Source organism: Sus scrofa, chromosome 7, assembly GCF_054392235.1.
Source record: "Sus scrofa isolate SSC_HxYL_T2T_F1_AM1 chromosome 7, Sscrofa_HxYL_maternal_Yorkshire_Landrace_v2.0, whole genome shotgun sequence".
Classification (NCBI taxonomy): Eukaryota; Metazoa; Chordata; class Mammalia; order Artiodactyla; family Suidae; genus Sus; species Sus scrofa.
In genome coordinates, this window is record NC_139389.1 from 60985503 (window position 1) to 61273860 (window position 288358).

The following is a 288358-nucleotide window of genomic DNA, read 5'->3' on the forward strand; positions in this document are numbered from 1 at the left end:
CACAGCAGGAACTCTCACTTTCTCCCATTCTATCAACCATCTTTTCATGTTCCTGATAGTGTCCTTTGAAGCGCAGAGTTCTAAGTTATGATGAAATCCAATTTACCTATTTTTTTCCTTTGGTTGCTTGTGTTTTGTCATAGCTAAGAAATCATTGCCTAATCCAAGACCACTATGATTTATGCCTATGTTTTCATCTAAAAATTTTGTAATTTTAGCTCTCATGTTTAGGTCCTTGGTCTATTTTGTGTTAATTTTTGTATGTGGTATGAGGTAAAGGTCCAAATTCATTCTTTTGCATGTAGATCTCTAATTATCCCAGGCTAATTTGTTGAAAGACTGTTATTTTCCCCACTGAAAGATCTTGGCACCCTTGCAGGAAAAAAGTTAATCATAAATGTATGTATTTCTAACTCATTTCTAGTCCATTAATTTATATGCCTATCCTTATGCCAGTATTACATAGTCTTGATTATTACAGCTTTATAGAAAATTTTAAAATCAGGAACTGTGAGTCTTCAAACATTGTTCTTTTTCAAGATTATTTTGGCTTTTCAGGGTCTTCAGTATTCCCATTGTGAATTTTTAGTATCAGCTTAATTACTGCAAAATAAAAAGGCATTTGGGCCTCTAAAAGGGATTGCATTTAATCCATAGATCAATGTGTAAACTTTATTACTTTCCTAAGTCTGCCATAGTAAAGAACCACAAACTAGGTGGCTTAAAACAATAGAAATTTACTGTCTCATAGTTCTGGAGGTTAGCAGTCTGAAATCAAGGTGTCTTCAAGGGCCCCGCTTCCTCTGAAACCTATTGGTGAATCTTTCCTTGTCTCCTAGCTTCCGGTGGTGATCCAGTAATCTTTGGTATTCATTGCCTTGTAGATGCATCACTCTAATGTCTTAACATGGCCTTTTTTTTTTTTTTTTTTTTTTTTTATCTTTTGGCCATGCCCACGGCAAGTAGAAGTTCCCAGGCCAGGGATGGAATCCACACCACAGTAGTGACCCAAGCTGTTGCAGTGACAATGCTGAATCCTCAACCCACTGCACCACAGGAGAACTCCTCATGGCATCTTTTTATAAGGACAACAATCTATTGATAGAGGACGCTACCCTATTTCAGTATGACCTCATCTTAACTAATTACATGTGCAAATGATTATATTCCAAATAAGTTCACATTGCAAGGTACTGGGATTAAGACTTCAACATATCATTTTGGGGAAGACTATTTCAACCCTAAAAAAGGGCCTCTTGTCTGCTTAACGATATAAAGTCTCTCAATGCATGAACATGGAATATTTTTGAACTTACTAATTTCATTCAGTGATGCTCCGTAGTTTTCAGTGCACAAGCCTTATACTTCTTTTTTCCTAAGATTTTTATTCTCTTTGATGCTCTTTTTTATTTGTCGGTTTAGCTCAAAGTTTTTCCATTTGTTCATCTTTCAAAGAATCAACTTCTGGTCCTGTGCTGATTTTTTTTTCTATATTTTTCCTATTTTTATTGCATCTACCCTACTATAATCTTTATTATTTCTTTCCTACTGTTTGTTTTGGTGTGTCTCTGTGGCGCCAAGGATGCAGGTTTGATCCCTGGCCCAGCACAGTGGGTTAAAAGATCCAGCATTGCCACAGCTCACAACTGCATAGGTCACATAGGTCACAACTGCAGCTCAAATCTGATCCCTGGCCTGGGAACTCCATATGTTATGGGGCAGCCAAAAAAAGGAAAAAATCAAGCAAGCAAACAAACAAAACTGAATGGTATAGTACTTTTCTGTCTTTTTAGTTTCAACCTATTTGTGTCTGAATCTAGTGCGTTTCTTGTAATTAGCATGTAGTTTCATTGCTTTATTTGGGGTTTTTTTGGGCCATGCTCATGGCATGCAGAGATTCCTTTTCTATAGATAGGTTCATTTCTGCCATATTTTAGATTCCACAAATAGGTGATATCTTATGGTATTTCTTTCTTTCTTACTTCATTTAGTATGAGAATCTCTAGTTCTATCTGTGTTGCTGCAAATGGCATTAGTTTGTCTTTTTTATGGCTAAGTAATATTCCATTGTGTATATGTACCTCATCTTCCGTTCATCTGTCGATGGACATTGAGGTTGTTTCCATGGCTTGGCTATTGTGAATAGCACTGCAGTGAACATAGGGGTGCATGTATCTTTTTCAGTGAAAGTTTTGTCTGGATATATGCCCAGGAGTGGGATTGCTGGATCATATGGTAGTTCTATATTTAGTTTTCTATGGGTGCTGCCATGCTGTTTTCCATAGTGGTTGTACCAATTTACATTCCCACCAGCAGTGAAGAAGGTACCATTTCTCCATTCCTTTTTTATCACTCTTTTTGAGATTCTACTTTTCACGCATTTGACCAATAACTTATGATGGATATGTGCCTCCACTAACTCAATGATGTACATTAAGATTGTATTCAGTCTTTTTTTCTTTTTTTTTATCTTTTGTCTTTTTAGGGCTGCACCCGCGGTATATGGAGGTTCCCAGGCTAGGGGTCTAATTGGAGCTGTAGGTGCCGGCCTACACCACAGCCACAGCAACATGGGACCCTAGCCATGTCTGCAAACTACACCACAGCTCATGGCAATGCTGGATCCTTAACCCACCAAGCAAGGCCAGGGATCAAACTCGTGCCCTCATGGATACTAGTCGAGTTTGTTAACCACTGAGCCACGATGGGAACTCCTGTATCCAGTCTTTGGCTCTTTTGAATAATGCTGGATGAATAGTCTAATTTAGGCAGTAGTTCTCTTGTGTGAGGATATTTTCCTTTTGTGTGAATTTTGTGTTTTCACTCTGAAAACTAGGCTTTAACATTTGTGTCCATAGAAATGAAAACCCTGAATGGACCTAGCGGAAACCACAAGGACAGGCTATTAATCTCATTGGCAGGAAGTCCAGGAGTTCTGAGAGTCCCATGCTGCTTGAAAACACTGCAAACCCAGGTCTCTTCCATCCTTCTGCACTGTCCCTATTGGCGGTAGCTTCATCCTTGGGCTGGTAGCTGTATGGCTGCAGCAGTCCCAGCTGTCATGTCCACACCCAGAGAGTGTGAGAGACAGAGAGAAGAGACTGTCTCTTCCTGTGGCTCTCCAGTCGGAGTGAGAACTTAATTCAGCATCATCCTTGCAAACTTCTCTTTGTGGTTTATTGGACAGGATAGGGTCACCTGTCCATTGCTGGAGCATTACTGGTAGATGCAGGGTAATCACCGGGTGGGAGAGGCAGCCACAGTGTCCGTGAAGCAGAGATGGTGCTTACCTATAGGCAATGAGGATCAACATTAAACCTGATCTTGGGAGTTCTCGTCGTGGCTCAGTGGTTAATGAATCCGACTGGGAACCATGAGGTTGTGGGTTCAATCCCTGGCCTTGCTCAGTGGGTTGAGGATCCGGCGTTGGTGTGAGCTATGGTGTAGGTCGAAGATGCGGCTCAGATCCCACGTTGCTGTGTCTCTGGCAGAGGCCGGCAGCTACAGCTCCAATTAGACCCCTAGCCTGGGAACCTCCATTTGCCATGGGTGCGGCCCTAAAAGGACAAAAGACAAAAAACAACAACAACAAACCTGACCTTGGAGCTTTGTTCTAAGGTCTTGATAGCACAGTACAGGTACAGAATTTAGTCGAAAGTAGAACTTTTCTCAAATTTCTACAAAGAAAAGACTTCTAGATACCTGCTTATTGTGTTACAATTTTGAATTGATCTTGTTCTGTTCTCACTTTGGCTACTAGAAAATTCCAAGTAGCAATTACTTGTAGCAATTATGGGACATTGTAGCATGTTTTATCTTCACATTAGTTTATTTTATCTTCATTTTTAATAATCTTGTGTGAAATTCTGGAAACTATACATTCTTGGAATGGAGCATAATAAAAATAGTGTTTTTAATTTTAATTTTAATTTTATTTTTTGTCTTTTTGTCTTTTGAGGGCTACACCCTCGGCATATGGAGGTTCCCAGGCTAGGGGTTGAATTGGAGCTGCAGCTGCTGGCCTAAGCCACAGCCACGGTAATGCCAGATCCGAGACTCATCTGTGACCTACACCACAGCTCAGGGCAACGCCAGATCCTTAACCCACTGAGCGAGGTCAGGGATGGAACCCGCATCCTCATGGGTACTGGTCAGGATCCTTTCTGCAGTGCCACCATGGGATCTCCTCTTTTTCCTTTTTAAAAGCTAAGGGACACTTGAGTCTTGGCTTTTCATAAATTGTTCGGGAGGTCAATCACTTTTTTCCTTCTGAAATCCTTTCCTTTCTGGGGAGTTCTCCCTCACCTGCAGGCAGTGGCCTTAAACCAGGTCTGTAGGCAAATCACTAGGTACTTTGTGACAATTTGAGCTGAAACTAATGCATTATGTGAGACTAATCTCTCTTGTCTGGAAGAACACTCATTTTTAATATCTGAAAATCCTCGATAAATTCTTAAACCATTATTACTCATTTTAGGAACACTGCACAGTCCACCCTCTGTGTGTAATTTGCATTCGACTCTCCTTTCTGACTTAGTGACCAGAACCATCCGGCTAAGCCACCCTGACCCTCCCCTTGCCGCCTCCTGCATTGTTCTCCATCTGCAGGGTTGTTTTTGGCCCCTAAGTTAATGCTATTGCTTCCTGACCGTTGAGCGTGTTTCCTCCTTTTCTAAATTAAATAGGACTTATTCCGTGAGATGAAAATGGGACCTTTTAGCTGGGGTTTGTGGCATTGGTGAAACAGAGGTGAGAGAAAATGGGAAGGGTGACTTGTGAAAACACCCCATGTCAGGGCCCTTCATTTTGCAAAGAGCATCTGTGAAGCCACTGTGCTCGGCCCGCAGAGGGCAGAGCAATGAAAGGCAGGTTCTGGGCGGCAGGCCTGTGGGTCCCAGGCGGCAGGGGTCTGGCCCAAGCTGCGAATGCTCCCCAGCAGCTGCCCCAGAGTGACAGGCGAGGGGCTGTGGGCTTTGTCTTGCGCACAGGCCTCGGGGAAGAATCAAGGGTGTTCCTCTTTTTTTTTCCTGTCTTTTTAAGGCCACTCTCACAGCCTGTGGAAGTTCCCAGGCTAGGGATTGAATTAGAGCTACAGCCACCAGCCTACAGTAAGGTGGGATCTGAGCCACATCTGTGACCTACACCACAGTTCACAGCAATGCCGGATCCTTAACTCACTGAGTGAGGCCAGGGATCGAACCCACGTCCTCATGGATACTAGTCAGGTTCATTACCACCGAGCCTCAATGGGAACTCCAACGTTCTCTTAGCTCTGATGCAGGGCCATGTCAGTGGAGTGAAAGGGCCTGTAACTACACAGTGATGGTTCTTAACTTTCTGAAATTTCCTCTTTTTATAGCAGGATGAGACAAATTGTTTAAAGTTTATTCAGCTTCTTCCTGAGCTTATTGTGAGCTGATGGATTTTAATAATTCCTTCCCCCATTGTTTCTGATCCCAGTCCTTAGGGAAAAGGTTTCCTTGTGACTCAGAAGCCAGTTCTTCCACATCCAGTTATTTCTTTGAAGAAAATGGGGGAGCGAAACTGCTTCCTGCTTTTCTTTGACCTTTCTCTCCCCTTTGTGGAAAGGTCCAGCTCGAACAAGGGGGCCGGGCAGAGCTGTGTCTCCTCCCAGGTTGGTATCTTTCGCCTCACAGTGTGGCTCCTTCTGTTCCGGGGACTCACTGGCAGTGCCCACTTGTCGCTGTCCTTTCCAGCTGGGAGGCCAGAGTCCTCAGAGCTTGCTCAGGCAGGAGGTGAAAAACGTGGGACACAGTCATCGCTGGGCTCTTCCAGCCAAGGGAGCCCCTGGGGGCCCCTGCCTTGTCTGGGGCTGCCTGTGGACCTCAGTGGCAGGGGTCATAGCTGGGCCACTCACCTGTCCCCTCCCCGCCTCACCCTCGACTACTTCAAGGCTTGTGTCATGTCCATGGAGCTAAACATGGCACAGGCTTCATCCCGGATCCCTGCTCACCTCCAGCTGGGCCCCCCCGCATGTCCAGGTCTGGACTGGCCGCCTCCCCTTGCGAGTCCGCCCCAGGCCCGCATTTCCTACTTATGGGACACACACCACCTTCTCAGTCCTTCAGATTTCAAACCTTAGGACCTTCTAACTGCAGAAGTAATCAGATATGTTAATGACGTTTGAGAAAACCCAGAAAAGCACAGGGCAGGCAGTGAACCCCCTGTAACCCCAACCTACAGAGGGAACGCCTGTGGACAGCCACGCCCCTGCGTTTCCTTTCAGTCTTTTTCTTCTAATCACAGGCTTCATCTCCCTTCCGTCCACAAAGGGCCTCCCCACATTACTGTTCTTTAGTGGGTTTTCACTTAGTAACACAGCCTCGAAGTTGTCCCAGTTCACTGAATGCTTTTTGTCTTTCTTTTTTTTTTTTTTTTTTTTCTTTCTTGGCTTTTTAGAGCTGCACCCGAGGCATATGGAAGTTCCCAGGCTAGGGTTTGAATCAGAGCTGCAACTGCTGGCCTACACCACAGCCACAGCAACACCGGATCCTTAATTCTCTGAGCGAGGCCAGGGATCGAACCCATGTCCTCATGGATACTCATTGGGTTCATTAACCACTGAGCCACAGCTCCCACTGAATGCTTTTCTAAATCATTATTTTTAGTGGCTGCAAAGAATTCCTGTTTGGACTCATCCCAAAGTTGTCTTCTTGACAGTCACCTGGAGCTGGGCACTTCGGTTGTTTCCAGTTTCTCAAACCGATATGCAGCTGTGATGAGCACCCCTGAGGCTTGTGTCGTCCCCAGCTTGACTGTCCCTTGCGTTAGTGCTCTGATCCAACTACACATCCCTCTTGGTCGCCTCCCGGGCCTGGGCCAGGGCAGGTGGTCTCTTAAACATGGGTGGGGGAGATTTTAAGTAAACTCTGGATTTTATGTCATGCCTTTTCCACCATGAGATGATAAAGATCTTTTCTTCATGGTTTTTTCCTAATTTTTAAATTTTCACATCTAAAACATTGGCATATTGCTTTAGATATGAAAATTAAAGAGAAAGAATCTATTTCTCAGAGAGACACCGAGTCATCCTAACACCATTTACTGAATAAATCCATCTTTCCTCCAGGGACGTGAAACAGCACCTTTAATATTCTACTAAACCCCGTGCTGATGTTTCCTGGCTCTATTCAGCTCCATTTACTCATCCAGACAGGGTGTCTCACTGTTTCAATTAGGGCGGTTTTATGTTTTCACGTCTGGGGTTAATCTTCTCTATTTACACTTCATTTTCAGATTTTTCCTGACTTTCTTTCATGCAATACATGAACATTAGAATGACTTAACTAGATTTAAAAGGGTTTTTTTTTTTTAATTGGGAATCATGCTAAATTCATAGAATAATTTAGGAAGAAATTGCAAAAATAACTCACCCTGAAAACAGTTTTGCCTTTATTGTTTATGCAGATCATTTGTATTCCTAGTCACCACAAGCAACCCGTCTGCTGTGTGCACATCTAGAAATTTGAAGCTTATTCAGCATTTAAACAAATGCTAGCACACATGTATATTGTTTTGTGTTATGTTTTTTCCCTACTTATTAATATATCTTGGCAATCTCTTCATTATCAGCACAGAAATTCTCATTCTTTTTTAGACCTAAAACAGCAGAGTGGAGTCCTCATTATGGCTCAGCAGTAACCATCCTGACTAGTATCCATGACGTTGCAGATTGGATCTCTGGCCCTGCTCAGTCAAGGATCCAGTGTTGCCATGAGCTGCAGCACCGGAGGCTGCAGGCCGGCAGCTGCAGCTCCCATTCGACCCCTAGCCTGGGAACTTCCATATGCCGTGGGTGTGGCCCTAAAAAAACAACATAGTATTCTATTTTAAGGACCTATCATCACTTATTTACTCTTCTTAAATGACATTTAAACTGTTTTCCAGAATTGATTTTGCATGTTTTGTGATCTTATATTTGTACTTATTTCTGTCATGTCTTTTTTCATTTATCTTTTAGTGGTTGCATTAATTACATTTTTTCCTCCCATAGCTTTCATTTTAGTGATTTTTTAATGATTTTATTTTTTCCATTGTAGTTGGTTTACAGTGTTCTGTCAGTTTTCTACTGTATAGCAAAGTGACCAAGTCACACATACACACATATGTATATATGCATTTTTTTTCTCACTTTATCCTCCATCATGTTCCATCACAAGTGACTATAGTTCCCTGTGCTATACAGCAGGATCTCATTGCTTATCCATTCCAAAGGCAACACTTTACATCTATTAACCCCAGATTCCCAGTCCATCCCACTTCCTCCTCCTCCCCCTTGGCAGCCACAAGTCTGTTCTCCAAGTCCATGAATTTTTTTTTCTGTGGAAAGGTTCATTTGTGCTATATGTTAGATTCCAGATAAAAGTGATACCATTTGGTATTTGTCTTTCTCTTTCTGTCTTATGTCACTTAGTATGAGAGTCTCTGGTTCTATCCATATTGCTGCAAATGGCATTATTTTGTTCTTTTTTATAGCTGAGTAGTATTCCATTGTGTATATACACCACACCTTCTTAATCCATTCAGCTGTTGATGGACATTTAGGTTGTTTCTATGTCTTGGCTATTGTGAATAGTGCTGCAATGTACATGCAGGTGCAGGTATCTTTTTCAAGGAAAGTTTTGTCTGGATATGTGCCCAAGAGTGGGATTGCTGGATCATATGGTAGTTGTATATGTAGTTTTCTGAGGAACCGCCATACTGGTTTCCATTGTGGTTGTACCAATTTACATTCCCACCCATAGTGCAGAAGGGTTCCCTTGTCTCCACACCCCCTCCAGCATTTGTTATTTATGGACTTGCTAATGATGGCCATTCTGACTGGTGTGAGGTGGTACTTCATCATAGTTTTGATTTATAACCTTTTAGTGATTTTAAATTCTCCTTTGACCACTTCCCTTTTAGGTAACAATGTTGCAGGTCTAACCTGTGATAAAAATCTCCTCTGTCCTGCACATTTAGCTTGTCCTATTTTGTAAACCAGGCTTCCCCTACTCCTGATTGTATGTCGCTGTTACTTTTTACCCACTCAACATACCTTAGTTTTGCCCAGATGTTTACCAATCCCTCTTTACTATTGCTTCCTCTACCCCACCTTTTACTTCTGGACTCATGTTAAAGACTTTCCGCAGTTTTTTCCACAGTGGTCTGTTCATAATTAAGATGGGTGCATGTCTGAAATTATCTTCATTTCACCTCACTCTTGAAAGAGAGTTTGGTTTGGTTTGTAATTCTAGGCGGACAGTTTCCTTCAGTATTTTGAAACATTATTCCTTTGTCTTGTGAGTTTGTTGTTGCCTTTTAAAACATTTAATTGGAGTATAGTTGACTTACAACATTGTATTACTTTCAGGTGTACAGCAGTGAATTAGTCATGGACGTTTCCATTGTGGCGCAGCAGAAATGAATCCGACTAGGAACCATGAGGTTGTGTGTTCGATGCCTGACCTTGCTCAGTGGGTTAAGGATCCGGCATTGCCGTGAGCTGTGGTGTAAGTCGCAGACGAGGCTCAGATCTTGCATTGCTGTGGTGTAGGCAGGCAGCTGTAGCTCTGATTCAACCCCTAGCCAGGGAACCTCCATATGCCGCGGGTACGGCCCTAAAAAGCAAAAAATAAATAAAAGTGAATTAGTCATACATATACTGATTCTTTTTTCCCGTGTAGGTTATTACAAACTACTGAGATTCTCCTGTGCTACACATTAGGTTCTCAGTAATGATCTATTTTATGCAGTAGTGTATGCTGTCTTCTGGCTGTTGCAAAGAAGTCTGATGGCTGACGCTACGGGTTCCTTTGTAAGGGATCTGTCTTTTCTCCCAGCTTTTCGGCTTTTCTCTTTGAACTCAGTGCTCTGCAGTTTCACTGTGTTGTGTACATTCATCCTCCTTGGAATTTGATGGACTCTGTAAATGTGAGGACTTGTCTCTGTCCAATCCTGAGGGATTTGACTTTCTCTGGGGAGCCCTTCTCCCTGTCTCCCTTCTGGAGCACCTAATGTAGACACATTTTGAGGCATTTCATTCTACCCTCCATATTTTAACTTTCATTTTCCCCTCTCTGTGCTACAGGCTAAGTCATTTCCTTATGTCTTCCAGTGTATTAATTCTTTAGTTATATTGGTCTTCTGTTAAACCTGAACAGTTTTCCATTTGTTTTTATGAGTGTGTGTGTTTGTGTGTGTGTAGTCTTTTTAGCGCTGTATGGCATATGGAGGTTCCCAGGCGAGGGGTCGAATCGGAGCTATAGCTGCCGGCCTACACCACAGTCACAGCAACACAGGATGCAAGCTGCGTCTGCCACCTACACCAGGGCTTATGGCAATGCCGGATCCTTAACACTGGAGTGAGGCCTGGGATCGAACCCGCAACCTTATGGATCCGAGTAGGGTTCATTAACCGCTGAGCCACGAAAGGAACTCCCTTGATGACTATATTCTTTAATACCTACAATGTCTGTTTTTTTTTTTTTCAAATGAAAAGAGTTTTTTGAAACTACCTTGCTTTACCTTATGGTTTCTTCTGTTTCTTTAATGGCTGCGCCCATGGCATATGGAGGTTCCCAGGCCAGGGACTGCATCCAAGCCACAGCTGTGACCTGTGCTACAGCTGTGGCAGTGCTAGACGCTTTAACCTACGGGGCAGGCCAGGAATCAAACTCATGCTTCTGCAATGACCCAAGCCATTGCAGTCGGATTCTTAATCCACTGCATCAGAGCGGGAACTTTACCGTATGGTTTCTGTTGCTTCTTTTCTCTCTTTAGACATGTTAATAAGCATGCTCAACTTAAAGGCTCTGTTTATTGTCTCTGCCTCATGATGGTTGAGTTCCTTGTGGGTTCACTTCCTTTTCCTTCCTGGCATCTAGAGGAGGGAAGACGGCTTTCTTCCTACTTCAGTCCACGATTATTGTCACACGTCTTCACCCAGGAGAAAGGGGCCTTTGTTTCTTTAGACAGAGACCGCTGAGGGGCTGGCCTGTCAGACGCCCAGAGTGCCCTGACATCTCTGAATGGGCATCAGGTCCCCAGCCCTTAGCCCCTCTGTCAGTCCCCCAGGGTGCATGATATCTCTGAACGGGTACCCAGTGGTGAGTTAAAGGTAGTTCTGAGCATTTTTCCACATAAGGCCCTTTGTGACCTTGAAAAAGGCATGTAACCATCTTTTCTGTAAAATAAAGTTAGAGGGAGAAAAAGATAAGGTTTTTTTTTTTTTTTTTTTGATTGTTTTGTTTTTGCTTTTTAGGGCCACACCTGTGGCACATAGAGGTTCCCAGGCCAGGGGCTGAATTGGAGCTGTAGCCCCTGGCCTACACCACAGCCACAGCAACTCGGGATCCAAGCTGCATCTCCTACACGACAGCTCACGGCAATGCTGGATCCTTAACCCACTGAGCGAGGCCAGGGCTCGAACCTGCAACGTCATGCATGCTGGTCAGATTCGTTTCTGCTGAGCCACAACGGGAACTCCAAGATAAGGTATTTTAAGTAGAATAAAACTTCAAAGAAAAGGTGATACGTGGTTTTTTTTTTTAAAAACAAATAGTTTAATTTCATTTTTATCTGGAAAAAAACATACAAGTTTAAAAGGAAATGACAAGCGTTTGACATGTCACCAGGTGTCATTTTTTTATGGTACTACACTTGTTCAAAATGTGAAGATACAGAACCTTTATAAATTCCTGGAATCAAAGATTCCTAACGCAGATGAAAAAACAAGACTGGTTATAAAATGTCAATTCACTAAATATTTCATTTTCGCTGTTTTTATCGGGAAATATCTTATAGAAACACTGTATAAAATAAGGCAGACCTGTGGAAATTCAGTTATAAAATTTCAGGAAAAAAGTGTGAAGTCCTAGTAATTTCTTTCCCTTTGAGGAGTCACCTGCACGGCCCATCAGACAGCATGAGCTGTCTCAGAGCCCCGATCCCCACAGAAGGGGCCCTTCTCACTCAGCTCTTCTGGACTCAGACCCACCCGCAAAACAGCTTTGCCTGATGAGCATCAATCAGAAAAGTTTAACACACACAAATATTTCTACAGTCCAGTAAAAATGTCATTTTATGTCTTTAAATTTGCATTATGAAAATAAGTCTGTACACCAAGTAATACATATTTAAGGACTATGAATCATGTGAATTTGGTCATGGCATTTCAAGTTGGCTTTGGCTTTAAAGTATTTTTAAATTCACAGAAAATATTGAACTTCTAATAAAATAAATAAAACATTTCAATATTTGATATTAATAATCAAACTTCAAAATTTGTCTTTCATTTGCTATTCAATTTGAGAAGTCACTTTCAGTAGTGTTCCAGAGTGACTGCACCTTCTATGCGGTGAAAAGATCCGATTGCCATTAGCTGTTCTTTAGTGCAGAACGTAACTGAGAGAATTCTCTGCAACAAGGCCTTCTCTGTCACTGGCAGGAAATCCATCAATATCCTTTGCAGGGGCAGTCCTGAGCTCATGTTTTAATGGCAGCAAATGCAAACCATGGTCCTCGTGTGACCTTCTCAAGAGCAGCAGGCCCAGGTACAGTGGACTAAGTCTCACTTTATGGCAGTGGCATCAGATGGTGTTTAAGGAAGGTTACTGACGTCCTCGTGTGCTTTTACAGGCTCTGCAGACCGGGGTTCTGTCCTGCCTAATATGGAAAAGACCAAGGAATCTGGCTGCACTCAGGGATTCAGATGACCAGAGGGGCATGGCGTTGGGGCCCCGGCTCTGTCGCGCACTATTCAGGAGGCGGGCGGAGGCTCCGCAGCTTCATTTCGTCCAGTCCTTTCCAGTATTTAAAGTTGTTGTCAAGATGCTGCATTAACTCAGGTAGGTCTACAAAGGCTGGAGAAAAAGATGGGAATGTGATAGCCCTTCACAGCCTCAGTTTAGACGTCTAGGCTAAAAGGAGAGCACTTTAAGGAAGTGGGGGGAGAGGAGTGGACAGTCGCATGATGCTCAACAGCCACGGCAGATACACAGCCTGAACGAACAGGTCAGGTCCTGTGCTCAGTGCCAGCAGCTGCTCCATGACCACCTGTTGAGCTGACAACGCTGGGAAATAAAGCAGAAGGGAACTAATCGCTTAATCACCATTTAATGAGCACCTCTGGGCCCCGGATGACAAGAGCCAGGCCCTGAGTGGCTCGCCTGTGTCCCTCACCTCCACAGAGCGCCCAGGCCTCTGGGGCCCTTGGTGACAGTTCTCTGCCTCTCCTCAGCCCTTCCTGCAAGTCTGAGCCCCCAGCATGCTCTACAGTCAGAATCTACACCACCGCTGCTCACCCTGCCGCCCCTGGCACCTAGGCAGGTGCATGCTACCAGTTCTTACCGTCCCAGGCATCGAACATGTCCGTGATGAAGTAGTCAATGAAGGAGATCTGCGACTTGGGGATGCTGCAGGTATTTCTGTCAAAAACTGGCATCACCACAGGCAAGTCCTGTTGCTTCTCTTCATCAGTCTGCAAAGCAGGAAATGCTGGAATTATGGATGCCACTATCTGGACCCACTCCCCAGGAGCAGCCCTCCTGGCAGCGAAGTGAGCCTGTGGGGAGAAGCCAGTCACAGCACTAGCCCACAGCACGGGAACTGCTCTGTGCCAGGGGCGCCTCAGGGCATCTCCACCCACCCAAGCCATGCTTTCAGCACCCGGAAGCCTCGTGGTGAAGCTCCTGGGCGAGGACTGCTCATAGTACCTGCAGTACATGAGCACGCTAGTTGGCCCAGCTCGGCTACTCCTGTCCCCTGGCCACCCTTCCCTGGCAGGTGTTTCAGGGCCTGACCCCGGGGCTGATGGTGAGTGAGAAACAGCCCCTGTCCCTTCCAGCTCTTGCCTGTGGAAGTGTTCCCACAAGGCAACCTAGGGCCAGGGCTCCCCTATCCCCTTAGCCAGCACTGGTGTTGACAACTAGCCAGGAGCTGCCTCCTCTGCTCCACTGTACTTCTGTTCTGCTGGCTTTGCCAGGGCCTGGCAGTCAGCAGCAGGGCTGCAGGGACTGGTTACAAGGTACAGCCACCCTGCCCTGTACGTAGGTGGATCTGAGGCCCAAGTCACTGGAAGAACTAGACCCCACAGCTAAAAGCAGGTGACTTTCCCTAGAAGTAACAAGGACTTAACTGCCGCTCTCAACATGGAATCTCCTTGTGGGGGCAGCAGGTGACCCCTGGGGGTTTTCCTAGGAGGGAGTGGACCTAGCACCATGCTGCTAGAGATGTACTTCTGCTAGGTGGATGCTGACAGTGCTGGGGACAGGTGCCAAGAAAGATGCCTGGGCTCTCCTGGGCTCAGGTGCACAGTGCTGGACTACGGGACAGGGCAGAAGCCAGCAGTAAGAGCCCCGCTGCTGGAGTTCCCGTCGTGGCGCAGTGGTTAACGAATCCGACTAGGAACCATGAGGTTGCGGGTTCGGTCCCTGCCCTTGCTCAGTGGGTTAACGATCCGGCGTTGCCGTGAGCTGTGGTGTAGGTTGCAGACGCGGCTCGGATCCCGAGTTGCTGTGGCTCTGGCGTAGGCCGGTGGCTACAGCTCCGATTCAACCCCTAGCCTGGGAACCTCCATATGCAGCGGGAGCGGCCCAAGAAGCAAGAGATAGCAACAATAACAACAACAACAACAAAAAAAGACAAAAAAAAAAAAAAAAAAAAAAGAGCCCCGCTGCTCCAGGCCAGGGCTTCCCGAGAGGCCAGGGCAGAGACTATCTACACCTGCTGCCGGGCCAGGAGCAGCCCCAGGAGGTGTGGAAGGAGGGTGCTCTGGGAAGAGAAGAAGTAGGGAACCTTGACAAGCCTTGGCCTCTGCTGTCAGGCCTAAGGCCGGCAGTGTGGAAGATTGCAGCATCGGCTCTAGGTGAGTCTCTGCCACCATGTGAATGGGAGGGGGTTGAGGGAGCAGGAATAGCCTCAGGTTCACAGCGCACTGGCCCAGAGAGCAGCGTCCCGGGAGGGGGGAGTGTCTTTCCTGACGCCCCCTCCCTGGTCACAGTGGATGCTGAACCAGCTCTCTTGGAACAGCCACAGCAGTGCTCAGCCACTCACACCCCAGCGGCTTTCTTTCTGTGCTGCACTCCAGGCCTGCCTTCCTATCCACCCTGAGGAAGCTGACTTGCTGAAGGGCTGTGAAAACGTTCATGCTCATATTTCTTCTCTGTGGCCCAGGGTGGCTGGTACATGGTGCTCCTAAGGCCCCTAGTCTCTTCATTGGCAATGTTGCCAGTGAGGTCATCTGTGCTCCCTTCTGGGTCACCAATGAGAACTCCATGCCCATAGAGAAGCTTACAGGAACCCTGGAAAACAGCCAAAGATCCTACAGCAACCAAGTGAACCCCCAGTCAAGGAAAAGCTGTACTCTACATGGTAGGAAGAGTCATGGTGTTTTGACTCACCCTTGTCCCACCTCTCCCTTGGTTTGGAGGAGGTGACAGCCCAGTTGAGAAGAGCTGCTCCATGTTTGAACTCTACATCAAACTGGAAGGAGTAGAGCTGGCCTTATTTGCAACATTCTACCTGTCTAGAGGCTGCCCGAAGGACTGGTCTGTGTTTCACCTAACAGAGCTCTCAGGAGGAAAAGCAATGGCTACTGCCTGGGAGAGCTGCCTGGAGATGACAGATGCAGAAAGCCTGGGGCAGGAGTTTGTATGTGGAGACATACAAATGCACCACTTAAGGCTCCAAGGAAAAGCCTCTTAGGGAAACCAAAACATGCAAAAACAGGTGGACTGCGGATCAAGATCTCGGAGGAGTAAGACATGGTGCTCACTTTCTCCCACAAACACATCCCAAAAAACCCCATCTACACATAGAATGATTCACAGAGAACTCCTACTGAATGCTGGCAGGAGATGTTAAACCTCCAAAAAGCACCAGAGATCCTCTACATAACTGGGTAGAACGAAAGAAAAAGAGTGAGAGAGAAAACAAGGAATCAGCATGGGACCAGAACTCCTGAGAGGGAGCTGAGAAAGAGGAGAGGAACCTACACCCTGGGAAGCCACTGAGGGGGAGCTCAGTCGAGACAGAGGACCCTCAAAGCTGCAGACGAAAGCATAGCAGCTGGACTAAGGAGGGCAAGGCAGAGAGAGCCAAAAAGACCATTGATACCAGCACCTGGAATGGAAAAGACAGGAAAGTGGGAGTTGCAATACTCAGACAAAATAGACTTTAAAACAAAAGCTATGAAGAAAGACAAAGAAGGACCCTATCTAGTGATAAAAGGGTCGATTCAGGAAGAGAATGATATTACACTTGTCAATATATATGCCCCTAATACAAGAGCACCCAAATACATACAACAAATGCTAACAGGAGAAACTGATGGGAGTACAATCATAGTAGGAGACTTTAATACCCCACTCACATTAATGGACAGATCCCCTCAACAGAAAATCAGTAAGGTCACAGAGATCCTAAATGACACAATAGAAAAGTTAGACTTCATCAACATTTTTAGGACATTACATCCAAAAAAAAAAAAAAAATCAGAATATACATTCTTTTCGAATGCACATGGAACATTCTCAAGGATTGACCACATACGGGGGCACAAAAATAATCTCAACAAATTAAAGAGTATAGAAATTATTTCAAGTATCTTTTCTGACTACAATAGCATGAAACTAGAAATTAACCACAGGAAAAGAAATGAGAAAAAAACTGACCTCATGGAGACTAAATCACAGGCTACTAAAAAATGAATGGGTCAATGAGGAAATTAAAGGGAAATTTAAAAATACCTTGAGATGAATGATCATGAAAACACAACTATTCAAAATCTATAGAATGCTGGAGTTCCCATCATGGCTCAGTGGTTAACGAATCTGACTAGGAACAATGAGGTTGCGGGCTCAATCCCTGGCCTTGCTCACTGGGTTAAGGATCTGGTGTTGCCATGAGCTGTGGTGTAGGTTGCAGATGCAGCTCGAATCTGGCGTTGCTGTGGCTCTGGCGTAGGCCAGGGGCTACAGCTCTGATTAGACCCCTAGCATGGGAACCTCCATATGCCATGTGTGAGGCCCTAGAATAGGCAAAAAGATTAAAAAAAAACAAACAAAAAACCAAAATCTCTAGAATGCCACAAAAGCAGTGCTTACAGGGAAGTTCATAGCAATACAGGCCTTCCTCAAATTGATAACTTAACCCACCACCTAAAAGATTTACAAAAAGAAGAACAAACAAAACCCAAATTCAGCAGAAGGAAGGAAATCATAAGTATCAGAGGAAATTAAAACAGAGATCCAAAAAAAGAATAGAAAAAAAATCAATAAAACCAAGAACTGGTTCTTTGAAAGGGTAAAAAAAACCTGACAAACCTCTGGCCAGATTCACTAAGAACAGGAAAGAAAAAATTCAAATAAACAACATAAAATGAAAAAGGAGAAATCTCAATGGATACTGCAGAAATAAAAAAAAAATACTATGACCAACTATACATCAACAAATTTGACAACCTAGAAGAAGTGGACAACTTTCTAGAGACATAGAGCCCACCAAAACTTAATCCAAAAGAAATAGATCAGTTGAACAGACTGATTACTAGACATGAAATTGAGTATGTAACAAAAACACTCCCTACAAACAAAAGTCCAGGATCAGATGGCCTCACATGCGAATTCTACCAAACATACAAAGAACTTATACCCATTCTTCTTAAACTTTTCCAAAACACTGAAGAAGAAGGAACACTCCCAGATATAATCTATGAAGCCACCATCACCCTAATACTAAAACCAAAGATACTACCAAAACAGAAAATTACAGGCCAATATCTTTGATGAATATAGACACAGAAATTCTCAACAAAATTTTAGCTAACCAAATGCAACAACATATATAAAAGATAATACACCATGACCAGGTGGGATTCATCCCAAGTTCACAGGATGGTCCAACATACACAAATCAAAGTCATACACCACATTAACAAAAGAAAAGTCAAAAACCACATGGTCATCTCCATAGATGACGAAAAAGAATTTGACAAAAATCTAACATGCATTCATGACAAAAACTCTTACCAAAGTGGATAGAGAGGGAACATATTTCAGCATAATAAAAGCCATTTATGAGAAACCCACAGCCAATATAATACTCAACAGAGAAAAGCTGAAAGCCTTACCACTAAAATCTGGAGCAAGACAAGGGTGCCCACTCTTATCACTTTTATTCAACATAGTATTGGAAGTCCTAGCCACAGCAATCAGAAACAAAAGAAATAAAAGGTTTCCAAATTGCAAGAGATGAGGTAAAATTATCACTCTATGTAGATGACATGATACTATATATAGAGAACTCTAAGGACTCCACACAGAAACTACTCAAACTGATCAACAAATTCAGCAAAGTAGCAGGATACAAAATTACCATTCAGAAAGCAGTTGCATTTCTGTATACTAACAATGAAATATTAGAGAAATAAAAATACAATACCTTTTAAAATTGCCCCCCCCAAATCAAATACCTAGGAATAAACCTGACCAAGGAGGTGAAAGACTTATATGCTGAGAACTATAAAACATTCATTAAGGAAATTAAAGAGGATTCAAAGTAATGGAAAGACAGTCTGTGCTCCTGGATTCGAAGAATTAATATTGTTAAAATGGCCATACTACACAAAGCAGCCTACAGATTTAATGTGATCCCTTTCAAATGACCCATGACACTTTTCACAGAACTAGAACAAACAATCTAAAAATATGTATGGAACCATAAAAGAACCAGAATGGCCAAAGCAATCCTGAAGAACAAAAATCAAGCAGGAGGCATAACTCTCCCAGACTTCAGACAATATTACAAAGCCACAGACATCAAGACAGTGTGGTACTGGAACAAAAACAGACATACAGACTAATGGAACAGAATGGAGAACCCAGAAATACACCCAGATACCTATGGTCAATTAATCTTCAACAAAGGAGGCAAGACTATAAAATGGGAAAAAGTCTCTTCAACAGTGGTGCTGGGAAAACCGGACAGCTACATGTAAATCAGTGAAATTAGAACAGACCCTCACATCATGCATAAAAATAAACTCAAAATGGCTTAAAGACTTAAACATAAGACAAGACACCATAAAACTCCTAGAAGAGAACACAGGCAAAACATTCTGAGATCAACCACACAAATGTATTCTTAGGTCAGTCTCCCACAGCAATAGAAATAAAAACAAAAACAAACCAAAGGGACCTAATCAAACCTACAAGCTTTTGCACAGCAAAGGAGATCATAAAACAAACAAACAAACAAACAAACAAACAAACAAACAAAAAAAACCCCAAAGAGACAACCTATGGAATGGGAGAAAATAGTTGCAAAAGATACAACTGACAAGGGCTTAATCTCCAAAATATACAAACAACTCATACAACTCAATAGAAAAAACAAACAAACAAACCAAAACAAAACAAAATTGAAAAGTGGACAGAAGACCTAAATAGACATTTCTCCAAAGAAGACATAAAAATGGCCAACAGGCACATGAAAAAATGCTCAACATCACTAATTATCAGAGAAATGCAAATCAAAACTGTAAGGAGGTACCACCTCGAACCAGTCACAATGTCTACAAATAATAAATGCTGGAGAGGGTGTGGAGACAAGAGAACCCTCCTGTACTGCTGATGGGAATGTAAATTGACACAATCACTATGGAAAATAGTATGGAGGTTCCTCAGAAAACTAAATAAAGAACCACCATACAATACAGTGATCCCACTCCTGGGCATATATCCAGACAAAACTTTCCTTGAAATAGATATATGCACCCCTATGTTCACTGCAGCACTATTTACAATAGCCAAGACATGGAAACACCTAAATGTCCAATGACAGATGAACAGATTAAGAAGAGGTGGTACATATACACAATGGAATACTACTCAGCCATAAAAAGAACAAAATAATGCCATTTGCAGCAACTGGGATAGAACTAGAGACTTTCATACTAAGTGAAATAAGTCAGAAAGAGACAAATACCATATGATATCACTTATATCTAGAATCTAACATATGGCACAAATGAACCTATCTAGAGAAAAGAAACTCATGGACATGGAGAACAGATTTGTGGTTGTAGAAGGTGGGAGAGGGAGTGGGATGGACTGGGAGTTTGGCATTAGCAGATGCAAACTATTGCATTTGGTGTGGATAAATAATGAGGTCCTGCTGTATAGCACAGGGAACTACATCTGATCACTTGTGACAGAACATGATAGAGGATAATGTGAAAAAAAGAGTATATAATTATATAACTGGGTCACTTTGCTGTATAGCAGAAATTGACAAAACATGTAAATCAACTATAATACTTTTTTTTTTTTTTTAAAGCAGATGTATATAGAGGGGAAATGTCCAAGGAAAGACTTACTCAGAAAAGACCTGAAGAAACCTTAAGCTTTAACATTGGGCTAAACCCAAGGCTCAGCACATGCAAGATATTTAGTTAAGTGCTTTCCCGGCACAGAGCCAAACTGCGATGAGTGGAGAGAGGTGGCTGTTTTTTCAAATTTACAGCTTTCAACAATTAAAAAAATTGACAAGACCAAAGAAACAGAAAAAGAGAACTCATTTGAAAGAAGAAAACAAATTGGCAGAAACCATCCCTGAAAAAGCACAGGCATTGACTTACCAGACAAAGACGTTTTTTGGCTATGCCCATAGCATGTGGAAGTTCCCAGGGCAGAGACTGAATTCGTGCCAGAAGAGTAGTAAGAGCCACTGCAGTGATAATGCCAGATCCTTAGCTCACTGAGCCACTGGGGAACTCCTAGAAAAACATGCTCAAAGAGCTAAAGGAAAACATTGACAAAATGCTAAAGGAAATCAGGAAAATGATAGATGAACAAAATGAGAATGTCAGTAAAGAGACAGGAACTATGTAGAGGAACTGAATAACAATTTTGGAGCTGAGGAGTTCCCACTGTGGTTCAGCGTGTTAGGAAACCGTCTAGTATCCATGAGGACGCAGGTTCGATTCCTAGCCTTGCTCAGTGGGTTATGGATCTGGCATTCTGCAAGCTTCAGCATATGTTGCAGATGTAGCTCAGATCTGGCATTGTTGTGGCTGTGGTATATGCTGGCAGCTGCAGATTTAATTCGACCCCTTGCCTGGGAACTTCCATAAGCCACAGGTGCAGCTGTAAAAAGGAAAAAAAAAAAAAAATGGAGCTGAAAAGTATAAAAAATGATGTGAAAAATTCCCTAAAGGTGTTCTACCACAGATTTGAGCAGGCAGAAGAATCAATAAATTTGAAGATGGGGCATTTGAAATGATTGAGTCTGTGGAGGAGGAAAAGGAATAAGGAAAACTGACAAGAGGGTAAGAGATTTACAGGACAACATCAGATAGACCAATATATGCATTATCAGAGTCTAGGAAAGGGGAGAGGAAAAAAGGAGCAGAGATTATTAGCTCCTTTAATAGCCCTAAACTTCAATAACTTGAAGAAAGACATGAATATACAAAAACAAGAAGATAAACAACTCCAAGTAGGATAAACCTTAAAAGAACCATATTGATACACATTACATCCCAACTGTCAAAAGCCAAGACAAAGTGCGAATCTTGAAAGCAGCAAGAGAAAAGTGACTCATCACAAACACACCTGAGAAGAGAGTCTCAATAAGACAATCAGCTGATTCCTCAGCAGAAAACTTGGAGGCCAGTAGGCACTGGAATGATTCCATAAAGTGCTAAAAGGAAAAAACCTGTCAACCAGAATTCTGTATCTGGCAAAACTGTCCTTCAGAAATGGAGTAGGAAATGAGACATTCCCAGATAAATAAAAGCTGAGACAGTCCATTACCACTAGAGGTGGCCACTAGAAATGATAAAGGGAGTCTTTCAAGTTGAAGTGAAAGGAAGTTATACTGTTACTTAAAGTCATATGGACTTTAAGATATAAAGATCTCCAGTAAAGGTAAAATTTAGCTATAACTTCAGGATGTTATATGTAATTTCTATGGTAACCATAAAGAAGGTATCTATAGAATATCTGCAAAGGAATTAAGAAGGTGAGCAAACATGTTGTTACAATAAAATCAAAGAAACACAAAGGCAGTAATGGAGGATATGAGGGACAAAAGAGCTGTAAGACATGCAGAAGATAAAACAGCATAAGTTAAGTCTTCCAAGAATAATTATTTTAAATGTAAATGGATTAAACTCCCCAATCAAAAGGCACAGCTGGCAGAATGGATAAAAACACATGATCTGACTACATTCTGTCTACAGAAGATTCACTCAGATCAGATACCAGGGCATAGACTGAAAATTTAAAAATGGAAAAACATATTCCATGCAAATAACCAAAAGAGAGCTGAGGTGGCTATGGTAGTATCAGATAAAATAGACTTTAAGTCAAAAATCATTTCAAGAGACAAAGGACATTATTAATAAACAGGTAAACTCACCAAGAAGGTATAAGAATTTTAAGCACATATGCACCAAACAATTAGAGTTCCAGAGTATAAATTGAAGGGAGAAACAGGCACTTACAATAATGGCTGGACACTTTAATAACACTTTCAATTACAGATACCAGATCAATAAGGAATAATATAGATGCAAGATCAATAAGGAATCAAGGAATCCCCATCGTGGCTCAGGGGAAACGAATCTGACTAGCATCCATGAGGACACAGGTTCCATCCCTGGCCTTGCTCAGTGTGTTAAGGATCTGGCGTTGCTGTGAGCTGCAGTGTAGGTCACAGATGCAGCTTGGATCCTGCATTGCTGTGGCTGTGGTGTAGACCATCAGCTGCAACTCCAATTTGACCCCTAGCCTGGGTACTTCCATATAGACATATGCAGAACAACAACAGAACAGATATTTTTTTCAAGTGCAAATGGAACATATTCCAGGATGGAATATATGTTAGGCCACAAAACAAGTCAATGAATCTTAAAATTTCAAAGTCATACAAAGTACTTTTACCAATAACAATTGAATGAAACTGGAAATCAATAACAGAAAGTAAACTGAAAAGTTCACAATTATGTGGAAATTAACATACTCTTTAAGTACTTTCAGATGAATAAAAATGAAAACATATGCAGAGTTATGGAATACAGTAAAATCAGTAGTAAGATGGATATTTATGACTGCAAATGCCTGTGTTAAAGAGCAGGAAAGCTCTCAAACCAAAAACTGAACTTTAGACCTTAAGGAACTAGAAAAAGAACAAACCCAAAGCTAGCAGAATGAAGAAACTAATCAACTACAGCAGAGATAAGTAAAATAGCAGAAAAACAAACAGAGAAAATCAACAAAACCAAAAGCTGGTTCTTTGAAAAGATCAACAAAATTGAAAAAAACTTTCGCTAGATTATGAAAAAAGAAAGAAGGATGGAACTAGAGATTCTTATACTAAGTGAAGTAAATCAGAAAGGGAAGACCAAAAAACATACGATATTACTTATATGTGGACTCTAAAATATGACACAGATGAACCTATCTATAAAACAGAAACAGATCCATGGATAGAAAGAACTTGTGGTTGCCAAGGGGGAGGGGATTGGGGTTATTTAGCAAAAGTAAACAAGCTATTATATATAAAATGGATAAACAACAAGGTCCTACTGTATAGCACAGGGAACTATATTCAATATCCTGATAAACCACAATGGAAAAGAATTTCAAAAAAGAATATATGTATATGTGTACGTGTGTACATATATCTGAGTTATTTTGCTATACAGCAGAAATTAATACAATATTGTAAATCAAGTATACTTCAATAAAAAAGAAAGGAAGGAAAGAAGGAGATTCAAATTACTACCATCAGAGAATTGGGGGACATTACTACTGATTTTATAGAAATAAAAGGATTATAGGGAGTCTATGAACAACTATATGCCAACAAACTGGATAACCGAGATGAAATGAACAAATTCCTAGAAACAACCTACTAAGATTGAATCATGAAGAGAGAATCTGAATATACCCATAACTAGTAAGAATATTCAGTCTGTAATAATAATTTTAAAAAAACCTCCCTCTAGAGTTCCTGCCATGGCACAGCAGAAACAAATCTGACTAGGAACCATGAGGTTGCAGGTTCGATCCCCGGCCTCACTAAGTGGGTTAAGGATCTGGCGTTGCCGTGAGCTGTGGTGTAGATTGCAGATGCGGCTCAGATCTGGTGTTGGTGTTGCTGTGGCTGTGGTGTAGGCCAGCAGCTGTACCTCCGATTAGACCCCTAGCCTGGGAACCTCCATATGCTGCAGGTGCGGCCCTAAAAGGACAAAAGACAAAACAAACAAACAAACAAACAAAAAACAAAAAACAAAACCCCAGAAACCAAAAAACAAACCAAAAAAACCCTCTCAACAAAGAAATGTTCAGGACTAGATGGCTTCATTTGCAAATTCTACCGAGCTCTTAAAAAGAGAATGAAGACCTATCCTTCTCAAACTCTTCTAAAACTCTGAGGAGGGGGGAACATAAGTCAATCAATAAGGCCAGCATTACCTTGGTACCAAAGCCTGACAGGCACTCCAAGGAAACTATAGACCAATATCCCCTATGAATGCTACTGTAAAAATCCTCAACAAAGTACTAGCAAACAGAACTCAGTTGCAAATTAAAGGATCAAACACCATGACCAAGTGGGATTTTAGTCCTGCAATGCAAGGATGACACAGCATCTGAAATAACTTGGTTATAAAACATCACATTAAAAAAACGAGAGCTAAATAGATTTACAAGGAGATCCTGCTGAGTAGCACTGAGAACTATGTCTAGATATTCATATTGCAACAGAACAAAGGGTGGGGGGAAAAATGTATACATGTAAGAATAACTTGATCCCTATGCTGTACAGCGGGGAAAATAAATAAATGAATGAATGAATGAATGAAAGCTAGAGGCTGGTGGCTCAGTGGGTTAAGGATCCACTGCTGTGACATGGGTTTGATTCCTAGTCTGGAAACTTCTGCACACCAGAGATGCAACCAAAAAAAGAATGGTAATTTTGTTTTGCCACGGTTTAAAAACAAAAATAAAACTGCTTCTCAAAGTAAGAGTAATTTTACACCTCATCACTGTGTGGTGAGCATTTTACACATTCATCACTGATGAATAAATTCCATTCACTTCACATCTTCACAAACTTTTTTTTTTTTGGCTGTGCCTGTGGAATGTGGAAGTTCCCGGGCCAATGATCACATCCATACCACAGAAGTAACAACGCTGGATCCTTAACCTGCCATGCCACCAGGGAACTCCTCTTCACAAACCTTTGATGTTGTCAGTCTTTTAAATTTTTAGCCATCCTAGTGGATGTGTAATGGTATTTCAGTGTGGTTTTAATTTGCATTTCCCTGATAACAAATGATGTTCAGCATTTTTGCATATGCTTAGTGGCCATTCACATATCATTTTTGGTAAAGTGTCTGTTAAAATATTTGGCCATTTCATAGAAACAGACCCAAGACACAGAATACAACCTTATGGTTACCAAAGGGAAAAGGGTTGGGGGGGATAAATTAGGAGTTTTGGATTAATATATACACAATACTGTTCATAAAATGCATAAGCAACAAGGACCTAGTATATAGCACAGGAAACTAAAGATTTTGTCATAACCTTTCAGGGGAAAGAATCTGAAAAAGAATAGATACACACACACACACACATATATATGTAAAACTGAATCTGTGCTGAAACTAATAACACTGTAAACCAACTATAATTTAAAAAAGAATTTTAGCCATTTTAAATTAGGTGGTTTGTCTTATTATTGAGCAACATTTCTTTACATACGCTGAATACAGTCCTTTGTCAAATATGATTTGTGAAAATTTTCTTCTAGTGTGGTTTCCCTTTTCCTTTTCTTAGCTGTATTTAAATGAGCAAAATTTCTGAATTTTGATTCTTACCAAATTTTCTTTTTACGGTGGTTGTTTTCTGTACCTAAGACACACTTGTCCGATTCTACCTAACTGAGGACATTCTCCTGTGTTTTCTCTAGAAGCTTTATGGTTTAGGTTTTGTAGTTAGGTCAGTGATCCACTGTGAACTGATACGTCTCCACGGTAAAGGGCAGGAGTTGTGGTTCATTTTTTGTTGAAAAGAGATATCCAAATATTCCAACACCACTTGCTAAAAAAATTTTCCTTTCCCCACTGATTGTATAAATGTGGCCTTATTCTGGGATTTCGAGTCTGTCCCATCAATGTATTTATCTTTATGTCAGTACCCTACTAGCTTGGTTACTGTAAGTCCTGAGGTCAAAGACTGTTAATCATCCAACTTTATCAAGTTTGTGTTATTTATTCAAGGTCTTTCACCTTTCCATGTAAATTTTAGAATCAATGTGTGAATTTCTACCAAAAAACAAAACAAAACAAACGAACAAAAAAAAACCTGCTGGGATTTTGAATGGGATTGCATAAGTCTGTACATCAATCTGGAAAGAATTTTATCTTAACAATATTGAGCCTCCCCATCTGTGGACCTGGTATAACTCCCCATTTACTGAAATGTTCTTTAATTTCTCAGCAATGTTTTTAGTTTCATTTTCTGATTGTTTGCAACTTGTATATAAAATAATACAACTGACATTGTATAATGAGCTTGTGTCCTATCCTTGCTAAATAATATCCACTTATCAATGCTAGTGATTGTTTTTTTATACTTGCGTTTTCAACATAAAAAAAAATCATGGAGTTCCCGTTGTGGCGCAGTGGTTAACGAACCTGACTAGGAACCATGAAGTTGCAGGTTCAATTCCTGGCCTTGCTCAGTGGGTTAACGATCGATCCAGCGTTGCCGTGAGCTGTGGTGTAGGTCACAGACGTGGCTCGGATCCTGCATTGCTGTGGCTGTAGTGCAGGCTGGCAGTTGCAGCTCCGATTAGACCCCTAGCCTGGGGAACCTCCATATGCCGCAGGTGTGGCTCTAAAAAAGCAAAAAACAAAAAAAAACAAAACAAAAAAAACCCAAAAAAAAGTTGTCAAATTTATTGTGACAATACATTTTCATTCCTGATACTGGCAATTTTGTTTTTCCCCTTGATTATTCCAGCTAGGTACTTAACCAATTTTGTTAATTTTGTCAAAGAATCAACTTTTGGCATTGTAATTTTTTCAACTGTTTTCTATTTCCTCATTTTTTGCTGTTTTATTTATTATTTATATCCGATTTACTTTGAGCTGGCTTTGTCATCTTTTTCTAGTTTCTTCCTTTTTTTTTTTTTTTGGTCTTTTTTAGGGCCGTTCCCAAGGCATATGGAGGTTCCCAAGCTAGGGTCTAATTGGAGCTGTAGCTGCCGGCTTATGCTAGAGCCACAGCAATGCGGGATCCAAGCCACGTCTGCAACCTACATCACAGCTCATGGCAATGCCAGATCCTTAACCCACTGACCAAGGCCAGGGATCGAACCTGAAACCTCATGGTTCTTAGTCGGATTGGTTAACCACTGAACCATGATGGGAACTCCTTTTTCTAGTTTCTTAAGATGAAATCTAAGTCATTAACTTTAGGGCTTTTTCTCTAATTATAAATGTCCCTCTAATTGCTGTTTTAGTTACATCTCACAGTTTTAATGTATTTCCAATATTTTAAATTTATTGAAGCTTTTTTGTGGCCCCGTCATATGATGTATATTGGTGAACATATCATGCACTTAATGTATATTCTGCAGACTTATGATGTAGTGTTTTATAAATGTTAACTAAGGTAAGATGATTAACAGTGTTGTCTGGATTATCTGCTTTTTTTTTTTCTTTTACTAAAATTTTAATCTGGCTGTTCTATCAATTGCTGAAAGACGGTATTAATATCCCTATGATTCTACTTGTCTCTTTGCTGCTGTCAATTTTGCTTCATTTATTTTGAAGTTCTGTTATTAGATGCACATATATTTATGTGTTTTATCTTCCTATACAATTTTTATCAGAACTGTCCACTTTATCTCTGGTAATATTGTTTATCTTGATGTCTAGATGTCTATTTTGTCTGAGATTCACATAGCCATTTCAGTTCTTTTTATATTTACAATTTGCATGATATATCTTTTAAAAAGGTTTTTCCCTTTTTAAGGGCCTCACCTGCGGCATATGGAAGTTCCCAGGCTATGGGTCCAATAGGAGCTATTGCTGCCAGCCTACACCACAGCCACAGCAACGTCAGATCCGAGCCTCATCTGCAACCTACACCACAGCTCATGACAATGCCGGATCTCTGACCCACTGAGCGAGGCCAGGGATTGAACCCACATCCTCATGGATCCTAGTCAGGTTCGTTAACCACTCAGCCACGATGGGAACTCCAATATATCTTTTTTTTCCATCCATTTACTTTGCACCTATCTGTTCTTATATAAACATTTACATATAATTAAAAAAAATTTTTTTTGCCTTTTTGTCTTTTTAAAGCCGTGCCTGCAGCATATGGAGGTTCCCAGGCTAGGGGCCGAATTGGAGCTGTAGCCGCCAATCTACACCACAGCTCACGGCAATGCCGGATCCTTAACCCACTGAACAAGGCCAGGGATCAAACCCACAACCTCATGGATGCTAGTCAAGCTCGTTAACTGCTGAGTCACTAAGGGAACTCCTGCTTTTTACATTTTAAGTATATCTTTTGTAGACTACATATAGTCAGCATTATTTTTTGAAAATCCACTCTGATGATCTCTTTTAATTGACATGTTTAGTCCACTAACGTTTAATGTAGGTATTGACATGATTAGAGTTAGAGCTACTATTTTCCTTTTTTTTTTTTTTGGTTGCACTGATGGCCAGGGATCGAATCTGTGTCACGCAGTAACCCAAGCCAGTAAAGAGGCTGAATCCCCAACCACTAGGCCACCAGGGAATGTCCCCATTTCACTTTTTTTTCCATTTACTCCTCTCCTTTTTGTTCTTCTATTTATCCTTTCTGCCACTTTTGTATAATTTAATAAATTTTAGAATTCTATTATATCTATTAGCTACACTGGTTGCTCTAGGGATTACTAAATATATCCTTCAACAAACACTTCACCTAAAATGTAGAAACCTTGGATTCACATAGTCCATTTTACTCTTCCCCGTCCTTTGTGTTATAGTTGTCATGTATCTTATAGCTACACACATTATATCCTCTACAATGCAATGTTATCACTTGTGCTTAAAACAGTCCTATACATTTAGAGAAATTACACAAAGGGAAAAAAATCTTTTTCTTTTTTAGGGCTGCACCTGTGGCATATGGAGGTTTCCAGGCTAGGGGTTGAATTGGAGCTGCAGCTGCCGGCCTTTGCCACAGGCAGAGCAACACCAGATCCAAGCCACATCTGAGACCTACACCATAGCTTCCCGCAATGCCATATTCCCAACCCACTGAGCGAAGCCAGGGATAGAACCCACATCCTCATGGATACTAGCTAGGTTCTTAACCCACCGAGCCACAGTGGGAATGCCTACCATTTTAAAAAGTGTTGTATCTTTTTTTTTTTTTTTTTTTTGGCAGGTGGTTGGGGGGATGCCTGTGGCCTACGGAAGTTCCCAGGCCAGGGCTCAAACCCACACCACAGCTATAACCATATCCACGGCAGTGACAAAACTGGTCCTTAACCCACTGGGCCACAAGGGAACTCCTAAAGTGTTTAAAATTTTTCTTTTTATTGAGATATAATTGACGTACAACATGATATTGTTGTTTCATGTGTACAATGTGATGATTTGCATACACTGCAAAATGATCACCACAATAAATCTAATTAACATCTGTCACCATACATAGTCAGAATTTTTTTTTTTGTAATTATGCTTTTAACATCTACTCTCTTGGCAGTCTTCAAATATGCAGTATGGTATTATTAACTACAGTCACATGTTATACATTACATCTCTATGACTTATTTTGTAACTGGAAGTTTGTTCCTTTTGACTCCCTCCCTGTACCAGTTTTGCACCCACACCCACTCATCTGGCAATCACCAATCTGTTCTCTGTTAAGACTCCATATGTAAGTAAGATCATACAGAAGCTGTCTTTTTCTGGCTTATTAGAGTCCATACATAAGTAAGATCATATAGAATTTGTCTTTCTTTGGCTTATTTTTGCTTAGTATAAAACACTTAAGGTCCACCCATGTTGTCATAAATGGCAAGAGTTCATTCCTTTTTAATGGCTAAATAATATTTCATTATTATTTATTATTACACCCACTTACCCACCCACATATTCTTAACCATTCACCTGTCAGTGGATATTTAGGTTGTTTCCATACATTGGCTATTGTAAATAATACTGCAGTGAACGTAAGAATGCATATATCTTTTGGGGTTAGTATTTTTGCTTTCTTTGGATAAATATCCAAAGTAGAATTGCTGAATCATATGGTATTTCTATTTTTCATTTTTTGAGGAACCTCCATGCTCTTCCATAGTGGCTGCACCAATTTACATTCCCACCAGCAGTGCACAAGGACTCTCTTTCTCCACATCTTTGACAACACTTGTTATTTCTTATCTTCTTGATAACAGCCATTCTAACAGATGACAGGTGATATCTCATTGTGGTCTTGATACTTACCATTTTGGGTACTTTTCATTTCTTCCCAAAGATCCAAGTTCGTATCTAGTATCATTTCCTTTCAGCCTTAAGAACTTCATTTCTTATACTTCAGGTTTACTGGGGACGAATTCTATTAGCTTTTCCTTATCTGACAATACGTTTATTTTGTCTTCATTACCAAGGGGTATTTTCAATGGATACAGAATTCTAGGGTGACGGTTTTCTCCTAACACCACGTTAAAGATGTTGTTCCAGTGTCTCCTGGCCTTCATAGTTTCTAACATGAGGCCATAAAAAATGAGAATCAAAGTTCTCTATAGAAGTAATGTGTCATTTTTCTCTGGGTGATTTCAAAATTTTCTCTTTATCTTTGGCTTATAGCTGCTTGACTATGACATGCCTGCACAAGGGTTAGGATTTGCTGGGTTTCTTAAATCTGTATGTATATATCTTTCACTAAATTTGGAAAAATTTTAGCCATTGTATTTTCTAACTTTTTTTTCTGCCTTACGGGAACGTTTTTCTATCCAGAGAATATGATGGGCTGACAAAAGTGTAATAACATCTTCAAAGTTCTATTAGGAGAAAACATCAAATATCCAGGGAAGATAATTCTGCAAGAAGGAAGGCAACGTAACACTTTCAGATAAGGAAAAACGAATGGAATTCATTACCAGTAAGGGTGTACACAAGCGAATTCAAGAGCGAATTCAAGAGCAGAATTTCATTTAGAACTCTACATCTTAGTTTTAAGCCAGTGACTTCCGTAGGGGCTTACTGTTTTTCTCTTTTACTTAAGGACAGAATCTCATTTAGAACTCTACTTCCTAGTTTTAAGCTGATGGCTTCCATAGGGGCTTACTGTTGTTTCTCTCTCTTTTACTTAAGAAACTTAAGAGGCTGCATCTTACCTGAGAAAAATATTCTTCTGAGATGCGTGCGGCCCACTCAATGCACTGCTCCAGGGGTCGGCAGGGATTGGAGACATCAGCACACTTAATCAGCATTCGTTTGATCAGAGTCCGGTTCTCTAGAGTCCTGAGCATAGTGTTTATGGCTTCTTGACCTTTATCAGTTTCCTAAAACATGAGTGGAATTCAAAGCAATCAAAATGGGTCCCCAGGTACCAAGCCCTGTTCTACTGGTGTGGTCCCACTGTCACCACAGTAAGGCATTATCCAGGACGTACAAGTGAATGACCCTTGTCTCACAAAACAGGGCTGAAGATACTCTGACCATTGAGCTTGGCTCCTCACTTTTCAAAGGGGGAAAACCACTGCCCAGTGAGATGCGATTCCAGCCAGGCCAGGAGTAGAGGGTGCACTGCAGGCTGCATTCCCTGCCTTCCTGGCTCATTCTCTCACTTGATCTCTCATAGTTACCTCTTCTTTCTGTTCTACTATGTCTATCACTCTCCCTTGGTAAGCACTCAAAGACTGTATTACATTCACTAAAAGACAGTGTAAACTGAAAAATAAAAGATTTCTCTGCCTTCCCAACAAAAAGACGTGCTGTGTTTCTCATAGTCTAATCCCTAAGTCAGCTCTGTGATCGGTGTGATCTTTGGAATGGGCCGTCAACGCAGACGTGTCAGATAGAGTGGTGCTTCCTAAACACTGCCCTTACGGTGTACAGAGGACTCAGTCATTCCCTTCTTATCTGTGCTCACAACCAGATTTTGCAGCAGACATGAAAAGCAGTATTATTTACTATTACATGTTACAGGGGAGGACATGGGACTCCGAATGGTAAAGACGCTTAGCCAAATCTACCTAGCTGAGCCAGAATAAGAACCTAAGTTCTACCTTTAGTCTTGGATTCTGTCCATTCAGTACTGTATGCTGCCTGATTCACAAGGAGCCCCTCTGGATATGGATTCTCAACCCACGGTGTGATGGACCCTCTGGTTACAGGCCTTCTGAAGTGAACGCAGGTTGGAAGACGGAGTACTGGGGCAAAGAACACAATCAAAGATGTGAGCGGGCCTCTCATTTTGATTGTGTGCCCATCGGGCAATTTTCCAGAGGAGTCAGTCATGTGATTTCAGTGAGTAGTCCCAGTAGTCCAAGAAGGCCTGATGGTCCCATCTCAGTGGGGACAGATCTACCATCAAGATGGGGAGGTTGTGGAAGTTCCTGTTATGGCTCAGTGGTAACAAGCCCAACTAGTATCCATGAAGATGAGGGTTCGGTCCCACTCAGTGGTTAAGAATTTGGCGGTGCTGCTGCAGATGAGGCTCAGATCTGGCATTGCTGTGGCTGTGGTACAGGCCAGTAGCTGTAGCTCCGATTCCACCCCTAGCCTGGGAACTTCCATATGCCATGGCTGCAGCCCAAAAAAGCAAAAAAAAAAAAAAAAAAAGAAAAGAAAAGAAAAGAAAAAGAAAAATATGGGTAGGTGACATACTGAGCCTAGGCTGCCCCATCTCTGGAGAGTGCCAGAGTATCCTCAGTGCTCCTTGTGTCCCACTGCTGGCCAGCTTTGTGCTGACCCTTCTCTCTCAGATGTGTGACCACAGTTCAGTACTGCCAGCTGGAAGCCACTTCTTTTCATGATACGTTTTCCCTGCTTTGTTTGAACCACTGGATATTGATTTCTAGTCTCAGAAGTAACCCCAAGTACTGACGACAGAGATGAGAAACATGACTGTCCAGGGGAGTGGAGGACTCAACTGAGTCTGGGAACTGCCCAGACTAGCTGGAGGAAACCAAGTCTATAAGGCATGTGGTTTCTTTCTGTGGGAATGGGGTCTGCCAGGAGAAATGTCCCAGGTGACAACCAGCCTGGATGGCAGGGAAGGAGCCAATAAGAAAGGCCGGAGTGGGTGCCCTTGCACTGGAAGTCCTTGGGAAGGGGGTGTAGTCAAAGGCAGACGGACACGCTGGAGAACAGGGAAGGGGGAAGGGAGCAGATTCTCAAGGTTTTAAATCAGGTTAAACTGGAACAAGCATGAAGGGCAGTAACAGGCTGGGAAGTAATAAGCTAAAGGACAGGGAAAAGCTATGGCTGAGCAAATGAGTGCAGAAGTAGAGTCAGAATTCAGGGAACTGTCATCCCAGCCTGATAGGATAGGTCATCCCTGCTTGTGGCAGACTCACAAGGTGGTGATAGGAGTTGGGAGGAGGAATGTTGAAAAGGCTGTGAGCTGATGCCAAGATGCAGTGTTGGGGGGGTAGGTGGGAGGGCAGACCTGTGGACCTCAAAGGAAGAGGGCCCCTGGAAGAAGATATGCTCTAGGTCTGATCTCACGATGGATCTAGTACAACAGGTACCATTTAAGTGCCTGCCTTGTGCCATGCTCCTCAGTCCTATGCCCTGAGACCATTATGCCCACTCTGCAGACAAGGAGATGGTGAAGGAGAACTACAAGTGGAACTCAGAGAGCCCTGCCTCCTCAGCGGTGGTCTCCTACCTGGTGAGAGATTTTATGTTCTCCTTGACAGGAAGCTGCTCTGGACTCCATGCCTCAAATCCAGAAGTGAGTGGCAACAATAACATCACCTTTGTGGCTGAAATACAGGAATCTTTCCAACCCCCACCCTCCTGTGACACAGACCAATGGGACAGTTGTTGCTACCACAGAATATGCATGGTGCAGAGTGGCGCTAAAAGACCTCAGGGGCCCCAGCTGACCCCAGGATGCTCAAGAAGAGGGGAAGGTGGAGTTCCCATCATGGCTCAGCGGTCAATGAACCCGACTAGCAACCATGAGGATGTGGGTTTGATCCCTGGCCTCACTCAGTGGGTTAAGGATCCGGCATTGCTGTGAGCTGTGGTGTAGGTCGCAGACGTGGCTTGGATCCTGTGTTGCTGTGGCTGTGGTGTAGGCTGGTGGCTACAGCTCTGACTGGACCCTTAGCCTGGGAACTTCCATATGCTGTGCATGTGGCCCTAAAAAAAAAAAAACCAAAACAAAAACAAAAAACAAACAAAAAAACCAAAAACCAAAACAAAAAAAAAAAAAGGAGGGGAAGGGAACAACTGTTGAGAAAGGACGTAGGAACGGTCCACCCATCTAAAGCAAGTTTATCTAAAACTTGACCCTCCCTTCAGAGTTTTCACGTCTATTTTTATGTCTTCTTTTTTCTTGCCAAGTTTATGTATTTTCTATAATGTTTTTACCAATGGAAATGAAATTCAATGAGCCCTTCCACAATCATGACTTCCTACGCCCATGTTTCCCACAGCACCAGGATAAGGGCTCAAACACAGGCTCCCTCTGCCGCCGGCTCTCTTACCCCATCTTCTTCTAATGCTGCCAAGGGCTTGTTGATGCTGTTGACAAACTTGTTGACATGCTCGAAGTGCTTTGTCATTTCGGTGGCTAAGACCATGTCGATAATACCCTGGCGCAGCGTCCGGTAATCATTCCTGTTTCAGACGACAAATGAGAGGCTGCTGCCGGTTACTGATCCAGACCAGGCAGGTGCTCCTGAAAGCTACCTGTTACCTGGGATATTGTCCACTGCAGCTAAAATTCGAATGCACTGGACGTCAGTGGCAGGGCATGCTTTAAAAGACTGTGGAAGTTTTAGGTTACTGCCTAGATTGTTGTTATAAAGGGAAACCCAAACAAATTAAAATCAGAAGCTTAGCAGTTCCTGTTGTGGCGCAGTGGTTAACGAATCCGACTAGGAACCATGAGGTTGAGGGTTCGATCCCTGGCCTTGCTCAGTGGGTTAACTATCCAGCGTTGCTGTGAGCTTCTGTGTAGGTTGCAGACGTGGCTCGGATCCCGCGTTGCTGTGGCTCTGGCGTAGGCTGGCAGCTACAGCTGCGATTAGACCCCTAGCCTGGGAACCTCCATATGCCAAGGGAGCAGCCCAAGAAATGGCAAAAAGACAAAAAAAAAAAAAAAAAATAAATAAATAAAAAAGAAGCTTATGGACAAGGCTTTATAGAAACACTGTTCATGCTGTTGTCATCCTACAGTGCAGGGCGTATAGTTCTTAGGATAAAATGAGGTGGAACGTAGACAGGGTGAGCAAAGCCAGTTCTCTGAATGAAGACAGAGATCTGGGGTTATGAAGAATGTACTCCCACACAGAGATACCTTGAGACCCAGCAACTTTAGTACCCAGACCTTCTGAAAGCTGAGAGGATCACAGAGTACTTGTTAACGCTTCTTTCAGGCCTTAATTCTATTTAATTACTTAAAAAACTTTATTTTTTGAGGATGCAAACCATAGAAATAAAAATTTAAAAGGCACACAGAATATAAACTGAAATCTCTATTCAGCCCCAGCTGAATAGAGATTTTCTCTGGAGACAACAAAGTTATCAGCGTCTTGTGTGTTTTTCCAGAGATAACTCTATGTTGTTGTCTATACAAGCAACTCTGATGGCAACTTTTAACTCCACCTATGAAATTCTAAAGCATAGCAAAAGAGAGGTTTTTTTTTTTTTCAATCCCTTAAAAGTTTTAAAACTTTTCTTAAAAATCCAAATGAGTAAATATTCCTAATGATAGAATACTTCTGCCATCTAACATTTAAGTCCCTTCTGTGACACAGAGGGCACAGTGATGACAAAAAGACAGAGCTTAAGAATCAAACTAGATCCTAGATACATAATGAAAAATGATGATGATTATTTTTTTGGCTGCGCACAGAAGTTCCTGGGCCAGGGATCAAACCTATGCCATAGCAGTAACAACACCATGTCCTTAACCTGATGAAGCACTGGGGAACTCTGAAAAATGGTTACTTTAAAGTGTGACAAGTGCTATGAAGGAACCTAGGACTGAATAATTAGTGTGAGGGTCAGGGAAGGCTTCCTCAAGAAAGCGACGTGTGAACAAAGACAATGATAGGTTTGCAGGGTAGGAGTTCCCATTGTAGTTCAGTAGGTTAAGAACCCAACATAGTGTCTGTGAGGGTGCGGGTTCAATGGCTTGCCTCGCTCAGTGGGGTAAGGATCTGGTGTTGCTGCAAGCTACAGTATAGGTCACAGATGTGGCTCAGATCTGCTGTTGCTATGCCTGTGACGCAGGCCAGCAGCTGCAGCTCTGATTCAACTCCTAGCCTGGGAACTTCCATGTGCTACAGGTGAGGGCCCCCCACCCCCACCCCCACCCCCTGAAAAAAGTTTGCTGGGAACAGTGGAGTCTTTCAGACAGAGATATAGATGACAGCTTCTCTGAATCTCTCAAGGCTCAAAGTGTCTTGAAATGTCAAGACACAAATGAACTGAACCTTGAAAACATTGTGCTAAAGTGAAAGAAGCCAGTCACAGAAGACTACACATTGGGGCTGCTTCCAGTTATATGAAATGCCCAGAACTGGTAAATCTATGGAGACAGAAAGTAGATCAGTAATTGCCTACCTAGAACTTCAGGAGTTGGGGGGGAGGGCCGATGGGGAGTGAGTGCTAACAGGCTTGAGGTTCTTTTAGGGGTGATGGAAATGTTCTAAAGTTGACTGTAGTGATGGCTGCACAACTCCGGATAGACTAAAATCCACAGCACACTTTAAATGGGTAAACTGTACTGTGTGTGAATTATACCTTAATAAATTGTTTAAAGAGAGAGAGAGACAAAGGAAACATACCTTCCTATGCTTTCTTACCTCTCCATGTTTTTAAAGATATTGCATTTATCATCTCCAGTGGTCAGCTGGAAGGCCAAGGCCGCATGGTGGCTCTCCAGCACTGCAGTGTCATTATACAAGATGGCCAGCTCGCTGCCAGCATTGCAGAGGAAGGAGTTGGTTCTCCCGGGATGGTCCACATCATGAATAGTGGCTGCAATGAGGGCAGCGACCTCATCAAGTGGATCTAAAGTTTGCTGAAAACAAGAGATCTTTTAAAAACTGGGGCATGGCATTGAAAGCAAGGAAGCCTTCTGTGTAGTTTTCTTTTTGCCCTATTAAGAATATTTTGGATTTCTGAGAAAGGATATTGTTGAGCAAATCCAGTTTTCCTGTCTCCACTCTGAAACAGTTCTATCTTTGCATATGTTTATTAGGAAACATTATCTGATTCTCAGTCTCACACAAGTTAAGGACTTACCAAGATACAGGTAGGAGTCACCCCCTCAGCCAGCCTGTCTCTAGACCCATCACAATAAAAGTCCTTAGTCTGACATACTGACTTAGACCAAAAGAAACTAGAATCACTAAATTTAAAGAAAGGAAAAAATTTTTTAAGATATGCATCACTCATTAACTGGGGATTGGTCTACAATTTTCTCCCCACTTCTGGTGCTTTGTCAGGTTGATGTCAGGGTTTTATGAGTCTGATAAAATGATCTGGAAGTTTTCCATCTTCTTCAAGACTTTGAAAAGTTTTATGTAACAAGGAAAAATTCCCTAAAGGGCTAAAGAACTCACCTGTCCATCTGGGGCAGGAGGCAAGTTTTAAAGAAACTGATAGTTTAAAAACAACTCTCATGATACTCACCTCTTTCAGTTTTCTACTTCTAGAACTAATTTGATTTAAAACTTTCTTTTCTTTCTGTAAGAAACCATCTATTTTAAGTATAGAAGTATAGAAACCATCTATTTTAAGTATATAGCATACATTTCTAGGAGTTCCCGTTGTGGCTTAGTGGTTAATGAATATGACTAGGAACCATGAGGTTGCGGGTTTGATCCCTGGCCTTGCTTGTGGGTTAAGGACCTGGTGTTGCCGTGAGCTGTGGTGTAGGTTGTGGCTCGGATCTGGTGTTGGTGTGGCTCTGGCATAGGCCGGTGGCTATAGCTCTGATTAGACCCCTAGCCTGGGAACTGTGGCAGTGGCCCTAGAAAAAGGCAAAAAGACAAAAAAAAAACCAAAAAAAACCCAAAAGTATACATTTCTGTCATTCTCCATTTCAAGTATATTTCTGTGTTTTCTGTATTTTTTTATTAGTTTGGCTAGAACATACTTTTCTGGGTTTTTTTCCTCTCAAAAAAAAAAAAAAAAAAAAAAAACCCTTTTGGATTATCATTTTGCTCTTTCCATCCTATAGGTCTTGATATATAGACTTCTCATGTTCCTGTTTTCTAAATAATCTGTTACTTTTGGTTTATGTCTTATTTCTCCCCAAATTTTTCAAAATATTTTCTCATTTGTAGTGAATGACATTTTTTTAAATTAACCTTTAGTTATTAAATTCTAGTTTTTGTTGTGGTTAGAAAATCTAGCCTATGAAATTTAAGTTTATCAAGACATTCATTGTGCCCTAGTGAAAAGATCATTTTTGGAAATATTCTATGGACACATGAAAAGAAGGTGTACAGCTAATAAATCAGTCTTATAAATTTATATGCTTGGGATTATCAGACACAACTTAGAATAGATTTACAAGGAGATCCTGCTGAGTAGCATTGAGAACTATGTCTAGATACTCATGTTGCAACAGAACAAAGGGTGGGGAAAAAATGTAATGTATACATTTAAGGATAACTTGATCCCCTTTCTGTACAGTGGGAAAATAAAAAAAAAAAAAAGAAAGAAATTCAATAGTTTTAACTTTAAATGGGTGAATTTGACAATGTTCATTATATCTCAACAAATGCAATTAAAAATTAAGTTAGCTGTCGGAATATATAGTTGTATGTTACCTATATTGTAATTCAAAAGCAATAAATTACAGCAAAAATTGGAGTTCCCATTGTGGCACAGCAGAAACAAATCCAACTAATACCCATGAGGTTGTGGGTTCGATCCCTGGCCTCATTCAGCGGGTTAAGGATCCGGCGTTGCAGTGAGCTGTGGTGTAGGCCGGCAGCTGCATCTCTGATTTGACCCCTAGCCTAAAAACTTCCATATGCCTCAGGTGTGGCCTTAAAAAGCAAAAAAAAACCCCCAAAAAACAGCAAAAATCAGGTTGTTTATATGCGGAACCATACTGACACAGACATCTCTCCTCTGCCATTTTTATTCACACTATAAAAATAGTCCTATTTCTAAATCCTTATTCTACCTACAGTCTTAGTCATGACCTTTCTTAAACAACAACAAAAAACAAAAAAGAAACAAACAAAAAACAGAGGGAGCAGAGACATGAGACCCAACTCTGAGAGGGTGTGACTTCAGGGTAAGGCATTAATAACATTTGCTCAGCACGTCCATGTGCTAGAATCATCCTTTCAGGTTGTTTTCTTCCCTACATTTGCCCCTGGTCACAGGTGAGGAGGCGGGACCAGGAGGCACTTGTCCTTGCTCTGCTGCCTGCCTGGGCTGGTCCTGGCCACCACGAGGCCTTCCCCAGATGCCAGGACATCAGGCAATGACACCTCACTGTCTTATTCCTCAGGAGGCCATTTTCTTAGACACAAAACCAGTGGTTTGATTCTTCTGCTCTTGAGTAATTCTGAAAGTGAACTGGCCATTCACTAGACCGCCCTGGACCCTCTGTGCCATTTTATGATGGACACCTAAGGAAGTAACACAAATACTTTGACAAATAGTGCAAGTCTAGTCACTACTTCAAAAAATTCCCTAATGAAATAGTTTACAACATGGAAAGCTTTCTTGGGAAGCTCGATTTAGGAGTGTGTAGTGAGTAACATTCCTTGAAGGAACCTTTCTTCTGTGAACTCTTCTTACTGTGGCCTCTTCCTATCCCCCATTCTCCAAAGGCCCCAAAGCTGGAGCTAAAGCTGCTAAATGTCTCTGGGCCAGTTCCAACTGGCCACCAGCAGGTGCCAGTGGCCACTGAACCTGATACTAGGAGCCTCTGAGTGAACGGTCCTCATCCTTCCTCCGCTGCACTCCCTGGACAGAGAGGGACAGGCATCAGGGATCCTGAAGGAGCTTGTTGTCCAAAGGAAGTGGAAGGTAAGCATTCTAATACAGCAAAATCAGGAGAGTGCCCAGGAGGGTGTGGGAGTATGGACGAGGGGCAGCCAAGTCAGGGTTGGAGGTAGAGGGTTTCTAGGGAAGGCTTCTTAGAGGAATGAAGACCGAGATAGATCCCTGAAGGACGGGGGAGATGTAAGGGAAGCCAGCACCAGCAAAGGGAACAGTATGGCAAGGATGGGAGCTTCAGAAACTAAAGTGGTATAGCACGGCCCAAACATGGCCTGCGGGATGAGAGCTGTATACACTGTCCATGGAGTTTAAAGTTTAAACCCTGAAGGAGGATGGGAGGCTGCTCCTGGGAACAATATGGTCAGAGTGAGTTCCCTAGGAGGCAAGTCAGGAATTCTCGTTTGGCACCATTTAGATGACAAATGAGGGGGCCCTCACTGGGACAGCAGCAGGGGCACTATGTGCAGGCAACAATTCTGAGGACATGGAGAGGTTGTAGCAGGCAAGGTCAGATATCTACCAGATGCTGGGAGCTTGAAAGGAATGAACTGAAGATGACGCCAGATTTCTGACTTGGGTATCTGCTTGGATGATGAAAATCTGGATCAGGTAGGCAACTGTGGGTGGGAGCAGTGTTGGGCAAAGATGATGAACTTGGCCTCAAACCCTGCTGACTCTGACAGGTAGATGGGGACCCTAAAGCGGGAACAACCGACAGTTAGCTGGCTAGACTTGCTGGAGATTCAGAGACTCCCAGAAAAGCAGTCCTATCCTGTTCTCGCTGGCTTTTTCCCTGGGGACCAAATTCCCTGCTATGGAATGACTGGGAACAAGTCATGAATTAACTTATCACCTCCCCACAGCCAAGGCATGGCCTCCTTCCTGACTCCTCGTGTGGCCACGCCCCCCCCAGGCCAGGCTGCACATGCGCAGGACATGCCCCTCCCGAGCAATCGCACCGCAGAGCAACCCCTCCACTGCTCCCACCTATTAAGTATGGCGCACCAACACCACTCACCTTTATCCTCTCTTTGCAGAGAAAATAGGCAGTGGCATGAAGCACATCGGCAGCATGTGTAGAATTGTGGTAGGGGTTAGAAGAATGATAATTGGCTTCGATAATTTGTAACCACGATCTCAGTGTTGTCTCGGAGCAGTTTAAAAATTCACAGACTCCAAAGCGAGCAAACGTTTTGAGACCAAGATAAATCAAAGGCCTATAGAGAAAAAACACCCACAACATTAAAACAAAGCAAGGAAACAGGCAAAGTGTTGGATCTGAACAGAATCAAAGAGAAAAACTAGAACCAGACTTCAGAGAGTGTGCAGGGCTGCAAAGTGGGGCCTGCATGAGTGGCACACTGTTGCCTTTCCTCCTGGTAGCCACCGCCAACCTTGGGTGGAGCCTAGCCCCAACTCTGGGAGCACTCATCTGGTGCTCCCCACTGGGGTGAGGTTTGCTCTCTTGTTCTTTTTCTTTCTTTCTTTTTTTTTTTTTTTTTGTTTTTTTAGGGCTGCACCTGCAGCATATGGAGGTGCCCATGCTAGGGGTTGAATTGGAGATGTAGCTGCTGGCCTACGCCACAGCCACAGCCATGCCAAATCCGAGCCGCATCTGCGACCTACACCATAGCTCATGGCAATGCTGGATCCTTAACCCACTGAGAGAGGCCATTGAACCCGTGTCCTCATGGATGCTAGTCAAGTTCGTTAACCACTGAGCCAAGATGGGAACTCCTCTTGCCCTTTCTGGCTCAGACCCTACTTGTTGGACTAGAGGATCCCCCAAAACAAAGTGTTGCCAGGCTAGACTTGTGCTACCTTGAACCCTATCCCCTCCTTTGGACTTGTAGGACCTATGTCATTGGCCAGATGTCCTGCCTAGGAGAAAATTACAGTTCCTGATGATGGCATATGAGCCAGATGTCGTCGCATGTCATGTAATGGTCTTGACAATCTGGAGGTGTGCATTACAGTGTGAAGAGGTTTCCCAGAGAAGCTTCCCAGAGGTTTCCCAACTGATCACCCATCCTTGAGAAGTCATCTTCATCCAGCATCTGGCCTTTGCCTGGAAGGTCAAGAAACTTGGCTCTGCTGAGGCAGTATCCAGAGACAGTCAGGCTCCCAGGATTTGAACTGACCTGCCTTGACCAGTTCATGTGAATACAGTCTCACTAGTATGTTAACCAGGTGCCCAAAGATTTGTTTTGGAAATACTCTTTTCCATTGTCCTTGTCCATGGTGGGTGCATGGATGCAGAATGTATCAGAAGGTTGACTCGCTGTGAGCATGAGCAAAGGGTATGGCCTGTCTTGGGGACAGTCACACAGACCAGGATGAGATCTGCTAAGATATCCCACAGCCGACAGAGCATGCCTCTCTTGCAGCTGCCTTCTGTCTGCTGGGGTCAGGGCCTCACCCTTTGGAAGGTCAGCTCTGGCTGGCATGGGCCCTGGACACCCTTTTCTGCATGCCAAGCCAATCACACCCCTCTGACTAACTGTTCTTTTCCAGCAAGGTATAACGCTGAAGGTAAAACCCCAATACCACACTAGTCTCTGTGACCCCACCCAGATCAGGAGGACTGGAGTTTTGAGTGTCCCCATGCCTGTCGCCAACATAGCAACCAAGATCTGGGAATAGCTCCTATCAAATGTGCATTTGTGTATTTCTAAGTTTTAGTTCCAGGCTCTGAGTGGGGCTCTTGCCTGCTATCTCAACATATCGCTACCTACAGGAGAAATTAACTACTATGTTTTATAGGAAGGAAGGAAGGAAGGGAGGGAGGGAGGGAGGGAAAGAAAGGAAGGAAGGAAGGAAGGAAGGAAGAAAGGAAGGAAGAAAGGAAGAAAGGAAGGAAGAAAGGAAGGAAGGAAGGAAGGAAGGAAGGAAGAAAAAAGAAACTTTGGCTATTTGGGGAGATTAAGTCACTTGCTCAGGTTCATGCTTGCTCTTTCCACAGAAGTCCCCCTGGCTTCCCACAGATCTCTGGTCAAGGCCTGGGCCCCGTTGCTCTTTCCTGAGCCTCCTCCCTGACCAGGGACTGGCTCTGTGCAGAAGCCACACTCTTTGGGTGGCTCTTTCCGTATCAGTCCTTGGAATCAAGCTCTCTGTCTGCTGAGCTCCACAGAGACTCACCTTTTATGAGTGGCAGCCTCAAGTTCAAAAATGTCAAAGTCCCAGTATTCCTCATTTTCCATGGCCCGAGCTATCCGTGGTGGGATGTCGTGAAGGGAGATGGGGGTGATTATACTGCTGGAAACTTGTTGAAGGCCTACAAAGTGATGTGATTTGGAGAACAAAATTAATAGGCTTTATAGCTTTAACTGTTCCTTAGGGAGAACAGTACGGCTTAAGGGGACAGTTGCTTTGTTTCTCAGGTTTTATGATATACTAACAAACTTGATGAAAAAAATTACCTGAAAATTTTCATCTGAAAAATTTATTTTCATCATTTAAGCTTAGTTGTAATTTTTTTTTTTCTTTTTAGGGCCGCTCCTGTGGGATATGGAAGTTCCCAAGCTAGGGGTCGAAATGGAGCTGCAGCTGCCATCCTACACAACAGCCACAGTAACACCAGATCCAAGCTACGTCTGTGACCTAATGCCACAGCTTAAGGCCAACGCTGGATCCTTAACCCACTGAGTGAGGCCAGGGATGGAATCCACGTCCTCATGGATACTAGTTAGGTTCTTAACCCACTGAGCTACAACGGGAGCTCCCAGCTTAGCTGTAGCATTAATAGCGATCCAAAAAGTTAAAAAGGGAAAACTTACTTTTTGTTGAAAGAACATATTCATTCCCAGATAGTCTTCGCAAACCATCCTGATAAAAATGAAGGAAACAAGGAAAAGGGAAGTCACAACTCTTTTTTACTTTTCGAAAACCCCAGAACAGCCAGTCCCAGAGGAGAGATGAGGGCAGGCCTTGCCATCTACGCATGCCAAGGCTCCGCTGTGATCACCACCGTGGTCAACCACACGCTCAGTCACTTACACAAGAGCACAGAGCCAGATGCTGGGAAGGACTGGCTAAACTCGGGGGCAGGGGGAGCATCAGGGAGGTGAGTGCAAGAGATGCCCCAAAGCCCACTGGCATTCAGGACCCACTTTCTTTCTTAGGGACCACACGCCTCTGCCCTTAATCTTCCTCACACTTGGCTCATGGACACCAGGCTTCCTCTGGAAAACTAGACCCTTCCTTGCTCTCTTAAGTGCCCACACACTGCCCAGCTGCCTCTCGGGCTGAGAGCTGCTCCCAGACCACTGCCCATGCCCCTGGGCAGGCCCCTCCTCAGGCCTGCGGCTGCTCTCTCCCCGCCTTGCCTCTTTTCTCCCCTCATCCCTGGGACGCTATCCCACCCCATCCCTCATCACCCCCGTCCCAGCTCCCCCAACCCTCAACACACGCACAGGCTGGAGAAGCCTCTGTCTCAAATAGGCAACACCATCTCTGGGAATTGCTCTACCCTTCAGATTACTGCTTGAAACCTTATTTTATGGAATCAAGTGACTTCAGAAAGCAGGAATTAGGAGGGGAAGTAAATTTTTTATTTCTGAATTTTTCTAAAAGTGACAGATAGCAAGGGAATGATCTGTTTTCCATGAAGTTGTTCTTCCCTGTGAGACCTCTATGCTAGATGGGCTGGAGGGGGATCCACGACCCCTCAAGAGCCCACTAGAAAGCCCCCCTCTAATGAAATGGTCCCAAGCCCTTCTTTCCCCTGAAGTCATCAAATCTGTGGACTTCCCCAAATCTGTAGGATGCTCTGGAGGAAAACCACATGCCCTATCTCCTGGTGCCTCTTTAAACATATATAGTAGTTCTGTTTTATAATATGGTATGGATCATTTTATATATATTTTTTTATTCTGCCCCAGTTTTCAAAATCTTAAAACAATTCAATTTTCTTTAAATAAATCACTTGCAGAACCCCTGAGCCAAAGTGAAGAATCAGCTCAGCAGACTGAGAAGGCTCCTCCTTCTCCTGGGTGGTAGGCAGCAGGTGAGTGACAGCTCAGCCAGAGGGCAGCTAAGCCCAGGCAGTGGAGGCTTTAGGCCTCGACTGAGCTCCACACACAAAGAGTGCTGTGTAGGCCAGCCCACAAACAAATCACCTCTGGGAAAACACACAAGAACGGCAGGATCTAGCCAGCAGCCTGGTGGAATATACTTACAGACATTAAGCCCCCAACAAGGTCATTGGCATGAGGATCATCATCCTTAGCACCAAACTGTGGTGAATATAATTCAGTGGTTCTCAGAATTTCTAGCACACGGTCTAAGGCTTCTGTCACAGGCATGGGACTGCTTTCCTGGGCAGCATTGATGATATTGATTACCTACAATATGTTAAGACAAGGCCTGAGTTTCATAACATTAAAGACAATGAAAAAGCAGTCCAGAGAGTCAGGCTGGCAGCAGTACTCAGTGCTAACTTCAGACTATTAAAATGTGCGTGTCAGGCAGCTCCATACAATCAGGAGTGCATTATTATTGCGGTGGGTCCCTGTTTCTTCTCGCTGAAAACAATCAACTGGGAGAACGAGAGACTGCTCTGCTCAGTGGAAACCAACCACAAACTGTTTCACCTTGGTGATGGGCGCCTCGATCGTCATGGAATGTATCCGGGCCATGGAGGAGTGTCGTCTCTGGCTGGAAACTGTGGAGAGATCACGTGATGCAGAAATCAGGGCTGTGCACCTGTCTCCCCTCCTTCCCCAGGCCCCAGAGTACTCAGCTGCATGATGAAGCACAACTACATGGTCCCTGAACTTCCTTTCTATCTTAACAAGCCTGGGATTCTGGCATGACCAACCTTGCTTCCTTCAGTTCTAGGCACTAGGATGCATGTGTCCCTGTAGACAACATCTGAGGTCACAGGCCAGAGAGAAAAGAGAGAAAACAATCTAGCGAGTCAGAGCCAAACAGCCTCTTTTTGTGTTTACAACAATAAGGCTTTATAATTACTCAGCTTGCCACTATCCAGGAGTGCAAATGTTCTGCAAGACAATGCCCCGCAGGCTCTTGGTTTCATATACGGTGTGAGCAATAAACACAACTCAATGAACTGAAATAATGAATCTCTGGTTCAATTTTTCAAGGCATCTGTTAGTGATTTCCACTGTCATACTTTATCTAGAGTGACTGGGTCAATACTGTAAGTGAGGAGGGCAGCAAATCTTGGGCTCTAAAATGTGCTAATTTTTTGTTGCTCCTATCAAGATCCAGTTCCTCTGGGGTGGGGAGAAGCCTGGGCAATACACAGGCAGGAGGAAATATTCACACAGTGTTCTGTGTATCTCCCTGAAAGCCCCACTGTCAGGCCAAATGCTGTTTACCAAAGACCTTAAAGGACCACAGACTGTTCAACAGCCTGATGTGTCAGCCTTATTTTTACCAAACTAAGGCCCAAGGAGAAACACTGTGCAAGATGAACCAACTCAGGAGCTCTCGAATGCTTTACATTTCGGAGCTCAGCAGAACTCCTAAATCTAATTTTGGTGACTAGCACATGGTTTCCAACTTTCTATTTTACCTAACAAGGCCATTAAACCAAAAAAAAAAACCAAAAAAAAAAAAAACCAAAAAAAACCCACTATTCTATCACCATGTCATAAAAGAACTTGTTCTCATTTAAAAATAGAATGAAAGTGACATATACTTATAAAAAACAATTCTGTGGATGTAATAAGGCAAGAAAAAGAAACAGATGGTATAGAGATTGTCGTGACTGTGTGTGTATAAAGTCTGAAAGAACCTACAAACACCTTGAGTAAGTTTATCAAGGTTATTGGGGACAAGGCCAATGCATAAAAGTCAATTTTTTTTCTATATACCAGCAACAGACAACTGGATGTTGAAATAAAAAACATTGTAACAATAGCATCAAAAAACATCAATATTTAAGGATATATGTAATGGAAAGATGTGCAAGAGTTATATGGCTGAAAACACAAAGTATTTCTGAGAAAAAATAAAGATAGTCTAAATAACGACAATGAACATAGAGATTTCAATTTTCCCCAAATAGATCAATCTACATACAGATTTAAGACACTCCCAGGAGGCCGTGGGTATGTATACTGACGAGCTGATTCTAAATGTTATATGGAAACACAAAAGACCTAAAATAGCCAAGAGAGTGCTGAAGGAGAACTTTATACTGCCAGATACCAAGGCTTACCAAATGGCTGTAGTAATCGATGGTGGTATTGATACAACCAAGGACAGACAGAACAATGAAACAGAACGGAGTCCAGAAAGAGACCATCTATTTATAGTCACATGGTTTACAAAAATGGATGTTACTTCCAAAGATGGTTTTTGAATATGGTTTTGGGCCAGTTGGGTTTCCCTGAAGGGGGGAAATTCATTCTTGAGTCCTATCCTCACTAGATATAAAATTAATTTGAAATGGATCACAGACCCAAAGTGAAAGATAAAGAAATAAAGTTTCTAGGAAAAAACATGGGAGAGGGAAACATGGAAGAATATTCTTCATGACTTTGGTACAGAGAATGATTTCTTAAAATAGAACAAAAAGCAGTACCTTAATAGAAAACACTGATAATTTAAGAACCTGTGTTTGTGTGACTGGGTCACTTTGCTGCACAGTAGAAAATTGACAGAACACTGTAAATTAGCTATAATGGAAAAAATTAAAATCATTTAAATAAATAAATAAAAAGAGTATCCCTTAACAGAGGTCCAAGAGTGGTGGTGTTGGGTTGTCTGTTGCATGTATAAGCAACAAGGGGGATGCATTGTCTGTGGAGAACTTATAAACAGTAATAAAGCTGTCTGGTAATTGGTTTGCTTTTTATTACCACCATAAACTAGCAATTTTAAACAATGTCAGTTAAAAAATATTGGTCCTTGGGGAAAAAAAGCACTTTTGCTGTGGGTACTATAGAGGTTGAATAATTTCAATATGCACACACACACACATATATATTTTTTTGAAGTATAGTTGATTTACAACATTGTGTTAGTTTCAGGTATACAGCAAACTGATTCAGTTATGTGTGCATATATATATATATTTTTTTTCAAATTCTTTTCTATTATAGGTTATTACAAGATACTGAATGGAGTTCCTGGTGTTATGCAGTAAATCCTTGTTGCTTGTCTACTTTATGCGTAGTGGTCTGTACCTGCTGATCCTACTCCTAGTTTATCACTATGCCCTCGCTTTCCCCTATGGTAGCCCCTGGTTTGATTTCTATGTCTGTAAGTCTATTTCCATTTTGTATATAGATTCATTTGTATTATGTTTTGGATTCCATATATAAGTGATAACAAACAGTAAAAAAAAAATAATAAGAGCAATGAAACCTTGGTTTAATGTTGTAATATCTTCTTAAGGAGTGACAGAATTTTGGAAATTGATAAGGCTCCATAATTTGGATGTAAATTGTCACTGAATTCAGCTTTTGTATTTTTTTATCTCTCTCTTTTTTTTTTTTTTTTTTGGTCTTTTTAGGGCCGTGCCAGTGGCATAAGGAGGTTTCCAGGCTAGGGGTCTAATTAGAGCTGCAGCTGCAGTCTACGCCACAGCCACAGCAATGCCAGATCCAAGCCGCATCTGCGACCTACACCACAGCTCATGGCAACGCCAGATCCTTAACCACTGAGCAAGGCCAGGGACTGAACCCACAACCTCATGGTTCCTAGTTGGATTCGTTTCCACTGAGCCACGACGGGAACTCCAGCTTTTGTATTTTTTATATGTGTTTCAAGAGAGATAGAGAAAGCATGAGAAAAATTCTGAAAATGAACAGTTATAGGTGAGAAGAAAATACATGAAAAGAGTTGGAAATAAAACAAATGAAGTTAAAAGAAAAAAAAAAGAACCTCTATTCACTGAAAGACTATTAAGAGAGTGAAAAGGCAATTTACAGACTAAGAACAATATACTTGGAATATTTATATCCATATCTAGAATATAAAGAGAATTTCTACAAACCAGCAAGAAAAAGATAAATAACCCAATGATAAAAAATGGGCAAAATATTTAAATAGCACTTAAAAGAGGATATCCAAATGGCCAATAAGCATATGAAAGGGTTGCTCGATCTCAGTAGTCATCAGGCGAATTAAGTTCAAATTATATCCAGTAGCATGGCTAAGGTTTAAAACTCTGGGGAACCAAGGCGGGGGGCGGGGGGGTGGGGGTGCGTGCAGAGCAACCGGAACTCTCCCAGACAGTGACGGAAAGGAACATGGTATATCCCACACGGAAGAACTGTCTGCAACTACCCAAAGGCCCCGCAATTCCACTCCTAGGTAAGAGAGGAACACACATTCCACAAAAAAAGACAGTATCAAAATATTCACCACAGCCTTACATTCCAAAATATTCTTAACAGCCAAAATACTAACAGCCGCAAGGCAGAAAGATGAACACAAAGGGCCATTAGTAAGAAAATGGATAGACAAATTGCGGCATATTCATAGAATGGAATGTTACCAAGCAATACAAAAGAATGAACTCCTGATATACCTAACAACGTGGATGAATCTCAAGAACATTAAAATGAGTGATGGAGGCCAAACACAAAGAGTGCGATTCCATTCCTCTGAAGCACAAAAAGAGGCCAAATTAACTTCTGTGCAAAATCAGTGGTTGCCTCTGTGGTGAAACGTGTGAATGCGAGTGCATGCATGCATTTTCTATATCTATTTTGGGTGGTTACATTCTATACAGTTCAATGTACAGAAGTGCCAAAACTTACTGAACTCAACACTTAATAGGAATTTTATTACATGTGAATTATAAGTCAATTAAAAAGAACACTGGTTAAAAACCAAACACACTAAAAGAAAAATGTTTTACTCTTAAAAATACAGAAATGGACAAAGTAATCCAAAGGATAAAAAGAAGTCAGCATGTGGGAGTGAAGACGGTTTTGGGCATCAGTGACCTTGACCCTGCTCTGCTCTACTCTGCCCAAGGGCCCTAACATGTGGTGATGGCAGTGACCCCTAACCTTGCCAGGTGCCACACGGAACCTCACATAATCCTCTGTGGACAGCACAATCATCTCCATTTTATGACGAGGAAATGCAAGCATGGAAGTCCAGTCCCAAGGATGGACAAAAAGTAGATGAGGCTGGGACCTGAATCAAGGTCATTCTGAGGCTCAAGTCCACACTCTTCTCTATAAGACCACTTTGCTCCCTGGCCTTGCAGCAGGGGTGGGATCTGTATTGTCCTTCCAATGCGAGGGATACGCAGCATGTCTTCTGGTCCTCGCAACAAACCCACGAGAGAAGTGAGGGCAGGCACTGGATCTCAGTTGTAAAACAGGCAAATTTTGGCTTTTTATCTAGTAACAATCAACTCCATATGCTTCCCAATTCATCTCTCAGTCAAAGAAAGTACACAGCTAGCAGGAATATTTGCCTTCACACTATCTACAAATAATTTTCATTGCACTTCAAAAACTCCTAGGAGTTCCTGTTGTGGCTCAGTGGTATGAACCCAACTAGTATCCATGAGGATGCGGGTTCAATCCCTGACCTCGGTCAGTGGGTTAAAGACCCAGCATTTCTGGAAGCTGTGGTGCAGGTGGAAGTTGTAGCTCCGATTCGACCCCTAGCTGGGGGGAACCTCCATATGCCTCGGGTGCGGCCCTAAAAAGCAACCCCCCCAAAACAAAAACAAAAAACTCCTAGATGTCTCAGGCCACATAGCTATATAATCTTTAAAAAATCATATTCCAACTAGAACTTAAAGAATATTTGCTTAATAAGAGTCTTTTACATCCCCAAATGCGGCTCACTTCCCCACCAAAAGGCAAGCTTCCATGGCAGACTGTAACCTACAATAGAATAAATCATTAAGAATTTCCAATGATTGGAAATCGTTGCTCATACAATTATAGCAGATAAACTGACACCTTAAGCTGTTACAGTTTAGAAAATCAACTACAGAATAGATGGTAAAAAGTATCCACTATTTTTTTTTATTCCCTGACTCCATCAAAAGGGTCAGGATGGAACCCACTGGCAAAGGAGTTGTGGGGGGGTGGCAGTGAGGGAGCCAGCCAGAGGGAGGCAGCGCCAGAAGCTGAGGCTGGGGAGGGAGCATTAGACATCTCCGCGTGTTCCACACTGAGAGAAGAGTGTTCTCTTCTCTGGTCTTTGTCACCTACCTTCGCTTGCTCGAGAGGCAACAGTTCTGACATCCAGGGAGCTTTTTCTCCTGTCTTTATGTTTGCCTGTCTGATTATCTGTGGAAACAATTAAATTATAAATTACCTCTCCCAAGAGACTGCAATAACACATTAGGAAAATTACCAATCTAAAAGTTTTAAGACGTAATTTAAGAATTAGAATACCATTTAGGATGCCACAAAAATCAACACAGTGCACAGACGTGAAGACTGTCAGCAACTCGGTTTTAAGGGAGGCTGACTTTCTCAAAATGTCCTACCTGGTACTGACATAAACAAGTGCTTTACAGTTGCCAGGTTACATAATTACTGAGTCCCATAATGCAAAAACTAGCAGAAATGAACTCACCTATCATGATTCTATATAATTCTGATCCCCATCCACCCTTGCCCCAAAGGAAAAAAAAATCTTGCATTTTTTTTCCTACAATACAAGCTCTAAATAAAATGTTCCAGAGAAGAAGGTGCCTCTCTTTTGGAGGGTAGTACAAGGAACATGAGTTTGGGGTCTATTCCTCTGCCCCTGCTTCCTGTGGACAGCACCATTGCTCTTTGAGGCTCCAAACAGGGGTTGTCTTCGACTCCTCTCAGTCCCTAACCTCAACCCCACGCCAATCAACGACAAGGCAAACTTAACCTTCCTTCCTATGCCCTCCTCTGTGCTCCTCCTGGATGTCACATGTGGGACCCAAGCCTCTCCATCCTGTCCCCATTTCACAGGCCAGGAAACTGGGAGTCACCACGCAGATGAGTGAGCACAAAGCAGGTGCTTGAGCTCAGGTCTCCCCTCCTGTAACTTCTCTGTCTTCTCCTGGCTTCCTCACCAGGAATCCTCTCATGAACAGGATCCAAGTGCAGGCCCTTGGTATGCCTCCCCACCACTGAGAAGCTGCTCCCTTGCTGTCTGCTACATTCCCTTCTATGTGGGCACTGGCATGACCTTGTCAAGGTCCCTGAGGACCTGGTTGTCACTACATCTGAAGGACACAATTCAATTCTTAGCTGACTGACTGACTTGTGGTCCTAGACACCACTGATCCCTCTTCCTGCAAACCCCTGGCTCACACAAGTCCACGCTGGCTTTCCTTGCATCTCTTACTATTATTCCTTCCTAGTTTCCATCATGATCCCCTCTTCCTCAGCACCCCTGCTCTTCTCAGATAACACAATCTCCCCGGGAGACCGCATTCCTTCCTACAGCCGCAACTAATTCCCGTGCTGCTGGCCTGACCCAGGCCTTCCTCCTGAGCCCCAGACTTACATCTTAACTGACCACTCGTCACCTCCACCTGGACACCCCTCAAGTACTTCGAACGAGTTCATTACCCAAATGAACTCATTATCTTCTCCCAATCCACTCTTTTTCCCAGGTCTCTGAACAGCATCTACCTTTTTGCTTAAGCTGGAGACAGGTCAGACCCGCTTCTCCCCCTCATCTGGTCAGATAAATCTGTAGATCCTACATCCTAAATACTCTCCAGTCTCTCCCTGCTCAGTCCCTGTCCTGGCTCAGACACTTGCCACTGTCACTGTAATGACGGCCTTTCTCATTTGTCCCTCAGGCCCCAACCTTGTACCCTTCAACCTATTCTCTACAGGCAGCCAAGGGGTCCTTCTACAACGAAAATCTGACCGGATTAACTCTCCTGACTAAGACATTTTAATGGGTCACTATTATTTTTAGGATTGGATTTAAATTCCCCAATGTGACACCCAGAGTCCCATGATTATCTGGACCTCTTCTCTCTGGCCATCATCAACTACAGCCAAGTCAACTACTGCTTAAGTGACATGCTATTTCACCTCCCAAACCTCTATGCCTTGGTACAAACCAGTTACCTCCGCTTAGGAACCCCCCCCCCCCCGCCACCTTCTTCACCTGGTTGACTCCCGAGCCTCTTTGAAGATGCAGCTAAGATGAGGTTCAGGGATCATCTCCTTTAGGAAACCTTTCCCTAATGTCTACCCCTCAACCCTCCAGTAACTGCCTTCTTTACTGTCCGTGTCCCTCACCAGCTGTGAAGGACATGAAGGCAGAAATAATCTTCCTTTCCCTTTCCTAGGGCACCAGCACTGCCAGCACATAACAGATGCTCAACAGACACACGTCTGCTTCTCCAAACATCTGCATATGCCTGAGCACAAGTCAAAGTATCACTAATATAACCACTCTAAAACCCTTCAGCACTTCAGAGATAAAGAGAAACTTGCTGGCAGTCAAGGACAGGAAGCGTCTGCTTGCAACAGCCTGCCTTTCATCTCTCACTTTCTTGACCACACGTGGGCTGGGTCAGCACAGCTCTCCCTGCTCTGTCTCAGGAACAGCCTGGACATCGGCTCCTTCTGCCTCTGACGTATGACACTGTGCCCTACCTAAATGCTCACCCTTTCCAATCACACCTCTCTCAACCACACACAGACACCAGCACGTCTCCTTCCTCTGAGCTTCATGGAGATGAGCGCTCACACAGCTGGCTGTTAAGACTTTGCTGTGAGCTTTCTGGTGTCCCTTTACTCTTTCCCTTTTTGCCACTCGACAAACACTTGGAGGGCACCTACCATGTGTCAGGCTCTAAGCCAGGCATTAGGGATGTGAAGATGAATAAGGTCAGGTCCACATCCTCAAAGAGGGTGGTATGGAGGGGAACAAAGGCGGGTGGCCTAAGAGTGACAGTAGTAATTTGGAAGTGCAGAAGGAGCAGAGCCTCCTCTGGGAGAGGGAGCAGGAAGGAGATGACTGATGTTTTGTAGATGGAACTCAAAGAGGAGGAAGGCACTTCTAGGGGGAAGCTGCTTTCGGAGATGGCGCAGAGTGCAGCTGGAGGGAAGCAAGACCAGCTGGTGTCCTGAGGACAGGCTGGGGCAGGAGTGGAAGGAGACGAAGCAGGCTTTAACTTCCACTCGGCACCCTTAATACTTTCCTCACCCTAAATACTTTCCTCACCCTAAATATTCAACGTTCTTACCCCTGACAGCCCCGTTGAGATCACTGCTCCCCTCTGATTCCCTACAGCACTTTGTCAATGGTTCTTAAAGCACTTTCATCTTCTGGGCTGAGGGGATTCGAGCAGAAATGTGGGCCTGACATCTCAACCTGAGCTCGGGCCCCTGAAGGAGCCCCACACAGGCCCTCCTGCCTCCCAAGAGCTCCACACACAGGGACTGACCTGAGGCATCTGGCCTGGCAGTGGAGACAATGCCAAATAGGCCTCCTCAGACCTGGGCTTGGGCTCAGCATCACCTGCAACTTCGTGTCTCCGCTCTTGGCTTCCTGTTCCGTGAAACGCAATCCTTCTGCACTGCCCATCTTGTTAGCAGAGGAAAGTCAGCAGTACTTCCTTGGCCTGCTGGGTAAACCCAGGAAACCCTGGAGAAGCTGTGAGGCCCAGTAACTAGTCAGCTGCCCCAGGAACAGCAGCTGCCTTCATCCCTGCACTAATGCTGCTATCTGCCAGGATAAGCTCCATTTTGGGTACAAGGAAGATGGGAACCAGGTCTCTTATGTAAAATGCTGGTACCAGTCTTCAGAGAATTTTCTTGGACACTGTTCAAGAGTCCAGGCATTTGGGGAGCGCCTGCTCAGTATGGAGACCAGGCTCTCAGGGTTTCACTGACCTCCAATCTGCCCTGTCTAGAGCTGATAGTCAGCCCTGTGCTCCCTGCAGCTTCAGACACTGTACCCGCCCCCTGCCCCTGAGAATCTCACTTTCTCCTGATGCAGATAACACTCCTTTCAGGTTTGTGAGGCCAGTATCAATGGCCCAACTCTGGCAGCGAGAATACCTGTAAAATATGCTGAAGCCCTTCCCTGCTCCACACCACCTAGCCCAGAACTCGTCACCTTAGTGGCAAAGACCTTCCTGACCACCTCCTTGTCCCCTGCACTACCCATCCCCCTACTCAAGAAACACAGAACGCAGGTTTCTCGCAGGCAGAGACATCCACTTGGCCTTGCACGTGGTGCTCGTGCACTGAGCTTTCGCTGAACGATGCCCTGGCCTGTTTTCTTCCTCTTACATGGCAAGGTTAGTAGTCTTGTTTCTGGGCCCTCATTCCGTGTAATCTGCTACAGACAGGCTCTAAGAGCTTCTTCGTGCTCAGATGTCTCCATGCTACTCCCTTGCTCAAAAATCCTCAGACTCCCACTGCCTCTGGATGAAAATCCTGATGTTCTACTTGGCATCTAAGGAGGCTTTATGATCCCAACTCCCTTCCACACCAGCCTTTTATACCAGTCAAATTTAAACCCGGCTCTTTCTAGAATATACTCTGTACTTTTCCTCTTCAGTGCCTGTTTTTATCTCTGGAATGCTTTTCCTCCCACGCTTCTCCTCTTACTCAAATCTGCCTCTCCCTGTCTGGAGCTTCTTTCTTCCTCTGAGCCACCATGGCACCACTGGTCCTCCCTCACCGACTTCTGATCACTTGCTATATGTCCTTCGGTATCAATGTGCACTCTTTTTCGACTAAGATGGCTCTTGGGTGTGGAACTGTCCCAGCACATGCTTCAGAGCTTCTGGAGCTGGCTGTCTGGATTCAAGTGCCCGCTCCACCACTTCCTAAGTGGGTATCCCTGGCAAATTATTTGGCCTTTCAGCTCCTTTATCTGTACAAAGGTAACTTCATCTATCAAGTTCCTGCCCCACTGGGTTACTGCAAGTCTTCAGTTAAATACACTGTAAGTTAAGCACTTGGCACAGTGCCTTGTACACAGTAAACACTTAGAAAACCATGTAGCAGAGGTCCCATTGTGGCTCAGTGGTTAACGAACCCGACTAGCATCCATGAGGATTCAGGTTCGATCCCTGGCCTCGCTCCATGGGTTATGGATCTGGCATTGCCATGAAACTGTGGTGCAGGTCACAGATGCAGCTCAGATCCCGCCCTGCTGTGGTTCTGGTGTAGGCCAGCAGCTGTAGCTCTGATCAGACTCCTAGCCTGGGAACCTCTATATGCCACGGGTGCCGCCCTAAAAAAACCAAAAAAAGAAAAGAAAGAAAACCATGTAGGAAACACTCCTAGAATGAAAGAGTGAACTGCTCTGGTATTGCTGAAAGCACATCAACAGCTGAAGGGATGGGAGACAGTCTTTTCCATGGACAGACTAGCTGAGCAACGAGAGGTGCCTGGGAGGGGCAGGGTGCTGTAAAGCATCCACACAGGCTTGATGGGCAGCCTCTGGCATGAAGTTGGAGAGGACCTGCACCATCACAGGTAAAGGCCAGAGTAGGAAGGTGGCTTGCTGAAGCCATGACATACGCTGGAAGGAAAGAGGTGATTCCAAGCTAGGAAAAAACATCTTCAGTAACACAGACATAGGATAAGCAGATGGTGTCCAAGGCACAGTTAGTCCTTATGAGCCAGATACCAAGTAAGGCAGGTCTGATGGGGTCCACCTATCTCCCTGCAGGCTGGAGGTGAAAGTATCTCTGCTAAAGTACTGTACTGTTGTCCCTTAAAGCACAGATCAGGCCAAAAAAGCACACTCCACTCCATAGGTTCATGCACTGAGGAGACCAGTTCTCCCCCCATAGGCTAAGACCCACCCCAGGACACCTGTTGGAACACCCACCAGTGCTCAGGTCCTTTGACTCATAAAGCAGCCTGGGAGTCAGAAATGCTGCCACGGCGCTAGAGAAATACAGTCCTGCCTACACACCAGGCAAGCCTGTCAGAGGGAGGGTCTGTTTTTATTTTTTTTCAAAAGCTCAGTGAACCCTAAGAATGAATATGGGGCACCATACCTGTATGAGTGTCAGACTGAACACATTCAGTTATTTTCTCAGCCTAAAAATGAATTTGAGAAGGCATTAGTTCTGGGTGCCTAGTTATGCAATAAGGGAAATCTTGCTGGGTCCCTGGGGTCCCCAGGGCTCTCCTTACATACCTTACTGTTGCCATTGCACACTCTGATAATGGACACATAGTGTCTAATTTTTCTGCAAGTAGAAAACAATGCATTATTTCCCTCCCGGCTCTCTATTCTGATGGACATGCAGCTTATTTTTCATTATGAATAGAGCATTTCTCTTTCACAATACACACAATGCCTCAAGGAGAGCTATTGTTTGCAGCCAAGGCCACCAATAAACAAACAATAAGCATCTACGAATATTCTCTAGTGTCTCTGTAAAAAAGAAGTTGACTCTTCAGTAAAAACAACAAAATCCTGAGTCATCACAACATACAATAAAAAATACCTATGTTTAAAAAAAGGTACTACATGTTTAACCAGCCAAAGGCCTTCAATTCCTTAACATGTTTTCCTTTTCACAACTCTTTATATTGATGCTCTTCCTCAAGTTTCAACGAACAATCTGCTTATCTCAGAAGCTGCTGACTCTCCTCACTTACTTATTGTTCCTCTGATTTTTTTCAGCTTTTCCCCTTGATAATCCAATCCCTACAAAGTTATCCAAAAAAAATTTGGAAAGGACATAAAAAGGCAAAGAATCAGAACAGAGAGCCCACACAGATCCATCTCCGGGAGGCAATCGCCAACTGGCAGCAAAGCCTGGTGACCAAGCATGTGAGCCATGCAGTCAGCAGAGGTCTGCTGAGCCGAGTACCACCCGGCTGACACCTCACCTCTCTAAGCCTCAGTTTCCTCATCTGTCAGATGGAGATGATCAGTGTTGACCTCATTACCACCGCCACACCTCCTCCTGCTCTTTTGTTCCTTCTTTTGCTTTTGTGATTGAGATCGCATACTAGGTATGATTTTATACTTTCGCATTTATCATAAACATTTCCCCTTATAGTTTAATTATTATCATTTCTAATGGCTGCATGTTTTCTTGTTGGGTATTCTACAATTCATATTCATAATTTTCCACTGTTTGCTTTAAAGATAGACTCTGAGACAAACCATATGAAATTTGTAGGCTCCTGGTATATACTGCCTTCCAATCTGTGGTCACATCTGTTTTCCATGAGTTTCCTTATATGATAGTATTTAAAATACTTTTATCTAGGAGTTCCCGTTGTGGCTCAGTGGTTAGCGAATCCGACTAGGAACCATGAGGTAGCGGGTTCAATCCCTGGCCTTGCTCAGTGGGTTAAGGATCCGGCGTTGTGGTGTAGGTTGCAGACGCAGCTCGGATCCCTCACTGCTGTGACTGTAGCATAGGCCAGCGGCTACAGCTCCAATTCGACCCCTAGCCTGGGAAGCTCCATATGCCGCAGGAGCAGCCCAAGAAATGGCAAAAAGACAAAAAATAATAATAATTTAATAAAATAAAATAAAATACTTTTATCTAGTTCGATACTTCTGGGCAGAAACAGCACATGGGCTATCAAACTAGATAGAAATATTTTAAATATAGGGAGTCTACCAGTGAGTGTTCTTAGCACACAGCTCAGTAAGGTGACATTCGGGATTTAAATATTTTGTATTCTTATATGGATTCACACAGCTTAAGCAAGATGTTGGGATCTGGTGGCTCTGAGTTGCCAGCTGGAGGCGCACGCTGTGACCACGAGGAAGCCACCCTGGAAGTCCATTCTTTGATGATACCTGACCTTGGTGCAAGTCCTTCTTATAAATTTCTGCATACAGTTCTTAATTAAGTATTCAAAGTAAATTCTGCAATAAGTCAAACATGTATGTTGATTGAAGTACTTGTTTTTTTTTCACTTACCCTCCCTGTCCCATGACAGGTATTATCTTCACATTCTGTTGTACATTGTCTCCGTTTTTCTTTCTGGCAGAGTAAATCCCTTGCCACTCCTATAAATGGAATGTAAGCATCTTTACACACTGTGTTCAAAACATAAACCCAGGCGCATTTTTCACCTCAGGTTTCAATTCATTCACTGGGGCCACCAAAGCAATTAGGACAATAAAATCATCCCAAATAGCCCAAACGCAATTTGAGCAAGCTGAAAATTCTTCCTCAACCTCCCAAGTCCATCTCCTCCTAGACTGCCAACAAAAGCCAGCCTAAATGGTCATGTGTTTTCAGTGGCTTTCTGCTTGGCTCTGGGCCCACAGATGAAGCGCACTCTTTCACTTCCACACACAGGATCCTCCTCTCATAACTCCTGACTGCTGTGGTGGTGGTGGTGAGGGAGTGGGGGGAGTGTGGCCTCTGCCCCCTGCATTTGGAGGGGGAGAATCAGGGCTGGGGCAGAGAAGGGTCTATTCTGTGGCCGTAAGCATGGATGGCTGCTACCACCTTCTATGTACTCTTTGCAGGTAGGGTGCGGATGAGGAGATAGCAGCCAGGACTGGGCTCAGGTAGACCTTAAAAGCCAGAGCTGCAATTGCTTTAGTTGTGTGTGCTCTTGATCAGAAAGAATATAGGGACTGCAATCGGGGAGAAGAGGTATGCACAGGCTAATACCACGGTGAGCAAACAAGGGCTACAGGTGGCTCCCTTACTCTTGGGATAGTGGAGAGAAGCCTGGGAAAGAGCTGGGTTCTGCGGCCATCTAAAATGCTCTAAATTCATCCAAAAGTCACCAAGGTCCCTAACTATAAAAATCCCTAAAGCCCACCTAGTGAACTCCTAGTGTATTTCATACCCTTCTTGACCTTCCAGAGTCCCTGGGGATCTAGAGCTGACCCAGGAGAGAAGTGGATCACCATGGCAGCCTTGACAGCTTAGCTCAAGCCTCCTGCCCATACACATACACAAAGTCAATTCTGAAATCACCTGCCTGCAAAAGCGAATGGTAAAAATCTCATCTTTAGACTCCTCTGGGAAAATGGATCCAAGAGAAACCAGGACACTCTGATAGAAGTAAAGGACGGTTACTGACACTTCCTGATACACTTCTGAAAACAATGGGCATCAAGAAAGGACTAAATTTAAAAAACAGCCTGAGAGCCCAGCTTGGTGCTTACTTGCCCTGGAGCAGAAGGGAGGTGCAAGCCTTACTCACTACAGTTCTGAGGGAGAGTGGCCTATGCCTGAAACAGACAAGCACTAGACAGGGATCCCTAGGCAGGAATGGACAGCCCCAAGCAGCCATCTCAGAAGGCTTCAGCAGACAGGTCTAAGAGTTATTTCTGAAGTTCACAATCAAGAGAAATATGGGAAGTTGACTGTGGTGATGTTTGCAAAACTCTGTGAATGTACCAACCACCACTGAATTGTATACTTTAAATGGATGAATTGTATGGTACATGAATTATCTCTCAGTAGAGCTGTTATATACAAAAGGGGGGAGGGAATGTGGGAGACCAATTCAGTCAATCACTCAGCACTCATAAAATATATTTAGGTTTTCCTCCTCCAATCCTTTCTGAACAGATGTGGGCAGCTGCCAGATTCCAGAAGCCAATTTAGCCAAAGCTGGACAGTTCAGCTTATGGAGGACAATGACTCTGCTTGGGTAACAGTTTGCCTGTAAGTTTTCCAGTCAACAATGGAAACAAAATATATTTACTTAATAGAGACCATATTTCTTATCAAAAATACATCCAAAATAATTGTCATAATGGAGTTCTCGTCATGGCTCAGCAGTTAACAAACCCAACCAGTATCCATGAGGATGGATGTTTGATCCCTGGCCTCGGTCAGTGGGTTAAGGATCCGATTTTGCCATGAGCTGTGGTGTAGGTTGCAGATGCAGCTCAGATTCTGCATTGCTGTGGCTGTGGCGAAGGCTGACGGCTACAGCTCCAATGTGATCCCTAGCCTGGGAACCTCATATGCCACAGGTGCAGCCCCAAAAAGACCAAAAAAAAAAAAAAAAAAAAAAAAAAAAAAAATGTCGAATGAATGAAAAGAGGCTTGGAGAGCCAACGGGCTTAGATGTGCTTTGAGAAAGTGTCAACGCATTGGTAATCTTTTATCCAGACCATTTGCCAACATTTACCACTTAGAGAAGATCGACTATTAGAAAGATCAACTTATTACAAAAATGAAAACAAATTTTTTTTAATGGCCACACCAGCAGCATATGGAAGTTCCTGGGCCAGGGACTGAACCTCAGCCACAGCCGCTGTGTCAAGGCCAGATCCTTTAACCCACTGTACCAGGCCAGGGATCGAACTCAGGGCTCCACAGTGACTGGAGCCACAGAAGTTGGATTCTTAACCCACAGTGCCACAGTGGGAACTCCAAAAACAACAACGATTTTAAGTGTCAGAAATGGCTGATCAGGTTATATACTTTCTTGGCCTCAGTTCCCGCATCTGCAAAATGGACACAACAGGATAACACTACCTACACTTCCCCAGGCTCCTGGGAAGAGACCGGAGACTACCTGGTGAGCAACGCTCAGTTAGCACCAAGTCTTCGTCCTTCCCTCTCTGTCATATGAAAGTAACAAAGGGCTGACCTCTTACTTACCTTGCCTATCCTGATGCATGAATTTATAGTGTCAAGCAAATCAGCCTTTTTTTCATTTATAGGCACTTCTGCTAACTCCTTCCCGATTAATTCACCTGACTGATAGCCCATTGTTGTTTCAAATGCCGGATTTGCATACTAGGGACAGACAAAAGAAAACACATCAAGAGAATTACAAGAAATTTTGAAAAGGGACAATCAAAGTTGTTCAACTGAAACCATCATACTTTTTCCTCAGAAAGCTCAGGAGCCTGGCCCTCACTACCATGGTTCCAAAGCCACAGGACCACAACCCTAGAAAAACCCTGGGTCTATAGAACCCTCTGCTCTAGTGACACTGGGCTGGGCTTGCTGCCCTGTTCTCCTGAGACTCCAGGGAGGACAGCAGGCCTGCTGCCACTCAAACACCAGCAGAGGAGAGAAGCAGCATGGAGACTGACCAGGGACTGCTCCCAAAGAGCTGTTTAGAGTATGACACAGTGGATATAAAAAGTACCAGACCAAGAGGCTCAAACACCCAGCCTCTGTGCCAACAAATCACACAACCCCAAGTCTCAGTCTGCACATCTGTTTAATGGGAATGAAACCCTCTGCTCTGGTGACACTGGGCTGGGCTTCTGCCTCTCTCATGATGGAAATGAACAATGTGTTTGGAAAGCAGACTATGAACTAGGAAGTGTTTACAAATGTAAGGCTTTATGGTTAAATTTCAAATAGGACTGTAAGAAGAAAATGTATGGGTAAACTATACATGTGCTAATAATAACAAATAATAACAATGATTAAAGCAATAATTATACTGTTTAAGGTTTATTTTTCTCATTAGGCACTACAGTAAGCACTTTACAGACATTAACTCATTTAGTCTTCAGAACATCCTTACAAAAGGTACATATAGTTGTTGGTGTTAATATTATTCCTATTTAGGAGTTCCCATTTTGGAGCAGCAGAAATGAATCTGACTAGGAACCATGAGGTTGCGGGTTCGATCCCTGGCCTCGCTCAGTGGGTTAAGGATCTGGCATTGCCGTGAGCTATAGTGGAGTTCACAGACTCGGCTCGGATCCTGCATTGCTGTGGCTGTGTGTCGTGTAGGCCGGCAGCTATAGCTCTGATTTGACCCCTAGCCTGGGATCCTCCATATGTCACAGGTGCACCCCATGCCTCAAAAAGCAAAAAAAATAATTATTCCTATTTATACAGATGAGAGAACAGATTCAGACAGATTAAGTAATCTACCCATAGATGCTCAGCAAGGAAGGGGCTGAGGCTGAAAAGAGATCAGACCTGACTTGATACCAAGCCTGGTATCAACCTTTAATTGCTTCCTCAACCACCAGCCCAGGTTGCTTCTCAGGACACCAACTCCTTTTTTTTTTTTTTTTTTTTTTTTGGTCTTTTGGCCTTTTCTAGGGCTGTACCCATGGCATACCGAGGTTCCCAGGCTAGGGGTCGAATTGGAGCTGTACCCGCTGGCCTACGCCAGAGCCATGGCAACTCGGGATCCGAGCCACGTCTGCAACCTACACCACGCTCATGGCAACGCCAGATCCTTAACCCACTGAGCAAGGCCAGGGATCAAACCCACAACCTCATAGTTCCTAGTCGGATTCATTAACCCCGGGACACAAACTCCTGAACGTCAACATCATCAAGTCTTTACCAAGAAAGTCACTAGTCAGATTAAAATGAAGAACTGGAGTGCTCAGAACCAAATCAAAGTAGAGCTAATTCTCTGACAAAAGGAACATTCTTCTGGTACAACTCCCTCTTTTGCTGTTACCTGGAAGTATAAGCCATGTTACTTAAGTCACTTATATGAACCCACTTCACTAATAATGGGTCAGTAATTACTAGTTTATTTTTGAAATTCTGACTAGTTTCCAGGCAATTTCTATAGGTGTAAACAATCTTCAAAACAGTAGAGCATGCGGCCCTACAGTCAGAGCCTTTCCTTGTCGGAATAGTCTCACCCCACCTAACCCCAGAAATAATACTCTGGATAGAAGTCCCTCCTTGCTAAATAAAATGAGCGAGCAAAAAAATGAGAAATAATAAGTGCAAATGCTGTATTTCTACCGAATATTTTCTAGCATATTAACCAATTATTAGAATATTTTCTAACCTATAGGGAGTTTACTTTGAAGTAAATATTTAATAATTTTGTTCTGATAATCCTCTAATAAAAAATTGGTCCCCCTGAACTTCAAAGAGAGAAAAAAAAAATCATACCAGAAGGGTTCAATCCTAAAAATACACATAAGCCAACAAGAAGTCTAGAAGGACAAAATTCCACAATGACAAACCTGTATAATGTGGTCTTCACTTGTAATTTCAATTGCTTCTTGACTTTTCTCTAATGCAGCAAATACTGAGTTACAAGCCCTTTATGGGTAGAAAAGAAAAAGGATTAATGTAAATATTCCAAAGTGTAATACAATCTTGAGAGATAAGACATTCACTTATTTCAAATATGTTCTCTGATCATAAAGGTAACTAATACTAATTCAAGAAAAAGTAGAAGGGAAATAATAAAAAGTGTAAGGAAGAAACAAACACTTGCCACTGTACTACTTGGGATCAGGACTATGCACAAGTTGGTGCCTTTCCTTCCATTCTAAAGACTAGTGGACCAGGTGGATCACACACCAGCATTCAAATCACAGCCCTTCACTGGCTGTGGGACACGTCTGAACCGCCTTGAGTCTCTGTTTTCATCATCTGAAGGGCCCTTGTGAGGACTCCATGAGAAAATGAAGTCAAGAACCCAACACAAAGTCTGGTAGAAAGGAGGCAGCCAATCATTTGCTGCTATCATTTTCTTTTTTTTTTTTTTTTTTTGTTTGCTTTTTAGGGCTGCACCTGCAGCATGTGGAGGTTCCCAGGCTAGGGGTCAAACAGGAGCTATAGCTGCCAGCCTACACCACAGCCAGAGCAACGTCAGATTCAAGCCGAGTCTGTGACCTACACCACAGTTCATGGCAATACCTGATCCTTAACCCACTGAGTGAGGCCAGGGATTGAACCTGCATCTTCATGGATGCTAGTCAGATTCATTAACTGCTAAGCCATGATGGGAACTCCAACAGCTATCATTTTCAATAAATTCCTTTTACAACACTGGGATCATCAAGATCACTAGTTTTGTTCCCTGTTTCCACTTAGCCTTGTATTATAAGCATTCTCCCATGTCCTTCGTGTTTGAAAACACTTCTTAAATGCACAGACAACAAAGGTTTATTTTTTAAATTAGAAAATGCAAATAAATGTAAATGAGATACCATATCATACCGACGAGGACAGCTATAACCAAAGACATATAAAAACAAGTGTTGGTAAGGAGCTCTCATACAGTGCTGGTGGGAACACAAAGTGGTGCAGCTCCCTTGGAGAAGTCCAGCAGTTCCTCAAGCTGCTCAACACAGAGTACCATACGACCCAGCAATTTTACGCCTAGGTAGATACCCAGCAGAAATGAAAACTTAAGTCCATGTAAACACTTATAGTTGTCCAAGAAAATAACTCAAATGTCCATCAGTTGATGAATAGATGGTAAAATCTGGTATAACCATACAGTGGAATATTTTGCAGACATAAAAATATAATTTCCCGTGGTGGTGCAGAGGGTTAAGAACCCAACTAGTATCCATGAGGATGTGGGTTCAATCCCAGGCCTTGTTCAATGGGTTGAGAATCTGGCATTGTCATGAGCTGTGGTGTAGGTTGCAGAGGTGGCTCAGATCTGGCATTGCTGTGGCTGTGGTGTAGGCCAGCAGCTGCAGCTCTAATTCAACTCCTAGCCTGGGAACTTCCATATGCCACAGGTACAGACCTAAAAAGCAAAAAAACAAAAAAACAAAAAAACCCAGAAAAAACAAACCCAAGTCCTGATACATGCCATAATATGGATGAATCTTAAAAGAAGCTAGTGACAAAGGACAACATAGGAGCTCCCATTGTGGCTCAGTGGGTTAAGAACCTGACACAAGTGTCTATGAGGATATGGGATCAATCTCTGCCCTCACTCAGTGTACTATGATCCAACATTACCACAGGCTGTGGTGTAGGTCATAGATGCAGCTCGGATCTGGTGTTGCTATGGCTGTGGCATAGGCCTGTAGCTCGGATTCTGCCCCTAGGCCAGGAGCTTCCATACGCTGCAGGTGCAGTACCAAAAACAAAAGGACCACATATTATAGGATTCTATTTATATGAACCGTCCAGAACAGGGAAATCTATAGAGAGAAAAGTTAGATTAGTGGTTATCTAGGGCTGAAGGTAATGAAAACATTCTAAAATTGTGGCAAAGGTTGTACAACTCTATGAATATACTAAAAGCCATTGATCTGTGCACTTTAAATAGGTGAACTGTATCAAATGTGAATTTATCTCTCAATAAATCTGTTTAAAAATAAATGAGATGAAATTATCTGAAATCTCAATACCTAGACATATCAACTGGTATTCTAAGCAATTTCTGTAATATATGTATTCATAAAAATAGAATCATACTCTAGATTTATGATCTGCTCGTCCCCCTGAACAATATACATTAATGTCTTTCCATATCAGTAATTAAGTGCCTTATCATCACTTTAATATGATGATATTCTACTATAAAGTCATACCATAATTTATTCAACAAATTCCCCATGACCAAACATTTAGGTCGCTTCCAGGTTGTTTCTTGCATATGTCTCAGAAGATGAAAAAAAGAGAGCAACCCGTTCATATAGTGCAGAGATGATAACGATTACAATGCTTTTACATTATTCTTGGTATTACTAAACTGTCTATCTAAATGTGACAAAGCAGCTTAGCCAACAAAAAAAAATGGCTCTTATTTCTTGGCATATAAAAATCAACAGATGATATGTGAATTATGTCTCAATAAAGCTGTTATTTTAATTTTTGGGGGGCTTTTTGGGGGGGAGGTCTTTTTTTCCCCCTTTATTTTAGGGCTGCACATGTGGCATATGGAGTTTCCCAAACTAGGGGTCCAATTGGAGCTGCAGCTGCCAGTCTACACCACAGCCACAGCAACTGGGGATCTGAGCCGCATCTGTGAGCGTCACAGCATCACCAGATCCCTGACCCTCTGAACAAGCCCAGTGATCGAACCAACATCCTCGTGGATACTAGTCGGATTCGTTATTACTGAGAAGCAATAGGAACTCCTAAAGTTGTTAATTAGAAAAAAAGAAGAACCATAAAACAACAAGGAGTAAGTTCCCACCTCTGATATAACAAGCTTAGAGGAAAAAGATCTGTGAGAAGCTCTACTGGGTTTTATCACTCTTTTAATTTTTGTAAATCTGGTAAATAAAAAAATGGCACATCTTTTTCATTTCTTTGATTACTAATGAAGCTGAACATCTTTTCATGTTTATTGGCCATTTATATCTCCTGTAAACTGCTTAATCATGTCCTATTTTTTTATACTGGGTGTTTTTTTTTTTAAAGTAGTGCATATATATTTTACAGTTAAGTCAAATACATACAGGTTTGTACTTGATTTACAGATGAAGAAATCACAGATTGCACTAATATATGTGTGTGTGTGTGTGTGTATAAAGGGCATTTAATCTTGTTTTTCTGAACAAAAGATATATTTTTGCCTTCTTCATTCTTGATGAGATTTTTCTGCGATAACTTTACATTCATACATTGCTAGTTGTCAACCAATGTTTCCCATTGTTATGCCTCCAGCAAAAAATATATAGGGTAACCAAGAATGAACATAGAGAAAATCTGGAGATGTATATTGATAAACACCATTATAGACTAGCAGTTGAGTGACCAAGGTTGCCAAGAAAGCAATTCCTACTCCAAGGCCAAAACCACTTCTAGATCTATCACAAGTCCACCACAGTCCAATGGGACTGTGTGAGAAACAACTGTATGTTGTTATCAAAATCCACTTCAGCGCTGGTGTGATTTATATCAACAAAGACAGCTACACACCGCATTACACTGGACCACTCTCTTTTAAATTTATGTGGTTCTCCTAGATGCCTGTCAATGCAGGGGTATAATAACCCAATCACAGCTGAAGCTGTGCCACAGCACGGTGGTACCCACCATGCCGAGAAAAGATGCTTGCAATCACATCTGGTGGAAAGAGTGTCACGTTTCTCTGAATCTGAAGCAAATTTAACACTGATGCAAGAAATACACCAATAAAAAAGAGGACTACTGCTTGAATCATCAAGTTCACACTCTGGCTAGTCACAGATGAGATAGAGGGACCACACTTTTTGGGTCCAGGTGACTGTGTCTCTCCTTCCGCCACGGTTTCATAGTTCAGTAAGTCAGTAAGAAAAAAAGAAGAAGAAATGGCGACCTAGCTGAAAAGCCAGCTGTCTGAACCAAAGCAGGTTGGCGTTTCAACAGTATTGCATCCGTCCTAAAATAGGACCTACCAGAAATCCTCTTGGCTAGATTCAAAGTTCGATCCACATGGTTTCTGAGTCATAAAACCTAGAACTTTGCAAGTACAATCATTCTAGGTTATTTGCTCACCCCTCTAAATAAAAGCAATCTTTCCTGTGTATAATGGGTGTTTCCATTTTTAAACGGATTAATCAAAGCTCTTAACTATTTAGGATACTAACCTGCCAGTATGTTATTAATGTATTTTTCCCAGTTTATTTTTTGTCTATATTTTTAACGTTATTTAAAGTTGTTGTTTGTCTGCTTCTTACTGAGACAAGGTTAACACTTTTTTTTTTTTTTTTTTTTTTTTTTTGGTCTTTTTGCCATTTCTTGGGCCACTCCCGAGGCATATGGAGGTTTCCAGGCTAGGGGTCCAATCGGAGCTGTAGCCACCGGCCTACGCCAGAGCCACAGCTACGCGGGATCCAAGCCGCGTCTGCGACCTCCACCACAGCTCACGGCAACACCGGATCGTTAACCCACTGAGCAAGGGCAGGGATTGAACCCGCAACCTCATGGTTCCTAGTCGAATTCGTTAACCACTGTGCCACGACAGGAACTCCAAGGTTAACACTCTTATACTGTCTGGTTCTCTTCCTTTATGGAATCTGGCTTTTACGCCATGCTGAGTTTAAAAAGACTTCATCATCCAATGACATGTGTTCATGTATGTTTTTAGTACTTATGTGGCCCTTTTTTTTTTTTTTTTTTGGTCTTTTTAGGGTTGCATCCACAGAATATGGAGGTCCCCAGGCTAGAGGCTGAATCGGAACTGCAGCTGCTGGCCTATGCCACAGCCACAGCAATATGGGATCCAAGCCCCATCTGCGACCTACACCACAGCTCACAGCAATGTCGGATATGTGGCACTACTTTTTAACATTAAGTCTTTAATTCACTCAGTTTATTTGGGGATTGGATGTGAGACTGGGATATAACTTAATTTTCTTTCCAAATAGTTAACAAGTTGTCATGATTCTATTCACTGAAAAGTCCACCGTTTTCTACATGGATTGAAATTGCCATGTTGAACACATATACTTACGTTCTTAATTCTTAGATTCTTAAATATACTCACATCTATTTTTGGACTTTACATTCTAATTTACCAATCTGGAAGGAGCACAAAGTTGCTTATTATAGCTTTTTAGTACATTTTACTATCTGGCAGAACAAGTCTCTATTCTTCCCAGTTCCCCAGCCCCACATTCCCGCCTTCCCCTTGTATTTGCCTACCCCCCTTTATAGTAGACATCTCCCTTTGGCTGTCAGCTGGTGCACAAAGAACAAAGCAGAGCATGAAGAGAGACAAAGAGACAATGAGTTCAGTTTGGCAAATGTGGGCTACAACCTAAAGGACCACTTCTGCCATTTGCTGTGTGTGAGACCTTGAATATAGGTCAGTTAACCTTCCAGAACTCAGCTTCTGCATCTTGATTCGAAAAAAAATAAGCTCTAACTTCTCCTGCTCCATAATTCTGCTCTCCTCTGAGAGAGGATGGTGGCCCAATTCACTGTGGGAGCACTGAAGCCAGGCTGCGGAAGACCCAGGAGAGAGAGACAAGGTAGACCCCAGGCCAACCATCCATCCCAAGTTTTCCTGACCACCAAAAGGAGCTTTTCTGCAGGCTTCCTTAGCTGCAAAACATCTCTGCTTGGCAGCACTTCTTTGCTACCTCATATTTCATTTCACTTTTCTCTATGAAGTATTTCTCCTCCCTGCAAGTAGAATCTTGTGGTATCCCTACTAATCTTTTTTTTTTTTTTTTTTTTTTTTTTTTTGGGCTTTTTAGGGCTGCATCCACAGCATGTGTAGGTTCCCAGGCTAGGGGTCAAATCGGAGCTGCAGCTGCTGGCCTACACCACAGCCATAGCAACACAGGATACCAGCTGAGTCTGCGACCTACACCACAGCTCATGGATGCCCAACCCACTAATTGAGGCCAGGGATTGAACCCGAATCCTCACAGATACTAGTCAGATTGTTTCCACTGTGCCTCGATGGGAACTCCTCCTACTAATCTTAATACTCCAAATTCTGATCCCATTATCTCTGTCTTGGGTACATACAAACAGAATGACTTTATTCTCTTTTTGATCCTGGTAAAAGGAAATGTTAAAAGAATAGCAGACCACCCAAAAAAGAGACTTAGGATGAAATAGAGCTACTGACATTTTTTTCACTTCTGTCAACCTCATATAATTTTACTATTTTTTCTACTTTTCTCACTCTACAAAGAACCAGGTTTCCACTCATTTCACATTAAAAAAAAAAAAAAACCTATTTATCAAGAGCAAATTACAAAATGCTATTATGCAGAAAAAACATCACCTATCAGAAACAATGTTAAGGGTTGAGGGGTGTGTGTGTGTGTGTGTGTGTGTGAGCGTGCGTGCGCACGCATGTATGATAAAAGTAAAAATTTTTTTTGTGGTTTCCAAAGGAGACAGGTTGGGGGGGTGGGGGGAGGCACTGAGGGTTTAGGATGGAAATGCTATAAAATTTGGTTGTGATGATTGTTGTACACCTATAAATATAATAACATTGAGTGAAAAAAAAGTAAAAATTTTTTAAATTAAAAAACAAAACAGATAATTCAGTATATATACTTTTACATCCTGCTTTTTCATTTGCTATTATTTTGGAGGCTCACCTTTTTTTTTTTTTTTTTGCTTTTTAGGGCCACACCCTTGGCATATGGAGGTTCCTAGGCTAGGAGCTGAATCGGAGCTGCAGCTGCCAGCCTACATACACCACAGCCACAGCAACACATAATCTGAGCTGCATTTGCGAACTTCACCACAGCTCACAGCAATGCCAGATCCTTAACCCACTGAGCAAGGCCAGGGATTGAACCCATAACTGACCCACAATGGAAACTCCTGGAGCCTCATCTTTAAATATTTAGTCTCTAATCACTAATTCGACCAACTGTTAGACATCCAAGCAGACTCCAAAAGTCTATGTGAGGAGAGATGCCTTCCTGCCACCCATTCCATCTTAGCAGGAGTTCAGTAACAGCCAAAGTGTAGCTGCCCACAGCCAAAGTCCTCACTTGCAACCATGCCCTATGTGGTATGGTGGGGGCTTTCCAGAAGCAGCAGAATTACCTGAGTTTCAGCTGTGATCGCACCTCTCCAAATTCCAGCTGGAGCAGTTCATTGTAACAGGCCATGAGGCTGGGGTTTTCTACATACCTCTACAAACAGAAAGGGGATTTTGTGGATAAACACATGTGTACTTTTAAATTATTATATACATATATAAAAATAATTCTTTCCAACAGACTTCTCAACTTGTTACCTGAAATCTGAAAAATAATTTATCTTTAATGAAGAACAGGAAGTAAGAGGTGAAAACTTATGGGTACTAAATTAGCTTTTAAAAGATAGGACTTGTACATTATCTGAGAATGAAACCACTGGGTTATACACTTTAAGTGGCTGACCTGATCAACCATACCTCAATAAAGGAAAAAAAAAGAAAGACAGAAAGGGCAAGATAATTGCTGGAAAGAGAAAAAATAAAATAAAAAACATTTAAAAAATAAATTAACTCATGGAAATAACCTAAGTGTCCATTGACAGATGAATGGATCAGAAGATGTGGTATATATATGCAATGGAATACTCTCAGTCACAAAAAAGAACAAAATAATACCATTTGCAGCAACATTGATGGAACTAGAGACTCTCATATTAAATAAGTGAGAATGAGAAAGACAAATACCATATGATATCACTTATATGTGGGATCTAAAATATGGCACAATGAGCCTATCTACGAACAAAAACAAACTCATGGACAGGGAGAACTGTGGTTGCCAAGGCGGAAGGGGAGGGAGCAGGATGGACTGGGAGTTTGGGGTTAATAGACACAAACTGTTGCACTTGGAGTGGATAAGCAGTGAGGTCCTGCTGTACAGCACAGGGAACTACATCCAATCACTTGTGATGGAACATGATGGAAGATAATATGAGAAAAAGAATGTGTGTGTGTGTGTATATATATATATGTATAACTGGGTCACTTTGTGCTACACCATAATTGACAAAATACTGTAAATCAACTATAATAAAAATTTTCAAAATTAAAAAAAACTACAGCATAACGTTCAATGGAATAGCATGCAGCTATTAAAAAGAATGACATGAATATTTGTTCATATGAATGATGTATGAGATGTATGTCAAGTGAAATGAGGAAATAGAAGACTATTATAATTATTTTATGTATATCTTTTATTAAAATAATATTACATCAAGTTTAAAATAAAATAGTGGAACCACATCATGATATATGAATGGTATCTCAATAATTAAATAAATGGAATTAGAAAAGAAGAGGGCTTAGGGCTACTTTTCTTTCAATGCCTTGAAGAGGATTTTTGGTGTCTGCATGTCAGTAGCAGAGCCTAGAAAATGCAAAAGGCAGAAATTTATTAATAAAGTTTTATTTATATTAACTTTCAGAGACTATTCACTTATTTAAGAGGAGTATGTTGTCCTCTTTCAAGTTGAACAAGCTCATGGAAAGCAAAAGTATGCTTGCACATCACTTTGCAGCTGTATTTCACAAAGATCACTCCTACTTGGAAAACATTTTCCTACACTAACTTTAAACAGCAGCTTAACTAAGCCAACAAAGCATTACTGTTCACAGAGGAGGTACTGGCAGAGCCATGGCTTTGCCCAGTCTTCTCTCAATGCTGTGCACTGTAACTATTTTGTATAATAACCTTTACATAATGAACATATCTCAACAAAGCAAGTTATGTACAATGAGAAGGCTGAACTTCTTTGTATGTAACTTGAATTTCCACCACCAAATTGTATATTTCATGAAGACATCTTAGAAGTAAGTCACTGTCTTCTGTCACGTAGTTGCATTCAGATATAAAAAATGTTTGAGTTCTTGTCCTGGCTCAGTGGTAATCAACCTGACTAGTATCCATGAGGATGCAGGTTCGATCCCTGGCCAGCTCCCATCCACTGAGATGGGGAGAAGAGTGCTAGCCCTGCTGCTCACCCCTGTCAGCCATGACCCCACAAGAACACCCAAGAATGCTGCCCACCTGCAGAGGTGCCTACTGCTGACCAGGCAGGAATGGGGAGGAGAGATTTCTGGGCATAGTGCTTGTGCCCCTACCAGTAGACAAGGGGTGGGGACTTGAGAGGGATGGGGGTACGCAGCTGTCCAAGTGCTTGCCTGGCCTCACCTAGTTGGCAGGCAAGATCTTGGGACATGGAGCCATGTGTATTATGTATAATGGCCTCCCATGCATGCAACCAGAATTTTCACTGGGTGTGAATATACATATCCAAACTTTTTTACCCTAAAGGTGGACATCAAGGTTAAAAAACACACAAGTGACTCAAAGTAGAGCATCTTGCTCCTGCTCTCTGCCCTTCCCCTTCACTACCTCTGCTTTGTTCTGTATGTCTAAATATCCTGTCTTTCCTGCCCTTTTCCAACTTCCATTCATGTCCCAAACATTCCATTGGGGCGGGGGGGGGAAGAAGAGCATCACTTCAGCAATCAGGCTGCTACTCCCTCTGCTTAAACAGCAGCTGGTCTCCTCTTCCAACACAACCCACAAAAGGGGCTGGGGCCACAAATCCTGCCAACTCCTGAGCTGACTCAACCTCACTTTCTCCACAGCATAACACGCCCACCATGCTGGGCCCCATCCAGTGCTTCTCAACCCGTGGCTGCATATTAGAATCCCCTGCAATCTTAAAAAATAATACCAACATGCAGGCCCCTCCTCACACCAACTACAACATATCTCCAGGGGAACTTTTTGGGGCATTCCTAATGCACAGCCTGTGTTGAGAGATAACCAAACCTAACCTTTGAGATCTTGAGTCAGCAAATGCTCAACTGCTAAGTCCAACTGAGGAGGCAAGCAAGTCTCCACCCACTCTGAAATCTGGAAGTATAGCCAATCCACAAAAGAGCTGACCGTCCCCTGAATCCCAGAAATCTCACTGCAGTGATGGCTTTCACGTCTAGGGCTAGCCTCCAGCCTGGGCCCCACTGCCCACCAGCCATGAGACGTGGGAGAATCACCTTCCCTCTAGGTCAAGATGCTCTGCTCTGCCTCAGTGCTCTCTGTCACCTTGAAATCCTTTTGTTACATGAAGGTACAGGACTCTGCATGAGAAGGTTAGCTACCATGTGGGGTCTCTGAGGACTGGATTTGTCACTTACGAAGTGGTGAGTGTGCTGATACCTCCATATTTCCTAAGTCGGTGACCTCTAAAATGACTATCTTAAATCTTTTATGTTTTTTGCATGGAAGTGTTTTCACAGGGACATGTACCTAACCGTGGTTCCAATAAAAGCTTCAGAGGACACCCTGATTTAGTAGCACAGGTGAGGAGTTCCCATTGTGGCTCAATGGGTTACAGACCTGACTAGTATCCATGAGGACGTGGATTTGATCCCTGGCCTCGCTCTGTGGGTTAAAGATGCGGCGTTGCCATGATCTGTGGGGTAGGTCATAGACACGGTTCAGATCCTGTGTTGCTTATAGCTGTGGCATAGGCCAGTGGCTACAGCTCTGATTCAAACCCTAGTCTTGGAACTTCCATGTGCTGTGGGTGTGGCCCTGAAAAGATAAAAGACAACAACAACAAAAAAAATTATAAAAAGGAAGATCTAGAGAAAGAGGGAGGCAGAGGGGAGAGCGTGCAGCAAACAGCAGGCTCACTGCTCAGCACCTCTCCTCTCCACGGCTTTCTCCCTCATCTGCAAGTTTCTGTTCTGGCTCATTTGTTGTACAGTCGACGTCCTTACTCAATTACTTTCCTCAGATAGGGCTTCTGGGGAACAAACATCTATGAATTTTATGTATATCCCCCAGAAGAGTATCTCTTTTGCCCTGAAGGGCAAACAGTAACTTGACTGAGTGTATGACTCTCAGGTTGCAGTCCTTTTCTCACTGTAATCTCTAATTGGATGAGACACTATTATTGGTCTTTTACATAGTAAGTATGGGTTTATATCGGCCCCATATTCACATTTTCCTGTTTCTCATTCCTCCTTGTCTTTCAGGCCTCCCACTTGGGATTTATCTTGCTTCTGCTTGAAGTACATCCTTAACAATTTCCTTGTGAGAATCTGCGAATTGCAAACTGCCTCAATTTTCATATTTCTCAAAGTCTTTATTTCACCCTCATTTTAAAAAGTATTTATACTAGGTATAACCTTCTAGGTTGGCAGTTATTTTTTTTAATCCCATTGAAAATATTTTCCCACTGTTTTCCATTTTCCATTTATTGCTGAGAAGCTAGCTATTAGTTTGCCATTCCTTTGAAGGTGGTATTTTTTCTCTCTGATTTCAGAATCTTCTCTGTTTTGTTTTTTTCACTTCCTGTGTCCTCTTTTTATTTACTCTACTTTGCAATTTTAGAAACTCTGGACTCTCTCTTTCATCAGTTCTGGAAAATTCTCTCCATACACACTGCCCCATTCTCTCTCCTGTCCTTCTGCAACCCCAGTTACATATATGCTAAACCTATGTACTCTACCACATTTCTAAACCTCTCTAACTTATTTTCTATTACTGTATCTTTGTGCTAGACAGTGGATATTTTCTTCTGATCTACTAAGTTTTAAATTTTTCAGTTATTATGTGTGCATTTCTCAAAATTCAATTATGTTCTGCTTAAAATTTATGTCACTTTTTATAGCTTCCTATTCCTTACAGATATTACCAAGCTTGTCTTTATTTCTTTACATACAATAAGCATAATTGCTTTATAAACCATGTCTGATCATTCTGATTTCTTAGGAGAGTGGGAGTCTGTCCTGCTGCCTTTTTCCCCTTGCTAGTTCTCACTTGCAATGTTATCTCCTTGTGGACTGGTTAGCACTGACTGAGTGCTGCCTGCTGACCTGGAATGATTATTTGAAGAAATTCTCTGAGGCCAAAGAAGAAGGTGTCTTCCTCTGGGAGGATGTGTATTTGCTTCTGCCAGATACCTGGGAGTGCCACCACCCAGAATCACTTTAATTAAATCAAGGGTGAGGTTTCTGGACTACCTCATTGCTATTAATTTAGGCTGCAAATCTACCCTAAAGATCAGCCTCACATAAGCTCTTTCCATCATGATTCCTGAGGCTCCTTGGCAAAGCTGACCAAAGCCTTCAGAAGCCTTTTGGCATGAGAGAAACCAACAGGTTGGAGCTGCTAAGGCTAAAGAGAAAGGAAGCTATGCTGGGGTGGCCTTATTTTCAGAATCCTGAACTAGCTTTAAAGTTGTGCATATACATGTAAGCATTAAAACAACATATCTTATGGTATGACTTTTAACAAGTCAGCCATTAAAGAAGATTTTATTACGTTTAGATGACTTTAGCAGGCATGGTTTTGAGAGACCAAGAAAGCAAAGTGTTGTGGATTATTAGATTACTAGATTATAAAGTTAAACCAAACTATAACACAGCACAAGGACAACATTTTTTTTTCTTTGAATTAATTCAAAACTATTGCTGAGCTCTAAAGTGAAATAAAATAATTTCTCGTGCTGAATTATACTTGCGTAAAAAAGAAGTAGGTACATACCCTTGTAAAGCCAGCAGCAATGAGGGACATTACAGATGACTCATCTCTATCCACCCTTCAAAAGAACACAGTAAATGGTTAAGACAGTTTTTATCAATTATATTTCACATCGTTATTCACTAATTTACATAATATTATCATTGTCATACAATGACTACTTTTAGGTGAATTAGATTAATACACATTCATTAAGATGAAAATAGTTTTCTGTTTTCACATTTGGCTTTTTGGCAGTATATAGCAATGCTTTAAATACTGAGATTACACTAGGATTACAGCCAGGATACAGGAATGATTACAGCCAGGATACAGGAATGACCATATATCTACTTGATACATAAAAATTTTAATTTAATATAAATTATTTCCATTCTTTCCTTATCCCCAATTAAAAAATATTAGATTTCCCCCAATTATGTATAATTCAAAACCTCATAGATATGTAGTATTAGGAGCCCATAGGAAATACACCTGGAAAAACATTCATACATACTTTAGGAATGGAATTCTCTTGTGGTTTGCCTATTTCTAAAGTGAAAGGCAACCCAAAATCACAAGACCGAGTGAGAGAATACAAACGCCCACCATGAATTTAACTGGCAAAGTGAAAGAAAATAAGAAAAAACAGAAAAAAAAAGGTCAAACTAAAAAGGGTGATGCCTGTCACAACCTGCAAACTGTTACTTAAGCCCCTGTTATGAGCAAGCATTACACTGACATCTGAATTTCAATATAAAAAAAAAAAAAAAAAAGGAGTTCCTGTTGTGGCTCAGGGGTAACAAACCCAACTAGTATCCATGAGGGAACAGGTTCGATCCCTGGCCTCATTGAGTGGTTTCCGAATCCAGCGCTGCCATGAGCTGTGGTATAGGTCACAGACAGGACTTGAATCCCACACTGCTGTGGCTGTGGTATAGGCTGGTAGCTACAGCTCTGATTCGAACCCTAGCTTGGGAACCTCCATATGCCATGGGTACAGCCCAAAAAGACAAAAAAAAAAAAAAAAAAAAAAAAAAGACAAAAAGAAAAAGAAAGAAAGAAGAAAAGAAAAATCTTACCTTCGTACTACACCAATAATAACTGTGTTTTCTGACAGTTTTGATGATCTGATAGACCTTTAAAAAAAAGTTTTTAAAATAAATATAAAGCTATTAAAAAATCACACCTAATTTTGGTAGAATAATTAAAGTTGGGGGAGAGGGAGAGCAAAAGACCTCTTCATACTCTGGATTCGCCTTTTTTGGCCACTTGATCTTCTTCTCTTTTGGGGACAATCCTAACTAGTGCCCTGTGCTAACCCCAACAACTATGAGGTGTGAAGATAACAGCTAGCTGAGATGATGTGCCTTCTACCTGATCTGGTCTTTGTTAACCTAAGCTGTTTCAGATGGAGAATTTTCCCTCCCTGGGGCTTACATGAGAGGGCTTGTCCCTTCCTACCAAAGGAAATTGAAGGTTTATGTGTATCACCACAAGCCAATGGCTACGATTACAGTGGGGGAGGGGGGAGTTAAGAAGCCCAAGGGTCGGCTCTCCACTGTATTCTAAGCGGTACAAAGAAGAGTTTTCAGGTAGAATGCAGGCAAAAACAGTAACAATAAATACTCAACACAAGGAAATGCAAGATATTCTTATCAGTCAGGAAGAGGAAAATCAATACCTGATAGGAAAAATTAAGAATAGAAGACACCCCATTGAAATTACCCAAGGAGTGAGTATGAGGCTGCCCACAGGAACTGAATTCAACCCTTTTGGAGAAGCAGCTCCCCAGGAAGCCATGGGGAATGAAAATCCCGCTAAGAGCTCAGGAAGGGTGAGATAAATGTAACAGAGAGGAGTAAAAGGAAAAGACATAGCTCCACTGGAGATATGCAATGACTCTGACCGTCCTAACTGGGGGAAAGGACTCTGGAGAAGAAGAACCAGGCCACAGGAGGGAGGAGGAAATAGCCTCAGCCTGGAAGGAAGTGGATGCTCACAGAAGGGTGACTTCAGAGGGAGGGAAATGGAGAGGACCAGACCCAGACTGCCCAGCAGTCAGAAGCGTGCTGGCCTCCTGGAGAATGTGTCCAGGGTGGGACAGAGGACAGCCGAGACTCACTACATTACTCAGTTCTGCTAGTTCAAGAATCACTCGTGTCACTTCTGAATCATACAACTCAGGAAGTGATTTGAGCGACCACTTCTCAATTCTCCCAGGGATGGTATATAACACAACCATTCTATATGCATAAGAGAGAAGTCAATTCATCATCTACAATGGATGCCTCAGTTTGGGCATAATTTTTCTGTAAAGGGCCAGAGAGCAAATATTTCAGGCTTTCTGGGCCATCACAACTATTCAATCCTGCCACTGTAGCATGAAAGGCAGCCACAGACAATACATAAATGAAAGGGCCTATCTCTGTTCCCCTTTGCCTACTCCTGCCTTAGGGGCACTGGGCTTCATTTTCTCATGGAGCTCAGGTTGAGAAGAGGTTACAGTCCAGCAATGGATGCAGACTAGATCTGGGGTAGGAGAGTTGCTCAGGGATGGAAAAGCAGCCCTAGGGACCAGCCAGATCTCTCATGGGCCATGTGGCTGGCACCCCTCTCTCTCCCCGTCCCTCTCTCCCACACCCTCCCTCTCTTCTGTCAACATTTCTACTGTCTACTCTGTTCCTCCAGCTTCCATATGCCTACTGTCTACAGAGGGAGCCAAACCTAAAGGGCACTCACTGCATGGCTCAACCAGAAGAGCCCTCTCAATAGGTCACTGCAGGGCTTGCTGACCAAGTGCCAAGCCCTGGTCCAACCATGGTCTCTCTGCCTGGAGAAAAACCAAGCTCACCTTCCTAGAGAAGCAGCCACAAGAAAGGCTGTTCAAGCTCAGAAAGGTCACTGGCATGGCAGACACCCACAAACAAAGCCGACTCACTTTTCAAACTTGTTGACTAATATTCACCCTAGCAGTAATCTTAAGAAGGAATGAATGACATGGACTCACAAATGGTATTGCCATGACTTCTTAGGATACTGTATTTGTTCTTACAGTTTATCCTTCTACTGTATCATAAAGAGTTAGAGGAGTTCCCGTCGTGGCGCAGTGGTTAACGAATTCGACTAGGAACCATGAGGTTGAGGGTTCGGTCCCTGCCCTTGCTCAGTGGGTTAACGATCCGGTGTTGCCGTGAGCTGTGGTGTAGGTTGCAGACGCGGCTTGGATCCCGCGTTACTGTGGCTCTGGCGTAGGCCAGTGGCTACAGCTCCGATTCGACCCCTAGCCTGGGAACCTCCATATGCCGAGGGAGCGGCCCAAAGAAATAGCAAAAAGACAAAAGAGTTAGAGGGGGAAAGGGCAATTTGAGCATGCAGCCAGCCATCTCAAACTAGCTCTCATCTATTTACAAGAAAAACAGAGTCTGAGGGAGTTCCTGTGTGGTGCAGTGTAAATGAATCTGACTAGTATCCAAGAGGATGCGGGTTTGATCCCTGGAGTCACTCAGTGAGTCATGGATCGGTGTTGCCATGAGCTGTGGTGTAGACTGCAGTCATGGCTCAGATCCCGCAGTGCTGTGGCTGTGGTATAGGCCAGCAGCTGAAGCTCTGATTTGACTCCGAGCCTGACAACTTCTATATGCCGTGGGTGTGGCCCTAAAAAGTAAAACAAACAAACAAAAAAACCCCACAAGAGTCTGAGTGGTACAATATCAAGTAGGCAATCATGCAAATGATCTCAGTAAGTCAATCTGGGCATAAGACATAAGGATGAGGGGCACTAGGATAAGGACAAAGTGGCAGGAAAGACCATGTTTCCTGGAGATCCCTGCAAAGGGGTCTAACACTGTATGGAAAGGCAGAGATGTATTCTTAGGTTTTCCTGGTTCATTAAGAAGGAAGAACTGGCCAGGAAACAGAAATGTCAGGAACCTGGGTTGAAAAATAACATTCCTTACTTTAGAATTCATGAAAACTAAGGAAGAAATGACATGGTGTCATCAGAATGTACACTCAGACATTAGGAAGGCTGATTTCAAGAAGTCAGAAAAAAAGACAAGGCGTGAGGTTCTCAAAGTCTGCACAAACATACCAGAAAGCTCTCAGAGCCATGTTACCTGGCATAACATTTGGGTTTGGTTTGGTTATGCATAACAGAAAACTCCAAAGAAAGTGGCTTAGACAAGACTTGGCTCCCACGTAAAAGATGTGCAGAGGTCAGCAGCCCAAGGCTGCAATGGCACTCTGCAACACCAGGAACCTGGCTCATTCCACCTTCTGTTTCTCTATTATTACCTACATATGGTTTCTTTCTCATGACCCATGATAGATGCTGAGCTCCAGCCAAAACTTCCACATTCCAGACAGCAGGAAGAGGGACATGCACTCTCCCTTCAAGGATACTTAGAAGATTCCCATGACACTTCCACTGGCCAGCTCGAAAAAAAGCTAGGGAATACAGTGTATCTTCTAGGGGTCGTATTCTCCTCAGCTGAACACAAGAAATCCTACTATTAAGAAAAGAGCAGGGAGTTCCCGTCATGGCTCAGCAGTAATGAACCCAAGTAGTATCCATGAGGACCCAGGTTCAATCCCTGGCCTCATGCAGTGGGTTAAGGATCTGGCGTTGCTGTGGCTGTGGTATAGGCTGGCAGCTATAGCTCTGATTTGACCCCTAGCCTGGGAACTTCCATTTCCCAGGGGTGGACCCTAAAAAGACAAAAAAAAAAAAAAAAAAAAAAAAAAGAGGAATTCCCATGGCGGCTTAGTGGGTTAAAAGCCCGGCATTGTCTCTGTGAGGACACAGGTGCGATCTCTGGCCTCACTCGGTGGGTTAAGGATCTGGCATTGCTCCAAGCTGCAGCATGGTTCGTAGATGTGGCTCAGACCTGGTGGCTGGGGTGTAGGCCCAGCTGCTGCTCCAATTTGACCCCTGGCCTAGGAACTTCCATATGGTACAGGTGCCATATGGAAGAGAAAAAAGAAGGAGTAGAAATGGGTATTGAAGAGTTCCTGTTGTGGAGCAACAGGTTAAAGATCTGGTGTTGTCTCTATGGAGGCCTGGTTTCAATCCCCAGCTTGGCAGCAGGTTAAGGATCCAGCATTGCTATAGCTGTGGTGTAGGTCGCAGCTATGGTTCAGATTTGATCCCTGGCCCAGGAACTTCCATATGCCTCAGGTGTGGCCAAAAAAGGAAAAAAAAAGAAAAAGAAAAAGAAGTCGGTATTAGGGGATAACTACCAGTCTCACGATACTAGGCAATTACAAATAATTCTAATAATAGCCTTGAAACAAAACTGGAAAAAAGGCCCCATGATGGAGATTTACTTTAAGAACATAGCAAAGTCTTTCAATGAGTTAAATTTTACAGAAGCTCAACTCCATTGCTTGTATTTCACCACTGTTCCCTCTGCCACATGGAAGGAGTTTCAGATTGAAAAGTATGGAGTTTACAATCGTAAAAAAGGATCTTCACAACTAGGTTAATCTAGAGGTTGTGTGAAAGCACCTGACACTCTGAATTCAAGCTCGCTTCTGCAGTCAACACAGACTTTAATGCTGTTAACGCATTGTGAGTGTCCACACAGTGCTTTATTTCGTCTCCCTCTATAAAATCTTGCCTTTCATTACAGAGCTCTGCTCCTGTTGCACAGAGGAATCTTTCCTTCATTTTTTTCTGAGTATACTAAGTATATGTTTTCTAAAAGGTTCTTCAGTTTCTTACAGAAAATAATTTTTTTAGTCTCCATGGCTGGTCTTCCCCCTTCATAATTTGCCAGCTTTTTAGAGATCCCCTTCTTCATCCTTGAACAGCAACAACATCAACCCAGGCAGAGCGTCTGCAGCAGAGGGGTCAGAGGAGTTGCACCCCTTTGCTAGATCCTTGGCATTAGTAGCCATTCTCCTCTCAGGTCTGGGCCTGCAGATCAGGTCAGCAGGTACAAGTTCCTACTCAGAGGGTGCTTCCAGCTCTCTACTAGGATGTAGAAGGTAAGTCACAGAAGGGGTGGTACCCAGCAACTCCAGTATCCCAGGCTCAGCCCGACAGGGTGGGAGTAAAGCAAAGACTCTTCACCACTTCCTTCCTATCAGGGATGCTGGTATTTCAGCTTCAGAGGCTCAACTCTAGAAAGGACATTCCAGGAACAGGCTTCTTTATTGTCCCCAGAGCACAAGAGGTACAAGGAGAATCCCTGTCCTCTTCTGTCTCCCAACTTCTGACATCTTATCTTGGGATGGTTAATTGCAGTGGTCAGTTTTTGTCTCTTCTGTAACCTTCCTGAGTATTCTGATAGGAGGCTGGGAGGGGGCACTGACATCAGCCTCATAGCTGGTTGATTTTCCTCAGCTGCTTTGTCTTCTACTCCATTCTCCAGTCAGGGGCCAGAGTGATCTCCCATTATGCCTGTGATGCTCCCCTGTGTAGCATAAACCAGGCTCTCAAATGCCTACAGGGCAAAGTCCAAAGCCTTTGGCTCAGCACACATGCCCTCACAAGCAGCCTCGTCTGCTGCTCCAGCCTCAGTCTGAGCCACATCCTGGCCCTGCCCGACCCAGCAGCCACCCAACACCAGGCAGTACTGCCCTGCCTGTTCTACACAGGCTGCTCCCACCACCCAGAATGTTTTGTCCACCTTTCTTCCTTCAGGACTCAACTCAAATATCCCCTGTGAAGCCTGCCTTGACACATGCCACTTGCATTGCTCTGTACATACCCCCTCTGAGGGCATTTATGAGCCTGTACTGCAATCTCTCACTTGCCCCACCAACTACAGCATTCATTCCTCACAGGCAAGAACCGTATCTTACTCACAGTGCCCGGAGCCAAAAAGCTCTGCCAAGCTGGGATCCCTCAAGTGGTGAATTTGAAAATACCACAGACACAGAATACTCAGCCTTGAGGAAGGCATCTGATAAGGTGTATAAAGACTTCCAAATGTCCCCAACAGAGAGATACAGGTGAATGCTAATCATTTGGACAAGTCAGCAAACGATGAAGAATCCTTCACAGGGGGTGTTAACTGGGTATCCCAAAAGGAAGATTAAGGGACAGAGCTCTGCCAGGGCTAAGGTCTTGTGAGCTGTGTAAGTGAATGGAGAGAGCAAGCAGGTTCAGGAAGGGGAGACTGGAAAGATTCCTGAAAGAGCAGTCCCTTGGTGGGCAGGCACCCATAAATGGATGATCTAAAGGGAGAGAAACCAGGGCCCACTCTTACCCCTAGAAAACTCACTATAAATGGCACAAGAGCTCTGACCCCCAAATCCTCAGCCAACAAGACAAAGATGATGTGGTAGAACACAGCAAATGGGAAAGATGTCAGATTCTTGGCCAGGACACAGCCATCAGGGAAGGAATGTAACTGAGGTGCATTTGCAGAGGTCTGCTCTCTGGATAACAGGGGGATGACTGCTATGCTTCCTCTTCACTCATCCACCAAACCTAGAGTGAGATTTTCAGTTCTGGAGCCATGATTAAAAGAGTTCTTGAAGGGAAGAAGGTCCTCAGAGGAGGCCCCCCTTGCTGGGTCTGGAATATGAAACCACTGCGAGAAGCCACTGACAGCAGTGAGGATGTGCTCTACCCAGAAAAGACCATTCCTGCCCTCAAATGGCAGCAATCTGGGAAAGAGGATGAGAGCAGTTCCAGGGACCTGTGAGCCAAATACGAAGGTGAAACTTCTGAAACTCAGAGCTTTCCCTTGGGAAGCCCTGACCCTGAGCAGAGGCTGGATGGAAGCTGGAGGGATTTGGGAGAGGACATGCACACATGACAGTCTATGCTTCTCTAAAACCACATAGTAAGCAACCGACGTCACTGTCTCTATTTTTAAATTGTATAATTTTTTTTTTTTTTTTTTTGGTTGCAGTGTGCGGTGGCTTGGAGTGGGATCTCAGTTCCCACACCAGGGACCAGCAGTCAAAGCACTGTGTTAAAACCACTAGACCACCAGAGAACTCCCTGTTAAATTGTACCAATTTTAACTTTATATACATTTAAAAATATGCTGAACAAATTAACCCTATTTGTTTACAATATTCCCCAAATGTGTAACAATAGCATATTTTCCTCCCTCAAAAAACAGAGCATAATCATATGTTATGTGTATTTCACCACAATAAAAAGAAAGTAGGGCATGGCTAGCACAACTTAATCTTTCTTTTATAAACACAAGATGACCCAGCAGAGCCATCTCTGTGAGTACGAATTTCCACTGTCTAGCACGTTATCTGTGGCCGGCTATGGACCTGACTGAACAAGACAAAGAAGCCAAGTTTTCCTCAGCACCTCGCCCCTCTGTCACCTTTTCTATTTGTGCCCCCCAGCCCTCCTTAGATACTTCTCCTGCCTCGCAGTGGTCCCCCAAGACTGCCAGCACCAGAAAACTAAGATGTTTTACTAACCTTCTCCGAGTGCTCCCCATCAAAAGTTAGCGATAGCAAGAATCTTGGAAACCAAGGGTTCCAAATTTACAGCTGAGAAAACACATCCCCAGAGAAGGCAGAGAGTTACCCAGAGGCAAACAGCTGGGCAGGGAAGAGCCCGGTGCTGGGCCCAAAGCTCTCTCCACATCTCCCATGGATGTGGCATCAGATAACACATCAAAAAAATCTGGGCTGGACCAAAAAAAAAAAAAAAAAAAAGTGGGCGGGGGGGTGGGGGTGAGGGAGAGCTCCTGTTGTGGTACAACAGGAGCCACTGGGGTGGGTTCGATCCCTGGCCCAGCACAGTGGGTTAGGGATCCTGCACTGCCACAGCTGTGGTTTAGGTTGCAACAGTGGCTCCAATCCCTGGCCTGGGAGCTCCATATGCTGTGGCACAGCCAAAAATCACACACACACACATACACACACACAAAAACCAACTAGGCTACAGTGACAATGTGGAAATAGGAAAGAAACACAAGTAGCACAGCAGGCACTAGATTCAGACCACAGGGAAGTTTGAGACCGCTGGAGGTGGGTCGCAACGGGGTGAGAGCCACCTCATCTGACTACCTGAAAGGTGAACTCTCACCACCAAGGAGACAAGGACATGGAAATGCCCATGTTCCTGCAAACAACCCTGTGATAAGATGTCATCTTTCTGGCAGCTCAGTTTTTAACTCCTGTTATACTTGGTTTTTAGTCTTTTCCATCTCCTGAAAGTCAAGATTTAAATGTCCTTAAAATTAATACATCATAAAATTTTAGATCATATATTAAAATGATGATTTTTCTTCCTCAAATAAAATTTTCTTTTAAATAAAATGGATCTTTCACTTTTGCCTTGCTTCCATCAGCAGCAAATGACTTTCTTTAAAAAGCATTTTTCTTAGATTTATGTCTGGATACCCAGAATTCTTTTTTGATATTGATATCTGCAGTGTCAGTAAAAAGCACATTCATCTAATGTTAGGAGACAAAATTTTCCAAATTTTTTATAACTTTAAAAACATCTAGAATATAATATAATATGCCTTGTTGCAGTACTATGAAGGTGACAGTTGTCGTTAATTACACATAGGGTTTCATCTTAACCCTTAATGGTTCTCATTCACAAATTCTTACTGTTTTAAGCAAAGCAAAGCAAAACAAAAAAGATAAAGATCAAAGATCAGTCCTAGAAATAATGCTACTCTAATACCTTGCTTATTTTACATGCATGGAAGGCAACTTAAAAGACACTGAATTTAACCCGACAGATTTCTGGGCTGACTTTATTGTCACAAATGCGAGTGGGGATAGTGAGGCCTGGGTCTCAGGCTTACCTGCACAGCGCCTCTGCATCCAGCTGCCGGGGATTTCTGTGGTCTATGATGATGATGTCGTGATGTTTGTCCAGGAAACAGGCAAGGACAGTATGAGCCTCCTTGGTAACTGTACACTTAAACCCTGCTTTTTCACATGCCCTACAGAATCCATTACACTGGTTATCTTCTTTGGTAAACACTAAAAGTACCTGAATCAAAAAAGCATGAATACTTTAAAAAAAAAAAAGAATATTGCTAGAATTGTCATTTCTTAACAAGCCACAGAAAACTTGAAGCGTTTTCAAGGCAAGTACACAGCTGTGAACATTACCATCTGTTGAATAAATCCTTTTCCTACACGTAACTCAGAGATGTTATCACTCAGCTCCCTGAAATGAGTGCTATTCTATCCGTTCTTAGTCTAGAAGCCAGTGCATGGATCATATACTTATTTCTTTTGCTAACAAGCTCACTGGGAGAACTCAACAAAGACTTGATTATGTATTTTATCTTAAAACTGAATCAATTGAAACATATAAACATTTATTTTAGTTAATAATAAGTTAACTAGGTAGGTCCTTAGATGGCAAATGCTATGGTAATATTTCAGTCAAACTCCTAGAATACTTTTTTTTTTTTCTTTTTAGGGCTGCACCTGCAGCATATGGAAGTTCCCAGGCTAGGGGTTGAATCAGAGCTACAGCAGCTGGCCTACACCACAGCTGCAGCAACATGGGATCCAAACAGCATCTGCGACCTGTGCTACATGTGGCAATGCCAGATTCCCTAACCCACTGAGTGCAGCCAGGATCGAACCCACATCCTCACAGATACTAGTCAGGTTCACAACCCTCTAAGAGCCACAACAGGAACTCCCAGAATACCTAACACTTTAAATGATGCACTTTATTTAAATAATGCACCTAATACTTTAAATAATGCACCAATACCACAAATGGAAAGAATTAAAAGCAAGCATGTTTTGCCAGTCCCTTCATGTTTTAAAAGATGAGCATGCATTTGTGTAGAGGAAGCATCACCTAAATTTGGAGCTAAATTTCACTTGGCTATTTTATTTAATATTCTGGATTAGATAATTTATAGATAGTTTTTCTCTGCTAGAGCTGATTCAGCAACACAGAGTGGACCATGCCTTTACTTTTTATATTGGAAAATTTCAAACCTACAGAAAAGCTGTGAATGACAACGACTGCTGGTACATCCTTCTTCTAGTTTCATTAGTTGTTAACATTTTGCCACCTTTGCTCCCCCCACTCCCAAGTATACACATTATTTTATTGCTGAACCTTTTAAAATAGGTTGCAAACATTTCTTCATCACTAAATACCTCAATGCATATTCCTAAGAAAAGTACATTCTCTAGCTTGAGTACTATTACCAAGTTTAGGAAACTGAACATTGCTTCAATATCTTATTTAAAACAGAAGACTATTTTCAAGGTATAACTCTAAACCCACTCCTTCCCCCTCTGTAAAGAAAACCAACATGGAAATTACAGTGTGGTATATATTGTTACCTGAAGTTGATCTGGATGAAATCTCATGGGGCCAAATTGCACATCAGCTATTGCTACCTGTAAGAAAAAGAACTGCTTAAAAATGAAAAGAATGAAAAAAGGCAAGCTTGCTTTAAAGGTGGAGAGCAGGAGAAATAAAATGAGTGATCCCTGCCTCTTTTTCCCCAGCTGTGTGTGACTTTAGGCAAGTTACTCAACTTCCTTTAGCCTTGATTTCTCCCTTGTTACAAAGATCAAACAAGATTACAATATAAAGAGCCCCCCTAAATTAGACACTGAATAAACACTGTTCCTTCTATGTCCACTTATTTCCCCTGACAATGAAATCTTACATCTAGAATGGCACATAAATAATGAAATAAAAAAATCAGAAACACAAGACATCAGAGCCAAAGATTTTTGAGACGTTGTTGCCACTTTCATCATACAGAGGAGCAGTCAATGCTTATCAATACATGCTTATCTGAGAACTTAATACCAAGACACAAAGATAAACACAATGTCACAACCAAACCTCAGTGAGTAGTAATAGTCATAGTGCCAATGGAGGGCTGAGCACACGCTGGGCACTGTGCTAAGGGCTGAACATGTCATCTCATGATCTTGATCTTCGTAACATGATGAGAGATTTCAGTTGGAAAACTCAGTTTCCCAGCAGTTTATGTCCACACAGAAGCAAGTGGCGGCTGGGATTCCATTGACCAGTCTGTTTAGTTCTATAACCTGTGCTGCAGACCCAGGGCCCCTGGAAGGTTTGGGAAGTCTGTGCACTGCACAAAGGAACACAAGGGAGGGAAATATAGGGCTGAAATCCAGCATCAAGCCATAACCCCTGGCCCTCTGTGGCTACCCAAAAGAGACACATTTTTGCAATTTTTCCATAAACACTATATGTGTTGAAGGGACCCCTACCCTCCTACGGCCTCTGAGTGACGGTGTGATTCCATACTGAGAACAGAGCAGCAGCAGAACTAGATCTACTCACCTTCCCACAAGATACTCCCTGACTGCCCACCTCCCATCTCTCTCTCAAGCAGTGATCTAACCCACACTAAATACAGAAAACGAAACCCTTCTAGTGATAGAGGAAGTCTGTGTATATCTTTAACTGCTAGAAGCTGATGTCTACTAATTATGGGACACAGGCTCAGTTTCTGATTTGCTTTGTAGTAATTTCATCTCAGAAGGTGTAAGAGTGAGGGTGGCTACTACTCTGGACCTAAGACTGAGGAGGAAGGCCTGCAGTAGGGAGAAGCGTGAGCACAGACACCCCATGGCACCATCTAACCTCCTGAGCGGGGCAGCAACAGGCCAGCCTCGTATCAAGACGCACAGCTGGATGCTAAAGCCAGAGGTTCTGAGAGAAGATGATCTAGGAGGGCCAAGAAAGACTTGAAAGCCAGAGATCTGCTCTATGTAATCATACTCCCACAGAGCAGTGAGAAAGCAAGAGACACGCTGAGACAGCAGTCTGAACAATGAGTTTTTTGTGGGTTTTTCTGAACAAAGTTTAAAGAAATGGATGAATGAATGAACAAGAAATGATACAGGCCTACTGCTTGGAGAAGACAGTGGAACTACTCAGAAAAAAGAAAGAAAAAAAAATGAAAGGAAAACCATTTTGCTAATTTTCTACAGTATTGGGGGAGGGGGTGCAGTTTCATAAAAGAAAGCAGAAAACCCATCAGTAGGAGGGATGTGCCTCTGCCCAGGATAAAGTGGTTGTTAGACAGCATCTGGGTCCTCTGTGTAAACTGGGGACTGCAGCCTCTCACAGAGGATACACATGAGATTTGCTAGGAGGTATTATTAAGCAGATAAAAAATAAAGTCTGAGAGGAAGACAATATTCATGAAGAGCATAAAAACATGTTATACTAGGTCACAAAGAAAACCTTAAAACACATTCGTAAAAGTAAAAACTTAGGTGTTCCCGTCGTGGCTCAGTGGCTACTGAATCCCACTAGAATCTATGAGGATGTGAGTTCAATCCCTGGCCTTGCTCAGTGCGTTAAGGATCTGGTGTTGCCGTGAGCTGTAGAGTCACAGACGCAGCTCGGATCTGGCGTTACTGTGGCTGTGGAGTAGGCCAGCAGCTACAGCTCTCATTCGACCCCTAGCCTGGGAACCTCGATATGCCTCGCATGCAGCCCTAAAAAGACAAAACAAACAAACAAAAACTTGTATAGTTTTTATTTTCAACCACAATGCAATCAGGACAAAATTAAAAATGTAAGTTAAAAAAATACCCCCTCCCCGGAAAATTTTAAAATATTAACTCAGTTAATATTGGATTAAAGAGGAAATGAAAACTATACCTATGATTACTTTGAAAATAACAAAAATGAGAATGTCATGTACTAAGATATTAGTAAAATAATATCAAAATTATGGTTAGAGGCAAAATTCAGTCTTAAATCTTCTTATCATGAAACAAGAATTAAGTAATTATACTAAGCTTTCAAATCACTAAATTTGAGAAAGTTAACAATACAAACTTAAGGAAACCAGGAGGAGAAAATTAAGTTAAAGGTAACAATTAATAAAATTTTTAAATGTTAGTGACTAATTTGGTTTTAAAAAATACATTTATGTGTATATACAGTATTAGTAACAAGCTGAGGGGCAAGATAAAAGTATAGGTGGCTGAGGCAAGGTCTCATCTCACCTGGGAAACAATTCTGAGTACATGATCTACACCACAGGCGGGTAAAATAACTTTTACAAAGGAAAGCATAACTTTATGATCTCGACTTGTTAAATAACTCACCACTCCCTTAATTTTAAGAAATAAAAGAAGCTATAGACTAATTTTTTAAAGATCATGGACTCTGCCTCAATATAATTTTAGTGGTATTATTTTAAAATGTTACTGTTTGAGCAATGCCATTTTACCATTGAACACTTATTTACTTAACTACATTGCATTTTAACCTTACATCCTGTCTACGGGGTATATCCGGCTCTCGGGACCTCTGCCGAGCAGTGTCCCAGCAGAGCAGGACAACTACTTACCACTGCTGCCCCCCCAAATAACCACCGCCAGGAAATGTGATGACATTACTCAGTGAGCAGACGTCAGCAGTGGGCCCTCAGAGTAAACAACTTCGCAGCCGCTCTGGATAAAGGGGATCAGAACTACTAGAATTCATGTATTCATCCTTTCTCTGTGTATGAAATCAGAATCCAACTATCCTAGTGCTTCAGGCCAGAGACCTTTTAACATTTTTTATTTTCAAATCAATTTTAACAACATATCTGTCAGCTTCAAAGCAACTAATACTTTCAGGTAATATAGAAACAACAATTTATTCATGAGTTAAATCAGCAATCATACAAGCTGTTCAGTTTTTAAATATTTATTTAAGATTTACTGTTTAAAAAGATTGTTAAACTGGGACATCAGATGTCTGTATTTTAATATTTCAAAATAATTTTTTGTAAATATGGCTGATAGAAATCAGAAATAAATTATTATTAGATGCTTTGGTGAACCACCTATAAGACTTATTTTGTTTGCCTAAATGACCTAACATCATGACACTAGAGGGCAAAGTGACTGTGTTATGAATCCTTTGGGAGTAGGAGAGAAGAGAGACACATAATTCCAAGCTGCCTAAATATTATACTCCCTGAAGCTCCCTGTCTCTTGTATGCATTTTTTTTACTGTAACTTTTGTCCCCATTTGCCACGTTACATATTTTATTTGCCTTCTTAATAAAGGAGTGTCAGGACTTCTCCTGTGGTGCAGCAGGTTAAGGATCCACTGTTGTCACTGCAGGAGCTCAGGTCACTGCTGTGATGCAGGTTTGACTCCCCGACCCAGGAATTTCTGCATGCTGCAGGTACAGCCAAAAAAAAGAAAAAAGAAAAAGGAGTGTCTTTCCCATGAGAATGTAAGTTCTATGAAGAACAGGGAGGAGTTCCTGTCGTGGCACAGTGGTTAATGAATCCGACTAGGAACCATGAGGTTGTGGATTCAGTCCCTGGCCTTGCTCAGTGGGTTAAGGATCCGGCGTTGCTGTGAGCTGTGGTGTAGGTTGCAGATGTGGCTTGGATCCCGAGTTGCTGTGGCTCTGGCGTAGGCCGGTGGCTACAGCTCCGATTAGACCCCTAGCCTGGAAACCTCCATATGCCGCAGGAGCAGCCCTAGAAAAGGCAAAAAAAGACAAAAAGAACAGGGATTTATCGGAGTTCCATCGTGATGCATCGGAAACGAATCCATCTAGGAACCAAGAGGTTGAGGGTTCGATCCCTGGCCTCACTCAGTGGGTTAAGGATCTGGTGTTGCCGTGAGCTGTGGTGTACATCACAGACGAGGCTCAGATCTGGAGTGGCTGTGGCTGTGGCGTAAGCCGGTGGCTACAGCTCCGATTAGACCCGTAGCCTGGGAACTTCCATATGCCGCCAATGTGGCCCTAAAAAGGAAAAAAAAAAAAAAAAAAAAAAAAAAGGACAACATGACGCAATTTTAAGAGAAAGAAGGTATCTACTATGTGCTAAATACTTTGCTGCCAATTATGTTTAAATCCAAATTACTCCTTACCCTATGAGTAAGGGAAGCTCGTAACTCCATTTTATTGGTGACCAAACTGAAGCTCAGAGCAGTATGGTTAAATCTCTGGTAACAGAACTGGGCCCAATTCATGGGAACTTAATTTTTGTGATCTTCTCATGCTTCACTGGGAAAGGCCTAAAATCACCTGACCCAAGGTGTATCTACCTGAAATAAGACCAAAAAACTACAAAGCGGCATACGACAAATCTATGCTGAACGTCTACTATTTGTTAAATGGTTTCCAAAGCAAGGGATTGGGAATACAACAGAGAACAAGACAGATAATATCTCTATACAACAGGGAGAGTTTTTTTGTGTTTTTTTTTTTTTTAATGTCTTTTTAGGGCCCTCCCTGTGGCATATGGAAGTTTCCAGGCTAGGGGTTGAATTGGAGCTACAGCTGCCAGCCTACACCACAGCCACAGCAATGCGGGATCCAAGCCATGTCTGCGACCTGCACCACAGCTCACGGCAATGCCAGATCCTTAACCCACTGAGCGAGACCAGGGATTGAACCTGCATCCTCATGGAGTCTAGTGGGGTTTGTAACCCAGTGAGCCACCACGGGAACTCCATCAGGGAGGGATTTGATGGCAAGTAACTGGGTTGCTATTCTGAATCAAAGAAGACCTCTCTGACGCAGCACTGTGGAAGGTGAGATCTGAATGACAAGGTGTCATCCATGCCAAGAGGGAGGGAGCATAGATAGGCTCAGGGAACAGCTGGTGCATAGGACCTCAGGTGGGTATAGGGGAACACTGGAGGGAAGGAAAGGGAAGAGTACTGAGATGAGCTCATGGCTAGGCAGGAGCTGTTAAGATGCAGAGCTTCCCAAGCCAGGACAAGAAACTTGGGTTTTACTCTAAATTTCATGAAAAGCCACTAGAGAGTTTTACACAAGAGAAGGACATGATCTGATTTTTTTTTTGTTTTTTTTTTGTTTTTTTTAAAGATCCTTTTGGCTACCTCGGTCCATAGGAGAGTCAGAGAAGAGGCAAAGAAACTAGTAAGGCAGCTTCTGTAGCAGTCCGAGTGAGAGAGGATGGTTAGCCTGGCCTAGCAGCGGCCATGGAGAAGAGCAGAAGAGCAGATGAATGTGGGGTGTGTTTTGGAGGTAGAGAGATCAGGACTTGCTGATGGGAGAGGACACAATCAAATCCACTACTTCTCAGACCAGAGTTGCAGCTTTATTCGTGACTTGCAGTTTTATATCAGTGTTGTATGGAAATTTGGGGTTCTGCAAGGCATCCTGGTAGAAGCTGGCAGAGATCTGCTTGGTCCTTTCCAGATCCACCCACAAGATGGCACCAAGATCTACCCTGAGGCAAAGTTCCTTCCTAGCAGCTTCCCCTGGTCCTTCTCCCAGAGCAAGCAAAATATTCCATATAACCACCCTCAACGTCCTAGTGGCTTTATTGTCCACTCACCTGTTTCTAATTTGCCCTTAAGTAAACTTAAATAGCAAATATTTACAAGAAACCTTGTATATGTTACCCAATTTGATGCCAAAACTGAGATGTGTGCTAGGATAAAACCGTTCAGGTCCCTTTTTCCCAAACCCATAGTGTTGGACAAAAAATGGTTATCTGGATTAGATGAGCTATTTAAAGAGCTTAACACAACGCCTGACAGTGAAAATGCCCAATAAATTCTAAATCTCTACAGAAAAGGTTTTCTAAGAAGTTTTTGCTATGAAACTATAATTTCACACATAGAAACACACCCACACACAAATACATACGCAGGTATTTTTAAAACTCTCTTTCCCCAAAGAATTATTTCTTTCAAGGCACTAAGGTAATCAAACAATTAACTTCATAATGCCCTGAAATACTGTATAAAAAAATAGGACACACTTTTTTTTTTTTTAATGGCCACACCTGCAGATATGGAAGTTCCAGGGCCGGGGATTGAATGATCCATGCTGAAGCTTCTACTTACACTGAAGATGTGGCAATGCCGTATCCTTTAACTCACTGCACAAGGTGGGGCGGGGGGTGGGGGAGGTTGAACCTGTACCTCTGCAGCAATCTAAGCCACTATGGTTGGACTCTTAACCCAATGAGCCATAGCAGGAATTCCAGATGCTCTTCTTTAATATATTAATGTATTTGGTACAGGGGACAAATAAAAGTTTTCCTGAAACTCTGAAAGATTACTTCTGAAGGTGAAAATAGAAAGAACTGACCCATAAACAATGAAAATAGCCAGGTGAAGGATAACCCAGCCCATGAGACTTTCTTTAACTGGGTGTCACTGAAATTTAAGAACCTTCAAATCCAGGAGTTCCCATCGTGGCACAGCGGAAACGGATACAACCAGGAACCATGAGGTTGTGGGTTTAATCCCTGGCCTCATTCAATGGGTTAAGATTCCAGCATTGCCATGAGCTGTGGTGTAGGTCGCAGATGCAGCTCGGATCTGGCGTTGCTGTGGCTGTGGTGTAGGTCGCAGATGCAGCTCCAATTAGACCCCTAGCCTGGGAACCTCTATATGCCACAGGTGTGGCCCTAAAAAGCAAAAAAAAAAAAAAAGAAGCTTCAAATCCAACTGCCCAACTGCAGAAATCAGAGATATAACATCATGGAGGCCAGACTAGAACCTACTTCTCCTCCATGCCCTCAAAAATGAGGAAACTGGTCGCTTGTATCCAACCATCAGAATGAGAAGGAAGGTGTACAGGTTGCCTGGGAGAGGGAGGCAAGAGGCTGAGAATTCAATGCTATTTATTCAGCTCCCTCCCCAAGAAAAACTGAATCAACATGCACTGATGATTTGGATATCAACAGGAATATTCCTAACTAAAAGTTAATAAATTTGTATCCTGCTTCTCTCTGGGACGAGCCTATTTCAGGCATATTTACATTTATCAATCATGTTTACACCATGCTGTTTACATCACTCAGACAGCAGTGAGCCTGGTTCAGAAGGCTCTACAGCTGTTTGCCTGCCTACCTGACCACACCTATTATCCTGACTGCAAACCCCAGGCTAAGTTTTACTAGGTTAGCTTAATGAACCTCAGTGATAGATTACACTGAGAATGACAACCCGCACAACAGAACAGATTATCTAGAATCACCCAAACTTCCCATAACCAGTATTCTTGAGGTGGGACGGATAAGGGTTTGAACTCTGACCTCTCTCCCCTGAAAAACTATTAACTTTAGGCAAGTCTCTTCACTTTGCTAAGTCTCACCTGGAGATCAAGTTGTTAGGTGATGGTGAAGACTTGAGTAACAGATAACCATGCTTTCTGCATGGTGCCTGGCACACAGTTAAATGCCAGAAGAAGAACCACAGGGAAGAGAGGCAAGTATATTATATAGTAAAGGCACTAACGACATTACCAGAGTGTCAAGAATCCCTGGGGCTGATGAAGGTCTTGGATCAAGGAAGGGGGGTGGGGGGGAGGAGAAAATGAATAAGCAACTGGTCCCCCTTCATTGCAAACAGCAACAGCCCAGATTAGAGGTTTGCAAGGGAGACTCTTCTCCCAGGGCTGCTTCTCCCTGAGAGTCTCAAGGTAAAATTTTGACCAGAAGTTGTCTGGTATTTATATAGAAAAAAAATGTGTATTTATTTATGTCCTCCAAATACAACATATTTTTAAGACAATTTTTTCAGAGTAGTTTTAGGTTTACAATAAGATTGAGAGGGTGGTAAGAGATTTCTCTTATTTCAACAGAACATTTTTTTTTTTAACCAAGAATGAACCTATATTGACACATCATAATCATCCCAAATCTATACTTTACCTTCAGGTTCAAACTTGCTATTGTACATTCTATGGGTTTAGACAAACATATGGTGATACACACTCATCATTTTAATATCATATAGAGTATTTTCACTACAAATCCTCTGTTCTCTGCCTGTTCATCTCTCCCCACCCCCTACCACTGGCAACCATTTTTTCTTAATTGTCTCCATAGTTTTGCTTTATCTAGACTACCACATAGTTGGAATCATACAAGTATGTATGTAACCTTTTCAGACTGGCTTCTTTCACTTAGTAATATGCAAGTTTCCTCTATGGGTTTGTTGTTGTTGTTGCTGCTGTTCTGGTAGCTTGACCAATATTCCATTAGTGCTAAATAATATTCTATTGTCTGGATGTACTACAGTTTATCCATTCACCTACTGAAGCACATCTTGGTTGCTCTTAGGTTTTGACCATCATGAGTGAAGCTATTATAAATATCCCCGAGCAAGTTTTTGCGTGGATATAAGTTTGCGACTCTTTTGGGTCAATATCAAGGAGAACAACAGCTAGATAATATGATAAGACTATGTTTAGTTTTATAAGAAACTACCAAACTATGTTTCAAAGTGGTTATGCCATTCTGCATTTCCACCAGCACTGTGTGCATTCCTTCTCTGTTGTTCCACATCAGCACAACATAACACTGCATTTGGTGTTGTCAGTGTCCCAGATTTTGACCACTTAAATAGGTGTGGAGTAGTATCTTACTGATGTTTTAATTTGCTTTTTCGTTGATGATATATGACACAAGCATCTTTTCATACAGTTATTTGCCATCTGTACATCTTCTTTGGTGAAGTGTCTGTTAAGGTCTTTGGCCCATTTTTTAATCAGATTGTTCATTTTCTAACTGTAGAGTTTTTAAGAGTTCTTTGTGGAGTTCCTTTCGTGGCTCAGTGGTTAACGAACTCGACTAGCATCCATGAGGACACGGGTTTGATTCCTGGCCTCGCTCAGTGGGTTAAGGATCTGGCGGTGCCATGAGCCGTGGTCTAGGTTGCAGATGCGGCTCAGATCCTGCATTGCTATGGGTCTGGTGGAGGCCGGCAGCTGTAGCTCCAATTTGATCCCTAGCCTGGGAACCTCCATATGCCGCAGGTGTGGCCCTAAAAGACAAAAAAAAAAAAAAAAAAAAAGAGTTCTTTGTATATTTTGACCAACAATCCTTTATCAGATGTGTCTTTGAAAATATTTTCTCCCAGTTTGTGACTTGTCTTTTAATTCTTTTGATACTTTCACAAAGCAGTTTTTAATTTTAATTAAGTCTAGCTTATCAATTATTTCTTTCATAGATTACATCTTTGGTGTTATATCTAAAAAACTATCACTGGAGTTCCCATTGTGGCTCAGTGTAATGAACCCGACTACTATCCATAAGGTCCCGTGTGGCTGTGGCATAGGCCACCAGCTGTAGCTCTGATTCGGCCTCTAGTCTGGGAACTTCCATATGCCACGGGTGCAGCCCTAAGAAAACAAAAAAAGGAAAAAAAGTATCATGATAACCAAGATCATCTAAGTCTTTTCCTATATTATCTTCGAGGACCCTTATGGTTTTGCATTTTACTTTTAGGCCTATGTGTCACCTTGAGTTAATTTTTGTGAAAGGTGTGACATCTGTATCTAAATTCATTAGTGTGTGGATGTCCAGTTATTCAGGCCCCATTTGAAGAAACTATTTTTGCTCCACTGTATTAACTTTGCTTCTTTGTCAAAGCTCACTTAACTATATTCATGGGTGTTATTTCTGGGCTTTCAACTTAGTTCTTAATATTGTGTTAGCCATTCTGGGTCTTTTGCTCTCCATGTAAACATTAGAAACAGTTTGTCAATATCCATAAAGTAATTTCCTGGGATTTTTATGGGATTGCATTGAATCTATAGATCAAGATGGGAAAGACTGCTATCTTGACAATACTGTCTTCCTATTCATAAACATGGAATATCTCTCCATTTACTTGGTTCTTTCTTCATCAGAGTTTTGCAGTTTTCCTCATATAGACCTTGCACATGTTTTGTTAGATTTATACCTAAGTATTTCCTTTGTTTTTTGGAGTGCTAATGTTAAGTGGTATCATGTTTTTAATTTCAAATACCACTTGCTCATTAATAGCATATAGGAGAGCAATCAACTTTTGTATATCAACCTTGTATCCCATAACCTTGCTATAATCACTTACTAGTTCTAGGAAATTTTCTGTCTATTGTTCTGGATTTTCTACATAGATAGTCATGTCGTCTGTGAACAAGTCATCCTTCACAAATTTTTAATTTCCTTTTTTTCACCTTACTGCATTAGCAAGGACTTCTAGTGCGATGCTTCAAGTTTCTCACCACTAAATGTGATGTGAGTTATAGGTTTTTGCAGATACACCTTTTTTTTTTTTGGTTGAACTCATGGCATGTGGAAGTTCCTGGGCTAGGGGTCAAACCCACACCACAGTTTCGACCTGCACCACACCCGAAGCAATGCTGGATCCTTAACCTGCTGTGCCACAGGGAAACTTCCTATAGATATTCTTAATCAAGTTGAGGGAGTTTCTCTTTTTTTTCTTCCAGTTTTACTGAGCTATAACTGACACGAGCACAGGAAAAGTTTAAGATGTACAGCATAAAGACTTGACCTATATATCTCATAAAATGATTGCCATAATAATTCAGTTTCCCACAGATACAAAATAATATTTTTCCTTGAAATGAGAATGGGAGAATCTCTTTATTCTTAGTTTACCGAGTGTTTTTTTTTTTTTTAATCATGAATGGGTTTCATATTTTTTCAAATGCTTTTTTCCATATACTGATATGATCATGTTATTTTTTCCCTTTTAGTCTGGTGATGTTAGGAATTACATTAACTGATTTTCTGATGTTTACCTGGGTATTTTTATACTTTTTCTATTTCATTTGCTAATATTGAGAATTTCTGCATCTATGTTCATGACAAGTTTTGCTCTATAATTTTCTTATCTTGTAATGTCTTTGTCAGGGGAATGCTGGCTTCACAGAATGAGTTAGAAAGCTTCTAACTCATTGAGCTTCCATCTTCTAAAATAGATTGTGGAGAACAGATTTCTTCCTTAAATATTTGGTAGCATTCACCAATGAAACCATATGGGCCTGGTGCTTTCACTTTTGGAATGTTATTAATTACTGACTCAATTTCTTCAATCGATATAGGCCTCTTCAGATCATCTATTTCTTCTCATGTGAGTTTTGACAGTGTCTTTTAAGGAATTGATCCATTTCATCTAGGTTATCAAATTGGTGGGCATAGAGCTGTTCACAGTATTATTTTACTACCCTTTTAATTTCCGTGGGATCTGTAGTGAAGTCTCCTCTTTCATTTCTGATATTGTAATTTGTGTCTTCTCTCTTTTTTAATTAGCCTTCCATAGAGGCTTATATATTTTACTGATCTTTTCAAAGAACCAGCTTTTGGTTTCAAGAGTTCTCTACAGATTTCCTATTTTCAATTTAATTGATTTCTGCTCTAATTTTTTTTTTTTTTTTAATCTTTTAGGGCAGCACTTACAGCATATGGAAATTCCCAGTCTAGGGGGCGAATTGGAGCTACAGCCACAGCAATGCCGGATCAGAGGCACATCTGCAACCTACATAGCAGCTTGTGGCAACATCCAATCCTTAACCTACTGAGCAAAGCCAAGGATCAAATCCGCATCCTCATGGATACCAGTTGGGTTCTTAACCCACTGAACCACAACAGGAACTCCTAAAGTGTATTTCTTAAAGCCAGTATTTTCTTTTCTGGTATTGACTGTGGGAATGTGGTCAAGCTCCTAAAGATAAATCTCACATTGTTGTGGGGGGTCCCCCATGCCACAGTGCCCCTGGAGATCTCAACTCTGAGTTGTCTTCACTGAGCTGCCAGTAATGCATCAGTCACAGTTCAGGTTTCCTATCCTGACTTGGACTGGTGTGGAGGTTTTTCCTCATGAGTCTCGTAAGCAGTGACCCCCTGTATTCACCTACCTACCCAGTCTTGGGGGCTACAGTTTGCCCTGTGTCTTCCCCTCTCTTATTGACTTTTGAACCATTGTTGATTTTTCAGTCTATTCAAGCTTTGCTTGTTGTTAGGACAGAGTGTTGACATCTAAGCTCTTATGCAAAGAACTAGAAACCAGAAGTCCAATACATTGTAAACAAAATGATGTGCAGGATTACAATCCAAATACACTTTTTAGAACATACAGCAGTCACAACTGCATAAGCATTTTGGGAAGCGGGCAGTGTTAAAGGGGGTGTGCATCCCTGAAGCTGGTACAGAGAGGGCACCCCAGCACCATCCTCCTGGGAGCTGCTCTCTGCTTCCTCTGTTTGGCAGGTTATAGGAAGGCAGGCAAACGGCCCCTGTTAATGCAAAGCAACTGCTTGTTAATAACCATTGGTTCCTACTGCATAGCACAGGGAATTATATCTAGCCACTTGTGATGGAATGTGGTGGAGTATAATATGAGAAAAAGAATGTATGTATGTGTGTGCATGTGTATGTATGTATGTATGTATGAATGGGTCACCTTGCTGTACAGCTGAAATTGACAGAACATTGTAAATCAACAGAAGAAAAAAAAAAAACAACAACTACTGGTGGTTAGAAAGTGAGGTTTTAAGCAATTTACTGCCTAATATGCTAGACTGTTATTTAAGTATAGTTTTTTACTAAGTTTCAGTTATGCTTTAGGAAATAAATTCAGGGTTCTGAGTTGACTTTGATACCTGGTCTCACTCAGTGGGTTAAGGAACCAGCATTGCCGTGAGCTGTGGAGTAGGTTGCAGACACAGCTCAGAACTGGTGCGGCTATGGCTGTGGCTGTGGTGTGATGTGATGTGGTGCTGCAGCTCCAACTCGACTCCTAGCCTGGAAACTTCCATATGCATGAGTGCGGTCCTAAAAAGACCAAAAAAAAAAGTAAGAAATGACTCCTGGTTGAAACTTTTACAGTTGATGTTAAGGAACTAATTACTAAGGTTAAGTCAACACTGCCTATACCTGCATATCCTATGACCCAGAAGTGAAAACTTTGGGTCTGTTCACAAAGACCTGTAAGGGGACATGTACAAAGACATTTGTCCAAGGTTAATCATAATGGCAGGGAGTTGCAAGCAATATGGATATATCTAACTGGGGACAGTAATATGGCAGATATTAAAAGTGAAAAAAGTAAAAAACAGAATGAGATCTATAATACCATTTACATAAATTAAAATACATAAACATATAACAATACATACTTTATAAGAACACATAAAAACAAAATGACATATATTAAACACACTAGAATGGTTACCTGTGTTAGGCAGGGAGGGAGTGGAGAATCAGATAAAAATAAACCAGACAACGGAGTTCCTGAGGTGGCTCAGTGGTTAACAAATCCGACTAGGAACCATGAGGTTGTGGGTTCGATCCCTGGCCTTGCTCAGTGGGTTAAGAATCTGGCATTGCCGTGAGCTGTGGTGTAGGTCGCAGATGCAGATCAGATCCCACGTCACTGTGGCTCTGGCGAAGGCTGGTGGCTACAGCTCTGATTAGACCCATAGCCTAGGAAGGTCCATATGCCATGGGAGCAGCCCTAGAAAAGGCAAAAAGACAAAAAAAAAAAAAAAAAAAAAAAACAAGAAAAAGAGAGGAACCTTGGAAGGTAGGCAAGGATTTTTAAATAAAGGAAACCAGAAAGGAAAATACTGATAAATTAGATTTCGAAATTAAGAACTTTTGTTCACCAAAAGACTCCAGTCAGAGACTGAAAAGCTAGATCACAGAAGGGGGGAAGAAGGTATTTGCAAAACATATAACTGACAAAAGACTCATACCCATAATATATAAAGAATGCCTGAAGATCAGTGAGGCAAAACTAGACAATCCAGGAGTTCCCGTCGTGGCACAGTGGTTAACAAATCCGACTAGGAACCATGAGGTTGCGGGTTCGGTTCCTGCCCTTGCTCAGTGGGTTAACGATCTGGCGTTACCGTGAGCTGTGGTGTAGGTTGCAGACGCAGCTCAGATCCTGCGTCGCTGTGGCTCTGGCATAGGCTGGTGGCTACAGCTCCGATTGGACCCCTAGCCTGGGAACCTCCATATGCCGCGGGAGCGGCCCAAGAAATGCCAAAAAAGACAAAAAAAAAAAAAAAACTAGACAATCCAACTGGAAAGAGCCTTGCACACACAGATGATGTTAATATGCTAAGAACTAAGCAAGATAATTCAACCCTCTGCACTGGAATTTCAACCAGGAAAAGAAAGGGAGCTCATCAACAATTTTTAAGTTTTGACAATTTGATAAAAATATATGTAAGCAGGAAATTTGAACAGATATTTTAAACTTTATAAAACATATAAACAAACGTCATCAGCTAAAGTCTCTTCTATTTTGAGAGAGTTATTGAGAGAAAATGGAAAAAGCGGCATCTGCATCTACAATTTGTGTGTCTACAAGGGGAAATGAGTTACTTATGCAATTACTACACAGTAGAAAGCTTTGTTTCCATAGAGATTATGACACAAATGATTTAGGCCTTAAATTAGAATATTTCGATTGAATTGAGAAATGATCTTTTTGTCTAAATGAATAGTGTATTCAGTGCAAATAAAAGCTCTGCACATCTGCTGATATCATTTCCTCTTTACTTCAGTAATAATTAATAAGAATACATCCACACAAGTCCTAAAACGGAATTCATATCCCCAAAATTTCCTAAGTGCCTGAAAATATATAGGGAATGACATATTTCTACAGGATGTACAAAAATACATAAAGAACACAAAACATTTCAAAATATCTTTCTGCTCATTTCATATCTCTTACACTTAAACATTCTCTTGTATTAACCGTGTAAACAGAAAGACAAAAAAGTCAGTTCTATCTTCCATAACCACTATCTGAATTCACCAGATAAGCTGTATACTGTGGGGAGGTGGGACAGGATACGAATGCATATTAAAAGCACAAAAACATCAGAATGTTGTTTCAAAAGGAGTGAAATATATGATGAATAAATATAGTAAAAAATAGGATTTTACAGTGTCAAATCCTTCAGGGGCTCTACATTGCCCTAGGTAAAGCCTGGACCCTCTCGTAGGGCATTCAAGGCTCCTGTTGTGCTTGAAGCCTAAACTTCAACCACCTGCCCCAACCACTTAGAAGTCCTTAAAAGTCCTTGTCTCTTGCCATGGCCACATCACTCAGAGTGGCATATTCCCTTCTTCCTCTTCTCCTTTAATTCCTCCTCTTTCCAGATTCAATCATGGGGAAACTCTAACTATGCCTCTAGCTCCAAACTCCATCTGGATGAGGCGCCACACTTACGTGTTCCCAAAGCATCCTGGGGTTTATAATCATCACAGTGGGATCATATTCACTTGTTTCCCTGACTGGACTGAGCTTCTGAGTTCTACTTGCTTTCATAAAAGTGGAAACTAAAAAAAAAAGTACAATGCTTGGTAACTGCTAAATGAAATTACTATATTCTGAATTCAATTACCAAATAACTGAACTCTCCAACATTTCCCCTTATTTTCATAATAAATGATCCTAAAGGAAATAGCTAAGAAAAAAAAAAAAAAAGGATAAAGCCCAGTTGTGAGAGTAAAAATCAAGACTGGCTAGGAATCTAATAAAAAAAGAAAGATATAAAAGATCGAGTTCCTGTTGTGGCTCAGCAGTAATGAACCTGACTAGTATCCACAAGGATAGGCTGCAGGTTGGAGCCCTGGCTCTGCTCACTGGGCTAAGGATCTGGCATTGCTGTGAGCTGCAGTATAGGTCACAGGCTCAGCTTGGATCCTGAGTTGCTGTGGCAGCATTGCTATAGGCTGGCAGCTGCACCTCCAATTTGACCCTAGCCTGGGAACTTCCATATGCCTCACATGCAGCCCTAAAAAAAAATAAAGTAAAAAAATAAAAATAAAAATGATAAAAAGAACTTATTCACAAAACAGAAACAGACTTAAAAGACTTTGAAACCAAACTTATGGTTACCACAGGGGAAATGCTGGGGGAAGGGATAAATTGGGAGACTGGGACTGACATATAACTACTACTATATATGGAACGGGTAAGAACAGGGACCTACTTGTATAGCACAGGGAAATCTACTCAGTACTCTGAGTGACCTATATGGGAAAAGAATCTGAAAAAGAATGGATATATGCCTATGTATAACAGATTCACTTTGCTGTATACCTGAAAATAACACAACATTCTAAGTCAATATACTCCAATAAAAATTTTTAAAAGAACATATATATATGCAGGTATAACTGAATCACTGCGCTGTATGCCCGAAACTAACATGATATTTTTATTGTCTTTTAAGGGCCACCACACCTGTGGCATATGGAAGTTCCCAGGCTAGGGGTCTAACAGACGCTGTAGCTGCTGGCCTACACCACAGCCACAACACTGCCAGATCTGAGCTGCATCTGCGACCTACACCACAGCTCACAGCAATGCCAGATCCGTAACCCACTGAGAGGCCAGGGATCAAACCTGCATCCTCATGGAAGTCAGATTCGCTTCCGGTGAGCCACAATGGGGAACTCCCTAACATGATATTTTAAATCAACTATACTTCAATAAATAAAAATTTTTAAAAAGACTGGCTAGATTTCCTGACAGGCTTGTATTATAAATCATTGTTCTTTTTCTAATTTCACTGCGAAATCCTTCCAGCTGAATGGATATTCTATCTCACTCTCCAAGGTCTCCAAAGAAATGATCCAATTTTGTTACAGTGGAGTATATTCTCAATTAGCCAAATATTCAAAGTTCTGATTGATTAGATTCTTGTCTTGTTGCTACTCTTGGCATTTTGACTCCCCAGATTAATTGCTATTGTTAACCAGTTTTGTTTAGATATCACAGAAAGTTCCTGATCTCCTTTTGAAAAACTGCTTTACATTAAATTATAACATATACGTGAAAAACCACACTGGTTTTCACCACACTTAGCTGAATCTCATAAGAAAGCATGATGTATGAAAACAGGAAGTAAGCCTTCTCCATTTCAATTAAAGGCACAATTTTCATATAAAAATGTTAGATTATGACCATGTGATTTTGTAGAAAAAATCTATAGGACCAATAGCAAATAAAAGCAAAAATATTTCGGAAATTAATAATAAATGTTGAGGCGTTCCTGTCGTGATGCAGTGGAAAGAATCCGACTAGGAACCAAGAGGTTGCGGGTTCGATCCCTGGTCTCGATCAGTGAGTTTAAGAATCCGGCGTTGCCGTGAGCTGTGGTGTAGGCTGCAGATGCAGCCTGGATCCTGCATTGCTGTGGCTGTGGTGCAGGCTGACAGCTGTAGCGTCGATTAGACCCCTAGCCTGGGAAACTCCTTATGCCTCAGGTGCGGCCCTAAAAAGACAAAAATAAATAAATAAATAAATTTTGAATGTTCATCTACATATGCTCAAAATATCTTCATGTAGCAAGTTAAAGAATTTTGAATTTTATCATGCTGATTTAATGGTGTATGAAAATTTCCCCAATAAAAAGTTGTTAGAAAAAGTATTAAAGTATCAAACATATATCACTGTGATAAGACACAAATCAAAAACATGAAGTTATAATTAACCTCAGAAAATGAAACTAGGGCAGACCACTTCTGTAAGTAGCTAGTTTCACTTATATGTTAATTCTTCCTAAATTGTTTTCAGTAAACAGGTGGCTGTGTTTTGGAGAAACACAGATTCCTAGCACACTGAAGACTTCTCAAGAGATTGTCACTGTGGGGCCAGGTCCATGGGGCTGGCTTAATTCACCATACTACAGGCGATCTGAGAAAAGACTTAAAGGGAGAGAACAAATCTGAATATGCAGTTTTGCTTTCATGATCTTTTAACTTGGATTAGCTATACGCACTGCAAGGCAGAGCAATCATTTGAACTGTGGTGGTTCTGAGGACAGAGCCCCATCAGGAGTCACTGAAGAACTTCTCAAAGAATGGACTTCCAGAGGTGAATGTGCTTGAGTCACAGGACTCACTTTGAAAAAAGAGCTTGGCAGTGAAATTCCCATCATGGCTCAGTGGAAATGAATCTGACTAGCATCCATGAGGACTCGGGTTCCATCCCTGGTCTTGCTCAGTGAGTTAAGGATTCGGTGTTGCTGTGAGCTGTAGGTGTCGGTCACTGATGCCACGCAGATCTGGCGTGGCTGTGGCTGTGGTGTAGGCCAGAGGCTACAGCTCCAATTCAACCCCTAGCCTGGGAACTTCCATATGCTGCGGGTGCAGCCCTAAAAAGCACCCCCCGCAAAAGAGCTTGGCAGAATGAAACGTATGAAATAAATCTGAAGGTTTTACTGGCATTGCCCGTCTGGAAAGTGAACATAATACAAGAGTCTGATATTCCAGGGAGCCAAGAGTTTGCTTCTATAATTGGTATGTTGAAAATGCAAGGCTCTTAAAATCACCAAAAGTGATTTTAAGTCATTCTCCCACTTTAAACCTGTCTAATGGAAATAGTGCTTCCTCTACTCCTAAAACTGGGACGAGTCTCATAAATTTTATGCTTAGTCCTAGAGTTTATTAGTTTCCTAGGGCTGCCCTAACAAATTACCACAAACTAGGTGGCTGAAAACAACAGAAAGTTATTCTTTTACAATTCAGGGGGCCAGAGGTCCAAAATCAAGGTGTAGGCCGAGTTGATTCCTGCTGTAGGATCTGAGGGAGAAGTTAGTTCATGTCCCTCTCTTCCAAACTTCTGGTGGTTGCTGGGAATCCTTGGCTTTCCTGGGCTTGTATCTGCCACACTCCAATCTCTGCCTCTGTCATAGCATGGACTTCTTATAAGGAAACAAGTTATTGGATTTAGGGCCTACCCTAATCCAGTATGACCTTATCTTAACTAATTATATCTGCAGAGACTCTTTCCAAATAAGTCACATTCTGAGGTCCACTGGACGTTAATTTTGAGAAGATACTATTCAACCCTGTACACTCAAGAAGCCACAAATAAGCCTCAATTTTGTAATTAGAAGTAAGCAATCTACTACATTTACAGTTCAAATCAAGCAAAACTAATTCAGAGTATTTGGGGGGTGAGGGTAGTGGGTGACTGACAGAGAATACCAGGAAGCCTTATAGGTTCCTGGAATGTTCTAGTCCTTGATCTGAGTGCTGGTCACATTTACAAAAATTTATCAAGTTGTGTAATTATGAGTTAGGCACTAATTGCATTAACTTTCAAAAAGAGGTTAGGTACTTTAAAAAGAAAATTATCAGTCTGGTATCTTTATATATATATAAAGATATATACATAATGATTTTTCTTTTTTCCATTATAGCTGGTTTACAGTGTTCTATCAATTTTCTATTGTACAGCATGGTGATGCGGTTACACATACCATGTATATACATTCTTTTTTCTCACATATCATGCTCCATCGTAAGTGACTAGACATAGTTCCCAGTGCTACACAGCAGGATTTCATTGCTTATCCATTCCAAAGGCAATAGTGCTGCATGCAAATCAATGAAACTAGAACACACCCTCACACCATGCACAAAAATAAACTCAAAATGACTTAAAGACTTAAATATAAGACAGGACACCATCAAACTCCTAGAAGAGAACATAGGCAAAACATTATCTGACATTAGTCCAGTATCTTAGCAGCACTTCAGTTTTCATTTGAAGAAGATTCTCTCCTCACCAACAGGGCCAGCTGTGGAGCAGGGGGTGCTACTCCCTCCACCCCCTGCCCCTGTTACCTCCCTTGTATGTGCTAACTGCAATTTCTGGAGCAGGGAGCACAGAAAAGGACCAGAGAGAAGAACTCACTTGACTGGTACTATTCAATGACTTCTTACTCTTGGAGCCTGACGGATTTTTAAAGCTTTTTCTCTCATGGAGGGAGCATTTTTGTGGTTTCTCTGGAGAGTCTCGTGCTGTATCCATCCCTTCTGATGGGCAGTGCCTCTCCTGTTAAAGAACCCTGTTAGTGGAGTATGAGATTCGACTTCCTGATGACCAAGCTGATGACCTCCGATTTCCAGCTATATTTACTGCTATGACAAGACAGTGGCCTTCGTCCTATCAATTATTTTTGTTATCCTTAATGGGGTCTATTTGTCTTCTTTTGTGTGTATACTTTGATATTTAAATAAGATGGCTTATTTTTAATCTAGTTGACTTTTTTTTTTTTTTGCCCCGCACACAGCATGCAGAAGTTCTGGGACCAGGGATAAAACCTGCACCACAGCAGCTACCTGAGCTATAGTAGTGACAATGTCAGATCCTTAACCTGCTGAGTCACAAGAAACTCCCAGTGGTTACTTTTATTAGTATCTGAGAACATTTATTTCTTTAGATAGTATCTATTTAATCCCCTAAAATAAATGATGGATTCAAGATATCTAATTCTCTTGTACCATTCCTCTACCATCATACTTTAATCCATCATACTATATCCTGTTTAACTTTGTACTCTTAAATATACCTACAGCTCTATAGTTTGTCTGGTAGCTTTATTTTATTTTATTTTTTGTCTTTTTAGAGCCACACCTCCTCTAAAAGGAGGTTCTCAGGCTAGGGGTCTAATTGGAGCTGTAGCCACTGGCCTACGCCACAGCCACAGCCACACGGGATCCGAGCCACGTCTGCAACCTACACCACAGCTCACAGCAACACCAGATCCTACAGACTCATTGCTTATAATGGTTCTTTTGCTGCAGTTTTTCCAGTTATCAGTTGGTGGACTGAAATTTGTCTTTGATTAGATTCCTCAAGAAGAGATCATGGGGATATTCCTTCTCAAGTTTTTTTTTTTAGGCCACACCTGCAGCATACGGAAATTCCCAGGCTAGGAGTCAAAACAGCTGCAGCTGCCAGCCTACACCACAGCCATAGCCACTTGGGATCTGAGCTGTGTCTGTGACCTACACTGAAGCTCACGGCAACACCAGATACTTAACCCACTGAGCAGGACCAGGTATCGAACCCGAGTTCTCATGGATACTAGTTGGGTTTGTTATTGCTGAGCCACAACAGGAACTCCTCTTTCTCAATTTCTTCTATCTAAAAACTTGTCTTTTATAAAAATAAAACAAAACAAAACAAACCCAAGTTCAATGAATATAAACTCCTTAGGTCAAATTTATTTCTCGTAAAGATTTTGTCAGTGTTCTTAGATGATAAGGAGCAGACAAAATCTCCCCTTTTATAAATGAGTTGATATTTTGGCCTGGGTCCAAATAATTCTTTACGTTGAAGTCCAATAACTTTACTGGGATACACAGCAAACCTAGCCATTCTACATTAATTTTTCCTGAGTACAGTATGACCTTTCAAACTGTAGATTCAAGTTCTGTTTCTGGGAACTTTTGTTGATTTATATCTTTAAATTTTTATTTTGTCTATTATTTGTTTTCTTCAGGGAATTTTTGTACTTGTCATTCATATCTTTCTTAACTATATCTATTTTCACATTCACTCACTTCATTTCTTTTTTTCATTTTTTTTTTTTTTCTTTTTGGTCTTTTTGCCTTTTCTGGGGCCCCCTCCGAGGCATATGGAGGTTCCCAGGCTAGGGGTCTAATAGGAGCTGTAGCCGCTGGCCTACGCCAGAGCCACAGCAACATGGGATCCCAGTCGTGTCTGCAACCTACACCACAGCTCACGGCAAAGCCGGATCCTCAACCCACTGAGCAAGGCCAGGGATCGAACCCACAACCCCATGGTTCCTAGTCGGATTCGTTAGCCACTGAGCCATGACGGGAACTCCTTTCTTTCTTGAACTTAGGTATTTCTGCCTAATGACTTGCTGTCTCTTCCCTGAGTGCCTGTATTTCTGATTTGTGCTCCAGCTCTTTACAGCAGTGACATTTTTCTTTAATTTACGAAACATTTGGTCATGTGCCAGCAGTATTTTTCTAGTGAGTGTTATCCATCATCTTTTTTGTTTTTTCATGTTTCTTCAACATTTTTTAAATAATTATGTTTGACTAGATCCTAAACTGGTCCTTTTTTTTTTTTTTTTTTTTTTGGCCGCACCCACAGCATGTGGAAGTTCCCAGGCCAGGAACTGAACCTGCGCCACAGCAGCAACCCAAGCCACTACAGTGACAATGCCAGATCCTTAACCAGCTGAGCCACAGGAGAGCTCCAGTTTTTGATTACTAATTTTTTCTTTTTACGGCCGCACCTGCAGCATATGGAAGTTCCCAGGCTAGGGGGTGAATCAGAGCTGCAGCTGCCGGCCTCCACCACAGCCACAGCAACACCAGGTCAGAGTCATGTCTGCCACCCATACCACAGCTTGGGTCAACACCAGGTACTTAACCCATTTAGAGAGGCCAGGGATCAAACATCCTCATGGATACTATCTATCCTCACAGATACCAACCCCCTAAACCACAACGGGAACTCCTTGATTATTCATTTTTGAAGGCAGTTCTTCCTAGACCAGTTATTTGAAGACTTATTTGGGAGAAGAGCCAGAGCCACATTTAGGGAAGCAGGAGTGTTCTTTCTTTTTCTGGCAGGACAGTACATGTGCACTGTGGGGACTGCGCTCTTTCCTGCCACCACAGCTCAGCCTGCTCCCTGCAAATGCTACTTGTGTAAGTCCTCATTCAGGCCAGACTCCTCTGCATCTTGGAATCAAACTGGATCCAGCGAAGCTACTGCCACCAGCCTGTGTACTCGTTTCCACTATTTCAAACCAAACATTTTGGTTTTGAACCCCAGGGTATATATCCTTCACCTTGGAAAGTGTTATTTGCTAGTTGATTTTTCTTTTCCTGAAGTCTGCAGCTGCAAGCATCTTCTGTTTACTTCCTCTCATAGATCTGGTCCAATCTTTCAAAAACGCTTTTCATTTATTTTTTGGTTTGAGTTTCAGACATCTCCTCATTTCTTCAAAGATACCCTTAATTTCTGTTTTTTTTTTCCCCCTCCTAGTTTCTTGGGATAATTTTCCAGGGAAGGGTGTAGAAAGTTTAAATCTTAGGTTTTACTTTCTTTCCTCAGTAAAGAAAATTATTTTATACTTTCTTTGAATCTAAAGTAATACATAGTTACTCCAAAATCCAGACAATACAGAAAAGATGCAGAGGAGAAAAATAAAACGCTAATTACCTGAAATCTAAGTTATTAACCTCAAGTAGTAATCCCTGTTAACAAATGAGCACATATCCTGATACATTTCATAAAGTGACCATTTCCCCTGCTTCTTTTCACTTAAAACTGAGTATTTTCTTGCAACATAGATCTAAAATTATAATTTTAATAGCTACATGATATTCACGAGAACCTCCTTTTAACTAAGAGTACCATGAGACACTGAAATGTTTAAACTTTAAAATAAACAATCCCATAAAACCAGAAGTCATGCCTCTTAAAAGATCAAATTTTCCACATTTTAGTTTCCTTGTAAATCAGAGAAAATGAGGGGTTTATTCCACAGTCTTTTAGGACTAAAACAAGCAGGTCTAGGCCTTTAAAAGCTAGGTAACTATGGGTTCTTTTTAAAAGTTACTGTTTCCACGACCTTTGTTCCCCTTATAATAAATACACTGTATTTTTCTGGTTTCTCATTTACAAGCAGGAGAAATCCAAACAACAAAATTATCCAAGTTTTTATACCAACGACAGACAATCTACAGGTTATTAATCAAGAAGAAAGCCAAAAGAATTTCAGGCTGCTCCTTTCACAACTCAAGGTGAGCCTGTACTATGGTGTCAAACAAGGGAATGTGTGTAAACTGCCTGCAGTCTGTGAGTTTTCATTAAACTGGTTCTTCTAATCCATTTCCTTAATTAACAGAGACTTAGGGCTATATAAACACTGAATCTCAAAGCTGGTTGTAGCTGTGAAATAAAGAGAGAAAACATTCTGTTCTTTCTTTCAGTAGACCCGAGACAACAACTTCTTCTATGAAACGTCCCCTACACAAATGAGCAAAACTCCAGATGGCAAAGCACTGGCACGTGCCAAGTAACAATAATTATAAGTGAACATTACTCACTGAAATACTCCATGGACTTCCCATGTGGCTCACAATTCACCAAAATACTCCAACAAGTGCCTGAGTGTAGCCTGTAGGTTAGCAAACCCCTTACAAAGTTAGGTAGCCCTTGATTCAGCAGCCAGCAGCCAGGCCCAAGAAGAACTGGAGCCAGAGAAGGTGGGTAATCCACTTCCAGTGATTTACTATAATCAAGCCACCACCACCATCAAGAGCTTGTAACATCTGGGTGTTTACCATGTACCAAGGAGTGTCTAATTTAATCCTCCCATCAACCCTATAAAGTAGGAACTGTTGTTATTATTCCTCATTACAGACTGGAAACACAGACTCAACAAGGTTAATCTACTTGCCAGCCATACAACCAATAAGTGAGAGTGTGGAGCCTAGACCCAGGGCTGTGTGACCCCAAGCCTCATACCTGCACTGCACAATTCTGCCTCATGTGCTAACCAGCTATGGGAACTCAGAAGAGGGGTAAGTGGCTTTGATGAAGGAAGGCAGAAAAGGCAAGAGCCACGCTGGGTCTGGAAAAGCAGGCAGGAGTGCAAGTGAAGAGGCAGAGAAAGATCAAAGTCCATGTAAGCAAAAGCACACAGGAAAGCAAAGGCAGAGTCTTTGAAAGCCACGTGGGTGATGCTAATTATCCACCTCTCCCCTCCCCCATGTACCTGGGAAGCTCCTGCTCTAGAAACTGGAAGATATGTGAAAGGCAAATCCCAGCTCTGCCTCTCCTCATTATGTGGCCTTCGGTTAGTCATGTACCACTCTGGGCCTCAGTCTAGACTGCCAAATAAGAAATGTAATGGGCTATCAGGTCCAGGTTTAGGTAGCATAATACAATCTCATGTATTTTGTATTGTATAATCTTTTAATATACATAGATTTCCTGTTGTGAAAAGGACATGGTGAGTGAAGGATGTGGCATTGCTGTAGCTGTGACGCAAGTTGCAACTGCAGCTCGGGTTCAATTCCTGGCCAGGGAACTTCCACATGCCATGGGTATGCCCCACCCCCGCCAAAAAAAGGATATGAAATAGCTATTCGATCAGCAAATTCAGATGTGAAATTGTCATTTATTCCAACAAATATTTATTATTTTATTATTATTATTATTATTATTTTGCTTTTTAGGGTCTCACCTGTGGCATATGGAGGTTCCCAGGCTAGGGGTTCAGTCGGAGCTGTAGCTGCCGGTCTACACCACAGTCACAGCAACATCAGATCTGAGCCATGTCTGCAACCTACACCACAGCTCACAGCAATGCCAGATCCTTACTTAACCCACTGAGCAAGGCCAGGGATCAAACCTGCAACCTCATGGTTCCTAGTTGGATTCGTTTCCACTGTGCCACCCTGGGAATTCCCCCAACAAATATTTATAGAGCGCTTTTTATGCACTAACCCTGAATGCTGAAGTTATAGAAATAAAAACATGGATCTTATCTTCCAGAAGCTAAATATAGAAGTGTAGAAAATATAAACAAGTAATTACAACACTTTGTGAATGTTTAACAACAAAAGCAAGTACAGAGTGTGATTTAGAAGTAACTGATTAACTCCGCCCAGGAAGGTGGGGGAGGGGGATCACCATCTTGAAGGAAATGTAGGACTATGCCAGCTAAGAAGAAAGAAAGGAGTATTCTAGATGGAGTTCCCGTCATGGCTCAGTGGAAGTGAATCTGACTCGTATCCATGAGGACACAGGTTTGATCCCTGGCCTCGCTCAGAGGGTTAAGGATCCGGTGTTGCCATGAGCTGTGGTGTAAGTCACAGACAAGGCTCAGATCTGGTGTGGCTGTGCCTGTGGCATAGGCCAGTAGCTACAGCTCTGATTCCACCCCTAGCCTGGGAACCTGTGTATGTTGCGGGTGCAGCCCTAAAAAGACCAACAACAAAAGAAAGGAAGGAAGAAAGGAAAAGGAAAGGAAAGGAAGGAAGAAAGAAAGAAAGCATTCTAGAAAGAGAAAATACTATATGCAAAGGCAGATGTGAAGCCACCCAGACAACGGCGAATAGCAACTGGCTGAATGTGGTTGAGATGGAAGATTCCACTGCAGCTGAGGCTGCAGAGGGGCTAGGTCAGATGATAGAGGGCCTAGTTCACTGGCAGGTCTCAGCAATTAACAGCGCTGAAATCAGGCAAGTACTCAAATGCCAGAGCACAAATACCAGGTGAAAACAGTAAAACAGATTCCAAATACCAGCAGCTAGCAGATTAGAGCTGCTCCCACATCTCCCACTCCGATCAAGGCCAGAATTGGAAGTAAGTCCACTGGAGAAGGAAACCAGTGTGGCTGGGGGACTAAGGGAGGCAGTGGCTAGAAGACCAAGCCAAACCAGGGTGGATTCAATGGAGGCTACTGAAAATATTCCAGGAAAAGCCGTAACAGCCATTGTCAGATATCTTGAAAACTTCACATGCAGAAAGAAGAGCTAAAATGGTCTTGGTGGGAGGGGGGGCTCCAATGAATAGAACTAGCCTATGGCAGTAACAGTAGGTTTGAGCTCAACACAAGAGAGGATTATACCTGTAGACAGTCTCTGCAGGATGCATTCTCAGTAACATCTCACTTTTTGCCTTTTCCCCTGGCATCAGCAGAGACCACCAGATGCTCATTGCTGCAGCCTTCTTTGAAGCAGAGCACAGGCACATAGAGGCCCTGGCCAAGAGGAACTGAGGGGCAGCCCGCTGATGGGTGGAGGTCTTATAGGAAACCTCTTTCTCCCTGCTAAAACAGTGTCCTTTCCTGCCTGAGACCATGTTGTGCGAGTGCATGATGCTGAAGACAGAGTTGCTACCTTGCAGGTGAAGGCAGACAAGCTGCCCGAGGGCTGCTGAATTAACCATCCCAGAACCTCTCCTCCAAACTTCTTGTTACATGAAAAAAGCAAGTAGTTTTGTAGTTATAAATACTAGCTGCAGCTGATACAGTCCAAGGCTCAGAAATGAACAAAGATGGAAGGAGCAGTTTCAAAGAAAGGTCCTGGGAGTTCCCATGGTGGTGAAGCGGAAATGACTCTGACTAGGAAACAGCAGGTTCGATCCCTGGCCTCACTCAGGGGGTTAAGGATCCGGTGTTGCTGTGAGCTGTGGTGTAGGTCTCAGATGTGGCTTGGATCTGACGATTGCTGTGGCTATGGTGTAGGCTGGCAGCTGTAGCTCCAATTAGACCCCTGGCTTGGGAACTTCCATATGCCACAGATGCGGCCCTAAAAAGCAAACAGCAAAAAAAGAAAAAAGAAAAAAAGAAAGGTCCTGGCTAAGGCTTGGCAAGAAAACTATAAGGCAAAGTCAGACACCAGAAACTGTTTCTATCCTAAAGTTTTATAGATTGTTTTACTACTGTCCTCATAATTTTACCCAGCATCACCAGAAGAATTCCAGTATGGAAAACGAGAATAAATGGAAACAAAATGCTGTATAATTGAGAAGACGTATGATAAAAGGCAAATGTAATGGACGTTATAAGTACAGAAAAGAGTTTGGTTTAAAAAAAATTATCTCTGCAAACTTGTGAAAGATTCTCCAAAGTAAGAAAGTTTAGAAAAGAAAAAGACCCATGAGGACAGAACAGATCTGAAGGAGTCTGAAAGCAAATACATGGTGTGGAGGGAAGGGAAAAGCAGTAAAATAAGAAAGAAATGTAAGTTTCTGAGTGTAGCCAATACTGATTTATTGAGAAAGTAACTATTATGGAAAGTTGGGTCACAAACAAAAAAATTCTGGAGTTCTCCACTGCGGTGCAACGGGATAGGCAGTGTCTCTGGAGCGCTGGGACACAGGTTCAATCCCCAGCCCGGCGCAGTGGGTCAAAGAATCCAGTGTTGCCACAACTGCGGCATAGGTTCCAACTGCATCTTGGATCTGTTCCCTGGCCCAGGAACTTCCATTTGCTGTGGGACAGCCAAAAAAAAAAAAAAAAAAATTCTACCTTGAGGGGATTCTACTACCTACGGCTGAAATAAGAAAACTGACAAACTGTTAGTAATTATTAACAAGGCACTTCACTTTTATTTTTGCTTTTTAGAGCTGCACTCACACACATGTAAGTTCCCAGGCTAGAGGTCAAATAGGAGCTACAGCCAGCCTATGCCACAGCCACAGCAATGCAGGATCCAAGCCACATCTCTGACCTACACCACAGCTCACAGCAATGCCAGATCCTTAACCCACTGAGTGAGGCCAGGGATCAAACCTGCGTCCTCATGGATCCTAGTCAGATTTGTTTCCACTGAGCCATGATGGAAACTCCAACATTAAGTTTTAAAAGCAGTTTCAGGGAGTTCCCTTTGTGGCGCAGCGGAAACAAATCCAACTATAATCCATGAAGATGCAGGTTCAATCCCTGGCCTCATTCATTGGGTTGGGGATCTGGCATTGCTGTGAGCTGTGGTGTAGGTCACAGACTCGGCTCTGATCCCGCGTTTGCTGTGGCTGTGGTATAGGCCAGCCGCTGCAGCCCCAATTCCGCCCCTAGCCTGGGAACTTCCAAATGCTTCAGGTGCAGCCCCAAAAAGCAAAAAAAAATTTTTTTTCATTAAAAAATAAATAAAGAAGGTTTCAGGAGTCCCCACTGTGGCACAGTTGGTTAATAAGAATCCTATTGCAGCACCTGGGCTCACTGTGGAGGCACAGGTTTAATCCCTGGCCCGGAGCAGTAGCTTAAAGGATCCAGCATTGCCGAAGCTACATCTTAGCACTTGAGGCTCAGATTCAATCTCTGGCCCAGGACCTTCCATAGGCTGCAGGTGTGCCCATAAAATTTTAAATCTAAAAAAATAAAGAATTTAAGGAGTTCCCATTGTGGCTCAGCGGGTTATGAACCTAACTAGTATCCATAAGGATGCAGATTCCATCCTTGGCTCAGTGGATTAAGGAGCTGGTGTTGTCATGAGCTGTGGTGTAGGTTGCAGACACGGCTCAGATTCTGAGTTGCTGTGGCCATGGTGAAGGCTGGCAGCTGCAGCTCCGATTCAACCCCTAGACTGAGAACTTCCATATGCTGCGTGTGCAACCCTAAAAAGCAAAAAAATTTAAAAAAATTTAAAAGCAGGTTTCAGAACAGTGTACTGCAAGAGCCCATCATTATATACACATCTCCACAGAAAAATGACAGGAAGGATATGCAACAACAACAAAATCAGTGATTTTCTTTAAGTGGTAAAATAAGATGATTTTTATTTTTACTTATTTGTATTTTCCAGTTTTTCTAATGTGAACATGTATCCTTTTCACACCAATAAAAACACAAATTTATGTAAATGTTCTAAGATATCAGAGTAAAAATTTAGGGTTTTTTTTAATGGCACTATTCCTCAAATACAGTACAATGTTTTGTAAGATGATAGCGAATGCCACTGCTCAGTCAACTTTTACACAATTCCTTGCAAGGATAGAAATAACTACAGGGAGGAAGGAAAGGAAAGCTGATTGTTTTAGCAGACCTCAATCTCAATATTTCATTGTGGTTTCAACACCGACGGTGGAACACCCCTCCTGAGACCGTTTTACTTCAAACCCCACTCTCTGCAGAAAAGGCAGACTTTTTCCTATTATGGGTCATTCTTCAGCCTCCAGATCCCTAAATATTTTCTGATCATCTACAAAGAGAGGTATGCCCTCTTCATTTCACATCTGTTGGCTAATCTTTTAGGAAACTGACTGGCAAAGCTTAGATTAAAACTCTAGGGAAGTTGTAGCTGCCAGTCCAGACCACAGCTCATTCTGAAATGCAGTGACTCTCCAACAGGACCTCAAGGTCTTCCTGGTGAGGGATGACAATGGATCCAAAAAGCAAAGGCCTTATGGGAAAGTGACAATCAACTCCTTGGGGTCTTACTAACTGATGTATTAAGATACAATGCGGTGTTCATAAACCAAATGAGACGTTACTACAGGTAAGCAGTGCTTTAAAAAAAACATTTTGTAGTCCACAGTAAAACATGTTACATCATGAACCAGAACACACAGACACGGATAAAAACTGAAGTTTCACAACAGTACCTGTTCTTACTACATGAGGCGCTCTGTTATTTTATAGTCCATCTCATTTTAAAGTAACCTATGGTAGTTTTTTGGGTTTTTGTTTGTTTTTTTTTTTTTTTGGTCTTTGTCTTTTTGCCTTTTCTAGGGCTGTTCCCAGACTAGGGGTCTAATAGGAGCTGTAGCTGCCAGCCTATACCAGAGCCACAAGCAATGCAGGATCCAAGCCGCGTCTGTGACCTACACCACAGCTCACGGCAACACCAGATCCTTTACCCACTGAGCAAGGCCAGGGATCAAACCTGCAACCCCATAGTTCCTAGTCGGATTTGTTAACCACTGAGCCACGACAGGAACTCTGAAAGCAACCTATGGTAGTTTTTAAGACAGCTGCACTTATTTTGACCCTGTCCCCTCCCCTTGAATCTGGGCAGGTTCAAGACTGCCTCAACCAATAGAGACTATCTGCTCTCTAGATACATCCTTTACAAGCGCCCTCTTGGAAAACCAGCCACCTTGCTGTGAGAAGTCCACACCACACATAGACACACAGGGGCTAAGTATAGGTGCTCTGGTCAACAGCCCCAGCTGACCCCATCAGCCTTCAAGGTATCTCAGCCCAGGGACCAGACACGTAGGTGATAGAGCCTCCAAATGATTCCAACTCCCAGTCATTGGAATCACTCCCTGCCATCTGAGGCCCCAGGCATCCTGGAGCAGAGACAAACCACTCCCTACCATGCCCTGTCCAAATTCCTGGTCCAGAATCCATAAGCATAATAAAATGGTTGTTGTTTAATGACACTAAGTTTGGGGTGGCTGGGTACACAGCCATAATACCTAGAACAACAGTGCTGGGCATAATCTGCAAAACTGATGTCATGATCCATTAGGGCAGTTTGACAAACACTGGTTCAGTGGACTCTGATTCAATATCGGAAGCCTGGCATTCAACACTACAAAGTTCCTGCTGACTCTGTACATACCCAGACAGGTTGAAATTTTTGTAACTGGAAATGAATGGGATGGGTGGAGTGGGGTAAGGTAGATAGTGGGATGTTTGACCTCATACAAATGTGCCAGCATCAAAAAGTCTCAAGACTCACTGGAGCCAAACTCTCAAACTCAAAGGTGGATCATACTCTTCTGGTCTGAGTCTCAAGGTGTTCCCAGCTTTCTAAGGACGGCCAATGGCCAGGCAACAGATACCCGAGGTCTCCACAAAAACTTTGTGGTCTAAAAGCTGCATATTAACTTCTAGCCACTTTCAACGCTGTCAGCCCTATCTAGTTTCAGACTTCTATGTTAATGGATAACTCTCATCTAAATATAAACTCAGATTAATCTGTTAAGAATTAGTAGATTCTTTTAGGCAGAGAAGGGGGACGTGAAAAGCATTTCTGGTAAAAGGAGAGTGTCCAGCAGGTCTGGAGCCAGAAAATTGATCTATAACTGGTTAATCGAGCTTTTCTTTCTTTAAATGTCATTGGTTTTATTAATACTATAGTACTGGCCCTGAGGGGAAAAAACCAGGAAATTCATGACTAGGCTAGACCTCCCAGGAAGGCCAGCATGGGAGTGGGAGCCCTGAGGAAACCCTCCAAGGGAAGGGAAGGGAAGGTCTTTCAGCGTGTATTCCTCACGGAAGTAGGTCCTCTCAAGGAACTGACCTCAAGGGAGTCCCCCTTGAAAGGAAAGGTCCAGATCAGAGAGTAGTGGGAGTAGGGGCTAAGGAAATTCTCAAGTCAGTATTCAGGTCACTTCGAGGAGGAGTCTGATCCAAGACTTATGGTGGCCTTGGGACATGAAGAGCATATCCATATTACATTCTTGGTGACCACGAAAGCAAGAACAAACACCTCTGAGTTCAAGACAATGAAAGAGCAACCAGAAAGGAGAACTGGAAACCCCTGAAAAAGCCTAAACCAACTTAACTGAATTATACCTGTCTTCCCCTAACCTATAAAGGAAAATGTTGTACTATTACATGAGATAAATTTGGTTTGAGTTGTTTCTAATCTAGATATATGGCTATTCAATGAATTCTTTAATGTGTAATGCACACAGGCCATTAGGAATTTGAAAAGCTGTCTGGGGCAACTTTTAAACTAAAGTCACCATTCAGAGGAACTAACCACCACAACAGCAGCAGCAGGTTCACTAACACATTTAAGACAGTGAGCACTGGCACGAGACACAGAAAAGGTCCTGATTTTTGCTTGGCATGCATGTACTCAGTAAGAATCAATAAGAGAATGAAATACATGGGCAAATGGGCTAGGAAATTTGGGGCAACTGGGGAAGAATGAGTACAAACTAGCTTCTTTTTAGTTCTACCACATGTAGAGGAGAGCAAAAGGGGAGTTAACAAAACAAACAAAAAAAGCCTAAGCAGGTGAAGTGATGGACTGTGGCCTGCATAGAAATTAGCTGGTCACTAAGAAACAACCATTCATCTTCATGGCACTTGGCTAAGGTCAAACTAAGAAAAGGTCTTACGATTTTAGAAAAAGATTCAACAAGAGCTAACAACGGAAAGTCACGGATTAGGGAAAGAAATGATAAACTAGACCAAATTCACTTACTAAATGGAAATTCCATACAGTTCAACCAAATATACGCCAGGCACTGTGCCAGAGATGCAAAGACACAGTATAACTTCCCTCCATCCGAGGAACTTATAGTCTCGAGGAAAGAATGACAGACAATGACCATATGGTGTGCAGGGAAGGGGGCAATAGGAAGAAGAAATTATATAAGCAAAGACTCAATGACTAACTTTTGGAAGCCTGAGTAAATGCCATTTCCCACCAGCTTCAAGGCAAGTTTGGAGGCTTGTGGACAGCTAGTTCCAGCATACATCCAGATCCAACCATCTCTGATCCCTTGGCAGACAAAATGCCACCTTCCCTTAAGCTTGTCCATGCAGTTCTGCTATCATGCTTCAATCCTGCTCACCTCTCCCTCTCTCCCTCAACACCTGCAACACAGTCACCCGCCCACCTCCACCAATGTCCTGCTATCATCTGGTAGTGGCAACATCCATGTAAATAACCCATTCATCAACCTCAGCAAGGCCCCTCACAACCCTGTGATCTTTACCTCCATCCTATTTCACTCCAGTCCCTCATCAGCCAGAAGTGTCCCACATAAGAAATGCTAAGCTTCAACAGCCTGACCAATGTACCTATCCTGCCAGTTCTCTGGAATCCTTATACTTCCTCTTATAATTCTCTGACTTCAATCTTTTCACTCCTCTTTCTTCCCAATTCACCACCTCTCCCATCCTATAGAGACCACACGATCCATGACTCAAACCTACCTCTCCAAAGTTCTACACTCCAACCCCTCGTCTGCTCTCCCACCTCCTCATGTCCTGCCAACACAGTATGTGGCAAAGCCACATGCCCCCATCAATGCATCTGTCCATTTGGGCTGCTGGAAAAACTATCCATCTCCTACCTGGGCTGCTGGGAAAAAAAAAAAAAATCACAAAGCCTTATAGACTGAGGCCACCAAAAACTCATGGTCTCTACCACCAGCTACCTGGAAATCTTTCTGTGAGCCCAGGCAGCTCTTATTTCCTCACAACTCTTTCCCTATTCACTGATGTCCTCAAGGTCTGTGCCCCTTCACTCTTAGGATATATTCTCTTCACTCTCAAGATATGATCTTCACTTCTAGATCATAATGGAAAATGAGGCCATCAGGCAATAACACCTTAATATCTGTGCCTACTAGCCTATAAAACAGTGATGTTCACGTCCATACTCACCTCTTTCCTTCCAATGCCTTCCTGAAAGAAGTGTCCATCCTCTTCCCCAGAGCCTAGACCTACCTCTTCAAGGATCCCCACAACGGTCCCCTCTGTCCTCATCATTAATCTCTCGTCTACTGACTTGTTCCCTTTAGCATGTTACCATGCTCATAGAGCTCTCATTTTAACAAAAATGAACAAATCTTCTCTTGACCCCATTAGATATATGACCCCATCACATATCCATGACAGGCCATCATGCCATTTACCCTTCTGAAAACAGCCACCTCAGCTCATTTATTCTCGTTGATATCATCTGTGTCACAGATCCCAATACCCAGACATAGCTGCCTGGGCCATGGATTGGTGCTAGAGCTAAGAGGACAGCAGACAGGCAGAGGCAACTTGGTGCCCAACTGAAGCAGGGGTGATAAAAGGACTTAACCAGTCCTAAGGAAGCATAACACAACTGCCAGGTACCCATGTGCCTGGACCACTGTGGGGAACTAGTTGCTCTTTTTCATAAAGTTGCTATACATTGCAACCCAAAAGATCTGGGACAGAACTGGAGTGGCTGAGTAACAAAATGTCAAAACATGATACCCAGCATTTACACTTACCATTTGGTAAGCATGATGGTAAATGTTTCAGGCAAAAACCATTAATGGATAATAAAACTAGCTGGTGAAAAGTTTAATGAGAAAAAGGAGATTTACATGGGTTCAAAATATCTGCCCACAAAATATTAACTTCAAAGGGAAAAAAACAGGGAACCCAGAGGATACCATCCTAATCAATGAAAACACAGGGAAGAGCACCAGCAATGGAGCAAAGGGACACAGGATATGATGCCCTCTGATATGATGCACTGAGCAGACCACAACATCACTTTTGTAGTATTCCTGCCAAAAATGCATAACTTGAATTTATCATGAGAAAACATCAGACAAATCTAAAATAAGGAAAATTCTACAAAATAACTTGCTGTACTTTTCAAAAATGCCTAGATTCCAATAGACAAATACAAAAGAACTGTCTCAAACAGACACAGGATTCAGAAGATTAATAACCTGATTTAACTGATATACTTAGAACTTTGTACCTGAGAGAGAATATACATTATTTGCAAATGACTGTGGACATTTAAATGAAGGGACAATAATGGGCCTCCACCTTTGACTCACTGCTGAGTTAAATGCTGGCTCCATTTGTGTGTAGAACATCACATCACCTACAGAGTGCCAAGAGAAAGGGGGTAAGAAGAGAATCCCAGATACTCCAAAGGAAATCCCCCAAAAGCACTGCAAAGATCCAAGAAGAGCCTTCTTAAAACTTTTATCATTAATGTTTTCCAACATACACAAAAATAAATTGTATAAAGAACCTCCATATGCCCATCGCTCAGATTTAATAATTACCATAATTTGAGACATACTTGCTATGCCTACCCCTTTTTTTTTGGTAGTTTTTGTTTTGTTTTGCTTTTTAGGGCTGAGCCCACCACATACGGAAGTTCCCAGGCTAGGGGTCCAATCAGAGCTACAGCTGCTGGCCCACACCACAGCCACAGCCACACAGCTCAGATCCCGTGTCTGCAACCTATACCACAACTCATGGCAATACCAGACCCTTAACCCACTCAGCGGGGCCAGGGATCGAACCTGCATCCTCATGGACACTAGTCAGATTCATTGTCACTGACCCACGACGGGAACTCCCTACTGCAGTATTTTAAAACAAATTTCTGACATTTTTCACCCCTCAACATTTCCGTGTATGGTGTGTGTGTGCGTTTCTACCCAACAATTTCATTATTACATATAACAAAATTAAAAGTACTCTCTTAATAGCTATCACCCATTCACATTTCCCAGACACGAGAGCCTTAACTCCCAAGTTCCTCATGCCAAAACCTTCATCCCAGCATGGTGGACCAATAGTGAACTTGCTGCCTCAGAGGATAGCCTCTTTAGACATGGACTCAGAGAGCTTGGAGCACCTCCAGCCAAGTAACTATGCTGCGAGACTCTGTTAAATGGAACAACATCCTATATAACACAAAAATGCGAAAATCTATTTTTTTAATGTAGGAAAATATTTTCATTATAGAGTCAAAGAGTATATATTCTTGGGAGTTCTCATTGTGGTGCAGTGGTTAACGAATCCGACTAGGAACCATGGGGTTTTAGGTTCGATCCCTGGCCTTGCTCAGTGGGTTGAGGATCTGGCATTGCTGTGAGCTATGGTGTAGGTCGCAGACACAGCTTGGATCCTGCATTGTTGTGGCTGTGGCGTAGGCCGGCAGCTACAGCTCCGATTAGACCCCTAGCCTGGGAACCTCCATATGCCAAGGGAGCAGCCCTAGGAAAGGCAAAAAGACAAAAAAAAAAAAAGAGTAAATATTCCTAACACAAAATATATTCTATATTCCAAAATAAAAATGATCAAAGAACATAAAAAATTTGCAAAGGAAATATCAATTCCAAAAAAATACATGAAAAACATTGTCTTACTAGTAATCAAATGAATACATACTCAAATAATGATTTGCTATGTGTCATCTAAATTAGCAAAAACGTCTTAAAAAAACTCAATGATGGCAAAAAAATATGGCTCTGTAAGTAGGTACAATGTTTTTGAAGAACAACTTGTCAATATGTTCCAAAACTCTTATTCTATTCCAGGAACTGTGCTAAAGAAATCATAAGAAATGTATACTTGATTATATAAATAAGAATTCAAAGCATTATTACTTATTTCTAACACCAAAAAAAGATGTGGGGAAGAAGTACTAAACCACCTAAATGTCCAACAGCATGAGACTGGTTAAATAAACTGGTATTAAGAGAAAAATACTAGAGATTGGTGCTGCTCAAAGTGTGGTCCATGGACCCACCGTTACTAGCCCACAACAAAATAAAGACTTTAAGCCAGAATGTAGATCAACCACAAAAGAAATTTAACAGCAAGATATTTGCATTAAAGAAACCAGTGTGTTGATTTACACCTGAAACAAATTCCTTACCTTGACGTGAAACTGTCAGAAACAGTCTGCCTATTTGACTCCGTGAATAGCACCATTATAGAATCTACCTCCCCAAGTAACAGCCCAAGTTTGCCCACATCCCTCCACATCTATTGCGACCACTGAACCCAAACTACCTCTTTGTCTGGACAGCTGTGAAAGTCCTCCACTTAGCCTACTGATACTTTTGTGCCCCTATAATCCATTTTCCTCTCAGTAGCCAAAAGTGATTGGGGCTTTTTTCCCAGCAATCAAAACATCAAACCACGCTTATTCCAGACATGTTGCAAATATGTTTTAAAATACTGATAAAATCGGGAGTTCCCATTGTGACTCACTGGTAACAAACCCAACTAGTATCCATGACAATGAGGGTTCGATCCCTCATCACTCAGTGGGTTAAGGATCTGGTGTTGCCATGGCTGTGGCATAGCCTGGCAGCTGCAGCTCCAACTCTACCCCTAGCCTGGGAACTTACATATGTTGCAGGTGTGGCCCTAGAAAGCAAAAAAAAAAAAAAAAGATGTATCTGGAAAATTCAAAAGAACTGATGGAAAAAACACTATAAATCAGAAAATTTAGCAGGCTATGCAATAAACATAAAAAACCAATAGGCTTCAATTATAATAAGAGAAACAGTTATAAAATAAAATTGAAGAGAAAATCCTACGTATAAAAGGAAAAAAAAAATCCACAAAATGCCTAAACATAAGCTTAATAAGAATCTCTATAGAAGTATAAAAACACACCTGAAAAACCCAACAGACTTGAACAAATGGAAAGATAAATGATGTTCTTGGAGAAAAATACATCAACCTAAAGATGTCAGTTCTGTGTGTACTAATTTACAAATTTAACACAGCACCTGGAGTTCCCATCATGGCTCAGTGGTTAACGAATCTGACTAGTATCTATGAGGACATGGGTTTGATCCCTGGCCTCCCTCAGTGAAGTAAGGACCCGGCATTGCCATGACCTATCGTGCAGGTCTCAGACGTGGCTCAGATCCTGCACGGTTGTGGCTATGGAGTAGGCCAGTGGCTATAGCTCTGATTTGACCCTAGCCTGAGAACTTTCATATGCCACAGGTGCAGCTCTAAAAAGCAAAACAAACAATCAAAAAAAGAATGTGTATATAAATGTGTATGACTGGGTCACTATGCTGTATAGCAGAAATTGACACAGCACTATAAATCAACTATACTTAAATAAAAAAATGTCAGAAAAAAGAAAAAATATTATTACAGTTGACAGTGAATCAGACTCTCCAAAATTCTCTACCACTCTTTTGTTTCCCAAGTTAAGGATACTGGGGATGGGGGGAATAATTATGCAAATCAATATAATGATATTATATTTCCTTCCTGTTCCCAAGGGTAAACTCTATAATTGGGTATTACATAATCACTTAGAATCACCAAAACTAATTTCCAAACATATTCTTAAAAAGAGAGCCTTAATCTATATTTTAGAATCTAATGGATACTATATATGTTAAAGTCCTTATTTTCCTAATGACAAAGTTGAATTCTCCATTTTGGATAACTGCTTTTTATTGGGTGTTTATATAATTTTTTAGGAACTGAATAGATTGTTTTATATTAATCATGTAATCAAATCTTGATGACTACCCCCACTTTACAAATAAAAGGCTTAGGCCCAAAGAAGCTACATGGCTTGCCAAAAGTCAAAAGGCAGGGAGTGGCAGAACCATACTGTTTGGCTCCAAAAATTGTCTCCTGACTACTTTATACAAAAAGGAAATGCACACACACACACACACACACACACACAAATCATCCAACAAATAAAGCCTAAATATAAATGTACTATCTTACGTTTTTTCTTTCTGCATCAACGTGAACATGGCTTTTGGCTTAATTCCATCAGTTAGAATGGTAAATAAGAGCAAGTCATTTTCCCACATGGAGTTGAAAAAGAACAACTGAAGTTCAGAGAAAATCAACAGAGAGGATATTTACGTTACTTTCAAAGTTGTTTCTGAGAACAGTTTAGGAGAGAGAGAGAGGATAGGGAAGACAGCCAAGATTTCGATACTAAGGAAAGAAAAAGGAAGTAGGGACTCTGGAACTAACTTCCAGGACATATTTCTCAGGCTTAAAATAGGCTTGACCTTAGGATTGTCATGAGAAAAGCCAGAACAAATGAAGTCATCATATATAAACTGTTCTCGACAACATGACTAGTGGGCACAGAACTAGGTGAGGGGACACTAACTGACTAGCCAGTATTACTGCACTCCTTCAGTTTTTCTATAGGTCACACTTTAAGGCAATTAAAGTTACTGTAATCCCAAAATGTTCCACGCAACTTCAGAGGGGCTTCAACTTCATGGTTCCTTCAAGTTTGCACTTCCCAAAACTAAAAGTTGAAAATGGTAGAGAAAAAAAAAAAAAAAGGCTGCTTTCTTTGAAGTCAGTCCATTCAGTTCTTTTACTTGACCACCACCAGTGGATGTGGGCAGTGGTGGCCCTGGAGACACAATGGCTGGCCCCGGACAGGCCTGGCCTCTGCCCTCCTAAAGCCTACAAATCAGGAGGAAAAGCAAGCAAATACTCACACAGACATGGGAAATCAGAGCTATGCTTCAGGAAATGGTGCCAACTGAGTATGTAATAGGGAAACGGGACCCTGCATGTTTGGGGGAGGGAGGGAAACAGCTGATGGGGGAAAGAAGAAAAGGAACTGAGTGAAAAGGAAGTAAAAGACTATTTCAGACTGAGGCAAAAGCACCTGCCAGGCAAGTCCTGGAGACCAGAAGGACCATATACATTTATGAAAACTGTGAATCAAGTATAATACATATTGAGGGGTTTTTCAAAATACAGATTTTTATTGAAGGTTAACATATTTACAGAAAAGAATATAAATCTTAAGTATGAATTATCACAAAATGAACTTACCCTTAGAGCTACCATCAAGGGGAAGAAATCAACATTACCATACTCAGAAGCCTTCACGCCTTCCCTAAGTCACCACCCCCCGCTCCTCCCCAAAGGTCAGCCCCATCTTGACCCCCAACTCGACAGCTCAGCCTGATTTTGAACTTCGTATAAATTAAGTCATATAGTATGGAACCTTTTTCATCTGGCTTCCTGGGTTTTTTTTTTTGTTTTTTTTTTCCTTTTGTTTTTTGGCCATCCTGCAGCATAATGAATAGAGTGCTTGGGCCAGGGATCAGATCCAAGCTGCAGCTGCGGCAACATGGGATCCTTAACCCACTGTGCTGACCAGGGATGGAACCTACACCCCAGTGCTCCCAAAACACCACCATTGTGCCTCCTCTGGCTTCTTTTGCTCAACACTTTGCCTGTGAAATTCATCCATGCTGTTGCATGCAGCGTGTATGCATTGCTACCAAGTATGGCCTTGTACGCTTATACAGCAATTTATTCTCCTTTTGATGAACGCTGGGGTCATTTCTAGCTTTTAGCTATCATGAATAATACTGCCATGAACATTCTAGTATGTGACTTTTGGTGAACGTATATACATCTCTGTGGGGTACATATCTAGGAGTAGAACTGATGAGTGAGAGAACATGCATATGTTCAACTTTAGTAAATTCTGCCCAATAGTCTTCCAGTATCATATCAAAAGGCAGAGAGAAGAAAGCTAAAATGGTCTCCAATGTTAACTTTTTAAGACTTCCTTTGCCCACTTACAAAGTAAAAATTACTCTTCAACTCTCCCATCCTTCTCCACTTTGAATATCCCCCGCCCCAAACAACAAAACATCACACACACTACATCCCAGGAAGAATGAGGAAAAATGGGCAGAGGTTGTGTGAAGGACATTTCCTTCCTTTTTCTTTTTTCAGGACTCAAAACCTGTCCCTCCCATGTGCCCATTGTCAGAACAGGAGCCCTGAAGACAAAGGACGGGCTGGCCTGGGAGGAGGTGGCCAGGCAGCCTCGACTAAGGTGGAGTAGATGCCTGGCTACTCAGACACGGGAGAGGGAGGCTCCCTCAGTCAGGAAGAGCACTGTATCCCCGGCAAACAATGCTGGCAGACACTGCTTTCAGGAGATTCAGCAGAAGGCGGATGGCTCAGCAAGCAGGGCAAGATAGGATGGGGCGGGGCGGAAGGTGGGAGCAAAGGAGTAGGTAGTGGTAGCTGATCAGCAAGGGTGGGGGAGGAGTCATTGAGTATTGGTAGGACTTCATCCTTGAGGCCTGGAGTCAGAAAAGGGAGATAACTAAATGCAAAGGAGGCCTCAACTAAACAGAGGAGGCCAGGGGAGGCCAGGACATTGGCAAGGATCTAGATAGAATATAATAGCAGGACCCACATCTGACAGTGGAATTAAAGACAGGAGTATGTCCAACAAGGGCCAGTTGCTAGAAGTGAGACCTAAGTCCCAGAGCGTGGAACTAGGATGACTTTAATTTCCTCCAAAAAAAAATGAGGATGGGGGTTAGTTACCCAATGAGAAGGAAGGGTCTAGTGGGACAAAATCCAGGCAAGTTTCAAGGAGAAAGGCAGTGACAGGGAGACCATTACAGATATCAGCAGAATGAGAGTGGAACCCTGAAAACACATTAAATAAAGCAGATATAATTAACCTATATTTCACTGTCACAACACAGCAAACGTCACCTGGCTTCCGACACCTCTCTGGGCCACTAACTGTGTGACACCGAGACTCCTAGGAGAGCCCTGGAATAAGACCCCACACAGGCTGTGGCTGCTCTCCTCCAGACTATTCTGCCAGGGGGGAGGCTGCTCCTATCCCCCCTCCCCGACTGCCACTCCAGCTCTGACCCTTGAGACTCGAGTCACCCCACAAAGCCACAGGCCACTCACATTTGCTAAGGGCCTTAGCAACTCAAGATCAGTCTTCTCCACTTCAAGTCCTAGGTAACGTCAGGGTTCACGCAGCAACACCACCACACCACAGTTCCTTCCATTTAATTCTGACTCCCCCCAACTCCACACCCCCTCTCCAGGCACACTGCACTGCCACATCAGGACATCATTTGACAGACTATCCACTAGCTTTCTCTGACCGCAACTTCCCAATTCATCAGTTCCCTCTCATATCTCTTTGCTTTACAACAGCAATAACCATTATTCACAAAAATAACTAATATCAGGAAGTGTTTACCATGCACTAAGCACTATTCAAAGCCCTTGACGTGTATTGACTCATTTAATCCTCACAGCACTCCTAGGATGTAAGTGCTATTATTCTTCTCATCTTATGATTTGAAATCTGAGGCACAGAAAGGTTGAATAATTTTCCCAAGGCCCCACAGCTGTAAAGTGGCCAGAAAGAGCTGGGATTTGAAAATGTGTGGACTAGCACCCAAGTGTGCACTCTTTCATTTCTTTATGTTGTATTGAACACAGAGAGAAAAGTACATGTGTCATAAGTGTACTAATAGATGGATTTTCACAAACGGAACACAGCTGTGTAACCAGCACACAGATCAAAAAACACCATTCCCAGCAAGCATACTAGAAGCCCCTCAGTCTCCCTTTTCCAGTGCCCCTGTGTGATCCTGAACAGCAAAATTCATCTACATGGCAGCCTCTTCTGTAGTCCTCACTGCTCACCACCAGTACACGCTGCTGTGAAAGTTATTAGTGCTGAGCGGTCTACACAGCAGGTGCTGTCCTAAGCATGAGCCTTTTGTTCCTTTCACCGAGGCTATCAGGCCTTCTCCCACCTGTTCTCCTAGACTGCCAGGCCTCTTCTCGCGTCTACTACTTCTGCCAAACCCAGACTCACAGCCCTCACTCTTACCTGCCATGTCAATAGCCAGTGGACAGTCTGAGAAAAGCAAAACTCCAATTCCAACAGCCCAACTGTCTAGCTTGTGACTAAATATGCAAGAGGGCCAAGCACTGCTGAAGAATCACACAACCTTGCAGAATAGCACAGAAATGCACGATGTGCAACGTCAGCTGGGTGCCAAGAAGTGCTGCCCCGGAAGCTTTCTCTACATCCCTCACCACTCCTCCCCTCCATGTAAAGACTATTCCAAATGTTCCCCCTTCTCAAGCCAGCATCCCGAACCCCATCCTCCCACTCCCAGGACAATCACTTATCCCATTTCAGTAACTAATCCTAGAAACATTCATCATAAGCAAATGTAAAAGGCAAACCAGAAAAAGTTATTTACCACAAATGACAAATGAATTAATGACATCCTTAACTTTTAAAAAACTTCCATACATGTAGTTGCTGTCATGGCTTAGCTGGTTAAGACCCAACTAGTATCCATGAGGATGAGGATCCCATCCCTGGCCTCATTTGGTCCATTAAGGATCTGGCGCTGCCATGAGCTGTGGTGTAGGTCACGGATGTGGCTCCAATCTGGCGTTGCTGTGGCTGGCAGCTGCAGCTGTGATTCAGCCCCTAGTGTGGGAACTTCCATATGCCACGGGTTCGGCCCTATAAAGAAAAAAGAAAAAAAAAAAAAACTTCCACACAAATTGAAAAAACCCTTCCAGTTCTCCAATAGGAAATGGCCAAAAGTAACAGGCAACATACAAAAGAGAAATCACATATGGCTGAACACATTTGGAAGAAGACCAATCTTCACTTCTAATCACATACATATACATAAAATTGGCTGAGATTAAAAGCTGATAAATATCACATTCTCCCAGACAAACTAAATTTTAATTCCTGAATCAAATTAGCAGGGTGCCTGGGCCACTTACTCTGGCCTGACCTAGAACCCACATATAGCATTATGCCCTCAGCTTGCAGTGAGGATCACTCACCGCATTTATTATGTGAACACTGTTAAGAGTTTTGTCCCCTAAAAAGGGCCCAGGACAGTGATTTCCTTTGGCCTTGGCTCAAAAAGTACACTCCTCCTGAGTCACTAGCTTCTGTTAAATCTCAAGAATTCTGGGACTGTCTCCTATTTGTTGAGGCTGTAGAAGCTCAGAGCCAAATGTGTGATCCTACCCCAGGAACCATGCAAGTCCCTGTGGCATGCATTGCCACATATGACCTGACTCCTGACTCAACTCATTAGTTTCCCTTGGCCCCAATTCTCTTATCTGTTTGCTTCTTCATCCTACAGTACCTCAACTTTTTTTCTGAAATAAGGAAAGGAGGGCAGTTCTAATGATGAGGATGTGAGCCCACTGCTTTCTCCATAATCTAAGAGGAATGAGTCAGATTGGAGCTTCATGGCTCACATTTGTCACCACAGCAGTATGTGTGCTGAGCTAATGGCTTCTGGCTGTGCAAATCAGTTTCTTGAACAACAATTCCTCAATACTTAACAGGTTTGTTTTTGTTTTATTGCTGTAGTAGTAGTGGTTTTTTTGTTGTTGTTGTTGTTTTTTTTTTTGGCTGCACCCACGGTGGCATATGGAAGTGCCTGGGTGAGCCATAGCAGCCATCCAAGTCGCTGTCGGATTCTTAAGCTGCTGCACCACAAGGGAACTCCAACAGTTTATTTTAAATTGCCTTATTGAATACCATATAATTCTCTCAAAATGTTCTTTCAGGGATACCATGTGGCATGTGGCATTTTTTTGAAGATGGAGGTGCTCTAAAATCAGCAAATTTGACTGTTCAAATTCCAAAAGGGCTGGGAACATACCAACTCAAGAAATAAAGAAGGCCTATAAAATACAGAGATAATATGCTGCTATAAACCAAGTGCATCCTGCAATGCATATGATATATTTATTCCATATACTTTCTTTCTTTTTTTTTTTTTTTTTTTTTTTTTTTTTGTCTTTTTGCTATTTCTTTGGGCAGCTCCAGTGGCATATGGAGGTTCCCAGGCTAGGGGTCGAATCGGAGCTGTAGCCACTGGCCTACGCCAGGGCCACAGCAACGCGGGATCCGAGCCGCGACTGCAACCTACACCACAGCTCACGGCAACGCCGGATCCTTAACCCACTGAGCAAGGGCAGGGACTGAACCCGCAACCTCATGCTTCCCAGTCGGATTCGTTAACCACTGGGCACGACGGGAACTCCCCATATACTTTCTTAATGAAAAGGTAAACTTTAGAGAAGTTGCTAAAATGAAACATGGAGAAAGAAAGCTTATGAACTATGTTCCCTTCACTTTGACAGAAGGAAAAAATGTCTGAATTTATTCTTCAATGAAACTATCATTCAATCCAGAGAGAAATCATTTTCTAAAGGTAGAAAAAAAAGAATGTTTAAAAATACTTATCTCAGCTGTAATTCCAGAAAAGTGGGAGTCAAACTAGGATAACATCCATTCAGACCCTGCTTAGGTGTTCAAGTATTTGAAGAAACATCACAGGCGTGGCAGCAACAAACCAAAGCAGAACTTAAAGAGCCAAACTCCATTTTTTCTCTCACCCTGATCCCATTCCATTTCATAAATTCTATCAGTCAGGATGCTTCTGGCTGCAAATAAGGAAAATTAACTTCTAATTACTGTGTGATAAAGTGAATTTATCAACTAAGGCAAATGCAGAAGTCCACAGTGAGATCTTTTGAGCTTCAGGAGAGGTTTGTAGGACTCTGATGCTCGACTACAATCCTGCGAACTCATGCTCATCCTGGAGCCTGCCTGCTGCGTCCTCACTGCAGGAATGGGGAAAGGCAATGACATCATCTACCCCCCCCCCATCCACTCTACAGTCTCATGAGACAGTTTACATCACACGCCTGCCGCTGAACTAGTGGCTAGGACAAAAGGATTTCACGTCCTGCCTGACTTAGACTTGGGCTATGTATCTACTACTGAACAAATAACTGTAGCGATAAGGATATTAGGGATGACCCTGGAACTGAGGGGCAGGCTCAATCCCACCCAAGCTTCACAACTGCTATGCATGGGAGAAGGGAAAGGGGAACATTTACAAAGGTCACCAAAGAAGTGTGGCAGAGACTGGCTGGCTGTTTAAACCCAGTTCTTTTCCTTCCTGAGCAAAAATAGATATAGCCAGATCCTATTTTCCCAGCCTCCAGTGAAGTTAGGTGTGTGGCCCAGTGGCCAAGGAACAAATTGATATGGATTATTTCCAGGTCTGGTCCCTAAAAACTTCTCAACCCACAATCCTTCACGCTCTTTCTCCTTCAGAAAGCTGTCTGTGCAGACATGCAAGGGTGCTAAAGATGGCAGAGCCACAAGATGGAAGGAGCCCTGAACTGCCACTTAGAGAAGAGTCCTCCACTGAACAGCAACACCTATTCTAAATTTTAGGTGACTGAGCAACATCTTTCAAGGTTGATACTTTTGTATATTTGGGGGTTTGTTACAACAGTAAATCTCTTCTATTAGGCCAGAAATTAAGGCCCAGAAGGTTGGATAACTTGTCCAAGATACAGTTAGCTGGCAAAACAGAAGCACAAAAACACAGGATGCAATGATCTCGTTTGGGAATGCAAAAACAGAATGAAAACAAGTAATAGCTATGAAAGCACTGGATAAAAAGAGAAGTAATGAGCAAACAGCATCACTAAGTATCTTTCAGGCAGGACACACAAGTAAGGAGGAAGGTCAACTGGGAAGCCCTTTCTATGTCAAAACTTGTGGCAATTTTCCCACAAGTTAGTATCCATTCTTTTTAGCAAACAGAATTACTGGAAAGGGGACCTGCTGTATAGCAAACTGGCTCAGAGTCGGAATTAGGACCAATAACTCCCATTACATACAAAAGGGGTATTAATTCTCACACTGAAAAGTGTTTGAGGGCTTAGGCTGAACCCCAGAGCAGGAGCAGCTATCGTCTGTCTGACCAGCTCTCTCCCTTCCTCTGAGAGCTGCTCCTTCCCATCCAACTACCCACTTCTGTGAAAGTGGTTGCCCATCATAAAAGCCACCACTGGCTGCTGGGCAGGCAGGTGTTCCAAGCCAGGCCTGTCTTAGTTCCTACCAGGGACTTTCAAATTGGAATTAAAGGAAGAGGCTCAATCCTTCTCTGTTGATGAAACTATGATATGTGAGGCTAGGAGCTATTGGTGGGTACTGTTTCTTGCTGAACAGAAAAGCAGCCCAAGAAAATGAAGATGACATCAAAGCAGCCCAAGAAAATGAAGATGACATCACATGAGAGGAGAAAGAGTCTGGTTTCATCTGTCCCAGAGGCTGCCATGCCCCTGCCCTTCCCATGGTTTGGTTAGGTAAACCAGACAACAGTGATCCACAAATTTCACTTTTGGCCTCAGCTAGTTTAGATTAGGTTGCTGTCACTTGCAATCAAAAGAATCCTGACCAATATAATCATGACAATTGTCTCAAAAAAAAAAAAAAAAAAAGACAAAAAAATTCATAACAGGAGTTCCCGTCGTGGCGCAGTGGTTGACGAATCCGACTAGGAACCATGAGGTTGCGGGTTCGGTCCCTGCCCTTGCTCAGTGGGTTGACGATCCGGCGTTGCTGCGAGCTGTGGTGTAGGTTGCAGACGCGGCTCGGATCCCGCGTTGCTGTGGCTCTGGCGTAGGCCGGTGGCTACAGCTCCGATTCAACCCCTAGCCTGGGAACCTCCATATGCCGCGGGAGCGGCCCAAGAAATAGCAACAACAACAACAACAACAACAAAAAAAAAAAGACAAAAGACAAAAAAAAAAAAAAAAAAATTCATAACATTTCACAAATCTCCAAAAGTAAAAATGAAAAGTACGGAAGTAGCAGTGTCTAGTACAGACTCAGAAACCAGGGTACTGGGTGTAAGGAAACCTTGGGGAAATTGTTAAAACCTCCCACTTGCTTCAGTTTTCTTACTCTCTAAGATGAACCTTTAGGGTAACACCAAACCCACTGGGTTTTCGTAAGGATTAATTAATACAAGGTACTTAGAACAGTACCTTGTATGCAGCACACATTCCATACATGATGGTTTTATTGTTACATTTGATCAATCATAGTTGACTTCTAGGTTAGTGACCCACGGTAAGTCAAGGTAGAAGAACCAGGTGAAAACTGGCACCACAATGACCACAGAAAAGCATGTTCGTCCCACACAACAAAGTGCACTGTCAAATCCAAGTGCGCTTTCATTTATAATGAAGAGACAACTTCTTCAGATGCCCCCCAAGGAGAGACCATGTCAGAAGCCTCAGACTCCTCTGGGAAGGGAGCAAGGATAAGCTCTATCAGCCACCAGCACACTCCTCTGCTCCACAGGATATCCACCCTGTCTGACCTCCTTCAATTCCCTGGGTCCTCAGGGCTAGGGTGAAAACAGCCAGGGGGTCAAATGCTGTCCCAGAGCAGCCTATAAGGACTTCTCCATCTTCTGAGCATGCATGACTTTGACAGTTTGAACCCTCATCCTATCTTAGTCTTGTCTTTTTTTTTTGGTAATGGAACTTCACAAACACAAAAATGTGAGGGCATTTTTTCCAGTCATACGACACTTCCTCCAACAAAACTACATCCTTCTTAGAGTTGTACCTTTACCAAAGTTTTTCTGCTATTTCTGCTGATTAAGCTGGGGATGAATTCTCAGCAGAGCGCTTGCATGGAAACTACATAGTCAAAAGCCAGAGGTCTTTAAGCCCCCGGGAAGTATAAGTACTTGAAGTATTCAATGTCTACGACGCGAGATGAAGCTAAAGAAGGCAGGAGAAGCCATATCAGGCTGGGCTTTGAGGTCACACAGTCTGAAGATGGCAATGGGGAGCCGCAGAGGGTCTGAGGCACGGAATGCCATGATCAGGTCTGTGTCTGATCACTCTGCACCTCCTCCGAACCTCTGCATGTGGGTTCCACTTACCTGGGAAGTAGAGGAAAAAGTCTGAAGACAAGTTTTTCAGAAGAATAGCTTAGGTCGGGTAGAAATTCCAGAAAGTTTCCTCATGAGGGAGAAATAAGGGAGATCATTTTAGCAACCTGGCTCTACAGTAGTCCTACTAGGAGCAGGACAAAGCCCTTGCGCCATGACTTAGAAACTGCTGACTCCAAAACAACCTGGTGGGCGAGAGCCAGGGCCCAGTGAGAATGTCATGACCCCAGGATCTTCTAAAGCCTGTGATGGGACAAACATATTGCTCTAACTGGCCAGTGCCTACACACTGGAAGAACAAGTTCAATTCCTACCAGCCCCTACCGGAGACCACCTCCAGTCAGCCTACACTATTTCACTCCAGCAGAAACTGAGCACAACAAGCAAACTTCACATTGTAGCAAAGCGAGCCTTATAAACAAGTGAACCCAAACGGGAATTGTGATTACCCCAGAGATTCACGTGAGATCTGAAGCTGTCCTACATTGCAGAAATATTCTTGGCCTCTCAAGGCAAACACTGCTTTTGGCTCTGAAAACTGTTTTTTGGTTTACAGGTCAGAAAGCCACTAACCCCCTGTTTTATTTTTCCATTATCAGTATATTTAGCAGCACGGAAAAGGACTGTAACAGAGCTTCCTTCTCTCCTGACCCACTGGTGAGAAAACACAATTCTAATCAATAAGAAAAGAATAACTGGAAAAGTTTGTCACATCTATGGTGCATGACAGGTATCTTCCCACACCTTCTCTCATTCACTCATTTTACATACAAGGAACTGTGGCTCACAGACAGTTATGTGACTTTGTTCCAATTCACAGTTAGGTAAGTACCAAGGCCAGAATTCAAACCCAAGTCTAATTCTAATTCCCCTGCCCTCTTTGACTATAGCCCAGCAATGGTATGTTCAGATTTCTAAACAAGCACTGGAGAATGAGGGGTCAGGGAGACACAGACAATTAGAGGAAAGCCTATTCCCTAATGCCCGTGTTTCATCTAAAGTGGGAGGTTACCTGTTCAGTGGGTTAAGGATCCCGTGTTGCCGTGAGCTGTGGCATAGGTTGCAGACATGGCTTGGATCCTGTGTTGCTGCGGCTGTAGGCTGGCAGCTGTAGCTCCAATTCAAGCCCTAGCCTGGGTACTTCCATATGCCTCAGGCGTAGCCCTAAAAAGAAAAAAAAAATTAATTAATTAAATAAGAGTTCCCATCATGGCTTAGCAGAAACGAATCTAACTAGTATCCATGAGGATGCAGGTTTGCTCCCTGGCCTTGCTCAGTGGGTTAAGGATCAGGCATTGCAGCAAGCTATGGTGTAGGTTGCAGACGCAGCTTGGATCCCGCATTGCTGTGGGTGTGGTGTAGGCTGGCAGGTGCAGCTCTGATTCGACCCCTAGCCTGGGAACTTCCATATGCTGCATGTGTGGCCCTAAAAAGCAGAAAAAAAAAAAAAAGGAATCAGTGACTATCACACAAACTTATCAGAGTTCTCTGTATAGATGGAAAGTTGATGATGGAATTCCTACAATGGGGGAGAAGTGAGACTAGAAGGCCTCTAAAACATTATTCAACTTGTCTCTGAAAATTCATCTCTCTGTAGAGATTAATGTCAAATAGAAGTGCTGACATTCATTAGTATTAAAAACGTGTATATGTTTGCTCATATTGTCAACTATCATTATCCCCATAATGGTGTTCTGGGCCCTTTATGATCGATTTATCATCAATACCGCCGGCCCACAGCATCAGGCGAACCTCATGCCTGCCTTCATTGCAGACAAGGTTTTACTGCAGCTCACCTCACTGAGAATCTTTGGCTTTTCAAGATCCTGTGTCTTTTGACACTAGAATAACAAAAAGACATGGCATAAAGGCTTAGGGAGGAAAAAGGAACAAGACTTCCTGCTTTTACTTAAAAATGTCAGAGCAGGAGTTCCCATCGTGGCTCAGTGGTTAACAAATCCAACTAGTAACCATGAGGTTGGGGGTTTGATCCCTGGCCTCGCTCAGTGGGTTAAGGATCCAGTGTTGCCGTGAGCTGTGGCGTAGGTCACAAACGTGGCTTGGATCTGGCATTGCTGTGGCTGTGGTGTAGGTGGGCAGGTGTAGCTCCAATGAGATCCCTGGCCTGGGAACCTCCATACGCCGTAGGTGCAGCCCTAAAAAGACAAAAAGACAAAAATAAATAAATAATAATAATAATGTTACAGCAGAGTAAAGGAAACTGGTCCAATATGTGGTGAATGCCTACACAATACTAGAGATTCACAGCATGACAACTCCAACTACAAATGTTAGGGTTACAAACTGAGAAGAAAAAAAAATAGGTATCTATACATGGCTTTAAAATGAAAACAGAACCATTTTGCAATAATTAAGCAACTCCATTAGTGATACCCAAATCTGATAACCAAATGAAATCAGAAATCCCAAGTGTTCAATCTCTCTATTGCTTCTGATACAATAAAACTGATAGAAAAGAGTATATTTTGCAATTTCCTCCTCCATGAAAGGAGGAAGCTGGAATACATAAAGTGAAAGGTTTCATTAAGAATCAAAACTACTAAGAGGTATTGCCTCACACCAGTCAGAATGGCCATCATCAAAAGGTCTACAAACAACAAATGCTGCAGAGGGTGTGGAGAAAAGGGAACCCTCTTACAGTGTCGATGGGAATGTAAGCATAATGCAACCACTATGGAGGACAGCATGGAGGGCCCTTAAAAAACTAAAAACAGAACTACCACATGATCCAGCAATCCCACTCCTGGGCATATATCCAGAAAAAGACATGATTTGAAAAGATACATGCACTCCAATGATCACTGCAGCACTATTTACGATAGCCAAGATATGGAAGCAACTTAAATGTCTACCAGCAGAGGACTGGATAAAGAAGACGTGGTAAATATATACAATGGAATAATACTCAGCCACGGAAAAAAGAATGAAATAATGCCATTTCCAGCAATATGGATGGAGCTAAAAATTATTGTACTAAGTGAAGTTAGACAAAGACAAATATCACTAGACTGCTAATATGAGGAATCTGGTTTTTTTTTTTTTTTTTTTTTTTGTCTTTTGTCTTTTTTTAGGGCCATACCTGTGGCACACGGAGGTTCCTAGGCTAGGGGTCCAATTGGAGCTGCTGCTGCTGGCCTACACCAGAGCCACAGCAAACAGGGATCTGAGCCGTGTCTGCGACCTACACCATAGCTCACAGCAATGCCAGATCCTTAACCCACTGAGCAAGGCCAGGGATCGAACCGGCAACCTCGTGGTTCCCAGTCGGATTCGTTTCCGCTGTGCCACGACGGGAACTCTGGGAATCTAATTTTTAAACTGATAAAAAAAAAAGGAATTCCCACTGTGGCTCAACGGGTTAAGAATCTGACTAGTAGCCATGAGGATGTGGGTTCAATCCCTGGCCTTGCTCAATGGGTTAAAGGATCTAGCATTACTGTAAGCTGCAGCACAGGTCACAGATGCAGCTCGGATCTGGTGTTTCTGTGGCTATGGCATAGGCCAGCAGGCTGAAGCTCCAATTGGACCCCTAGCCTGAGAACTTCCATGTGCCACAGGTGCATCCATAAAAAGAAAGAAAGAAAGAAAAAAGGTAAAATGCTGAATTATTAAATCTAAGTTGAAAATATGTATGAATTGCATAGTTTTTTAAATGTATAGATTTTCTAGGTCTATCCACCAAAATAGCTCCAAAACAATATTATAGCTTGAATAAGTAGTACTCCTAGCACCTTTACTGTAGTTTCCAACACCATTTCCCAGTAAGGGGACCAGGGCTCCTTGGAAAAAAGGCTTATTGCTGGAATTCCCATTGTAGCTCAGCATGTTAAGAACCTGATTAGTATCCACGAGGATTCAAGTTCAATCCCCTGGCTTCACTCAGTGGGTTAAGGATCCAGCATTGCTATAAGCTATGGCGTAGGTCACAGATGCAGCTGGGATCTGGCGTTGCTGTGGCTGTGGTGTAGGCCAGCAGCTGCAGCTCCAGTTAGACCCTGGAATTTCCATATGCTGTGGGTACAGCCCTTAAAAGACAAAAAAATAACAATAACAACAAACAAACAAAAAAACCCCAGCTTATTGCCAGCCTCAGACAAGATAGATACAACAAGTTCAGCCAGGGACAACTGGTTGTGATTTTAAGGATTAGAAGAATGTATCAAAAGGATATAGGATCGATTGGAGCCCCCAATAGCCAAAGGTGTTACAATTTCAGCTGCCAAAAAGAAAATAAGTCTGTAATAGATCCAAATATATCTAACTAGTGAAACTCCATATGTCCATAATTACATTTTTTGAAAAGTGATATTCTGGAGTCCCCTGGCAGCTCAGCGGGTTGGAGATCCAGCATTGTCACTGCTGTGGCTTGGGCCACTGCTGTGGCACAGGTTCAGCCTCTGGCTGGGGTATTTCCACATGCTGCAGGCATGGCCAAAAAAAAAGAAAGGGGGTATTTTAAAAACCCAACACATTCATTACCATTTGAGGCAACAACTCCTCACTATTAAAACTGTTAACTAAAGAGAAAAATTAAGCAAATATACTGGTTTTCTAATAGGAACTGTATTTTATAGTAATCACAAAGCTCTAGGCCGACCTGATTAAAGAAATTTCTTTATAGAAGATCGCAAACTACTGCACGTAGAAAAGTAAACTGAATTAGGAAACATCATCTATTAACCCTAATGAGAACTGTTACTTTATTTTTTTATTTTTGTCTGCACCTGTGGCATGCCAAAGTTCCCAGGCCAGGCACTGAACCCACGCCATAGAAGCAACCCGAGCCACAGATGTAACACCACCAGTCCTTAACCCACTAAGCTACCAGGGAACTCCAAGAGTTATCATTTTAGATAAGGATTACCAATTGGTGAAGAAAGAAAGAAGGAACAGGAGGGAGGAAGGGCATTAGATAGCCTACAGTAAATTAAACATTTGAATAGAGGCAAGTGCTGCAAGGTCACTTAATGGTCATATGAGGAGAACCTAATGGTTCTAGTGGAGGCGTCATATTCTCATCATCCTAACCCAGTGATTTATAATGGTGGGGCAATCAGATATCATTTATCTTCTGATGTGACTCAGCAATCACCAATGATGTATTCTAATCCAAAACATTTAACTTTAATCCATTTTGCATATAATATCTAGTTCGCATGAGATATAGCAGATAAAAGGAAAGCTAAAAGACACCACAAGGAACCTGTAAGATGAACCCAGAAGTTCAAAGGTTCTAGAGATGGATAGTGGTGATAGTTGCAGAACAGTGTGAATATACTTAATACCACTAAACTATACACCAAAATGGTATATTTTATGTATACTTTACTACTTTAAAAAAAAAACCCAGTAATGTTTACTATATAACCTACTTTCAGTGAAAAAAATGCATATAGATGGTGTGAGAGACAAGGAGAGAGGGAGACGGAGGGAGAAAGAATATGGAAGGATATGTACAGACATGTTACAATAAATGATCTCTAGGTTGTGAAAGCATTTGCTAATTTTCCACAATTCATGCACTGCTTCTATAATAAAAGAGGATGTTGTATAAACCAAATAAAAAAATAAGAGTGCTAGATTTGATTTCATAAAAAAGTCTACATTTTTAAAAATATATCCAATAAAAAGACTAGAGAAAAAGATCTGCAATAAACATAAGAGATTAAAACTTAATTTCCAAACATATTAAAAAGTTCTTATAGGCAGAGCCTCCTTGCCTGCCTACTTGCATCTCTCCCAAGCATCCTATCTTAATAAATCTATTTCTTGCCTATCACTTTGTCTCTGGCTGAATTCCTTCCATGAGGAGGCATGAAGAACCTGAACCTCAGTGAGTCCAGACAGCAGTTTCTTCTCAGGAAGAGAGGACCACAGGCATCAAGAAGAACTGCCTCCAAAGGTGTTTCGAAAAGTAAATCGACATGGCCTAAGTAGACTGGGTTAGTTGTGGAGATGCACCACTTAGATCTCATTCAAGAAAACCTCTTCTGATTAGAGCTGACTGAGAGCCTCCACCTGCCACCTGTTTGGATCTACCAGAGTGTTCACACTGAGGCCACACCTCCCCCAGGCTGGCCTCAGTCAATGACTGAGCACACGAAGGCTCCATCCTGCCCATCATGGAGTTCCTTCAACTCACAATCATTACTCAGATTCCCTATAGGCCTAGCCAGGGATTTCCCTAAATTCACTATGGCTTAAGACTCTTTTTATCCCATCCTTCCTTCCTCTCTGCTTCCTCAGATGTCAGACCACCGTGGTCTGAAAGATTTCATTGGCTATTATTGTTTTTCTCCTCCTATATACTTCACAGGCATTTCCTGCGACAAGTCTCTTACCTGTCTAATCTCATCTTGGCATCTGCTGCTGCTTCTTTTTTTTTTTTTTTTTTTTTTTTGGGGTCTTTCTAGGGCCACACCCGAGGCATATGGAGATTCCCAGACTAGGGGTTGAATCCGAGCTATAGCCACCGGCCTACACAACAGCCACAGCACAGGATCCTTAACCCACTGAGCTAGGCCAGGGATCGAACCCACGTCCTCGAGGATGCTAGTTGGGTTCATTAACGCCTGAGCCACGATGGGAACTCTGGCATCTGCTTCTTGAAGGACCAAACTGACATACAACCACTCATATTTTTATTTACTAAAAGTATTTTGGAGATCTTTCATTATGCATACATTATGAGCTACTTCATTCTATTCACTGGCTTCACTGATACACAGTATTTTATTAACCAGGTGCTGATGGTCCTCTAGATATATCTCCTAATTTGAGTGTAATGAAATTTAAAGTGCCGCAATGAAAAAAAAAGTTCTTATAAATAAAAATTTTTAAACTCTAAAACCCAGATAAGTAGGCAACAGACATGAATTCACTAAAGAGGAAATTCAAGGGTCCAAAACACTTTGCAAAGAAAAAGGTAACGATAAATGAAATATCAGTAAAATACCAATAAAACACCACTCTGTCACAATCAGATTGTTGAAAGCATAACAAGCACTCTCATATGCTGTGATATTCAAATCTGATCACATCTTTCTAGAGGGCAACTTAATAATATGTATTAAGAGCTTTTAAAAATTAACAGTCACAATACTATAAACTACTCATCTGAAACAAAGATGAATCTTAAAAACATAATGCTTAGTGAAATGTCTTACATAAAAGAGTAGATGATACATAATTCCACTTATATGAAGTTCTAGAACAAACAAAACTAATCTATGGCAGGAGAAAAATTAGAAGGTGGTTGCAGGAATGGCAAGGAGCGGCTGCCTGGGAAGGAGCATGAGGGAACTTTCTGGAATGATGATAATGTTCTAATTTTGATAGAGGTTTGGATTATATAGGGATATATATGCATTTGCCAAACTCAGCAAATGCACAATAAATATTTGTGCATTTCACTGCATGTAAATTTTACATTAAAAGCAAAAACTAAATACTGAACTCTAATGATATGCATGCTGCAATATTTTAGGGGAAAGGTACCAATGTATGCAATTACTTTAAAATCCAACAGAGAAAAAAAGAGATAGATAAAAGGACAGACAGACAGACATACAGTTGTCTCTGAGTATGTTCAGGGCATTGGTTCCAAGACTACCTCAGATACCAAAATCCACAGATGCTCAAATCCCTTATAATGGCATAGTATTTGCACATAATCTATGTATGTCCTCTAATATACTGTGAATCCCTACTTTACATATAATATCTAATACAATGTAAATGTTATGTAAATTACTGTAAATACAATATAAATATTATGTAAATAGTTGCCACCATAAGGCAAATTCAGTTTTGCTTTTTGGAACTTTCTGGATCACCCCCCCACCCCCACCCTCATTGGTTGAATCCCCAGATAAAGAATCCATGGATACAGAGGCCAACTATATGTGATAAAACAATTACAGTAAAATGCTACCATAAAATACAGGAGTTTGGGTGTACAAGAGTTCACTGCAGGAGTTCCTGCTGTGGCTCAGCAGTAACAAGCCTGACTAGTATCCATAGGATCTAGTGGGTTAAGGGAGCCAGCATTGCAGTGAGCTGTGGTGTAGGTCTCAGACGCAGCTCAGATAACGTGTTGCTGTGGCTGCGGTGTGGGCCAGCAGCTATAGCTCCAATTTGACCCCTGGCCTGGGAACTTCCACGAGCCTTGGGTGCAGCCCTGAAAAGACAAAAAAAAAAAAAAAAAGAGTTCACTGCAAAAGTCCTTCAGGAATGCTACATACTTGAGATTTTTCATAATAAAATTTTTACAGTACTTAAAACAAAAAAAAAGGTCAACAGCCACAAGGCAGTCTTTTGGAGTGCGGGAAATGTTCTATCCTGATCTGGGTGGTCATTATATGCAGCATACCGGTAAAATTTTATCAAGCTGTACACTTCACTTCAAGACTTTGCATACTTTGCTAACTGCATTTAAACTTCAAAAAATGTTTCAAATAAATAGCAATCAGAATAGGACTTTAAAGTGTATATAATTAAGGAGTTCCCATCGTGGTGCAGCAGAAACGAATCCAACTGGGAACCGTGAGGTTGCGGGTTCGATCCCTGGCCTCGCTCAGTGGGTTAAGGATCTGGCGTCACTGTGAGCTGTGGTGTAGGTCGCAGATGCGACTCCGACTGCATTGCTTTGGCTGTGGCGTAGGCTGGCAGCAACAGCACTGATTAGACCCCTAGCCTGGGAACCTTCATATGCTATGGGTGCGGACCTAAAAAGACAAAAAAAAAAAAGGGTATATAATTAATATCCTCAAAAAGATAAGAGAGGATGAGGCAACCCTCCCACAAAAAAATGAGTAAGCAGTTGTAAAGGAGCACACCATAAATCTTGAATACAGAAACTGTCCAATTTAAAAGCCCAATGGACTAGGTAACTCAGGAATCAATCAGTGAACTAAGAGAACAGGCTAAAGAAATCTCCCAGACTACAGCACAGAGATGGGAAGTCAATGAAAAGGGAAAAGACAGAGGACAGATCAAGATTGCTTAAATTGAATCATTTGGAGGAAGCTGTGGAAGAGAAGAAATTGAATGGGGGACAACATTTGAAGAAATAACAGCTAAATGTTACCTAGAACTAAAATAATAAAACCATTTAAAAAATAGTTTTCAATTATAGTTATTTAAAGTAATCTACACGGATTCATACCACCATTTAATGAGAAGCTATCTCCTGATTGTGCAATGTAATTGTGAAATTTAAGTGATCCTTGTCCTTTTCTGTATTTTTCAAGTTTTCTAAAATGAACATTACTTTTGCAATGAGAAAAAGTAATACAAGTTTATTTTTATTAAAAAAAAAAAATACAGAACCAAAAGACAAGAAAGGTTTTTTTAAAAATTCCCTAATTTGGAATTCCCGTCATGGCTCAGTGGTTAACGAATACAACTAGGAACCATGAGGTTTCGGGTTCGATCCCTGGCCTTGCTCAGTGGGTTAAGGATCCGGCGTTGCCGTGAGTTGTGTGGTGTAGGTCGCAGACGTGGCTCAGATCCCACGTTGCTGTGGCTGTGGTGTAGGCTGGTGGCTACAGCTCCAATTAGACCACTAGCCTGGGAACCTCCATATGCTGTGGGAGCGGCCCTAGAAAAGGCAAAAAGACAAAAAAAAAAAACAAAAACAAAACAACTCCCTAACTTCTCTTTGCTCTGGCTTCTACCCCATGCTATTACAGTGAACCTGTTTTTGTAAGTGGTCACCACAAACTTGGGCAAGTCATTTGATCTTCTGCTTCTTTGCTTCTTTTAGGTCTTCAACAGGGAAGATACAATCCCTCCTTCCCACCTCATAGGAGTTGGGGGAACATCCAATAAAGATAATGTATAAAATTAGCACTCGGTATACTCTGGTTTCTCTTCAGATCTAATCTTTTGCCTTTCACTAAAGATTTCTATGGATAGAAACAATCCTAAGACTCAGAGACAAAGAAAACAAACTTAAGGTTACCAAAGGGCAAGGGTTGGGGAGGATTAGCAGATACAAATTACTACACACAAAACAGATAAACAACAAGGTCCTACTATATAGCACAGGGAACTATATTCAGTATCTTGTAATAAACTGTAATGGAGAAGAACCTGGAAAAGAATACAAAACTGAATAGACACATACACACACAGAACTACTGCTATATACCAGAAACTAACACAACACTGTAAATCAACTATGCTTCAATTAAAAAAAATAATAACTCAGTCAACTATAAAGCACTGTACAAATTGTGGCATGTTATCACAGTCCTTCTAAGCCTGGAAACCCTAACCTCTGAGTCACCCTCCACTTCCCTCACCCCTCACTCCCCAAATCCAACCCATTCCCTAGCCTGTCAGCTTTTCCTTTGCTCATTCTCTCCAAACCACTGCACTAAGTAGTCACACCTGGTCAGACCTTGTGCCCAAACCACCACAACAGCCCCCTGGGTGGTGCTCTACCTCTAACTTTTCCTCACCCCACCCACTGCAATTTCCTCCTAAAACTTAGTCTTCATAAAATATGTTTATCCTAACTACTGTGCTGAAAATGAAAGTTCTCTGAGGTTTACAGGATGGACTTCAAACTCCTCAACCTGGCTTTCAGGATTGACCTCCTATCCCCGGTGGACCTCCTGACAGTCTGTAGAACAAGCCAACACCCACCCCACACACATCCCCTATTCTCTGCCCCTCTGCCCGTCCAGGTCCTCCCAGTCTTCTCGGCCCAGGCAAAACCGCTCTCTCCCTCCCTCCCTTCTCTCCACACCTTATGATCAAGCCAGACCAAGCTCCAGCCTGTCCTCTGAACACCCACTCCATCCCTCAGGCACCATCCTCTCTTCGAGGTCAGAGGCCCGCCCCACCTTTCCAGAGACAGCACTATTTCTGCCCTGAGGGCAGGGCCTGCTTCTTTGCTCCAATATCCTCTCTTATTTTTTTTCTTTTTAGGGACACTCCTGCGGCCTGGGGAAGTTCCCAGGCTAGGAGCTGAATCAGAGCTGCAGCTGCCGGCCTATACCACAATCACAGTAACTCCAGATCCTAGCAGCATCTGCAACCTATGCTGCAGCTTGAGGCAATGCTGGATCCTTAACCTAGAGAGAGAGCAAGGGATCGAACCCAAATCCTCATGGATACTAGCTGGGTTCTTAACCAGCTCGACCACAATGGGAATTCCCAATATCCTCTATACTAGGCATTCAAATTAACCTGCTCATCGTTTTAGTCTGTAAAACAAACTTTCTCTGCCTAATTGAGTTTTACAGTAATTACTTCTTTGGTTTTCTGTATAGTTGTAATATTTATATGTATGTGTATGCTATTATGTATATTCCTACATAACATATTGTTTAGCTATTAAATTTTAAATATAAAGAACTATACTTTCTAACATTTTTTTGTAACTTCTCTTTCTCAACATTAAGTTTGTGAGTTTGATCTATGTTGATAACTATAGCTATAAGCCATTCATCTTCTTTTTTTTTTTTTTTTTTTTTTTTGCTTTGTTTTGGCCACACCCAGGGCCAGGAATCAAATGCATGCTGCCGCAATGACAATGCCATATCCTTAACCCACCATGTCACACGGAAACTTCCAAGCCATTCACTTCCAAAGCTGAAAAACATTCCTTTGCAGATCAAAACTTAGGTTGCTGAGGGATACCTGGGTTTTATCAAAAAGTTTGCTATTAAAAACAAGACTCCAGAGTTCCCATCATGACTCTGGGGAAAGGAATCTGACTAGCATCCATGAGGATGCGGGTCGATCCCTGGCTTTGCTATGAGCTGTGGTGTAGGTCGAAAATGCAGTTCAGATGCCACATTGCTGTGGCTGTGGCACAGGCCACTGGCTAGAGCTCCGATCGACTGCTCATAGCCTGGGAACCTCCATATGCCAGGGGTGTGGCCCTAAAAAGACAAAAACAAAACAATGCCCCTGTGAACATTCTTTTTCATATTTTCAATACATATGTGGGTTTCTAGGATTGAAATTGCTAGGTCACAGGGTCACGTGTTTAATTTTTTTTTTTTTTTTTTTTTCCTTTTCTAAGGCCGCTCCTATGGCATATGGAGGCTCCCAGGCTAGGGGTCTAATTGGTGCTGTAGCCACCGGCCTACACCACAGCCACAGCAACAAAGGACTCGAGCAGAGTCTGCAACCTACACCACAGCTCACAGCAACACCGGATCCTTAACCCACTGAGCAAGGCCAGGGTTCGAACCCGCAACCTCATGGTTCCTAGTTGGATTCGTTAACCACTGAGCCATGATGGGAACTCACATATTTAACTCTACTTGGTAATGACAATAGTTTTCCAAGTGGCTGAACTGATTTACACTTTTACCTACAGTATTACAGTTCCTCAAAACACTGTCAGGCTTTTAAAAGTTTGCCAATTTTGTGGGTGTAGAGTGTTAGTTCATTTTGCTTTTAATTTGCATTTCCCCAAGGAGGTTGACATCTTTGCAAACGTTTATTGGCAATTTGGTTTCCTCTTTAAATGACCTCCCTAAGTCTTTGCCTATTACTGACTGTAGGAGTTCTATATATATCCTGGATACTAATCCTTCACTGGTGTTATGAGTTGCATACATCTTCTCTCAGTTTATGGCTTCCTTCCTTTTCACTTTCTGTTGATGAAAAGTTCTTTAACTTGGCTGATTTTATCAACCCTTTGCTTTATGGTAAATGCTCTGTGTAACCTGTTCACTATCCAGAGATCATGACAATATTTATGTTTCCTTTTCATAAAAAGGTGTTAAAAACTTCAAAAAGTTATATAAATGATCAATAAAGCACATGAAAACATACTCAAAATCATTACCCATCAAGGAAATGCAAATTAAAACCACAAGGAAATACCACTACAGAATGGCTAAAATTAAAAGACTGATAAAACACCAAACCGTGGCAAGGATGTAAACCAACCAAACTTTTATTATACACCGTTGGCAGGAATGTGAAACTGCATAACCTTGGAAAAAGGTCAAGCAGTTTCTTAAAAAGCTAAACATAATAGCTATCATATGACGCAGCCAGTTCCACTTCTTGGTAGTCACCCAAGAGAAATGAAAACATATACCCACATGATAATGTATACTAGAATATTCATAGCAGCTGTATTAATAGCCAAAAATTAAAAGCACCCCTAGTATCCCTCAACAACAGAATAAATAAGTGAGCTCTAATCTAGTCACACAACAGAATACTATTCAGTAAGAAAAAAGAACCTACTGACTCATGCAAATAGTTGAATCTCAAAAATACTACGCTGAGTGAAAGAAGCCTTACATGAAAGAATATGTTAAGATTCTACTTATATGAAGTCTAGAATAGGCAAAAATAATTTATAAGGGAAAAAAATAAGAACCATGGTTGTCAGTGGGTGGAGTTAGGAATGAAGAAGGCGCACAGAGTACTTTCCAGGGTGATAGCAATATTTTGTCTCCTGACAGATTTGCACTGCATGGGTATAAACAATTGTCAAAATTAAAAAGGTGGGAGAGAAACAAATTTTGAATTCTAATAGGTGACATGCATACTGAAGAGTTTAGGAGTTAAGTATAATGATGTATGGAACTTACTTGGAAGTGATTCCAAAAATAAAATGGATTTCTGGGTGTGTAAAGGGATAGAGAGATGTGATAAAACAAATAATAGGAAAATGTTAACTGCAGAATCTAGTAGTAGGTATATATGTGATAATTCTTTCAACTTTGCTATGTGTTTGAAAACTTTCACAGTAAAACATCAGAAAAAAGACAAAAGTCGATTTTAAAAAGGAAGACATGTGCTTTAAAAAGTAAGCAGGGAGGGAGTTCCCTCGTGGTGCAGCTGTCATTGCTGTGGCAAGGGTTTGACCCCTGGCCTGGAAACTTGCACATACAGCGGGCAAGGAAGAAAAGAGAAAAAAAAGTAAGCAGACATATTTGAGCAAAGTTTGCCTTTGAAAAAGGTAACTGAAAGGAAAAGATCAACTCTTACATGTGCTAGTGCTTTGTGGTTTACAAAATGCTTTCACATAGATTATTTTAAGTGGTCCTCATCAAAACCCAGGTATCCTAATCTCATTTTATGCTTGAGAAAACTTAAGATCAGAACTTGCCAAATACTACACAGCCAGTACTTCATGGTGCTGGACTTAAAACGAACACCTCCAGCTTTTCCTCCTATATTCTTTCAAACACACCTCACCAAGGAGCTGCCATCAACTTCAAACATTTGAAAACCATATGGAAACTATGGATATGCCACCAGCCCTTTGGTTGTCCCATGAGCAATGGGAAAGCTGAAACAGCTGCTGTACTTACGAACTAGCAGGACATGAAAGGGAGACACACAGACAGAAAATGAGCAGGGATTCAAAAGACTAAAGGTGTATTTCCAACCCACAGGGAATAAAGCACTGGCAAGCCCTTCTCGTTGAGTTCTTTGAGGCCATCCCCAAAGCTCAAGGAAACCTGTGACAGCCTCCCTGTCTGGGTAGATGGGCAAACCACATATGAGGCCTGTAGCTAAGAAACTGTAATACAGAACTTGTCAAAACAGCTCTCTGACAAAATATTCCACTACTTTCCTTACCATAGCAGAGCAAAAGCAGACAGAAGGAGGGGACCCAGGAACATTGCTCAACACTGACATGGCCAAAATGAGAGGCAGAAGCTTTACTAATCATCATACAGATTAATCACTGGCTTCAGGGTATTTTTGCTTTTTGTTAAAACATATAATAACACACCCCAATAATTTTTGTTAAATTTAAACAAATGAGATAGACCCATGGAATATGAGTAAAAGACCTTTCAGCCTAGAGATCGGTGTATTTAGCCAAACATTTACTTAGTGCGCCAACACTTTGGGAACTAGAATGAAACTAGGACACAGTCCTTGCCTTCAAGCGGCCTATGATCCAGCAGGAGGCTCAACAGAGAAATCCTGGCTCAAAGGGCTATAGGGGAAGGTCCCAAGAGCAGAGAAAAGAGCGTGCAAGTGCAGCTGGGGGTTCAAGAAAGATTTCAACTGGGCCTTAGTCTGAGAGGACATGTATGTGCAGAACTTGGGGCAGAAGAAGGGGGGCAAGGGGCTCTCGGAGCAAAGGCTGAAGAATAGGCTCCTAGGGAGCTCCTGGCTAAGGAGGGCAGCCTAAGCAGGAGGAAGTGAAAGGAAAGAGTACTCCTAAGAGATGCCAGCCAACTCACTTAGAGTGATGAGGACAGATTAGAAGGCCTCACAAAATGCCTGACTTCAGGAATTAACTGTGACAGGGCTGAATGTGGCTGCAACTTCCTTGGAACCCAAGGTAGGGCTGGAGCCAATTTCCCCATAAGTCAAAAATTAACAAAACCTTAATAACATAGATTCAGGGAGCTCCCATCGTGGCTCAGTGGTAATGAACCCAAATAGTATCCATGAGGATGCAGGTCTGATCCCTGGCCCTGCTCAGTGGGTTAAGGATCCAGCCATGTGGTGAGCTGTGGTGTAGGTTGAAGATGCTGGTTCAATCCCGAGTTGCTGTTGCCGTGGTGTAGACCAGCAGCTGCAGCTCTGATTCCATGTGGGAACTTTCCATATGCCGCAGGTGAGGCCCTAAAAAAAAAGACAAAAAAAAATAATAATTATACACACACACACACACACACACGATGCCTCCTTAAAACCCAAGTGGACCTGCGACAACTGTAACTTAGCAGAAGGCCAGAGAATGGTAGATGTAACAGAGACAGGTGGTTGGCAGAGAGCAAGAACCCAGGACATGAGGGCAGGAACAACGGGATTGAATCTAGCTTAACTGTATGGCCTTGGGTTGAGTTTCTAATCTGTGGTGCCTTATCTGCAAAAGGGAAATGATACTAGTCACCTCACAGGGCTGAAATGAGATAACATCTGTAAGGCATCCAGTACAGTGCCTACGAGAGAAGGCATCAAGGAGTGGGGGATATTACTAGTGTGAAACAGTCTGCACTCTAAGAACTTCAGGTTACAGTGCCTCTTACTGTCTCACTGCATTAGGAAATCAGGCTGAAGTCACTGACTTTGAACAAGACCAAGGGCTTACTCTTGTCCTAAACCACTTATCCCTCTCTTGATTTCTTTTTAATTTTTAAAAATACTCTGTCAAGGCATTTTAGGTTATTCTGAGATGTCTGCCTCACCTTGTGGCCTCACATCTCAAACTTTCCCCTACTGAAGTACCTGATCCAAATGGGCAAGCTGTCCAAGAAAAAACCAGTGTCACAGGGAACATGTGTGCCACATGGGACCACTTCAGCAAGGAGAAGGTCAAGGGCAGCCCAGGGCAGGTTTGAGCTGATGGAGCTGTGACATTCATATTATCTCCCTTAAGAACCACACTTTCAAGTTATGGTGGTTATGATATTAAGTGCTAAAAAACATATAATACAAAGTATTTTATGTATATAATAGGCATCCAAGAAATTTTTATAAGTAGTACCTTTATAGCAAGGCCTGGCAAGATAAGATTCTACACACCAAAAGGCATAAGAACACAATGAGAGAACACATAGCCCATGAGCTCCAGAGATAAGTTCTAGTCACTTATTTCAGAAATAGAAATTTGGGTCTCATTTTCTCAACTACACTTTCAGAGGGAAACTTTCAGTAATACCATATAATCAATCTATCAAGGGTCAATGACCCCCCAATGGGGGTAGGGGGAGATAAGTCAAAACACACACAAGAGAAATTTGCTTTTGTTGGGGGTAATATTGAAAAATGATTAATCCATTCTGTGTATTAAAAGCACAAAACAAATCTCATCCCATAGATAGGAAACACAAAAAAACCATTAAACTTTGGTCAAATGGGGCAGTTAATTTCATCCATTTTGTGAAGGATAGTGGGCAGGCAAGAAAAAGGAGGGAAACTAGAAAGAAGGGAAAGGTAGTGAAAAATAAGAGAAAACTGGGTGGAGGAAAAAAAATGACAGAAGCAAAGACTAGAGACAGACACCTGGAAAGTCGGTCTGAGGATTCTGAACGCTGAAGGCAGGAACCTCTGGTTAGAGGTTAGTGTGTGGCCACGCTAATATCTGTCACCTGTGGTGTACTGCCCACTCAGCTGTACGAATCCTTAAATCTTTATAGGGAAATCTACTTGGCTCACCAGGGTGGAAATATATTTCTTACTGAAAGAGCAATACCAGAGACTTCCAAAAAACCAAATCTACATTCTACAGTCTCCACTCTAGTTAACTGGTTTCTATTTCTCCTTTATATGGGCTGGCTGGATTTTCCACTTCTACAGCCTGGTTCACACAATTCTCCAATTCAACCAATGTTTGTGGAAGGCCTGCTGGGGGTGGGGGGAGACATAGCAGTGAACAAAACAGGCGTGCCGGCCCCCTCACAGAGCTGATGAGTGACACATGGTGGGGACACATCTTTAGCAGTGCACTGGGTGTTTGCAAAGACAGAGGGGAGGGCAAGCATAGGGTCTCCTCAGACACGCCTGCCCCCACACTCAGATCTTTCAAGGGCAACTCAAGTCCTAGCTAAGAAAAGGGAAAAACAGTAAACTTGAGACTGACAAGAAAATATGAAATGTTACAGTTAACGCACACCCTGATTAAAAACAAAACAAAACTGTAAGTGTTCAAACTGAACACAGCCTTCATTATCTGTAACCACATAGACTATAACTCCTGAAATGAATAAACAGCTAGAGTATTTTTAGTAATACTGAAATATGTTCATAAAGATGACCCAGCCTAAGGTACTACAAGATCCTACAGTACCTTTGGAATCATTAAGAAGTAAATTACATTTTTTGAGTTTTACTGTTAAATATATTTCTTGTGCTTTGAATATTGGTATCTCATGTTAGGAGTGTCTTTAACATGTGGCCTGCCTAAGATATATCTCAATCAACAGGCTCCAGAATCAAACAAGCTCGGGAAATGTTTCACACTCTAAACACCACTTGGAGGTTCACAGTGTATTTTAGGAAATTAAGTTTTCTGACAAATGCTGTGTGAAAGAAATCTGCCAAGCTTAGTCTGAGCCAGTATTTCCCAAACTAATTTGACCATGGGCCCATTTTTCATCTAATACTTTTTATGGTCCACAAATTGCTTCAGGGAACACATGTGGGATACATTACAGTATAGGGGACACTGTACTTAATTAATCCGAAAATGTAACTGATTATCAACCTCCCAAGCATTCTGCTGAATTGGAGTTTACTATAAGCCATAAACATACAAAAACTTCCCCCAATGAATTTCTGACTGAAATTCATTCAACAATAAGCTGACTTACTGTATTTTAAGAGACATTTTTTAATAAATGAAAATTGGATCTCAATATGTTAATATAAAGGAACACAAATTCATTATATAATAATTTGACTTTGCTAAAATGCTGAAAGCTTATCTTCTCTAAAGAGGAAACAAGCGTTTTTAAATTTCCATAGTATATTGAAAATCTTAATTTCAAAAGAATCATTCCCTTAAAGAAAAAAATACAGAACTAAAATAAATGCTGATATTTTACCTCTGCCTATCGCCTGTTATGCCTAATTACAAATATCTGTAACTGATATGCATTATCAACATGTATAGTTCATGAATAACAAGCATGGGGCTATTATCTCTGTGACCGTGGCTTGCTTCATTTATTTATTTATTCTTTTTCAGCCACACTAGCTGCATATGGAAGTTCCCAGGGACTACATCCAATGCTCAGCTGTAACCTATGACACTGCGTTGATAATAATTTAGCTCCTCCTCTTGAGACTAACCTTAAAGCCTACATTGGAGGTTTTACAGAATCAAATTCCAGTAACTGAAGAAGTGTCATCATTCAGTTAACAACAAAAATCAAAACTCAACACACATTCATTTAGCACCTACTACATGAGGCATGTGTAATGATCAATGTATTTTTCTGGGCCCCATTTCATGGTGTGACAATGGGACAGAATACTTGAAACTCTTAGAAATTCAGGGGACCTCTAGGCAGTGTGGATGGCAGAAGAGCAAGCTGTTGTATTGGAGATGCTTACAAGACACCTGGGTGAATTGAGGACACTCAAAGTGCCATAAAAAGGCCAATAAAGCACAAGGGACCCTTTCTAAAAGAGCTACTTTGGTGAACTAAAAGTTCAATATTAATTAATGCAAGATAACCAATATTAAATTTGGGTCAAAAACCTGAAAGCTGTTAAACTTCCATATTTAATTTCACCTGTGTAATGCATTAAAAAAACCAATTAGGTAGCTTAATGTACAAGCATTACAATGACATTAAGAGCAGCTTAGGTTAGTCGTTTAAAACTATCCCAGGTTTCTTCAAGGACTCTACAGGGAAGAAATCCAAACCCTGATAATTAGAATTAAGTTGAATTTTCAGATAGGGTATAAGAGGGGTAGAGATCACTTCATCTATGTTATGCCACCCTGAAAAAAAAAAAAAAAAAACTTTACACTTTCCTATAGAAAAGTTATGATGACTGCTAGAAATTTAAAACAGCAAGTGAATCAATTTCCATCTCTCTAATATGGGAGGTCTAGCAGTCCTCAGTAAGTAAGAAAATCAAGGCAATTTTGCAAATGACTCTTAAAACGCAGCGGCAATGAGAGGGATGATCTTCAACAATCTACAGCCACGCACACAGGAACACTTTCCCCTAATTTAATATCACAGAAACAAATGCCTAATTTCAGCTCTTCACATCAGAGATCCGGAAAGCCGCTGCAGTTCGTCTTCATGAACATTTTCTCCTTTGTAAAAGAGATTACCTTTCCTCTAGAAAACCTTAACAAAGACTAAGCTCAGAAACTTTGACAAAAGCACAACCAAAGCAATAAGGGCTGGAGAAGACACGCCATTTAAAAAAACAGGCGCAGGATGTCCCAGTAAGACTGCTTAATAAAAAATTAAGTTCTGCTGAATGCTTCAAAAGTCGCGTTTGTGATGATACTTTCTAATTACATATGCTTTAAGTACAACATGTATGCCAATAAACATGGACCTCAAATACAAGTGCAATGAAGCAAAGCTGATGTTCCAGATTACATTTTAATAGTTCCCTACAAAATGGAAAACTGCAACCGCATGCTTGTGCAAAGCTGACAGAGGAAAACACAACGGTGTGCTAGGGTCCAGAGCCCCGGCTTCACAGTGCTAGTCACCCCTCCCCGGCCACTACGAGAACCAAAAGAATTAAAGTTCATGCTGAGTTAACTCTCAGGGTCGCGCCAGAATACCCTGGGGGTTCCCCTGTACCAAATGTTTGGTAGCGAACTGATTCCAGCGCCCAGGTCAAGTTCACAGCGGTCCCTGCTCGAGACGTCGGATGTGCCCCAGAAACCGACGCCGCCGTTCGGGGAGCGTCCCAATCACAACTCGACTAAGCAGGATCCCTAGGACCCCGGGCGGTCCTCCTCCGCTGCTGCCCCCGGTCCGTCAAAGTCATCCAAAGCCCGGCAAGAGGGCACCGCGGCCCGGGAGGGAGCCCCGCCCGGCCCTGCGGGAAAGCGGCTGCCCCGCAGGGCCTGAGTTTCACGGCGGACCGCAGCCCCAGAGCCCCCGGCCGCCCGCCTGGCGCCCCTTACCTGGTTGCCGCCGCTGCCGCGAGGCTCGGACTCCGCGAGGCTGGCGCCTCGGGCCCGGGCCGAGGCGGCGGTCTTCGGGCCGTGTGGGAAGCGCGGCCCGCCGGGCGGCAGCGGCGGCGGCGCCGCGGGGCCCGGCGCGTCCTCGGCCTCCTTGCCGCCGTGGTACACCGCCCGGTTCTCGGAAATGTGGATGCTCGGGGCGCAGCCCATGCTGGCGGCGGCGCGGCGGACACGCTGGCGGGCAGCCGCGATCCGGTCAGCAAACGGCCCGCCCGGCGCCTCGGGGCCGCCGCGGGCGCCGTGTCATCGCCGCCTGGGCGGGCGGCGGCGGCGAGCGCGGGTCTCGCGTCAGGAAGTGCGGCCGCCCCTTTTATCGTGGTGCGGGCGCGGCGGCGGCGGCGGCGGCGGCAGCGGTGGGGAGGGGGCGCTGGGGCGGGCGGCGCGCCGCGGCCGCCCCTCCGAACATGCCCTTCCTGAGGCGGGAGCCGCCGGCCGCCTCCCTCACATCGCCGCGCTCGCCTCGGCCGCACCGCGCTTCCGGGGAATTTCGGGGGAGGAGATTTGCGCTCTCCCGACCCGAGAGCCGGCGAGTCCGCGCCGCGCGAGCGACGCCGCCCTAGCCGTGGGGCGGTGCGACCCCCAGGGGAGGTGAGCTCTCCGCCAAGCCCGCGCCCGCTCCGCGGCGCTGCAGCCGCTGCCTCCCCTGGCCCGGGCACCCACGCCGCTCCGCCTGCTGTCCCACGAATAAATGCCCCTGATCTGAGGGCTGGTAGAGGAGAGAGGTAGCCTAGGTCTCTCGCCGTTGAGGGGTGGGGGCCTGAGGAAGCCCCTCAGGGCTGCGAGGCTGCGAACGCCCCGGTGGGGAAGGAGAGCCCTTACTTCCAGCCGGACCTGGGGCCGCGCCGTCGAGAAGCGCTGAAAAGCGGCGACGCTCACCCGGGAGCTGCGGGCTGCAGCTCCGGCTCCGTGTTCCGGGCCGGGTCTTGCCGGCAGCCTGCCGCGCCCAGCCCCCAGCGGTGACCTCCAGCGGGTGCTGGCGTCAATGCAAAGCAGCTGGGGCGCCCGCCGCCGCCTCCCGGCACCGCCCGCCACTGAGCATGCGCGGCCACGACGGGAGGGGCGCGCTGCCCCAATGCCGGGAGTAGGAGAGCGACTTGCCCAAGGCCACACACAGCCACCCTGGGCGCGTGGGCTCTGACCTCGGTTCCGCGGCCGCCAAAACCCAAGCCCCTGAGTTCGAATCCCCCAACTGTATAACTTAGCAGCTGCATGACTTCGTTCAGGTCACTATCTCTGAGCCTTGGAGCGCGCATCCATTAAAGAGGCCTCTGGAAGGATCTCCATGGGGCGGGGGGGACAGGGCAATGAGGGCACCCGTACTCCGATCCCAGGCAGGTGGGGACTGGGCGTTATGGTCGGGGGTCTCAGTCCCTGTGCGCTCCCTCGCGCGCCAAGACCTGGGGCACCATGCTTGCCTGCACTGGCAACGGAGAGGCTGCGATGCTGGGATGCTGAGAAGCTACTTTCGCGACAGGTTGGGGATGCCAACCAATGATACTCATCTGAACCAAAGACGGGGGCGCCCAAGACCCCAAAGGCTCCCTGGCCTGCTGGAGCAGAACCAGGCGTCCGCCGTGCAGGGCGAGGGTTGTGATGATGCCAGACGCGCTTTCAGAACTGCAATCCCACACAGATCGCCGCCAGCTCGCTGTGTGACCTTGGGCGAATCACTTAACCTTTCCGTGCCTGAGTCTTCCCTCCCCCGATCAGCTGGAGGGTGGCGCCCCTGGGTGTCCCATCACGTACCCCGGCGCAGCCCACCTCGGACCTGCCCGCACTCCCGCCCTCTCTGAGGCTCCAAGTCCGCGGAGACTCTGGCGCTGCGGGTCCCTTTCCTCTCCCGCGGTCCACACCTTTTCCTAGCGCGGCCCCGGAGCGACCCTGGTTTGCCGCCTCTCCAGCCGGACGCCCAGCTACTGTAAAGACCCGGAGGTGTGCTCTGGGCTGGAGTCCCTTCTGCGGCGCTAGGATCACACAGCCTCGGGCGCCGGATTCCGCGATGGCTTGGGCTTCAAAGAGCTAGGATCCAAACCGGCGGCGCACCTCAAGCCGTGATCTTCTGGGCCCGAGGTGCGCACTGGGTAGAAATGACCGGTAACTTGAGAGCAGCTTTGTGCTGCTGGCCCTTTCTACTAGCCGAGCTGGCCCAAACCACTGGCACGTGACGAGCATTATCAAGTTTAAGCAATAATTAGGGATTTATGCCTCCTCGTCCTATAAAAGTACCCAGTTGAAAGGCACAGGAAAAGATTTTTCTGTCATCGGTTATTCCATCTAAATTGTAGTGTGCTTTCTGTGCTTGTTCTGCAGATTTTAGAAGGTAATTTTTCCAGGCAGAATCTGGACCCTTCTAAATAAAGAGTAATTCATGCAGAAAACGCTTTGAACCATCAGAGTGCTTGAAAGACTATCTCACGCCCTCTGTCCTCCCCTCCTGGCGCTGAGAAGTCTGGCCTTGATGACTCCCAGCACTGACCTTGCCTCCTCCTGCCACTATAGACTGCCCTCTCGCCCCCACCCCCCTGCCTCACAGGCAGAACCTCAGCATCCTGTCCTCTCCTTGGAAATTCTTGAGCAACCCCTTTTCTAATTAGGAGTGCGGACTTCTATCCCCAGCCCCTGCCTCACTGGCTACCTTCATTGCCATCCTGAGCTGGTCACTTACCCTCTCTGTGCTCAGAGAACTGCTGGACAGCCATGTTGACTGATTCCCAGCTCTGCAATTTGGGGACTTAGACTTAAAGACCTAAGGCTAAGAATGAAGCAGGGACAGACAGGAAAGGTAGGAATCATCTGCCCGCTTCTGGGGTCACAAGGAGTAACCCCCCACTCACTTCTGTAATACTCTGGAACTCAGCCTGGGACACTCCAGGAAGTCACAGTCTCTTCCCGCCACCTGCCTCCCATCCCAGCTTCAAGCGCCTTACATCGGATGCCTCCTACTTCTTCCCTGGCCATAACTTGCATTTTGAGTGACGGGGGACACAAAAGGTGTTACAATGACAGAAATAACCCAAACCTTGAATGTGCCACCTGCTGGCTTACCCAGGACTCCCGAGCCCCTGTGTTGAATCTCTCAAGGTGAAGTTCATAGCAGAGAGGCACCCCAGCTCTGTGGGCACCTGGAAGTTCTGGGCAACACAGGAACACACTCCGCCACAACCCCCCGTGCCTTCCACCCAGGTGCATGGACCCCCAAGCAGAGCTGCTTGACCCCCACCAGGCTCAGAGTTGTAGCTGAATGTCAACTTCAGTTCTTACTCTTCAGACTCAGGCATGAGGTCAGTGGGGCTAGGACAGATGCCAGCCTGGGCCCTGTCCACCCACTAGCACAGGCCATTCCCGGGAGACTCCTCCTGTGGCCCCCTTCACCAGTTCGTGAGGGACATGAAGATGCAGGGTCCCACACAGCTTTATTTGTCTAAAACCCAAACCGACTCTGTTTCCACACTTCTTATACCTAAGCTGATCATTTATACAGTCAGTGCTCCCTCTTGGCTCTACTTCCTTCCACACTGAAGAGTTAGCATTCGAAGCCTGCTATTGGGAGTTCCTGTCATGGCTCAGCAGTAATGAATCTGACTATTACCTGTGAGGACTCAGGTTCAATCCCTGGCCTTGCTCAATGGGTTAAGAATCCAGCATTGCTGTGAGCTGCGATGTAGGTCAAAGATGTGGCTCAGTATTGTGGTTGTGGCTGTGGCCAGCAGCTAGAGCTCCAATTCCACCCCTGGCCTGGGAACTTCCATTTGTGCAGGTGCAGCCCTTAAAAAAAAAAAAAAAAAAAAAAAAAAAAAAAAAAAAAAGGAGTTATCATCATGGTTCAGTGGAAAGGAATCTGACTAGCATACATGAGGATGCAGGTTTGATCCCTGGCCTCGTTCAGTGGGTTAAGGATCCGGCATTGCTGTGAGCTGTGGTGTAGGTAGCAGATGCAGCTCAGATCCTGCATTGCTGTGGTGTAGGCCAGCGGCTACAGCTCCAGTTCAGCACCTAGCCTGGTAACCTCCATATGCCTCGGGTGCGGCCCTAAAAATAAAATAAATAAATAAATAAAAGACTGCTATTGGCTCTCCATTTTTTACTCCTCTCCTTGCATTCCCTGTTGTAGAGGGCTGAGGCAGCCACAAGATCAGCCCTGAGGTCTGAATCCTCATCCTGCCAGACTCCCTCCCTCCCAGCTGCTTTCCTCCACTGTAAATCTAGGATTAAAGATATCTACCGCACAGGGATTAAATGGGCTAACTGATATCAAATGCCTAGAATAATGAGTGAGTGCTTGCATCTTGGCTCTCCACCTTCTCCTGGGTCCATTCAACAACCTTCCTCCAGGCCTGCCCCTAGACAGCTGAAAACTGCTGCAGGACCTGAAATTACCCGAGATTCAGTTCCCCTGCAAATCTGTGGCATCGCAGTTCACCAGGTTCATTTCTCTACCTTTCAAAATTTTGTGCCAGGTGATTTTTAAAATTTTTAAAAAAAATACACATTCTAGGAGCTCCCATCGTGGCTCAGTGGTTAACGAATCCAACTAGGAACCATGAGGTTGCGGGTTCGATCCCTGGCCTTGCTCAGTGGGTTAAGGATCTGGTGTTGCCATGAGCCAGGGTGTAGGTCGCAGATATGGCTCAGATCCTGCGTTGCTGTGGCTGTGGTTGTAGGCCAGCGGCTACAGCTCCGAGTGGACCCCTAGCCTGGGAACCTCTATATGCCATGGGAGCGGCCCTAGAAAGGCAAAAAGACCAAAAAAAAAAAAAAAAATTCTATAATTTACACATGAATACATACTGGAAAAAATAGTGAAAAAAAAAAAACCAAACCAAGCAGAAGTACATAAATGTGCAGAGGCAAAGGAAAGTCTCTCTTCCTTCCCACTCCCTTCCTTCCTTAGAGTAACTATTGTGAACAGTTGGGACCATATGCTTCCAGATCTATTTCTATGTTAAATATATTTCAGAGAGAGAGAGCTATTAAGAGTATCAAAAACAGGGCAGTGAACATCCTTGAATGTATCTTTTTCTGGAGGAAGATGGACTCCTAAAAGTTGAATTGTGTGAAAAGTTATGTATCCTGAGAGTTCCCATCATGGCGCAGGGGAAACAAATCCAACTAGGACCCATGAGGATGTGGGTTCCATCCCTGACCTTGCTCAGTGGGTTAAGGATCCCGTGTTGCTTGAGCTGTGGTGTAGGTCACAGATGCAGCTCGGATCTAGCACTGCTGTGGCTGTGGTGTGGGCTGGCAGCTATGGCTCTGATCCAGTCCCCAGCCTGGAAACCTCCATATGCTGTGGATATGGCCCTAGAAAGAAAAAAAAAATTAAAGTTAAAATTAAAATAAAAGGTATGTATCCCCCTCACCCCATCCCAGCTCCAGAAGGAAGAAGGGAAATGGAAACATAGAGCCCGGCTGCGCTAAAGGATTGAGAAGCAGAACTCTTTGGACACCCCCTCAGCTCCTAGATAAGGGGATCCAGCCGCCTCCAGATGTAAGGCTTCTGCTGATCATCCTCTCCAGGCTCTGGGCCTCCTTATCTTTATTTCTTTCAGTACCTCAGTGAAGTGTTTAAATGTTCCAGCCTTCCTCAGATAAGGGAGGAACTGGATGATCTGCCCCTAGGCCAGATCTTTAAGGAAGGAGCCGTGCTTCCTGCAGGTGAGAACAGTGGAAGGGAGCCCCCAGGATGCTGTCCTCTGACTCCAGAATTCAGATGTGCACCTGCATTGCTCTCTTCTATGTGGCTCAAGACCTTGTATTTACAGTTCTCCTGCAGACAGGGATTGACAACCCAGTGTGGGCCTCCTCTCTCAAAATGACTGTCTGAGCTCCTGCATCTCAGACTCTTCTACTTCCCACCAAGTGACTGCATGTGCCGGCACCTGGGTTCCATCCTAGGCCAAGGAGTCACATCATCTCTCACCTACCAGAGAAAGTCCCAAAATTCTTTCACTCTGTATTTGGTTTTAAAGGGTCAAAGCCCAGTTCCACTAGTTCAGCTGGGGTGGGTTCTGATTGCATCAGTCCCCCAGAATACAGGAAGGGTAAGGGGAGCTCAGATCCGGGACCCAGATACCACTGGAGGTGCCTCACAGTCCTAACACCTTGACTTTCCAGACAAGGTTTGCTGGGATGCTGAAACCATGGCCTTCAGAAGCTGTGTCTCCACTTTCACAGCCCCACAACGACACGGCAGGTTTCTACCAGGGAGGAGCTTCCTCGGCCTAGGTTCCTAACTTGAGTATCTTCTCCCAAGACCGGGCCCCATATTTAGAAGGGCCCCACTCTCGCTTTAATGCTTGGCTGCAACCATCTTGAAATTTGTAACAAGTGTTAAACAGGGAGCCTCCTATTTTCATTTTGCACCAGGCCCACAAATGCTGGGGCCTCATCTGCAACTTACACCAATGCTGGTTCTGCCTACGAGCCCCCCTCCCCCCAAAAAAATGGGCAGTCTGTGCAGGGGAGAGAAGTCTGCGGGAGTGTAAGGGAGAGCTTTGGCATCTGGGGAGACATTGACAGGGCTGCTCCTGCAGTTGTGTTGTTATTTATTTATTTATTTATTTATTTATTTAATGTCTTTTGTCCTTTTTAGGGCCGCACTCGCAGCACATGGAGGTTCCCAGGCTAGTGGTCTAATCGGATCTGTAGCTGCCAGCCTACGCAAGAGCCACAGCAATGCCAGATCCAAGTCACGTCTGCAACCTACACCACAGCCCACAGCAACGCTGGATCTTTAACCCACTGAGCAAGTTCAGGTATCGAACCCGCAACCTCATGGTTCCTAGTCAGATTCGTTTCCGCTGCGCCATGACGGGAACTCCTGTTATTTTTTTTTTAATTTATTTTATTTTTATTTTTTTGTCTTTTGTCTTTTTAGGGCCACACCCTCGGCCTATGTAGGTTCCTAGGCGAGGGGTCGAATCAGAGCCACAGCTGCCGGCCTAAACCACAGCAACACAGGACCCGAGCCTCATCTGCAACCTACACCACAGCTCATAGCAACACTGGATCCTTAATCTACTGAGTGAGGCCAGGGATTGAACCTGCAACCTCATGGATCCTAGTTGGGTTCATTAACCGCTGAGCCATGAAGGGAACTCCAGTCATGTTGTTATTTAATAACAACAGTCCTCCCCTCTTTCTGCACTGGACCCATAGACCCACCCAGCCCTGGCTCAGTGGCCAGCCTCACTCTACCACACCAGTAGGTGGGACGGGCCTCAGATCTCCTCAGGAATTGCTGCCACGGGGGGGGGGGGGGGGGCAATGACACACTGAGGTCCCACAGCTGGATGGGGCCAGGACCCCTGAGGTCATCCAGCTATTGTTCCTTCCCTGGGGTTCATCCCCACCCACCCAGCCTCCCAACCACTCAGCCTGTGGCCCTCAGCCCAATTCCACCTGAAAGGATCATCGAGCTTCTGGGGGCTGGGATCACTATTGGCTGCCCCTCCTTGATGGCAGAAGCAGGGGAGCAGTGCAGGGTCTCCCGGCCTGGAGGAGGAGGAGAGCAGAGTGTCAGGACAGTCCCAAGATGGGACCTGTGACAGCAATGACACTGGCCAACCTGACTGTGTTAGGCTCTCTGCTAAGCACTTCATGTATATGAGCTCGCTTAATCCTCACAAAGGCCCTGTGAGTAGTTACTATCCTTCCCACTCTCCTACCCCTGCCCCCTTTTACAGATGAAGATGTTGAGGTTTTTTTAGAATGAGGTTGATGTAGGTCTTCAATAACCCAATACCCATCCTTTATAAAGGCTCTTAAATATAGAAGGATGCTTCTTTGTACAAAGAATTATATTTATTTCCAGCAAAGAGTTTTCAAGATATTTAATAGTGAAGCCCCCAGGGCTCGAACTCAGTTGTTCTCCTTCTAAAGAGTGTCCCCAGGAATTCCAGTTGTGGCTGAGCAGTAATGAACCCAACTAGTATCCATGAGGATATGGGTTCGATCCCTGGTCTCCCTCAGTGGGTTAAGGATCCAGCATTGCTGTGGCTGTGGTGTAGGCCAGTAGCTGTAACTCCTATTCAACCTCTAACCTGGGAACTTCCATATGCCTCAGGTGCAGGCCCCCCTGCCCAAAAAAAGACAGGAGTTCCTGTCGTGGTTGTGGCTCAGTGGAAATGAATCTGAGTAGCATCCATAGCATCCATGAAGACACAGATTGGATCCCTGGCCTCTGTCAGTGGGTTAAGGATCTGGCATTGCCCTGAGCTGTGGTGTAGGTCACAGACATGGCTCAGATCTGGTGTTGCTGTGACTGTGGCACAGGCCAGTGGCTACAGCTCCGATTGGACCCCTAGGCTGGGAAGTTCCATGTGCCTCGGTGCGGCCCTACAAAGACCAAAAAAAAAAAAAATGTGTCCCCAGACCAAGAAGCATTTGACTAGAGCATAATTAATGGATTCAAAAATTTAAAAAGGGCAACACCATCACTGCTATTATCCAATGTTGTCTGGATGGTCCAAGAAGTGCAATGAGACGTGGTATAGAAATTAGAGCACAGATAGAGGAACTGAAGGGAAAATTTATCACTAATGGCAGGTGATATGGCTTTATATCCAAGATATTTAGCAGTCAACTCAAGAGGTATTAAGATGAAAGATTTTTCTAAAGAGACCAGACTCGAAGTGGAAAAAAAAAAAAATAGTACTCTAGACTATCAACAGCCAATTAGAAAATACAATGACAAAAATCACACTAAGTGCCACATTCTGGGTTAGCCCTTCCATGGAACCCAAGTTTCCCCAGGCCTTGCCTGGGTCACCATGGTAGTCACAACCCATATTTTGCCGGCTCTTCCCCTCTGCTATGTTGCCTCCAGCCTCCTGTAACATTTCACTCCGTTACTTCTGGGGGTGTCTGAGGTGAGGTAGCAAGATCACCCCCATTATTTCTATTGCTGGCACCCCTGTACCATGGTAATGGCTAGACCCCTGACACTGACTCCTGGATGAAAGCAGAGGCCCTGTAGTCGTCAGGGTGCTGAAGCCCTTCTGAGTTCCAGGCAGAGTTGAGGAAAAGGCACCCTTGGAGGGTCACCTACCATGTCTCAGTTTGCCCAAGACTCTCCTGGGTTTTTTGTTTTTCAGGTTTTTTTGTTTTTCTTTCAGAGCTGCACCCTTGGCATATGGAAGTTCCCAGGCTAGGGGTGGAATCAGAGCTGCAGCTGCCAGCCTGCACCACAGCCACACCAGATCCGAGCTGTGTCTGCCACCTACACCACAGCTTGCAGCGATGTCAGATCCTTAACCCACTGAACGAGGCCAGGCATCGAACCTGCATCCTCATGGATACTAGTTGGGTTCCTAACCCACTGAACCACAGCAGGAACTCCTCTCCTGGTTGAAATACTGAAAGTCTTGTCTTGGATCCATGGAAACACTCAGTCCCATGCAAATGAGGCTAGATGATCCTGCTACACCTCCTACACACACACACACACACACACACACACACTCACTCACATTGTCTCCTAGGCCCTGAAGCCATGCTGCTTGTGCCCTGTCTTGCAGAGTTTATATCTGGGCAACGAGCCCTTCTGGCCTCAGTCAGCAGACTTTCTTTTGGGGACTCAGGGCCACCCCTGGGTGGAGTGGAGAGATCCCAGAGCCCCGAGGTTCCCCCCTTTTTCCTCCCTTGCCCAACACACAAGCTCCTTCCCACCCCTTCCATCAATCCGTCATAACTTCAGCTAACCCTGGAGCTTGTACTACAAAGAAACATCCCCATCTAAATCTCCCCAAAACCTCACGAGATTGATGTTCCCTTCACTTTGTTAGAGAGAAAATGGAGGCTGAGGGAGGTTAAGTAACTTGTCCTAGGTCACACAGCAGACGGCAGAACCAGGCTGCACACTGTGTCCTATATGATGCCAAAGCCCAACCTGTCTCTACTGTGCAAGGGCTTTTGAAGATGCTAAGTTACACACGGGAAACTGAGGAGTCCAACATCACTGATGCTTGAGAAGCAGAAAGTGAAATCTGATCTACGCCAGAGCAACTGAGGGCTGCTTCCCTCCCAGGATAAAGGGGAGGCGAAATGCAAAGCTGTGCACTGTTTACCAAAAGTATTCGGGGTTTTTTAAATGTCAGCCACAATGATCATGAATCACTCCTCTTAAAGCTCTTAATCCAGAGTAACCCTCCTTTTTCCGCTGGCTCCTCTCCTGATTCATCAAGTTGTTTCTGCTGGCCTGAATCACCCGCCCCCGACTTCTGGGTCTCAGGCCTCCCAGGTCCCGTGGGAAAATTGTTCTTTCTCTTCTCCAGGGAGGTGTGCCCTGGGTAAGTGTCCCCAAGCCTGCTTGCAGAGAAGAGAAAACTTTTCCCCTCGGATTCTGGCCTAAGAAGCCGTGCAGCTGGGCAAAGTCAAGGTTTTTAACAGGCTGGGCATCATCCTAACTAAGGTCCAAGATTCATCCTCTCATGTACAGAACCTCTTGAGCATCAAGCATGTGTAGGCACTGGGCTGGACACTGGGGATAAAATAATGACAAAAGAGCCGTTCCTTAATGGAACTCATAATCGGGGATGGAATGCAGACATCATTCAACTTCAGAAGATTATAATTATAAGCTGATGAGTGCTGTGACGTACAAGGAGCTTTGAGCGTGTATCACAGGAGGAAATGACTTAACCTTGGATGGAGAATAGTGAGCACCAGGATGATTTCCCTGAGCTGAAATATGAATGGATAGCTAGTTTTCATGCCCAGCACCCATCCGTCCTTCTATTAGCTATACCTGATTTTCCCCTGGGAAACCACAGTCGCTCCTAGTATCAGTTCAAATTATTTGGATGGAGGAGTTCCCATCGTAGCGCGATCGTCAACAAATCCGACTAGGAACCATGAGGTTGTGGGTTCGATCCCTGGCCTTGCTCAGTGGGTCAAGGATCCGGCGTTGCCGTGAGCTGTGGTGTAGGTTGAAGACATGGCTCGGATCCCACATTGCTATAGCTGTGGCGTAGGCCAGTGGCTACAGCTCTAATTAGACCCCTAGCCTGGGAACCTCCATATGCTGCGGGAGCAGCCCTAGAAAAGGCAAAAAGACCAATAAATAAATAAATATTTGGATGGAATATCTAGTGATACAGAAATTGATTTAGCAATAGGCACATGATCCAATCCAGAGTTAATGAGTCTTGATGTTACTGGTTGAGCCCCTGATCAAACCCTACCTGAAGTCAGAACTACACTTGGACTTTTCAGCTTTAACAACTTCTGCTTTGGATTAAGCCTCTTTGGGTCTAATTTTTGGTCTCTTGCAACTAAAAATGTCCTATCCGGGCTATAAGGACGAGTCACAAAGTAACAACATAAAAAAATATATATGTAGGAAGGAACATTCCAGGCAGAGGTAAGAGAAAGTACAGAGTGCAAAGCCCTGAAGTGAGAGGAAGGAGCAGGGTATGCTCAGGAACTAAGCCTCTTCTAAACTGCCCCAGCCACTATGTCGAAGCTCTTTGACTTTTTTGTGTTGCGGCCACACCCACAGCATATGGAAGTTCCCAGGCTGGGGGTCGAATCAGAGCTGCGGCTGCTGGCCTACACCACAGTCACAGCAACATAGGATCCCAGCCGCGTCTATGACCCACACCACAGCTCATGGCAATGCCAAATCCTTAACCCATTGAGCGAGGCCAGGGATTGAACTTGCAACCTTATGGACACTAGTGGGGTGTGTTTCCACTGCACCACAAGAGGACTCCTGTGATACTTTTCTTTTGAGCCTTCACAACAACTCTGAGATGAGTATTATCATTCCTAATTTACAGATGAGCAAACTAAAACTCACACAGGGTGGTGACTTGTGCAACTACGCTGTTGATCTTCCTGTCCCACATATGATCTATGGGGACCTCCCTGCCTTTCCTTCCATCCCCCTCCTCTGACTGGCTGGTTTCTGGTTGGGTTCAATGAGTAGAAGCACGGAAGAGGTTAGAAGGCAGGAGGAAGGGAAAAGCCAGCCTGGCTCTGGCAGCATCGTGACAGTGGCTGCAGCTGGGTTGGGAGCAGTAGTAGCAGCGGCGGGGGGTGGGGAGTGCCGCCGCCCCGCAGCTCAGCAGTGAGGTGTGTGTCCTCCTGGGGCCTAGCAGCCACCTGATCCCTGGGAAACCCCCTGGTCATGCTTCTGTTTCTCTAGGCCTTTCAACACTTTTCAACACTTTTTTTTTTTTTTGTCTTTTTGCCTTTTCTAGGGCCACTCCTGCAGCATATGGAGGTTCCCAGGTTGGGGGTCTAGGCGGAGCTGTAGCCACCAGCCTACATCACAGCCACAGCAACATGGGATCCAAGCCATGGATCCCATGGTGTCTGTGACCTACACCACAGCTCACGGCAATGCAGGCTCCTTAACCCACTGAGCAAGGCCAAGGATCGAACCCGCAACCTCATGGTTCCTAGTTGGATTCGTTAACCACTGAGCCACGACAGGAACTCAAAGGCCTCTCAACACCTTTAGCCAGTTCCCCTCGTTAACAATGTTCTGCCTGAAATATCTCAAGTAGTTTGACTTTCCCTGGCTGACCACCGATTGATATAATCATAGATAGGGTGACTATCACACCTGCTACTTTTTTTTTTTTTTTTTTTTTGGTCTTTTTGCCTTTTCTAGGGCCACACCCGCAGCATATGGAGGTTCCCGGGTAGGGATCTAATTGGAGCTGTAGCCCCCAGCCTACACCACAGCCACAGCAACATGGGATCTGAGCCTCGTCCGCGACCTACACACAGCTCGCGGCAGTGCCGGATCCTTAACTCACTGAGTGAGGCCAGGGATCAAACCCGCAACCTCATGGTTCAATAGTTGGATTCGTTAACCATGACGGGAACTCCACAACTACTACTCTCATTGGCAGAAGGTGTACTGCCAGCTGCAGCCAGGATAGTCTGCTAGGATCAACAAATAGCAGATAAGGAGTTCCCATTGTGGCTCAACAGGTTAAGAACCTGACTAGGGTGTTCTCTGATGGCCTAGCGGGTTGAGGCTCCTGTGTTCTCACCGCTGTGGCTCTGGTTGCTACTGTGCGGCGTAGGTTCAATCCCTGGCCCAGGAATTCCCACATACTGCCTGTGAGGCAAAAAAGAAAAAAAAAATACAAAAAAACAAAAATAAAAACAAGAGAGAACCTGAAATAAACGTTGCAACTCTCATTAAAAAAAAAAAAAAAAAAAAGACCTGACTAGTATCCATGAGGATGCAGGTTCATTCCCTGGCCTCACTCATTGGATTAAGGATCCAGCATTGCCACAAGTTGGGATCTGGTTGGAATCTCGCATCACTGTGATTGTGGTGTAGACCGGCAGCTGTAGCTCCAATTCGACCCCTAGCCTGGGAACTTCCATATGCTGCAGGTGCAGCCCTAAAAAGAAAAAACAAAATAGCAGATAGGGCAGTGATGGGGTTTGATCTTGCTTCTGTCTGCCTTGAGAGCTGTTAACCACTGTGCCATAGCAACCTCTCATTAAGATTCTATTGAGGTTAGAGGCAGACAAATTTCAAGGGTTTGAATTAATTCTGGAGAATTATGTTCCAGCCTAGACATGGAATTAAGATGTCTCTAGAGAGAAAAGTTTTCACGAGAATCAGATATTTAATTCCAGACTTGAGATCACCAGGCCAGAACCACTAAGTTGTGCTGAAACAGCTTATCCCAGGAGCCAGACCTGCATTCACCCAACTTCCGCCAATCCCTGTGTGACTTGCCTTGAAAAATTCCCCTCCCCTCAAGTCCCCATCTCTAAAAGAGGAGCTGAGCTGGGCAGGCATGGCTCATTTCCTACCTGACAGCTGTTCCCCTCTCACCTGCTTCCTGCGTCTCTTCACGGGCTGCCCAGACCCTTCCCAGCCCTTGAGCTGAGAACCTCGATTGGTTCCCACCAACCTTGCTCGCTCATTTCCCCATGTCAGGGATTTGTTTAGTCAGGAACACGTGACACACCCACCCACACCCCACCTCCATCAATATCAATGGGATGGGGCGTTCTGGGGGATGGTGTAGGGCGGGGTTCTGGAAAAAGCTTTCCTCACTCTGAAAAAGAGGCCCACGAGGGACACTGGGCCACTTTCTGCCTCAGGAATGGCTGGGTGAGGAAGGGATGCCTAGAGCTGTTTCAGCTACCTGGCCACCGAGAGAAGAAGCTGCCAACACCTCAGGATGGCAGAGTGGAAAGATGGACAGAACCTGCGTCATCTCTGTCCTGAGGGTCATCACGGGAACTGTGGGGTTAATCACCTCTGGTTGCCTAACATCTGAACTCCTTGTTAGGCGGTGTAAACATTTTTGTTGAGCAAGCTCTTTTCAGTTGAGTCTTCTTATCTGCAGCCCAAAGCACTCTACCTTACATTCAAGGCTGCCAAATCTCCGTCCCTTTTTATTTTTCATTTTTTCCTTTTTAGGGCCATACCCTGAGGTTCCCAGGCTGGAGGCTGAATCGGAGCTGCAGCTGCCGGCCTACAGCCACAGCCATGTGGGATCTGAGCCACATCTGCAACCTACACCACAGCTCACAGTAACGCTGGATTCCCAACCCACTGAGCGAGGCCAGGGATGGAACCTGCATCCTTGGGATACTAGTGGGGTTTGTAACCTGATGAGCCACAAGGGGAACTCCTCCCTGTCCCTTTTAGATCTAATATTTTGTGATTCCACTTCTCTTTTCATAGAGGAAAACAGGCTTGGCAAAAGGGGACCTTGTCCAAGGCCACAGCATACGTGTGGCAGAGCCAGGACCCCCAGGCCGCTGCATTCTCTCCCACCACAGCCCTTTGCCTGAGCCCTTCACACAGTGATGGAGATCAGTGCAAGCAAGACAGTTCTTTTTTCTAAAAAATGCTTCATTGTGTCCCTCACAACGTCTCTGAGTGGAAGGGGAGTTTGGGGTTGGAAAAAGATGACCCTAGATGACATCCCACCCTGCAGCTTGCCCCTCTGCCTGTGTGCCCTTGGGATCCAGAAGAATCCAGAAGTCAGGCAGTGGCAGGACTCTCTTTCCCAGCACATAGTTAGTGTGCTTGGCGGTGATAGTGTTGCCCGCTTGCATGGGCCACCCAGCTACCCTGCTCCCAGCTGCAGCTGATCCAGGAGATCAGAGCAGGTGAACTTAAGAAGCCTCAGCTTCCAGAGTTCCTGCTGTGGCGCGAGATTGGCAGCACCTTGGGCGCACTGGATCACAGGTTTCATCCTTGGCCTGGCACAGTGGGTTAAGGAGCCGGTGTTGCTGTGGCTGTGGCTTAGGTTGCCGCTGCAGCTCAGATCTGATCTTTGGCCCAGGAACTGCATATGCTGTGAGGTGGCCAAAAATGAAACAAACAAACAAACAGCCTTCTCTTCCCTCTGAAATGTGAGTGCTTGCCAGTGACCACATGAAGGCCTCAGAGAATTCTGATTTCTGGCCTACCTTGGATAGGAGGCCAGACTGGTGTAAATTTAGTGTCCTCCTGGCCCTTGGTAGCAACTTCTGAGATCCTCCTGGCTGATGGCCGTGCAAAGGACAGAACCTGGGGGTCTCTGCTGGAATTAGCCCCATCCCGAAGGGAAGCAGGGACCCTCAGACAGGAAAGAAAGAAGAAGGACTCCACCCTCCACAGAGACGCAGCCACAGAGCTAGCTGCAGAACCAAAATCATTACAACAAACTTTCTTTTTTCTTTTTCCCTATGATTATTTAGGCATATACAAGCTAGGTTTTCCCTCCTCTCACAGTGCTTGTTCTTGGACCCTGGATGATGAGGTCAGATTTGTGAGTGACAGTCACAGGGGGTACCTGCAGCCTGGGAGCTCACCTTTTTCTCTTCCCTCAACAAAGCTGATGGCCTAGGTTTACCCTCTGGTTTTAGTCAAGGGCTTCGGCTGTAAGTCACAGGAGCCAACTCTAGCTGCCTTAAGCAAAAAAAGGGAATTTGGGGGAAGGGCTATCAGGAGGCTTTGGGCTGCAAGTAGCACAATAACAAAAGAACTTCTCTGGAGTTCCCGTCGTGGCGCAGTGGTTAACGAATCCGACTAGGAACCATGAGGTTGCGGGTTCAGTCCCTGCCCTTGCTCAGTGGGTTAACGATCGGTGTTGCCGTGAGCTGTGGTGTAGGTTGCAGACGCGGCTCGGATCCTGCGTTGCTGTGCCTCTGGCGTAGGCCGGTGGCTACAGCTCCGATTCAACCCCTAGCCTGGGAACCTCCATATGCCGCGGGGGCGGCCCAAAAAATAGCAACAACAACAACAACAACAACAACAACAAAAGACAAAAAGACGAAAGACAAAAAAAAAAAAAAAAGAACTTCTCTGAGTGGCTCAGGGTTAAGAACCCAACTAGTATGCACAAGGACATGGGTTCAATCCCTGGCCTCACTCAGTGGGTTAAGGAGCCTGCATTGCCGTGAGCTGTGATGCAGGTCACAGACATGGCTCAGATCTGGCATTGCTGTCACTGAGGTGCAGGCCAGCAGCTGCAGCTCTGATTCACCCTAGCCTGGGAACTTCCATATGTCACAGGTGCGATCCTAAAAAGCAAACAAAAAACAAACAAACAAACACCAACAGGACTTCTTATGTTACCTAGCAAGAAGTCAGGCAGCAGGTGCTCCAAGACTGGCCCAGTAGCTCAGTGAGGTCATGTGGTACCAACATGGAGCAATGAGGCCCACCTCCTGGGACTCGAACCCTTGCATAGTCCCTCCTCCTTTAAATAGCACTGGCCAGTCTAGCCAGTAGGAGACTGCAGAAATGACAGACAGCATGTGACTTCAAGGCAATGTGGTAAAAGTCACTGTGGTCGCCACCTCCTTCTGTGCCTTGGGTCACTCGCTCTGGAGGATGCCAGCTGCTATGGGGTGAAGTCACTCAGGAAGCTTTTGGGAGGCTCATGTAGAGAGGAGCTGAGGCCTCTTGCCAACAGCCTGGTGAGTGAGCCATCTTGGCAAATGGATCCTCCAGCTCCAATCAGGCCTTCAAAGGACTGCAGCTCCGGACACACAGTTTAACCGCAACCTCATGAGAGAACTCAGGCCAGGAACACTGGCTTAGCTACACTGAGCTAGGCCTTGGACTGAGTTTCCACATCCCACCCTCACAGCACCCATGCAGCAGGCTTTATTATTCCCCCATGCTGCAGCCCAGGAAACCAGGACGTGGCTGAAATGGGATACAACCAAGTCCTCCCATGGGGGTTGGGCTGGAAGAGCTGCCCCATTTCTGCTTACCTGGAGCACTTCGGAAATCCCCTGTTTGGACTTCCTGTTGTGGCTCCATGGTTGATACACCTAACTAGTAGCCATGAGGACATGGGTTCAATCCCTGGCCTTGCTCAGTGGGTTAAGGATCCGGTGTTGCCATGAACTGTGGTGTAGGTTGCAGACATGGCTTGGATCCTGTGTGGCTGTGGTATAGGCCAGCAGCTGTAGCTCCAATTGGCCCCTTAGCCTGGGAACCTCCATGTGTTGTGGGCATGGCCTAAAACAAACAAAAAAAGAAACCCCCTATTCTAGGCCACTTGCCCTTGGTCTCTTGTTCCCCAGTTCTTCCTCCACTATGGGGCTCAGCTAAGTACCTTCCAAACCCTCCACCTCCTGGTAGGGCCAGAGGGAATCCTTACTCTCTGGTTCACTAAACCTGTGCCTGCACATAACCCTGCCTGTGCCATCACTCCCCAGCTGACAAGGCACCCTCAGCCTTATCCACAAACACAGACAGTTCCTGGGTGTCACAGGTGCACCTGCAGGCAGTACTTCCAGGAACAGCGATGCTTTGTTAGAAACAAGGCCACCTAGGGCATGATGCAACACCCCCTGGGGGGGGGTTCCCCTCCAAAGTGGCCCCAGGAGAGGCCCCGGCAGAGGCTAGTCCCTACAGGGCTGCTGCCGGAGACACCCACACTGTCTGGGGCCAGGTCTCTCCTGGGGATTTAGGCTTATGCAATTTTTCCTCGAGTTTCATTTCCTTTTTCTTTTTGCTCTCTATGTTCATTATTATGTCTGTGTCTAAATGAATATTGTGCAGCTCCTATGTCAGTGAACAAGAAGTAGCTAGGGAGTTCCCACTGTGGCTCAGTGGAAAAGAACCCAACTCGAACCCATGAGGATGAGGGTTTGATCCTTGGCCTTGCTCAGTGGGTTAAGGATCTGGCGTTGTCTTGAGCCACAATGTAGGTCGCAGATTTGGCTCGGATCCCATGTTGCTGTGGCTGTGGTGCAGGCCAGCAGCTATAGCTCCGATGTGACCCCTACCTGGGAACTTTCATATGCCGCGAGTACAGCCCTAAAAAGCAAAAAAAAAAAAAAAAAAAAAAAAAAGAGAGAGAAGTAGTTAATAGTCCCCTCCCAGAAGGGGGAGGATCAGAGCAGGACAGTGGGTTAGGCTGTCACCATTCATTTGAGAACCAGTGACTTTGAAACTGCTTTTAGGAAGGGGAACCATTTTGTCATAGGAAATGAGAACAGGAAGCACTGAAGCCTTTGGTGAGATGGGAGCAGAAAATTCAGCTTAACGTCAGCCCCTCCCTGCCAGGAACATCCCCCCGCCCCGCCGTCCCCTGCCTCCAGCTCTGTGGAGAACAGCGAGCAGTTTCAGGCCGGCCCCCTCCCCCACTTCAGGAAGCCTAACAAACCAGCATCTGTCAGGGCTTTAGTCCTATTTCTGTACCTTTAGGATTAGCTGCAGGAGGTGCCGCTGTGTGTGCCAGAAGACCTTAAATAACAGAAGCGTAAACAACCTAGATGTCTCTTTTTCTTGCAGGTAAACAAAGCCCAGAGGGAGTAATCAGAGATGCAGGCTCAGATGATCCAGGCACTGGACCATCTGAGCGGCCTGAACTCACTGTAAGCACCACTCCAGCAGCGTAGCCTTGCGCCACCCCCAGCCCCAGGTTCCACCGCGTGGTTCCAAGCCTGCTTCTCTCACATCTGCATTCTAGCTGGAAGGAAGGAGGGAGGGAGGGGGAATGTGAGGTGACCAACTCTGCTGGCTGGCCCAGGACAGAGGATCACCCGAGATGAGGAGCTTTCTCTGCTAAAGTCAGGAGAGCCTCAGGCAAACAGGGACATGCTGATCACCTAGATGAAGGGTCTGGACCCTCCCTTAAGGACACTTTTTGGAAGTCATATATGTTTCTTTTATCTCATTGGCCAAAACTTAGTCACATGGCCCCATTTAGCTGCAAGGAGGCTGGGAAGTGTTGGTTTATTCTGGGGGCCGTATGTTCAATTAAACACTTCATGTAAGAAAAGAAGAAGGGAGTTCCTGTCGTGGCTGAGTGGTTAATGAGTCCGACTAGGAACCATGAGGTTGCAGGTTGGATCCCTGGCCTTGCTCAGTGGGTTAAGGATCCAGCGTTGCTGTGAGCTGTGGTGCAGGTCGCAGATGCAGCTCGGATCCTGCATTGCTGTGGCTGTGGTGTAGGCTGGCAGCAACAGCTCCAATTAGATCCCTAGCCTTGGAACCCCTATATGCCGCGGGAGTAGCCCTAGAAAAGGCAAAAAGACCAAAAAAAAAAAAAAAAAAAAAAAAAAAAAAAAAAAAAGGAAAGAAAGAAAAAGAAAAAGAAAAGTGGGAGGAATAGCCATTGGAGTCAACGCTCGCGGTCCCTACTGGCTTCCCTCCCTCATCCCAGCCACTCCCACCCTCTGAGCATGTCCTGCTGCCGCAGCATCTCACACAGATATGGGCTTTTTGCTTGGCTGTGACCTTTATTTTCCTGCTTGGCTGCAGTTAAAATTTCCCTTCAGCAATGTGGCTTCCACCTGTCCTGGGTATCCCCACACCAGCCAGTCCCAAATCCAGACAGCAGACAGGACTGCTGGAGACAGCGCTTCCTAAACTGCCTCAACCAGACTGCCATGCAGGCTGGGCGCTGGGCTTCCTTGTTATCATGATTTTGCTTTTCAGGGCCTCACTCGAGCCATATGGAGGTTTCCAGGCTAGGGGTCGAATCAGATCTGTAGCCACTGGCCTACGCCACAGCCACAGCAACGCCAGATCCAAGCCACATCTGTGACCTACACCCAAGCTCACATCAACACCAGATCCCCGACCCACTGAGCGAGGCCAGGAACTGAACCCATGTCCTCATGGATATTAATCGGGCTCATTACTGCTGAGCTGCAATGGGAACTCCCTGGGCTTCCTTAATAAAGAGCTTCGAAAGCAAGGATATCCCAAGGCTTGGGGGCAGGGCAAAGAGGGTCACAGCAACCTTCTCCCCCCACCCCCACCCCCTGCTTCCCTCCTTTCCCTTCCCCGCCCCTTCCTTCCTCCTCATCAGACATCAGGTACTGAAGGTACCATGATACACAAAATAGACACAGTTCCTGCATCCGAGAGCTTACAGATTAGCCTTTGGAACAAAGGAACACTCCTGTATAACAGGTATGCCAAAGGCCAAGATAGGAACTTTGAGGGAGTGTCGTGGGAGGCCTAGAGCAGATTCCCAATCCAGACTCGGAGGTTCAGAGAGTGTCCTAGAGCGTATGATCGAGTTTGGTCCTGAGGACCAAGTAGAAGCTGGCTCCTAAAGGATGTGTCGAATGAGCCAGGTGGGAGCGGGGAGAGTTCAAGTACCTGGAGCAGCTTATAGAGGAGCCACCGGGGACGAGAGAATGTGGCCCCTTCAGGGGACTGGAGGCAGTTCAGTGAGGTTGGAGCCAGAAGGGAGGGGCTGTGCTGGAGGTGAAATGAGGGGGTCTTCGGGGGCCGGATCACAACCGTCCTCATAAGCAATGAGAAGCGGGCATTTTGCCCGAAAGGCCCACCTGGGCCACCTGCCTCTTAACCACCTAGCTGCCCTTGTACCGCGGACCCGGGCTTTCCCTGGATCAGACGCCCCATGAACGAGCCTGCTGGGCAGTGGCTGACAGTAGATGAGAGTGTAGCTTGCCCCCTAGGAAGGTACCCACCCTGGTTAGGCCAGAGTTGAAGATGGGCCAGTCCACCCACTGCCACACTGCGAGTGATGGATGTCCCCCTCTGAACTGTGTGCCACCATTGGGGAGTGTAGCCCTCTCCCCTGCTTCCAGACCTGGGCCCGCTTCTCCACGCCCCTCTGTCAGGAAATGTCCTGACAGCCCATTCTAGCAAGAGATCAGGATGGAGGGTTTGGGGATCCCTCCCCACCCAGAGACACACATTGGTGGGCATCTGCTCCTGGGGGAAGGGTATATATAAAACCCCAGACTAAGGGTCACATGGAACTTTCTGTGCTGGTAGCCACTTGCTGGCTGCTGGGCCTGAGAGCAAACAGTGTGTAAGGACTCCCTGAGGGATCGCAGAGCTGCAATGGTCTGCCATATTAATTCAGTTTAAATCGGACGCTAGGTCACCATCCCACGGGGCTGGTGAAGATATTCACGCTCACTGCACCTGCGGTGTATGGAAAGTCCCAGGCTAGGGGTCAAATCGGAGCTACAGCTGCCAACCTACACCACAGCCACAGCAACACAGGATCCGAGCCACACCTGTGACCTACACCACAGTGCACGGCAACACTGGATCCTCAACCCACTGAGCAAGGCCAGGGATCAAACTTGCATCCTCATGGATACTAGTCAGATTCATTTCCTCTGAGCCACAGTGGGAGCTCCTACAAAGTGGTGATTTTAAAAGAAGCAGGATAAAGGAGAACTAGTTCTCAAGCAGATCAGCCAGGAAGAGTACAGAGAGTACTGAAGATCTGGAAACCGATTCTCCTAAAATCATCCATGTCTACCTAGCCTTGGGTTACCATTGAAGTTTAAAGACCATTGAAATAAGCAGTGTCATAACAACATTATGAATGAATGTATTTACACTTAATACAACCATTTGAAAGGATACTTATACAGCCATTTAAAAGGAGTAAAATATACCGACTGAAAGAATTCTAAGGCATGTTGTTCAGTGAAAAAAGCAAATGTTAGAAGTATTTTTTAGGGACTTCCTGTTGTGGCTCAGTGGAAATGAATCCAACTAGGAACCACGAGGTTGCAGGTTCCATCCCTGGCCTTGCTCAGTGGGTTAAGGATCCAGCATTGCTGTGAGCTGTGGTGTAGTTCACAGACGAGGCTCAGATCCTGCATTGCTGTGCAGGATGTGGTGCAGGCCGGCAGCTGTAGTTCCAATATGACCCCTAACCTGGGAACCTCCATATGCTGCAGGTATGGCCCCAAAAAGCAAAAAAAAAAAAAAGTATTTTATATATCTATGTGTTTGTATATTTTATATATGTATGTGTCATGTTTTTTACTTGCATAAAAAGGAGATCTTGAAGAATGCATACCCAACTGTAAACAGCATTTACCTTCTGCAGGGGGTCAGGAGTGTGGGGAAGGTGAAAAGAGATTTTTCATTGCTTGTTCCAGGGTACTCATGTACTACTTGAATCTTTTACAGTTGAGAATATATTATATCCCTAGTGTAGGAAAAAAGTTAAATAATTTTAATAATAAAAGGGGAAAAAAAACACTTAAAAGAAATTCAAGCTCAGGTATATCATTCAGCTTTCCTCCCTCCACCCCAATGTTTTCTCAAGGTCCCAGGGTCTTAGACGGGACCAGAGCCTTGGGGTGGCCCTTCTGGTCACACCAGTGGCTGCAGGACTGTCCCCAGCCCCAGCCCTATGCTCCCTCAGGTGTGGGGGCTCGGCCAATTTGGGGTGGCTCTCAGGGTGTGGAAATTCAGGGAAGGGGTGTGCACTCTGTGTCTAAGGCCCGCCCTCCCTGGGTGCACCAGGCGGCCTTTCCCTCCAAGGCCTTGTCATCTCCTGAGCCCTGCCCAGAGCCAGAGAATGGGAACCATCCTCAGCCCTCCCCATGGAGTCACACTCTGCCCCTTCCCCTTCTGGGGCAGAAATCTCTCTCTCCCTCCTTTTGGCTCCTAAAGGCCCACCCTTTCTTTCTCTTCTTCCAGGATGTGTCACAGAATCTCCAGAGAGTCAAGGTTATTACAAAAGAGAGCCACTGACTTCCAGAAGCTTCTGTGCTCTGACCACCAAAAATACCCAAAGCAAGGAAATACCAAGGGACTGGCTCCCTGCTTGAGAGAGCCCAGGGAAGAAGTAACACACAATATTTCAATAAATCATCTTTTTTTTTTTTTTTTTTTTTGTCTTTTCAGGGCCACACAGTGGCATATGGAAGTTTCCAGGCTTGGGGTCGAATCAGAGCTGTGGCTGCCGGCTTACACCACAGCCGTGGCATCTCAGGATCTGAACCACGTCGGGTGACCTACACCGCAGCTCAGGGCAACGCCAGATCCCCTGACCCACTGAATGAGGCCAGGGATGGAACCCGCGTCCTCACGGATCCTCATTGGATTCATTACTACTGAACTACAATCATCTTGCCTCCGCTGCAGGATAAAGGACATGCCTCTCACTGTCACAGGTACTGCTGTTGTCAATCTCACAAACTGCCTGTCTCTCCCACCTGCCCATCTTACCTGGTGACTTTCCCTGACTGGAGCTTCCCTCCCCCAATATCATCCTGGGGTTACCTGGACCCCCCCCCCACCTCAAGCTGCTGCTGTTACTAGCTTTTTTTTTTTTCCCCCTAGGCCCGCACCCAAAGCATATGGAGGTTCCCAGGCTGGGGTCTAAATGGAGCTGTAGCCGCCAGCCTACACCACAGCCACAGCAGCTCGGGATCCGAGCCACATCTGCGACCAACACCACAGCCACAGCAATGCCAGATCTGAGCCGAGTCTGTGAACTACACCGCAGCTCACGGCAACACCGGGTCCTTAACCCACTGAGCAAGGCCAGGGATCGAACCCACAACCTCATGGTTCCTAGTCAGATTCATTAACCACTGAGCCACGACAGGAATTCCTGTTATTAGCTTTTGATATGTTGTGCTGCAGTAACAGGCAAACTCAGAATCTTAAGAGGTTTATGACCATCAAGATTTCTCTCTCGCTCACAGCATCAGTCCCATTGGGGGTTGCTCTGTCTTCTTCCTCTTGGGGCCCAGGATGAAAGAGGAAACCATCTCTGACTCATGCTTGGAGGCAGGCTGGCAGGATGGCTCAGAGCATGACCTTGCACTCAAACAGACCGGGTGAGGAGTTCCTGCTGTGGTGCAGTGAGATCACCCGTGTCTCTGCAGCGACAGGACACGGCCCTGCACAGTGGGTTAAAGGCCAGGGATCGAACTTGCGTCCCCCTGGATACTAGCTGGATTCATTACTGCTGAGCCACCATGGGAACTCTGGCTCTGTATTTTATTTTATTTTATTTTATTTTTGCTTTTTAGGGCCGTACCTGTGGCATATGGAGGTTCCCAGGCTAGGGGTCGAATCAGAGCTACAGCCACCGGCCTACACCACAGCCACAGCAACACAGGGATCCGAGCCATGTCTGCAATCTACACCACAGCTCACAGCAACGCCGGATCCTTAACTCACTGAGCAAGGCCAGGGATCAAACCTGCAACCTCATGGTTACCAGTCAGATTTGTTTCTGCTTCACCACAACAGGAACTCCTGGCTCTGTATTTTAAAGGGGGGATTAAGTGAGAATTTACAAACTGAATGGGGAGCACCACCTCCTCCCCCTTTGTGCCACTCCGTTCCCGGAATTCTCTCTGCCCACTGTACACCCCTCAGGTAGGACACTGGAGCTTTCTTCTCTAGAGAAACATAATGACCCCAAAAAAGAGATCTCTTAAGTACTGACATCTGGGAGTTCGCCCAGTGAGATGTCTGATCCTGGCCCAATTACCTGACAGCGAGCCCCACCACTTGATAAGATTTAGCCCTCACAGCCCCAGCATCCAAACAACTCGTCAGGACCTCATTGTTAAGAATGAATGAAAACCAAAGGATCAGCAGGTATCTGAGGAAGGTATGCAGTGTGGAAGACAGAAGTCAAAACAAACAAAACAAAAAGGAATGGAGGGGAGTTCCCATCATGGCTCAGCAGAAACAAATCCGACTGGTATCCATGAGGATGCAGGTTTGATCTCTGGCCTTGCTTGGTGGGTTGGGGATCTGGCATTGCCATGAGCTGCGGTGTAGGTCACAGACCCGGCTCAGATCCTGCATTGCTGTGGCTGTGGCTGGCAGCTACAACTCCAATTAGACCCCTAGCCTGGGAACTTCCATAGGTTGCAGGTCCAACCCTAAAAAGAAAAAAAAAAAAAAAAAAAGTAATGGAGGGCCCAGAGACAACACAAATGGACAGAGAAAAATGCCTTAAAGCGATTAATATAATCAACAATACAGAGGGGGTGGTATTACATCCATGGAACAGCAACAAGATGTTAAAAAGAGGAGTTCCCTTGTGGCACAGCAGGTTAAGGATCTAGCATTGTCACTGTAACAGCTCGAGTTACTGCTGTGGTGCAGGTTCAGTCCCTGGCCTGGGAACTTCCACATGCTGTGGATGCTGCCACCAACCCCCCATTCCCCCCCTCCCCACCACCAAAGAAAATCTAATCATAAGGAAAAAGCAGCTGAAAATTAAAATTGGCAGCAGTAATAAAGTTGAGAGAGAAGTTGGAAGATAAACCTAAGAACAATTTACAGAAAGCATACGAAATCAGAAAGAGACAATGGAAGAAAGGTAAGCAAAGTAGAAGATAAACCCAGAGGGTCCAAGAGTCAAATAATAGTTCTGAACGAAGGAGTTCCCATTGTGGCTCAGTGGTAACAAATCCAACTAGTATCCATGAGGATGTGGGTTTGATCCCTGGCCTCACTCAGTGGGTTAAGGATCTGACATTTCTGTGAGCTGTGGTGTAGGTCACAGATATGGCTTGGATCCTGCATCGCTGTGGCTGTGGTGTAGGCTGGCAGCTACTGCCCCGATTCAACCCCTATCCTGGGAACCTCCATACGCTCAGGTGGGGCCCCAAAAAGAAAAAAAAAAGTTCTGGAGAGAAAGAATAGAGAAAGGAAAAGAAAATTATCAAGGAATGCTATAAAATTTCCCAGAACTCAATGGTAACAAATTTGCAGACTGAAATACCCACCTCAAAAAGGTACATGCACCCCAATGTTCATAGTAGTACTATTTACAATTGCCAAGATATAGAAGCAACCTACGTGTCCATCAACAGATAAATGGATAAAGGAGATGTGATATATATATAGATATATAATGGAATATGAGTCAGCCATAAAAAAGAATGAAATTTTACAATTTGTAGCAACATGGATGGACCTAGAGGGTATTATGCTAAGTGCAACAAGTCAAAGAGAAAAAGACAAATACTGTATATCACTTATATGTGGAATCTAAAAAATACAACAAACTGGTGAATATAACAAAAAAGAAGCAGACTCAACAGCTGTGAAGAACAAACTAGTAGTTATCGTGGAAAGAGGGAAGGGGAGGGGCAATATAGGAGTAGAAGGGTAAGAGATACAAACTATTAGGTATAAAATAAGCTACAAGGATTCAACACAGAAAATATAGCAAATATTTTATAATAACTATAAATGGAGTATAACCTTTAAAAATGGTGAATCACTTGAGTTCCCGTCATGGCGCAGTGGTTAAAGAATCCCACTAGGAACCATGAGGGTATGGGTTGGATCCCTGGCCTTGCTCAGTGGGTTAAGGATCCCGCGTTGCCCTGAGCTGTGGTGTGGGTCACAGACACGGCTCAGTTCCCGTGTTGCTGCGGCTCTGGCTTAGGTCGGTGGCTACAGCTCCAATTCAACTCCTAGCCCGGGAACATCCATATGCCACAGGAGCGGCCCAAGAAAAGGCAAAAAGACAAAAAAATAAAAATTAAAAATGGTGAATCACTTTATTGCATACCTGTAACTTATATTTTACATCGGCTCTACTTCAATTTAGAAAGAAACCCACCTGGGAGTTCCCGCTGTGGCTTAGCGGGTTAAGAACCAAACTATTATCCATGAGGATGCAGGTTTGATCCCTGGCCTTGCTCAGTGGGTTAAGGATCCACTATTGCCATGAGCTATGGCACAGCTCAAGAATGTGGCTTGGATCTGGCCTTGCTGTGGCTGTGGTGGAGGCTGGCAGCTGCAGTTCCAATTCAACCCCTAGCCTGGGAACTTCCATATGCTGTGGGTGTGTCTCTAAAAAAGGGCAATTAATTAATTAATTAATTAAAATTTTAAAAATAAAAAGAGACACACCCAATTCCTAGCACAATGAATGGAAGAAGATTCATTATGATGTTTAGAACAAGGATTGAGAAATGATTCTAAGAGCTTCCAGAAAAGGAAAAACCATTTGTACACAAATGATCAAAAAATCAGAATGAATGGCATCAGATTGCTTAGCCTCAACACTGACAGTCAAAATGTTGTTGGATAAAGTCTTTAAAACTCTAAGGGAAAATGATTTCCAAACTTAAATTCTCTTGCCCACCAAACTAGTAACGCCGTGTCATGCCAGAATGGAGACACTTTCAGTTATCTGGTGCTTCAGGGAATTTTACCTCCTGTGCGTGCATTCTCCACTAAAATGAGAGAGTAAATCAAAAAGGAGAAAGACAAGAAACCCAAAAATAGTTGATCCACACAGGAGGAAGGTGTAGGAAAGTCCCAGGTGACAGCTGTGCAGCAGGCTGGGGTCAGAGGGCAGAGGGCTCAGGGAGGAATGGATCTGGAAAAAAGTGAGGCAGATAAAGGGTCTCATGTGTTTGACCCTATAGAAGCAAGGCCTCAAGATCTTTGGCTTTAAAAAAAATAGTGTTCTTTTTGTTTGTTTGTTTTTTAGGGCTGCACCATCAGCATATGGAAATTCCCATGTTAGAGGTCAAATCGGAGCTACAGCTCCCAGCCACAGCCACAGTCACAGCAGCACCAGATTCAAGCCGCGTCTGTGACCTGCACCATAGCTCATGGCAATGCTGGCTCCTTAACCCACTGAGTGAGGCCAGGGATCAAACTCGCATCCTCATGGATACTAGTCAGATTTGTTTCCTCTGAGCCACAACGGGAACTCCCAATAATAGCATTCTTTAGAAATTTAGGAAGAATTAATGATAACTACAATGAAAGCACAGCAACAAAAAGAAGGCAAACATGGTATTATATGAACTCGAAGAGGTACACATCTTTCACGTTCTAACATTTTGTTTTGTTTTGCAGAATGCATATTGAGATGCATACTGCAAACAGTGGAGTGCCACAGTTTAACTCAGTTTATTGGTGGTGCATAACTAATGGTGCATTTTACAATATTAGATTGGGGAGATTATAGTGATATCTCCAGAAGGATAAAAAGATATGCAAGGAAGGAAATGTAATTATGGTGGTTCATAAACGAATAAGACTCGTAGCCGTAATGAGGCAAATAAGCATTAATGGGATATTGTCTTTACCAAAAATTGTGCTATTATCATATTGGGAGGATGAAAGAAGGACACAGGTGGTATAAAAGAGTCGATGCTTCATCTTCCACAGTGGGAAGTAAAAATATAGCATCTAAAATCAATAATTTAAAAAAATAGCAGTATAGTATACTATTTAAAAATATGTAGGTAAATACTGGAAGAAGCAACTGAAGGAGTTTGAAGAAGCGGGATTCAGGGATGGGGAGGGTGGGGTAGGGAATTGCTGGAAATTTTTTTTTTCTGTTATGTTATAAACTTTATGGTACTGTTTGACTTTTAAAATCATGTCTATCACGTAATCTGATTTGAATGGAATGAACAAAGCAAATGAGAGAAGGAGGCCGTAAATCAAGGATTCTCTGTGGGTCCCAGCCCTTGATCAGGAGGGTTGGGGACTGGTCCCCTTCATGACTGAGCAATACTGAAGGGGCTCCTGCAGTGGGAAGAGGGGTCCTGCCAGGAGAGTTTTGTTTTCATGTCCTATCCTCCTTTAGAGGCTCTGACTTCCTCAGAAGACAGAGGAGGTGCGCAGCAGTGGCTTCACCCAGCCCTCCTGGGGCTCTGCTCTCTGCAGCTTTGGAGCCAGGGATCCAGGCTGGGGTGGGGTCATCCACGTCCAGCAGAACCCTCCCTGGGGAACGGCTGACGAGGAAGCAGCCGGTGCAACCACGCCCCCTGGTGGAGGAAGGGAGATTGCAGCCCAGAGCTGTCAGGATTTTCCCAACAGCTTTAGGAAGCTATTGGGAAGAACTGCTGTTTTGCTACTTGATTGTTACGAACTAGTCCTCAATTTCATCTTCCTCTTATTTCAAACACTCTGTGACCATACGTCTTTGATTCCTACTCTGGAGCTGCTCTACTCATCCACTTCTGTGTAATAAACCTACCCAAGCCTAGTCACATCAAACAGCCACTGTCTATTAAGCTCTAAGATTCAGTACATCAGGAATTTGATGGGGTGCTATAGGGATGGCTTGTCTTTCCCATGATGTCCAAGGTCTCAGCTGGGAAGACTCAAATGGTGGGGGGCTGTAGGTCCTTCCCTCTTACCCAGCGCTTCGGCTGGATGCCTTAAAGGCTGGGCTCAGCTGGGACACCTGACTCAGTACCTCTGTGTGACCCCTCCATGTGGCTCGGGAGTCCTCAAAGCATGGTTGTCTCAGAGGAGTGAAACCCCTCGCCTGGTGGATCAGGGTGGTAGGAGTGACTGTTCCAGTGAGCAAAGCCAAAGCTGCCTGGCCTTTTATGGCCCAGTGCTATGGACTGAATGCACGTGTTCCCTTGAAGTCCGAATTCCCAATGTAATGATATTTAGAAGTGGGGTCTTTGGGAAGTAATTAGGTTTAGATGATGTCATGAGAGTAGATGGGCTTAGTGCCCTTTGTAAGAAGACAAAGAGTAACAGTGCCCCCTCTCTCTCTCTTTCCCTCTCTCTCTCCCTCATGGGCGGACACAGCCAGTAGGTGGCCATCTGTACACCGAGAAGAGGGCTCTCGCCCGACACCACATCTGCCAGCATCTTGATCTCGAACTTCCCAGCCTCCAGAACTGTGAGGAATAAATGTTTGTTGTTTAAGCCAATCAGTCTATGGAATTTTGTTATAGCAGCCCAAGCCGATTGAGATACCCAGGCTTAGAAGGCCCATAGCATCACTTCCCCCAGGCTCTATTGGTCCAAGTGGTCACAAGCCTGCCCAGATGAAAAAGGAGGGGACACAGACAGGCCTCTCCATGGGAGGAGTGTTACAGAATTTGCAGTCATCTTTTAAAACCACCATCAAAGTCCAATGCTATTAATCAGCACAAGAATAAAGTATTTTATACTTATATCAGTTTGTTAAGTAGATTAAGGAGGAAGCCAATGTATTATGATGGTTAAGAGTCTGGGATTAAAAATAGAACTAGGAGTTCCAGTTGTGGCACAGCGGAAATGAATCCAACTAGGAACCACGAGGTTGCAGGTTCAATCCCTGGCCTCACTCAGTGAGCTGAGGATCTAGCGTTGCGGTGAGCTGTGGCGTAGGTCGCAGATGTGGCTCGGGTCCTGCATTGCTGTAGCTGTGGTGTAGGCTGGCAGCTATAGCTCCAATTCGACGACTAGCCTGGGAACTTCCACATGCCGCTGGTATGGCCCTAAAAAAGAAAAAAAAACAAAAACAAAAACACCCCGATATAACTGGATTCCAATACTGGCTGGGTCATTGAGCTGGAGCAAGCCACCTCCTCTACACCTCAGTTTCCTCACCGGGAAAATGAGGGTAATGATACCTACTTCATAGGTTTGTTGTTTTGTTTGTTTGTTTTTTTAGGATTACACAGGATGGCATATGCAAAGAACATGTCCCACAATACACATTAGTCCCTTTTCTCTAAGTTATTTCAAAAGCTAAATTTCCATTATTTCTATTATCTCAAACTTTCAAAGATATGCTACCATTGCAAATCTTTGTGGATACATGGAAAGAATAACTGCCTCTCTTCAGGGGATAATATCCTTGTTCTTTGGGGGAAATTGTTCAGCCCTCTGCCTCCAACCACACTGTCCAAACAGGAGCAGCCAACTTCAGCATCCTGGGTCACAATGATGGATCGGGCAGTGGACAAAATAGCCACACTGGACCAGTCATCACACTCCCACCCTCCAGACCTTAATGACTGGTCAGGAAGAGGGCACATGACCCTGGAGGTTCAATCACACTCTTGGAAATTTGCTCTTCCTCACCTTCCAGGCAACTGGCTGTCAGGGAAGCCAGATCCCAAGTGAATCCATGGTTTTTCTGATGGCCAGCATCCCAGCCCTATGGAGAAAGCCATTTCAACAGCAGGAGGTCAGCAGGCACACAGGAAGACATAAACACAACAAAAAGCAGGAACAGAGAGATACAGGGAGTATCCTGGAGCCATGAAGTCCCTGGGTCCTGTTGCCAGGAGTTGTCCCTTTGCAACTTCCTGGTGACAGAGGCCATCCTTTCCTTTCCCCACTAAAGTATTTAATTTGTTTTGTCATTTGCAACCAAAAGCATTCTGAGTAAAATACCACTCTATTTATATATTTTTTATTAAAAAGGGAAATTATTCATAAACTCCAGTACTTTCACTCTTATAAGGAAACCAATAAATGGCCGGACACATCTCACAAGTGATTTAAAAACAAACAAACAAACAAAAAAAAAAACGTCCAGTGTGTTGAGAGCTGCAGACTTGAGCTTCCTAGAATTCATTTCTGTGTATGTAGATGCAATTGATGCACTGAGTGATGAAACTTTTCAGTAGGAGGGCCACCTCCTTTCCCATACCAGCCACCAGATTTTCTCACCTCTGGGTATGTTCTTACCAAGAGGGCCCTGGTCCCAGCTTCCAGCATTTGGCCACCCTCCCAGGCTCAGAGCAGCTGACATCACAAAGAAACGACTTGCCCCAGGCCCCAACAAAGGAGAGTAGAAGAGATTAGAAATATTTGCCCTCAGGCCCTGCAAAAGAAAAGATCCCTTGAAAGCTGTGGGCTTTGATACCATTTGTTTCTCCTCTAATTGAGACATTGGCTTTGAAAAAATAGTTCAGTGGGTTTTTTTTTTTTCTTTTGGTCTTTTTAGGGCTGCACTCAAGGCATATGAAGGTTCCCAGGCTGGGGGTCAAATAGGAGCTATAGTTGCCGGCTATAGCCATAGCCACAGCAATGCGGGATCCCAGCCGCATCTGTGACCTACACCACTGCTCACGGCAACACCAGATCCTTAACCCACTGAGCAAGGCCAGGGATCAAACCTTCGTCCTTGTGGTTGCTAGTCAGATTCATTTCCTCTGAGCCAAGATGGGAACTCCAAACATAGTTCAGTTTAGAATATAAACAAGTGATGCCTCTAAAAGTGGAAAAGAATCTTATTGAGAAACTACGTTTCTGGAGATAAAAGCTATCTTTAGTTTACAAAGTGAATTTCCCATCCCTAAAGGACTTATATTTTTTTCTTGGAAAGAAAAACAGAACATTTTTGCTTGGGGAAAAAAAAAAGTGTCCTTTGTCAGTTGGAGCTTAGTGACAGCAGAAGCGCCCCACATGGTAGGTTCCAAAGCCTCACCAGTCTCGCTCACATGGATACAAGCACGTGCGGTCACCGAGCATACAGCATGCACTGACTCCCAGAGAGCTGTGGCTTCTGTGTGCCAGGCGGGTCTGTTATTGCCCATCTTACTTAGAGATGAGAAATGAGTCCCATCTTGAAACGATGGGAAAGATGACTTGTGAGAGAAGTCAGATGGCAACAGAAACGTGTATGAGGATTTGAGATCTGTTCCAAATAGTTCTTGTGAGATTATTTCTCCCTTGTTATTTATTCATTTATTTTTAGGGCTACACCTACGACATATGGAAGTTCCCAGGCTAGGGGTCGAGTCAGAGCTGCAGTTGCCCGCCTAAGCCCCAGCCACAGCAACACCGGACCTGAGCTGCATCTGCGACTTAGGCTGAAGCGCACAGCAGCGCTGGATTCTTAACCAACCGAGTGAGGCCAGGGATCCAACCCACATTCTCATGGAGACTATGCTGGGTTCTTAGCCCTCTGATCCATGATGGGAACTCCCAATTTTAAAATTCTTACAAGCCAGGTTCCTGATACTCCTTTATAACTGCACTCATTTCTTTTGTCATCTCTGCCTTCCTGTCCTCATTAGGGTGTTTTACTAGAGCGAACCAGAATTACATTCAAGAGCTGGCTTTCCATTCAGAGTCTTGTTTCTGATGCCTATATCTTGAAGTGTGTTATAAGTGCCTGGCTATGTCAGCCTCGCCTTTGCTTCCAGTCACCGAGTCTCCATTGGCATGGTTACTTCCACTTTGCCATTCCACATCTTTGCCAGAACTTGGTCCAAAGCAGCAATTCCCCTTCACCTCCAGAATGGAAATCACCCCCTAGGCAAGTGAGGAAATAGTTGTACCCTTGATGGTGGGTAAATAGATATCCTAATAGATGTTCCAATACATGGGTCACATCTACCCCATTCTTATCCTATCTCTGGTTCCCTTTGTGATCTAGGCCAGGACTTTCTCCCATTCTCTTCTTCAGTGACAACTCCTTTTGGCATTTCCCTCTCGAGATGAAAATCCTCAGCTTTGAGGATTTCTGAAGCAGGCATGTAGCTTTTTTTTTTTCTTCTCCTTTTCATGGCCACACCTGTGGCATAGGGAAGTTCCCAGGCTAGGGGTTGAATCGGAGCTGCAGTTGAGGCTTATACCACAGCCACAGCAATGGCAGATCTGAGCTGCATCTTTAACCTATGCCACAGATCATGGCAACACCGGATCCTTAACCCACTGAGCGAGACCAGGGATGGAACCCAAATCCTCATGGATTCGAGTCAGATTCTTAACCCACTGAATCACAATGGGAACTCCTGAAACAGGCATGCAGCTTCTTAACACTCTTTCTTCCTAATAGATCTGTCCCTTTTAAATACCCTCCTAAGGCTATATCCACTCTTTAGTTCCAACACATCATCTAGGTTACACCCATGAGATCATATTTACTACCCTGCATTCTGGCTTCAGTGTTGGATTTGCTCATGACTCATGAACTGTCTGCACATGAGTGCAGAACAACTAAGAATCAGGTCTGTGGCAAATTTTGAAACTATTATGTGCTATGTGAGTAACAACTGAAAGAACTAAGAGTTCCCAGCTCAGAGAAAGGAAGACTGGCTGGGCTGTCATGTGGAAAAGAGAGTAGAACATTTCCATAAGGTTTCTATAAAATTTGACTTTTAAAAACTAATGAGTCAGTATTACTTGTTTTTTTTTTTTTAAGAATAATATAGACACCCACAAGATTGAGCTTGTCCTGAGTAGTCTAGAATTGCAAAACTGGGATTAAAAGGGAATCTTTTTTGATGCAAAATCAAAAAGAACCTTCCAAGGAGTTCCCATCATGGTGCAGTGGAAACGAATCCGACTAGGAACCATGAGGTTGTGGGTTTGATCCTTGGCCTCGCTCAGTGGATTAAGAATCGGGCGTTGCTGTGAGCTGTGGTGTAGGTTGCAGACATGGCTCAGATCCTGCATTGCTGTGGCTGTGGTGTAGGCTGGCAGCTGTAGCTCTGATTTGACCCCAAACTTGGGAATCTCCATATGCCGCAGGTGTGGGCCCAAAAAGCCAAAAAGCCAAAAAAAAGAACCTTCTAAGAAGTGGAGCTGTCCAATATGAAACAGGCTGTACAGCTAGGTAGTGAGACTCCTATTTGAGTGGTGTTCAAGCAAATGATGATGACCATTGGATTCCAAGCAGAACAGGGAGTTTGACAAAGTGGCTTTCCTAGGCAGTATCCTCCTGATTATGACATACAAAGAACCTTCTTACATTAGCTCAGGTTAGAGGGAATCTTGGAAAGAATTCAGCTTTCACCAAATCCGAGGAAAAGTTGAGCAACTAGGCTGCAGAAAGGGTGGGAATGAGATCAGCTCCAAGCCAGGCCCATTGTGGTGAGTCAGCTCTCAGCTCTGCTTCAGGGTTTTTTTTTTTTTTTTTTTTAGTTTGACTGCTTTCCCAAGAATCTGAAAGACCATTGGCAAGACTGTGGATTTGCCTTTCCAGAGTCAGGTGTTCAGTCCTGGTTCAACCAGTGATGGTCATGGGGGTGGAGTCTTGGGATTCGAACATAACAAACGTGATGACAGAGAGCAGTGCGTGTAAAAATTCTCAGAAAAGTTGGGAGGGGGAGATACCCCAAAATGATATACAGAGTCCTGTCCAAAGTCAGGGCTCACTAACTCTGAGTCAAAAGCACTTTTAAGCAGATGATATTCTTCATGTGGTTGTAAAGAAGTCAGGATTAATTCATATTCAGCTGAAGTCATATGCTTGAGTTAAAGCGAGGGGATGGCAGAGGTGACAGCAGGGCCACGAGAAGAATTGGTGGAAAGGGAGTAAATGTAGCTCACTGATCAACTCACAGACCTTAGTGGGTTGCCTACTGGGACATGCATTTTCTAGGACAAAGCCACCCACAGGCTGAATTACAGGTTACAGAGCACCTGTTTAAATACAGGTTTGGTTTTTTTTCACCCCCATGCAGTTTTTAAAACAAATTTTTCGATTTTAGGATAGTTTTATTTAAAACATTTTTTATTTTCATTTTTTTTGTCTTTTTACAGCTATACCTGTGGGATATGGAAGTTCCTGGGCTAAGAATTGAATTGGCGCTGCAACCACCAGCCTACACCACATGTCTGAGACCTACACCACGGCTTGTGGCCATGTTGGATCCTTAACCCACTGAGTGAGGCCAGGGATCGAACCTCATTCTCATGGATATTAGTTGGGTTCTGAACCCACTGAGCCACAACAGGAACTTCCCCTAGAATAGTTTCAGGTTTACAGAAATGCTGCGCAAGTAATAGAGAGTTCCTACATAAACCATAGATTCCTCATTCAATTTCCCCTACTGGTTTTATTGTTTGTTTTTGTTTTGTTTTGCTTTGTTTTTTTTTGCTTTTTAAGGCTGCACCCATGGCATATGGAAGTTCCCAGGCTAGGGGTCCAACCAACGCTGTAGCTGCCTGCCTAGGCCACAGCCACAGCCACAGCAACGTGGGATCCAAACTGCATCTGCAACCTACACCACAGCTCACAGCAACACCGGATCCCTGACCCAGTGAGTAAGGCCAGGGATCAAACCTGCATCCTAGTGGATACTAGTTGGCTTCACTTCCACTATGGCACAACAGGAACTCCTGCCCCAACAGGAACTCCTGCCCCCATTGTTAACATCTTATGTTATTAGGGCATATTTTCACAACTAATGGACCAATATTAATGTGTTTGAACTACACTTCATACTATACTTGGATTTCATTAGTTTTTCCCCAATGTCATTTTTCCATTCCAGGATCCCATCCAAGATACCAGTTCTGGTTTCTTAGGACTTCTGTAACAAATTACCACAAATTTGGTGGCTTAAACCAACAGAATTGTATTCTCTCTGGAGTTCTATAGGGAACTCTCCCTCTGAAGGCTCTAAGGGGGGACCCTTCCTGCTTCTTCCAGTTTCTGGTGGCTCCAAGTGTGCCTTGGCTTGTGGGCGATAGTTTGAAATTGATAATGCCAATTCTGCCTCCGTCTTCACATGGTCTTCCTGTGCATCTCTGTTTCTATTTGCCTCAAATTGCTCTCTCTTTTCTCTTATAAAGACACCAGTCATTGAATTTAGGGCTCACATTAAATCCAGGGTAATCTCATCTTGACATCTTTCATCTAATTACATCTGTAAAATCCTATTTCCGACTAAGGTCACATTCACAGGTACTGGGGGCTGGCACTTGGACATATCTTTGGAGGGGACAAAATTCAACTCACTGCATTTAGTCATCATGTGTCCTTTGGATTTTGAGGGTCGTGACAGTTTCTCAGATTTTCCTTGCTTCTAAAGACCCTACCTGTTTTGAGGATTACTGGTCAGTATTTTGTAGACTATGTCTCAATTTGAGTTTTTCTGATGTTTTTCTTGTGGTTAGACTGGCATTATGGACTTTGGGGAGGAGGCCACAGAGGTGAAGCGCTCTTCTCAGTATAACATATCAACTGTAAGTGTATTACCTGGACTTATCACTGAGAAGGTTAACATGATCACTTGGCTGAGGAAGTGTTCACCAAGATTCTCTACTGCAAAGTTCCTTTCTCATTCCCCCACTTCCAACTGTACTCTTTGGAAGCAAGTCACTAAGCAAAGCCCACACTTAAGAGGTAGGGCTCCACTCCTTGAGTGGGGAGCATTTGCATAAAGTATTTGGAATTCTATTGTCCCTGCAAACTTGTGTGCCTTCTCTCATGTGAAAGGCAGGGTTCGTGGATTCCAGCCAGAGTTCTACAGCCTTTCCCCAGTTCCCCTTAAAGAATATGAAAGGCAGACAAGTCTGAGGAGATAATTCTCTGGACAGTTTTCATTAACAGTAAATACTGTAGGACAGAGCTACTCACGGCATGAACTGGTGTGTTCAAGCTGTGTTCCACTGCTTATAGGACTGTAATAATGCAAGTACAGATATTGAAAGTCACATTCAGAAACTGCACAGCAATTTGACAGAGTAATCTTATGTTTACTTAATCTAACAACAAAGAATTGGGGAAGATGGCAGAGTAGAAGGACTTGAGCTCACCTCCTCTCACAAAAACACCAAAAGCACAACTAACTGCTGAACAATTAACAAAAAAAAGAAAGTCTACATCCAAGACAAAGAAGAAGGCACAACAAAATGGTAGGAGGAGCACATATGTGATATAATCAAATCCCACCCAAAAAGAGAGTCTACATCCAAAGACAAAGAAGAAGGCACAACAAAATGGTAGGAGGAGCACATATGTGATATAATCAAATCCCATACCCTCCAGGTGGATGACTCAGAGATTGGAAAATAATAGACTGCAGAGGCTGTCCCACAGGAGTTAGAGTTCTGAACCCATGTCTGGCTCCCCAGCTTGTGGGTCTGGCATCAGGAGGAGGAGTCCCAAGAGCATTTGGCTTTGAAGGCCAGTGGGGTGCTTTTTTGGCTTTTCAGGGCCACACCTGTGGCATATGGAAGTTCCTAGGTTAGGGGTTGAATTGGAACTGTTGCTGCTGGCCTATGCCAGAGGCACGGCAACACCAGATCCAAGCCGCATCTGTGACCTACACCACAGCTCATGGCAATGCTGGATCCTTAACCCACTGAGCAAGGCCAGGGATTGAACCCACAACCTCATGGTTCCTAGTCAGATTCGTTTCCACTGCGCCATGATGGGGACTCCCAGTGGGGCTTAACTGCAACAACTCCACAAAACTGAGGGAAACAGAGACTCTACTCTTGGACAGCACATACTCTTGGCCATGTGCCCTGGGACCCAGGGAAAAAGCAGTGACTTCAGAGGAGCCTTGGTCAGACCTACTTGCTGATCTTGAAGGGTCTTCTGGGGAGGTGTGGGGCAACTATGAGGACAATGACACTGGTGGTGTGGGTACTTGGGAGTACTCATTGGCATGAGCTCTCTTGGAGGCTATCATTTTTACCTCAAGACCCAGTCCCACCCAATAGCCTGTAGGCTCCAGTGCTGGGACACCTCAGGCCAAATAACTAACAGGGAAGGGAAAGAGCTCCACTCATCAGCAGAGAGGCTGCCTAAAGCCTTTCTGAGCCCAAAGTCACCTCTAAACACACCCCTTGATATAGCCCTGCTCACCAGAGCAGCTCCCTCCACCCATTAGTGGGCAGGCACCGTCCCTCCCACCAGGAAGCCTGCACAAGCCTCTCTATCAGCCTCACTTACCAGAGGGCAGACACAAGAAGCAAGAGGAAACACAGTCCTGCAGTTTGTGGAACAGAGATGTCAAACACAGAAAGTTAGACAAAATGAGATGGCAGAGGAAAATATTTCAGACAAAGAAACAAGATAAAATCCTAGAAGAACAACTAAGTGAAGAGGAGATAGGCAGTATACCAGGAAAAGAATTCAGACTGGAGTTCCTGCTGTGGCTCAGGGGGTTAAGAATCAGAGAGTATCCATGAGGATGTGGATTCGATCCCTGGTCTTACTCAGTGGGTTAAGGATCTGGCATTGCTGCAAGCTGTGGCATAGGTTGAATAGGTGGTTCTGATCTGGCATGCTGTGGGTATGAAGTAGGCTGTGGCTGTAGCTCAAATTTGACCCATAGCCTGGGAACTTCCAAACGCTGCAGGTGAGGCCCTAAAAAGAAAAAAAAAGAGAGAAAAAATAGAAAAGAAAGAAAAAACAAAGAATTTAGACTAATGATAGTAAAGATGATCTAAGGTCTCAGAAAAAGAATAGAGGCATGAACCAAGAAGACAAAAGAAATGTTTAACAAAGGGCTAGATAATTTAAAGAACAAAGAGAGTTGAACAATACAACAACTGAAATGAAAAATATACTAGAAGGAATCAATAGCAGAATAAATGAGGCAGAAGAACAGATAAGTAAACTGAAGTCACCCCTGCAGAACAGAATAAAGAAAAAAAGAATGAAAAGAAATGACAGTTTAAAAGACCTCTGGGACAATGGTAAACACACCAACATTTGCATTGTAGAGACCCCAGAAGGAGAAGAGAGAGAAAGGAACTGAGAAAATATTTGAAGAAGTAAAAGCTGAAAACTTCCCTAACACGGGAGAGGAAACAGTCACCCAAGTCCAGGAAGCACAGAGAGTCCCATTCAGGATAAACCCAAGGAGGAACATGCCAAGACACATATTAAACAAATTGGTAAAAATTAAAGACCAAGTATTTAAAAGAACAAGGGAAAAGCAACAAATAACATACGAGGAAATTCCCACAAAGTTATCAGCTGATTTTTCAGCAGAAACTCTGCAGGCCAGAAGACAGTAGCATGATATATTTAAAATGATGAAAGGGAAAAGCCTACAGCCAATAATATTCTCCCCAGTAAGGCTTTCATTCAGATTCAACAGAGAAATCAAAAGCTTTACAGACAAGCAAAAACTAAGAGAATTTAGCACCACCAAACCAGCTTTATAACAAATGCTAAAGGAACTTCTCTAAGCTGAAAAGAAAAGGCCACAACTAGAAACAATACAATTATGAATGGGAAAGCTCACTGGTAAATGCAAACATATAGTAAAGGTAGGGAATCATCTACACACAAATATGATATCAATACTAGCAATCCTAAGAAGAGGAGAGCACAAATGTAGGATATTGGAAATGTATTTGAAATTAAGAGACCAGCAACCTAAAACAATCTTGTATATATATTGACTGCTGTACTGTATCAAAACCTCATGGTAACAGCAAATCAAAAACCTACAACAGATACACACACAAACAAGAAAAGGCAATCCAAACACAACACTAGAGAGAGTCATCAAATCACAAGAGAAGAGCACAAAAGAGGAAGGGAAGAAAAAAGACCTTCAAAGACAAATCCAAGGGAGTTTCCATTGTGGCTCAGTGGGTTATGATACTGATTAGTATCCATGAGGATATGGGTTCAAGCCCTGCCTCACTCAGTGGGTTAAGGATCCAGTGTTTCCTTGAGCTGTGGCATATGTTGCAGACATGGCTCAGATCCTGCATTGCTGTGGCTGTGCCCTAGGCTGGAAGCTGCAGCTCTCATTCAACCCCTAGCCTGGGAACTTTCATATCCCACAGGTATGGCCCTAAAAATCAAGCAAACAAACAAACCAGCAAAACAACAAAAAATGAAACAATTAACAAAATGGCAATAAGAACATATGTATCAGTAATTACCTTAAATGTAAATGGATTAAACATTCGAACCTAAAGACTCAAACCTAAAGAATGGATAAAAAAAAAAAAATAAGACCAGTATATACATTGTCTACCAGAGACCTACTTGAGGTCTAGGGACACATTCAGACTGAGAGTGAGGGGATGGAAAAAGTTATTCCATGCAAATGGAAATCAAATGATACTCATAGACAAAATTAGACTTTACAATAAAGACTGCTACAAAACACAAAGAAGGATGCTGCATAATGATCAAGGGGTCAATCTAAGAAGATATATCAATTGTAAATACATATGCACACAACATAGGAACACATCAATACATAAGGCAAATACTGACAGACATAAAAGGAGAACTCAACAGTGACACAATAACAGTGGGGGCACTTTAACACCTCACTTACAGCAATGGACAGATCATCCAGACAAAAAAATCAACAAGGAAACACAAGCCTTAAATGACACATTAGACCAGATGAACTTAATTGATTTTTATAGAGCATTCTATCCAAAAGCAGCAGAATATATATTCTTTTCTTTTCTTTTTTTTTTGGTCCTTTTGCCTTTTCTAGAGCCACTCCAGTGGCATATGGAGGTTCCCAGGCTAGGGGTCTAATCAGAGCTGTAGCCACCGGCCTCCACCAGCGCCACAGCAACGCGGGATCCGAGCCACATCTGCGACCTACACCACAGCTCACGGCTCACCGGATCCTTAACCCACTGAGCAAGGGCAGGGATTGAACCTGCAACCTCATGGTTCCTAGTCGGATTCGTTAACCACTGCACCACGACGGGAACTCCTATATATTCTTTTCAAGTGCTCATGGGAATAGTCTCCAGGATAGGTCATATATTGAGCCACAAAACAAGCATTGGTAAATTTAAGAAAAATTGAAATCAGGATTTCTCTTGGCACAGTGGGTTAAGGACCCGGCATTGTTATTGCAGCAGTTCAGATGGCTGCTGTGGCATGGGTTCAATCCCTGGCCTGGGAACTTATGCATAGCATGGGCACAGCCAAAAAATAAATAAAAAATAAAGTCAGGTCTCTAAAAAAAAAAAAATGAAATCACATCAAGCATCTTTTCCAACCACAACACCATTAAGATTAGAAATCAACTACAAGTAAAAAAAAAAACAGACTAAACAACATGCAACTAAGCAACAAATGTGTCACTGAAGATCAAGGAAGGAATGAAAAAATACCTAGAGATAAATGAAAATGAAACACCATGATCCAAAACCTATGGGATTCAGCAAAAGCAGCTCTTACAGGAGTTCCTGTCGTGGTGCAGCAGAAATGAATCTGACTAGAAACCATGAGGGTGTGGGTTCGATCCCTGGCCTTTCTCAGTAGGCTAAGGATCCAGCGTTGCAGTGAACTGTGGTTAGGTCGGAGACACGGCTCTGATATGGCGTTGCTGTCGCTGTGGCATAGGCTGGCAGCTGTAGCTCCAATTAGACCCCTAGACTGGGAAACTCTGTATGCCACGGATGTGGCCCTAAAATAATAAGAAAAAAAAAAAAAAGCAGTTCTTACAGTGAAGTTTATAGCAATACAATCTTGCCTCTGGAAATAAGAAACCTCTCAAATAAACAACTTAACCTATACCTAAGGTAACTAGAGAAAGAAGAACAAACAAAACTCAAAGAGAGTAGAAGGAAAGAAATCAATGATTAGAGCAGAAATAAATAGAGATGAAGAAAACAATAGAGAAGATCAATGAAACCAAAACCTGGTTCTTTGAAAAGAGCACAAAAATTGATAAATCTTTAGCCAGATTCATCAAGGAAAAAAAAAGGGAGAAGACTCAAATCAGTAAAATTAGAAATGAAAAAGGAGAATTTACAACTGACATCACAGAAATACAAAGACTCGTAAGAGACAAAGCAACTATATGCCAATAAAATGGAGAACTTATAAGAAATGGACAAATTCTTAGAAAAGTACAATCATCCAAGCCTGAACCAGGAAGAAATGGAAGAGATGAACAGACCCATTTCAAACAACTGAAACTGAAACTGTAATTTTAAAATTTCCAACAAACAAAAATCCAAGACTAGATGTTTCACAGGCAAATTCTACTTGTGAACATTAGAGAAGGGTTAACAACTATCCTTCTGAAACTATTCCAAAAAACTGCAGAGAAAGAAATACTCCCAAGCTCCTTCTATGATGCTACCATCATCCTGATACCAAAACTAGACAAAGATATCCCCAAAAAAGAAAATTATAGGCCAATATCACTGATGAACATAGATGCAAAATCCCCAGTAAGATGCTAGCAAACTGAATCCAACATCAGAATCATACATCAGGAGTTCCCACTGTGGCTCGGTGGTTACAAACACGACTAGTATCCATGAGGATGCGGGTTGGATCCCTGGCCTTGCTCAGTGGGTCAGGTATCTGGCATTGCTGTGAGCTGTGGTGTTGGTCGCAGATGCAGCTCCAATTCGACCCCTAGCCTAGGAACTTCCACATGCTGCAAGTGAAGCCCTAAAAAAAAAAAAAAAAAAAAAAAAAAGAAAAAGAATCATGCATCATGATCAAGTGGGATTTACCTGAGGGATGCAACGATTTTTAAATATACACAAATCAATCAGTAGGATATACTATATTAACAAACTGAGGCGTAAAAACCATATGATCATCTCAATAGATTCAGAAAAAGCTTTTGATAAAATTCAACATCCATTTATGATAAAAACTTTCTAGAAAGTGGGTATAGAGGGAACTATCTCAACATAAAAATGGCTATACATGACAAACCTACAACTAACATCATACTCAATGGTGAAAAGCTGAAAGCACTTCCTCTAAGATAAGGAAGAAGACAACCACTTTTATTCAGCATAGTTTTGGGAGTCCTATAAACAGCAATCAGAAAAGAAAAAGAAATAAAAGGAATCAAAATTAGAAAATAAGAAGTAAAACTGTCATTGTTTGCAAATGAATGATGTTATACATAGAAAATCCTAAAGATACTACCAGAAAGCTGCTAGAGCTCATCAATGAATTTGGTAAAGTTACAGGGTACAAAATTAACACACAGAAATCTCTTGCATTTCTAAATACTAACAATGAAAGACCAGAAAAAGAAATTAAGGAAAAAAATTCCATTTACCATCACATCAAAAAGAATAGAATACCTAGGAATAAACCTACCTCAGGATACAAAAGACCTGTACTCTGAAAACTATAAGATGCTGATGAAAGAAAGCAAAGATGACACAGATGGAAAGATATACCATGTTCTTGGATTAGAAGAATCAATATTGTCAAAATGAGTATACTACCCAAGGCAATCTACAATTTCAATGAAATTCCTATCAAATTACCAATAGCAAATTTGTATGGAAACTAAAAGACCCCAAATAGCCAAAGCAATTTTGATAAAGAAAAACAGAGCTGGAGGAATCAGGCTCCCTGACCTCAGATGATACTACCAAGCTTCAATCATCAAAAGAGAAAGGTACTGGCACAAGACAAAAATATAGATCAATGGAACAAGATGGAAAGCCCAGAAGTAAACCCACACACCTGTGGTCAATTAATCTATGAAAAAGGAGGCAAGAATATCCAACGCAGAAAAGACAGTCTCTTCATTAAGTGGTGGTGGGAAAACTGGACAGTTACATGTTAAAGAATGAAATTAGAACATTCTGTAACATCATACACAAAATAAACTAAAAATGGATTAAAGACCTAAATGTAAGACTGAATACAGAAGTTCCTGTAATGGCTCAGTAGTAACAAACCTGTCTAGTATCCATGAGGATGTGGGTTTGATTCCTGGTCTCACTCAGTGGGTTAAGGATCTGGCATTGAGGTGAGCTGTGGTGTAGGTCACAGACACGCTCAGAACATGTGTTGCTGTGGCTGTAGCTGTAGCGTAGGTTGGCAGCTACAGCTCCAATTTGACCCCTAGCCTGGGAAATTCCATATGCTGCAGGTACAGCCCTAAAAAAAAAGAAAGAAAGAAAGAAAGAAAAAAGACACACATACACAAAAAAAGACTGAATACCGTAAAACTCCTAGAAGAAGACACAGGCAGAACACTCAAGGAAGGTGCAGCAATATCTTTTTGGATCCACCTCTTAGAATAATGAAAATGAAAACAAAAATAAACATTTGAGACCTAATTAACCTTACAAGCTTTCGCACAGCTTTTTTTTTTTTTTTTTTTTTTTTTTTTTTTTTTGCCATTTCTAGGGCCACTCCTGAGGCATGTGGAGGTTCCCAGCCTAGGGGTCTAATCGGAGCTGTAGCTGCTGGCCTACACCAGAGCCATAGCAACATGGGATCTGAGCCGAGACTGCAACCTACACCACAGCTCACAGCAATGCCGGATCCTTAACCCACTGAGCGAGGCCAGGGATCAAACCCTCAACGTCATGGTTCCTAGTCGGATTTGTTAACCACTGAGCCATGATGGGAACTCCTGTACAGCTTTTACAAAATGAAAAGACAACCCACAGAATAGTAGAAAATATTTGCAAATGATGCACTGACAAGGAATTAGTCTCCAAAATACACAAACAGGTCATGCAGCTCAATATCAAAAACAAATAAACAAACAAATAAAAAAATGTCCAGAAGATCTAAATAGACATTTCTCCAAAGAAGACATACATACTGGAGTTCCAGTCATGGCACAGTGGAAACAAATCTGACTAGGAACCATGAGATTGTGGGTTCAACCCCTAGCCTTGTTCAGTGGGTTAAGGATCCAGTGTTGCTGTGAGCTGTGGTGTAGGTCACAGACTTGCCTCAGATCTGGCATTGCTGTGGCTGTGCCATAGGCCAGCAGCCATAGCTCTGATTAGACCCCTAGCCTGGGAACCTCCATATGCCACAGGTGTGGCCCTAAACAAAGCAAAAAAAGACAAAAAAACAAAAAACAAAAAACAGACATATACTTATAAATGGCAAAAAAGCACATGAAAAGATGCTCAACATCATTAATTATTAGAGAAATGTAAATCAAAACTATAATGAGGTATTAGCTCACACCAGTCAGAATGGCCATCATCAAAAAGTCTACAAACAATAAATGCTATAGAGATGTGGAGAAAAGAGAATCCTACTACACTCTTAATAGGAATGTACTATGGATAACAGTATGGAGTTCCATAAAAAAATAGAACTATCATATGATCCAGCAACCCCACTGCTGGGCATCTATCCAGAGAAAACTGTAATTTAACATATACACACTACAATGTTCACTGCAGCACTATTTATAAGAGCCAGGACATGGAAGCAACCTAAATGTCCATTGACATAGGAATGAATAGAGGTGGTACATCCATACAATGGAATATTACTCAGCCATAAAAAAAGAATAAAATAATGCCATTTGCAAAAACATGGATGGACCTAGAGATTATCATACACAGTAAGTCAGACAAAGACAAATGTCATATGATATCACTTATATGCAGAATCTTTAAAAATGATACAAATAAACTTATTTATAAAACAGAAACAGACTCACAGACTTTAAAACCAAACTTATAGTTACCAAAAGGGAAAGGCGTGGGGGGGGATAAATTAGGAATTCCCCCCATCATACATAAAGTAGGTAAACAACATGGACTTACAATATAGCACAGGGAACTCTACTCAGTATTCTATAATAACCTATATGGGAAAAGAATCTGAAAAAGAACAGATATGTGTATTATAACGATCAATTTGCTGTACATCTGAAACTAACACATTGTAAATAACTATACTCTAATATAAAATAAAAATTAAGAGAGAAAAGAATTGAGGCTTGTACGTCATATACTTTTATTATTATTTTCTCAGTAATTCACTTGTATTGTCTTTTATACAAATATTGGTCCAGGACAAACTGGGGTGGGGGGAGTAGTCTTCGGCACAGAGAGAGGACCCCACTGGGTGAGGCCTCACGTAGGCTTCTGCTCACCCACGCCTCATGTGCCCCTTGCTCCCAGACATGAAAGTGAGGCCTGGGCTCACCAAGGGGCTGCTCTCCCGGCCTCACCCCACTGCGCTCATGGCTGTGATCTCTCCTGAAGGCCATACTGTTCTAACCCCCGCTCCAGGGCAGGACAGCCCCTCTGTGCCGCCCAGGGGCAGCACTCTCTGGCTGCTCTGAACCTTTCTGCAGTCAATTCCATGGGCAGCCACAGCCAGTCCTGCCTGGGAAAGGTCTGCTCTCACCAGGCTCTGGGCATCCAGGCCTTTCAATTCCTTTTGCTGGTCAGCAGGCACATGCAGGGGGCAGCAGAGGGCAGCAGGAGGGGGACAGGAGTCTCGAATCCAGAAAGGGCTTTCAGTGTTGACTTTTACTGGTCTCTCCAAATGAGGTCATTCATATAGCCATGTGACTAAAAGGCCACCCCACCAGGACTTAAAGTGAGAAGTAGATCTTGTATATCATGCAAGATTGTTACCATGCTAAATATAGAAGAACACAGAATCTACATATTTCAAGAAACCTAATTTATGCAAAAGCATGTGATCACATTTAAATATTTGATATTAATAAACATGGCTTTATTGCTGTTGTGTATTTATTTTGGTCCAGGCCCATGTCATTTGGAAGTTCCTGGGCTGCTGCAGTGACAACATTGGATATTCAACCTGCTGTGCCACAAGGGAATTCCTAAAAATGGCTTTTTAAATTACTGAATTGGGCTTTAACTGGAAAAAAAATTCTGTCTTGAGGTTGTGGATAACCTGATACCACAGTGAATTCCGTGTTAAAATATACGACAATTTAAATGGTAATTTGTATAGTCCAATTTTGGGTATTACACTCCCTCTCTAATACACTAAGAATCTCAAAAAATGCCATTGACCAGGTCACCTACGGATGCCTAACAAGTCCTGCTGGAGTCACTTTCCTCTTCCCTCCTCTCAAAGGATCCTTTCTAGGAGCCACCTCCGCCCAGTCTCTGTTGTGGCTTCCCTTCCCAGCTGACCCTCTTCTTGAAGGAAACTTCCAGTTCTTTAGCTCATTTCAGGGTCTGGTTCACTGCTGCCCCCCTGCTAGCTCAGAGTCTGCAACATAGTAGGTGTTACAGACTGAATTGTGCTGCCTCCCCCACCCGCCAACTTGTATGTTGAAGCTCCAATGCCCAATGTGATGGTATCAGGAGATGCGCCTTTGGGAATAGAAGTAAGGTTAGATCAAGTCATGAGGGTTGCGCTCCTGTGATGGGTGGGATTAGTGCCTTTATAAAAAGAAATATTAGAGAGTGTCTGTCTCTCTGTCATGAGAAGACACAGCAAGTGGCCGTCTCTAAGCCAGGAAGAGAGACCTCACCATAAACTGACTCTACTGGCACCTTAATCTTGGACCTCTAGCCTCTAAAACTATGACAAAATAAATTGTGTTGTTGAAGCTACCCAGTCTATGGTATTTTGTTATGGCAGCCCAAGTCGACTAATATAGTAGGTATTTGGTATATGTTCCTTACATATAAACAAATAATACATTAACCTGGAGTGGACAAACCACTTACAAAGGCTTCATTCTTTGCAAGGAATCCCTCTCTGCTTTAACCACTTTTGATTTCTAGAGTCTTTCTCAAAAACTTCAGACCTTCCTGGGCCAGTGATGCAAAATCAATAGGAGTTTGGGTCCTTAGGATCTGTTTCTTCACAAAGGAGTGGCAAATAATTTTCTCTTGAATTTCTGACCTTGAATCACTTGGTGATGGGCTCATCCAGCCCTGAGCTAATATGGATTCTGAAGCCCCTTCTGGATTCAATGCAAGGAATGCTGTGATTGATTAGCAATGCCTGTCATGGCTGGGGGAGGGGTGAGTGGAGGCATCTGTGCCAATCCTGACTCAGAAGCTGATGCTTAGGCTGCAGTTAAGCTCAGACATCTAGTACCAGCACCAGCGCCTTCTCTCAGTAGCACATTTTTGTAATCCTACCCTCAAGGGGCTCCCAACTTCTGCAGGTACAAGAAGAGGAAGAAGGAACACAGTGGGTGGAGAAAATGAGAGTCTGCTACTCAGATAACCAAAAAGACTGTAATTCTGTGCCTGTCCCCTGGATCAGAACAGCTCTTGAGCTGAAAGCAATTTGTATTGTATAGCATGGCATGCGTGCTGGTGGCTCTGAGAGCAGCTGCAATTCAATTCCACCTACATTTATTAACACTTTTATGGGCCCAGAACTATGCTGAGTCCTGTGTTCAAGGGGCTTACAGTCTTCCAGGGAATGAAACTGACCAGGTGATGAATGTACAGGTGTCCAGGGAAGGAGGGAGGGGTGAGCCCTCAGGTGGCTCCATGACCTAACAGGGAAGGCAGCAGCGTCCAATATCAGGAGACAGCTGTGCAGTCCACATCAGGAGGGTGTCCTGTGACAGCTCGAGGGGATTTGAGGCAGGGATAGGAGCTGATGGAGGGCTGCAAAGAGCAAGGCAGGAGCCTAGCCAGGGGGTATGGGAGTCAGGCAAAACTCTGCTCCACAGAGCTAAGGGGAAGGACTCAGGCCCTGAGAACAGGGACCCAGGGCCAGCCTGTGGGGGCCACAAGGAGCAAGGCCAGTGCCCAGTGGAACCCAAATCCTTGACAAATCAGGGTAACAGCTGAACAGACCCTGTATCCCCTGTGCTTTGGGCCAGGCCCCAACAGGGAAGCCTGATCGGACAGAGGTGAGTGCGAGAACAGGGGTTCGGGGGCCACTGTGGCAGGGGCTCTGCAAGTCACTGCAGCCAGAACTGCTGGGAAATGGGGATGGAGGTGGCAGCAGCAGCCTAGGCAAAAGCGGGGAGGGGAGGGCATGCTGGGTGATGGGAACTCCGGAAACGAAGACTCAGGGCAGAGGAAACACCCCAGACGCCTGACCTACTGGAGCAGAGGGACTGTGCTGGAGACAAACGGCAGGGAGAGGGGTAAGGACAAGTCTCACAACAGAGTTCCTTGACTGCTAACAGCCTAGCAGGGAGATTTCATACCACAGCTAATGGAACTGGGTAGCAGGGTTCAAGTCCAGCCTCTTCCCCTTCCCGGCTGTGCCACTTTGGGCAAGTTACTTAACCTCTCAGGGACTCTGATTCCTCAACTAGGGATAATAATAGTACCTGCCTCGCAGGGTTGTTGTAAGGATTGAGTTAGAAAGTGTGAAGCACTAAGAATGGCGTCAGACACATGGCACTACATAAACATTTGCAAGTGTCATGCAGAGTAAAGCAGTTTGACACTAACCAATGTTTCCAAATTGTTCTCCACAGAGTCCTCAACTAAGAGATACTTCCATCAAAAAGATTCTTTTTTTTTTTTGGTCTTTTTGCCTTTTCTAGGGCCGCTTCCCACGGCATATGGAGGTTCCCAGGCTAGGGGTCTAATCGGAGCTGTAGCCACCGGCCTACACCACAGCCACAGCAATTGGGGATCCGAGCCGCGTCTGCAACCTTCACCACAGCTCATGGCAATGCCAGATCCTTAACCCACTGAACAAGGCCAGGGATCAAACCTGCGACCTCATGGTTCCTAGTCAGATTCGTTAACCACTGCACCACGACGGGAACTCCCCATCAAAAAGATTCTTATGGCCAAATTTGGAAACTGTCTCCTATCATATCCACATCAAGCTCTAATAAGTCCATAGTGAAAAACAAAAAGCAAATAAACAACCCCCCTAACTTTATTTAGCCCAGTGTTTCCCAAACCTAGTGGATGATGGATACTTCCACAGGTCTTGCGGGACACCAGTCTGGGAAGTGCTTTGGGGGAGGGCAGTGTGGAGTCTCTGAGAGGGGAGGAAGGGTCTCCAGGAAAAGCTGTCAGGCAGGAGTTAAGCCACAGCCAGATTTCAGTGACCAGAGAGGAGGAGGGAAGGAGGCAGCTGAAATGCCCGGCTAAGGGTGCTGAGCAGAAGGAAAGGGCCAGTGTGAGAGACCCAAGGTGGGGAGGAGGGAGGGTGGGGAGAGCAGGCTGCTGTTTGGGCATAGAGGGAAGAAGAGGCAGAGGTGACTCTGAGAATTCACATTTTGGGAGGTAGGGGCTGGAGAACAGAAGCGGGTGAGGAGTGGGGGGCACAGCTCATGGCAACGCCAGATCCTTAACCCACTGAGTGAGGCCGGGGATCAAACCCACAGCCTCATGGTTCCTAGTCAGATTCCTTTCTGCTGTGCCATGACAGGAACTCCCCTCACTCACTTATATACTCTGCCCATTCTCCCCATGAGTCTTCTCAATCTGAGGTAAGTCCAAGCCTGGTGGCTTCCCCAAGGGGGAGGCTGGTGAGAGAAAGATGGGGACAGCTGTTTCCAAGGAAAGAAAAGCCCCCTGAAGGCACACAGATGTCCTGTCCCTGCTATACACAGATCGTGTGATTGTAAAATCGACAGCAGTTGTCCAGGGCCTCTGGGCTGAACTCCAGGCTGGTGCTGAAAAGAAGCAAAGGCTGTAGTCTGAGCTCCAGGCCTGACTGTGCTGGCCACTAATGGCTGTGCACCTTTGGGAAAGCTGCTTCTTGTCTCTGGTCCAAACTTCCTCTCCAAGTCTGATCCCCAAGCCCCCACATCCTCCTCCCTTGGTCACATCAGCCATGGCCACAACATTTCTCTCTTCCTTCCTTCCATCCTTCTCTGTCTGTCTTTTTATGGCCGCACCAGCAGTATATGGAGGTGCCCAGGCCAGGGGTTGAATCAGCTGTAGCCGCCGGCCTACACCACAGCTCATGGCAACGCCAGATCCTTAACCCACTGAGCGAGGCCAGGGATCAAACCCACATTCTCATGGATACTAGTCGGGTTTGTTAACCGCTGATCCACAGCAGAAACTCCATGGCCACAACATTTTTATCCTCGGCCCTGGTGCCAAAGGCATCCCTCAGGTACTCAGGCCTTCTGCGCCACATCACTGTTGGTGCTCCCTGGCCCCGCCACCCAGGCCCTCACCTCTGGAAGAACTGGCGGCAGCACTGGTACACTTCAAAGCTGCTGCTGCTGAGGGTCGTGTTCAGGAAGGACACACAGTCAACCTCAGCCCCCCTGGGCACGTAGAGGATCCCTGTGCAGGGAAAGCAGCTGGTGGGCAGGGCCCATCTGCCTCCTGCCCCCCAACCCGGATCAAGGCCTTCTGGAGAAGCCAGAACCTTGGTGCCCTGGATCAGGGCCAGCTAGAGAATCAGGGCTCTGAGTCCGGAGCTTGCCAGGCCCGCACTCACCTGCCACACAAGCGTTCACCAGGGACACACAGGCCCCGGTGCAGAGTGCCCGGAGCACAATCTGGGAGAAGTCGCCCTTCCGCTGCGGGACCATGGAGGCTGCAAGAGAACAGGAGTGCCAAGGGCCAGGACCTCGCATGCTTTTCTGCCTCCAGCCACATCTGCTGATCCCTCTTCCTCTTCCGGGTGGCCAGAGGGACAGACATTATCCTTCTGACACTCGTTAGGTTTGGGAATCCTCCTTGGCCTGATGTGGGCCCCTAAGTAGCACTCCACACCTCCCGCAGGCCATCAGCGGCAGGTGTGGGAATAGAAGGTGAGTTTGGAGTCAGGCAGACCTGGGATTAGACACAGGTTCAGCCAATTATTAGCTGAGTAACTTGGGCCATGATTTCGCTTTTCCAAGGCTTAATTTCCTTCTCTGTAAAACAGGATGGTTAAACCACCAGGCCAGACACTGCAAGGGTTGGAAGTGTTTTCCTGTGAAGAGCTGAGAGCTGTGCAGAGCCTCCCTTCCTAGGCCCCACCAGGCCTGCCTGTCCACTGTGGGTTCAGGAACTGGCAAGACAAAGCTTGAGGGGGAAGGTCAGCACCTCAGCCCCCATCCCTCCCCAGAGCCCAGATCCAGGCTTGGCCTGCAAGGCCAAGGTGCTAACTTCCTGGGCTAAGCAGCTGAGAAATCATGAAATTCCAGGCTGGGAGGAAGCTCCACGGCTGTCTGGTTGAGGGTCTGCCTTAGACTAATGGGAGAACTGAGGCCCACAGACCCCCCGGGATGTTGTTGTAGAGCCAGGACTGGAGTCCACCCCTGACTCTCCAGGATGCTGGGGAGGCCCCCCCACAGCACACTTACTCAGGCCGCCCAGCATGATCCCAATGGAGCTGAAGTTGGCAAATCCACAGAGGGCGTACGTTGTGAGGATTTCTGCTCTGACCTGAGAAGACAGAGGGTGAGTGGGGAGGAGCTTCCCTCAGATGGAATGGCTGAGCCCCCCACACCACGCAGGCTCCCCGGCCTTCATTTCACCTGCTTCCCATGTGTCTTCGACCGTGGAAGCTCTTTTCTTGGTGCTGCCCCTTCCCAGGCCTTGCGCGCTCACCACTAAGTCAGCTCAAACTGCACCAGCTCACAAACATAGTCTCCCTCTCCTCTGTCCTTGAACTCCTTATCTTTTTTTTTTTTTTTTTTTTTTTTTGCTTTTTAAGGCCACACCCATGGCATATGGAGGTTCCCAGGCTAGGGGTCTAATTGGAGCTACAGCTGCCGGCCTGCACCACAGCCACAGCCACACAGGATCTGAGCCACATCTGCCACCTACACCAGAGCTCACAGCAATGCCAGATCCTTAACCCACTGAGCGAGGCCAGGGATCAAACCTGCATCCTCATGGATACTAGTCGGGTTTGTTTCTGCTATGCCACAGTGGGAACTCGGAATCTCCTTATCTTAATCAGCAGTCTTTCTGGGTATGAGTCCGGCTGGCCCAGCCCTCTCACTTTGGCTCTGCCAAGCTCTGTGCCCAGTGGCCTGGGGGTGAACGGCTCTTCCAGATGTGCTGCAGTCCTGGGCTTCTGTTTACCAACAGTGCTTTCAGACTGAGGCCCTCCGAGGGAGACTGGCAGAGACAGTGCTGGATTTGGAGCCCAATCAACTTGAGTTCCAGGCTTGTCTAGGCCTATTTTCCGGCTGAGCAAGTCAGTAGCCTCCTTAAGTTTCAGTTTCTCCATCAGGAATGTGGGAATCATAGTACCTGTCTAGAATGTGAAGAATAATAATACCTGCCTGGAAGGATCATAAAATGTATAGCAGGTGATAGGCACGGGATAGGTATTTAAGCAAGGTGATTCTCCTTCCCTTTTGCTCTAAGCAATTATGTCATTTCTTAAAGAGAAGGGTTAAGAGCCAAAACAGAACAATTTGGGGGAAAAAATTGGCTTTTAGATGCATAACTCATACCATATAAAAAACTAATTCTAGGTCATTGAAGCAGATAAATATTAATATTTTAAACATCAAATAAAGAAACGAACCAGACATATCCATGAGGACTCGGGTTCGAACCCCAGCCTCGCTCAGTGAGTTAAGGATTGCTGTGAGCTGTGGTGTAGGTTGCATCTGGCATTGCTGTGGCTATGGTGTAGGCCTGCAGTTGCAGCTCCATTTCAAACCCTAGCCTGGGAATTTCCACATGCTGTGGTTGCAGCCCTAAACCTCCCCCCCAAATTGTTACTGTTACAAAATAGTATTATTACATTTTGGAGAGGAACAAACTGAGGCTCATAGAAGTAACAGATGAGGTTCACACAGCAAAAAGGCAGCTGTGTCAGAATTTGAATTCAGTTTTGTCTGACTCCAAAGAGCACAATTTTAACTACTTCACTATATTATTTCAAGAATTCCACCATTACCAAATTTTTGGACAGGAGATAACTTTCTAAACTTAGAAATAATAGAAGAAATGCAAAGATTTGGTGTAAATTTGGTGTTAAAAGAAAAATCCCTGAATACAGAATGAAGGGGGAGTGGAGTAGAGATTAGGAAAAATATACGTGGGAAATGTAACAGAAAAGGGTTAATATCTTTATAACATGCAGAGTTTACATAAACTGATGGAAAAACATTAAAGTATCTGCATCCTGCTTGCCTACAATCGCCCTCTAGCAGCAGCCCAAGTAATCTCAGAATGTAAAATGTCAAATCTTCAGTAACTTCCTACTGCTCCTTGGCCTGTGCCACTCTCTTACCATTGCCACCTGTTTGAACTGGACTCCTCTCAGTTCTCCAAACAAGTGCTTTTCAACCTCAGGGCCTTTGCATGTGTCTCTTTTTTTGCTTGGAATGCTCTTCCCAACTTCTCCTGGTCCCTTTTTCTCCTTCCAAGTCTTAGGCCAACTATCACACCTCAGGGAGGCCTTTTCTGACCATTCCAGTCAAGGAAGACACCCCTTCCTTGTTTCCTTCATTTCCTTCATAGAATTTAACCATTCATTGTTTTAAAACATTTTTTTCTAATGGTTGCACCCAAGGCATATGGAAGTTCTCTTGCTAGGGATTAAATCTGAGCTGCAGCTGAGGCAATGCCAGATAGTTCACCCACTGCACTGGGCAGGGGATTGAACCTGTGCCTCTGTAGTGAAGTGAGCTACTGCAGTGGGATTCTTGTTTTGTTTTGCTTTGTTTTAGGGCATGCACCCCTGGCATATGGAAATTCCCAGGCTAGGGGTCGAGTTGCAGTTGCAGCTGTCAGCCTATGCCACAGCCACAGACATGCCAGCAGTTCCATGACAGCAGGGACCATGCTTATCTAGTTTGCCTTTTTACCCCTGATACTTTTATCCCTCATACCTTGGCACCTCAGAGGTCTCATCAAATATTTACTAAGGGAATAAAGTTCATTTTCAAAGATCCTGAAGGCACATACCACCCACTGTCTCTAGAGGAGAGAGGGACACTGGAGCTAAGCATGACAAGTTGGGGGAAATCTGGGCTTTTTACTCTACACAGGAAAAACAAATTAAAACAATGGGTTATTATTTGCACATTAAAGTGGAAAAGGTGTTTTTGTTTTTTTATAAGAGGCTACTCAGTTCTGCTCAGTGAGTGGTGAAATCAGGGCTCACAGGCGCAGCTGGGGTGGGTTCAGTTGCTATAACCCTTTGGGAAAGTTACTGGCAGCAACCGCATGAGAACTCACGCCATGTGACTCAGTCATCCCACATCTGGGAAAGCTCCCGAGGAAATGATCCGAGAGGAGGGAAAAGTTCTAGGCAAAAAGCTATTCATTTCAGCGTTGTGTATAATAGCCAAATAATGGAATTATATTATCTTTATATTCATTGGAATTACAATTACTTATAGATTATAATAGCTGCTATTTGGGAATGATGAGATGGTAATTTTTTTCTTTCTCAATCATGTTATATACAGCTGTGGGTTTTTTTTAGAGAATTGTATTTTAGAAAGTTTTTGGAGTAGTTTTTTTTCAAGTCTTTTTTTTTTTTTTTTTTTTTTGCTTTTTCAGGGCTGCACCTGTAGCATATGGAAGTTCCCAGGCTAGGGGTCAAATCAGAGCTGTCACTGCTGGCCTATACCAGAGCCACAGCAATGAGTGATCCAAGCTGCGTCTGCAACCTACACAGACCTGGCAATGCCAGATTCTTAACCCACTGAACAAGGTCAGGGATCGAACCCTTCGTCCTAGTGGATACTAGTTGGGTTCGTTAACTGCTGAGCCCAGTTAGCAGTTAATGGGAACTCCTTTAATAAGTCTTAACAGAACCAACCAACTCCTGAACTGAATCCAATATATTGCCAGGGAATGTGGTGGTGAGGTCTCCCTGTACCACTCTCTTAGCTCATTGGATGCTCACATCTGTTCTTTTGGGGTGAGCGTGGCAGGTACCACACCAGTTTTTCCAACAGAAGAGACAAGGTGGAGAGGCTGGCTCAAGGCCACACGGGATGGTGCCGGTCTATAGTTGGCGCTCAGACACCTCCAACAGGGCCCTTTCTTGCATCTCAATCTCCTAAGAGGCCTTGAGAAAAATGGCAGCAAAGCCTAAGGCTGTCTTGTTGCCCAGGGCTGTGGGATGTGGGAGGTGGAGTGCCACCTCAGTGTGTTTCAGCTGGGCCCAAGGGAGCAGCTATATCACACCCTGCCACAGGGAGGGGACGGGGACACTCACAGAGATCCACTGCTTCCTGGAGCCGACCCACTCCTCAGCCCCTGCGAGGCGGCGCTGCTTGTACCCGGAGAGCTCCTGATATGCCACAAACTCGTTCAGAAACAGCTTCATCCCCAGCAGCTCAGCCACCACTGGGCAGTCCTCCCAGGCCACACCCATCAAGAAGGCCACAGGCCGCAAGACGTAGGAGCAGATGAGCTGAGGCACAAGACAAGAAGAGCTGCTGGGACTGGACTTGGCAGGGGCTCTGCAGGTGTCCACCCACCATCAGCCACCAAGCAGGCCAAGTGGGCAGACGGAACTGTACCTGGAAGCTGAGCCCCTGGACATCCACCATGTCTCCCAGCCAGGAGAGGGCAGCATTGATGAAGGCTAGCACAGCCAGGAAGGCAATCAGGTTGGCTGCGATGTTGGTCACCACCCTCACGGACATGGCAGCCCCACTGCTAGCTGCTTCTAAGAGGTTCTGAGCATCTCTGTTGATGGGATCAAGAGCCATCGTGATTGGTCCATCCCCAAAGGAAGCAGAGCTCCCCATGCTAAAGTTTCAAAGAGGAACCTTGAACAGAGTGTTCCAGAGCCAGTGGTCCTTGTTTTTACACTGAGACAAGAGAGAGGAAGGGGCTAGTCCAAACGCTAGGGTAAGACCCAGATTCTGGGAGTTCCCTGGTGGCCTAGCTGGGCCTAAGTTGTCACTGCTGTGGCTCAGGTCACTGCTAAGGTGAGGGTTTGATCCCTGGCCCAGGTACTTCCACAGCTTCGGGCATGGCCAAAAAACAAATAAACAAAAAAAACAAAGACCCGGACTCATAGCACAGATGCTGCCCAGACAGAAACTGATAGCCACACATGAATTTTGAACATTTGAAAAGAGGCTAATCTGAATTGAGATGTGTTGCAAGGATACACACCAGATTTCAGAGGTTTAGTACGAAAAAATTAATGTGGGAGTTCCCATCATGGCTCAGCGGAAATGAATCCAACTAGGAACCATGAGGTTGCGGGTTCGATCCCTGGCCTCGCTCAGTGGGTTAAGGATCTGGCATTGCCATGAGCTATGGTGTAGGTCACAGACATAGCTTGAATCCCATGTTCCTGTGGCTGTGGCATAGGTTGGCAGCTGTAGTTCTGATGTGACCCCTAGCCTGGGAAACTCCATATGCCGCGAGTGTTGCCCTAAAAAGCAAAAAAAAAAAAATTATTATTATTAATAATAATATAATGTAAAATATCTTAATAATTTTATATTTATTACATATTAAAATGACAATATTTTGGGTATAGTGAGTCAAGAAAAACTTTTATCAAAATCACCTTTCTTTTTATTTTTTTCTTTTTATTTTTTTTGCTTTTTAGGGCCTCACTTGAGGCCTATGAAAGTTCCCAGGCTATGGGTCAAATCAGAGCTATAGCTGCTGGCCTATGACACAGCCACAGCAACGTGGCATACAAGCTGTGTCTGTGACCTACACCACAACTCACAGCAATGCCAGACTCTTCACCCACTAAGCAGCCAGCAATCGAACCCACGTCCTCATGAATACTAGTCGTGTTCATTACCACTGAGCCACCACGGGAACTCCTCTTTACTTTTTAAAAGATGGTTACTAGGAGTTCTCCTGTGGTGCAGCAGACTAAGGGTCCAGCATTGTCACTGCAAGTGGCTCAGGTTACTGCTGTGACACAGGTTTGATCCCTTGCAGGAGAACTTCCACATGCCACAGGCATGGCCAAAAAATAAAAAATAAAAATAAAATAAAATAGAAAAAAGATGATTATAGAAAATTAGAAAATTTTAAATTATGGGTATGACTCACATTATCTTCTCTATGGCAGGGTTGCTCTAGACTTTCAGGAAGATGTGAAGTTGAGGCTGCCCATTGAATCCCCAAGCACATGTGTCAAAAGTAGTGTATTTCCACATTTTTTTAAGGATTAAGTGTTACACAAAATTTGCTGAGACAATGATGAAGAGAGGTTAGGAGGTGAATAAAATCAAGGACAGTTTCAATATGTCAATGTGATTGACACCGGGGGTCAAAACACAAAGGTATGCAGAGATGGTGGCATGGAGCTTTTTTTCACAACTCTTCTCAACACACACACACACACACACACACACACACACACACACACACACCAGACACATCCCCAAGAATCAGGTCACTCTCCAAAGACTAGTTCATGTTTCTTGCTGGTCAGAGCCTGGAAAATATGATGCAAGAACTGGAATCTGGGTTTTTAAAGGGAGGCCAACAACCAGGGCAGTGAGAGGGGAGGTGGCCTGGGCATGGAGGAAGATGGGGATGGGCAGAGAAACTGGGACCTACTGCTGCCCCCCCACCCCCGTCCTCCTCCCTTCTCTGTAGGCTCTCCTGCTGTGCTCACCCGTAGGTCAGTTTCACTCCTTCCTCCCTCTTAAACTTTGACTCCTCCACCTCTGGGTAGACCAGCTTGGAGAGGGCTAAGGCACAAGGGGCGGCCATCACCGAGGCAGCAATCAAGGAGGCGGCATCGATCTGCAAGAGCGAGAATGAGGGTTATGGAGAGACAGCAGAGGAAGTGAGGAGCCAAGAAGTGTGGCCCAGGCAGGGGGACATGGTACTCCACTCCACTGGTGTGTCCTCATCACTGGTACGGCTCTCAACATTATGGATAATAATAACATCTTTTATGTACAGAGGGTAACAGGCTGCGTGCACAGAAACTTCTATCTCCCCATAGTACTTCTTCTGGAAGTTAGGGCAAATTTCCTTATCCCATTTGATGGACAGAGAAACTGAAGCCTCCAAGGGTTAAATATGACTTGCCCAAGATAAAAGAAGAGAGGGAATTAGACGCATCATGTCTTTTGGCTCCAAGTTCAAGGTTCTTCCTTCCCTTCCAGGCTGTCTCTCTTTGACCACTCATCTGAGGGCTGGTTCATCATTGGTTTGTGATGACATCAGACAAAGTTCACAGAATCTGAGAGTTGGGTGGATCCAAGGTGTGACCTAATTTGACCTCGTAGTGAAGGAATGTCCTTCCTCTGTAGGATTCCCTCCTTGAATGCTTACGGTGACAGGGAACTCACTACTTCAAGACAGCCCACTATATCCCCTCTTGCAGTCAAAGAGCTATTTCTAAGGAAATCTGCCTCCTTTGGCCCTGGGTCTGCCTCCTGGAGCTACGCTATAGAAACCTTCCCAGCAAGATGACAGAGCAACCAGAGCCCCTGGGATCCTCTTGTCCTGAATTTGTACCCTCACTGTGGTCCCAAACCCTTGGCTTCCCAGTTCTCTTCACAGAGATGGAACACTTTTTCACCGCTATGTTATTTACCAGATGGGAAAATTAGAACCAAGCCAAACATCTAACAATGGGGGAATGGCTAAACACTGTCAAGCTGCCATCAAAAACGATGGTTACCAAGGCTTTGCAATAACGTGGAAAAAAGCCCACAAACTTGTATATAGAGCACAACCACAATGATGGGGATGAAAACAAACTCCACAACTATGCATGAAAAGAAGGTCAGAAACACACCAAAATGTCAACCAGTTGGTTGTCTCCGGCTAGTGGGGCCAGAATGATTTTCTTTTCCTTCTTGGCTGCGACATGCAGTGGCTTGATGTGGGATTTCAGATCTCAGTTCCCAGACCAGGGAATAAACCGGGCCTGCGGGAGTGAAAGTGGATTCCTAACCACTAGGCCACCAGGGAACTCCAGAGTGATTTTCCTTTCTTTCAGATGTTTTTGTGTGTTTCTAAATGTCCATGATGGTATACATTGCTTTTATTTTATTTTTTATTGTCTTTTTACCTTTTAGGGCCCCACCTGTGGCATATGGAGGTTCCAGGCTAGGGCTCTAATCGGAGCTACAGCTGCTGGCCTACGCCACAGCCAAAGCAACACCAGATCCGAGCCACGTCTGCAACCCACACCACAGCTTGCAGCAACGATGGATCATTAACCCACTGAGTGAGGCCAGGGATTGAACCCGCAACCTCATGGTTCCTAGTCGGATTCATTTCTGCTGTGCCACAACGGGAACTCCTACATGGCTTTTAAAAACAGAAAAGTAAAATAGACTTCTTCTTGTTAAGGTTTGTAACAAATCAAAGGCAGCTCTTAATTTTTATATAAAAAAGGAACAAAAGGAGGGGTCATGTAGCTTAGCAACACTAAGCTACATGTTCAGGCTAATAAAAGCAGAGGACCAAAGAAGCCCATGAAATACCAGGAACTGCTGAAGGGGACCAGGCCTTAGAGACCTTCTGAGGCTCTGAAACCCATATAGTATCCTTACTCTTTTTTTTTTTTTTATTTCATCCATGGTGAATGGAAGTTCCTGGGCCAGGGACTGAAACTGCACCACAGCAACAACAGCAGCAACCCAAGCAGCTGCAGTGACAACACTGGATCCTTAACCCACTGTGCCACAGAACTCCCTTCTTCTTTTAAAACCCCTTTGTTTCCTTTCAGTGCTAAACAGAAACCCCAGATGTGCACTGGCACCCACCTCCCATGTGCCCCCATCGCAGGCACTGGAGGCACAGGTCCTGCTCCTTGCGGGAATAGCCAGCCTCAGGCAGATGTCCGCTCTGGGCTTTCTGGGCTGGGCTTTGGGATTTTGCTGGCTTCTTCCTTGGCTCCCAAGCTCCAGTGGGCACAATAAACACTGACCCTGGAATCTTGGGCTTTTCCCTCCACCAGCCAGGACCCTTTCCCCTCCTTCAGCTTAGAGGTTACATCTGGTTTGTCAACTCAGTGGAGTCTCGGCAGGAACACATACTGCAGTTGCCCCACTCTTGGACATTGCCCTTTGAGTGGGCCAGTTGTGGCCACAGCCTCAAATGCCCGAGGTGGTCATTTCTGCTCATCTTGGAAAGGGCTGAGTCCTGCAGGGCAGGGCTGTCTGGGGCACTGGGTCAGCGATTCCTCAAGCCAGCGACTCCTCAAGCATCCAGGACCCACTCCCGCCCAAGACCTTCCTCTCTCTACCCAAAGGGTTCCCATGTAAAGAGACAGAGAGGGTCTGAGCCCCTCATTTGAATGTTCAAAAATATCTTTACCAAGAAAGCTAGAAACCCAGACAATTACATAGCATAAAACGAGCCAGTTTTAAAAGGATGGATTTCTAACCCTGACCACTTCTTGAACATTATGCCAAGTGTTTTCTGTCTATTATTGCATTTAATTCTTAAAACTGCTGTGAGGTGGGCAGTAAGAAGTGAAAACTAAGCATGTGATGGACTCTCACTTGGCCCTGCTTGGGACTTCACAGAACTGGTCTCAGAGGCTCCACTCTTGAACAATTGATTGAGGGGCACAACCCAGCCTGTGTTCACAGCTCAAAGCACATATCTCACACTGGTCCTGAACCAAAGGGGTAAGGAAGGAGACCCAGTATCTGGGGCCAGCACAGACAAAGCTAGTGCCTGCTTTAAAGCTTTTGGGAAACATGCTGAAAAAGGACATGTCACAATGTCCCTTTTCAGGTCGCAGTGAAAGGATTCAGTCAAGTGACCCTTGGGATCTCAGACCAAGGAGAAGATCTAGACCAGTGTTATCTAAATATAATGGGAAGCACACTTGTGATTGATTTAAAATTGTCTAGGGGTTCCAGCTGTGATGAATGAGATTGGCAGCATCTCTGGAGCCCTGGAATGCAGGTTCGATCCCCAGCCCAGCACAATGGGTTAAGGATCCAGCATTGCCACAGCTGTGACCTAGGCCACAACTGTGGCTTGGATCTGATCCCTAGCCCAGGAACTCCGTATGCCACAGGGTGGCCAAAAAAGAAAAAAAAAAATTGTCTAGAAGCCAATTTAAAAAGTAAAAAGAAACAGATGAAGTTAATGTCAATCATGTATTTTATTTAACCCAATATATCTAAAATATTATCTTTCTACCCATGTAATCAACATAAAACCTATTAATAAGATATATTAATCATTTTTTCATACTAAATCTCAGAGCGGATTTCATTTCAGACTGGCTACACTTCAAGTGCTTAATAGCCATGTGTGGTTATTGGCTACTGTGTCTGAAAGCGCAGGTCTAGAGCTAGCCAGATTTTAGCAGTAGGAGGGGTGCAGGGCAGAGGGAGTCAGAAGTTGGGCAACAAAGAAAAAGGAGGAGAAAATAAGGGGGATCTCTCGGGAATTCAGGGGCTAAGGGCAAAGCCAAAGATATAGTGAGGAACTGCCTGGAGGAGGGAGTCAAAGGAGAGTGGAGAGGCTACAGAGACAGGGCTCTGGGGAAAAGCCCAGGGTGCTGCAGTGGCATCCAGGAGCCAGGCGGAGGCAGAAGAGAGCTTCCCTGTTAACAGACTGGGGACAGATCCAGAGATGGGACGGGAGGAGGGAAAAGTCAGCTATGGGCCTTTCACCGGGCCAGCTACGGTGGCTGGAGACCCGCTGCCACAGGGCTGATCCTTGCGGGCTCTGTGCTTTCTGTAAAGCTAGAGGGAAATGGGTACACAGGCCTCTTCTGCGAGGAGGCCCCACTGCCTGGGGCTAGGGGCTGGACTCTGGCCTGAGAAAGGGAAGGAAAGGAGGCTGAGCTACAAGGCAGAATGTGGGAAAGGGAGAGAGTTCTAGAATTGCATTCCTTTTTTTTTTTTTTTTTTTTTCTTGCTTTTTAGGGCCATGCCCCCAACATATGTAAGTTCCCAGGCTAGGGGTTCAAATCAGACCTGGAGCTGCCGGCCTACGCCACAGCTACAGCAATGCGGATCCAAGCCTTTTCTTGTCTGTGACCTACACCATAGCTCACAGCAACACCGGATCCCCGACCCACTGAGTGAGGCCAGGGATGGAACCCACATCCTCATGGATACTAGTCGGGATCGTTACCACAACAGGAACTCTAGGAATTAGTGTTTCTAACAAGTTCCCAGGTAAAGCTGGCGCTGCTGGCCTGAGCACACACACCCTTTGAGAACTGCTCTTGTCATCTAGTTCTCCATGGGAAGTGGGAGTGAAGAAGATTTTTTTAAAAACTTTATTCACTTCTGCAAGAAGCAAGAACTTCTTTGATAGTTAATAGAGAAAAAAATAGGATCTTTAAAGACGTGCATGTGAAAGCACAAACAAGTACGGTGCTTTACACAAATGCAAAGCGTTATTAGCAGGCACTTTGTAGGGGTCATGTCGAAGATTCCTTCCTCTTTGCCAGGCAGCAGTGATGTGATTGGTTAAGCCCATTCATACCACTGGAATTTGACCTGGAAATGAATGGTGCTCCAAAAGCTGCACAAGGAGTAATATGGGAGCAGAGGAAGGACGTGTGCTCAGAGGGGGCACAAGAGGCAAGGAGGTGAGGGTGCAGAAAGAGTAGGACAGATCCCCGGGGCAGCGAAGGTGTGGGTCTGTGTTAGTTTTGGAGTCGGACAGATCTGGGCTCAAATCCTGGCGTTGGCATCTCACTTAACTCTGAGTCTCAATTTCCTCATCTGTGAAATGAAGATACGAAAGCACCTAGTGCTTTGTCTGGTACGTAGTAGGTGCTCAGTAAGCAGAACACTGGAAACCTTTGCTCCTACTGGCTGTGTGAGAAGCCCGGATGGTCCAGCCCGCCCAACCCGCCTTACTCAGGTGAAGCCTCTCCTCTCACCGTCACAGCGGCCCTGGTTCAGGACACTGCCCATGAGAAAAAAACCTCAGGTTGCTCTGTCCAGGAGCTCTGTGGGGATCCCTCAAGGGCAGGGGGTAGGGGGGTGGGGGGGTAGTTCAGGTCTTTCCAGCAAGCAGAAAGAGGGCTCTACATACCCCAAAGGAGATGTAGGCGCCTAGCAGGCTGCCGGCAATGGTGGCGTAGCCTCCGGTCATGACAACGTGGATTTCAGAGAGTGTCATGTCTGCCAAGTAGGGCCGGATCAGCAGAGGAGCCTCGGTCTGCAAATGGGAAAGACGTCAGACAAGCAGAGCTCACCAGGCTGGCACAGGCACTTGGAGTGTCCCCTGGCTCCCCAAAGTGGGCAGGCAGGTCACAGTGAGTCCTAAGGACCCCAGAGAAAGAGACACAGTGGAGGTGGGTAGTGAGGAGCGGGGTCTGCACTTGGCTGAGCTCTGTGACCATCAGTATTGGCCCAGCTCTATGGAAGGATCCCCCACCCTTTCTTTGCGCCTGAAGATGCTCCCCTGGGTCAAGTGCCTCCCACTTCCAGACACCCCCCCTAAGCGCTTCACACTCATTACTTAAAACCTTCTGAGAAACAGGTGGTCATCCCCATTTTTCAGGAGAGCAGAAGATCAGAGAGGTTCAAAGAATTACCTCTGTTCACGCAAAGGGCCAGAAACAGGTATAACTCCAGGCCTGAACTTTTAATGAAGCCATGGGGGCTGCCAGAAAGGAGCAGGGGCTTAAGATGGTGTGTTAATTTCAGGGCACCTGGGGAAGCCTTGAGCCATGCATTTATTCATTCAATAAATAATTATAGCACTACTATGTTCCAGACTGTTCTATGGGGTAGGGGTGAGGAGATGGAGGGCAGGGGGCAAGTTAGGGTGGGGAGGGATCTCTAGAGAGTGGCATGATCTAACTGGAATTTCTGAAGGATGGATAGTAGGGGCAAGAGGAGCAACAGAGAGGCGGCAATTCAGTGTCCAGGTGAGAGGCAAGGGTGGCTTGTAGCGAAGGAGAAAAGGGCAGCAGGGCAGGTTGGGATGGGAAGCGGGGCGGAGCTGCAGGACTTGCTGGTGGACTGGAGGCAGCTGGGAGCAAGGGAAGCAGAGGACCAACTTTCATCTGAACAACCTCATGGGAACCTCGTGGAATGCACTGCCACTTACTGAGAAGGGAAAGGCTTGGAGATACGCAGGTGTATTGAGAGAGGTTTCTGCTTGTTGGACTTAGCCTAGTAAATCTGAGATTCCTCCGTGGTGACCCCAGGGGAGGGTCAAGGGGGCAGTTGGATGTAACAGATTGGAGTTTAGGGGAGAGGAAGCATTAAACCGAGGGGCTGGCACAATCCCCTGGGGACAGATTGCGGACGGAGAAGAAGAGAGGGCCCAGGCCTGCCAACACTGAGCTTGAAATGATACTATTAATATATATATATAGTCTTTTTAGGGTTGCACCCTCGGCATATGGAAGTTCCCAGGCTAGGGGTTGAATCAGAGCTACAGCTGTAAGCCTATGCCACAGCAACGAGGGATCCAAGCTGCATTTGCAACCTATACCACACACAGCTCACGGCAACGCCAGGTCCCCGACCCACTGAGGGAGGCCAGGGATCAAACCTGCATCCTCGTGGTTACTAGTTGGGTCCATTACCACTGAGCCATGACAGGAACTCCAATACCACTAAGTTCTGAAGGCTCCCCATCCTCTCAAAGTTAATTCACCTTTGGAGCAACCTCATATCACCTAATGTCATGATCACCTAAGATTTGTATTTTTTCAGCAAGAACCACTGATCACATTTGCAGTATTTCATACAAAATAAATGCTGATACTGAAATATCTTTTTCTCGTCTGCTTCCTTTTGAACATCTAAGGGATTTTTGGACAATTTATCTGAGAGTACTTCTGTCTTAATTGGCTTTTAAAAAAACTTTTGAAATCAACACACTGCATCATAGCAAAAAAGACGTAAATGCTCCCCAAAGTTTCTTAAATTGCCCAATGATATACAGCATATTTCGGCGAGTATGTCTTTTGGCGACTCAAAAGTTGGGCAGATGGGCCAGGATTCTGAAATGGTCACTAGAGTCTCATCCTTAGCAGGGTTGGGCCTTCTGAAAGAGATTCAGGACTGATAATGCCTTCAGAGTCACATTTACTTTGGAAAATACATTTGCAGAAAAAAGGAGGGGAAAAAAGACAAGCTGATGGCATGGAAGGAACACTGGCCAGGAAGAAGGAGACGTGGATTCCAAGTCCTGGCCAATATTGAAGGATTTTGGCAAGACATTCCTACCTCGAGCTCAATTTCCACATATATAAAAGGAGAACATTGGATTCCATCTGGAGGCTTGTGAGTCCCTAAGCTGATGAAAATAGCCTTTGCCTGGGGTGGTAGGAGGTGCCAGGCAGATGCTACCCAGGCAATGAGCATATCCCCAAATACACTCCAAAGTAGCAGCCTTTGGTGACTCTTTGGCCTTTGATTGGCTCTTCTGCTGATGAATCAGAACTCTGGGGCCTCAGGGCACCCACCCTCCTTGAAACCAGGAGGCTGCAGTACCCACCTGACTCACAAAGATGTTTCCAGCCACACTCAGGGTCTCCGTGGCCGTGGTACCCATGGTGGCCTGCATCAGCCAGGAGATCTAGAAGGAAGCAGCGTGCTCTTTGTGGACTGGCATCAGCAAGCTCCAGGGGTAGAGAGAGTCATGGGTGGAAGTACCTTAAATGCTTTCTTTCCAACTCCCAACCCAGGTAGGACCCCCTCATCTACATTTCCCCAAAAGGTCCATTCATCTTCTCCTTCCACACCTCCACGGAGGAGGGCTTCTATGAAAAAGAGATTTCCTAGTCAAATATACTTGGGAATTGCTATACATGCATACCTTGGAGATGACCAAGTCTTGCTGGTTTAGTAAAGGCTCTGAGAAGTCCTGCACGAAACATGTCTAAATTTGTTTAGCCTGGTGTCTAGCCTAGCTTCACAAAATTCTTTGACCATAAGATCTCTTTTCCTAGTAGCATTTATTAAGCTGCTATGAAGCTAGAGTTTTGTGAAAAGGATTTGGGAAACACGGTATTTAAAAGTTCCCTTTCGATCAACGTGAAATTTGTTTCCCTGGAATTTCTCTCCACTTCAGGTACCTCGCAGGCTGACTTCCCCCTAATCTTTTCTTCTGTAAATGTTTTTTGTTTGTTTGTTTGTTTGGTCTTTTTAGGGCTGTACCTGTGGCATATGGAGGTTCCCAGGCTAGGGGTCGAATCAGAGCTGTAGCTGCCAGCCCATGTCATGGCCACAGCAACATGGGATCCGAGCTGTGTCAGACCTACACCACAGCTCATAGCATTTCTGGATCCCTAACCCATTGAGTGAGGCCAGGGATCAAACCCAAGTCCTCATGGATACTAGTCAGGTGCATCAACCTCTGAGCTATTATGGGAACTCCCTCTTCTGTAACTGTTTAGAGTCCTACCTCTAACCTCCTTCGCCCTGACCTCCTCTTTTCTGGCCCTTCATCCCTACTTCCTCCAGCCATACTTTGGAAGGTATGGTCTCAGGCCCTTTCACTCTCCCAGTTTGTCACAGCCCCTTGGTGGAACACATTCTCCAGATTTGAGGATAATTGCCTCCCTCCTGCTTGCGTCGTGCACTCTTAACATAACCAAGGCTGCATTCCCGGCAGCTACCTGATGGTACTGGTTTACTCTGAGCTCAGTTAGCTAAAACCTCTCAATCTCTCATCAGGTCCAAATTCTGTCCGATGTTGTCTCCCGCATCCTGGTTTTGAGCAGCAGATTTTATAAAGATGAGTTCAGGATGTGATATTTATATCAGCCAAGTCTGGCCAATGTGGCCCACTGCTCTCAAGATCTTTTTGGCATAAATTATTTTTTCCCCTGACACTTCTCCTCAGTGCAGCCTCAATGCTGTAAACTTGACCTCCCCCAAAGACCACATTGGATTTTGGTGCCATTTCTCCTTAGCAACATGACAAAAGATTCTGCAAAGGGATGTTTGGCTAGCAGTGGACTCTGAGAGGGTGTCGACCCTAGGAGCTGGGGATTCTGGGAAGGTCCAGGCTCTCAGAGCAGGGACATGGGGAGGGTTTGGGCTTGGGAGCAAGGCATTCTGGGAGAGTGTGAGCCCTGGGAGCCCATGCCTCTGGGAAGGTCCAGGCTAGGATGTGGAAACTCACCTTCAGGATCACCCACTGCATGAGACCCACATAGTAGAGAACTGACATGGCGCAGCTGAAGAAAACAATGATGGGCAAAACCTGCCAGGGAAGAGCACAGACCTCGGGTTAGAGGTAATAGGTGTCAGGGTACCACCCAGGGCCTTGGAGACCCCAGGCAGCCTGCTTTATCAAGGGCTTGCGGCAAAGAGGTCTGACAGGGTGAGGGAGTAAGCACTGAATTCAGTGCATGAAATCACATGTGGGACCCCTGTGGAGGCACCTGGCCTCTCTGTTCCCTTCTAAGCATTAACTAGCCACCCAGCCATCCTGTGGGCTATGGTAGAGAAGCAGGACCTGAGTCTACCACTGTTGTTTTTTGTTTTTGTTTTGTCTTTTCAGGGGCTGCACCCATGGCATATGGAGGTTCCCGGGCTAGGGGTCAAATTGGAGCTGTAGCTGCTGGCCTACACCATAGCCACAGCAACATCAAATCCAAGACAAGTCTGGGACCTATAAAGACAAAAAGACAAAACAAACAAACAAAAAAACTTCCTCACATCCAGTCCCTTCTTTCCAGCGTCCTGACTCTCCCCCAGTGATTCCCCACTGTGGTCTGACTTAAAATCGCAGGGACTGGCAACAATTTCAGCGTCCCTCAGCAGAGGACTAGTTTGAGAACCTGCAGTGTGGCCATACAGCGGTGCATGCAAAGTCAGGAAACAGGAAGGAGGAAGCTCCCTATGAGCAGTTTGGGGATGATTTTCAAGGTAGGTTGTTACATGAAAAAAAGGGAAGGTGTAGAACAGGGCGGATGATGTGCTGCTTTATGAGTAAGAAAGGCGGGGGCAGCATTGCATGCCCTACGTGTGTGAGTGCGGGTATCATTAAAAGGATATGCAAAGGACCAGGAAAGATGGCTGCCATGGGGAGGGAACTGGGTGCCTTTGGGGTCAGGGGTGGGAGAGAGTCTTGCTTTTCACCATAACCCCTTTCGTACTGCTGGAATGTGCTACCTGTTCCAAGCAGCTTTATTTTTTTAATTTATTTTTTTTTAGGGCCGTACCCGCGGCATATGGAGGTTCCCAGGCTCAGGGTTGAATCCGAGCTGTAGCTGCCAGCCTACACCACAGCCGCAGCCACACAGGATCCAAGCTATGTCTGCATCCTACACCACAGCTCATGGCAATGCCAGATCCTTAACCCACTGAGCGAGGACAGGGATCGAACTCGCTTCCTCATGAATACTAGTCAGGTTCGTTAACCGCTGAGCCACGGCAGGAACTCTCCAAGCAGCTTTAAAACAACAAGTGATGCAGAGCTGGTAAGAACATCAGAGCATTCTTAAAGCTAAAATGTTAAATGGGGAAACTATAATGTTAAAAGCATAGAAAAAAAAAGGCTGGGAAGCCTACACCCACATAGTCAGTTCGTTGCTTCCGTGTGCTAGGACTGTGGGACTTTTGCTTCCTTCTTTCTCCATTTCCAATTTCTCATCTTCTCCTATCATTTTCTATACAAGGTGGATGCTTCTCAAGGGAAGACAGCATGGCCAGAAGAGAGTTTGGAGGAAGCTCAGCAGCTCGGTTTGGGACTTGCTGGGTTTGCAGTGCTGTGGAACACCCATGTGGGATGTGGAGTGGCTCAGAGGAGAGGTCGGGGCCAGGCCTCAGTTCGGGCCTCGTCAGCACTGACATGTAGGTTGAGGCTGTGGGCGGGATGTGATTCACTGAGCAAATTGCCCTGAGTGAGAAGAATAGTGACTGAGGACAGGGCCCTCGGGTCAGGAACCCTGCAGGGGGCGAGAGGAAGTGGGGGCGCATGGAGGAGATGGAGAAGAAAGAGAGAGGTTGGGGGACACCCAGGAGAGGTGTGAGACAGAAATTGAGGGCAGCTTTTCTAGAAGGGATGGTCAGTCAGCTGTGCCAGGATGTCAGCGAACTCTGGAAAGGTAAGGACTGAGATGGCCCTTGGGCACCTAGCGATTTGGGGTCCCTGGTGACCAGGATGAGAGCAGTGGCCAGGGGTCAGTGAACCAAGCAGAAGAGGGAGAGATGGCAGGCTAGGCAGATCTTTCAAGAGGCCTAGCTGTGCAGGAAGGAAGAGGGGCTGGAGGGGGCCAGGGGGAGGAAGACCTGCTATTGTTTTCTCAGAAGGGAGAGTCTTGAGCAATCAAGTTCAAGCTCCAGTTCAAAAGGAATTGGACTATGGAGTGGTCTGTGATGAGCAGAGACGGTGGCCCAGGCAGCACCCCTGGGGAGAGAAACAAGCCCTGCCTTCCCCCTTCCCTTTCCAGATGAGGGCTGCAGGTTTTATCTGGACCTGCTCCACTTGGCATCTCTGTCACCAGCTTCACTGCATGGAAATGTCACCTGACAGGGAACACAGGCACTGGGTGGAGAAACCCTTTTCCTGCCCCTGACTCCTCCCTGCCTCCGGCCCGGGCTTCCTGGTGCTGGACACACCCCCAGCACGAGGAGTGGTGACGGCTTTCTGCTCTCCCTTGCAGTAACACGCAGAGAAGATCACGTACTGTCTAGACTGCCTGTCCAATTTATCAGGCAGGCGATGGCTCAGCAGCCTGGCAGGGTTGCTGAGATGGCCGAGGCCAGGAAGTTGAGCGGGGGATCTGACCGCAGAATTGAGCCTTTCTCCTGGCAGCAACCAAGGGACATTTCCTCTCTGTGAGATGGGGGTGTCTGATGGAAGGGAAGCTCTGACTGTCCAGGGAGAGAGGAGGATGAGTGAAAGAGAAGAGGGGTGATTTCTAAGGTGGGACATTTAATACTAGGTAAGGTCCCTGAGGCCAATACGCTCTCCTGCCTCAACCCAGGAAATCCCCTTGGGACCTTGGTATGTGAGATGGCAGAAGACAGGGCAGGCAGCTGGAGAGCCTGCCTTTGGGGAGGGGTAGAAAGTGCCATGAAGTCCTGCTCCTCGTGTACTGTGCGGTCCTGCTATGAGCCAGGTACCCAATATGTGGTGATTCATGGATCCTCAAAGCAACGGAGGCTAATGTCAATTCACTGCACCAAAGGGCACACCGAGGCTGTGAGATACTGGTTACCTGCCCAGACGGACAGAGTACCTCCTGGCCACGAATCAGATTGCTGAGGCCCTGCCATGACCCTGAGGAGGTTTGTTCTGGAGCCAGTCCTGGAGCCTCATTTCTTTGTCTTTAGGAGAGGCAGCCCTGCAGGGGAGCATCTTAGCCCGGGGCACAGCAGCCCCAAGGGCGTGCCCACCACTGCTCCATGGAAATTTAGAGCAGGCTGGTCTACTAGTACTAGTGCTCACCCTCACTCAAGGGAGAAGGAAATTAGAATGCCTCTAGGCCAGTGGTTCTCAAAGTGTGGACCCTGGGCCAGCAGCTTCACCTGAGGATTTATTAGAAATGCATATTTCTGAGCCCCAACCCAGAGAGTTTCAGATTCAGTAGGTCTGGGGTGGGCCTGAGAGTTTGGCCTTTCTAGATATTGCTGGTTTGGACACTGTCCTCTAAGAATCACTGCTCTAGAGTCTAGACCAGACCCTCTGAGCCAACTCCATCTTCCCAGGAAACAGGCTCCGAAGGCAAAACTAAACCCACCAAGGACCTGGCCCTGCTGCCTCCTCTCCCTGGAGGGAGCTAAGCCAGAGCTTCTGATGACTTCCTGAGACTGCTTGGCAGTCCCCAAACCCCCAGCCCTCAAGGCCTAGACCCTGTACACAGAGCCCTGTCACTAGCCCCCAGCCACAATGAACCACAAAATCCCAGAGCTGGAAAATTCCTCAGAGGGGATGGCTGCAATATCCAGCCTGCCACCAAGAGCACAGGAGGGAAGAAGGAACTTACGCTAAGGTCAGATAAATTAGGGGGACATGCCTCTTTTTTTTTTTTTTTTTTTTTTTTGGTCTTTCTAGAGCTCCACTTGAAGCATATGGAGGGTCCCAGGCTAGGGGTTGAATCAGAGCTGTAGCTGCTGGCCTACACCACAGCCACAGCAGTGCAGGATCCCCGACCCACTGAGCAAGGCCAGGGATCAAATCTGCATCCTCATGGATGCTAGTCAGATTTGTTTCCACTGAGCATGATGGGAACTCCGACATGCCTCCTGACTTCCTGCTCATGCTGTCCTTTCCCCCAGAATGGCCTCACCGCTCTGCCCCTCATGCCTGTCTCTGTGTAAGTCTCCTTCTGAGGCCTCTGCAGATGCCACATTCTCCTAAGATCGCTCCAGTTCCATCGTCCCATCTCCCTCGTTTCAGCAGCCACCCCATTTCCATTTACTTTCCATTTCTTCCTCTGAAAATCCTGCTCACTACAGTTACACCTTAATTATTAGATCCAGTGGCACATTTTCGTCCTTATCTGATCTTTTTTATTATTTTTGGCCAAATTTGGCACTGATAACCATTGGGGATTGCAGAGTATGCACCAGGCAGACACCCCGAAACCCTTGGGAGGTGAAAACATTTTCTCTCTCCCTAGGGGTTCCTCAGAGAGAATATTTAAGCAGCACTGCAGAGTTAGGGAGTGGGTGCATGTTCTAGAGGTTGGAGTGATGATAGGGAAGGAACGAGTGAGTGTGTGCTCCAGGCTCAGCCAGAACCAGGAAGGATGTGGGAGCCTGGAGGGAGGTGATCGTGGGGGTGGAAAGTTACTAGAAGGGAGATGGAGCCAAGGCAGAATGACTAATCAAGATGATGCAGCCAGGAGGTGGCTGCCACGTTGGCTGTGCCAGGGGAGATGGAAGGCTGAAGGAGTCCCAGGCAGACTCAGCTTCCTGGAGAAGCGATGAGCTGGACCGTGGCCCAGCAGGAAGCAGCTTGGATTGTGAAAATCTAAGCTAGCTCAGAGACTTCCCCAGGCAGACATGGGCCAAGGCCTTGGACTTGGTCCACATGATTCATGGAAAGAACAGAAAGAAAACTCCTGAGTCTTCCGTTCGATTCAGCATTAACAAAGCCACTCTCAGCTTGAGGACAAGCCCCAAGCTTGACGTGTGTGTGTGTGTGTGTGTGTGTGTGTGTGTGTGTGTGTGTGTGTTCGTGCTCATGCACGCATGTGGGGGGAGGGCAGGGTGTGAAGGAAGTTTTGTGATTAGTGAACCTTGTTGAGAATGGGAACTCTGTGGCCATGGAGCATTGGTCTGAAATCCACCCTCATTCCCACCTGCCTTTGCTAAGGAGGCCACTCGCTAATACACTAACTGGAGAACAGAGCCTCCAGGGGCCAGGGAACAGTTAGTGTTTGGCTAGGAAATGCTGAGCCTGGTTAATGATAAACCCACCTCCCTTACTGCTTCTCTCTTGACTGAACATCCAATCTAAAAGTCTTTTTTTTTTGCTTTTTAGGGGAGTATCTGTGCCATATGGGAGTTCTAAGGCTAGGGGTTGAATTGGAGCTGCAGCTGCTGGCCTACACCACAGCCACAGCAACACAGGATCTGAGCCACCCGCGCCACAGTTCATGGCAACACTGAATCCTTAACCCACTGAGTGAGCCCAGGGGTTGAACCCACATCCTTATGGATACTAGTCAGATTTGTTTCTGCTGCACCTCAATGGGAACTCCCAGTCTCAAAGTCTTTAGCAACCATTAATAGATTTCAAATTTACCACTACTGTTATTAGGGATACTTTCAGTATTTGGAAGGGACACATGATGTCACTGACTTCTACAAGTATGAGGAAGAAAACATCACATGACTGCCAGTACAACAACTCGGTTCTATCCCCAGTTCTGACTTAACTCACTGCAAAATTGTGCCTAAGTCACTTCCCCTCTCTGGGGGGTGGTTTGACCACCTATAATACAAAGGGGAGGCCCAAAGATCAATGAGCTTCCTCCCAGCCCAATGGTCTACGAGTCCATGGGCCCAAAGAGTGATCCAGGGAGAGAGGTAAGTAGCAGGTGTGTGCACATTCTTGGAAAAAGGGAGGAAAGACACATAGCTAACACTGACGAGGGGATGGACATAGCAGCAAGCTGGGTGATACTTTCAGTGCTGGAATGGGAGACAAGGCGGGTGGGGTCTCTGGTGGACACAGCTGCTTGGACTGCCCGGTGTCCCTTCCATTACTTCTTTTGGGAAAAAGCTGTTTAATTTTTTTCTCTCTTTTTTTTTAGGGCTTCACCCCAAGCATAGGGAGCTTCCAAGGCTAGGGGTCAAATTGGAGCAACAGCTGCGGGCCTACACCACAGCCACAGCAACATCAGATCCAAGCCACGTCTGTGACCTACACCACAGCTCAAAGCAACGCAGGATCCTTAACCCACTGAGCAAGGCCAGGGAACGAACCTATATCCATCCTCATGGATACTAGTCAGATTCATTTCCATTCAGCTACGATGGGAACTCCTTTTCTGGCTTTTTTTTTTTTTTTTTTTTTTTTTGGTCTTTTTTGTGGGGAACAAACTTTTAATTCCCTTTGGGAAAGCACCCCTCTTGCACTCTCAGCCCAGAGGCTCCAGGTTTGGCCTCCCAAAGTCATGTATCCTCCCTGGCTACCTGTTCAAGGATGGCAGATACTTCAAGCCAGGCTAAAAAGAGCCCACTCTTGGATTTCCTTCTGCAATTAATGGAAATCAGGCTCCCTTTCTCTCTCTCTCTGCTAAGGTTGCTAAGTTGGTTGGATGTAAGCCTGGTACCTCTTTGCCATACTTCAAGAGACCTACACAAAACTAAGACAAAAGCCAATCCTGAGAACACAGAACCAGGATATAAGTAAGGCAAATCCCAGGTAATGTTGAGTACCTGAATCCAGCAGGACCTGAAGCCTCTGGATTTCCCACTTATGGAAATTAATCTGGTTTGGGGTGGTGGTGGGGTTAGTTGTGTTTTGTTTTGCCTTTTGATTAAATACACACACACACATACACCTTCAAATCACTCTGCTACAGCAGAAATTAACACATTCTAAATCAACTATATTTCAGTTTTTAAAAAGGGAGGGGGATAATGACAGTATTTTCCCCATAGGGCTGTTGTGAAGATGAAGTAAGCACATAGTCCTTGCTCCTTAACTAGCAGCTGTTATTATGACTTCCTTCTCCCTAAGTTTTTCTTCTCTGTTCCACCAGGATCTCAGGTCAGCAGGGGATACAATGGTTTCCGGGGGCCCTGGATCTTACTGCTAAGCCTGTGGGTAGCTTTTGGCTCCAGTGGGTTGGGAAGCTCTGGCCTCTGCTGGGGAGGTTTGGAGCAAGAAGAGCTCAGCCCTGGTCTTGGGCCAAAGGACAAGCTGCTCAGGAGCACACAGTCATGGGAATGGTGGCCCAGCCAGGGAGAGGCTGGCTGTATGGGAGCCCAACCCACAGCCAAGGGCTCACAGAGCCAGGCCTTCCCGGTAGGCAGAGGGGCTTCCCACATGCACAGGAGAACCAATATTTATTCACTCCATTCATTTGGCAAAAAGCAGTGCTCCAGGCACCGGGCAGGGCTTTGAAGGGCTCAGAGTCAGGGGACACTAGAATGAGTAAAACCCAGGCTTTGCCCTCAAATAGCTAAATGCAAACACAGCTGCAATACATGGAGCTCCGTGAAAAGCTTCATACAGCTGGTTTCTCAGCTGTCTCCCTCCCCCACTTCATTTCCTATGGTGACGTCTCTCCCGGTTTGTGGCCGTCTGCTGGTCCCTGAGTCACCACTTGGATGGGAGGCAGCCTCCTCACTGGTCCCCTATTCCAAGGAGCCTTCCCACCTACTATTGACACGCTAACAGTGCCAAAGCTCCAATCAAGTCCCTCCCTGCTCAAAAATCTTCAAGGCCCCTTATTTGATGGAGACAAAATCCAGGAGTGTCAGCCTGGCATTTAAGACTCTTCAAAATACAGCCCCACCAGACTTGCAGTTTATCCCTGAACACGTCCTTCCTTCAGATAGCTTAAATGCCTGTTGAACTGACCAGTGCCCTGCACCCTTGCTCGCTTTCTCACCTCCACGCTTTTGTTCAGGCCTTCTTCTTCCTGCCTATCTCTGTGTGTCCCATTTTTTCCTGCCCTGAGGCTCCACATCAAATGCCACCTCCTCAAGAGGCATCTTCATGTCCCTAGTTGAAACAATCTCTCCCTAAAAGGACTCCCCAGGCTCTTTCTTTTGTGCCAGTTATCCTCGAACCTGGCTGCCTGGGGAGGTCCAATTGCAGAGTGTTGGATGTTTGTCTTGTAAAGGGTGAGAAGCCACCACTGCTATGTCTCTGTCTGGTGGCTATAAGAAGTCGCCCTGCTCTTCCCTGAAACCTTAGGTAGCCCCTACTTGGAAATGCAGATGGGAAGGGAGCAGCCCCTCCCCTCCTCTGCCCGGCAGGAATGGTGTTTGGGGACCTTTGGAGGGCGCTGACAGAGGCTGCCCCTTCCAATTTTTTCTCTACATGGAAGTGGTCTCAGAGAAGCGTGATGGACGAATTTGTCCTCAGAGGACAGGAACCCAGTCCCCCTACCCCTTTTCTCCTAGAGCTGACATTATTAGAATCCTTTGGATAAAGTGGACATTTCCCAGAGAGTTGCTGGTGCAAACAGATGCTGGAGCTCCCAGGGGACCTGACCACAACTCATGATTAGGGGTGGGCTGGAGGTGTCTGGATTCATGACCTGGCTCAACACCGGCCCACAAATCCATGACCAAGCCCATGGCTGGGCTGGAAGCCTCTGGGGCCCAACAGCCCCAGCACAGTGGGAAGGCTCTGAGAACAATGGCTGAATAATGGCAAAAAGCAGAACTCTCTAGAACATACACATGGGATTCTACACAGCGGCCCCATGGTGACAGTGGTCCAGGACATACTGGAGTAGGTGGCACAAATTCCCATCTGCGGTGCTATGGCAACAGGGTGGAAAACTGGGGCCAGCTAATGGGTGAGAGCAGGGTCCAGGTTTCTTTTTCTCTCTCTCTCCACCTGGCATTTGGAAGTTGACCTTAAGCCTGTAGCGGCCTCAGGGTCCATAGACAATTGGGGTTTGAAGCAGGCAGAGGAGCTGTGCTAGAAATCTTACTACAGTTGGCGCCTGGGTGCTTTGGAGAAAAGAAATACAACCACAGCTCCATTCCGAAACAGAGAAGCAGTCACACTATCACATGTGCAGCATAGGCTTCCCTGTTGTAAACTAGGACCGTGGCTCTACCCCCACTTGGTAAGGTCTCTGAGCCTTTATCTCAATGTCCCCTATAATATTTTGCAATACCGAAGGCATACAATACATTTTTGTTGGAAGGGGGGAGGGAGGGAGAGGGGACTGTAAGGGTAAGACTGTAAGAGGGTCCAGAAGAGGGAGTTACAGTTACAGCTGGACTAATAAGGGCAGGATTCCTGGCAGAGGTGGCCTGGGAGGGGCCTTGAAGGAAGAGCACCCTGGGAGGGTTATCTGGGCCTCAGAGTTCCTGGAAACTGCTCTTTGTATGGATTCCTGTCAGGGGCTAAAGTTACAGTGGCATGTCCTCAGCCTCTTCTTGTCCTCAGCCTCCTAGCAATCTATGGTTTGGGGGTTCATTTTTTAGGAAAAAAATACAGATATAACTTACTTTTGTAAATTTTACAGAATATACTGAAAACATACTAGCAGGTGAGCACATTGCTGGAGCCTCTCTCAGGACCCCTAGGCTTAAGCCTCATTAGCTTCCAGCATCTGCTCTGCCTGTGGGAGTCCCCTCCCCTCCCCTCCCCACCCCACCCTGCCTGAGTCTGGCTCAAACTCCCAATTAGCTGTGGGCACTGGGCAGAGGCTGCTAAAGGCTCTGTGGGCCAAGAGTCAAGCTGACCTGAAAAGCAAAGACATCTTTGACCAGAGCTTCCCCAAACACAAAGCTGGAGCCGGCCTCAGTGTAGCTCAGGAAGATCTGAAAGGAAAAAAAGAAGAAAAAAACCTGGAGTGAGGCTGGGAAGGGAGGAAAAAGGAAACAGCAGCCGGAGAACCAGGTTGCGGGGAGCTGGAGGAGCCCTGACTGCTCTGTGGCTTCCCAGGAGCCCAGGGGACAGGGGGACACAGAGGCTGCAGGTCTTCCTCAAACCCAGGTGGGATGGCCCCAGGAATAGCCCCCAGGCCCTGGGCCTTACAGGGGCTGGGGCACTACTTGTATCCTTAAAGCCACATTCACGGGCACATGTTTTTTCTGAGGACATCCTCCAGAAGAAACACCTTTTCAGTAAATTGTAAAGAAATACTCTGGGAGCTCCCATCATGGCTCAGCAGAAATGAATCTGACTTGTATCCATGAGGATGAAGGTTCGATCCCTGGCCTCGCTCAGTGGGTTAAGGATCTGGCGTTGCCTTGAGCTGTGGCATAGGCTACAGACGTGGCTCAGATCCTGCATGGCTATGGCTGTGGTGTAGGCTAGCAGCTGCAGCTCCAATTTGACCCCCTAGCCTGGGGATATTCAGATGCTGCAGGTGAAGCCCTAAAAATGCGAAGAAAAAAAAAGAGAGAGAGAGAAAAAGAACTACTCTGAGGAGTTCCCGTCATGGCGCAGTGGTTAACGAATCCGACTAGGAACCATGAGGTTGCGGGTTCGGTCCCTGCCCTTGCTCAGTGGGTTAACGATCCGGCGTTGCCGTGAGCTGTGGTGTAGGTTGCAGACGCGGCTTGGATCCCGAGTTGCTGTGGCTCTGGCGTAGGCCAGTGGCTACAGCTCCAATTCGACCCCTAGCCTGGGAACCTCCATATGCCGTGGGAGCGGCCCAAGAAATAGCAACAACAACAACAACAAAAGACAAAAGACAAAAAATAAATAAATAAAAGGTATTAAAAAAAAAAAAAAAAAAAAGAACTACTCTGAGATGAAAGTAATTAGGACAAGAACAATAAAGAAAAGACAATGGGAAGAGCTCCTGCTGTCGTGCAACGGGATCAGTGGCATCTTGGGAGTGCTGGGTTGCAGGTTTAATCCCCGGCCCAGCACAGTGGGTTAAGGATCCAGCGTTGCTGCAGCTGCGGCTTAGATCTGAACCCTGACACAAGAACTCCATGTGCCCTGGGGTGGCCAAAAGGAAAAAAAAAAGAGACAATGTAGTCACAGGTGGTGCCCTCTGTGCCTGCCCCTCTTGACCCATCCTGTCGCCATCCCAGGCCCTGGCCCTAGTGTTCCGATCCAGCTACACATCTATGAGACCTATATTTAGGACCAGAACTGTGACTGCAGGGACAAGTCACTTCTGTTATCCTCAGTGCTTCCATCTATAAAATGGGCACATGATGAGAACAGCACCTGTCTTTTCCTGCACAGCACCCAGGGATACCACTGTCGTGGCTGGAAACAGAGCCCAGACACATGGGATTTCCCTGCCATAACCCACCTGCTTCCTGCAGAGAGCACGTAGAGATTGGAGACAGCGAGAGAGGAGTGAGTATAGGACTAACCTTGTGTCTTGACAATTTATATTTTAAAAAGTAAATCATGATGGCTGTCCAATGATGTGAAGGAGCTTAATGACACACAGAAGTGGTTAAAATGAAAAAAAAAAAAAAAGCTAAAAGGGTAAAGTTTTTTTTTTTTGTCCTTTTTAGGGCCACACCCGCAGCATATGGAGGTTCCCAGGCTAGAGGTCTAATCAGAGCTGTAGCTGCCAGCCTACACCGCAGCCACAGCAACATCAGATCCAAGCCACGTCTGCAACCTACACCACAGCTCATAGCAACGCTGGATCCTTAACCCACTGAGCCCTTGCTCAGTGGGATCGAACTGGGCCAAGAATCGAACCCGCAACCTCATGGTTCCTAATCGGATTTGTTAACCACTGAGCGATGATGGGAACTCCTAAAAAGGTAAATTTTATGTGTTATGTTATTTACCACAATAGAAAAGGAATTTAAAAAGTATAACTTCAATAAACTGAATATTATTTAATTAATTTATTTATTTAGGGCCACACCTACGGCACATGGAGGTTCCCAGGCTAGGGGTCAAATCAGAACTACAGCTGCCGGCCACAACCACAGCAACACAGGATCCAAGCCAAGTTTGCGACCTACAACGCAGCTCATGGCAACACCAGATCCTTAACCCACCGGGCGAGGCCAGGGATCGAACACGTGTCCTCACGGATACTAGTCAGGTTTGCTACTGCTGAGCCACAGTGGGAATTCCTGAACATTATTTTTAAAAACACATACGCAAAGTAAGTCATTTGCAATTTTAAAGCACTTATAACTATTATAAGTCCCTTCACTGACGACTGCCGAGGGCCACAAGCCTTGTGTCCAGCTACCCTAAGAACCTTCCTGTTTTGAGATTCTCTTCCACATCAGGCCCAGCCTCTGAAAGGACTGCTCCATCTGGGCAGGTGATACCAGGCCTGAGGAAAGCAGCAGCTTCACTGCCCAACCCCCAACTGCCCACCTGGTCTGGGGCCCCAGAACACACCCATCATCCTGGTCACAGTCTCTCTCTCTATGCCTCACTGCACACCTCCCTTCAACAGAGAGGCTTCTCCATCCCCTGGGAACCCACGATGCCATGTACACACCTGGATCTGGTCGCCCAGCCACTGAAATGCAATAAATCCTGGCTCTGTTCTGATGACAAAGAGTCCAAGTGCAAACTGTAGTCCAAGACCCCAGGATACAGCCCGCCAAGACACCTGTCATCCAATAGAAAGGTCCTGGTGAGCTCAGATCCTTGAGAGCACCACGGGGAAGAGGGTGGGTAAGGGCAGAGGCCACGGCACACTGGGGGGCTTGGCTAGTCTGTAGGATGAGGGCTGGACCCAGCCAGAGCTTTGGATCTGTTGCCAATCATCACATTCCCCCATGGAGTTTACAATAGGCCACCCTTTGGCAGCAGTGGGCCTGGTTAGCAGGCAGGGGTGCTAATTCCTTAGCAGTGAACTCTAAACCCAGGTGTGCATCAGGATCTCTGGGAGGCTTGGCTGGCACCTGGGGGTAGGTGTTAACAACACTGTGAAACAGGGAGGGGTCCTGATATCAGGGGATCTGATATCAGAAAGAGAAGGGGCTGAAGCCCACTCTGAATACTCACTGCACGGTGATGCTTTGAGCCAGCAAAGAGGAGGAGGATGAACACGCAGATTCCTCCAAAGGACACTAGCTGCTCAGGCCGCTGAGCAGTGTCCAGAACCAGCCACAGGACCAGGCCCAGGAAAGCAGCAAGGGCTAGACCCCTGCAGGGAGGGGCAGAAAGCCGTCACTGTCAGCATCTCCTTCACCCCACATGATAGCACCCAGGACCCCAGGGAAAGGGTTCTCAGGGCTGGTGGGAGGAGAGAGAGTGCTATGTGACCTCAGACAGAGCCCCTAGACTCTCTGAGCCTAGTTTCCTCATTGGGAAATTGAAGACAAAGACCACACCCCACCATACCCCACCATTTCTCAAGGTTGCTGAGAGGATTAAATCAGAGGATGTATGTACTTGGATTAGCATATGGCTAAGCACATAGCTCCATAAGAGGCAGGAATTTTCACAGCTGCAGTGATGCTCAGCTCAGCCCAGCCTCTGATCTGGCAATGGTCAGGTGGGGCCTGTGCGACCTAGGAATCAGCACTTGGGGCTACAGGCTCTGCTCCCAAAAGGCCCAGAGCATTAATGTCAGTCTGGGATGCAGAGCTGAGCACTTGAGACCAAGGGCTAGATGCAACTTTCCCAGTAACACCTCCCTCCTTGGGGCTGGGGTTTGCTCAAGAGCCCAGGTCTGGGCACTGGGTGTTTAAAGTCTAGTCCCAACCCAATCTTCAACTCACTGGGTACCACTCATGACAGCTAAGGTTCATCAAGTACCTATTATGTGCCAGGAACTATGCCAGGTGCTGAGAGACCTACAGCTACCACCCCCATCTTATTAGATATGAAGAAATAGAGACACAGAAAGGTTAAGTGATTTGCCCATGGCCACCCACCTAGAAAATAGCAAAGCTGCAATTTTAACCCAGTCACTCTGACAGCAAGTCTATTCTCTCACTAGCTCTTTTTTTTTTTTTTTTTTTTTTTCTTTTTAGGGCCGCACCCACCGCATATGGAAGTTCCTAGGCCCGGGGTTGAATCGGAGCTACAGCTGCCAGCCTACGCCACAGCCACAGCAATGCCAGATCCAAGCCACATCTGTGACCTACACCACAGCCCACGGCAATGCTGGATCCTTAACCCACTGAGTCGGGGTCAGGGATCGAACCCACATCCTCATGGGTACTAGTCAGGTTTGCTACCTCTGAGCCACAAGGGGAACTCTCACTCTGTTTAAATCTTTAATCTCTCTCAGCAACAATTTTTATAGTTTTCCTTTAGTCAGATTTATCCTTTAGTATTTTGTATGTTTTACGCTATTCTAAATGATAAAAGTAATTTTAATTTCTGATTGCTTGTTGTTAGCATATAGAAACACTACTGTTTTTCAAAAGTTGCGTTTGTACCCTTCAGCCTTTCTAAACTCATTTATTAGTTGTATGAGCTCTTTGTAGGTTCCATAGGATTTTCTATGTAGACAATCACGTTGTTTGTATATAAGAAGGTTTCCTTCTTCCTTTCTAATCTAAGTGCCTTTTATTTCTTTTTCCTACCCAACTGCACAAGCCAGAACCTCCAGTTCAACGTTGAATAAATGTGGCCTTTCTTTTCAGCTCCACCATCTGCGGTGGAACCGCCACCAAGATGCATATATTTGTGAAGACCCTGACAGGCAAGACCATCACTCTCGAGGTTGAACCCTCAGATACATTAGAAAATGTAAAGGCTAAGATCCAGGATAAGATAGGAATTCCGCCTGACCAGCAAAGACTGACCTTTGCTGGCAAGCAACTGGAAGATGGACCTACTTTGACTACGACACTCAAAAGGTGTCCACTCTTCATCTTGTATTGAGACTTCGTGGTGGTGCTAAGAAAAGGAAGAAGAAGTCTTACACCACTCCCAAAAATAAGAGAAAAGCATAAGAGAAATGTTAAGCTGGCTGTCCTGAATAAGGTGGATGAGAACGGCAAAATCAGTCGTTGTCGGGAGTGCCCTTCAGATGAATGTGCTGCTGGAGTTTTATGGCCAGCCGCTTTGACAGACTTTATTGTGGCAAATGTTGCCTGAGCTATTGTTTTAACAAGCCAGAGATAAGTAATTGTATATTGGTTAATAAAAGACATGAGCTAATGAAATAACAACAACAAAAAAATGTGGCCTTTATCAGATTGAGGAAAATTCCCTTCTATTCCTAGTTTGCTCAGAATTTTTATCATCCATGGTTGTTGAATTTTGTCAAATACTTTTTTTGAGTCCATAGGCATGATCACGTCATTTTTCTTTTCAGTTTGTTAATATGAGGCATGACATTGATTTTTTTAATGTTAACCCAACTTTGAATTACAGGGATAAACCCAACCACTATGGAAAACAGTATGGAGGTTCCTCAGAAAACTAAATATAGAACTTCCGTATGATCCAGAAATCCAACTCCTGGGTACATATTTGGACAAAACTTTCATTCAAAAAGATACATGCAGGAGTTCCCGTCGTGGCACAGTGGTTAACGAATCCAACTAGGAACCATGAGGTTGCGGGTTCGGTCCCTGCCCTTGCTCAGTGGGTTAACGATCCGGCGTTGCTGTGAGCTGTGGTGTAGGTTGCAGACACGGCTCAGATCCTGCGTTGCTGTGGCTCTGGCGTAGGCCGGTGGCTACAGCTCCGATTCAACCCCTAGCCTGGGAACCTCCATATGCCGCGGAATCGGCCCAAGAAATAGCAACAACAACAACAACAACAACAACAAAAAAGACAAAAAAAAAAAAATACATGCACACCGATGTTCATTGCAGCATTATTTACATAGTCAATACGTGGGAACAACCTAAATGTCTGTCAACAGATGAATGGATTAAGAAGATGTGGTATGTATACACAATGGAATACTACTCAGCCATAAAAAAGAAAGAAATAATGCCATTTGCAGAGACATGGATGGAATTAAAGATTCTCATGCTAAGTGAAATAAGTCAGAAAGAGAAAGATAGGTACCATATGATGTCACTTATTTGTAGAATCTAAGATATGGCATAGATGAATCTATCTACAGAACAGAAATAGTCTCACAGACATGGAGAGCAGGCTTGTGGTTGCTGAGGGGGAGGGGAAGGGGGAGGGAGTGGGAGGGAGTGGGAGGGACTGGGAGTTTGGAGTTAATAGATGCAAACTATTACACTCGGAATAAGTGGGATAAACAGTGAGGTCCTGCTGTGTAGCACAGGAAACTGTATCCAATGACTTCTGATAGAACATGATAGAAGATAATGTGAGAAAAAGAGTGTCTGTATATGTATGACTGGGTCATTCTGCTGTATAGCAGAAATTGACAGAACACTGTAAATCAACTGTAATAAAATTTTTTAATAAATAAAATTTTGTTAATTTTTACATCTTTGGTCATGAGGCTTATTGGTCAATATATTTACTATGATTACTGATATGCGGAGTCATTACATCTACCATCTTGCTATTCATTTTCTATTTGTTCCATCTTTGTTCCCCTTTTCCTATTTTTCTACCTTTTTTCAGACTGACTTTTTTTTGGCTATGCCCATGGCATGCAGAAATCCTGGGGCCAGGGATTGAACCCGTGCCATAGCAGTGACCTGAGCCACAACAGTGACAACACTGGATCCTTAACCTGCTGTGCCACCTGAGAATTCCAGATTGACTATTTCCAAAGTATTCTTCTTTTATCTCTTTTCCTTTTTTTGTTTTTTTGTTTTTGTTTTTGTTTTTTTGGTCTTTTTATAGCTATACCTGTGGCATACAGAAATTCCCAGGCGAGGTGTCAAATTGGAGCTGTAGCTGCAGGCCTAGACCACAGCCATGGCTACACCAGATCCGAGCCACACTTTCAACCTATGCTGATGCCTGCAGCAACACCAGATCCTTAACCCACTGAGTGGGGTCAGGGATCAAACCCATATCCTCATGGATACTAGCTGGGTATCCACTCCTGAGCCACAGTGAGAACTCTCTTTACCTCTTTTTCTAAAAACTTGTTGCCATAATTCTTTGCTAGGTTATTTGAGGGATGCTTTAGCATTTATAGTGTACATCTTTACCTTATCACAGTCTACCTTGAAGTGATATTATACCACTTCACATGCAGTGTAAAAACCTTAAAGCAGTATAATTTAATTTCTTCTGTCCCAGCCTTTGCGCTGTGATTGTTTACTTCTACATATAAACTCCACAATAAATTGTCACTGTTTTTGCTTTATAAGTTGATTTTAAATAGGTTTAAATAATGAGAAAAATAAGTCGTTATGTTTAGATACTAGTACTATGTAGTTGCCCTTCCAGTGTTCTTCATTCCTTTGTGTCAATCTAGGTTTCCATCAGGTATCATTTGCCTTCTGTTTGAAGACTGTCCTTTAACATTTCTTGTAGTGCATCTCTGTTTTTTATATCTAAAAATTTCTTTCAGATTTTGTACATCTTAAAAAGTCCTATTTCTCCTTTTTGAAGGATATTTCACTGGTAAAGAACTTTAGATTGACACAATTTTGTTTTTGTTTTTATTTTTTACTGTTCTACTGTTTTCTCATTTGTATTGTTTTTGAGAAGAAATCTGCTGTCATCCATATCTTTGTTCCTCTGAACATACCTTTTTTTTTCTCTAGCTGTTAAGATTTTCCCTTTATTGCTTAAAGCAATTTGATTCTGATGTGCCTTGGTGTGGTCTTCTTCATGTTTCTTGTGCTATAGCTTTGTAGAATTTCTTAGATCTTTGGGCTTATAATTTTCATCAAATTTGGAATTACTTGGATATGATTTATTCAAGTATTTTTCTCTTCCCTCGTTCTCCTTTGCAGACTTCAATTACAGGTCTATTTGCCCACATAATGTTATGCCATTGTTAAAACTGATGTCTGTTTGACTCTTACAAGTGTGTTTGTTTGTTTTCCACATCCATGGCATGTGGAAGTTCCTGAGCCAGGGATCAAACCTGTACCACTGCAGTAATCAGAGCCACAGCAGTGACAATGCCAGATCCTTAACCTGATAAGCCACCAGGGAACTCCCTCTTTCAAGTTTTCAAATTTTTTTTAGGGTCAAACCCACGGCATATGGAAGTTCCAGGCTAGGCATCGAATCAGAGCTGCAGCTGATGGCTTACAACACAGCCACACTATAACACCAGATCCAAGCCACATCTGTGACCTACACCACACCTTGTGGCAATGCCAGATCCTTAACCCACCAAATGAGGCCAGATTGAACCTGCACCCTCATGGATACTAGTCAGGTTGTTTACCGCCGAGCCATGACGGGAGTACTGAGCACCAGTTTCTTCATCAACAAAAAAGAGTGCTGGAATAGATTGCTAGCCTTCAGACATTTTTTAAGTCATAGAAAACTTTTTTATTTTTTTCCAGCTAATTTTTTTTTTTTTTTGCAAACCTGTTCATAAAACAGACAAAAATAGAGCTGGCTGATTGAAATGGAGATTGAGAGGCAAGGTGTCTGATGTTCCCTTCTCCAAGCTCCCTCACCTGTCCTACAGCATCTGTAAGGTTTCCAGAGCATCAAGGAACCCAGTTTGAAAACAAGGGGATCCCAGGGAGTTCCCATCGTGGCCCAGTGGAAATGAACCTGACTAGTATCCATGAGGACGCAGGTTTGATTCCTGGCCTCGATCAGTGGGTTAAGGATCCGGCATTGCTGTGAGCTGTGGTGTAGGTCACAAACTTGGCTCTGATCTATGGCTGTGGTGCAGGCTGGTGGCTACAGCTCTGATTTGACCCCTAGCCCGGGAACCTCCATATGCCTCAGGTGCGGCCCTAAAAAAAAAAAGAAAGAAAACTAGGGGATCCCAAACTCTTGTCCAGGGATATGTATGCCTGGCTACATCAGAATCCCCTGATGGAGAACTACATTACTGACTCCTGGACTCCAATCCAAACTACTGAATCAGACTCCAGGGTGGTCCCTTGCAGCTGTATGTCTCACACACACTCTAGTTGATCTGATAGGCGGCACTGATACAGGCCCTCCCTGCTGAAACAGGCTGGGATCTCAGGGTTTAAGAAGCTGTTGATTCCTGTCCCCAGGTGTCATAATCCCCTGTTGTAACTGGAGCAGAGAATCAGAGGAGAACTGGCCAATTGCCACAAACATGCCGCAAAGTTGCCTCTGAAGTCACCTGGCCACGCCTGCCCTGGGGTTCCCAGGAGGCAAGCAAGTGAGGTGTGCTGCCATGGCCCAGGAACCCTCTGGTGGGACAAGAACTGAGGTTCTCCATACCAGGCCCTGGTGGTGACCCCAGAGCTGACTCAGTGGCCCTCCGTCAATGTGCCTGCCCCCTACACACACGCCCAGAGGCTCACTTACCTCTTAAACCAGAGGTTCAGGCAGGGATGCCTCAGAGGCTTGACACACCTCAGCAGCTTTGGCCCCAGCAGCCTCTTCAGCAGGCTGTGGGCCAGGAAGAAGAGGACCACACAGAAGAGGACGAACAATGCCAGGGCCCTCTGGAAATCCAGGAGGCAGGCAATCAGCAGAAAGGCAGCGAAAGCTGGGGGCAGGTGGGGGATGAAACAGAGAAAGGTCATGGATGATGACACTGGCATCTGCAGGACCCTGCAGTCCTACCCTCGGCCCACCTTACTCCAGCGGGAGCTCTCTGAGCCCTGGTTTCTTCATCTGGAAATGAGAACTGTCTCTACTTTGTCAGAGGGTTGTTAGGGAGTTAAGTGACAGAAAGAGTATGAAAGGGCTTTGCAAACTATAAAGTGCTGACCAAATGTGAGGGAGATGTACAAGGAGGAGGCAAGACAGCGTGAAGTGCCAAGCATCACTGAGGCACCTTCTCTGTCCCAGAGCCATGCTAGGTTCTGTGGAGGACAGAGATGGGTAGGCCAGGATCCTATTCTGAGTATTAATCAAGGACCATTTTTCTTCCTGAAATTTCCTTTTCCCCACTTTGCCCTTCTCCCCTTCAAGCAGCTAAGTCAGTCTATGCTATATCTCAAGAAAGGAATACAAGGAATCCCCATCGTGGCTCAGCGGTAATTAACCCGACTAGTATCCATGAGGATGCAGGTTCAATCCCTGGCCTTGTTTAGTGGGTTAAGGATCCAGCATTGCTGAGCTATAGTGTAGGTCTCAGGTGAGGCTCAGATCCTGAGTTGCTGTGGCTATGGCACAGGCTGGTAGTTACAGCTCTGATTCAACGTCTAGCCTGGGAACTTCCAAGTGCTGCATGTTTGCCCCTAAAAAGACCAAAAAAATTTTTTTAAAAAGAAAAGTAAGGAATAAGATAACACATAGTAGAGGGGAAATAGCTCTTCCTGGCTCATGAATTCCAAAAGCCAGGGTCCTTGAAAAATGGAAGAGACTAACAGACTTTCCATTGGTTAAAAAAAAAAAAAAATGGGGTGAAATGTTATAAGTGTAAAATCTCTACCTCTACCCCCTCTGCTACCAAACTAGTCAGAGGATCCCTGTGGGTCCCAAGGAAAAGGGCTCTGAGCCTGGGGAGGTGGCAAAAGCCCAGGTGTGCTTGTGGCATTTCGAGCAGAGGAGCCCTGCCCTAGGAAGGCAGAAAAAATTCAGAGAGAGAGGAATGTGCAGGGATTGTGTGGGTAAGCAGGTCCATAGAAAGCTTCTGAGGTCCTGCACATCTGAGCAGGCACTGGGGCAGCAGAAAGGATCGCTGTGGTGGCTCAGGGAGGAAGGAGACAGGACAGGCCGTGATGGAGATGGGCATGTCTCCATGGCTACCTGCAAAGGCAGAGAACCCAGGACCAGTGGAGAAATGGACAGGTGAGTAGACACCTGAGGACTGACGGTGGATAAGCGCCCCCAGGGACTCCTAAGGATGGGGATATTCTCAGGATTGACAGAGAAATTGACAGAAATTTTTCAGTTCCTATCACTCACTTGGAATGATGAAATTGAAATAGAAAATAAGGGAGTTCCCATTGTGGCTCAGCCTAAATGAATCCAATTAGTATCCATGAGGGCACGGGTTCGATCCCTGGCCTCATTCACTAGCCTAAGGATCTGGCATTGCCGTGAACTGTGGTGTAGGTCGCAGATACAACTCAGATCCTGCGTTGCTGTGGCTGTGGTGTGGGCCAGCAGCTACAGCTCCAATTCAGCCCCTAACCTGGGAACCTCCATATGCCTTGGATGTGATCCCAAAAAGCAAAAAAAAAAAAGAAAGCAAGTTGAGTTACGGAAAATAAAGTTACCTTCCTCTCACAGAGACGTTTGTGTGCTAGGACTCCTGCCTGTGTGGATGTCATTTAGAAGCACACAGGTGAGGCTTTTCAGGGCTGTGGGAGGGGGGAGGTGGCAGGAGAGGGGCACCCAGCTCAGAGCTTATAGCACTGCCAGGTTACTCCTCACAGTCACACCGCAGTGGGTGCTATGCTGATCCCCATTAGAGTCGAGAAGTAAATGACCCACACAGGGAGGAGATGGGGCTGGGAGTCCAACCCAGGTCTATCTGTGGCCGGTGGGGATGCAGGGAGGAAGAGCACGTCATGCAGGAGAGGGGGCTGCTGACTGGACGAGTCCTCCAGGCAGGAAATAGGATAAATGTGGCTTAGGAAGTATTTTTCATCCTTCTAGGGTCCATTGACCCCACTGGTGACAGGATCCCTGCCCCACTCTTAGCCCACATGGTCCAGCAGTGCCTGACTCACTTCAGGGATGTGAGACCCATCCTGGGCCCAGGGGTGGGCACCTGACCCAAGCTGGGTCCAACAAAAACCTCCAAGGACTTGGCCAGAAATATGGGGCAAGAGGCACATGCTTCTGGGATCGGGACTGTGAGGCCCTTTCTGTCAGTCAGTTGGCAGCCATGGAGAAAGTCTGCCTGAGGCAATAAAGCCATTACTATGCCTCAGAACGAGTGCTGAGAACTCGAGCTTCCTTTCTCTACCACGCCTGCTTTCAGAAAGTACATGAAGGACCTCACCATAGAAGACACGATGCACTAAGTATATCCAAAAGCTGACGTTCCCATTACGGCACAGCAGAAATGAATCTGACTAGGATCCACGAGGTTTTGGGTTCGATCCCTGGCCTCACTGAGTGGGTTAAGGATCTGGCATTGCCGTGAACTGGGGTGTAGGTCGCAGATGCAGCTCAGATCTGGCGTTGCTGTGGCTCTGGCTTAGGCCAGCAGTTGTAGCTCCAATTTGACCCCTAGCCTGGGAACCTCCATATGCCACATGTGAGGGCCTCAAAAGACAAAAAGACAAAAAAAAAAAAAAAAAAAAAAAAAAAAAGATATCCAAAAGCTGGAAGAAACCAAAATCACCCAAACGTGCAGAAAGTAAGGGATGATTTCATGACTGAGACTGACTTTCTGATAGCCCTGACAAAAGTGGACATGGGATGAGTTGGTCATTTCCATTAGCTGCTAGAAGGAATTCAGTGGTTTCTTTAAGAGAAGCAAATCTGAGTCTTATTAAAAATGGAGAAGGCCCTGCTCAGCTCCTGCCAGTGTGGACCTCACTGTCTGACATCTCCAGGAGCGAGCTTCTGGGGCCATCAACCAGCCCCATCTCAGCAGATGGCCATGCTTTTGATTTCATCATGAAGAGCTGGGGGGCCACCGCTGTCACATGTCCGTGGCCTCTCCCACACAGGGCCCCCACACCCACCGCCCCTCTCTAGCTCCCCTCTCTAGCTCCCACCCACCAAGCCAGGCCGAGCCCCCTGCTGTGAAGACCCTCCCCTCCCAAGGGGACCCTGCTCCACCCATCATCTCTGTCTCCTTCCACTTCACCTTCTCATTCCCTGCTCATAAACACATTCAGAGCGTCTCCCTTCACAAACACACCCTCCCTTGACACTGCCACACCCTCCCATTAATATTCCCGTCCAGTTCCCATTAAGAAATAAATTTCTCGGAAGAGCTGACTAGACTTACTGTCTGCACTGCCTCTCCTCCCCGTTCTCCAGTCCAGCTTTTGTACCTCCTCCCTAAGTCACCATGACTCCTGGTCCCTAAATCCCGTGGACACGGCTCCATCTCTGTCCCCCGGTCCCTTGAGATGCTGGTGATCTTTCCCTCCTTCTTGAGACCCTGCAGCACCAACTCTGCTCCTGGTCTCCTGTTGCCACCCCATCTCCACGCCTTTTCAGGGCTCCTCTTCCTCTCCAGCTCCTCCGGGATGGCTGGTCCCCAGGTTTCTGCATTTGAACCACCTCTAAATTCATTCTCCAAGCAGCCCTAGGAAACCCCCTCTTCTCCCAGATGCCTGGCTGCAGTACTTCCAACACACTGTCCAAAACAACTTGCACCCCACCCATTCCCCGCCAAGCCACCCTCCTCCACCCTGTTCCCTAGCTCTAGGGGAGAGCATTGGCCACCCCTTGGCCCAGGCAGAACCCAGAGGCATCCCAGATTCCAGGGCCTCCCTTGTCCTGCAGGGTTGATGGCTCCCAAGCCTGGCTGATGTGGCTCCCCGGGGATTTCTCAAATCTACTCCCTTGCATCTTCCACCACCTGGTCTTCCCACTATCTCCTTCTCCAGTCTTTCCTGCTGTCTCTTCTGGGGTTCCACAGTGTGAACCCTGACACTTCCCTGTTTAAATCCTTCAATGGCTCTCTCTGAGGGTAAAATCCAAGTCTCCCCCACCCCATCCAATACCAGGTCCCTTCTCATTCCTCCAGTCTCATGCTTTGGCACTCCTGGCTTAGAACTTCACCCTCTGGCCACGCTAGACAATTTATCAGCTGCCTGATCACATGCTGCGTGTTTTCACCTTTGCTCAGGTGTTCCTCTGCAGGTGTGCCTCCTCACTCCTACTGCCCTGTCCCTCTACCTGGCTAACTCCTGCTCAGTCTGTGAAACTCAAATGTTACCTCTTCCTGGAAGTCCTCCCTGATCACTTCCACAGCCTTCCTTGGCGCTCCCAGATGGCTGTGTGCATTATGTAGAATATTTGTTCTCCTCTTGCTACCAATCAGAGAGTACCTTGGGAATAAGATCTGGTCTGGCTTAATGCAGATGTCCCAGCTTCTGGAATGAGAGCTGGCCCTGAGCTGGAGCTTAACAAACCTTTGTTGAGTTATTGGGTAAGTGAATGAACCTGCCTTGAGACATGGTGGCTGAAACCTGGCTGGTGGGGGCTGGGCAGGCTAGGGCAGGAGAGGCTGGGCCCCCATTCACCAGTACAGAGCAGGCCTGTGCAGATCCATCGAAACAGCTGTGTGTGCTCCCTGCAGAAGCGTCTCACTCTCAGGGCTGGCTGCAGGCTCCTCCTGGGGAGAAGGCCAGCAGGGTCAACAAGTGCCCCCCCACCAAAACCCACCCCCATGGGGATCCCCAACACCTCCAGGTAGAAGCCTGGGGAGATATTATAGGGGATATATTATAGGTATATCCCCTATAATATCTCAACATGGGAGTTCCTGTTGTGGCTCAGCCATTAACGAATCCGACTAGCACCCATGAGGATGCAGGTTCAATCCCTGGCCTTGCTCAGTGGGTTAAGGATCCGGCATTGCTATGGCTATGGCATAGGCCAGCAGCTATAGGTCCGATTCCACCCCTAGCCTGGGAACCTTCATATGCTGTGGGTGCAGCCCTAAAAGCAAAAAAAAAGGCAACATGGAGTGAGCCAGGCACTGGTCTTGACGTCCCATGGGGCTGAAAGGCAACCCTAATCCAGAGCAAACTAAGAAGTGGCTCAGGCCATCCTCTCCTCCAGCCTCTGTTTGTACCATCTGTGCCTCAGCCTGGAGCAGCACTCTGATCCCAGTGATGATGCTGCTTCCGGGCTCAGGAAGGAGTGAACTGAGACCATAAGCAAGAAGCTAATCAATGCACAGAAAGGCACAAACCACAGCGGCTGCCTCCCCTGCCCTGTCTCATCTCTACCTGTCTGTGGAGCAAGGTGGGGAGGCTCCCGGCTCTGCATTTACACCCTTGGGACCTCATCCTCTGAGTCAACGGCTCCTCCCAGCGAGAGGAAGTGTGAACAGCCCACTGGCCCCCATCACATATCCCCACCACCTCCCAAACCCAGTGCAAGTACCAATTCTTGCCTGGTCACTTGGTCCCTTATCTGAATCTGGAGGAAAGGCTGGTACCTGAACAGCCTTGTTCCAGCTGCCCCCCCCCCTTCTGCAGGGCTTGAGTCACTGCCAGGGGTCTGGCCTCATTCACGCTCTTTGTTTTGCCGAAGCTATCTCCTCCTCTACCCCCACCTCCCGCCTCCCAGGTGAGGTGTTCATTCCTCATCTCCCCCCCAAAGCAGACCAATGGAAGACCCTCACCCTGTGCTCCCCTCAGCTCAGGAGCTGGCCAGTGAGGACCATTCCCTCAGTGGGCCTAGGCATTGGGAGGCTGAGCTCTAGGCTTGAACTTGCTGCCTGTGTGGCCTGTGTACCCAGCCTGGGCCTGCCTCTCTCCCTCTCTGGGCCTCAGCCTCCCCACGTGAAACGAGGGGCCCGGCCCAGTCTCAGGATTTTCAAACTCAGCCTCAAGTTTCCGAGGTGCACCAGCGACTAAATGGGGCAGATGGCAGATGGGGAGTGAAGAAGGGACCAGGCTGAGTCAGGGCCCCCTCCACCTTCAACCAGAGTGGCCCATGGTATAAATCAGAGGTCCCAATGGGATTTCACTCTGGCTGCTTCAAAGCAGATTGGGAGCCGCTGGCAGGGCTCACCTCTGAGGCAGAGGCCAGTGGAACCCACTTGGCTAAAACACGTTTACTCCTTTCATCAATAAAGGTTTAGAGAGCTCCTTCCCTGTCAGGGGGCCAGGGTCCCCATCCCTGCTCCCCACAGGGACCTCTTTCCCAGCCCAGCCCACCGTCCTGGAGCCCACCTACCGTCCCAAATGCTCCGGGCCAGCCTTGCTCCAGCTGCCTCCCACTTCCGCCGGGCTTGAGTCGCTGCCAGGGGTCCGGCCTTCCTCCTAAAGCCACCAGATATGGACCAGAGTGTGCCTCTCGCCTCAAGTGAGAACTACAGCCGGGGGCCTAGAGTGTGGAGAGACCCAGGCTGCCACCAGTGTGCTCACGGTCACCTCAGGAGTAGGCTGGGGTGGGGGCTGGGCACAGGAAGGAACCAGAGGGCAACTTTTTTCTTTTATTTTTAGGGCTGCACTCTCAGCATATGGAGGTTCCCAGGCTAGGGGTCAAATTGGAGCTACAGCTGCCAGCCTACACCACAGCCACAGCCACACAGGATCTGAGCCACGTCTTCGACCTACACCACAGCTCATAGCAACACCAGATCCTTAACCCACTGAGGGAGGCCAGGGATCGAACCTGCAACCTCATGGTTCCTAGTCGGATTTGTTTCCACTGCACTACAATGGGAACTCCACAGAGGGCAACTTAATTCTATTCCAAAACACACTGAGTACCTCCTGGGTGCTGCGCTCTGTGCTGCACATAGCCTGTCCACAGGCAGCTCAGGGTCTGCACAAGGCAGGGACACATGTTGAGGGGAGGTTGGGAGGGAAGAAGGTGTCATACGAGCTCCAAAGTTCGGGGTGGTGGGCCTTGACCTGGCCATTCCAGAGCAAGGACATGAGTGCCTGCTCCTCAGAGGCAGAGACTTCCCCAAGGTCCCCTAACCCCATCACGTGGTTTCTCCTTGTCCTTAGCTCACAGCTCAAATGTCACTCTCTGGTTGAGTCCTCTCACCTTTTGGATGAGGGCAGGCTATGCTAACACACGGTAGGTGTGCAACAGAGGTTTCGTGAGTGGAATGAGCAGGCTCAACATGCTGCAGGGTTGCTAAGTGTCGAAGCAAAGAGATGCGGAGAAGGTGGGGGTGGGAGGAAGATGTGAACAAAGGCCCCTCCCGTCAAGGGGCCAAACCAGGATGGGGGGAGGGGACAGACCAGGCTTTCCAGCAGCTCGGCCCCCATGTTCTCCAAACCATTGGCCACTGATGTGAGAGAGATGGGGTCCCTCTGTCTCGGTGTATTGTCCTCCATGTGCCAGACCTTCCAGCTGAAAGACAGAGTCAGGGTCCAAGGCTGAAAGGGGAGGCCAGGCAGGACCCAATGAGGGGCTGGGTAAGGGGAGGAGCATGGGAGGGAGGGGGCTGTGGGGGAGGAGCAGCAGCCTAACACAACATCTACCACCCCAGGGGGCAACTCTCAGGAGGCCAGAGGCCCTAGCAACAGAGGAAGGCCCCTCTTCCTGCACTTACTTCTGAACCTGAGAGGCCAAGCAGAACCAAGGCAAATGCCTTCCATTTCACAGGGAAGCAAAGGAAGGAATTATGTACATCATGTCTATGTATCTGACACAGGCATTTTCCTGAAGACAGGACCTAGCTTTCATCAGTCCCCACAACAGGTTAAAATCATTGCCATTAAGTGATCATTTTATTGTATTATACTCTCCCTTCTCTGAAAGATGGAGAGACAAATCCTGAAGATATCGTTCCAGTCCCTGGATCCAACCATACCTGAAACCAGTCCTGTCCCTCAACTTTTCAATTGCAAGAGCCAATCTAGGAGTTCCCATCATGGCTCAGTGGAAATGAATCTGACTAGCATCCATGAGGTTGCGGGTTCAATCCCTGGCCTTGCTCAGTGGGTTAAGGAGCCAACATTGCCATGAGCTGTGGTGTAGCTTGCAGATGCAGCTCAGATCTGGCATTGCTGTGGCTGTGGTGTAGGCTGGCAGCTATAGCTCCAATTGGATGTCAAGACTGGGAACCTCCATATGCCACGGGTGCATCCCTAAAGCCCTAAAAAGACAAAAAGACAAAAACAAACAAACAAACGAGCCAATAAAGTCTCTCTCTCTCTCTCTTTTTTTTTTTTTTTTTTTTCTGGCTGAAGCTCAGTTTAGAAGGCTAAATAAGAGCCCTAACTAAGATCCTATCTCTCTCCACTCCTGTCCCCTCTCTTTTTCTTCCCCTCAAGGAGCAACCAACCCTCTGCAAATGCTAGAGGACATGCACATGCACAGGGGCGAGCACAGGCGCACACATGAGCAGAGACACACAGGGAAGTGCACACACAGCAGAGCCTGGGGAAGTCCAGCCACCCCTGCTCACACACAAACACAGACACACAGCTGCACAGAGAGCAGTAGGCTCCTCTTCCTACTCACGCATTCGTGGTCAACAAGTCCCTCTCACAGACAGACGGAAGGGAGTATTTCCACAGGGACAGATCAGATCCAACCTGCTTGAACTTTGGCCTGTCTTCTCATTTCAGTGCAAATTCCTGGGCAGAGTCCAGAGTTTGAGTAGGCTGGGCCTCTCACCCGGCTCTGTCCAGCATCCTCTCCAGAGCCCAGGGCCACGGCTAGGGCAGGGACCCCAGCCTCTCTCAGGGGAAAGAGGCCCCACTCTACTACAGTGGGGTTCAATCCCTGGCCTCGCTGGAGCCTGGCCCATGGAGTTCCTGCTTAGTCACAGAATCTACCATCTTCATCTGAGACACCCTTCTCTCTTTCCTGCTTCCAAAGAGGCTCACCTCATCCAGTAAGCCCTCTTTTATTATTTGCATCCTCCCCATATCTCCTCCTGGGGCCTCCTTTTCCACCTGCCATCAGTGCTATTCAGCTTTTTTTTTTTTTTTTTTTGTCTTTTGTTGTTGTTGTTATTGTTGTTGTTGCTATTTCTTGGGCCGCTCCCGCGGCATATGGAGGTTCCCAGGCTAGGGGTTGAATCGGAGCTGTAGCCACCGGCCTACGCCAAAGCCACAGCAATGCGGGATCCGAGCCGCGTCTGCAACCTACACCACAGCTCACGGCAACGCCGGATCGTTAACCCACTGAGCAAGGGCAGGGACCGAACCCACAACCACATGGTTCCTAGTCGGATTCGTTAACCACTGCGCCACGACGGGAACTCCTATTCAGCTTTTTGAATTGTGTATTTTATCATTCATTTTACGTCTTACCAAGTCTCCCTTTTCTTATTGGACCATGAATTATAACAGCAGCCTATTTTCCTGAGCTTGAAGATAAGGAAAGCAGTGTGGTACCACAAGCAGTAAAAGTGTTTCAGAGCAAAAATCACAGTTAGCCCCCCTTTTCCATTTTTTTTTAAACTGACCCCTAAGCAACAGTGTGCAAAGTCAAGGGACAAACACTTTCAGGTTTCAATCCTCAAACTAAACATTAAACTTATCTGACAGCATTGACATCTCTTTAATAATTAATCATACGCAGTCAGGACAAAACCCCCTACAATGCATAAACACTTCCTGGTACCCGGAGGCGGAGTTACCAGCACAGGCTGGTTGTTTTGGAAGTTTGGGGACCATGATGGATGAAGCGCAAGGGCACCTCTTCTGTTTAAAAGCAGTTTTTGGCATTCTGATTACCAAAGCATTGCACATGCATCATTAAACATGTAAGCATTATAGAAATATGGCGTTCCTGTCGTGGCTCAGTGAAAACCAATCTGACTAGCATCCACCAGGACACAGGTTTGATCCCTGGCCTTGCTCAGTGGGTTAAGGATCCTGTGTTGCTGTGGCTGCGGTGTAGGCCAGCAGCTACAGCTCCACTTTGACCCCTATCCTGGGAACCTCCATATGCCACAGATGTGGCCCCCCAAAGACCCCCCCCCCGAAAAAAAAGAAAGAAAGGAATATACAAAACACAGGATGTTAAAAATCCCTCTAATCTAAGCCCTCTGGAGATGACCACCATTGAGCTTGTGGAATTTTTCTCCAGACTTTTTTCATAAGCAAATACCCATTTATGTTACTCATTTTACAAAAGAGGCTCGCACTACACCAGATTGATTACAATTTGCTTTTCTGGGTGGAGATCCACACCATGCCTCACTCACCCTGTTGGGGACTCACGTGATGCCCTGATTAGAAACTAAAGATCTGTGGTGTCATCTGGTTTATCCTAAGCAGGACTCCTGCCACCCTGGGCAGCCTCCACAGGGATGGGCTTGCAGCTGCCCTGGCCGGCGAACCTCAGAACAGCAGAGGGGATGGTAACGGCTTCTCTGCCTCTGCACCCTTCTAACCTCTTCCTCCCTCCCCTCTCCTTTTCCTGCCCCCTCTTCTCTCCCCTCCCCCCTTCCTCCTACCTCCTCTCCTCTCCCCTTCTCTCTTGGTTTCTCCTGGTGCCCAGAGAGAAGCCAGGAGGCACAACCCATCCAATAGCAGCCAAACTTGTTTCAAAACATTCCTTACATTGCCCCGTAGAGCCTTGACATCTTCATGCACCCTGACCTCTAAGACCAGGATTTAATAGGCTGTGTGTCTTGGAATGAACCTGAGCTTATAGCCCCAATGTCCAGATTCAGCGCTGGTTCTCTAAGTTAACTTGTTTCCTCATCTGTAAAGTGGTGGGGGTGAGCAACAGTACCTACCTCATAAATAAATATTGATGGGGATAACATGAGCTCATGCAAGTGAGGTGCTTGGCAGAGGCTAGCACCATCATCAGGCTGACCAGTGTCATCGCTGTCACAGGTCCCATCACAAGACTGTCCTGACACTCTGCTCTCCTCCTCCAGGCTGGGAGATTCTGTGTTGCTCCCCTGCTCCTGCCATCAAGGAGGGGCAGCCAACAGTGATCCCAGCCCCCAGAAGCCAGATGCTCCTTTGGGTGGAATTGGGCTGAGAGCCACACCTGGGTGGTTGGGAGGCTGGGTGGGTTGGGATAAACCCCAGAGAAGGAACAAGAGCTGGTCGACCTCAGTGGTCCTGGCCCCATCCAGCTGTGGGACCTCACTGTGCACTTGACCCCCCTTTGACCTGTTTCCTGAGGAGATGATGTCACTGGGGTGGCAGAGTGAGGCCTGGGACTGAGTCAGGGCTGGGTCACGGGGTCCAGGCAGAGGAAGGCAAGGACTATATATGTGTGATTTCCCTTCCAATCAAGACAGAAGTTTAGAAGGATTTATGTGAGGAGAGGCTCCACCTCTCCCACCCCAGCCCATTCCTCAGAGGCAATCCCTTACTGTTTCTGGCTTCAGTGCTCTGGGGCCACTCCTGTTTCAGGGGAATTCTTGGTCAGAGTGGGAGGGAATCCATTCTCCTTGCTTGGTTCTGATACAATGCTGAGGATATTATAATACCATATGTAACACATCTGATGTCACATGTAATATCAGATCTATCATATTATATCAGACCTCATCAGAGATGGTCAAAAATCCCTTTATTTTCTTTCCCTTTCTCTCTCTCTCTCTCTCTCTCTTTTTTTTTTTTTTTTTTTTTGTCTTTTCAGGGCCACATCCACAGCATATGGACGTTCCCAGGCTAGGGGTCAAATCAGAGCTGCAGCTGTCACAACAACAAGGGATTTAAGCCATGTCTGTGACCTATGCCACAGCTCATGGCAACACCAGATCCTTAATACACTGAGTGAGGCCAGGGATTGAACCTGTGTCCTCATGGATACTAGTCAGGTTCATGTGTCCTGAGCCACAACAGGAACTCCGTTCCCTTTATTTTCTTCTCACAATTTTGCCCGCTCTCACTTCTTGGCTCTTTGTAGATGAGGTCTCTTTCATCGCATTGATTCATGAGTCCAAGCAGTGGCCAAAAAAGAGAGGCTCCTCTCTGGTCAAGTTCCACAAGCATTCCTCTTTCCTAAGCCTGCTTCTCTCTTTCTTAATCCTGAGCTGTTGGCAGAAAGGACATCTAGTACAATGTTCCCTTTCCCACTGGGGGTGTTGGAAGATGAGCTTCCTAGAGTCCGAGTAGAACTATTCTAAACTAGAAAGCATGTACAAATTCTGATGACAGATAGCAAAATACAAAAACAGAAGAATTCTCTTAGATGTTTACACTGACTACTTGTAACTCTTACACACTTTCCATGGGAAAGGACCCTCTCAAGACTTAGAACACAGTGCTATTCCAGCACCTATATAGCTCTTTCAGGGGTTCCCAGGGGAAGAGAATACTCCAAATAACCAAAAGGCCAAACTCCTGCCCAGCTTACTTGCCATGACTGTCCCACCATCTCCTGATACAGTCCACCCCTTGACTTTCTAGTCATTGGGATCAGATGGGCCCAAATGGCCTCTATCTAACATAAGATGAAAGAATGGATCTGGGGCTCATCTCTCGGCACAACAGTAAAAGGCCAGTAAAGTAAGGACACCTGGTCCCACACCCATGAGGGCTCATGGCCACCAGTGGGGAAATTATCCCCAAGCAGCTAACAGATCACTCTTCCCAAATAGTTAACTGGCTGCTAGTCTGTGAAGTGTATTTCCCTTGTTGCTGATGTTTTACCTTCTATACCTCTTGCCTTCCACCTCATATTAGCTTTTCATATACTAAGAGTTTGAGATGTTTCCTTTTTCAGTTTGAACCAGGTTAAGATGTTCCACCAATGTAGGCCTTAATTCATATTATCCTGTTGGACTCAAAGATGACATCGCTGGCTTTTGTAGGTTTTATATGAAAGGGTATATCCTCCTTTTCAAGGCACCCATTTCCTGCCAGCCAAGGGCAGTGGCTGGGGGGCTCTTATTTCTAATATCCATTGCTTTGTTGGTCCAGAGCCTGATGCTGAGTCCCAGCTGCCAAGCGGGTTAATTACACAGGCAAAAATGGTTCCTTGATTGTTCTGTCCTCTTTCCCTGGCAGGGAAGTGGTCTGATGTGGCACCAATGAGCCTTGGAGCAAAGCCAGACATTTTTACAGAAGGTCCATGGGAAGGACTGTAGGCCTCCTGGGAGAAGCCAGTAAAATGAATCTACCACAGATCAGAAGTGTCCTAGGAAAGGAAAGGTGCTGGCAAACTGGGCGTCACAAGTTCAAAACAATTGTTAGGAAGAACAAAAGTGGACACTTCTGAGTGTCACATCTAGACACTGAAACTTTCCAGGCATATCCTGCTTTCCTCCACCCCATGGAATTCCACCAACAATATCAGGCTATAGGGGAGTTCCTGTTGTGGTAGTGGAAATGAATCTAAGATCTGTGAGGACGCACTCAGTGGGCTAAGGATCCAGCATTGTTGTGAGTTGTGGTGTGGATCACAGATTGGCTCGGATCTGGAAATGCTGTGGCTGTGGTGTAGGCTGGCAGCTGCAGTTCTGATTCAACCCCTAGCCTGGGAACTTCCATATGCCACGGGAGTGGCCCTGAAAAGACAAAAAAAAAAAAAAAAAAATGCTGTAGAACGCCATTTTACGTTCTGATTGGTATCAACAGTTCTTCCTGTGTGGGCCTGCCAGGTACATATCATGACCCACTTTGAAATGCTGCCTTCCATTCCACTCTGCTGCAAAAGCCAGTTTCACCATTCCCAAGGTTATGTCCAACTCCCTGCAGTTCCATGACATGGAGGTTTGTGGAGAACCTGACCCACCACAGGAGCTGAACACGGGCCAGCTTGTGAGTCAGGGGCTGGTGCTGACTGTTTCCCATGGGACAAGAGCTAGAAAGATGATTTTCAGGCATGGAGGGAGAGGTCTTTGTTAGCCACCCCACCTTGAAGGAAGGGAAAAACCCCAGGTCTCCCAGCCTGGAGGAAAAGAGCAGCAGGTGGGTGGGCCCAGAGATAAACTGTGGTTCCAGTAGACGGTGACAACAATGGCACCAGCTGAGAGGCTGGCAAGTGCCAGGCAGTGCTAAGAGCTTTACCTGAACTATCTCAGTTAATCCTCGTGATAATCCAGTGAGGTAAGTACAGGTCATCCTTTCCCGGGGACATCTGTCCTCCATGAAGGGGTATGTGATGGAGGAGCCAACTCCATAAACAGAGCAACTATTGAGAAGCTGAATAGCTGAAGGTAGAACCATGGACCGTGTGTTTGCATACGGAAGATCTGAGCTGGTGTTTAAGGTGCATCCACCCCGTTTCCTCCTCACCTGCTGCTCAGTGGGCAGGGTGAAGTCTGGGCCCACACTTAGACCTAATGGCTGTGAATTGTATTCTCTGGTCAGACTCCATGAAATCAGGGAAACCGTATCTCTGAGAAACTTCCTGAGTAAGACCCAGCCTAAATTCTGCAGGGGCAGATTTACTGGGCTTACAGCCACATAACCTAAATAACTTGACTCCAACTGCTCTGAGAACATATGTTTTGCCCTGTTGCAAAAGAGCCCAGAGAGTTCCCGCTGTGGCTCAGCAGGTTAAGAACCCAACTAGTATCCATGAGGATGTAGGTTCGATCCATGGCCTCGCTCAGCAGTTTAGGGATATCGCATTGACAAGAGCAGCGGTGTAGGTTGCAGATGTGGCTCAGATCTGGTGTTGCTGTGGTTGTGGTGTAGGATGGAGAAAGAAAGAAAGAGGGAGGGAGGAAGAGAGGGGGAAAAAAGAAAAGAGCTCAAATGAAATTTCTCTGCTAGTGACAGTCTACACAGCAGGAAGCCTGATCCATCTTGGGCAGAATCCTTAGCTTGAGATGGGGATTCTTGTTCAAGTGATTTGCTTGTTGGGGGAGTGTGTGCTCATAGCAGAGTGGAGTAAGGGATGCATAACAGGGCGGGGTAAGAAGTGAGACTGATGGTCTTGGTTAGAGTCTGGTTCTGATCCCACAGGGAAACTGGGACCAAACTGTCCCCTAAGCTAGTCCCACCTTGAGGTAAGGCCAGGCCAAGAACTGGGGAAGGGTTTGAAAGTGAGCACCACTTCCCAGGTGTGGTGGCTTCCATTTGACTCCTGGCAATTCTTCAGACCAGGGGCAGCTTGTTAGCTGACTCACAGCACCTGGGAAGGAGATGGGTCCCCAGGGAAAGGGGAACTGGGCAGGGCACCAGTGGCATCCACTCCAGCTTAGTTCTGCTGGCATCCCTCATGCCAGGCTACTGGACTGGCCCAGGCACCGGCCATGCCAAAACAGAGCTGCTTCCCCCTAGGGACTCAGGAGATCTGAGAGGACCCAGGGTTTGTGCACAACCTTGCTGCTGTGAGGCTACTCATGAGGGGTTGGTGGAACCAAAGAGGTTTAGTGTGAAACAAGAGTGTTTAATTTCTTCAGGAAGGTCAAAGTGTCAGCTGGTTAAAACCACAGGGACATGTCCCATCCTGGGCCTAGATTCCAATCATCAAAAAGCCAGTGATAAGGGCAGCTGACTAGACCTTACTCCAGCCCAGGAGTCCGTATAATCATGTCCTGTTGTTACTCTACCTCAGGTGTGTGTTGCAATAGCCAGGGTGAGGGTCCTTCATCCTCTTACTTAGGTGGTGTACCCCCTGAGGCCGAGTAGATGGTGGCTGCTGCTTCTTGCTGCCCTTTGGAAATAACAGAAAAGAGCCATCTCTGAACCACATCAATTCTGAGGTCAGAGGACAGTTGCCTCAGGGGTTCCAAGACCTCTGGGTGTCAGTAGGGGATGCCTCTTTTTTTTAAAAAAAAAAAGAACAACAGACCCAAAAGGAGTCACTTGCCCCTAGGACAGCAAACCAAGACTCAGTTACAGTTTAAGTCACTCCCAGGAATATGACCTTTAACCAGTCAATCTGCAATCTGCAATCACCTGATCAGCACAACTGAGGTAATCTGTATGACCCATTCTACTCCCTCGCCCCAAGGGAAGGCGACCTTGCCTGAAATAATTTATGACTTCCTTGTCCCACCCACTTTCTGCCTTTAAAAACCTTCCACTTTGCGCAGCTCCTCAGAGTTCATTTCTACTTGCTTGATGGGATGCTGCCCAATTCACGACTTGTTAAAGTCAGTTAGAGCTTCATATTTACTCAGCTGAATTTCCTTAACACGCCTACCCAGAGCTGACTTCAATCATATACCCACAGCCTCCTGAAGACTGATCGCTCCTGCTTGGCCATCAGTCTCATGTTTGCCATGGCAGTTTAACAGTGGGGCTCAAATACGTTTGGTTGAATGGAATAGATCCAATTTCCTTCCTTTCTTTCTTTCATTTTCTTTCTTTCTTCCTTCCTTCCTTCCTTTCCTTCCTTCTTCCTTCCTTCCTTTTTGCCACACCTGCAGCACATGGACGCTCCCAAGCTAGGAGTCAAATTGGAGCTGCAGCGGCCTTCACCACAGCCACAGCAACACAGCAACACGGGATCTGAGCCACATCTGGGGTGCAAACTACACTGCTGTTTACAGCAGCACTGGATCCTTTAACCCACTGAGGGAGGCCAGGAATTGAACCCGCATCCTCATGGATACTAGACAGATTCTTAACCCACTGAGCCACAACGGGAACTTGGAATAGATTCAACTTTCAGTAGGCAGTTCCTGAAACAGAAGAAGTTGCGGGAGTCCCCCTAGAGGCCTTTCTGTTTCAGGTAAGATCAAAATAAGTGACTAGCAAAGAAAACTTAAAGGAAGTTCATCACTGGGTTGTCTCAAGGAGACCAGAGCTGCGAAAACTAGAGACCAGCCCCAACTTCAACCCCTACTCCAGACAACTACAAATAAGCTAATCTTAATTTTTCACTTCTGGTAGTAACCTGTATAAATAAGATAGATGAGGAGGTCCCCTGTGGCTCAGGGGGTTAAGAACCCAACTAGGATCCATGAGGACACAGGTTTGATCCCTGGCCTTGCCCAGTGGGTTAAGGATCTGGTGTTGTCATGAGCTGTGATGTAGGTTGCCCATGTGGCTCAGATCCCAAGTTGCTGTGGTTGTAATGTAGGCTGGCAGCTGCAGCTCTGATTCAACTCTTAGCCTGGGAAATTCCATAATGCTGTGGGTATGCCTTTTAAAAAAAGATGAATGAATGATAAATGGATGAATGGATAGATAGAAGATTGCTAGATAAAAATATAAACATAGGTGCTATTTTTTTACATTCAGCTTTAGATGTTATCTATTGGCTTTATACAATGACGATTTAGGTCTCTGATGTCTGACAATTGTCTTGCTATTTTAGTTCTTCTACCTCTATTGTACTCCTGCTGCCGTGCCAGCCCTAAATGGGCCACGTCCAGATCTCATACTGCCCACAGTCTTCTTCCTGGGGAAGGGATAACTTTGTCTTGCTTAAGACCATTATCATTTGAGTGTTTCTCTTATTATTGCCAATTGTAGCTGATCCTAATGGATGAACCTCTGACCTTAGGGTTCAATAGAAATGCCCTTGCAGGGGCTGGGCTTGTCCCTCTGTGACCCTCATATTGCAATACTGAGGTCCTCTAAACATGCAAGTTTTCATTCTGTCCCTCTAAGATGACCTGACTCAGAATCCTTGCACTAGTCATCTCGCCTGCCTGGCATGCTCTTCCTGGCACTACCAACATCCTTCAAGATCTCAGCTCAAATATCACACACTCAGACTGACTCCTAAAAAAAGACCCTCAATCTGGAGTTCCATTGTGGCACAGCGGAAATGAATCTGACTAGTGACCATGAGCTTTCAGGTTCAATCGCTGGCCTCTATGGATTAAGGATCCAACGTCGTCGTGAGCTGTGGTGTAGGTCACGGATGTGGCTCAGATCAGGCATTGCTGTGGCTGTGGTGTAGGCCAGCAGCTGCAGCTCCAATTAGACCCTTACCCTGGGAACTTCCATATGCTGCAGGTTTGGCCCTAAAAAGCAAAACAAAAAACAAACAAAAAACCCTCAATCTAATTTGGGTCCCCCTCTCTGCTGGTACTCCCTCCCATTCTTCTGCTTAAAACTCCACAAGGGAGGAATCTGTCTGTTTTGCTCACTACTATGTACCCAGATCATACAATGATCACATGTGATAGGCAATCTGCAAGTATCAGTAAAAGGATTTTTCAAAAAAGATGAGGCATCTTAACTCACAGAGGCTAAGCAACATCTCAAGTTCACATGGCTAGTAGAGCTGGATTTGAACTCGAGGTTTGTCTGATTTGTTCTAAGCTCAGCAACAACCTTCTGATATTCTGGCTTCCCTTGAAGTTTTCCTTTCAAAAGAAGGGAAGAATTCACTTGTCAGATAAAGACAAGCATCCGGTCTTTCAGGTGGTTACATTTCCCATAAAAAATTAGCAAGGTGGGTTTTTAGTGTGACAATTCCATGTTCTTGTAAGTTTAATGAATGAGACAGCCTTCCCAAGTGTGATCAGCTCAGGGGTACTGACAGCATCAAGTTGCAAAGCTGAGACCCAGACCCTGCCCCACAGGACACTGTTGATCTGCCCGAGGTCAGAATCCATGCTCTGTGCAACCCAGGGGAAGAGAAGTAGAATCAGATGAGAAAAAAGAAGCATTACTCCTGGAAGAAACTGTATGAGCTAGTTAATATACATTGCCAAAAAAATATACGGGAAATTTATGAACTTTTTTAAGGCTATTTGACCAAGATGGCAGAACATAATTTAAATTCAGGTTTTATTTATTGATAGGTTCACTTACCAGAGATTCTGTAGAAGTTCAAACAGCCAGATGGTTCTTATCATCTGGGTGGGGTTGGGAGATGGGTGTGGACAGTACAAATCTGGACTAAATGCTGATCCATGCTAAATGACAGCAAAAGACCAAAAATCCAAGAGATGCAGGAACTCAGAGATTTCAGGAAGCAATAATGCTTTATTGTGTCCCTGGCAGGCACCCAGCCCATCTACCCTCTCACTGTCCTCTGATAGGATCCAGAAGATGTTCCCACTCTCTGCCATGAGAAGCAGGTGAGGCTCTGCTGGCTTTCCTCGCTAGGCCTGGAATGCTGGCTGGAGGAGTTGCTATGAACATGAACCCCCTGATCTCAGTAGCAAAGACAGACAGAAGGAACACAGTAGAGGGGTCAGCAGAACAGACGTGGGCGTATAAACCAGCCCCCTACCTGTGCCCCACTGGGTCTAGTCACTGGGCCTCACAAATGAAAAAGATCAGACAGTACCTAGGATATCCCTAGTTATTGCCATTACTAAGACTTTCGGTTGGGCAAAGAAGTCTGTCTCCAGCTGCCAAGGGAGAGTGAAAATCTCCCACTTACATACCAGACTTTCAATGGAGAGAAAGTCAAATATCTTTGAAGAAAAACTGTTTTAGCACTTAGATGCATATGTGAACCTTCCTTTCAGCCCTCCTGAAGTGTTCACTTATCTGGGGATGGAGGGGAAGGGAAAACACTCAGGCTTGGGGAGAGGGGTTCTGTAGGACTCTGGCTCCAAGCTAAGTCTAATTTCTGGGGACAATAGGAAAGCGTGTGGTCTGGCAGTCCATGGAGATGTTTTAAGAGACCAAGTTTTGGGCCACTGTAGACCCAGTGGAATCTCAAATCCAAACGGGGTTATTTTGAGTATACTGTTGAAAGGAATATATTTTGAAACAGGCATAACCCCCACAATGGATCTGATTAGTGAGGTAAGAGTCTTAGGCTGGTAGCTAGGATAAGCACAAGCTATTAGAATCCCTCTCCCTGCCAAAATGGTAAATCAAATGTGATCCCGTTTTCATGGGGGAATTGTAGAAATTAGTGTTACTATCAAATCTGAGGGTGAAATCATAGTGATTCCTACCACAGCTCATCTTGGCCAGTGCAAAACATCAGGAGGTCTCTGGATTGTTGTGAACTGTAAAAAGTGTGATGACTCCCACTGTAGGTGCTGTTCCAGAAATGGTCTTCTTGTTAAAGCAAATTCATGCAGCTTCTGGCATTTGGGATGAACGCTTTGATCTAGTGAATTCATTTTTTTCCTCGATTTTGAACATCAGAAGCAATGTGTCTTCACCTGGCAGGGCAGCAACACTCCACTGTTATCTTAGCTGTCCAGCTCTGTGCCGCAACCTGGCTCACGGGGACCTTGACCTCACCAGCACAATGTTCCATCACCCTGATGGCATCGTGCTGACAGGGCTGGGGAGCAGCAGTTTCCCTAGAGGCCTTGGTAAGACCTATATGAGTCGGAGGTGGAAGACAAACCACACAAAAACGCAAATGGCTGCTCCCTTGATAAAGTTCTTGGGGATCACGGCGTCTGTTGAGGTCAGAATAGTGTCTCCACTAATGCTGAACACATTCTTACATTTTTAATTCCTTACCACAAAGGCCCAATTTCAGACAAAAATGTCACTTTGGGGCGTCTTGCTCCAACCCATTTACCGGCTACTCAGAGCACTGCTGGCCTTGGGCCCAGAGTAGGCGAAGGCTCTGTCACAGGGAAGCCCTTTAGCACAAATGGTTCTGTCACCAGGCCACCAGACCTGGCAGATCCAGTGGTGTTTGAGGTGTGTATGGCATATTGGGAAGCCACATGGAGCGTGTGGCAGAGCGGAGTGCTGGACGGAGCTTGCTGCAAGTCCTGATCTTTAAAATAAGGCAGGAGAACCCAGGGTTTGGAACCAAGTGTCTGGCCAAGTAACTACAATCCTTTGGAGACATGGCCCTCTGGCCTGCCACTGGGAGGGAGAGTCTAACTGCTAGGCTACAGTATACCAGGTGGCCATGCGGGCCCTTGTGAATAGGGGTTATTGGATCCACCAGCCACAGTCGGGTGTGGCCAGAAGCAAACCATCATTAGGAGGGTGCTCCAAGACAGGCTTTGGAGGCGCTGGCAAGCCATGTGTGGGGATTGCTCGCTCACTCTCCCATGATGCCCACTCCTGCCCTCCAACTGAGCTTGCTTCCATCTATACCTATGCCATGGCTTTAATAGGAGGGGAACTTGTCTTGTCCATTATGGGCCCTTCTTTTGGATTTGGATTTGTTTTCCTTACTCATCATGCCTCTCCCATCAAAAATCCATGGAATTATCAGATGCTGTAGACTTCACTGTGGTGTCCCCACATATTGCATTCAACCTGACCACCACTCTACAGCAGAGTAATGGGTTGATGCCCGTGGAATTCTCCCATCTTGTCAGGATCCTCACAGTCTCGAAGAAGTTAGCTTGACAGTATGGCAATGGTTTGCTGGAAACTCAGCTATGGCGCCAGCTGAGAAATAATACCTTGCAGGGTCAGGCCTGCAAGATGTAGCCTAAGCTATGAACTGGCAGCCAATTCCTGGTCCTATTTCTCCTACAGGCTAGGAAGCAGGGTGGAGCAGGGCACATTATCACTACATCTCAATGCTTTTCTCATATCTGAGGTTAAGGATCAGACTGATATACAGGTTTTAGTCTCCAAGAAAACACATCCTCAAAAGTTCATAGTAATGATTCAAGTGAGTTAGAAGCCTAGGCACCTGGTCATTTCAGATTTCTCATACCTCTGAGCAACACATAACAAGAGATTATGGGAGTAGCTAGGATGATTAACCCTGTCAAGGGAAAATACGATTGCTGCTACTTAGAAGGGAGCAGGAGTACTGACAGACATGGGGAGGTCCTAAGTGCTCCCTGGTACTGCCATGTCCAGCGGCCAATGCCCACCACACAGGCAGGACCATTAAGGAGCTGGACTTTGGAATGGAAGATTTGGGTCACTCCAACAGGCAAACAATCTCTCATCATAAACCCTAGTTCTCATGACCAGTTATAGAAATGGACTGTTGCCTTTACTCACACTTCCCTTCTTGCTGAGTTATGTAATTTCCACAGGTTGCAGAATTTCAAGATGAGATTGTGATAAAAGCAGGAAGAGTATCACTAGTGACACTGGACTCTGGAGAATGGTAGCCCTGGTCATCACCCCTGGACTTTGTCATTGGATATGACCTTGAATGGTCTCCCCAAGCAGAGAGCGGTTTGCTTTTGGTTACATGTGGGAGGGTCGAAATACATCAGATGGGACGAAGGGTGTGTGTGTCAGGGTATCTTTTGTGGTTGCCTACCAGGCCCTTTCTGCCCTCCCACTCTCCACCACTCTGGTTAGAATCCCCGTCCTTTGGGGAACTGCCTGTCTCCGGCTCCACGATGACCTGTGCTCCAGGACAGGAATTTGAATCTTGAGTGGAAGGAGACCCACTGGAGCCTATGGTGATAGCTCCTGGGAGGCGAGTCCTGGAGCTAGCCTGGCTCCTGCCTTTCTCAAGGCCACCTGTGCAGCTATTCCTTTGGCTCTGTGACTTCCCCCATACCCTTTCCATGAACACTTCTTCCTTGCTTAAGCTGGTCCAAGTCCATTTCTGTTGCTCAAAACCCAAGAAACCAATGGAAAGAGTCTCTTGTGAGACCACTTCATACATCTTGCCTCCCAACAGCAATCAGCTCAGAGTCTGGCATAAAGAAAGTCTTCTGAGTAGGTCTGCTGAATGAAGGATGAATGGATAAATAAATCAACAATATTCCAGCTCTCAGTTCACCCAGGCAATTTGGATATGCAGGCTGGGAGAGCTTGGGGCACATTGGGCAAGAGGAAAAAGTGGGGAGAGGCACCTGAGCACAAGAGGAGGTAGAGAAGTCAGAAGTGTCAGAATGGAGGGGTAAACATCAGGCAAGGAAAGGCCTGGGCAGTGGAGAAGGTTGGGAATGAGACGCCTCCGAAGCTCGGGAAGCAGGAAGCAGTCAGGGAGTAGCTGAGAGGCAGGCGCTGGTCGTCCCCTGGGCTGGTCTTGCTGCAGTGGAGGCAGCTGGAGATACTGGGCATTTCCCCAGAGCCCCAGCTCTGCTCTTCCTTCCCAGGTTCCTTCCTCTGTGTTCCTCTTCCAAATGAAGGAGCAACTTCAAAGGCCTAAGCGCCCTTGTGTTAAGGGGCACAAGCCAGCGTCCCAGAGGTGCAAGAAGCACAGCCTGTCTAGCTGTAACCATGGAAGGCTGAGACTGAATGTCAACCCAGGAGTCAAAACATGGATTCATTTTTCCCTGGGAACAAGGACTGCAGAACGCCCCCAGAGAACCTGCCTGGGGAGAGGGGACCCTGACCACATACCCTACAACCACACCAGATATGGGCAAGCAGGACACACAGTTGCTGCCTTTATTGCAATCCAAAGGAGGGGGGCTGGCTCCAAACCCACCCCATCCCAGACCTAAAGGAAGGGCTCTCAGGAAGGACCCAGGTGCTGGACTGAGCATAGCAAATCCTTGGGAGCCTACATATGAGGCCCAGAGCTGGAGCCCCAGGATCAAGACCTACTGGTTGGGGGCAGGGGTCCAAATTCCCAGGCACAGAGACACTCCTCCATCCCACATGTGGATAGACTGCATTTTCTTAGAATTCTCATGGGCACTCCCTCTGGAGAAGAGCCCCAGCCCTCCAACCCTGGTCAAGAGGAAATATGAAATTCACCGTGACTCCACCTCCTTTCAGTATGAACCACAAGGTCCCTCAAAGTCAATGCCTTCCCTCTGGCCACAGATGCTGAAGGACCCTTAGGCCAGCTCTCACCTCATGCACCGAGGGCCCGGGAGAAGCAGGGGAGGGGTGTACTGGGGTGGGATGAGAGGCCAGATTGTCTGCTTCTCACCAGGTATGGTGATAGGGTGGGGTTGGGCTAGGGAAGCCCTGGGGCAGGAGAACAAGCAGAAGTCAGTGAAAGGCAGGCAGTTGGGCTCAAAGCCAAGGATGGAGACCTAGTGCAAGGGGGCCCGGGAAGCAGGTGAGTGCCTGAATGACGGGGGAGGAAGAGCATGAACACGCATCACAAAGCCCACTGCACAGGATACTACAGCCTCTGGAGAGGTCCTGAGCCCCAGCTGGGCTCAGGGACAGGTTAGTTGCAGGATTAGCTGGTGTGAATGAGGCAAAACAGCTGAAAGGAAAAGACACCCTGAGAGTCACCAGGCCAGACAAGCAGAGGAAGTCCAGAGCCCTGAGGAGAGGTCAGGGCCCAGTGAAGGGAAGAGGGTGAAGGCTGGCCCGCATGGCCCCGGAGTGTAACACTCACGGCAGGGGCTGGGGTGAGGGGGTGGTGGCAGAACTCATGCAGAGGACTCAGGGAGCCTCCAGCAGTGGCCAGTGTAAACTTCAAGGAGGGCCTAGGCCGCCAGGCACTTGGAGGTGGGGCCTGGGGGCCCTGGGCGGTGACGGCACCAGGAGAGGCCACCGGGCTGGGTGCCAGGCACCAAGCCATCTGATGAGGAGCCGACTGAGGAGAGGCTGCTCAGAGAGGTCCCGAGTGGTGCCTCCTCAGTGAACCTCCGTTTAGTTCCGTATTAGGAAAGTCTCCGTTGGTTCGAGCTGCTTCCTTGTTGGTCTGCTGCTGGGTGGAGGCCCCCAGCCTCCTGGTGGGGCTACCGCATGCCCTGGGCCTTGGGGCCCCCCTCTTGGATGGGAGGCTGTCCCAGTAACTGGGTGGTGACTGCCTCTGAGGCCTGAGGGGTGGCCTTGGAGCTTGGGGCACTCTTCCGGGCACCCTGGGGACTGGGGGGGCCTTTCTTCTGGGGCTGAGGACTCAGTTGGGGGCCCTTCCTGCCGGCAGATGGGCTCTTGGAGCCTTTGGCCTTGGCTTGGGAGTGGGCAGCCTCAGGGCCCTTGAGGGGTTTTAGCCCCAGCATCTCACAGAAGGTGTTGCACTGGTGGGAGGAGGCAAACTGGTCCAGCAGGGCAGGGAAACAGCTCTCCTTGAGGCCTTGGTATCTGCAGCCAAACAGTAAGAGCTGAGTGGGGGTCCCACCCAGAGTGAGAGTCCTTGGGGGGCAGACCTTGGATGGCCATGACCTGGGTGTCATGCCCAAGGTACATCCTGCCTTACCCTCGGGTGCTGGAGAGTCCACCTCATGCCACTCAGGTGGTAACATCCAAACCTCAATTCCAGACTGAGGTCTCATTATACCCTGACCCCTGGCATTCATCATGTGGGACATTACTTGGTTTGAGGATGATCTGCCTCATTAAAATAAATTAGAGCAGACGCCAGGTCACCACTCTACTCACAGGGCCCCTGCTCTTCTACACCATGACGAGCTTTCACAAGTGAGAAGGAAGAGGAGCAGGTATGCAGAGCCCAGGACTGCAAGTGGTCCTGTGTCTGTGTGTCAGGGGCACAGTGGGTGGGGATCACTGGCCCCTGAGACATTACTCTATGGCCTTAGGGCCAACTGGGACCATTGGTCACAGGTCCAGCACCTCAGGGATGGAGAACCAGAAGAATCTGGACATTTTACACCCTGAGCAGACCCTCAGAGGGCATCCTGTCCCCAAGAAGCACTTACCCTCGCAGTTTGGTAGCAATCTGCACATCAGTCATTTTCCAGTCAACCCCTGAAAAGAGAGAGAGTTGGGAGTGGTTGGCAGCCTGGACCAGTTCCGGGGCCCCCAAGTCTCCAAGACAGATGTTGACTGCGATGAGAACGTGCCAGATTCCAGGGCACATCTCCACGTACCTCTCACTGGGTATCACCCCGGTCTGTCTCATTGGCATTGTGGGTATCTCTGTATTATTTGTGGTCATAATATTCTCATTTTTGCAGGTGAGGAGATAGCCTCAAAGTTTAGTGACTATAGGAGTTCCTGTCGTGGCGCAGCAGAAACAAATCCAACTAGGAACCATGAGGTTGCGGGTTCGATCCCTGGCCTCACTCAGTGGGTTAAGCATCTGGCATTGCCGTGAGTGTGGTGTAGGTCACAGACATGGCTCAGATCTGGCGTTGCTGTGGCTGTGGTGTAGGCCAGCAGCTGTAGCTCCGATTTGACCTCTAGCCTGGGAACCTCCATATGCCTCAGGAGCGGCCCTAAAAAGCAAAAAAAAAAAAAAAAAAAAAAAAAAAAAGTTAAGTGATTGCAGCAAAGTCACATTTATTCACCCATTGAATAATTGAGCGCCAACTCTATGCAATGGCCACTGTGAATCAAAGCCCAATCTTTCTTACTCCTAGGTCCAAAAGTCTTCCAGCTATGCAATCCTGCCTCTACTGGATGAGATCAGGTCACAAACTGGGCCGGCCTCTGGCTGAGTTAAAATTTTATTCTTCCTCTTGACAGATTAGCCCAACTGGGCAAGAGAGAGAAGGGGGAAATGTGAAGGGACATCAGGGCTGGGCCAGCAGAAATGTAACACTGGGTAAGACTGGCTTCCACATACTCATGAAGGCAGCAAGCAAGCACTCTAAGAAGCCCATAGGGCCCCGTAGGTTAAGACAGCCTTGAAGAACAGCCAGACCAGTGGTGACAAAGGAAACAGTTCGCACCCCAGCCAGTCCACCCCAGCATCTTAGCTCTCATGCATCAGTGCTGTGACCCTCTTTTCCCATTTGCACATTGTCTGGCTGCCTTCCTCCAGTAACCTACCTCTCACCAAGAGGCCTAAGTACCAGTGGATGATAGAGAGGCACAAATCTGGGCCGAAGAACCAGGCAGACTTGGATATAGCTTTTAGCGCTGTCACTTTGGTGCTATGTGTGCTTAGCCAGTCACTATCTCTAATCCTCGACTGTAAAAGTAGGGCTAATGCTGCCCATCTTACAGGGGGATTGAGAATCACAGTATGTGCAGGATGCTAACTTAGTGTCTGGAACACAGTAGTTTCACAGTAAATATTAATTTTTTGTCATTTCTCCATCAGCATGTATCACATTCCATTTTGCATTATAATAATGATGACTGCTTTCACTTGTACAGAATTTTGGTTTGCAGAAGGCTTTCACAAATATAGTCTCATTTAGGAGTTCCCTTTGTGGCGCAGCAGAAACAAATCCAACTAGCATCCATGAGGATGTGAGTTTGATCCTTGGCCTCACTCAGTGGGCCAGGGATCTCGTGTTGCTGTGATCTGTGGTGTAGGTTGCAAATGCAGCTTGGATCCTGCAATGCTGTGGCTGTGGTGTAGACCAGCAGCTTAGCTCTGATTCGACCCCTAGCCTGGGAACTTCCATATGCTGCAGGTGTGGCCCTAAAAAGCAAAACAACAAAAACAAAAACCAAATACAAGTCTCATTTAATCTTCATGACAAGTCTGAGTGATAGGCAGGGAAGATATTATTATTTCTAGAGAGAACATATGCTTATTGGACTTCCTTTGCTGGGAAGAATCTGAGTAACAGGAGTAACAGAAATAAACTAAAAAGAAGACACAGAGACTAAGTTTGTTTACTTAATAAAAAGCTACCAAAGCCAGAGGGGGGAGTGGGGAAGGAGGAAAAGTAAGGCCATGATGGAAGAGTTTGGGAAGTATGGAGAGTGGAAAAGTTCAGAGCAGAGCTGCAGGGAGGAAGGGAAGGGAGATTTTGAAAAGGTGGTTATGGGGTTTGATTTAGACCCTGTGCGATGTTCTTTGAAAGAAATTATGTTTTAATTTTAAGTGGAGCCTGAAGTGCATGTCCTTAAATACAGTTGCAGTTATAGACTGGGCTCCACGAGACCCTGATTTGTCTCAGGGCTGCATACAAAGTGGTTCTGTCCAATGCACTTTACAAGATCACTGTGAAAGCAAAGGAGAACACACAGGAAAGTGTGCACAGGCTAGCAAGCACAGCGACCCCACCCATCCACACATGCTCCTGCACATGCACACGTGCACTTCATACACTCATACCTGCCAAATCGGTGACAAGGAAGCCACCATTTGTCCACAGATACAGCCAGTGCTGGAAGGTCTGGCATTTCTGCACAGCCTCAGAGCTGGTAGGTGCTGCTGGAGCCGCAGCAAAGCCCCATTCCCGGGAACAGTAAGACTCCAGGGGCTTGCCCAGGTCCTCCTCCAGGGTAGCATATGGGATATTGTTTGCAGGCCGGTAGATCAGATACAGTGGGATGATCCTAAACATAGTGTCACCCTGCAGTGAGCAGGAAGGATGGACCCAGAGAGCTCCTCCCTCCACCTCAATGCTATACTCCTGCATCCAAAAGGAAGACCCTTCCAAGAATGGAGCTCTCAGCTCTGGGCCTGAAGAACAGCAAGGAAGGGGTGGGGGGTGGGATGGGGGGAGGTTCCACACTGAGTTCAGGAAAGGAAATGGAGGTGGTTGGCTTCCGAGTCCTGTCTATTCTCTGAGGTCTGTGGGATTAGAACTGAACCCTGCTATGGCCTCTGTGCTTGGGTGAGGGATGTGTGTCAAACAGAAAGGAATTCCTCTAGAGAGGATTCAACTAGACTGTGCTCAGTGCCAGCTAGACCCTAATACTCAAGAGCTAAAATTCCAAGTCTCAGAATGGAAACAATTACTATTTATAGCTGAATCCTTAAAAACCCACCACACTGGCCCTGCCTGCCTATCACATTAGAGTCCTGATCAGTCTGCCTAGAAGCTTTGGCCTACCCCATCACCTTCAGAGAGGCCCAGAACCTGCTGGGCCCAAATCCTGCAATCAGCAAAAACTGGGCCAAGGAGTGGGGAATTGGGGTGGGTGGGAGGAGATTGAAGACCAGAATACAAGCTTTTCGAAAGCAGGTAGTGGATCTTGAGGTCTCTGTTTCTAGAGTTTGTGGAACAACTGAGGTGAGCATGGGGGTTAGTTGGGGCCCATTTGCTCATGGTCATTACTCAGGATGCCCCGCCAGAGGCTGTGAAATCATGTTCTTGGAAGAAGCTCAAGTCAACAGGTCAGCACAATGCACTTACTCAGGTACCGCCCCAAAGCCAGGCGTGGCCCGGGCTTCAGCTGCAAAGATCTTGCAGTACTCTCGACTCATGTTCTGGATCTTGCACCCCTGTGGATTAAACAGAAGCAACTCTAATCAGCAAGGAAGTGCCTCTATTCTCTGGGGTGCCTCCCTCTAAGTGGGAGGCCATCTCCTAGAGGCTGCAGGGAGGTATTATAGCCCTGGGTGAGGTGGGGTTCACTCCTACTCTCCTCCCTACTTTGTACCTCATGCTTCTCATTTGTAAAACAAGAGTCTTGGACTCGTTTTCAAAGTGGTCTCCAAAGCATGGTTCCTGGAGCCCTAGTGATAAGTGGCAGTACCCCAGGGGCCATGCTGTGAAGAGTAAGGCACCCCCCCCACCCCCACAATCACTCCCTTTTTATTTCACAAATAAGGCTTCTGTGCAAGATAGATTTGAGGGCAGTGGAAAAGTTTTCTGTTGAAAAATATAGTTTGAAAATGATGCCTCCAAAGACATGGCCTGGGCTGCATCTTAGGCTCTCGTCAAGGTAAGGCTGAGATTAAGATGGGTTCCACCTCTATACTGGGCTTCCCAAGAGGACCCAGGCTAGGAAAGCAGAGGGATGACAGAGCGGAAGGATGGGGCAGGGGCAGCGGACAGTACCTGGATGGTGACATCGTAGTTTCTGCCCAGGAGAGAAGTTTCACTGCTGGGCCCAAACACAAGCAGACTGGACACCTTGATGATGCAGGTGCGGCCTGACTCGAAGATGGGTTCAAGCCCATAGATGACCTTGGCCTGGGAGGCCTTCCGAAGGCCATACCCGTGTCTACTCCCTCGGAGCTCCTCGCTCACCAGGCGCCCAAAGAGCTTGTCCCCCCAGCAGCCAGAGTCAGCCAGACCCTTAGCAAACACCATGGGGGTCATCTCAATCTCTTCTCCAACTGAAAGGCAACAAGAGAAATGTGGAAAACCAGACGCTCCCACAGGACTGAGATGGGGCCTGGGGGGCAGGAGAAAGTGGTACAGTCTCCCAGCCCACCCCTCAGCTACGCTCACTCTCTGTCCATTACTGCCCTTTGGCTGGGTGAAAAATACCTTGGTGGCTGGTCCTGCTGTTGACCAAGGGCTCCGACCTGGGCAAAAGGCACAGGCTGAACTAACCCCTTGTGGGATGGTCCCTTAGCCCACCTCTTCCCCCTAATCTTCTGAAATTGCAATCCTTCTCCACCCTCCTCCACAAACCGTATCCTAAACCAGGAGGGAAAGGGTAGCCGATGAGGAGACAAACATGGTGTTTGGAACAGACACCAAGTCTTTAAAGAGAGCAGGGGCACCCATTCCTCCCCCCGGAAGCATCATACCTTGACCTTCTTCTCTGGAGATGAATCCTGACAGCACTGTGTGGACAAAAAGAAAAGAAAGCAGCTGTCGTCAGGTGGGTCTGCCCAGGGAGAGCTCCATCTCTGCAAAAAATGACTGCTCCCTGCCCCCGACTCAGGAGCCAGACCTTAAGTAGAGACCCCTTGGGATCGGGGGCAGGGGTCACACTCACCCTCGGCGCTGAGGCAGAAGTCAGTAGAGGCTGAGCCATGCTCATTGTGGATGGTGCATCGATAGACGCCGCAGTCTACAGGGGACGCCTGCACGATGGCCAGGGCCGCAGGCCCCTCATCTCCTGCACTGCAGAGGGGAGACCCTTCCCATGAGGCCATCACCACAGTACAGCCCAGGGCCAGACTGAGATCCTGAGGCTCCTAGGACCCCGCTCTCACAGGCTGCTGTGAATCCAGGTTCTGAGAGCACTGGGCAGGTGGCAGGGGGCACTGTGGTCAAGGGCTGGTCCTGGAGCACACAGGTCAGGTTTGCAGTCCTGACACTTACTAGCTATGTGACTTTGGGCAAGGGACTCAATACCTCTGAGCCTTAGTTTCCTCCTCTTTACTATGGGAATACTAGAATCTTTCTAGTAGGGCTGTTGTGAGAATTAAATGAGGTGACAAATCCAAAATGCCACGACAATGCCCCGACCTTATTATTGCTGGAATTAATCAGGGAGCCAGGTCAGGTGGCTTACCTCCTGCCCACCTCGCCCACGGGGCGCTGATCCTTGGCCCATGTCAAGACTGAATCACTAAGAATGTTGAAAAACTGGCACCAGAGCTTCAGGCTGCCCGAGGCATCAGGAAACTGCTCCACCCGAATTTTCCGGATCACCTGTGGGGCTGGGAGCCCGGGCACAGTTAGGAGGGACAAGCCACTCTCCTTCCATCTTGTGCCTGCTCTGGCCTTGGCCCTGCTTCCCTAGGTATCTTTGGTGACACAGGCTGAGAGAAAACAGGACTCAAGTCCCCACATAAACCCATTACGTCATGGCCCCCACCTGCATCCTGCTTGTAGCTCTGAGGCTTTTGCCTTGACTTCTTAGCTTTAAAGAACCCACCATATCCCCGCTCCAGGCCAGGGAGAGCTTCACAGCTGAGATCACAGACAGACAGCAGTCAAGACAGGAACTTGAGTTCCTAACTCTAGGAACCTGCACTTCAGTCCTGTCTGTACCACTGTGTACTCAGGAGGCAAAGAGGGACCTGTGGTGGTGATGGTGATGACAGAGCAAGGATGCTATGGAAGCCAGGCCCTGTGCTAGGGACTTGATTTATCCTACCCATTTAACCCTCACAGTGTTACAAATCTGGTACCATGACCAACTTGAGTGGTAAAGCCAGGATGAGAACGAGGCCTTTCTGATTCCAAGGCCCGTGGGATTATTACACAAGAATACCTTTAGGAAGGGACACTGAGCCCCTAGAAGACACGTACTCCAGCACTGTACTCTCCTGCACAGCCCACTCCTGTGAAGCTGTACCTGTCCCTCCCTGTTGCTCACCTTTTAGCAGGTCTTTGGCTTTCTTTGGCTTGGCCAGAGTATCCTGCTTGCCTTCATCGGGGGCCAGCTCTGCATCCAGACTGCCCGCCTTGGAGCTGGAGCTCAGGTCTTCGGCTTCCAGCTCCTCCTCCGCCCGTGGCACCTCCAGCATGCCTGCCTTTCTGCCCTGAGTAGGTGAGCGTTTCTCCCGCCTGGGAGTTCCCGGGGATCCAGGTGCAAGGCCCTTCCTGTGCCCCCGGGGGGAAACGGAGGGGCTCTCCCTTTCTTCAGGCTTGGTTGCCTCCCCATCTCCTGCTGCTCTGACCTTAGGGAGAAACCTCTTCCTCCGGGCCCCCAGCGCCAGTTCCTCGGGTGTAGCTGCAGGGAGATCTGTCAGAGCTTCCCCCGGGACCTCCTCCTCTTGGAAGGACTCCTGGGCCCTGCTCTCTGCCGACAGCAGTGCCTGCCCCGGGACTGCCTGGCCACCCACCTCCCTCAGTGGCCCACCCATGCTGCTCTCCTGAGAGGTCCCCAGGAGGCCTGGCCCCTCGAGGGAAAGCTCTGCCTCGCCCTCACTGGATGCTTCTGAGGCCAGCCCAGGCCCTTCCTCCTCACCCACCACGATGGCAGGGACAGAGAGAGGGCTGGGGCCAGGGCGCCGGGCAGCAGCCAGGGCCTTACGACCGGCCTGCACCTCACGGTCCAGGAGGCCGGTGAGGCGGCGGGAGGTACAGGGGCTCAGCAGCAGGGTCTGCGCACTCTGCACCAGATGGTTGTTCTCCACGCGCTCCAGGATGCGCCTCGACGTCCGAGGACTCAGACCGGCCACTTCCACGGTGGGGGCCAAAGTGGGCGAGGGTGCCAGGCCTCCAGTGGCAACTCCCTCTTGGACCTCAGTGCTCCCTCCACTCGTCTCCGAGCTGGATAGTTTTAGCAGCAGAAGCAAGTAGTTCTTCAGGGAATCTATGAGGCCAGGGTCACAGGTCCGGGGACCTGAAGTCCTCCCTTCCGTGTCTGGTACCTTGGCGCAGGCCCCCTCACCGTTAGCTGCCAGGGTTTCTGGTGGGTGACTCTGGCTGGGGGTCCCCGGCCCCAGGCGAAGTGGGAGAGCTGAACTCAGCAAGGCCTGGTCCCCGGAGGGCTGGAAGGCAGTTGCACTCATACGCTGAGAAGCTGGGGTGCTGGGCAGCCCCTCCTGTGACTTATCAGTCAGGCCAGCCCCCGGGGGAGCGGGCAGAGTGGGCACCTCTGGGCTCAGGCCCACTGGAGGACAGCCACCCAGATCCATAGATGGCACCTCCCCTGTCTGTGCCTCCTTGGGGCCCTGGGATAAGCCCTCCTCTGGCTTGTCCTTAACTGGACCTGGCCACTGACATCTCTCTCCACCGTCTCGCATCTGCTTCAAACCACCCCCAGGAGGCAGCTGTGCCTGGAGAGTGAGGCCCCCTGCCCGGGGACCCAGCACGCTTTCCTCGCCATTCCCAGAGGCTCTTCCTGCTGCCTCATCAGATCCGAGCATAAAACCAGGTTTGTCTGGGACAGAGACCTCTTCTGGGGTCTGGTCAAAGCACTCAACAATCTGAGGAGACCCAGGGTCCTCCGCAAGTGGGTGTTCAGGGGCTCTCGGCTGCGGGCCAAAACTGGGCATGGACTCCGTCTCTGACTGACCCTTCACGGCTGTGGGAATGCTCCCCTCTGACTGTGTCCCCTTATCTCCCCCCACCCTTCTGTCGTCCCGTATCCTCTCATCTGCCCGTGTCCCCATTCTTCCTTGTATTACCACATCCTCCTGGGAATTCCTGTCTGACTCTGGTCTCTCACTTTCCTGGGTCACAACATCCCTTTGTGTCTTCCTATCTGCCTGTGTCCTCTGGGCCGTGTGTGCTCTGTCTCCCTGCATCCTCCCATCCATCTGCATCTTCCCAGACACCTCTGTATTCTGCTCGCCTCCAGTTTTCTGCCCAGCGGCCGTTCTCCTGTCCTCCTGGGTTTCTGTGTCCATGGGCTCAATGGTGCCCTGACTTCTGCAGGTGCCGTGACCAGCAGAGATGGTATCAGAGCTGTGGCTGGCCGATGTGGTAGGAGCTATGGTTGCCTGGGACTCCTGGACCTGAGAACAAATGGGCAAAGAGCAAGAACTTAACTACCTATACCTTACATGTATCTCTTTCCAATCCGACACCCAGCCTCCTCTGACCTCATCCAGAACTGCCACGACGAGAATCCTGCCTCCTGGTTTCTCAGGCCTGCTAGGGGTGACAAAGTCTCGAGCCCACCCACCTGAGTCTCTAATTCCAGGATCTAGGCCAGGGAATATCCAGAATCCAGGGCTCGTTCTGGCCCTTCCCACCTCTCCCTGAAGAAGTCCCGCCTTTCCTGACAGATCCTGCTCAGGTACTACCCCACCCCTCACCCCTGCCATTTGGAGGAGACTATCTTCTCCCCAGGGCTTCCGAGCAATGAATATGTCCCTCTCTTGTGGCACTGACGGCCCTAGACAGAATTGTGGGTGAAATAGGAGAAGTCTCTCGGACAGCATCAGAGAACAGCATCACCATCAATGTTGAGTGAGGGGTAACTACATGATGCCATCCAGAGAGGGTTAAAGCCATTATGAATGACACCCATGCCAGGAGATCCACGAAACATTATAATGTTACCCTTCTGAACATCTGCTATTGGCAAAATGCTATACAAGGTCCTTGTTTATTTTTCAACTATAGCTCCTCATTTATTCCTCACAACAACATGAAATAGGAAAAGTGTCTCCATTTTAGAGATGAGAACAATGATGGTCAAAGAAGGGATGCTGTTTGTCCATTATCAGGTAGCAAGCAGTAGAGTTCAGTTTAGAAGCCAGGTGCATCTAGCTTCAAATCCCATGTTCTTTGCTGTTATACTATAATGTCACACATTTAAATATAATTCAAGGACTTCCTGTCTAAAGATAGTGTCATAAAATAGTAATTTGCCTCTTCTCCTCTTGGCTATACTCAAAACCAACAAAGAAAACAAGAAAAAGAAAAGTGAAACAGCCTACTAGAGGCAGATCTCAAAAAGCACCAGCAAAAGTGTACTCCTAAAAAAACCTTCTGGAAGTTGTGAAGCTAAGAAAATTGTTTTTGAACATACAAGGACTCGAGGAATATTGTTCACATGGCCCTGGAGGAAACTACTGGAGAACAAACTTTGGTCAACCAACAGATAATTGAGGAAACCACAGTGAAAGAACTGATGGTGAGCATTCAATATATATTTAACCGTAGAACCAACACTAAAACCCAAAAAGTTTAGAGTGGCAGATCAGAATGTCAATGTCTGTGCCCTGATAATGCAGAAATGACACAACTAGCACAGGAAGGGAAGGGGGAAGAAGGTAGCAAGCGGAGTAAGTACCTTGATTGTTCTCATTATATGAGCCAGGAATCAAAGGCATGACTCAAAGCTGAAAACCCAGGTAACAGAAACATAGGATATCTTAATTATGCAAAGATAGTCACTTAGAAATAAAACTGTGAGCTAATAGAAGGTAGAACATGAAAGAGAAAAAAGGTGGGGAGGAAGTGGAAATACTATCATTGCTTGTCAGAAAAAAATTAAAAAACACTAACAGATGCAATAACTGATGATACATGAAATTTAAATCATACATTATTACACACAAATGTTTCTAAGAATTAGAACACATACAAAGCCAAAGCGAATAGGCCATATATATGAAAGATTTTAATATATATATATATAATTAAGCTACATTTAATTTAAGTACAGAATTTAAAGTTCCTTTACTGCCCATGGAATTTTGAATGAATGACATGAATACAAGAAAAACAGAAAAGTGTGGTGACTATCAGGAGCCATCAGGTATGAATCCAACTGACTGAGAATGTTAATAAATATGCTCCTCCAACTTCTCGACAAACAGTAAGAAATGAACAGACAAAAATGCCTTGGAGCCAACAAACAGTGCTGAGCAATATATTAGAAGCTTCTTTTAACTTCTGATATTCTATGATTAGGAAATATTAATATGGACATGAGATCTATAAATTTATAAACAAAATGCTGACTTTGCACACAAGACTCATGGGAACAGAACATTTGATTAAAGCTATCCTCGGAGTTCCTGTTGTGGTTCAACAGTAACAAATCCGACTAGTATCCATGAGGATGCGGGTTCAATCCCTGGCCTTGCTCAGTGGGTTGATCCAGCATTGCTGTGAGCTGTGATGTAGGTTGCAGATGCAGCTCGGATCCCGTGTTGCTGTGACTGTAGCAGCTATAGCTCCGATTCTACCCTTAGCTTTGGGAATTTCCATATGCCTCCGGTGTGGCCCTAAAAAAATAAAAAATAAAGCTATTCTCTCCCCCAGATTGATAAGTTTCTGAGTCCTATGGAAATTACTTCTTCAGTATCTCAATATCCATTTCCTTCTTTCTGCCTCCGCTGCCAACAACTGAATCTAAGCTGCCAACAATTCTGTCTTGCCTGGACTACAGCAAAGCCTCCTAATTGGTATCCATGACTCTGGTCCTTGCTAAACTTGCAGCCCAAGTGATCATTCCAAAATATAAATCTGATTGTGACACTCCCCTACTTAAAAGCCTCTCAGTGGCTTATCATCGCTTACAGGATAAAGCCTAAAAGCCCTCGCTTAAAAGAGCAAAAAGTGTAACGAAACTCTCTGCCCGCCAGTGTATGAGGAAACAGGAATCATCAGCACAGCCTCTATGGATAGCAATTTGGCATTATCTAATCCAGCTAAAAATACTTATACACTCTTTGACCCACAGTTCCATTCCTAGGAATCTACCTATAGATATACCTTCACATACGAATGGACTTACATGCAAGGATATTCACTGGTACATAGTTTATAATAGCAAGACTAGAAATTATCTAAGTTACATTAATACAGGACTGATCCAATGAATTACAGTACATTCACATCCCAAGTAAAAAATATATCCAAATGAAAAAGCAGGGTATGGCATAGAAAGTATCATATGTCGACTTTGTATGGAAAATACAGAGATGTGCTATTTGTAAATGCACAGAAAATAGGTCTGGATGGATACCCAAGATACCAGTATAGCAAATGACTTCAGGAAGAGGAATGGGGTGGTAGAGGGAAGAAAAGAAGAACGATTTAATATTCTCTAAATACCTTTTTTACTTTTCAAATTTTATACCATGTGCCTATGACTCACATTCAACAAAATTCAGATAAGAATGAAAATGAGTAAGTAAGCAGAGCATTGCAAGGTCACTGAGACCTGTTCTTCAGCAAGGGTCCCAGGACTGCTTCTCCAGGTTCATCTCTTGGATCCCTCCATCCAATGACACTAACTTACCCATACTGACTACTGTGCTATTTTTTTTTTTTTTGGTCTTTTTTTTTTTAAGGGCTGTACCTGCGGCATATGGAGGTTCCCAGGCTAGGGGTCGAATTGGAGCGATAGCTGCTGGCCTACACCACAGCCACAGCGACACCAGATCTGAGCCAAGTCTGTGACCTACACCACAGCTCATGGCAACGCCACTGAGCGAGGCCAAGGATCGAACCTGCGTCCTCATGGATGCTAGTCATTCATTTCCGCTAAGCCATGATGGGAACTCCCAACTGTGCTATTTTATAACCATTTTGTTTTTTCTCTGCTGGACATTCTCAGCCTTCTCATTGCTCACTTGGAGGGCTCTTTCTCCTCCCTGAAGGGTCCACACAAGTTTCTTCTCTTCTTTGAAGACCTCTGAGTTCCCTCCTCCACCCTGCAAAAACATAAGTGGCTTCCTATCCTATACACCCACGGCAAGTGCACCTAATTCTATCATTATACACTCATCCTATGTGGCAGTTATTTGTTTCATATGTCACCTGCTAATCTGTGAACTCTTCCCCTCCAAAGACGGTCCAGCACAGGCCCAGGGTTAGACTTGGTCTGTGATAACTATATATTGGTTGAGTAATTTCTGTATATTTCTACAAAGGCTGACCTCATTAAACACTATGATGTTATGCGTGTGTCCACAGGTGAGTGCCTGCATCTAGAACTGCATGGAGGTATGACAGGAATGTCATGTATTTCTTAAAAATAAAAATCATGTGAGCTGGGATGAACCTAGCTGGTTCTCTGTGGACTTTTTCATTCCAAAGAACATTGATAGATTTAATTTGTCATCCTGTCTTTCTATCTTCACTGTAAATGCTCAGAGATTAAGGACCCAGTCTGATTCACCTTTGCATCCTTCATAGGCTCAGGCAGAGGCACATAGGAGGTTCGCAGGAATGAACCACTGAAGTGAAAAGTACTATGCCTGCAACTCTCTAAAATGTCATGGCCCTGGAACACTGGTTTGGGGAGGTGGACACAAAACCGGGGGCTTAACAAGGGATGGAGCACAACGGTGTCAAGGACCTGGAATCAACTTCCTTGAAACCCAGATCCAGAGCTCATAGTGGGGCTTAATTATCTTTAAATATTTGTTATAATTTCCCAGTGAAATATTATGGCCCTAAAAAAATTTTTGGGGGGGGGATTTTAAATTACAAATTTAATTTCTTTAACAGTCATATCTTATTTCATTTCTGCATGAGTTTTAGTAGTTTGTGTTTTTAAGAGTTATTCTATTTCATCTAAGTTACTGGTTGAACTTGTGTGTATATGTTTTCATAGTAGTCCTTTATTATCCTTTTAATGCTTTCAAGGTCTCTAGTGACATCCCCTTTCATTCATTTTTTAAAAGCTTTATTGAGGTATAATTGACAAATAAAAAAGTATACATTTAAAGTGTACAACTTGGAGTTCCCGTCATGGCTCAGTGATTAACAAACCCGATTAGTATTCATGAGGACGCAGGTTTGATCCCTGGCCTCGCTCAGTGGGTTAAGGATCTGGCATTGCCATGAGCTGTGGTGTAGGTCGCAGACATGGCTCAGATCTGGCATTGCCGTGGCTGTGGTGTAGGCCGGCAGCTACAGCTCTGATTGGACCCCTAGCCTGGGAACCTCCATATGCTGCGGGTGTGGCCCTAAAAAGACAAAAATTTAAAAAATAAAGTGTACAACTTGATGTTTTGATATAGCTATATACTGTGAAATGATCTCCACAATCAAACTCCTCTTTCATTCTGAATACAGGTAACATGTATGTTCTCTCATTTTTTTTTTCTTTGTGAGTCTTGCTAGACGTTTATCTATATTACTGACATTTTCAAACAACAAAATTTTGATTTAATTTATTTTTCCAAATGTTTCTTCTCTCAGTTTCATTGTTTTCTGCTCTTTTTATTATTTCCTTCTGCTTGCCTTGGGATAATTTTGTTCTTCCATTCCATTTCTACTTCCACTTCTAATTTTTCAATATGGGAGTTTAGAGTATTGATTTCAGATCTTTCTTAATTTACTCCCCCCCCCTTTTTTTTAAGGGCCACACCCACAGCCTATGGAATTTCCCAGGTTAGGGGTCAAATCAAAGCTGTAGCCACCAGCCCACAGCACAGCCACAGCAATGTGGGATCCAAGCCACATTTACAACCTAAACCACAGCGCACAGCAACACCAGATCCTTAACCCACTGAACGAGGCCAGGGATTGAAACTGCATCCTCACGGATACTAGTTGAGTTCACTACCCTTGAGCCACAATGGGAAATCCCCTTTCTTATTTTCTTTTTTTTTTTTTTTTTTTGGTCTTTTTTGCTATTTCTTTGGGCCACTCCCTCGGCATATGGAGGTTCCCAGGCTAGGGGTCGAATCGGAGCTGTAGCCACTGGCCTATGCCAGAGCCACAGCAACTCAAGATCCGAGCTGCGTCTGAGACCTACACCACAGCTCACAGCAACGCCGGATCGTTAACCCACTGAGCAAGGGCAGGGACCGAACCCGCAACTTCATGGTTCCTAGTTGGATTCATTAACCACTGCGCCCTGATGGGAACTCCTTATTTTCTAATATAAATATTTCATGCTATAAATTTTCCTCAAGACACTGATTTGGCAGCATCCAAAATTTTGATATGTTGTATTTTCACTTGCATTCAGTTCAAAATATTTAACATTCCTGAATATAATCAAAGCCATTTATGATAAACCCACAGCAAATATAATACTCAATGGGGAAAAACTGAAAGCCTTCTCACTCAAATCTGGAACAAGACAGGGATGCCCACTCTCACCACTGCTCTTCAACATCGTTTTGGAAGTCTTAGCCACAGCAATTAGACAAACAAAAGAAATAAAAGGCATCCATATAGGAAGAGAAGAGATCAAACTGTCACTGTATGCAGATGACATGATTCTATACCTAGAAAACCCTAAGGACTCAACCCCAAAACTCCTTGAACTGATTAATAAATTCAGCAAAGTGGCAGGATATAAGATTAACATTCAGAAGTCAGTTGCATTTCTGTACACCAGCAATGAAACATTAGAAAAGGAATACAAAAATACGATACCTTTTAAAATTGCACCTCACAAAATCAAATACCTCGGAATACACCTGACCAAAGAGGTAAAGGACCTATATGCCGAGAACTATAAAACCTTAATCAAAGAAATCAAAGAAGATGTAAAGAAATGGAAAGATATTCCATGTTCCTGGATTGGAAAAATCAATATTGTGAAAATGGCCATCCTACCCAAAGCAATCTACAGATTCAATGCAATCCCTATCAAATTACCCATGACATTATTCACAGAACTAGAACAAACAATCCAAACATTTATATGGAACCACAAAAGACCCAGAATCACCAAAGCAATCCTGAGAAACAAAAACCAAGCAGGAGGCATAACTCTCCCAGACTTGAAGAAATACTACAAAGCCACAGTCATCAAAACAGTGTGGTACTGGTATCAAAACAGACAGACAGACCAATGGAACAGAACAGAGAATCCGGAAATAAACCCTGACACCTATGGTCAATTAATCTTTGACAAGGGAGGCAAGAACATAAAATGGGAAAAGGAAAGTCTATTCAGCAAGCATTGCTGGGAAACCTGGACAGCTGCATGCAAAGCAATGAAACTAGAACACACCCTCACACCATGCACAAAAATAAACTCCAAATGGCTGAAAGACTTAAATATACGACAGGACACCATCAAACTCCTAGAAGAAAACATAGGCAAAACACTCTCTGACATCAACATCATGAATATTTTCTCAGGTCAGTCTCCCAAAGCAATAGAAATTAGAGCAAAAATAAACCCATGGGACCTCATCAAACTGAAAAGCTTTTGCACAGCAAAGGAAACCCAAAAGAAAACAAAAAGACAACTTACAGAATGGGAGAAAATAGTTTCAAATGATGCAACTGACAAGGGCTTAATCTCTAGAATATATAAGCAACTTATACAACCCAAGAGCAAAAAAACCAATCAATCAATGGAAAAATGGGCAAAAGACCTGAATAGACATTTCTCCAAAGAAGATACACAGATGGCCATCAAACACATGAAAAAATGCTCAACATCGCTGATTATAAGAGAAATGCAAATCAAAACTACCATGAGATACCACCTCACACCAGTCAGAATGGCCATCATTAATAAATCCACAAATAACAAGTGCTGGAGGGGCTGTGGAGAAAAGGGAACCCTCCTGCACTGCTGGTGGGAATGTAAACTGGTACAGCCACTATGGAGAACAGTCTGGAGATACCTTAGAAATCTATACATAGAACTTCCATATGACCCTGCAATCCCATTCTTGGGCATCTATCCGGACAAAGCTCTACTTAAAAGAGACACATGCACCCGCATGTTCATTGCAGCACTATTCACAATAGCCAGGACATGGAAACAATCCAAATGTCCATCGACAGATGATTGGATTCGGAAGATGTGGTATATATACACAATGGAATACTACTCAGCCATAAAAAAGGATGACATCATGCCATTTGCAGCAACATGGATGGAACTAGAGAATCTCATACTGAGTGAAATGAGTCAGAAAGACAAAGACAAATACCATATGATATCACTTATAACTGGAATCTAATATCCAGCACAAATGAACATCTCCTCAGAAGAGAAAATCATGGACTTGGAGAAGAGACTTGTGGTTGCCTGATGGGAGGGGGAGGGAGTGGGAGGGATCGGGAGCTTGGGCTTATCAGACACAACCTAGAATAGATTTACAAGGAGATCCCGCTGAATAGCATTGAGAACTATGTCTAGATACTCATGTTGCAACAGAAGAAATGGTGGGGGAAAAACTGTAATTGTAATGTATACATGTAAGGATAACCTGACCCCCTTGCTGTACAGTGGGAAAATAAAATTAAAAAAAAAAATATTTCCCTATTGCCTGTAAGATCTTCCTCTTTGACCCATAAAAGTGTGTCATTTAATTTAAAAGTGTTTGGAGACTTTCTCTATTATCCTCTGTCAATGATTTCTAGTTTAATTCCATTTTTGTCAGGAGAACATACTTTGTATATTTCAATGATTTTATATTTGTTAAGGTTTGTTTATGACCCAGGATATGATCAATAGAATACTGGTGAATGTTCTCTAGGCATTGGAAACAAGTGAGTATTCCGTTCTTGTTACACTAAGTATTCTATATGTTTGTTAGATCCAGTTAGTGATAATGCCATTCAGTTCTTTTATATTCTTACTGATTTTCTATCTACTAGTTCAACTGATTACTGAGAGAATCACTGAAACTCCAACTATAATTGTTGATTTGTGTATTTCTCCCTTCAGTTCTGCCAGTTTTGCTTTATACATTTTGAAACTCTACTGTTAGGGGAAAATTCATTTTTGTTTTCTTGAACTGAATCTTTTATCATGTAATTCACTACTTTTCCCTGATAATTTTCTTTGCTTTGAATTTTGCTTTTCTGATATTAATATGACTAGTCCAGTTTTTGATTGATTAGTGTTTGCAATGTACATATTTTCTATTATTTTATTCTTAATCTACCTATATCATTAGAATTGAAGTTAATTTCTTATAAAAAGTATAGAGTTGGGATTTTTTTTATCCATTCTCACAATCTCTGTCTTTAACTTTGTTTAGACCATTTATATTTAATATATTTGTATATATACATATATATTTAATATAAATATATTTAATACATCTGTATATTTGGACTTACATCAATTATTTTATTGTTTTCTATTTTTTCCCTCTGTCATTTCTTCCTCTTTCCTCTTCTCAGTTTTCTTGTAGATTATTTGAAAATTTTTAGTATTCTATTTTCACTTACATATTGTGATGTTTACTATATTTGTATAGTATTTTAATTATTGCTCTAGGGTTTATAATACCTACACTTAACTTTTCACAGTCTACTTAGAGTCAATATTTTACCACTTTAAGTGAAATGTAATAAGCTAACCACCACATAGGTCCCTGTAACCTCTTCCCCTTTGTGTTGTAGTTTTCTTACACATTACATTTACATAAATTAACAACTTTAGCAGACAATGTTATAATCTGTTCTTTTTTTTTTTTTTTTAGGGCCACACCCAAGGTATATGGACATTTCCAGGCTAGAGGTTGAATTGGAGCTACAGCTACCAGCCTATGTCACAGCCACAGCAATGCCAGATCCAAGCTGCATCTGAGACCTACACCACAGCTCATGGAAATGCCAGATCCATGACCCACTGAGCAACGCCAGGGATCAAACCCGCATCCTCACAGATACTAGTGGAATTCGTTTTCACTGCGCCACAACAGGAACTCCAATCTGTATTTTTTAACATTCAAACATACTTTAAAGAACTCAAGAGGAAAAGAATAATCTATTACATTTACCCAGATATTTACAAGTTTTTTTCTGGTTATCATTTCCCTTTTGTGTGAAAAAATCTACTTTAG

The 288358-nt window shown here is 45.0% G+C and overlaps 3 protein-coding genes, 1 non-coding gene and 2 pseudogenes across 20 annotated transcripts in view; 2 read left to right on the plus strand and 4 right to left on the minus strand.

The window, feature by feature from the left end:
- Positions 1-11540: 11540 nt before the first annotated feature.
- PDE8A (phosphodiesterase 8A) lies at positions 11541-159336 on the minus strand. Of its 15 annotated transcripts, none has more exons than XM_084968504.1 (22): positions 159270-159336; positions 87986-88042; positions 86467-86657; positions 77800-77856; positions 76742-76796; positions 71280-71368; positions 64040-64118; positions 61734-61871; positions 59073-59161; positions 57320-57371; positions 57177-57219; positions 51412-51489; positions 45844-45914; positions 45430-45594; positions 44029-44077; positions 43391-43526; positions 41271-41469; positions 37084-37301; positions 34756-34888; positions 31429-31596; positions 13351-13480; positions 11541-12863 (listed from the first exon to the last, which is right to left on the minus strand). In XM_084968504.1, the coding sequence occupies exons 2-22, from the start codon at positions 88010-88012 to the stop codon at positions 12757-12759; spliced, it is 2274 nt and encodes a 757-aa protein (XP_084824630.1). In that variant the 5' UTR covers positions 88013-88042; positions 159270-159336; the 3' UTR covers positions 11541-12756. The 15 variants fall into 15 exon arrangements, with proteins under 15 accessions (XP_084824630.1, XP_084824635.1, XP_084824629.1 ...); XM_084968509.1 differs by having other exon boundaries at positions 159185-159299; XM_084968503.1 differs by having other exon boundaries at positions 159178-159299.
- Positions 67186-68167, minus strand: INSIG2P (insulin induced gene 2 pseudogene; annotated as a pseudogene).
- Positions 157030-157113, plus strand: MIR9848 (microRNA mir-9848). The gene has a single exon (NR_128542.1). It is a non-coding gene; the product is annotated as a microRNA mir-9848 (primary transcript).
- Positions 159337-203711: 44375 nt separating the features above from the next.
- SLC28A1 (solute carrier family 28 member 1) lies at positions 203712-253649 on the minus strand. 2 transcript variants are annotated; one of them, NM_214112.1, is given in 18 exon segments: positions 207203-208323; positions 208837-208948; positions 209106-209204; positions 209959-210040; positions 213792-213989; positions 214099-214267; positions 216180-216310; positions 221546-221671; positions 223970-224050; positions 225602-225682; positions 235321-235398; positions 238023-238136; positions 238535-238676; positions 244856-245039; positions 249658-249749; positions 251324-251409; positions 252346-252457; positions 253574-253595. In NM_214112.1, coding segments are annotated over 17 exon segments (1944 nt in total). In that variant the 5' UTR covers positions 252442-252457; positions 253574-253595; the 3' UTR covers positions 207203-208250.
- On the plus strand, positions 240158-242688 carry LOC146401611 (ubiquitin-ribosomal protein eS31 fusion protein pseudogene; annotated as a pseudogene).
- A 14483-nt stretch (positions 253650-268132) lies between the features above and the next one.
- The window catches only part of ALPK3 (alpha kinase 3), a 51402-nt gene continuing 31176 nt past the window's right edge, over positions 268133-288358 (minus strand). For both annotated transcript variants that reach the window (XM_084968460.1, XM_021098900.2), the window contains 9 exons: positions 276541-278629; positions 275731-275878; positions 275209-275336; positions 275018-275053; positions 274317-274597; positions 273669-273757; positions 272642-272865; positions 270324-270372; positions 268133-269748 (listed from right to left, as the gene is read on the minus strand). In XM_084968460.1, the coding sequence (XP_084824586.1) occupies positions 269403-269748; positions 270324-270372; positions 272642-272865; positions 273669-273757; positions 274317-274597; positions 275018-275053; positions 275209-275336; positions 275731-275878; positions 276541-278629 (3390 nt within the window). In that variant the 3' untranslated portion in view covers positions 268133-269402. The remainder of the gene's footprint in view (positions 269749-270323; positions 270373-272641; positions 272866-273668; positions 273758-274316; positions 274598-275017; positions 275054-275208; positions 275337-275730; positions 275879-276540; positions 278630-288358) is intronic.

Bases quoted from the DNA above. Each gene is read 5' to 3' on its own strand.
- PDE8A (XM_021098897.2), bottom strand. From the start codon at position 157,566: ATGGGCTGCGCCCCGAGCATCCACATTTCCGAGAACCGGGCGGTGTAC. The intron at 71,369-76,741 runs GTATGTACCTAC...TTCTGTTTGTAG, and splicing joins TTGCTGCTGGCTTTACAAGG to AGGTATGTAGAAAACCCCAG. The intron at 51,490-57,176 runs GTATGGTGCCCC...TTGTTTCCACAG, and splicing joins TCAGTCTGACACTCATACAG to ATAATCAGACAGGCAAACAT.
- SLC28A1 (XM_021098294.2), bottom strand. From the start codon at position 252,441: ATGGAGGACAATACACCGAGACAGAGGGACCCCATCTCTCTCACATCA. The intron at 238,677-244,855 runs GTAAGTGAGCCT...CCCTCCCTGCAG, and splicing joins CTGAACCTCTGGTTTAAGAG to GGGTCTAGCCCTTGCTGCTT. The intron at 213,990-214,098 runs GTACAGTTCCGT...CTTGTGCCTCAG, and splicing joins TCCAGGGGCTCAGCTTCCAG to CTCATCTGCTCCTACGTCTT.